Source organism: Magallana gigas, chromosome 9 (assembly GCF_963853765.1).
Source record: "Magallana gigas chromosome 9, xbMagGiga1.1, whole genome shotgun sequence".
Taxonomy (NCBI): domain Eukaryota; kingdom Metazoa; phylum Mollusca; class Bivalvia; order Ostreida; family Ostreidae; genus Magallana; species Magallana gigas.
The window spans coordinates 20,581,535-20,869,892 of record NC_088861.1 but is presented as its reverse complement, the minus strand read 5'-3'; the positions used below and the strand labels follow the sequence as shown (position 1 = coordinate 20,869,892).

At 33.3% G+C, this 288,358-nt stretch overlaps 7 protein-coding genes and 4 long non-coding RNA genes across 11 annotated transcripts; 6 read left to right on the top strand and 5 right to left on the bottom strand.

The window, feature by feature from the left end:
• Positions 1 to 16,328: 16,328 nt before the first annotated feature.
• On the top strand, positions 16,329 to 18,389 carry LOC136271611 (uncharacterized). The gene is made up of 3 exons (XR_010709557.1): positions 16,329 to 16,472; positions 16,755 to 17,233; positions 17,716 to 18,389. It is a non-coding gene; the product is annotated as an uncharacterized lncRNA (long non-coding RNA).
• A 16,752-nt stretch (positions 18,390 to 35,141) lies between these two features.
• On the bottom strand, positions 35,142 to 76,552 carry LOC105330288 (nucleoporin Nup37). The gene is made up of 8 exons (XM_066070872.1): positions 76,316 to 76,552; positions 65,121 to 65,260; positions 59,681 to 59,753; positions 49,943 to 50,128; positions 48,385 to 48,566; positions 40,405 to 40,540; positions 39,595 to 39,768; positions 35,142 to 35,220 (listed from the first exon to the last, which is right to left on the bottom strand). The coding sequence occupies exons 1-7, from the start codon at positions 76,472 to 76,474 to the stop codon at positions 39,640 to 39,642; spliced, it is 1,005 nt and encodes a 334-aa protein (XP_065926944.1). The 5' UTR covers positions 76,475 to 76,552; the 3' UTR covers positions 35,142 to 35,220; positions 39,595 to 39,639.
• A 6,755-nt stretch (positions 76,553 to 83,307) lies between these two features.
• On the bottom strand, positions 83,308 to 98,544 carry LOC105341025 (c-Myc-binding protein). The gene is made up of 5 exons (XM_011447305.4): positions 98,408 to 98,544; positions 95,439 to 95,511; positions 86,474 to 86,522; positions 83,850 to 83,979; positions 83,308 to 83,546 (listed from the first exon to the last, which is right to left on the bottom strand). Exons 1-5 carry the CDS (start codon positions 98,420 to 98,422, stop codon positions 83,517 to 83,519), a joined length of 297 nt encoding a protein of 98 aa, XP_011445607.1. The 5' UTR covers positions 98,423 to 98,544; the 3' UTR covers positions 83,308 to 83,516.
• A 6,414-nt stretch (positions 98,545 to 104,958) lies between these two features.
• On the bottom strand, positions 104,959 to 132,485 carry LOC105341026 (26S proteasome non-ATPase regulatory subunit 13). Its single transcript, XM_034461439.2, has 12 exons — positions 132,326 to 132,485; positions 130,780 to 130,858; positions 129,402 to 129,436; positions 128,869 to 128,924; positions 127,028 to 127,158; positions 125,069 to 125,240; positions 123,498 to 123,577; positions 115,886 to 116,011; positions 115,068 to 115,130; positions 110,166 to 110,246; positions 106,161 to 106,277; positions 104,959 to 105,173 (listed from the first exon to the last, which is right to left on the bottom strand). Exons 1-12 carry the CDS (start codon positions 132,424 to 132,426, stop codon positions 105,078 to 105,080), a joined length of 1,137 nt encoding a protein of 378 aa, XP_034317330.2. The 5' UTR covers positions 132,427 to 132,485; the 3' UTR covers positions 104,959 to 105,077.
• Positions 132,486 to 164,038: 31,553 nt separating this feature from the next.
• LOC136271696 (uncharacterized) lies at positions 164,039 to 165,917 on the top strand. The gene is made up of 3 exons (XR_010709635.1): positions 164,039 to 164,363; positions 164,752 to 164,846; positions 165,313 to 165,917. It is a non-coding gene; the product is annotated as an uncharacterized lncRNA (long non-coding RNA).
• A 4,769-nt stretch (positions 165,918 to 170,686) lies between these two features.
• Positions 170,687 to 172,178, top strand: LOC117685311 (uncharacterized). Its single transcript, XR_010709671.1, has 2 exons — positions 170,687 to 170,794; positions 171,730 to 172,178. It is a non-coding gene; the product is annotated as an uncharacterized lncRNA (long non-coding RNA).
• Positions 172,179 to 175,467: 3,289 nt separating this feature from the next.
• On the top strand, positions 175,468 to 177,218 carry LOC109620898 (uncharacterized). Its single transcript, XR_010709733.1, has 3 exons — positions 175,468 to 175,584; positions 176,512 to 176,853; positions 176,936 to 177,218. It is a non-coding gene; the product is annotated as an uncharacterized lncRNA (long non-coding RNA).
• Positions 177,219 to 182,819: 5,601 nt separating this feature from the next.
• On the top strand, positions 182,820 to 185,230 carry LOC136271860 (uncharacterized). Its single transcript, XM_066072411.1, has 6 exons — positions 182,820 to 182,827; positions 182,943 to 183,140; positions 183,297 to 183,431; positions 183,675 to 183,862; positions 184,040 to 184,152; positions 184,373 to 185,230. The coding sequence occupies exons 1-6, from the start codon at positions 182,820 to 182,822 to the stop codon at positions 185,228 to 185,230; spliced, it is 1,500 nt and encodes a 499-aa protein (XP_065928483.1).
• Positions 185,231 to 185,517: 287 nt separating this feature from the next.
• Positions 185,518 to 192,157, bottom strand: LOC136271136 (uncharacterized). Its single transcript, XM_066070486.1, has 7 exons — positions 191,569 to 192,157; positions 191,161 to 191,255; positions 190,937 to 191,053; positions 187,578 to 187,845; positions 187,230 to 187,366; positions 186,334 to 186,546; positions 185,518 to 186,213 (listed from the first exon to the last, which is right to left on the bottom strand). Exons 3-7 carry the CDS (start codon positions 190,968 to 190,970, stop codon positions 185,990 to 185,992), a joined length of 876 nt encoding a protein of 291 aa, XP_065926558.1. The 5' UTR covers positions 190,971 to 191,053; positions 191,161 to 191,255; positions 191,569 to 192,157; the 3' UTR covers positions 185,518 to 185,989.
• A 148-nt stretch (positions 192,158 to 192,305) lies between these two features.
• Positions 192,306 to 201,488, bottom strand: LOC105317113 (large ribosomal subunit protein uL1). Its single transcript, XM_011413649.4, has 5 exons — positions 201,360 to 201,488; positions 200,500 to 200,652; positions 196,800 to 196,948; positions 194,316 to 194,488; positions 192,306 to 192,509 (listed from the first exon to the last, which is right to left on the bottom strand). Exons 1-5 carry the CDS (start codon positions 201,362 to 201,364, stop codon positions 192,339 to 192,341), a joined length of 651 nt encoding a protein of 216 aa, XP_011411951.1. The 5' UTR covers positions 201,365 to 201,488; the 3' UTR covers positions 192,306 to 192,338.
• Positions 201,450 to 283,265, top strand: LOC105317114 (ubiquitin carboxyl-terminal hydrolase 47). The gene is made up of 34 exons (XM_066070485.1): positions 201,450 to 201,583; positions 209,050 to 209,256; positions 212,714 to 212,827; positions 214,880 to 215,054; positions 219,368 to 219,464; positions 222,276 to 222,354; positions 225,806 to 225,872; positions 226,838 to 226,977; positions 228,730 to 228,819; positions 231,286 to 231,381; positions 235,594 to 235,691; positions 238,389 to 238,492; positions 238,649 to 238,764; positions 241,238 to 241,317; positions 241,516 to 241,567; positions 247,193 to 247,269; positions 249,135 to 249,190; positions 250,916 to 251,028; positions 256,311 to 256,415; positions 258,452 to 258,659; positions 260,483 to 260,601; positions 260,773 to 260,892; positions 264,114 to 264,231; positions 265,021 to 265,662; positions 268,776 to 268,867; positions 270,361 to 270,441; positions 270,739 to 270,819; positions 271,933 to 272,048; positions 273,320 to 273,438; positions 277,672 to 277,802; positions 279,046 to 279,093; positions 279,210 to 279,340; positions 281,753 to 281,824; positions 282,748 to 283,265. Exons 1-34 carry the CDS (start codon positions 201,545 to 201,547, stop codon positions 282,863 to 282,865), a joined length of 4,101 nt encoding a protein of 1,366 aa, XP_065926557.1. The 5' UTR covers positions 201,450 to 201,544; the 3' UTR covers positions 282,866 to 283,265.
• Positions 283,266 to 288,358: the final 5,093 nt, after the last annotated feature.

The following is a 288,358-nucleotide window of genomic DNA, read 5'->3' as shown; positions in this document are numbered from 1 at the left end:
CTGGTCTTCATGGCGAGAAATGGTACCCGGTGAGAACTGGTCGCACGCCAGTAGTCTGTCCCAAGCTACCGTTTCCGTCACATTTTGACGATTTTTATAGAAACATACACAGCTTTAAGAAATACAATTGAAATCCTTCATTTAAACGTCATCTCTTTTTTTAAATCAGAGATTTTCACAGGAACGAAACACAGATTTCTTATGAAGATTTTTCTTTTTTTCCATTCGGAAGTTTCTTGGAACACCTCACGCAATTTTCAAATGCTATCATCCAGATCTTATTTTACATTATTTGCAATACAAATATCCATGGACTTTTATTTAACAGCCAATTTTTTTTTTTTTGAGAGAGAAATTAAAATACAAAACCTTCTAATCAAATTTTCATTTTGGTATGTAAATAAATCTTGTTTAAACCCTGAAATATTTCATCTTCATACATGTAAGCCAAGGTTTTCTGATCCGCGCCGCCCCTGCATATTGACCACAAACCCTTGGCTAGCGAAGGTACATGAAGGGGTAATGTAATAATGAAGCAAAAAATATTAGGACAGATTTAAGCTGCATTTTTGTTGTTGTTACTTTGATTCTATCAATATACATGTATATCATTTTAATGTCTTATTGTCTAGTCTGAAGTAATTTATACATATATTGGATAATACCTGGCTGCAGCTACATGTAGTATCTACATGTACATCGCAGATCTCTGGTTAATTTCTCAGCATAAAGTATTTTAACTTTTTACTCCCTTATTTTAAATGTATGCATAAAACATGAATTAAATAGTAATGTATATTTTTTTTTAAATAAGAAAATCAATTTATCTCGAGAATATTTTACTTGTATGGACAGATATTGAGATTATTTTTGGTTCCTAAATTCACTAAAATTTGTCACCCAAACACTGAATTATTAACCATTCAATGATTGATTTGTGCATTAAAACTAGAGAATTGAGATATACTAGCTAATTCACATCATAAGGTGCAAATTATGTCCTTCATGTTTATTGTACATACCGGGGTAAATGATTTAATCTGAGTTTGTCTGACAAATGTCTTACATTAAGTGTGCATTGCATATTTATTATTGTGATTGCAGATCAGTACTTCCTATTATGCATAATTTTTAAGTATATATACCGGTATTTATAATAATGCATATTGCTCCAAATAATCTCCCTATTTGCTTTTATTTCATGGCAGGTTGGGGGTAATTTGAACATTTATTGTATTGTTTAATCATATACGAATGGTTTACACATTTTTTTTGGGGGGGGGGGGGGGATTAGAACGGGGATATATTTAACATTGTGTCTTTCAAAGATTATGTCTACAAAATAAAGTTTTGATTATCTTGTGTTTTTTAGCTCACCTGAGTCTGTCCGTAAACTTTTCACATTTTCAACATCTTCTCAAGAACTACTGGGCCAATTTCAACCAAACTTGGCACAAATCAACCTTAGGCAAAGGGTGATTAAAAGTTGTGAAAATTTAGGGTCACACCCGTTTTCAAGGTGAGATACATGTAATAAGAAATTAATGAAAAATTTCAAGAAATTTTCAAAAATCTTCTTCTCAGCAACCATTAAGCCAGGAAAGCTGAAACTTGTGTGGAAGCATCCTCAGGTAGTGTAGATTCAAAGTTGTTAAATTCATGACCCCCGGGGGTAGGGTGGGGCCACAATGGGGGCTCCAAGTTTTACATACATGTAGGAATATATAGAGCAAATCTTTAAAAATCTTCTTCTCAGAAACTAATCAACCATAAAAGCTGAAACTTGTGTGGAAGCATCCTCAGGTAGTGTAGATTCAAAGTTGTGTAAATCATGACCCCCGGGGGTAGGTTGGGGCCTCAATGGGGGCTCGAAGTTTTAAATAGGAATATATAGAGTAAATCTTTAAAAATCTTCTCCTCAAAACTGATTAGCCAGGAAACTTGTGTGGAAGCATCCTCAAGAAGTGTAGATTCAAAGTTGTGAAAATCATGACCCCCGGGCCGGCGCGGGGTAGAGTGAGGCCACAATGGGGGCTCGAAGTTTTACATAGGAATATATAGAGTAAATCTTTAAAAATCTTCTCCTTAGAAACTAATCAGCCAGGAAACTTGTGTGGAAGCATCCTCAGGAAGTGTAAATTCAAAGTTATGAAAATCGTGACCCCCAGGGGTAGGACGGGACCACAATGGTGGGGGGGGGGGGGTGGTCGAAGTTTTACATAGGAATATATAGAGTAAATCTTTAAAAATCTTCTTCTCAACAACCATTAAGGCAGGAAAGCTGAAACTTGTGTGGAAGCATCCTTAGGTAGTGTAAATTCCAAGTTGTTAAATTCATGACCCACGGGGGCAGGGTGGGACCACAATATGGGCTCGAAGTTTTACATAGGAATATATAGAGTAAATCTTTAAAAATCATCTTCTCAGAAACTAATCAGCCTGGAAAGCTGAAACTTGTGTGGAAGCATCCTCAGGTAGTGTAGATTCAAGTTTGCGAAAATCATGACCCTGAGGGTCAGGGTTGGCATAAAAGTGGGAAATACATGTACTCATATTTCCCGGGACGGTGGGAAATACAGGTAATTCCCGGGAATTACTGGTATTTCCTGGGAAATACTGGGAAATAAAGTACATGTATAACTACACATAATAGTACTTCATAATTATTCTTAATCAAATCTGTTAGGATGTAGACAATAGTAAACCTTGTCAACTGACATTTTATAATTGTCTGATTTTAACAAGTTTTGACAGGCCAATAATGCAATCAAATTTGGTTTATTATTTTCTGATGAAAATTCCAAACGTGGTTCATTCATTCACAATCGTTTTTTGTTTTTAAGACTTAGTCAGGTATAGGTGCATTATACAGTTATCATAAACATGAGTTCCATTTTCTGGTTGTTTGGTGTATGTGAAAATGGGCCAGGAAAATTATGAAAAATAAAGTGTGACTTGTGTCACTACGTCAGTATGCAACACACTTGCGAAGCTAATTAGCTCCACTCATAGTATATATCTCCAAAAAACAGGAGCACAAAACTGTCAAGAGTCACTTATTCATTAAAACAACATTTGTGACAGTTACTTGTAACACCTACAGTAATTACAACATTGCATTGACTTATAAATCTGTAGAAAACTAAACTTGGGGTACAAAAAGCTAGATTAAAATTTGTACTCTAGCAGCTATAGAAGTCTTTGGGAATAGGTAATCTTGTAAATTTAAGATTCATAAACTAACAGTGAAATGGCAAAGTATGCTAAATTGTGTTTTGATGCTTATTGTTATTATCTTATACCCTAAACGTATGTTTTACATTGAGCAAATTAAAGAAATAAAGATTATAAATTTGTATTTCCCAGTATTTCCCACTTTAGTGAAAATCAGTAGTATTTACCAGGACGGGAAATACCGGTATTCACCACCGGTAAATCCCAGCACTGGTATTTCCCGGCAAACCCTGCTAAGGGTAGGGTGGGGCCACCATAGGGGGTGTTAAAGTTTTACATAGGAATATATAGAGTAAATCCTCAGGTAGTGTAGATTCAAAGTTGTGAAAATCATAACCCCCGGGGGTAGAGTGGGGCCACAATGGGGGCTCCAAGTTTTACATAGGAATGTATAGAGTAAATCTTTAAAAATCTTCTTCTCAAAAACTAATCAGCTAGGAAAGCTGAAACTTGTGCGGAAGCATCCTCAGGTAATGTAGATTCAAATTTGTGAAAATCATGACCCCCGGGGGTAGAGTGGGGCCACAATGGGGGCTCGAAGTTTTACATAGGAATATATAGAGTAAATCTTTAAAAATCTTCTCCTTAGAAACTAATCAGCCAGGAAAGCTGAAACTTGTGTGGAAACAGGCTCAGGTAGTGTAAATTAAAAGTTGTGAAAATCATGACCCCCGGGGGTAGGGTGGGGCCACAATGGGGACTCGAAGTTAGGAATATATAGAGTAAATCTTTAAAAATCTTCTTCTCAGAAACTAATCAGCTAGGAAAGCTGAAACTTGTGTGGAAGCATCTTCAGGTAGTGTAGATTCAAAGTTGTAAAAATCATGACCCCGAGTGTAGGTTGGGGCCACAATGGGGACTCGAAGTTTTACATAGGAATATATAGAATAAATCTTTAAAAGTCTTCTTCTCAGAAGCTAATCAGCTAGGAAAGCTGAAACTTGTGTTGAAGCATCCTCAAGTAGTGTAGATTCAAAGTTGTGAAATTCATGACCCCGAGGGTAGGTTGGGGCCACAATGGGGGTCAAAGTTTAATTTACATAGGAATATATAGAGTAAATTTTTAAAAATCCTCTTCTCAGAAACTAATCAGCCAGGAAAGCTGAAACTTGTGTGGAAGCATCCTTAGGTAGTGTAGATTCAAAGTTGTGAAAATCAGGACCCCCGGGGGGAGGGTGGGGCCACCATAGGGGGTGTTTAAGTTTTACATAGGTATATAGAGTAAATCTTTAAAAAGCTTCTTCTCAGAAACTAATCAGCCATGAAAGCTGAAACCAGTGGGGCAACAATGGGTGCTCGAAATTTTACATATATAGTCTACCTATCCTTAAAATTTTATAGTCATATCTCTAATAGGATCTGAGATCAGCTCTGTACAATATAGGTCGTTGACCCCAAAATGGAAGAGTCAGCCCCTTTTTATTGAATTTGCTGGAAACAACGTTTAATACCCTACGAGTTGTTTTACATACCTTAGCAAAATATATATATTAATTGATAAAGATATGAAAATTTTGATAAAAAGGACTATGTGCGGTATGGTCAAATATCTGCCCCCGATTTCAACCAATTTTTAAATAGTAACGTATAAAAATCAAATCTTCACAAATCACTGTATAGAGGATGCCTAAAACTTTAATCCTAATTTTAGTCATCATTGCTTGTTCGCTGTTTATCTATGACGTCATCTAAATGACCTAATTCCCGCTTTGCAAACAAACGAAAATATTTTCAATTTTTCTCTATATTTTGCATTCGGAAGTATAGAGCGCAGGTCTGCTCAAGTGCGATTTTAACATAACAACAATTTATCAAAATAATGCAATCTTCATGACGTCATTTCTACATTATGACGTCACTGTGGTGATAACCTTTTACACCTTTATTTCCAATATGATTTTAACTATCTTTCACCGTATTTTTAAAGCTCTTTTTAAAACTTTGATTTTGGGGGCAAAAAATGCATAAAACCGCGCATAGTCCTTTCGTATCCAATTTTCGACGAGGCGAGCTCCGGCGGTACTGGCGTAAAAGTAATAAAGGTGCACAACTTTAAACTATGGTTTGAACATATGTTATTGTATATATAATATACAAAGGGTTCGAACACAAGTTCTTGGAATTACCTAGGTTCTCACCCTGTAAACTATACATGTAGTAAACTATCCTGAAAATTGCATTGTCATATCTCTAATATATATATATATATATATATATATATATATATAGAGAGAGAGAGAGAGAGAGAGAGAGAGAGAGAGAGAGAGAGAGAGAGAGAGAGAGAGATTTCACTTAAAATCTGAAAATGTCATTGTCATATCTCTAATATATATATATATATATATATATATATAGAGAGAGAGAGAGAGAGAGAGAGAGAGAGAGATTTCACTTAAAAATCTTTGACATATTTTAATTTTATCAAATCTTATCGAGAAAGATATCTTCAGATGCACAATTGCAAACGTAACTTATACTATGTTTTAAAATTGGTCTGAGGACATTTGAACACGACTTACATGAGTTTAAATTAGATGTCATTAGACGTAGAATTGTAAGCGCAACTTAGATATTATTTTTAAAAATCGGTCTATGGTCATTTTAACACGATTAAAAAGAGTTAAATAATTTTGAAAAACTTAAATATCACACAATAAATTCGAAAAAGTTGTCTTAATCGCAGAATTGTAAGTTTAATTTAGAGATCCTGTTTTAAAATCAGTGTGAGGTCCCTTTAAACGATTAAAAAGAGACTTCACTTTTATAAAAACTAAAATTTCATCCAATAAATTTGAAAAAGATGTCATGAGATGCAAAAGCAAGCTCAAGTTAGATTATCTTTTAAAATCGGTCTGAGGTTATTTTAACACAGTTCAATTGAAAATTAGAGTTTTTAAAAAATGAAATTCCATAAAAAAAAACCTGTATAGGAAATTTGTTCACTTGACCATAGGTGTTGTAATAACGCACCTCTAGACTAAACTAGGCCTTACGCTGATTAGTTGAGTCTAATTCCGACATAAACAGATGATTCTCACGAATGTACAGCGCTGAGAAAAGCATTTGTCGCACCAGTTTTTGTAGAAAGTAAGTCAAGTGATCTTGCAAACCCTTTTAGGATCATTTGAATACTGAAACACAATGATTAAGCCATTCATAAACTGAAAGTTGTGTTGATTAACTGAAACCAATTTCTAGTGCAATCGATTGTGTCTAAGAATCTTTTAGCTCTAAAACATGCACCAGCTGCACGGAATTCTGTCGAACTTATGCGACATAGACTGATTCAATCCTTACAGGATTAATTTGATTTTAAAGTTGATCCAGTGTTCTGTGGCGTCATACTTTATTGTAAAACTTTGAATTCTTTAAAATTTGTGCAAGAGAGTTTTATTTATTTCTTGTAAATATAATCTCATGGATGTAATTAGAATACTGTTAAATTCAGGATATTTTTGCAGCTTAATTTTATCCTAAATTTCCAATTTTTTATACATTTTATCTAGTATGCTAAGGGGAAATAACTCTTTTTCTGACTTTTCTCTCAGTTGTATGTCTAAATGATATAATTTTTCTAATTTCAACAACCAATTTTAGTTTGTAATTTTAGTTTTCTAACACAGTTGACAATAAAATTAAAAAAAGATAAAAAAGTTTCTGCCAACAAAGATTTTGCTTTTAACAACAAAAGTGCGGTTTTCTGATGCTAAAATATGTTCTAGTTCATGTTTATTTGACTTCTCAAAAAGTGGAATGACATGTATATTTTTTCTAATAATTGATGAAATTTAAGTCTATTAAGTTGAAATCAGTTCTGTTTTTCAACTTTCATCAGAAAAATTTACGAATATGGAGTTACTTTAAAACACGAGAGGTGTAACAGCCCACTTTTCGATCAAACTTGAGGTTTTGCTGATTAGATTAGGCCAGATTCTAGTACAAGCGGTTGTTCCTCACGATCTTTCAACGCTGTGTTGATTAGAGCAAAATTAATGATAGCTTACTTATTTATTCAAATGAAACTTAAGGGTTTACACTAACACAGACATGCATGTGGTTTTAACTGGGATTTGCAGTCGATATTTGAGTCTAATTTCTAGCGTAGACAAGTTCTTCCCACCATTTTGTTACTAAATCTGTCAAAGGCGTGTGGAGAAGACCGAATAAACACTTACAGAAATGAATGGGGTTATAATGTTTCACATTTATAATACTGTAAGACATGTACGGGTTAAATTACTTTAATTGTTAATGCAATTGACTGTTCTGCATATTCTCGGGCAAGCTGTATAAGAACAGTTGTTTACTACATCATAGGTGTTATAATAAAGCACCTTTAGTCTAAGCTAGGACCTGTGCTGATTAGTTGAGACTAATTTCTGATGTAAACAGATGATTCTCACGATTGCACAGCGCTAAAAATGCACTTGTTGCACCGTTTTTTTGTAGAAAGTACATGTATGTCAAATGATCTTTTAAACCATTATATAATTATTTGAACACTGAAACACAAGTATTAAAGTAACACTTATAACCTGCACGAACTCTGTCAAACTAATGCAAAAGAGACCGATTAAACCCTCAAATGATAATTCAATTCTATAACACGAGGGGTATAACAGTGCACCTCTCCCCGAAACTTCGGGGAGAGGTTTTTCGATAACTTGAAAAAAATGATCATGCTGAAAGTTTACAAAGGTCAGCAAAACAGTACAAAATTAGAGATTCTAACAGCAACTTATACGTATTGTATCATCTTTTTTTTTTTATTCTGGACCATAATTTTATATATACCGGTAATATAGCTAATTATGATACACTCTTTTTTAAAAATTAATTTAATTCTAAATAAATATTAAGGTTCCTTAATTTCATTGTAAACAAGCTGACCAGTGGCATTTTTACATGAAGCCATGTAGATCAGCAATCAGAAGCGATACTTTAGAGCATTTAGTCAGAGTGAAAATTATGTCGGGTAATTATTGGGTTCAACATGCAAATAACAAAATATTGCTATCATGTAATTGTTTACAGATATAATAAATATCATGTATACTAACACAGTCTTACCGTCTTACACTTACTACTTTTAAGCTACATTGATGTGGTGTCGCTGATTAAAAAATCCATGTAAAAGGTCTACTGATGGGAAAAAGCTGATATATTGCGATCGCACATTTTTTTCGAAGTCATTTTCAACAAAAGGGATTTAAATGATCTTAAAACAGTCTTTTAAATAATATATTATATGCAAATTAAGTATTGATATATTATCTTTTGTGTTACAAAATGATAATTATGTTAATAGTTGGCTTCGTTGGTTATGTAGATAAAACTTCATAATTATTAACAACAGGTGGTCGTAGAAAAACACATTTCGATCCGTGCACCACTTAGTGATTACAGCACACACCATTGCGTTTACATTACTTATCATATCTCCTGCGTACTTCGACATCCACACGCATCGTATCACTCCATTACATCTCGGCGCACCTGTTTACATCCATGCCTGACCTTTTCCTAGGAGTTAGAAATGGTCGACCCGTCACGGATGGATACAAGAAGTGGCAGATCGGAACCATAAAAAATTAATGTTTTCATTGAAAATAAGTGAAAAATTATTAATAATACACAGCAAGGAGTTTGAAACTTCATTGAACTCTCTTAAACAAAACATATAATCCAAAAAGTAATCAATTACCATTAAAATTAAAAGATGTTATTAAGTTTAATAACATATCTAATAAATATTGATGTGTTCAAAGTTTATTAGAATAAGTCCCGCCTCCAAATTGCAGCGCTGATTTTTTTATGCCTTGTTACCTGGGGAACTATTGCCTGTATTTTGTAATTTTTACGTATCAAATCAAACAGAGACTTCGGTAAATCAGATAGTTGACTGTTTACCTGCGCAAAATAAGCCAAATGTGATGTATTAACAAAGCACTAAAATACAATTCATTCTAATAGTAATTCGGTATGATCTTTTGCGTAATGATCGATTAATGCAAAGTGTTTTGTTGAGATGTTCAGCATTTTCTCGACTCGAGTTTATTCAGTTTAAACAGAGTTTAACATCGCTGACGGAAATATGTTCTAGGTATATATGATTCATTTCGAAAAATAAATTGTGTTCTTTGTTTTAGTGCATGTTTCTTCTGTTTAATTGTTTACAATTTCTATTTATTAACCATTTTTGGCCACACTCGTCTTCGAAGCTGAAATGTAAACATTAATATGTACTTGTGGAAATAATTGTTAGGTATCTCCAGTTGTTAAGACTTTTGCCATACCTTTTAATTTAACGCCATATTATCATACTTACATTCAGTGTATATTTCCTTTTATGTTTTCAGTGGAAATCTACTATGTTCAATTTTCTATGCATACACTTTGCACAATGGGCACAAATATAAACGTCTTCACGTGTTTTGAGTATATTTATTTTTGTCAGATTAAATAAAACTTTCAATCTTACATTAACAAACGAAAATATAGGGAATTGGAAGTTAACAGTGTACCCCTACCATATGTTTAGTTTCATATCTTCCATAGGATTTTCTTATTCTTGGTAAAAATAGTATTCCATAAAGGTGCCATGTCTAAGATTACGTGTATGCAAATATAAGTGTAAGATTCGAATATCAATACAATATTTATGTTTTGATATTCTATCGAGGGGCCAAATGGCAGAATATCTTTTGAACTCACATTGTTGCTCAGGTGAGCGATGTGGCCCCATGGGCTTCTTGTTACTGTGAGACATCACCATCATGGCATTAGCCACAAGGTCAACAGAACACGCCTTCCAGTACTCTAAAGCTATACGCAGTAAGGATATCCTAAATCAACTGGTATATAATTAATCAAAATAAAAAAATTGCCACAAACCGGTATTATTTTCCGCTGTAATATTTTCTTAGGAATAGCGATAATTCCTTTATCCCCGCAACAGAAATGTGTCAGAACTATGGAAACTGTTTAAACGGTGTCGTTTTTAGTTACTTGTGTCTGAAAAAATATCAACATTGATGTAAATTTTATATTATTCATAGTATAAAGAGGGGGCCACAGAGAGTAGTTAATGTTACAAACAGTACCATCACATAATCACGCCAACATCAATTCCTCATGTATGTAGTCAAATAGTTGAATTAAAAAAAAAGAAGAGTAGCCTAGTCCATGGCGTCAACGGGTATCGAGTATCCTTAGACTATGAGTAAAAGATCAAATAAATTAATATTTAAAAACTACGCCGACTTTTTGAAGTGTTTAGTACGGGACGCTAACAATGTAATAGGAAACCTAAATATTAATTACCAATCAGAAATCAAAGAAACGCCGAATGCATAGGGGCTCACCAAGGGTTACACACAACATGAGTTAAGATACGGGAAATAACAGAAAATGAGTAAAATAATGATTCATTACATAAAAACAGTTATTAAAAAACTTTCATTTACAGCGAATACAAATATACCGGTCTGTGTAACATATCTTTAACATTTCAATGACATTGGATATTTATTATCGACGTAAATTGAAAATTTTCTATCTGCCCCGGCTTTTATTTTGTCCCGACCCGGGTTTGCTTTCAATTTCCATAGACTCGTATGAAATACCGAACGCGAAGCTATAAACTGATTAAAACACGCCTTCGTTTCTTTATTATTTTCGTAATAACTCTAATTTGAAACGGAATTAGCTCATAATTTTTGCAATTTATATTTTCCTTTCCATAAGGATTACTTATGCGAAATTATCAATTGACTATATAGCTCTTGAGAAGATTTTTAAAAATCCACCCCCTTTTTCTACAGTTTCGAAGTTTTCTCCACTTTGAATAAAGATCGGTCTTTCAGTTTTGCAATTTATATTTGCCTACCCATAAGGACGCTTTGTGCCAAATTTGGTTGAAATTTTCCAAGCGGTTTTAAAGAATAAGTTCAAAATGTAAAACGTATACAGACAGACAGCCAGACGACGGACAAAATGTGACCAGAGCTCACTTGAGGTCTCAGCTCAGGTGAGCTAAAATCTATCTTAATTTATTCCTTTGAACAAAACCTTTCAAAAGATTTAAGATTTTTTAAGGGACAGGTCGGTCCTGAAGGATATCTAACCATGCAGAATATACCAGTGAGAGAATGAATTGCAAGAGCAAAATGATAGGCTCAAAATGAAAATGCGAAAAAAAAATGGATTTTTAAAAGTGATTTTTTTCCGATAAAAACCATTTAATCTTCATGTCAATGTAATTGTCCCATACAACCTTAAAAAGCCAAGGAAACACATTTGTTCCGGAAACAAGAAGTCGTGTCCATAAAGGCGATCCTAAAGAACACAAATACCAAGAATAACTTTATCCCTCAAAGGCAGGATTACTAATAATGAACAGTGGTATGGACAACGCTTTCTTCATAAATATGATGATTATGTTATTGTGTGATTCAATGTTTGTAGTCAACTTATTCTTTATACACTTAATACGAAAAATTGTAATGGAAAAGTTTAATTCTGTCTCTGCTAACGCAAGAGGTATTAGTACTGAGGTAAAATGATTGGCATGACGATTGAAAAAGATTAATTGTATATAACAAAAAAAAAAAAGAATTGACCTAACGGGCCGGTATTAGTAATGTAGTAGTATATTAAGTACACACATCTTTGCAGTGCTTTTTTACATCTTTAGAGAGTTACTTGTCTTAATTTATTTAAAACTTTCTGTATAGCTCCATAACGATGCACTACAGATAAATTATGAGTAGTTTTACTTTTGATAAACAGGTATATATGATCGGATTTAGTGTTCCAATAAATATAGGGTAGGAAATTTTTTGCGCATATCCTACTGTACCATTCATTCAACACATCTATTAGCACTCAACGAGTTAGACTTGCGTTCCTTTTTTTATCCACTGGTTTTAAAGCTATTAAGTTTTCAAAATATATCGAATTCATGGTCTGATTATATAAAAATTGAAGCTGCGCTGGTGCATCTATTTACCCAAATGGACCAAAATATACATAGCTTCTATCATGCATTTTGACCCGTGCAACAGTTTAAATCATTTTTCAAAGCATTGTAATTCAACCGATCATTTTTGGAATTTATTTTTCTGGATCCCCGCCTGATACGTCCGCCTCTTTGTATATCAGAATTACATGTACGTTGACCATATGTACACATTAACTTAATCGGCTATGTTATGTGACGTTAACATTTTTTTCAATGTATATTTGCAGGATAGGTAACAAATAACAGCCTATTTGTTGGTTTTTGGACTGATTATTTGAGATAATTTGCCGCAATCTTCTATGCATTCCCCACACCACATACAGTTTCTTTATTTGGTGTTCTGTATGTATGGCGACAAATTAGTAAATTTGCACCACTCGCCCCTTGTAGCTTCACCCTAATTACATTTTATCTTTATGGGTGCGTTCAATTACTTTCAAGATTATTGAGAACAACCCATCCGCACACAATTTAAGAAAATTTCATGTTTTTTTTTATCGTTTTCGCTAGCTGATGTATAAGACATCACAAATACCCCAAACCCCCCACGGAAAAGGAAATTCTAGGTGATGAGAGAGAGAGAGAGAGAGAGAGAGAGAGAGAGAGAGAGAGAGAGAGAGAGAGAGAGAGAGAGAGAGAGAGAGAGAGAGAGAGAGAGAGAGAGAGAGAGAGAGAGAGAGAGAGAGAGAGAGAGAGAGAGAGAGAGAGAGAGAGAGAGAGAGAGAGAGAGAGAGAGGGAGAGAGAGAGAGAGAGAGAGAGAGAGAGAGAGAGATAATGAGTTGATGTAAATAACACGTGCGCTAACACCGTTGAAATTAAAGCTTGCTAGTTGGTCTGCCCTACCCTAGCCACCTCCTCTATTTTCATGTTAAATATGTAGAATATAACCCATTCACAAACTTGTCGTGGAGTCTCATATATGCATTTAATTAAGATTTTATTCTGGAGTAGAAAAATTATATATTTATAATGACGACCACCTCCCTGCCTGCAATCTTTCAAAAAAAAACTATGAAACCTATAATTTTGGCGAAAAACTTAAAGATCTGGTCTACAAATTCATGAATTCAGTTTTCCTTTCAGGTGTGTGGGAGTAAACATAATTATAAGTCAGATTTTAAAACAGATGTGTGAAAATACAGAGGAGAAAATTTTAAACATTATATGCATTAACACTATATTGCCATATTGCCCCCCCCCACACCTCATGTTCTGAACCCCTGATCCAGGGGCCACGAATTTCACAATTTACATGTAGGTATAGGAGTTAGTGGACATCATAATAATGCATTTAGTTTTTGTTAAATATTGGTCATATTTGCCCCACCATAGAACCTGAACCCCTGACCCAGGGGTCATGAATTTCACAATTTTGGTAGAGGGCTTCATGGACATTATAAACATGCATTTAGTTTTTAACAAATATATTTGGGAGTAAAGAAGAAGATTTTCTAAGATTTAATACATTTTAACTATATGGCCATATTGGCCCCACCCTACAGCCTGAACCCCTGACCCAGGGGTCATGAATTTCACAATTTTGGTAGAAGGCCTCATGGACATCATTATCATGCGTTTAGTTTTTCACAAATATATATGGGAGTAGAGAAGAAGGTTTTCTAAGATTTATTACATTTTAACTATATGGCCATATTGGCCCAACCCTACAGCCTGAACCCCTAACCCAGGGGTCATGAATTTCACAATTTTGGTAGAGGGCCTCATGGACATCATAATCATGCAATTTAGTTTTTAACAAATATATATTGGAGCAGAGAAGAAGAATTTCTAAGATTTAATACATTTTTGCTATATGGCCATATTGGCCCCACCCTAGAGCCAGAACTCCTGACCCAGGGGCCATGAATTTCACAATTTTGGTAGAGGGCTTCCTGGACATTATAACTATGCAACAGTTTTTTCCTCACATGTGTGGGATTAGAGATGATTTTTGAAAATTTGGCTTTTTTTGCATATTTGGCCCCACATGTGGTGCCCCGGGGGTTGTAGAGCCACGATTTTCACAATTAAGATTCCTCTTACCATAGAGATGCCTCACACCTAAAATGATAACAATCAGCCTTACAGTTTTTAAGAAGAAGTTAAAAATGTAAATTGTTAACGCACGATAGCCTGGTTCCCGAGCCCTTCCGATTGTGCAAGCACAGAAGGCCTGGCATGCACCTTGCAATGGCGGCGCCCTGTATTCAATCCAAGATGGCGTCCGATATGGTAAGTTTGCATGTGCATAACGTATTCAAACCGATTTGTCATACTTCTAGCTGCGTCATGCCGGTTTTTTTAATCATATAGTTAGAATTTAGTTTGATGAGACCATACATATTATTATTGACCCACGAACCGCCCAATTTTGTTTACAATACGTGTCTCAATTCGTTGACAATTGTAAACAAGAATAGCTTTTGCGATATCGGTCAGACTTTGCTAGCTTCTGTCGCTTCATAATTTTTTTTTCAACGTTGAGGGTCAGAATTACGTCCGTTAGGCTCGGGGATTCTTGTTTCGTCCAGATATCAATCTTTTAATGCTAAACAAGGGTTCATTTAAAGAGTTATATGTTTGCCCCCCCCCACCCCACCCGCTCGTTTTATATTATTAATTTGTATATCAGTGCAAACCAAAGTACTCTGCTTTGGTGTAAAGGTAACACACCTGATCCAAGCTTTAAAATGGATTATGGAGATCCAGGTTCAATTCCTGGGAGCATTGTACTTGTCATGTATTGATTTAATGACTTTGCTGGTTTTATCAAAGATGTAATAAATAGAATAAAGAAAGATTAATTATCTAAGGTTATTTAACTAACAAGGGGTATAAACTTTATGTATATATATGCTAAAAACACTAGTCAGAAAAATGACCTTGCACAATGATTTTTCCAATTTTTTTTAAAAGGTCATTCAGAAGTACAATTTTATGTCTGGTCAGAATATCTCAAACCTAAGACCTCTACAACAAAAGTCTTTGGATGGTCTGATGCGGCAAGATGTAGTAGCCATTTTACCAACAGGATATGGAAAAAGCTTGATCTATGAGCTACTACCATTCTGGCATTTCGAAGAGACGGGAAAACCTGCAATTGTTCTTGTTCTAGAACCATTGAATGTAATAACTGAACAGCAAATGCAGAAGTTGAAAGAAGTTTCTTTCTTTATAGGCAACAGTCCACATTCTGAATTTGATAAGGACAAAACCATGTTTCTATTTGCACACCCAGAAGCTGTTATTGGTAAACCAGAAGTCTACAAATTCTTGCAAAGTCAATCCACTTACATGTATGTAGCTGTTGACGAGGCTCATTGTATTTTGGACTGGGGACATGAGTTTCGACCCATCTTCCGTGACATTAAACAATTACGTGCTGTGAGGCCAGATGCTAGGTTTTTAGCCTTGTCAGCAACTGTGTCAATTAATGGAATAAGTGACATCACAAAATTCCTTGGTATGGAAAACCCGCAAATCATTAAAACATCACCATTAAGAAGCAATATATCTTTGATTGTTCTTCCCAGACCAGGTAGAAAAGTTTCTACACATGCCTCATATGACTATGTATTTGAAAATATATTTGGTGACCTCAAAAAAAGGAGAGAGAATTATCCTGTCACTCTGATATACTGTGTCGGTATCAACTGGGTTGGATATGGATATGAGGTAGAGTATATGTAAACCATATTTAAACCTTCTTACCCACTGATGCTATTTTCTTCACATTATGACTTCTAGAAAAGTCCTGTCAAGAAATACCCATTACAATTATAGTTAATTAAATTTAGTATGGAACTATTAATATCACTAGACTGTAATATTTATCATTTTAAATCGAATGCTAATTAAATCAATACTACACAGGTCGCACAACGGATACTTGGTGACGACATGTTTGTAGGCAACAGAGATGTTGAGAATGCCAGAGTAGTAATGTTTCATTCATCAGTTGCCAGATATGACAAGGTGATGTCAAATGTATTTAGCTAGCATCTTCAAATAAAAACTACTGTTTTATGCCAATTGACAATAATAATTAATTTTGATTTACATTGTAGACAAAGGAAATTATATATAAAAATATTTCAAAGCGACCGGATGAATCACCTCTCCGCGTTGTGATTTCTACCATTGCTCTGGGTATGGGGGCAGACCTTAGACATGTTACAACAGTTGTCCATGCAGGACCACCACAAAACATTGAAGGTCATTAAATGTGCCTTAATATTATAACCAGTACTATTGCATTATATAAAAGCTTCTCGGAGGCAGAGTCACAACCACATTATAATTCTTTCAGAAATGCAATTTACTGCATCCATGTATGTTATTAATTCTTAAGATGTATAAAAATTTAAAAAATATTAAAATGTCTTTTCTTCAAGCAGCATTTTATGTAAAAAAAAAAAACAACAAAAAAGAACAAAAACCTTTAGTGTAAAATTATAAATAAATTGATAACTGTGTTATTCTAATGTATTTTGACAGCATATATTCAGCAAATTGGAAGGGCTGGCAGAAGTGGCATTGAGGCAGAGGGTGTACTTTACTTTAACAATTCTGACGTAGGTAACCCTACTGTAAAGAAAACTATGAAAGAATACTGCAGAAATTTGACAGAGTGCCGTAGGAAAGTTCTGAACAGATACTTTGGCTGCGAGGATGAAACTGTTTCACACAACTGTTGTGACATTTGCCAGCCAGAATTGCAGCTGGTTTGGAAATTCATTGAAGTTCCAACTAGTATTCAGAAGGCTGCTTTTCGGGAAAAATTACTAAACCATTTATCAGAATCAAATTGTGTGATTGATACTCATGTCATAGAGAAAATTGTGAATGAAGCCCATTTGTTTAGACAACCTAATTCTCTTGTATCGGACTTTGGTCTGAATGTGGAGCTTTCGGAACAAATAGCCAACATTTTGGCTTCAAGTCTCTCCATATAGCAACAACTGTTCATGTATGAGGTACATATTTGAATGTAGTATGCTTTGACTAAATTAATTTCCATTGCAGCTGTACTGTTTTTGGTTTATTAGTTAGTTTGGTCACACGTTTTTCTGATATAGTGCATTCACATAAATGATGATTACACAATTGTTAAACTGTTAGGAAACCATATATTTGAGATCACAAATAAATTTTGGTAATTTTCAAAAATTTCACAGGCAGTGCTCTTATGGACTTTAAAATAATGTAAAAAATACATTTTAACAATGATTATGTAATGAAGTTTTGTACTAATTTTAATGTGATTATTTTAAATAAGTAGTATAGTTCATGCATCTTTCTCTTGTGCAAGTCTTACAAGCCTAGGATGAAAGTCCACTTACCAAGTTTAAGTCATTGGCCAATATCATGTAATTGTAAATATTGATGTTCCCTTATCCATGACACCATATTCTGGATGTTCATTTTTTTAAGTGGACTTTGAACTGGGCTCTTGTAGGATGACATCTGGCGACCAGGCACACAAGAAAAAGGCTGCATGGGAAGAAGCGAATGAATGATCAACTGTTCATCCTCTATTGAAGAAGGTATTTTATGTCTGCTTGCTCTGATCAATGTGTCAGAAGTTACATCAAATTGGTTTGTTATGACCTTCATTCCTGACAAAGCTGATGTACGTTTCGCCATTGTTTTTTCAGTTTTGTTTGAATGTACTGCTTTTAAATTGTCTTTTACCAGTCTAACTATGTGCTCCATTTGTAAATCAGCACCAATGCAAGTGTCTTCTTTTCCAGAATTATTCACAAACAGACCGTAGAATGTCTCATGTGCCAATTTCACATCCATAGTAGAGAGTTGTTGACAAAGAAATTTCAAAATTTCCAGAGCATACTTAGACTTCCAATTATGTCCTTTCAGAAGACACATAACATACTTCAAAAGGGGCAGCATTCTGTCTCTGTTTGGTATTTTAACATTTAAAAGGAGACATTCATAAGCAAGGCCTAGTTCTAGTACCTGATGGGAGTATGACTCTACTGCATCAACTTGTGGTTTAGCTACAGGGATCAGTATACGCATAGGGGTACCGTCTGGGCCGATGATATCAATTTCCAGACATGTTTGTATATCAGCAGTAGACGTAGAATTCTGAATAACTGCTAAAGAATCCCTTAGAACATATTGTTAGAACAAAATCCTTAGTACGTTACACAAAATTTGCTGCTTCTCTGCGTCACTTAATTCATTACTGAGCACATCTTTCAACATGACTGGTTCATCATTGACATCTTTCATGCCAAAGTATTGCATAGCTGCCACAACAACATGTGAAGATATCACAGAACTTCCAAGTTCTTTACATTGGTCATAGTGATTCTTTACATCTTTCCCATTGGCATGAGTTCGGCCTAACTTTATTTTTTCTGCATACAGGGTTCCTGCTTCAGTACTGTTATCGTTGTATAGAGTCTTATAGAACATTGTTAGGAAAGCCATCTGTAAGTGAAAAAATTCAAAAGTAATTGGTGACAAATGAAGAAATCGTTCTCTTTCAGTTGTTGCTTGTTGACGAACTCGTTTGGCACCGGAAAATCGCTCCCTAGTTAATTGGTCCCCACCGATATGAACTTTTACACCATCTAAGTTGAAGTTAGCTTTCCTGTAAATATCCACAATGTGGTCTTCATAGCTGTCCATGATGTCTACAACTTCTGCATATCTCTGTTCATTCTTGCAGAGAACTGGGAACGTTACCACGGTATTCTTGGAGCTAAAATCACAGTCCTTTGCCCGTAAGTCATTTTTTAGTTCAGCTGTGAAAGGTTTAAACTTTTTCAAAAAAGTCAAATGTCTTGTCAGAATTTGAAACACAATGTAAATGTAATCATTTGTTATAACTTTGAAATCATTGTCATTAGGGAGAAATGAATGGGGTGACAAGTCAAGAAGAGGCATTTGAGGAATGTTACATGGTAAGTGATCAAAAAAGTTATTTTGAATTATGGCCGCAGAGGCAAACCAGTGCTCCATGTGAGTTGAATTTCCTTTCCTTTGATGACTTGCTGCCACCATGAAATTGACATTGTCTCCGACAATACGGAACCGCTTTCCCTCTGTGACTGCTTGGATGAGTTGTTCGTTGAAATGGCCACCAATCTGTTTCTGCACTTTGTTCAATGTGGCATGGGAAACTGTCACTCCCAATGTCTGCAAGTCTGTCATATACCTATTCAAGAAACAGAATTTAAATTATATGCTGTTACATTCATAAATTTTTTTAATCGATCTTTTTCTAATATTTATCAATATTTTTTATCTAAATTATTTTACTAAAATATCTTCACTCTCTTATTGTTGTAATTATATATTCTGTCACAATATGATAATATATTACATGTATTTTACGACAATAATTGGAAAAACAAGAAAGAAAAAACTTTCATCATTCAGTGGTAGAATAAATGGAATCCAGAAATTTTAGAGCATCTTTTTACAGTAACTCTTCACCTTTCTGGAGTTCTGTTATTTACTCACAATACTTTCCACATTTTACTTTCCACATGTTTACTGTTGAAGAAAAATGCAATCCAAATAACCATATTTTAGCAATTGAAAAAATTAATACAACAAATTGCTTAAAATATGATTTCACGAGTTGCATAATACAAAGCAGGAACGAACTGGAAAAAGGATGAAACCGGAACAATGAAACAGCAAAGGAAAGACTAAAAATGGAAAAAAGAGTAGTTAATCTAAAATCCAACAAAAACAACATTCATGCACTCTAGTGATATTCATCAATATGTCTTCAAGGTATAACAAGTGACAGTCAAAAAATCATGTCTCAGTAGCTCAGTGGTTAGAACACTGGGCATGTACGCAAGTGGCTTTTGGTTCGAGTCCTAGTTTAGACTCGACTTTGATAAAACCAGCATAGTCATTAAATCAATGCATGACATTCAAGTACAATGCTCCCAGGAATTGATCCTGGATCTCCATAATCCATTTTAAAGCTTGGATCAGGTTTGTCACATTTACACCAAAGCAGAGTACTTTAGTTTGCATTAATATATAAATATAGACTTATCATCACTATTCAAAAATATATAACTAGGGAGGTTATATATTTTTCTTGTAATGAAATTAAATTAATTAAAATATATTTCTGTAATGTAAAAAAGATAATACAACTGGAAAATGTCAACTTGTTAACATGTAGTACCTTAAAAAAGGCCCAAACATAAAAACAATTTTTAAATTTGTTTCATTTACCTTTTGATGAACATTTTCTTGTGCAATTGCCAAAGCAATCACTCTCTGGACTTGAGAAAGTGTGTGACATCTTCTTTTCATCAAGATTCCATATATTAGACCAATTTCCTTTGCTGCCGACTTATAATGGCATTCATCTTGAAGTTTGTTTTCCCCAGTGGAAATTGTAATAAGAACTTGCAAAAGTCTGGGCTGGTAAATATAAATTTCCTCAATTATATTTTCCCATTCAAAACACTTCAGATGATCGTAGGTAACTTGACCTAAACAACTATTCCTCTTACAAGCTATGTACTTAGCACTTTCTTCTACTTCAAGCATAAAAAGTGCCCAAAGGCTTTCTCTAAGACATTTAATGTTCATTATCTGTTTTGCTATTTCTAACGATGATGATCCTGAGAAAAAAATTTTCATAATGTCAAAAATCAAATTTGTATCTAAACTATCATCTTCCAGATTGAAAAACTGCTCAGGTGTTTGGTTAGAGGTGTTGTTCCTGGCACTTCTGAGATAGTGTGCTGATTTATTATCTCTGGCACTGTATGGAGCTTCCGAGGAGTCGGCGTCAAGCTCCTGTTGACTTGGAAATGACTGCCTGTGATAATTAATACAGTAAAAAGGGTAAATATTTTTTGGTACAGATTTTTCTGAATCAAAGCTAAAATCTTTACAATATTTAACAAAAATACGTTTGAAAAATGAACCTTGGATGTGAAGGGATACTAAAATCTGTTTGACAGGATTTATCAATATACTTCATTGACCCTTCATCTGCTGAGGCAGGTGTATCATTTGCTGACTTTTTGAGTCTGGCATAAAAACATCTGCATGATACACCTATAAATGAATAAGGCATATATTGAATAACTTTATAATATTCAAAGTACAGGTAGATGGCAAATGCTCACATTCAAACTATCTTTCAACAAACCTGTTCTAGATGTCCCAAAGGCCTCATTCATACTTGAAGCTAAATTACGCCAGTACTCATTTGATATTGGATTTGGTGGTGGGTGTTGTTTCATGAATACTTTCAAGAAACTGATTTCAGAGATTTCCCATTTTGAACCAACTGACTAAAAATATTGAAAAAATAAAAGATCGATACTTAAAAACAATCACATCATATGGATGTGTTAAGTCGGTAAGATTTTTTTTTTTAATTGGAGGAAAGATGCATTAAAACAACGAATTATAATTCAGACAGTTATAACAAAATTCCACCTTCATCTTGGGTATTAGAGGGTACACAACATCTTTAGATAAATACCTGACACTGAACTTTGGTAGGTTGGACAGGTGTCTGTCCTGAGGGAGTTCCTCGGCATCTCTTAGATGTTGATTTCTGGGGCGTTGCTTGCTTCTTGGCATATGCATGCATTATAAATGATGGACCTCTTTCTTCATGTTGTACTTGTTTAGCATATTCATGTTGAAATGGCTGCATCCAGCAAAATAATGAAACTGACAATACACACATTCACATCTTGATATTCTGTACAGAAGCTATCCTTAAATCAAAATCAAATTAACTGTGTATACTATGTGATTAAGTGGGAGGTGTAATGGGAAATTGACATATCGTTTTGCTGTTTATTACATCCAGAGACACATATAACAGTTAGTATATACATCCCTGTTACATCTTTGATAAAACCAGCAAAGTCATTAAATCAATACATGACAAGTACAATGCTCCCAGGAATTGAACCTGGATCTCCATAATCCATTTTAAAGCTTGGATCAGGTGTGTTACCTTTACACCAAAGCAGAGTACTTTGGTTTGCACTGATATACAAATTAATAATATAAAACGAGCGGGTGGGGTGGGGGGGGGGGCAAAACATATAACTCTTTAAATGAACCCTTGTTTAGCATTAAAAGATTGATATCTGGACGAAACAAGAATCCCCGAGCCTAACGGACGTAATTCTGACCCTCAACGTTGAAAAAAAAAATTATGAAGCGACAGAAGCTAGCAAAGTCTGACCGATATCGCAAAAGCTATTCTTGTTTACAATTGTCAACGAATTGAGACACGTATTGTAAACAAAATTGGGCGGTTCGTGGGTCAATAATAATATGTATGGTCTCATCAAACTAAATTCTAACTATATGATTAAAAAAACCGGCATGACGCAGCTAGAAGTATGACAAATCGGTTTGAATACGTTATGCACATGCAAACTTACCATATCGGACGCCATCTTGGATTGAATACAGGGCGCCGCCATTGCAAGGTGCATGCCAGGCCTTCTGTGCTTGCACAATCGGAAGGCCTCGGGAACCAGGCTAAACGCACGACGCACGACGACGGACGAAAACGGATAGCAAAAGGTCATCTTTGAGTTTACTCATGTGGAAATGAATTGAATTTATGTTAATATTTTCAAGGAGAATATATACACCAAATTTTTGACAGAAAATCATGCATTTGCTGTCGAATTTGAAAGACTTTTTAAGGAGACCCTACTCTTTGTTTTGCAATGATCTTTGTTATAGTTTGGAAACTAATATCACTCTCAAATATTTTAAATGCGTCCGATTTGAATGTGTCTTACAGGTTAACAAATGTTTTATATTGTGTTTACCATACAAAATTGTAAGGTCTAAATAAACGTTGGCCAGTTATTCTACATTCTACTACTTTATTTGACTCAATGTTTTAGCAATTCCCCTAACTTTAGAAGTTCAAGATCAGTGGTTTTCAATGATGACCGTCAGTGTTTATACTACATGGCCTTTCAATCCAAATAGAACAAAACTACTAGAGCAGATCTCGTCGCTAAGCAACGAGTAGGTCTTGCGTTGTTGCTGCAAGTTGAAAATTTATATAATTTTGTGTCATACGATTATATTGACTAAACTTTCAGTTCTGCTTTTGACATAAAAACTTGTTGTGATTGAAAGCTTGTATGCAAATGTTTTCAAAAAGACCGGACGATATTTTGAAAATGTTTAAGGAAAACTAATTGTCAAACACAGTTTGTGTAATCGTTTCAGAATTTTTTTAAACAATGAGATGAGAGTTTTAATTGCGAGTAAAATCTTTAAAGGGTAGTTCAGTTTATTTCTCTCAATACCATATAATTATACATGAAGAATTGAAAAAAAAAATTGTCGTCAATACGTCTTGTGTGCACTGACACAGAAATAGACTTTGAATCTCACAAAATTCCTAACCATTCTAAATTCTGCGTTGGGTAAAATATAGATTTTACAAAATTGATGAGTAGTGCAAATTCTGATAAGCTGTACATGTTTTGTATAAATTCAGAAACTGACAAACATTAATGTTTGGATGGAGCAAATACAAAACCATCATCTAGGTAAAGTACTATCTTTATACCCCTCTTTCTCCAAAATTTGACAGTATGTCTAAGACATTTCATAAAAATGAATGGAGCAGATGACAAGCCGAATGGCAGGACAGTATAACAATAAAACTTACCATCTATATGATGATAGCCAGATTTGAGATCGAATTTTAGGCAATAACAATCTTTTTCAAAATAATCCATAGCTGTTTTCCAATCTTCAAACTTATTTTGTTCATATTTAACATAATTATAAGTCGACTCAAATCTAGTATCAACCTCTTTTTCGACCTGTTCTCTGCTACGCTGAAAGGACTTACAATATATTGTCTATGTGTAACTTCTACAACACAGCCTGTCTTAATAAATTGAGATATTTCTGATGTGACAAAGTCAGCGTTGTTTGTTGCAGATTTATTGTTTCGAACAAGCATAGGCGGTGGAATAGAGACAAAAGGAATTTCATAACCAGAATAAATTACTTTCAATATATATTGAAAAGCCCCAATCTCTTCCCATTTTTTGCAATGCTTTTTTAAACTATGTTTTATACTACATTCCGTTTTACTTTTTCCCTCAACACAATTTGAACAACCTGCATACTTATCATTGACTTTGTGTGGCCTTCCCTTTGGACAGTCCTGTTTCAAAGCAGTTGAAACAGACGTCATACGGCATAGACTGCCTGTTTGACTGCTTGTTTCTGCCATGGCCGTAGAGAAATGGCTGCTGTTGCTGCTGTTGAAACGCAAGAGATGGCTGAAAAGAATTAGAGACACCAGGAAAAGCCAGTTGACCTGGGGATCCCGCTGCCGCCGCTGGAGGTGTTTTGTGTATCGCGTATGGCTGAAATCTCTTATTCTGTTTCTGGTGTCCAAGTGCCCTGATTTCAGCGCTGCGAATCTTCTTTTCATCATCAGAGTTGTCTGCGATTTCATTGCACTGATATTCGTTGACGGTTTTCCATCCGGCGGGTGACGAGTCGGCTATGCGTATGTTTCTGACGAGTTTTCAATTTTTTACTTAACCCGGAAATAATGCTCAATGACTCGGAATCCTTCAAGTCGAACGCTCTCGACTCTAATTTCTCTAAACCTTCTAACAAATCGGCGTTAAACTCAAACTGAACTCGGTTACCTTCAGACTTAATCTTAAGTAGAGAGTTTTCTTTGAGTTTCTTCGAAATGGATTCTGACTTCTCCGCTTTCGATTGTCCCGAGAACGTCTTGAATTGAGACTGTATTACTCCCGTGAAGAGTTTGACAATGTCCGAAATTTCCAGTGAAGAAGTTCATCCTGTGCTGTCTTTTGGTAATTTATCTATGTCTATATTCATCACCCGAATCGCCCATATTCCGTGGAAAGAGAGAGAGAGACAGAGTGAAAAAAGATGTTATCTGCACTGAAAAGAGCCTTCGAATGGTTATATATAACTTTCCACGCAAACCTCGGTCAGTTAAAATTCTTGCAATGAATATTTAAATGTCACATGACAAGGTGACCAACAACTAACCAATAGATTACAGGTGTAAATAAACACGAACACGTGTTATTCGAACTTTTAATAAATACATGGGTTTACTAGTGCACATTAAATCAGGCATTACATAATAGTGATATATACTTGTATTGTTTGTATTTTCTTCCAGTTCAGATAACGGTTGACAGATCTAATTTGCTTTGCATATATTCATATTGCTTATCTTAAAGGAGCAATTGACCTTTTGAAGTTAAAATCAATAGTAGTCATCTACCAGTACAATCTGGTTTGATCAAGTACATGTTTGACGCGCTTAAGCTAAAAAGTTTAAGAATTATAGGTTGCACAAATCCTCTACATCACATCTTCGGCAAAAACACGTTTACATGAAAATCAATAAATAATTTGTTCAACCTTTGTTAAATATCCTTATGATAAATCTATATTTCAAATTTCATTTTAGTATGGCGAAAAAAAAAAATAAACAAAAACTGCAAATAATTTCCATTCTTTAAGTCCAAGGAGCATAACTCTGTTAAAAAATGCTCGATCATACCTGTAACGAAGAATATTGACCCGGATTGAAAATTGACCCGGGGGTCATTTTTCAACGTTGAATATTGACTCGGGGGGTCATTTTTCAACGTTGAAAATTGAGACCAAAATCGTGAAATTTATACCCGGGGTCATTTTTCAACGGTATTAGAAAGAGTTTTCTTAACTCTGAAGACACCGACACGTTGAAAATTGATCCTGTTCAGAATTGACCCCAACCTCAGAGTTTTGATCTGAACTGGAAATTACTCTACACAGTTTAAATGTACAATCATGCACATATTTGAAAGTTTTAGTTTTAAAATGTTCATACTGTCCGATACATATGCGGACGGGCTTATTTCTTTTAGGTTGATAGGTCCAATTAACCATTTAATTTTGAGACTGAAAATATGATATCCATTTATTATTACTATACTATGTAAATTAAGCTAAGAAAATGACAGTTTGCTTCGGAATGGAACAGGCGAGTAGGGCTAGAATACTTTTTGACATAGATGACATGGTTTTCATTCCCTCATGTGACAGAATTTTAAGTTTCAACTTGTCATAATCTCTGATAAATATATCAAACAAATGTTTTGCCCGTTATTGTCACTTTTAAGGCAATTCAACAGAGCTCTATTCGACAAGCACCTGGCGTTGTATTTTCTAATAATTGAAAATATAACCTCTATACTGTTTTATTGGGTAAAGGGTATATATATATATTTATATCAAGACAAAAGGATATAATGTCAGATACCTATGCTTAATTTGAAGAAGTCAGCATCCCTGACAAAAAAATAATTGAATGGTTGTCATATTTTTATCTTTTTTATGTATACTCTATTATACATATATACATGTACTTAACAATAATTTTTTTATAAACTTGTCGGATTAACTTTATTGAAGCACCATCCAATTTTCTGCATATGCAGAGTCATAGTTCTTTTTAAAAAATGCAATTTATTTAGAACTATCATTTTGAGTTTTCAATTCCATTAATTACCAGTAAATTAGAAACACAAGCAACTGACGTAATATATTTCCTCAAAATTAAAAACATAATTATATTGCATACAGCAAAAATGTTATCAATTTTTAAAAAAAGTAGGTTTGCATCTCAAAGGATGGTTGATCTAATTATATTAATGGTATACATGAAAAAGCATGCAAAAAGTTTTATATATTAATATATATTAATATATATTAAATATATTAAGATTACTCAAGCATACAATTTATAGAAAAACACTTGTTAAAATTCGGCTTTTATCAGACCTAGACTGGAATATGGTAATGTTGTTTGGAGCAGCTGTATCAAGGAAAATCCGAATTGCTTAAACATGTACAATTTGAAGCAACCAGGACAGAGTTAATTCTTCTAAAATCAATTTATATTGTGAGCTTAATTTGGAAACCTTACAATCTCGAAGGGATAAACATAAACTATTTATATTCTCCAAGATTATAAATGGTTTAGCACCACAAAATATGTTAGATTGAATTCAATCATATTTACAAACTGAAAATACATATAATCTTAGGTCGAATGAGTTGTTTTACTATCTACCACTATATGCTTATTACAATAGCTTTGCTCCGTCTACATGTAAATTATGGAATAATCTTCATGCAGGAAAGAAAATTTCATCAACTTTATCCTTCTTTAAGTCAACACTTGAAAAAACAAAATATACCTAAAGCTTACAAAAATTTCAGTTAAGGCAATAGGAAATATTATTTTACGTCAATTACGGAATAAAGCTAGTAAAGCTTACTTTAAGGATTTTTTAAACTGATGGGAGTCGATGTTTATAGTGTAGGTCTGCATCTGAAGGAAAAGTGATTTTTCCCTCTGGATATCCAAGATATACTCAACAAAGAGACGAACTTTTTAAACAACTTTTTGACGTAAGCGTACCTTTTTATATGAACTATATACTTTATGGTAGTTCTGATTTTTCATATAGATAAAATTGTAAAATTGTTTCCCATGTTTATATTTATATTAGAGCTCCAAAGCGTTTTTGATTCTCTTAGGTTACACGGTTTAAACCTATTTAAGTATTATACATGTATATTTACCTTATATATAGTCCCCTTTTATTTACTGTTCTTTTCAAATGGGCTGGATCATGAAAATGTCATTCTTATGTTTGTAGGTATACTTGAAGGTGATAGTTTTGTTAATGCAGGGGTGAGTCAACATGTCTACCAACAATATGTCATACAATCATATATGATAAATATTCAGATAATTATTTGATATTCAAGTATCCCCTGTCTTATATGCACATAATATCAATAATATTCTGTAAACTTGTAATACTATATTCTTATGACTATATATAATTTCTTCTTGACTTTGTATGTTTGAAAGGGTTTACATAGGCTATGACTCTTATCCAATCCATTCAATAATTTGAACATTCCGTTCAATAAAACACGTTTAAATTGAATTAATAATGTAGGTGGCTGTGATAGGAGGGTCAACCATCTACTCCAACGCTGCTGTATGATCTTCTTCTACATATTTCTATTCAAAAAATGTAATTTACCTATTTCTTGACGGAAACAATTACTGTTAGTATTTATGATGAATTTTTGTAATCAAAGCAATTTAGAAACTATTAAAGCAAAATTATTTTATTGTCATCCTGTACAAATATTAGGTTGCTAACTTGCTACAGATTCCATGAAGCAGAATTGTATATGCCTAAAAAAAATCAGCGATTTGATGATATATAGTTACCCTAGTAACTATGTAACAAATAGAATTAAAAAATAATGGCTTTCAAGATATAGTTACTACAGCATTGTTCATGAAAGAGTACATGTTAGCATATCATCATGTTGTACACTGTTATTGGCTGGATAGGTGTGAATACAAAATTCAGATAATCACAGTTTTAACAAACTGATTGGGTGCGAGCACAAAAATCTCAATATGACATACTCAAAATCTACAATGAACAATATCAAAGTTTCAATTTACTGGGTTAACGTAAAACCAAAATTAAACAATATGATGTACTGTAATTTTTAAAATATTTACATTTGTACACTTCTCCAGCGAATTTAAAAAATGGAGTTTAACTGCATTGAATATTTTAACGTGTAATTATGTATATGTCAAGGGGTAGCTGATATATAATATTCTGGGCTACATTTGGGAACAATTAAGAACTCCAAGGCCTTTTGTGGAAATGACGCTGAATATTTATTGTTGTATTTGTATATCGAATAATGGTTTCCTCAAGTACAGCTAGGTGATCTATAATCATATACAATTATAATATTACTAAAACACTCTCATTCCCTACATTCACTCATTAAATTTATCTTTAGTTAAAAAATATTTAAATTACACATATTTGATTAAAATAACTCATCAAATATAACAGCAATATGAACTCAGATAATAGTCGGGTTGACAAGCTATGAAGCTTAATAATTCAACCGTCTGTCTTGGGTGGCGTCGTGATCAAAGTTCGTGCTACAAATTCGATAATGCAAACGGACATGCGCACTCACTCACTTAAACCCGAAAAACCAGTCTAACACACCCATTCATTTACTGATCCACCCGCCAAACGTAACCACGGGACCTCTCGTACTACTATCATACTATGAATGATTGTATGAATGAATTAAGCAGTGTGAATGTAAACAAATGAACAATGGGAAATGAAAACATAAAATGTTGAAATAAGTGAACGCAAATATGAATACTAATTAACTAAAATAATTAATCCTGTGATATATACAAATCTTCTTAAAAAACATATATTTTTTAAGAAATATATAGATATCACACAAACAGCAATTGTACGAGAAAAGTTTATTATGAATAAAATAGTTATTACATATTTAAAGGGATAATATGTAAATCAAAAAATATTGATTTATAAAGTTTCATTTTTAACCCCCCCCCCCCCCCCCGTTGAAACATATAAATATAAAGAATAAATATGTATAAACTGATAATTTTTAATTAAATAAACTCAAGTTATAATATTGTTTCCTTATTTTGTGCTTCTTTGCTGTTGAATTTTGAACCGGTTTCATGATCAAAATTCCACGATGCGGGTCAATTTTCAACGGATTAGGGTCTTTATTCAACACCTCTCGTCTCATTATTCAACGTGGAAAAATGACCCCCGGGTCAATTTTCAACCCGGGTCAAAATTCTTCGTTACACCCAAAACAGAACTTGACCTAGATATTATCACCGTGTGAAATGTTCCCATTGGACATGACACCTTTTCCCCTGTCACTGGCGTTGAGTGACTTTGATCCGGACACCATTTATTGACTCTCAGTTTATCTTAGTAATCCGTTAATTACAGTAACGCTCTATATTTACTTTTCTATTATTACGGGCCGCCGGAAGGCGGTCCGTTATTTGATACACATTTAAGGACGTTGGATCCTGCGATCAAAAGTCTCTAAGTTTTTTTCTAAAGTATTCTTTAAATATCTACACACATATCTAAACCAAAATTCAAAACAAAATTTTGGGGTCTATATGCTCCTCTCGGTGCTACGGTGTATTTAATATGACCTTTCTGCACTGAGAATGCAAATTGCACATAAATCGCTTTTCCCTCTATAATTTTTTATCGAAATGAACCATGGTATCAAATACAAATTTACATTATTTAGAATTAATAAAATTAAAATTATCATAATGAAAAAGTTTGCAATTGTTTCACCTTATTGATATTTTGACCTTTTTGCACTGAAAAAATACTATTTTTATTCATAAACGATTCAAAATGCAATTAAATAATTTAAAAGTCTCAAACTTTTTCTCAAATTATGACAGACTTGTGAAAAGAAACTTAAATATTCAGAAAATAAAACCAAAAGTATGGGTCTATAATGTAAATTTTGAGATATGGCATGAAATAAGCTAATTTTAGGGGGAAATTGGAGTTGATTTTTTCTTTACTTTTATGAAATATCACTTAAACATGCCAATATATGTCGATAGAAATATTGAAATATTGTTGAAATATGTTCTTTGAAACAATACGAAGATATCCCAATGCATAAACTATCTGAAAATTTGGTCTGCACGGAAAATAAGAAAGCTAAAATTACGGTACTCTAAAACAACTGAGTTATGAAAAATGTTCATTTTCTTCTTAAAAACCTTCCGCCACAAAATATAATCCCTTACTACACTCTCTAAACATGGAATTTTTTCTTCACTATTTTATTCAATAGAGTTTATTTGGCATTGTAAAAAAGGAATTTACAAGTAGATTTCATGTATGACACAGAATTTCCAGACTAGAGGTGACACAAAATGGCTACCCAAAATCAGAGGATCGAACCTCTTTAAATATTGTTACTGCGTTTCTGCGGGATAGTTCATTTTTAGTAGAATTAATACTATGCTTATTTTTATGAATTAAAAGTAAATTTGTATGTAGAAATATGTTTTATGCCTTTTAGAAAATATCACATATTTTTTGTCTTACTCGTAAATGAAAAGTAGTCATACTTAGTAGATTGTCGTATTTGGCGCGTTTTTATCGAGACTATAATCTATTCGGAAAATTTCGGAGTTTTTCATTCTTTTCAAAACGGTATGCGGGACATACTAAAGACCTGAAATACTAAAGACCTGAATGTCATTAAATTTTATATAAATGATATATTTTAATTTCTATGTGTCGTGTCAAATAAAATGACTTTTGTATTTATTATATTTCCATGTAAAATGTGGTAGAAAATATCATGAAATGACATTATATTAATTATTTACGCAAGAATATGACAGAAATGAAAATTTGAATTCACTGGAAAATTTGAACTTATCCATTTTTATTTTATTATGAGGTCCCTTGAAATCATATATTTAGCTAATGCATTAAGTTTTCATTCAATACAATGCAACAACAAAAAACCCAAAATGGTTTGAAATACATAATCTCCAAGAGAAATTTTAAATGATGAGTTGAACTTTGTTTTAGAGTAATGTACAAATCATTGTGTTCTCCACTACTTCATACTATGGCAATGATCATACAATTTCCGTTAGAAATGCTTACAGTAACGAAATCGATTCTTTGTGATAATAGTAAAATGTTAAACTTCAAAACAAGTTGCAGAAAGTATATTAAAATTTACCATAAAAATTAGTACAACCAATTCTTATTTTCCTCTATGTGGTGTGTTTTTCTGTAAACAACCAATGATTCATACAACAATTATATATTTTGCGGCCCATTTGACGCTTGCGTCAATATGATTTCTTGTTATCTATTGTTAAAAATGTTTTGTTATCAATATGTATTTGGTTGCCATGTTCAATTATTCGGCAGTTGGAGAGCGACGGTCAAGGCGCTCGTACCACCGACTCCCGACCTCGCCGAATAGTGTAATAAGTTTGCGGAGTTTTAATAAATCTTGTAAAACGAATACCGATCGACTTGTACATTTTTCGTGGGTCACAATATTCTTATGATAAATCTGTATACTAATTAAGTTTCATTTTAGTACGTGCAACATCTGCAAAGAAAATGAACACAAACTACTGTTGGTGGACTGACAACCGATTGACGTACAGGAACAAAGTAATATGCCCTTTCTTCTTCGAAAAGGGGGGGGGGGGGGGGCTTAAAAATCGCTTATGATGCAATATACAGTTGTCCTACATCATCAATACACACTTTATATAGTGCATATATCGGCTTAACTTGCTATAATCTAACTGTTACATGTTAAATATACTTTTTAACATTATTTTACATGCTCGGATTTCTTTCAGAGGTGTCGACAGTTCTGTTGCAAGTTTTACATTAGCTCAATTTATCTATGATGATCAATTTAAATAAGGCAACCGATTTTCTGCAAGTTAAAGCTGCTTGGTCTGATTCTATATCAAAATTTGTGAACACTTTAAAACAATGGATATGCTAAGTATGTGCATTTATATTGAATATTTCTATCTTTGAAAAGAGATCATTTTTGCTGGTGTAAATAGGCAAAAGTATATAACTTTTTAAGATATTGGTTTGTATGGAAAATTATTTGATACTGTAATATCCAAAGAATTAGACCATGCAGATTTAACAAATTATTTACAATAATTCAACATTCAATATTCTTATTGAAAATATAGTTAAACCGTCCAAGGGCTTAAGACGATATATTTTCCCTATTAAAATAATGTGTAACACACACTCATTGTTGGTTGGTTAAATAAACCAACCTTAAAATGATGTGCATAAACCTTTTTCTTAGAGATTGCACAGTACTTTCATGAATTATTCACGAGTTCTTCATTCATTAATATTTCTGTAGTGTAGGCAACCTCCTGCACAATATGCATACTATACTAAAAACAGCATGGTAAAAAATCACCCGACGCCGGGATATTAACTTGGTTGGTCACGTGATCAAATCTTTCAAAGCACAAGAGTTCTCATGAGATTTCATCCAACCAATTTCAACAACTGGTGAACTGGTAAACTGATGAGCAAGTAATAAAGAAACATTTTTGAAGGGTGTTGTTTATTCGGATTGTCATAAAGTTAAATGTCATGCATAAAACTTATTCTTTCTAAAGAAAGTTCGGGTATATTGTTGTTACCCTGTTCCGTCCCTCCGTCCGTCTGTCACGTTTTACTTTTTCATGCGCTTTGTCGCATAGCAAGCTTTCAATAAAACGCTTGGATAGCGAGTCTGCATACATTTTTGTAAGTAAACACCATAAGATTTATACAGGGTTATCCAAAATATCTGATACTGTTTTGAATGCCCACTGCAGTTTCAAGGAACCAATTTATATTTAGTGAAACATACCGTATAAATATACAAGGAATACAGTTTTATGTTATGTAGGTCAAGTGCAGTTTGCGTGCTTTACGTAGCAGAAATGGGAAATTAAATATTAGCATTAAAATAGCAGAATTATGTCTTAAGGTTTGCTAGACGTTTTTCGATTTGCAGGTACAAAAAATATAGTTTTTATAACAAATTGCCATCGTACCCTGTTTTACACTTCAAATTTCATTAATTTAGCAGCTCTAATATTTAAGATTTTAAGGATGAATTTAATAACTCAATCATTCAATAACATCAAATGAAAGACTCGCCCAAGGTTTACACTAGGGTTATGAGTAGCGCAGCAGTAACTTATCATCAGGGCTCACCTCTAAAGGAAATGAATATTCCTCAATTTTGTTTAAAACCACACAACCATTCTGGCTGTGTTTAGGATACATAATCTGCTATTATTCACAATACTGTTATTTTGGATATCATTGAATACACTTCTTGCTAACATATTCAGCAGATTCAGATGATCAGTTCAAAACAGAGATCTTGATTTTCTTTGAATGTTATCCATAGTTGTCCTTCGTTCTTCTTTCACTATATAAGCCTGTATGGTGGTATGATGATTCTTTACTATTAAAAAAGTTTTTATATGTCTGAAAAATTCAGTTCATCATAGAACAGATTACATTTCCAAGTGAACTAGTCTCAAAGTGCAGTGTCTGAATTTGTAGCCATTTGGTAAAGATGGGCTATTATGAAAAACTCAACACCAATTTTATGATTTATTTCTTCTTTTCCGTACATTACAAATGCAATGAAGTTTTAGTCACTGGAGATTAGAATGATACATGTTTTAAAAGTTTACCTCATCGGATAAGAGTTTTATTAAGTTTTAAAATAGTATCAAAATTTATGGATCACCCTGTAGTTCACTTTAAAAAAAATCTTCCAAATCTTGAAACATTTCTGAAGATTTATTTTAATTCCTTGCATTTGTGTAATTTTTTTCCGTAAACCTTCATTAGGTAAGCTCTTACCACTTGATTTTTTTTCGTGTTTACATGTTTCTGAATTATTATTCTACAATATAATGCAATAAAAATTCTACAAATTCATCTGCTCCAGAAACAAAACATTAGTATTTAGAATTTCTTCTACATGCTCTCGAATTTAATCTATAAATTTCCAATGTATATTTTTAAATCAAGCCTGAAGGTAGAAAGGGCAACTAACGCAAGATACAAACAGGAAATTCCAAATGTTCCAATGTGCATGACGGTGCTGAAGACTATATGTTCATAGTTTACTCTGTCATGACCGTCACCAATTTAAGGATTTATCGATAAAATAAATTGAAAGCACACGATTGCAAAATCGGGAACGTACTGTTAATATTGTCTTGCATCAATCATTCTTTCTTACACTGAACCTTAGCAGCGATGTAGTTTTAAAGCTGAGGTATATTGTTTTCTATTTGCCGTTTTATTCACACATTAAAAAATCGAAACACAAAAAGTATTCATTTTCAATCAATTTAATGCAGTATTTCCTATTTCTGTTTTTTTTACACAATGCCAACAGCTTCATTTTTCTTCATCTGTAATAAAAAATAAGTTTGATTGTATCAAATCATAACAGTAAATCAGTCTAGTTGGTTTCTGTTAAAGAGTATGTTACTTGAGTATACATAGCAAGCCTGCAGAATATTGACAATGTAATTAAACACAAAGTAGAATCAAATGAAGAAACAAAACTAATATCAAAACAATAGTCAAATACACCGCAGAATCAACTGAAAACAAGGTATGTGTAACTTTATGCATTCATCAATTTTTATTCCACATTCTGGGGGGTGCAGTCCTCCAGTTGGAAGACAAGGGATTCAATGGACTACGGATTGGACTATATATGTAAATCCCTTGTCTTTGTGGAAAAGATTGTATATATTTACGTTATATCTTGTGTAATACCACTGTTTAAGCTATATTTGATATTGCATTGCTGTTGAAAATTGAAATAAATTATGGAAAATTAAAACAAAACAAAAACAAAAAAACACACACCTGAAAACAAGGTAAACCCGATTTTCTTTTGTGTGATCAGTATCCATAAACCATTTGTCAACCCTAAATTACAAAACACTACTAATCCAGAGTCAAATACAACGCTGAATCAACTGAAAACAAGGGGAAAACTGGTTTTCTTTAGTGTGATCAGTATCCATTAACTATTTGTCAACCCTGAATTAACAAATACTACCAATCCAGAGAAATGGGGTACTAGTACTCTATATGCAATATTATGCGAAAAAATGACCAAGTTCAACAGGTGATATTTTTTTCAAAAATTATCAAAAATGAAAATAATATGCACATCTCTATTATATATGCACAATTGATCTGCAAAACAACAACTTCCAATCTTGAAAACTGTAGGAGGACTTATCCGTACAATAGGGATACCCTATATGCAATATCATGCGAAAAAATTACCAAGTTCAACATGTGATATTTTATAAATTATCAAAAATCAAAATCAAAGTAATTTACACCTCTCTGATACATCTAAAATTGATCTGCAAAACAACAACTTCCGACCTTGAAAATTGTAGGAGGAGCTATCCATACAATAGGGGTACCATTTTGGCAGCCGCCCTCCCGTCTTCCCTTTTAAAAAAATCTTTTCTGCACATTTTTAATCATTAATTGTCTACCATGCATCAAAGTTTAACTTAGTTTTATATCTAATATAATAGATAAAGAAACTACTGTCTTGACAAAATACCCCAATAAAAATAAACAAGAGGCTCATGGACCACATCACTCACCTTACAACATTTCCAAGTATTATTCAATTTCGAAATGTTTATACCGGTGTCTCATAATATCGCGGTACTTATATTTTCCCTGAGCAAAAATATACCAAGTTATCATTTTCACATGATTGTCATTGGTGCTGTTCAAAAATTTCAGCGTCAATCGTAGAATTATAAGCAAGATACAGAACTCATAATTCTGCTTGATTTAAGTCAATATTTTGTTCACAAGAGTTAATTACATTCAACTGAAGATTTTTAAACTTGGTATTTCCTATTCAGAATGAACAAAAGCATGACCTCATTTCTGGAAGCAAAGCTCTGTATCTTGCTTATAATTCGAAACTTGACTCAGCTAAAAATGATTAGTAAAGAGAAAATTGTAAATAAACAATTAAAACAGAAGAAACATGCACTAAAACAAAGAAAGAGCACATAGTTAAAAATTACCTTTTGTTAACTTGTATTTATTTATAACATATCAAATATATTTGATTGAAACTAGAACTGTCCTAATGGGACTAATACCCCCGCAAGGCTAATTTAAAATGGGACAAATAATTGAATAATAAAGGTTTGGAACACATACAAAAAAAAAATTTCTAGAATTGTAAAAAAAAAAAAAAAATTAGTTAACAAAGAAAAATTTAAAATCAAAGGACTATGTGCGGTATGGTCAAATATCTGCCCCCGATTTCAACCAATTTTTAAATAGTATCGTATGAAAATGAAATATTCACAAATCATTGTAAAGAGGATGCCTATAACTTTAATCTTGATTTTAGTCATCATTGCTCACTCGCTGTTTATCTATGACGTCACTTAAATGACCTAATTCCCGAAAATTTGCAAACAAATGAAAATATTCTCATTTTTGCTCCATATTTTGCATTCGGAAGTACAGAGCGCAGGTCTGCTCAAGTGCGATTTTAACATATGTTTTTCTTCAGATAGTTATACATATTATACTAAAAAATGGTACTTGAGCAAGCCTGCGCTCGATGTTTCCCAGTCGAAAAACCATCGGAAAACACCCATATTTTGCTACAAAACATCAATTTATCAAAGTAATGCAATATTCATGACGTCATTTCTACATTATGACGTCACTGTGGTGATAACCTTTTACACCTTTATTTTTAATATGATTTTAACTATCTTTCACCTTATTTTAAAGCTCTTTCTAAAACTTTAATTTTGGGGGGCAAAAATTGCATAAAACCGCACTTAGTCCTTTGTCAGAATTTCACTGTAAATACATATCTATAACAGTTATACATTTACAAATGTATGTATCTGATGATATATATTTTTTAAATTTAATTGATTTAAAGAGAAACCAACAAAATGACAGTAACCCCTCCCTTTGCAGTAAATGGAAATACCTGTAGCCAAGCAATGCTCTTCTGTTGATAAAACTTTCAATATCTTTCTAATAAGAGTCTTGACAGAAGCAATTAGTTGTTTCAAATTTTCCTCACTTTCTCCTATGGCACAATGGAACTCCATATCAGAAAATTGATCCCATAGGACTATGATTTTCTTTGATGAGCTTATTAAATTTAATGAACTCCCAAAACATTAGCATAATTCCCATACTTTGTAAAAATATGTAAAAAAAGAAAATTTAATATTACAAACAATTTTAAAATTGCCAAAACACTACAATCATATCAGTAATCTTGAATTTCATTTAAATTAATGCCCAATAGGGTCATTTCATCAATTTACTTGACAAATAAATTTAAACAACCTCTAAAAATAGTTTAACTTCTTTATTAATAATGATATTATTTATTTCCTTATAATGATAGACCTTTTGGTTTACATGAAACAGTTTTAAAATAGCCCAAAAACCATCACCCATTTTACAGATTATCAATTTCCCCTAAACACATGCTCCATCTGAACCATGGCTCAGATAATGGCTCCCTTGGGACAAATGAATTCAGCCACACTTGTCTTTGATGTTCTTATTAGCTCCTATAAGAATTTATCATTGACAAACAAAAACTTTGCTTTGTCAGTTGATAGAATACTTATAAAAAATATTTTTTTTTATTAATTAAGACATAAAGACAAAAAACCTCCATCCTGGATGTATTTATATAAATATATTTTAGAGTGTTTTAATACTATTAATTAATTAATAAAATCTGTAAGGATTACCTCCCTTACTTTTCAATATTAGTGTACAATATATAGAATAAGGAAAATGAAAACTGTCATAAAATCATTAAATCTTGTCTGATCTTAAAAAAATTGCAGGTGCACATCTTCAGATGGTGTTCAACATATGTACAAATTTTCAAACTGTTCCATGCAGTAATAAAAAATTCTATAGGGGGGACAATGTTGCGTCTACAGACAGACGGACAGACAGACAGATGGACAGACGGACAGGGTGAAACCAATATACCCCCCTAAACTTCGTTTGCGGGGGTATAAAAATGTTAAATTTGAAATTGTATTTTATGACAAAACCAAATGGGAGGTTGCACCATCTTATTTCCCCTCTTCTTAAATAATAAAAGTAGAGAGAAAATGCACTTAATCAGAAAGAGCACCATTTTTTTTTAATCATTCATATACCTACATGTATATACATATCACCATCAATAAAAATAATGAATGGTTTTTTAATACGTTGTTAATGCATCATATTTTATCATTTTCCAAGGTAAACAAATCAACTGTCTATTTACCAAAGTCAAAACGTAAAAATTCCAAATACCAGAATACTGAATACAGGCAATCGTTCCCCAAGTTAAAAAGCAAAATGAAACGAAAATCAAAACAAGGTAAAACCACTATTACATGTGAAAATGACAACGCATTGAAATATTTAAGCTCAATTTACTTCACAATATCAGCAGTAATATATCTTTTATGTTACATAAAACAATTTTAACAGGAGCTTGGACTTTGGGTATATGTATCGGAAAAAATGTGCAATATATGAATTACTACTCACTCTTGACACATAGATAAAATTAGCTAGTTAATGTGTTTAAATTTTTCCAACATGGTCAAGCACCAGAATCTTTAAATTAGTGGTCATAATTTTCATAATAACGAACATGTTCTTAATGACAGACGACCACAGAGAACACAGTCATATCAAGACTCAGATGATTTATAATACAGGGCACTTACATGTAAAGCTGAAATGTCCTTCAATCAAGTTATGTTACTTTTGTATCAAGAATGAGGTTTAGCTGGCTCTATATAGAACAGTTGCACTTTTGAGTCCCCTCCTACTGCTAATACAGGTAACTGAGCATGCCAGCTGACTCCATATGACACCTTTATTGATGTATTCAATGGCATCTGAAATATTGGGGAAAAACCTTTATAATTTTAAATAACTAAAAAAGTAGCTTTAAAATTCTTGCAAAATTTTGGTATATTAACTGTATGAATATTTTTTTCCAGAGTTCTACCCCAAAACTGTGATCTTTGAGTAAGAATATTATAGACTGTCCCAAGTTATTGCTTCCATTACTTTCTGATGATTTTTAAAATAAAAATACACATACTCTTGAAAGAAATACAGTTGAAATCGATAAAAGAGAATATTTATCAAAGATATCTTCATTGAACAATTATCATGTTTCACTCATAAAAGTTCACAGAAACGAAAAATTTCTTATGGAGATTTATAATAAGAAATGTTTACATCTTTTCTCCATTCGGAAGTAATCGAGATACCTCGCGCAATTTTTCAACGTTATCATCCGTGCTTATTAATGGCTGATGCAATGCAAAATCCCTGTAGACTTTCTATTTTTGGATGTGAACTGAAACCTAAACCGGTAGAGGGGGCGTTTCAAAACAGATAATCTGGACATTTTTCATATTAGTGCATGAACGTAGTTTGAGCACAAAGGTATTTATGATTATCGAAATATCAAGCCAAAAATGGTGGAAGCAAAAACTTGGGAAAGAGATTATAAAAATCATAACCTGGTGATGTCTAGTGCTAAAGACTTTAATTTGTCTTCCAGGGCGACCAGAGGTGGCCAGCAAGTTTGGATTACTTTTACACCATTTTATGTCTTGCACTCCGTCTGTGTGGGCCTGTCTCTTTTCCAAAGGCTGACTGCAATAAAAAACATGAAATCAAAGAGTGCAGAGTTCACCGAGATGAGGCATCACCTCTACCATATTATATGAAAATCATAGTTAATGATTTTTAGGCCAACAAAAAATAATTTCTTGGTTCTCAGGCCCACATGTATTTGATTTAACATTGCACATTGTCCATTTCCATCATTTAATGAATCAAATCAAATTCTGTAAGTGCGCTTGCTTATTTTGGATTTAGGAGCACATTATAGATACTCAAGTCAGTAAAACGCTTGACTTAAAGGGACTTGGACACAATTTTAGATCAAAATTTTATTTTTCGTTTTTTAGATATAAAATGATTTACTTGCACAGTTTGAATGATTGACCAAAATTAAATGTTATAATTAAAGTTATGAGAGATACAGAAGAATTCATTGTTATGTAAACAAAACTCGAGTCTTATATTTGTTTACAAAGGATGTAAATTATGGAATTACCATTTCTTTGACATAATAACTCGTAAGAAACAAAGCAAAGTTGTTCAATGTGTTTATAAAATATATTATCAATAGAAGGAAGCAACATTTGATGGAAACTTACACCAATAAAACACATATATAAACAATAACAAGGTTCGAGCTTTGTTTACAAAACAAAGAATTCCAACTCTGTATCTTGCTTATAATATCAGATTTTCAAATTTTGAAAAAGCATTAAAAATACTCATATTAACCATTCTAAACATTAAACATAGGTAATCATAGATTACTAAGCTCACCGAGACGGAGCATCACCATTATGAGACATCACCTTGATAAGACCACCTTTATCATTTTATATGAAAATCATACTTTATGATCTTGGATATTCATGGATTCTGTTTTGACAAAATATCGTATATCATCTGATAAATTTTTTTTATGATAATCATATGTTCATATGTTAATCAATACAATGATATAAAATTAAATATTGTATCATGTCATATTTATAATATATATCATATAAAACAATAAAATACCGTAATAAACAATAATGAGATATGATATTGTAATGTATGATATGACATTGTATTGTGTTATACCTTATTGTATTTGATCACATAATACAATATCATAAAATATAATACAATATAGTATTATATTACAATATCATATTACATAATACATCATAACATTGAAACATATTATATTGTATTATATAGTATGATATTGTATTGAATGACACTGAAACATATTTGATACATTATATGATATTTTGTTTTCCCTTGGACTGAAATGTCACATTTTCATTGGTTTAAACGTAGCACGTGATTGCCTCATATATCACTATGTAGGTTCTGTGAGGATTAATATTAGGCAATATGGCCGTCATTGGCCGCCGCCTCACCTATTCATTTCGACATTTCATAGTATTTTATACATAAACTGCATGCTGTAAGTTCTTAAAGTATTTGGAGTTGTTGCCCTTTGAAATTCTTTAAAATTAGAGTAGTTGCCCTTAGAATATTGACGTCACATTGTTTTGTCTGGAGCAGAACAAAATGGCAGCGTCGAAATTTGCTCAAATCTCTGCAGAGAAAAGGGAGAAAACATTTAAAATTGAATAGCAACAAAACATTGTAGGTAAACATGGGTGAAGCAAAGATTTTTAAAGAGTATTGAAAGGTGAGATTGAATTTTGAAGAGTTTAAATGAGTTAAATTGGACGAGATGTTAGGCATCTTGTACATGGCTGTGCCATGATCATCGCTATTTGTGAATAAATATGTCACTTAATAGTCCTCGGGAAAACAAAACACTTATTAGGTTAGTTACTGACTCACTACGGAAATATATTGGGTTGATCAATCTCATAGATGGCTCGGCTTCGCCTCGCCATCTATGAGATTGATCAACCCAATATATTTCCGTAGTGAGTCAGTAACTAACCTAATAAGTAATCATATCATATATAATACAATATAATTTGATTCCAACATTGTATCTTATCAAATGATACAATATTATGTGATAAAGCAAAATATTATAAAATACATTATTATATTATACATATTGTATCATATGACACAATAATATATATTACAATATCATATAATACAATTTCATGTGATAAGATAATATATCATATAAACCAATATCATATCATACAATATCGTATGATACAATATTATATAATATTACAATATGATATTGTAATATTATATAATATTGTAATATTATATAATATTACAATATCATATAATACAATTTCATGTGATATATTTCTATAATACTGAAACCAATATCATATTATACAATATTGTATGATACAATATTATAGAATATACAATATTGTATCATAGGACACAATATAATATTTTGCAATATCTTATGTAATTGTATCATGTGATAAAATAATAAATTAAAAATACAATATAATATTATACAATATTGTATCATAATATACAATACTATACATAACAGTATCATGATACAATATCATATCATAACATATCCAAAAAATTGATACAATATCATATCGTATTGTATAACTTTTTATAATATAACATATGATATCATATTGTATCATATCAAACAATATTGTTTCATATCATACAATACTATATCATAGGAATCATGTTATATCATTTATCAACAAACACATCTATCTATCGAGCTGGTTTGAGTGAGGTAGGAGATTTCTTTAGCATCCTTGATAATGGAGATCAGGCTCTGCATATAAAGCAACCTCTGCATTTAATTTATAATAAAGTTAAATCAACTATGCAAGCTATCATCTATAAAACATGTGACCTGTTCCAAAAAACTAAACCTCATCCAGCATCCGAAACCTATGGCTCAGATTCAGCATTCAAGCCCATCAGGTGCATTGGTATCATAACACGCATCATCCATGCAAGTTTGGTGAAGTTTGGACCAGTAATAACTAAGATATCATCATCAGAGGGCACTAGCAATTAAAACCTTAACTTCCTCCAGCATCCGCAACCTATGGCTCAGATTCAGCACCCATGCCTGTCAGGTGCATCTGTATCATAAGACACACCATCCATTCAAGTTTGGTGAAGTTAGGACCTGTAATAACTAAGATTTATTTTTTAGCATCCTTGATAATGGAGATCAAGCTCTGAATCTGAAGCTACCTCTGCGATTCATTCATATTACAGTTAAATCAACTATGCAAGTTTGATATAGTACTATCATCTATTAAACATGTGACCTGTTCCTAAAAACTTAACTTTATCCAGCATCCGAAACCAGACTCAGCATTCAAGCCTGTCAGGTGCATCAGTATCATAAGACACACCATCCATGGAAGTCTGGTGAAGTAAGGACAAGTAATAACTAAGATATCATCATCAGAGGGCACCTGTTTCAAAAACTTTATTTAACCAGCTCTTAAAACCTTAACCTCCTCCAGCATCCGAAACCTATTGCTCAGATTCAGCATTCAAGCTTGTCAGGTGCATCAGTATCATAAGACGCACCATCCATACAAGTTTGGTGAAGTAAGGACCAGTAGTAACTAAGATATAATCATCAGAGGGCACCTGCAACAAAAACTTTAACCAGCTCTAAAAACCTTAACCTCTTCCAGCATCCGAAACCTATTGCTCAGATTCAGCATTCAAGCTTGTCAGGTGCATCAGTATCATAAGACGCATCATCCATACAAGTTTGGTGAAGTTAGGACCAGTAGTAACTTAGATATTGCTATCAATGGGCACCCACAACAAAAACTTTAACCTGCTCCAAAAACCTTAACCTCCTCCAGCATCCGAAACCTATAGCTCAGATTCAGCACTCAAGCCTGTCTGGTGCATCAGTATCATAAGGCACACCATCCATGCAAGTTTGGTGATGTACGGACCAGCAGTAACTAAGATATTGCTATCAAAGGGCACCTGCAACAAAAACTTTAACCTGGTCCAACAACCTTAACCTCCTCCAGCATCTGAAATTTAGGACCCAGATTCAGCATCCAAGTCTTTCAAGTCCATAAGTAGGTCCAGATGCATCACCCATGCAAGTTTGGTGAAGATAGGACAAGTAATAGCTTAGATACAGGACCTGCAACAAAAACTTTAACCAGGTCCGGACGCCGACGCCGACGCCGACGCCGACGCCACCGCCGACGCCGACGCCGAGGGTATAGCATAAGCTCTCCTTGACTTCGTCTCGGTGAGCTAAAAATGGAAAATAATATTTAAAATTTTCAGCTCAAATCGTGTCCAAGTCCCTTTAATAAAGAACATAATTGCAACTGAAACATCATGATGATTGAAATTGAATTATCGCAATTGCAAATGGTCCATCTAATTAGGAGACGTTGTCGGCTGTGTTTAAGCTATGATCACGACGGCAATGATTTTAGTTTTGGTATATGATGCATATAGGAGGAGGGTTCCTGCAGCTTGCACTATACTAAACATCACATTATACCTAAACACATGGCTTTTTCAAGCCTCGTAGATGTAGTATTTCATAAGGAACATGATCACTTATTCATTTTTAATTTAGTTTGAGCTCATAAATCCAATACATTCATTGCAAGGTAACTACTTTTTGCTGTAAAACATTGATTTTTCTGGATTTAAATAAGAATTTTACGTTCTTAAAATGAAAGAAATATTGCATCCTTCTTATTTATAATGAAATAAAAAGAAACAAGGGCACCGCTAAGCGAAGCATCCCCTCGCGACATGAATTATTGTGTTTGGGATGCATTATTTAGGAATATATATACAGTTAACGTTATTTACATGTAATTGAGGAGACCTAATTGTACTAACCCTCCATTACTACATTTTTTATAATTTTACCTGTACTAGATCTAAATCCCAAAACTATTAAGTTGTTGATTTGAAGTGAGTTTCACAGTAGTGAAGCAGAAGTAGTTATTGTCAAGTAGTACTTAAAATTTCTGTTTAAATTTGTGTTATTTTAACAAAATATTATAAAATATTCAACTAATTGACTTGAAAATGAACAGGGGTTGTCCTTTTACCATGGCAAATAAGTGTACAAAATTTGATAAACATCTGTGCAAGGGGTTTCTTTAAATCTTGCTTTAAAACTGAAGAAGACACACACACATACATACACACGCACAGCAGCGATGCTATTTCCCCTTCGCAACATGTTGCGCATGGGGCAAAAATTTTCACCATCCGACACATCTGCCTGAGAACCAAGAGATTAATTTTATATGGCCTTATAAACATATCATATATTAATGGGTGGTTTAACACAATATGGTATAATGTTACAATACTGTATCATATTATAAGTAAATTTCATACTGTATTGTACGATCAATATCTATCAATACACTATAACTTTATAATACAAAGTGGATTATATAATAAAAAATGGAATCATATGAAACTGTATCATATGATATTATATCATATAATACAATATATAGTACTATATACTATTGACAAGTCCCTATAAATTATCACTGGAAAAGCAAGCTTTTGGGGTTTTTTCAAATTAATCAATTGATTTGATTGTTTATTTAATCAACAAGTTGTTGTACAATAAAAAGTCAACAAAGGTTTATGTTCTTTTCAAGAAATGAGAGACGTTTGGCCTTACCGAGAAAACTCAAAATGTTTAGCAGACGAAATCTCATTGAATTTTTTTCTTGTACATTCTTTATCAAGCGTCATTAAAAAAAGTGTTTTTGTGATTCTCATGTAGAATTACTTTGAAAAATGTTAAATCAATTTGTTCAAAAGTTTATAAGAAACTTTAACTTTAAAATTACTGTCAATAATGAAGTGTTTTTGGAAAAATTAATAATTTTAATTGCTTGATGTCAGTCGTGTATATATCTACGTTTTAAATATATAAATACCGCTAGTTTTAATTACGGCTTATTTAGCGTAGCAGTAATGCGTTGGGCTTCAAGCTTGAATGATTTTAGCGTCGTGAGTTCGAATCCCGCTGAATCCCGCTGTCGGCGCTTGAAAGATTTTCGTTGAAAACATTTGCCGTGCTCTATTTTGGCATAGTATGCTTACGATATATAAATCCTTTAATACTATGCGAAAATAGATGAGTATTGAATATATAGTGACAAACTGACAGAAGGCATAATAATGTATTATATGATATTGTATCATTTTGTTTCATATGATACAATTTTGTATTATATGATAATATGATTATATAACATATCATTGTATTATTAGGTTAGCTACTGACTCATTTGGAAAGATCAACCCAATATATTTCCATAGTGAGTCAGTAACTAACCTCATAAGTGTTTTGTTTTCATGAGGACTATCAAGCGACATATTCATTCACAAATAGCGGTGATCTACGCAAAGCCATGTACAAGATGCCTGTATTTACATCTCGTCCAATAAAACTCATTTTAACTTTTCAAAATTATCAATACCACCTTTCAAATAAGCTTTAAAAATCTTCGCTTCACCCATATTACTTACAATGTTTTGTTGCTATTAAATTTTAAACCTCTGCAGAGATTTGAGCAAATTTAGACGCAGTCATTTTGTTCTGCTCCAGACACAACAATGTGATGTCAATATTCAAAGGGCAACTACTTTTATTTAAAAATAATTCCAAAGGGCCACAACTCTTAATATTTTAATGACTTACTGAACACAATTTCTGTGTTAAATATGAAATATCAAGATGAGTAGGTGTACCATGAAATGATAAAATATTGCAACAAATATAATATTGTATCATATATATTGTTTTATATATAATGTATCACATGATACAGTCCCTGAAATGTTTTCCTTTCCCACTTAAATGGTGAGCGCTGTGAGCGTACGGTGAGCACACTCTGAGCGAACAGTGAGCGCACGCTGAACGGAATACATCGATCCATTTTGCATTGATAAGCTCCGCCCACCATAGTTACATCATAGCCACGCTTCCAGGTCAGACAATCTGAGGTAAACATGGCGGGTGAAATAAACTAAACATCAATCCCATCTGACATTTCTCTCGATAATTTCAGTAATACATCAATTTTAGAACAAATAACGAATAAAGCAATAATGCATTTATCCTCACAGTAATAATGTGTCAGAACTATGGAAACTGTTTATACGACATCGTTTTATTTACTTGTATTTGAAAAACTATCAAAAATGGTGCAGATTTTATATAATTCATAATATAAGAAGGGGCACCAGAAAGAAGTTACAGCATACATCATCCTTTAAGCAAGACAGTTCTAATGATCAACCAAAATTTCAGCTTCAATTGTAGAATTATAAGAAAGATACATAGCTTGGTTTGAGTCATGTTTTTGTTTACTTGAGTTTATTACATTCAACTTAAGATTTTTAAATTTGGTATTTCCTTTTCAGCATTTGAAATATAAACAAGTAAAAAGCTGTCAATGTGACAGCAAACCGGGTTTTCTTTAATGTGAACTGTATCCATAATCCATGTCAACCCTGAATTGATAAACACTACCTACCGTATCCAGTGAAATGGAGTACCATATTTGCAATATTTTGCCAAAAAATCACAAAGTTCAAAAGCTGGTATTTTTCTCATAAATTTTAAGAAATCAAAATCCTAACAATATGCACACCTCTAATATATGTACAATTGATCTGCAAAAGAACAAATTGATTTCCTAAAACACTGATTGACATGAAGTAAAGGTCTTGTGAAGATGATCTCCTGTCAGACTGTCAGGCAAGCGTAAATAGAAGGGGGATAGTTTAATAAGACTAATTGACTATCCTTTCTTGACTTGAAGCTGCAATGGGAGACCTCCTTGTTTCTTTTCATCAAGCTTGGCTCTAGTTATTTATATAATGCACCAATTCTAATTCTTTCAAATCATTTGAGACATAAGGTTTTAAATGCACCATACCTAGACCTAGATAGCTGAAAGACCATCCATTCAGTCCCTGCTACTGCTCCAATTATATCTTCATCCGAATTACACAAGTCAATTGCCATCAATGGAGAAATGCCGCAGTCACAGGAGCTGATTTGGTGCTGGAGATCAAGGCTAAAAATTTTGATGAGGCCATTTTTTTGGGCTACCACCACCTTTTTGAAAAATTTAAAAAAAATAATCCGCACACTGAAATTCCCCACACTTCAACATTACCTAGCAATTCTAAAACAAACATAAGAAACAAATCATAGATTACAGAGCTCAAGATGAGACATCACCTTTATGAGCCACCTTTATCATATCATAAAATCATAGCTCATTATATCTTATTAAAGTATTTTATATTGTATTTGGTTTTAACACAATATTGTATAATATCATAAAATACAATATTCTATCATATGATATATATATCATTATAACAGAAACTTGATCCAAAGAGTCTGATCACGTCGTGTTGCCAGGCACGGATCATCAGATCAAACGAGAATTAGTTCATGAATGTGTATTTTCTATGTATTAAGGTAACTCTCAGACTGCAGAGTATTGAAGAGTTAGATCTCCTGTATTTAGCCTTAAAAAGAATTGACTGCGACTTTAAAACACTTTTATGCACAGGGAGCTATTCCCTATAAGCAAAATGAAAGCGGGTATGCATGTCTTCATGTGAAGCTTTCAACTCTTATATTACGCAATATTCAAACAATACTATATTACAGTTAGATTGATAAAATAATGAAGAACAACTTTTCCGTGACATCATTATCGTAGCATGTATTGTTTTTTAGTTATACAGCAAACACTTTCCGGGCACCTAGATCCCTTATTTAAGGAGCCAGCCCCTTTTATCTGGTCTCAAATGAAAGCCCTTACATTTATAAACAACTTTTGTTCTATATGCATTTAGAAAATATTTCAAACTAAAAAGCGATGATGCAAAAACATGGGTAAAAATTAGCAAGATTAACCAAAAATGAATATCCAAATTTTACACTTATTTTAGCATATACTTAATCTTTGACATATTTACCTTTATGGAATACCATTTTTACAGAAAAAAGATTATATGCAATATAAATAACTAAATTTTCAGTTGGTGTTCACGGTTAACTTCCAGCTTCCTTTATTTTAGCCCCCCCCCCCCCCCCACAATAATGAAGAAAATCCATTGGTCCCTAGGACTTCCCTTTAACCAAATTTTATTGTACAATAATTTTTGGAATAAAAGGCTATACCTGTCTTAAGTGACCATTCACTCTCCCACAATTGGTCTCTTAAAACAGGTGCTAATGTATTGCATAACCAATACATAATGTATTGCAAAACCAATACAAAATATCAAAAAGACATCTTTTTCTTGCCTAGCAATTGCATTGGAAAATCTACTCATTGGTTTGCAATGAGCTTTGCACTATCTTTAAAAAAAATTCTGCTTCGCCATAATATTATCTAAAGGATAACATTCATTCTGATAAAGTAATCCTAAAAAAAAACTAAGATGCTTAAAATACCTGTTAGAAGCTTGTACCTTTCCTGGCTCTTTCTCATGTATATAAACTGACATTCCTGGTGCACTAAGCTGGAAACATGCCTGCTGACTGCCATCATTGCCCCATAGTCTGCATGTGTAGTCATCTCCTGTAGAAACCAACATGTCTCCATTTCCAGGATTATAGGCAAGAGAATTTATGAAGTCTGAATGTCCCTCCAAGACCTAGAGTTAAAATTAAATATTAGGCTGCTAAAGTGAGTTTTTAAAAATTTGAAGAAAAAAAAATTGAGAATAAATGCAACATGACACATAGCACATCTAGATTTTTTAATCCCTATTAAATATTATACAATTATTGACCGGGTAAAAGGGCAAAATGTCTGAAGGTCCAACACATCATATGATGCCAGAATATCAGTCAGCAACTGTTTTGATATACCCTTCACTTCAGGTGAAAGCATAATTTCAAGTAGCAACCAGCTGATAACATAATCAAAATGCCGAACAAGAGGCCAATGGGCCACATTGCTCACCTGAAAAATAGTTCTTAAACCATTCTATTTTGATGTGTATAAATATAAAACTCTTTAAAACATTGTAACATTCTCATATATTTCAAGATCTGACAATACATTAAATGATACATAAAAAGAAGCCTACTTTTGACATCATATCCTAAGATCTAAGATGTATTAATTGACCAACCTTGTTATCCTTGGCCTTAACATATTAGAAATAACAATGTTGTAAAATGGATTATTACCTAATCAAAGGGTTTTTCTTGTTTTATTACAGATTAAATATTTTCGTCTATTTTGTATTTTGTATGTGTTAAAACAGGTTTGAAAGTGATCTATTGAACTGACTGCGATCTATTAGACCGCCGGTCAATAGACTGTGATCTATTGGACCGCCGGTCAATAGACTGCGATCTATTGGACCGGCAACGTATTTTAGAAAATAAGTTTAATTGCTACAAGATTAAAAGATAACTTTATTATGTTTATTTTACTACATATATGTATTGTTCTTAAACTTTATCTTTTGGGTCATCTTAGTATTGATTAACAATGATCTGAATGCATAATGGTATGAAAGCTTGTAATTTAACTTTAAATGTGAACACAAAATACTTAAAACGGAATTAGGTAATAAAACAATTATTTAATGCCTGAACAGTCTATAGACCCGAATTTTTTCCCTTGGTGCAGGGAACAGCTGGGAAAAATATTCGAGTCTATTGACTGCTCAAGCATTAAATAATTGTATACTATAAATAATTATTAAAAAAATACATGTGAAAGATGTTTACTGTGACCTTGATATATGGATCTGAGGATGCTTACATAGTAAAATAACTTATTGACTAGCAGTTTATTTCTTAAGAAGAAAGTTTTAAAACATTTTCTCTAATAAGTTTATACATCTATGTGAACTTTGAAGCAATTTTGGGGCCCCAGTATTGGTTTTGGGTTTACTGTTATACGACTTTAGAATCTACATTATTTAACTGAAGATGCTTGCATAATAATCCCACACATTGTAGAATTGCGGTTGCTAAGAAAACATTTTCCCTATTCTCTTTCTATGTTAAACTTTGAACCCTGCCTACGGCCCCAGTATTGGCCTGAGGGTTACCATTTTAACAATTTAGAATCTACACTATCTGAGGATGCTTGCACAGTATTTCCATAAATTGATTTTTTAACAATTTAGAAACTTCATATAAACAAGCTGTGATGTATATTTTGGCATTTCTGGTGCAGTGGTTCTTAAGAAGATTTTTTAAGACACACACCCTATTTCCACTGTTTTGAACAGTTAAACTTGTATTAAGGTCAAGATCTAGTAAATGAAAGGTGCCTACAGGTTTATGAAATTCAATATATAAATTCTTTTAATGATGCTTCATAACAATATCTTTGTTTCATAAGGTGTACAGGGGCTTAAATTTTTTATAAACACGATGAACAAGAAGCCCAGGGGCCACATCGCTCACCTGAGCAACAATTGCCTTAATTCTGATCAAATTAGCATTACAGTATCAAAATATCTTGACAACTAAGTACTGTAGATCTTGCTAAAAAAAAAATTGAAAATCTGCCAATTTTTATCCACTTCTTTCTTTTGGTAAATACCAAGCCCCTTTTGTTGTTATACCTGTAAGAAGATTTTTCTCTATTCCTATATACCCACCCCCCCCCCATTTTGTGGCCCCACTTTTCTCTAGGGTATCATGGTTTCATCAAACTTATATCTGCATAACCTGTGCTTTCACACTAAGTACTGAGTTTTGGACCGAAAAACTTTCCCAGAATTTTTTAAAGATTTTCTCTATATATTCCTATGTAAAAATTCAAACAGCCATCACGGCCCCGCCCTACCACTAGGGACTGTAATTTTGAATTTACACTACCCGAGGATGCCTCTACACAAGTTAAAGCTTTTCTGGCCAAATGGTCTTAAAAAAGAAGATTTTTAAAGATTTTCTCAATACTGGTACTGTACCAGTTATCGGCTAAGACCAGTTATCGGCTAAACTGAGAGTTCGGGTTTATAGCACGCGACAATCCAAGATTTTTTAATTCAGTCGTCTTTTTTTTGGTAAAGAAAAGTAAGTTTGCTTGAAAACTTTCTTGAATATGTTTTTTACATGAGCTTAAACGATCATTGTTTACCGCTGATTTTACATCTTTGCACTTTCAACAGTGGGGGAAGTGACGTAATAAGTTATAAATAGAATATTACCTCTCTGTGATACGTTATATATATCCCTTCTTTGATTTGACATATAAAATCAATACATTTAACATGTATAAACAAAAGGAATTCACGAATTTCCGAGATATTCGTAGCGCAATTGAACGCCTGATTGCACAATTATGTATTGAATAGTATACGATTTGGTGTATTACCGTATGATAATAAACGAATTATTTTATGAGTTTTGTTTATAATGTATCATGACCCCGAATACTTTAGTCTGACCTAGCAAAGGGGCATAATTCAAACTACATTTAGCAGAGTATAAAATCAACATGAACACGGATTTTTATTATGTTATTATCACGAAGCCGATAACTGGTACAGTAAATCGTAAAATCTCGGCAAATTCGGGGCGTGCTTAAAAAGCACAAAACAAGATGTTTTGGGTTCTAAATAATGATATAAACTAACAGATTGATAAATAAGGAGTTCACTTTTTAATGTATGTCAAGTTTTATCCAAAAATATCAAGAAATAAGAAATTATAAAAAGAAAACGTTAAATTTTAGCCGATAACTGGTACAGTGCCAGTATATTCCTATGTAAAAATTCATTCCCCACTGTGGCCTCACCATACCACTGGACTATTATTTTAACAAACTTGAATCTATACGATTTGGAAATACTTCCACTCAGATTTGGGCTTTCTTGGCCTAATAGTTTTGAGAAGATTTTTTAGAGATTTTCTCTATGTATAAAAATGTATCCCCCATTGTGGCCCCGCCCTACACCCAGGGACCATGATTTAAACAAACTTGAATCTACATTATCTGAGGATGGTTACCCGCCAATTTGAGCTTTCTTGGTCAAATAGTTTTTGAGAAGAAGATTTTTAAAGATTTTCTCTATATATTCCTATGTAAAACTTAATCCCCCAATTGTGGCCCCACCCTACCCCCGGGGACCATGATTTGAACAAACTTGAATCTACACTATCTGAGGATGCTTCCACTCAAATTTGAGCATTCCTGGCCTAATAGTTTTTGAGAAGAAGATTATCTCTATATATTCCTATGTAAAACTTGATCCCCCAATTGTGGCCCCACCCTACCCCCAGGGACCATGATTTGAACAAACTTGAATCTACACTACCTGAGGATGCTTCCATTCAAATTTGAGCTTTCCAGGCCTAACAGTTTTTGAGAAGAAAATTTTTAAAAATTTTCTCTATATATTCCTATGTAAAACTTGATCCCCCATTTGTGGCCCCTCCCTACACCTGGGGACCATGATTTGAACAAATTTGAATCTACACTACCTGTGGATGCTCCCATTTTAATTTGAACTTTTCTGGCCCAATAGTTTTTGAGAAGAAGATTTTTAAAGATTTTCTCTATATATTCCTATGTAAAACTTGATCCCCCATTTGTGGCCCCTCCCTACACCTGGGGACCATGATTTGAACAAATTTGAATCTACACTACCTGTGGATGCTCCCATTTTAATTTGAACTTTTCTGGCCCAATAGTTTTTGAGAAGAAGATTTTTAAAGATTTTCTCTATATAATCTTATGTAAAACTTGATCCCCCCATTGTGGCCCCACCCTACCCCCGGGGACCATGATTTGAACAAATTTGAATCTACACTACCTGTGGATGCTCCCACTTTAATTTGAGCTTTTCTGGCCCAATAGTTTTTGAGAAGAAGATTTTTAAAGATTTTCTCTATATATTCCTATGTAAAACTTGATCCCCCAATTGTGGCCCCTCCCTACCCCCGGGGACCATGATTTGAACAAACTTGAATCTACACTACCTGAGGATGCCTCCACACAAGTTTTAGCTTTTCAGGACAAATAGTTTTTGAGAAGAAGATTTTTGAAAAATACCAACAAATTTTCAATAATTCTCAATTATCTCCCCTTTAAAGAGGGCGTGGCCCTTCATTTGAACAAACTTGAATCCCCTTCAACTAGTGGTGCTTTGTGCCAAATTTGGTTGAAATCTGCCCAGTGGTTCTTGAGAAGAAGATGAAAATGTGAAAAGTTAACAATGACGACGACGACAACAATGACAACGACGACGACGAAAACGACAGAAAACGGACAAATTGTGATCAGAAAAGCTCACTTGAGCCTTTGGCTCAGGTGAGCTAAAAAGTATGTTCCTATGAAATATGAAGGATAAAGGTAACAAATCTCGAAGTTGTGTCCATTTTTGACTAATGAAATATATCTAGAATGCCTACAGTCTCTCCAAAAACAGCATTAAACAAGCTCTTGACCTCCTCTTTAAAATTATGTCAAATTGAATATAGGTACCGGGAATAATTTTCCCGTGATTAAAAATAGAATGTCAAAATATTGTTTTATTTACTACATAATTCCTTTTAAGCCGTAAAGTAAGGGAAAAGATTCATCAAATCAATTATGACGTCATAATGGTTCAAGCACCAAAAAGACACTCTGGAATCATTTACCGTAATCCGGTGAATATAATACACACTTTTTTCCAAGCATTTTTTACCATGAGAAAGGGGTGCGTATTATACATCCCTATAGGATTTGGACATATTTTTTCCCTAGGTGAAGCATGGGATATCATACTACAGTATTACCTATGCTGTTCATAGGCAAGACTGATATCCCGCTATACATTGTAACATTACTTCATTGCCGCATATATATTATTATTTAACCCTTAGGATTTAAATCATTGTTATAGCATGTAATTAAAGAAAATGTATACTTTAATTAAGTCTGTTAATAAATAAACTGTTTCAAAATGGCCTTTAAAAATTAATTTGAACTGTCTATTCTTTATCTCCGTGTACGCCGCCATTACTGTTGTTATTAACAGAATGCGGGCTTGGATGGATGTGCTATTTGTAACCGATCTTTGAAAACAGCTTACACATCATGTGGCTCCTTTTTAACCATTTTCATGTAATGCTAATTGATTTATTGCAAATAATTATGAGTATTAATAATTCTATAACCTATTCCGGTAATTGAAGCCATTGTTGTGCTCCCCTACCGCTAACACTTGACACCTTGGGTATCTCTGTCACTTCCCTTAGGCTATAAGTGTACTATACACAACACAACTATTTGTGCACATATTTTATTATGTTCCAGGCCTCTAATTGATCAATTTGATAGGAATTATTTAAGAATTTAATTAGGTCCGTTATCTTCATACCTGTACACCGTCCGTTTTTCACTACACTTACATATAACGCTTGTTGAAAGTAGTTGATTTTATTTACGGCAGAATATTTAATACTAGGTCTATTTAAAACATTGATTATGAAATAAAGATATTACTGCGATGTATTCGTTACAATAAATCAGTATCTAAGAAAATATTGTGTTTTTCTTATTCCCGATAGCGTATTCCCGCGATGAAGTTTCAAGCATGCATACAAAGTATAACTGCTCTGTTGATACTTAGGATTACCGTTTGGTCAATTTTTTTGATGTGTATTATACATCCCAACAAGCTTTTTTCCACCACTTTCAGACCCAAAGTTGGGGGTGCGTATTGTACACTACTGCGTATTATATTCACCGGATTATGGTTCTAGATCTTGACCTTAAGCAGTCACCTGCGAGAGGCACCCAAAGTGAATAGAGACTTATGATTTGCCAATATCAAATACCTTATTAAAGTAATTATTTGATGTTTTTTATATGTCTATTATATTCAAAATGTATATATATAAGAACAAATACATAACAATGCATGCAATTGTTTATAAAAATTTTTATAATTCTTTCCCACTCTGAACTTGTTTCTCAGAGATGGTTGAACAGAATTGTACAAAACTCTAGGATACAATAAGCCTGCATATCTAGTTGTGCACCCTAGTTTGATTTTTCTCATTTGGGGTTAGACAACCACTTTTCTGGGGGGGGGGGGGGGGGGGAGCAAGTCAAAAAGGTGTGGGGTCTAACATTGAACCTTATGGGAAAAATCGTAGACTCTGTTGTAAATGGTTACTTGAAAACGGAAAAAGATAATAATAAAGTGTTTTCATAATCATATATTGACTGATACTGGCAATATATAGGGTTTATTAGATCTGACCCCTGGGGTCATCCCCACCCCCCAGGAATTGGAAATTACCATATATCTCAGAAACTGATATAATCATGACACCTAAATCATATATATTCCTGCTCCTTATATCAAGGGGCAACAAATGTTATGTAGGTCATGGGCCCTCTGGGTGGTCCTGAACTACCTCCAACAGCTAGTCCCTTAATATCTTCAAAACAGTTGAGATCCCCCACCCTTAAACCAAATATTCTTGTACCTTGTGTCAAGGGGCATCAAACGGTATGTAGGTCATGGGCCCTGGGGATGGTCGTAACCCACCACGAGCAGGAAACGCACAAATATCTCAAAAACGGTTGAGATCCCCACTCATTTACAATATATATTCTTGATCCTTAAAGGGCATCAAACAGTATGTAGGTAATGGGCCCCAGGGTTAAATAAAAATTTTCAGAACCGTAATGCACATTTATAGAACAGACCCTATCATATCCCAAGATATGATGTGTCTATCCATTAAATCATAAGAGGAGTTCTAGGATCTATGTTTTTTTTGGAGTGATAAACATCAATTTTCTGCTACTTTTTGACACCCTGGATGAAATTTAAATATTTAAAACCTTATTGCACATCTATAGTACAGCCCGAATAATATCCCAAGAGATTACATAGCTACTCCAAAAGCTGTACGAGGAGTTCTGGGAACCATACCTTTTTTGCAAAAAAACATTTGTTGCCCACTGATTCCCTTTATAAAAAAATTCTTGAACCTGATCATAATTCAATATGACACCCCCATGCAATCATATTCTAGAAGATAATTTTGGCTACTGCAAAAAAAAAGACATTTTTGAAACCAGTATTTTTGTTTTAAATTGTTCAGCCATTAAATAACCCCCAGGACAAAATTGAAATTTCCAAAACCTTATTGCGCATCTATAGGATACCCTGAAACATATTCCAAGAGATGATTTGTCTACTGTTGAAAATGTAGGTGGAGTTCGAGGAAGAAGGTTTTTTGTGAAAAAACGTCATTTTTACCAATTATTTGACCCCCAGGACTACCACAGGGCTCGACATTAACGCTTGTCCGCTTGTCCGGTACCAGTTAAAAAAATATGCGGACAAGTGAATATTGCTGGCCACTTGTCCGACTGGACAAGTGCATTTTTTATAGTAAGAAGTCTCCAACATTTAAAAAAGGAAAGAAAGTTTTGTGATAAGTTTATCTGTAGTCTCGTTATAAGTTTATCGATTAGTTATTTTGAATTTCGATCCCGACATCAAATTGCAATGCAATTGAGTTACTCTTGATCGGGATTGAAGTTCACTAATTTCAAACAACTTTCAAGGTGTGGATCTTAGTTCTTACAAAGTACCAAACACATATGTTAAGAAAAAGAAAGGAAGAAAAGGTAGCAAAGATAAAGGATTATGGAAAGAAATGTAACTTATTTTAGGTTTCATTCATCATTGATAGACTATGATGACATTCCATGTTTAGTTTAAAAAACAGCTGAGAAATCAATATAACAGTTACATGTATTTTTAAACCTGATGCTAAATTTAAGATGTCTTGTAATTTGCCATGACAAAGCTACAGCTGACAAATCATGTTTAATGTTATATAGAACAAATACATGTACATAATTATAGGAAAGACACTTTAAGTTTCCATTTAAAAAGTCAGGTTATTAATTATAGCTAGAGTATTAATCAATAAATGATTTTATTTTAGTAATAGAGTACTGTAGTTCTCAAGTTGACAATATTTGATCTTTAATATTGAAAATTTTTCGGACAAGTGAAGTTGAAGTTCGGACAAGTAAATGTTTTGGTCACTTGTCCGAATGGACAAGTAGGAAAAAAAGTTAATGTAGAGCCCTGTACCAGAGAATTTTTGAAACCTTTTTACAAAACAATATGACACCCAAAATCAAACTCCAAGAGTTCAGTTTGCTGGTATATAAGATGTAATAGCAGTTTGAGAAAGTAAAACGTGACAGATGGACGGATGGACGGAACAGGGTAACAACAATATACCCGAACTTTCTTTAGATAGTGTGGGTATAATAAAGTAAATCTTGCACAAGAAGTAAAAAAAATTTGCGGATTTTCATCCACATATATTTATGGTAAATACCAAGCCCCTTTCTTTGTTTAGTATTTGTGAGAGGGTTTTTCACTATTTCTAGATTAAAAGATTTTTTTTTCTATTCCTAAATAAAAATCCACCTTTGTGGCCCAACTTTTCAACAAGGAATCATGGTTTGATCAAGCTTTAACTTGTGCTTTCACACAAGTTTCAGCTCTTTAGGCTGAATGCTTTTCCAGAAGATTTTTATAAAGATTTTTCTTCTCTATATTTTCCTAAACATGATGATGGTGATGATACTTCCACCCAAGTTTAAGCTATTCTGGCCAAAAGTTTTTTGATAGAAGGTTTTAAATGTTTTTCTCTATATATTCTTCTGTACATGTAAAACATGCTCCCCCCTATTGTGGCCCCACCCTACTCCCAGGGACCATAATTTGAATAACCTTTAAAAATAACTACACTACCTGAGAATGCTTCTACCCAAATATAAGTTTTTCTGACCTCATAGTTTTTGAGAATTTTTTTTTCAAGATTTACTCAATATTTTCATATGTAAAAATTCATCCCCCATTTGTGACCCAACCAAACTTGAATCCATACTACCTGAGGATGCTTCCACACATTTTTTGAAAAAATACCAACAAATTTTTAATCATTCTAAATTATTTCCCCTTTAAAGAGGATGTGGCCCTTCATTTGAACAAACTTTAATCCCCTTCTCTCAGTTATGCTTTGGGCCAAGTTTGATTGAAATCAGCCCTGTTGTTTTTTAGAAGAAGATGAAAATGTGAAAAGTTTACAACGAAGCCAAAGACAACAACAACAGCAGACAATAGACAAATTATAATCAGAAAAGCTCACTTGAGCCTTCGGCTCAGGTGAGCTAATAAAAAATAAAACAGCATGCCTACCATAGCATCTACTTCTTGAAGGAGATCTGTTGTTAATACTTTGATTCTCCTATCACTTCCAGCTGCAGCAATCCTATAAGAACATAAACAAGAAGCCCATGGGCCACATTGCTCACCTGAGCAACAATAGACATCATAAAATCAGCTCCTACGGAGTAATATACCAAAACAAGAGGCCCATGGGCCACACTGCTCACCTGAGCAACATTAGGCATGATAAAATCAGCTTTATGGAGTCATAATACAAAATATCTGGACAATGTGGTATAATACATGTAGATCCTATACAAAAAAATCTGTTTCCCCCTGGATATTCTTATATTTTAAATCAAGTCCCTTTTCTAACAGAATGATTTTATAGTCATATCACATTCAGCATTGCAGTTCTCAAAAAGACCCTTAACAATTGTTTATATACAAGATATAAACCTACATCAAACTCTGAACCCCTTATGAGGCCCAATAATCGCCCAGGGGACAAAGTTTAAACAATTTATAAGAATCAGAAATATATAAATATGCTTGCATATAAAAGCATATATAACAACATTTAACTTTTTGTGAATAATTAAAATGTTTTTCTTTGTACAACTGAATCCCCTAAATCTCCCCCCCCCCCCACCCCGGTTTCTTTGTACAACTGTGGCCCCACACTACTAAAGTTTGTGATTTGAACAAATTTGAATAACACCATCTGAAGTTGCTTTCAGTAAGGTTACAGCTTTTCTAGGCACATTTTTTTTTAGAAAAAGATTTAAAGATATTTACTAAAAATTCCTATGTAATAATTTGCCCCCCCCCCCCCCTTGAGACCCCATCTTTCCCTCCGGGAATCATGATTAGAATAGACTTAAAATCTCGCTACCTGACAATGCTTTCAAACAAGTTTAAGCTTTCCTGCCTAAATGGTTCTTGAGAAGAAGATTTTTAAAGACTTACCCTATATATTCCTATGAAAAAGTCGACCCCCCCCCCCCCTGTGGCCCCACCTTACCCCAAAGGGTCATGATTTTCACAACTTTAAATTTACACTACCAGAGGATGCTTCCACAAAAGTTTCTAATGGTTCAAGAAATTCTAATTAACTATTAGAGCATGGTCCTTAATTTTCACAACCTTTAATCCCCTCAGCCTAAGGATGCTTTGTGCCAAGTTTGTTTGAAATAGGCGCAGTGGCTCTGGCGAAGATGTTAAAAATGTGAAAGGTTTACAGACAGACAGACGAACAGAAAGACAGATGGATGACAGGAGAAAATGTGATCAGAATAACTCACTTGAGCTTTCAGCTTAGGTGAGCTAATAAGTAGCACAGTCAATAAAAATGTAAGTGAGCAAGTATGTTTATGATAGACATTCATTATACTATGTTTGATATACAGGTAACTTTCAAAACCTCAAAGTCTGCGGGACCAGGAATAAACTTTGAGAGATCAAGAGTTTGAGTTTTCAAGAGCTCAGAATTCAATACAAGGTTGACTGACAGGTTTTTAAATTAGTCACACCGGGTTTTCTGATATGTCATTCATTCAAGTGCTAATCTTACACATGAGCTTACACACAAATGATACTCACTTGTATTCTACAGGTAAACATTCATTTATCTGGATGTTTTTAAACAAGAGGCCCAATGGGCCACATTGCTCACCTGAGCAACACTTGCTTTATATGGGCGTTCAAGGATATTGTGCCATAAGGCCCATCGATTGATTAATCAAAAATGAACATTCAAATTTTACACTTATTTTAAATTTGCATAAACTTAATCTTTCAAATTGAAAAATGGTATTCCATAAAGGTAACTTTATGGAATACCATTTTTACCGAAAATAAGATCATATGCAATATAAATAACTAAATGTTCAGTTGGTGTTCATGGTTAACTTCCAGTTCCCTTTGTTTTAGCCTCCCCTCCCCCCCCCCCCCCATCACTTTATAAAAGGATTAAAATACATGAGAGCATAAAGGTACATTTTCTCCCTCCACTACTTACTAGTTATTGTATTTTATTTTAAAAAATCCTATATGTGAAAGAAGAAAAGAGTACCTCAATGCACCAGAATGAATGCGCTCAACTCATCAAATTAAAAACATTGAAAAATTTAATTGGCCTTCTCCATTATAAACGATTGTCATTTACCAGGCATGAATTCATTTCGTATGACGTTTCATATTTTTACTCACTTGACTGATGAATAAACTTAACTCACATATGTTAAAGAGCAATAATTCAAATCAATGTATTGGCAGGCATGTCGCTCTACTGTACCAAGGCCCACCCATAATTTTCATCTTTATTAAAAAACAACAAATGTCTACAAAGATGATTTTTCATTGCAATAATTTTTTAAGAACACCGATAATGCTTTTATCCTCATATAATAATGTGTCAGGACTATGGAAATTTATGTAGATTTTATGCAATTTATCGTTTAAGAAGGGGCACAAGAAAGTAGTTACAGCATATCATCCTTTCCTAGATGTTTCTATTGATCAACCAAAATTTCAGCGTCAATCGTAGAATTATAAGCAAGATACATAGCTTGGTTTGAGTCATGTTTTTGTTCAGATGAGATTATTACATTCAACTTAAGATTTTTAAACTTGTATTTCCTATTCAGCATAGCTGCATTTAAAATATAAACGAACTAAAGCATGACCTCAGCTTTGTGTACAAACATACAGGATTACAGAAGCATTGTGCGCAAAGCTCTGTATCTTGCTTTTAACTCAATGCCTGACTCTAAGGTTAGTAAATAGAAATTTGTAAACAATTAAAACAGGAAAAAATGCACAAAAGCAAAGAAAAAACACAATTCATTTTTCATATTTATATATATACTTATATTTCTAGCACCGAGAATAATCTTCGTTTAGATTGAAATTGCTGAGCATCTTTAAGATGCCATCTTAATAAAACATGTTGCATTAATCAACCATTACGTAGAGACCGTACCGAATTACATGTACCAACATAATGAATAGTATTTTATATTTCACAATATTATCTTGTTAGTGCATCAGATTTTGCGCAGGTTCATGTAAACTATCAGCTGTCTGATTTACCAGTCTACTTGTAAAAAATAAAGATGATGGTTCCTATCAAGTTAAAATAAAAAGAAACTAAACATGCTAAACGAAAATCAAAACAAGCTAAAACCACCGTCACAAATGAAAATGTCTACGCATTGAAATTTTTAACCTCAATTTACTTCACATAAACGGCACAAATATATTTTGGATGTTTCAAATATTCCCTTCGCACATAAACTACAGCTGCCAAACAAGCAAATTCATCTCAGTTCAAGATAGCTGCTTCTAACATAGACTGGTCCTCTAAACTGGTTTCGATATATGAAATATTGAGCCCAAAATTAAACTGATTGACCCCCATTCTCTCTGTCTTATTATTATTTTTGTAAATTACTCAAATTTGAAACAGAATTAGCACTTAATTTTTGCAATTTATATTTTATATATGCTAGATTATGTTGAATTTGACTCAGTAGTTCTTGAGAAGAAGATTTTTAAATATGCATCCCCCTTTTTCTACAGTTTCAAAGTTTTCTCTGCTTTGAATAAAGATCGGTCTTTCTTTTCTGCAATTTATATTTGCTTCCCCATAAGGATGCTTTGTGTCAAATTTGGTAGAAATTGGCCAAGCGGTTTTAGAGAAGAAGTTCAAAATGTAAAAAGTTTACAGACAGACGAATGGACAGACGGACAGAAGGACAACAGACAAAATGTGATCAGAATAGCTCACTTGAGCTTTCAGCTCAGGTGAGCTAAAACAATGAAATATAGTTTTCTGATAATACTATTCTATGTAAGACCAACATTATATTAAGCATTCACTTTCATGAAAACTACAATTGATATTATTTAGCAAAGACAATATATTGTGATGTAGCAAACATTGATCTTTTAAGAATACAATCATCTTAAATAAAAACAATGATACTGATACTGGTATGCATACCCGTAATATCTGCAGTTTCACATCTTTAAAGCTCTCTCTAAGTTTGTGTGACAGCTTTATTTCATAATTATTTCTCATTTTCAATCATGGACATCATAATCCTGTATTTAGTTTTTTCACAAATATATCAAGAAGAATTTACAAGATTTAATACATTTTCACTATATGCCCATTTTGGTCCCACCCTAGGGCCTGAACCCATGACAATGAGGCCATAAATTTCAGTTTGTTAGACATTGTAGAGGGCATCAAATTCATACAATTTATTTTTCTCAAATATATATTGGAGAAGAGAAGAAGATTTTCTGAGATTTAATACATTCTCACTTTATGTCCATATTGGCCCAACCATAGGGCCTGAATCCTTGAATCAGTAGCCATAAATGTCACAATTTTTTGTAAAAGCATCCCTACTGATCATAATTAACCAATTCCTTATTGTGGAATCATTTTTAACAAGGGGGTCAATGTTCGTAGGTAGCAACAATTTTCCTGGTTCACGGGAATGAAATTTGTTGGTAGCATAATTGGGATGATTTCAATAAATATTAAACAAACAATTGTATATAGGTTTGTGGGGATGTTAATTCATGGGCAAGGGTTACCAACGAAAGCCCCAAAAACAATGATGATTCTCTGTTTCTCTGCTGAATGTCCAGTAATGAAGAAGATTTTAAAATTTGCACCATGCAACTTTTGGGAGTTGATTTTAATCAACTCTCCTATGCTGTTACTTGGCAAACTGGAAGTGAAACAGTGTTTGGACCTAAGCACAAATTATCACTGCTGACAAGACTTAGTACAGTAGGTTCCACTTTATCTGATAGTCAATTTGTCAGAGAAAAATTATCAGATTAATTGATTATTAGAATAACCAATATAGCGTTTTTGTGGTCTTTGATTTTGGTATAGAATAAATATAACTCATTTTAAGACATAATTCATCAATGAATGATATTATCTTTATGTCAATAGTTTGAAATGAAATAATTTACCTTGAATTAGCAATGAAATAGCATTTTAGTCTTTTTTTTTGGTTGTAAATGCTCACAAAAAAATAATTTTCTTTATTACGATGGTTTCAAATGGGGCCGCCATTTTGACAGGAAGTAGTGAGAGGAAATGGCTAATTGTCTGAACAGTCCCTCTTCTCACCTGGACAATTTATTTTAATTCTCTTTCTGTTACAGAAAATGCTTGGTTGAAATCGGCCCAGTAGTTATGGAGAAGAAGTCGAAAATGTAAAAAGTTTATGGACAGACAGACAGATTAACAGAGGGATGCCAAACAAAAAGTGATCAGAAAAGCTCACTTGAGCTTTCAGCTCAGGTGAGCTAAAAAGTTTACAAATGGACAGACTAACAGAGAGATAGATGCCAGGCAACATGTGATCAGTAAATATGCTTACAGCTCAGATGGATCTGAATGGACAATATCTTTTTCATCACAAATTGAACATTGTACCTTACTGAATCTGGCTGTTCATATGACTTATATGATGACATAGGTGACCAGGAAAGTGACCGAACTGGGCAACCATTTTGGATGTCCTTTAGAAGCTTAAACTCAAAATCCTCATGCACTGACTCATCTTCTTCACACTCCTATTAAAATATGTATAAAAATAAGTTTAAGCTAGAATCACTTTTCAAATTTAAACATTTTTATTCATAACTCCTTTTCACAATGTCAGGGATAATTGTTACATTCCTCAATCTATCCATTGTCAAACATGACTTTTGTCAAGTTGGGCTTGTCAGAAATATGCTGTAAATAAAACATTATTTTTTTAAGGCTGCATAAAATTAATTTTTATATTCTCATCCCCAACCGCTCCGTCTGAAAATGGCCCGCCTCGATCCATTTTATTTTATTTTGAAAAAAAAATTGTGTGGAAAAAAACATTTCCGGAAAAAAATCATGCTCCGTATATAATAAAATTCAAAACGTTTTAATGGATGCCTAAACATGTGGATTACCGTTTGATTCCAACCATGTTTGTTATCATAAGGATACAAATTTCTTCATGCATTAACAGTTTAGTTGAAATAAAATGGAATTAAAAGATTACAAGTGGGTTTGTGTACTCATACCAGCATTAACAACTAAAAAGAATAGAGCAGTTGTTATTTCTAGAATAAGGGTGCAATGATAAACCATGAGATGGTATATCACAGTAAAAATAAGCTACGGTTCAATGTCGAGATACTGTAGGCTATACCACGGTTCAAAATTTCGATCTGGAAAATTTTTATCCGTCCAATTCAGTTTGAAAATTATTATATTTTCAAAATGGTTTCCGGTATTGAAAAAATGTGCTTTGCATCATTTAATTCTGCCTCCTGATACAGTGCATCCCATAAATCTTGGATAGGATAACATTTTCAGTTTTGTAGGATAAATGAAAATGGGTAAACAAAGTTCCCATATTGAGTGTTTCTACATGCAAGCACTATTTTGCAGTCGTTTTCCTACAAACAAACAACATGCGTATTGCACCTCGTATACAACGGCATTATCCATACACTTGTCTGTTGTCGCAAGAAATTAATGCCACATTCCTAGATGTACAAAAATGTAATTAAAATTAAAGGTCAACCTAGTCATTAAATATTTTGCATTTAGAAAATTCATTACATCTATAATAAGAGCATAAATGATTTAATTGTTGTCAGTGTTGAAATAACAATGTTGAAGTCAACATTAGATTTTTGCCTTGTGCAGATCATGTTGACATTCTGATATTTATACAGCTGATTAGGAAAAAAATATGGAAAAAAATTATGTAACTAAAAGTTGGAGATTAAACAATACCAAAATATGCGTAATTATACCCACTCTTTCTAAAGAAAGTTCGGGTATATTGTTGTTACCCTGTTCCGTCCGTCCGTCTGTCACGTTTTACTTTCTCAAAATGCTCTTACATCTTATAACCCAGCAAACTGATCTCTTGGAGTTTGATTTGGGGTGTCATGTTGTTTTGTAAAAAGGTTTCAAAAATTCTCTGGTAGTCGTGGGGGTCAAATAATTGGTAAAAAAATGATGTTTTTTACAATAAAACTTCTTCTTCGAACTCCTCCTACATTTTCAACAGTAGACAAATCATCTCTTGGAATATGTTTCAGGGTATCCTATAGATGCGCAATAAGGTTTCGGAATTTTCAATTTTGTCCTGGGGGTCATTTAATGGCTGAAAAATGATGGTTTTTTTTTTACAACAAAACTGGTTTCAAAAACACATTTTTAGATGGGGTCACCTGACCCCATCTATTGGTTTACTGTCAGCCGAATTCTCAAACCAGAAGGCACGCGCAGAATACATGAATTGAGTCTACGCGTAAGAAAATAGTGCAGAAAGTTTTCATGCATTTCAGTAAATATGTATCATATAAAGACACGCATTAAATCTTTTTAAGTCCTCTGTGTATAAACAAAGTTCTATTTAGAAAATAAACAATAGTTTTATTGATCAAAATATTCTTGCTCGGGTTCAAATGTGGAATGAGTTTCGTAACTGAATGCACAGCGCCGTTGACGATTCAGTTGGTGTACGAGCTCATTAATCAATAGAAGAGGTTGATGGTGGAATTGAAATGAAAGTTCCCAAACGCAATGTGCCATTTTTCGAAAAATTGTGAATTTTATTTTGACAATTTTTTAAAAGTGTTGTGTTCAGTTGAGACATCTATCCTGAAATAATAACATTTGATTTTGAACGCCATTTTCTGACTAGCCACGGTCTATTGCAACGGTCCTGGCCGGAAGAGTATTTCTCACGGGGACCCTAGCGGATAAGGAACGATAACTCTGTTAGGTATGCAGAGTTACATGCAATGTTTTATCTATGTGTCGATTTCAGTATGAGAATTAATTTTCATCTTATCAGATATTTTAAGTATTATAGCTGCTAATTATTTTGTACATACATTTAAATAATGTATGAAATTGTGTTTTATTTCAAATGAGCCGTTACCCTGTCTGCTTACGCGGTATTGATAATTTATACACCAACTGCCAGTTGTTACGTTTAACTCTGTATCAGGACTGCATAAACTACAATGTATATCACTTTGATAATTGGCCAAGAGATCTCACAATAATTGCTTCTTGGTTTTTTTATGATGTAAACAATTGTCAGAAACACACTATTTAAACTGGTTTGCCATTTCATATTTCAGCAATTATGCTTCATCGATAAATTCAGTCATTATCAACGCATTAGTTTTAGTTGAGGCAGTATATTTATTTTCTTGTAGCCTATTCCAAAGAATTCACAACAGATAATGACAATGAATATTACATAAATTACATTTTATTGAACTTCAACCGATCAATGGCACACTTTCTTCTACAAGAGTACATGTGTTTTTAAACATACAAAAAACTTTAAATTTACGATACAAATGTGTTTAATTTTGGACTGACCTGTGATTTACGATGTACCTTATTTTGTAACTCACTCAGTCTGTAGAAACATTAATTTTATTACAGGCACCTCAATATTCATCAGACAATATTTACTACTGATGTTGATGCTTTACTTGCTGCTGACTTTCTCTCAAACACGCTCATCGACGTAGGAATTGTAAAATTCACGTGCAAATTGAGTCGCCATTTTGCAATTTTACATGTATATAAAGAAACCACATTTTACGATGTTTCAAAGATATTCAGTTCAGATTTTTTGTAAGCAAATAAGGGATTGAAGACATATGCTGTAAAAACATCTTATGGATTTCATGGCGTGTCAGCTCGTGTATCTCTAATTTGCAGCAAATGCTAGTTTTTTTATGAGAAAAAAGAATCCGTTCAACTCATGCGATATTCCATATGTATTTATGGTACATTGTGAATGGTAATGTAAGATATAATAATTTTATTAACTAAACAGTTTCTGTCAAATTTTTTCACAATGAACTGAATAACGCAATTCGATGAGCGAAGGACAAATAGTGACTCTAATCCATATGCGCCAGTCCCTGCTAAATGTATTAGAGAATCTTTTCTTTGGTTTTGGGGGGATTTTTTCACTAACAGATAACATTATTTACATACGTACGTAAACATCGCCCCGTTTGTTCTCAAATAATTTTTAACTTTTGAGTTCAACTCTATTATGAGCATTCTTCGACATTTGTTTCCAAGTGTTAGCATCATTTTGTCCACATGCATACAAATAGGCGGGCCAGTTTGTTGCGACTCGCAATTGAAATACACACCGGTTAGAAAGTGTCATCACTCAACGCAATGCTACATCATAGCGTATACATCCATGCTATATTTGCGATAAATAATGAAACATGAAGGCAAAAAAATGTGCTTCATATATTACTGTAGTATTCTGCTGAGCTACAGAACTATAGCTTTTTGGAAATACTACCGGAATTTGCGAACCCTAGATCTATTGTCTAGTACATGCAAATTATAAAATCAAATTTATATACACAGCTGTACCGTCAGAAAAACGTGCGTTCAACTTGGATTTTGTTTGTTTGGTTTTTTTCAAAACTTATTTTGAATAATTAATCAATATTTGTTGTAAATTTACTAGAAAAGTTTAATGTAGCAAGTAATTTATGCTTGTTAAAGTGTACTGAGAAGCGATAAAATATACATATGACTTTCCCGAATTCATTCAAATGATTTGAATAAATCTATAGCTAAATACAATAGAACAATTGTACTTTAAAACGTTGATTAATAAAACTGCCGTGACTGAATATTTTATGATATTTTTTTCACATTTTCATTCACTTTCATTGTGAGCAAATGGAAATAATCCACTAAAGTCGAAGATAAAATATTGATTGACTCTTCTGTTTCATGATGACGTGCATTCCAATAGCAATACAGTTTAATAAACAGGTTCTTGTAAACCCATTCCGTTTTCTTTACACCTAGATGTATTAACTGACTATGAGGACAAAAGCAAGTGTGATGGTCCACAAGACTGCAACTTTTTCCCCGTGAAGAAATTGAGGGAAAATGCTGTCGAGAGGGACAATAAACATACTACATGTATGCCCAAACACAGTCTTCGAAATAACCCGGGAGTCCGATGCCTGGGGCTTGGTACATTTGCAGGCGGGCATGTAAAAATTGCCAAATTACATGCCCAGAGGGCATGTGTAAATTTTCTATCAACGTACAAAATGTTTACTTGCCATTTATTCCATCGTACCCAAGTTATTCGTGTAACTTGCTTTGTGCAGTCTACATTCTCAGTACGACTTGTCAAATAAGCATCAATCGTAATCATTTAAGTGTTTAGTTAAACCTATTGTATATATTTTTGCTAAATTACGAGACGTACATTGATACCACGTGTAGTCATGATTGGGCGATTTATTTATTTTGGTTGCACCATACATGTACCAGAAAATATAAGAATTTTGAGTTGGGTATGTAAAAATTTGAATGGGCTGGGTTAAAATGATGGGTCTACATGCGCGAAGGGCATGTGCTGAAAAAAAATTGTCGTGAAGACTGCAAACAGTTAGTAAAAACCTTATAAGTATTTTATCATACCAAAGCTTTATTTGTTCTCGTTACTTTGAGAAATCTACAATATATTTAAAGCACAATAGTCCAATCCACACTTTTCAAAAGTTGTTCTCCTTTGCAGGGTAAACCCAAAGGTCAAAAGGGAAAAAAACCAAAATTCCCCTTCTTTATAAAATCAAATATTTGGCGTACTGTGATGAAATCGCTTTGGATTTGATTTATTCATTCAATATGTGGTGGCAACCCACTTATTTAATGAGTCATTCTGGGGCAATCAAAATACATAGTATTATTGAAAACAGGTTTTTAATGTCAACTGATATAGATACAAACATATAGATACAAACATATAGATACAAAATATAGATACAAACTTCTATACTACAAAGGCTACTGTGATAAATCTATGGGTTTTCCCCCAAAAGATGACGGCCAAGAGACACAGCATTTGTAAAGTGTGGATTGAGATCACAGCTACGATTTCAACAAAATTATCCATGTAGGAAACTCATGACCAGTTGTGCGAGTAAGCGTTAAGTTTTCGACAACAATATTTATCATACATGTAATATGCTACTTTCAGATGACGCCACCGTCTAACAGTACTTTCAGCACTTTGATTTTTTATTAATACACCAATGAATCTTGGTATTAGCTCTAAAACTATTTAAAATACTATTGAAAATAAAATCATAGTGATTTTGATCCCCTGTTGACTGATTAAGATGGTATAGCCCCTTTTAAAACTGGTGTTTTAGCTTGTGTTGTTTTAGGTGACATGCCACCTACAGCCACCATTATAGCTATTATCACGTCAGGTGAAATTAGTTTTGAATAATTATAAAACGATCTTTATTATTTTTAAACAGACCAGCAATTATTCTTGTGTTTAATTTTTAAGTATTAAACAAAAATTGCTGTTCTGTTATCCCACTAGATCGCTTTTAGACGCCATGTTTTTTAATAGTTTTCTGTAAACAGAGTTATCTTTCTTGAAGTTTGTAACTTTCTATTTTGGGCGCCATTATTTTTTTAAACACTCATTACAACTTGATTATAGCTCAAAAACTATTTTAAATGCTACTGAAAATAAAATGTCAGTGATTTTATCTCCTACTGACCGATTAGGGTTGGTTATTAGCCTCTTACAGTCAGTGTTGGCTTGTATTGTCTTAAGTGTACAGTTATACCTACAGCTATTATCACCTAAGGCGTAAATAATTGCCTGCTTAAATAAAAGATCTTATCAAATAAACCTTGTTTATATTTTTAAGAAATACAGTTGAAACTTTCAATGCATTTATTAATGTGTTTATCTTTTTAGTTATTAAAATATAAACATGTCAAGTATAGTGATTGCAAGTCAAAAGTTGGAAGCAAAATGGCACCCAAAAACGAAGCCCGGGCCTCCCCCCCCCCCCCCCCCCCCCCCCCCCCCCCCGAAACAACACACATCAAAAATTCAAATGACCTCGCATTATTACAAATCTGGGGTAGTTAGACCTCTTACACATTGTTTTTCATCTCATAAAAAAATCAGCTCCTGTCTCGAGCGGAAACGCCCCAAATTCAAAGGAAAATTCGGGAATTATTTTGCCTCAGCCATGTTTTGACGTGAACCTTCAGTGAAATACTGTAGTGACACCTGCATAAACACATGCTCCATCTAAGCCATGGCTCAGATAATGGCCCCCTTGGGACAATGAATTCAGCCACACTTGTCTTTGATGTTCTTATTTATATAAGCTCCTAAGAATTTATCATTGATAAACAACAATTTTGCATTGTCAGTTGATAGAATACTTATAAAAAATAAATTTAGTTAAGACTTAAAATTAAGACAAAAACCTCCATCTGGATGTAGTTATATAAATATATTTTAGAGTGTTTTAATACTATTAATTAATTAATAAAATCTGTAAGGATTACCTCCCTTACTTTTCAACATCAGTGTACAATATATAGAGTAAGGAAAATGAAAACTGTCATTAAATCATTAAATCTTGTCTGATCTTGAAAAAATTGCAGGTGCACATCTTCAGATGGTGATCAACATATGTACAAATTTTCATACTGTTCCATGCAGTAGTAGAAAATTCTATAGGGGGGACAAAGTTGCGTCTACAGACAGACGGACGGACAGACAGGCTGACAGGGTGAAACCAATACACCCCTTCTAAACTTCATTTGTGGGGGTATAACTAACCCTGGGTTTACTTTTGGGGTTAACTCTGGGTTTACTTTTTGAAAATGTGGGTCCACTCACGGTTTACTTTGGGTTTACTTTGAAATTGCTTTTGGGGTCAACTGTACGCACTGAAATGTGAATCAGACCCATCTTTTATTTCATCATCCTACTGCCTGTAAATCCAGCCCCTTGTGTATTCAGAATACACAGTTAGCATCTGCTTTTAGGGGTGTACTTCTGATCAGGTTTTACTTTCTGTGTCCACTCTGGGATTACTTTAGGTCCACTCTAGTAAACCAAAAGTAATCCCAGAAAGTAAACCCAGGGTTTAGTTGGGGTTTACTTTCTGTTAGGCAGGGCTCTACATTAACTTTTTTTCCTACTTGTCCATTCGGACAAGTGACCAAGACATTTACTTGTCCGAACTTGAACTTCACTTGTCTGAAATTTTTTTTCAATATTAAAGATCAAATATTGTCAACTTGAAAACTACAGTTCTGTATTACTAAAATAAAGTCATTTATTGATTATTCTTGCTATAATTAATAACCTGACTTATCAAATGGAAACTTCAAATGTCTTTCATAAACGTATTTGTTCCATATTACATTAAACATGATTTGTCAGCTGTAGCTTTGTCATGGCAAATTACAAGACATATTTTAAATTTAGCATCAGGTTTTAAAAAACATGTAACTGTTATATTGATTTCTCAGCTGTTTTTTAAACTAAACATGGAAAGCCATCATCGTCTTATAATCTATGATGAATGAAACCTAAAATAAATTACATATCTTTCCATAATCCTTTATCTTTGCTACCTTTTCTTCCTTTCTTTTTCTTAACATGAGTGTTTGGTACTTTGTAAGAACTAAGATCCACACCTTTACAGTTCAATATTGAAAGTTGTTTGAAATTAGTGAACTTCAATCCCGATCAAGAGTAACTCAATTGCATTGCAATTTGATGTTGGGATCGAAATTCAAAATAACTAATCGATAAACTTATGAGACTACAAATAAACTTATCACAAAATTTTCTTTCCTTTTTTAAATGTTGGAGACTTCTTTACATAAAAATGCACTTGTCCAGTCGGACAAGTGGCCAGCAATATTCACTTGTCCGTATATTTTTTTAACTGGTACCGGACAAGTGTTAATGTCGAGCCCTGTTAGGTTGGGTCTAATAGTTACTGTATGGTCATTTCCAATTCCTGGGGGGTGGGGATGACCCCAGGGGTCAGATCTAATAAACCCCATATATTGCCTATAACAAACAGTCAATATATGATTCTGAAAACATTTTGTAATTATCTCTATCTGTTTTAAAGTTATAAACCTTTACAATAGAGTCTACAATTTTCCCCATAAGGTTCAATGTTAGACCCCACACCCTTTTGACCCCCCAGAAATGTGGTTGGCCAACCCCAAATGAGAAACAAACATTACAAAGCTCACAAACGAGGCATCAACTTTATGACACCACCTTTATCATATCATATGAAAATCAAAGCTAATGATCTTGGATATTCATAGATACTGTTTTGACACAATATTGTACATGTATATCATATGTTAAAAAATTGTATGATAATCATATGTTTATTTCATACAGTATTACGAGGGTTGTCCCAAAATACCGTAGACTGAGCTCATAACTTCAAAACTATTCATCGCAAATACACTAAACTTTATCGGTCACTTGGTAGTGCTATTGTTGATTAATATCTCAAATTACAGCTGTGTACTAATTTTTAGTACCTTAGTGCTGCACCCGGCGGCGAAATGTACGACATAAAAAATTACATCCACGTCTTTGTTGAATTAGCACGTGATTGAAATATAATCAAAGTATTTGTGGGTTAATAACATTTTACTAAGGTTTTCAGCAGGGTTGTCTCTAAGACCCGGGAGGCGGGGAATTTCCCCACCAAAAGTGACGTAATTTCCCGGCTATTATTGCATTTCAAACACAATCTAGCTATAAGCTAGACCTCCAGATCCCCTATTACTTTTTTATTTCTCCCTTCTACTTCAATTTTTAGTGACAACCCTGTTTTCAGTGTAATTTTAAAATGTGATTGGATAAAAGAGAAAATTATTAGAATGCTAAAAAGGTCTAATTGTTGTCATTAATCAGTAAACAAAATTAATGTTGGTATACATAGAATTGTCCTTTTTAGGCCTTTAACCCGAAAGTAATTCAAAGGACACAGGACATTACTAAATGCCCTGAGTGAGTTTATTGATGTGGAAACTGAAATTTCTTAGTTTCACCTATATTACAAAAGTATTCAATAAAAAATTTAAATGTATGTAGATATTGATTGTTTTTTAAAAATTTAGTCATGTATTTCTTACACGATGGATTTATTCATTAAAAAATATATTATGTAAATGTTGATTTGTAGATGGTGTGATTCAAGTTCTTTTCTTATGAGCTTGAGTAAAAATTCTTCAGGATTCACTAAGGGGGTTAGCAAATCCATGATTTGCAAACCCCTATTGGGTGCATGCCTGATATGTCTCTGGTAAGTAAATCCAGGATTTACCTCCCCCTCCCACCCCTCTTAACACAAGTTGAATTTAGTTCCAGTCTGTCCTTTCAATCATTCAGTTAAAGAGATCTTCAATTTCTAGGGACTACATTACACTTGTGGCAAAGGCCTTGGAAAATTTGCTATTTTAAACTTATTAGTGTTTTATATGTAGCAGAAATAATACAATCGACTAAAATTAAGATGCTTTTTGATATCTGATTTATGGAATGTTAAAAAAAAAACTAAAAAATAAGTTAGACACAAAATAGGAAATTAGGACATTGCGGGACATATGTCCGCAACCTATGTCCCGGATTTCTTTTACACCGTCCTTTCAATTACATCTTAGGTAGCTAAACACAGTTTCGTATTAAAATCAAGGGCGTTTTTCTCCGGGAAAAAGCATGATGCCCAGATGGGTAGGAATTTTTCTACTATTTTTACGTGGTATACATGAAAATTAATGTTTTAAATTCTCTATTGCATAATGTAGAGGTTTATCTTTTGAATACATGAAAAAAAAGTATGTAGAAAAATTTTTAAAATTATTTTTTTCAGACTCTAAAATAAAGGGAGGTTACTCCAAAAACTATGGATTTTAAGCATACAGAATTTCATGAATTTTATTGCAGGTAATATAGCTCTTTAAAAAGCTGGTGAATGTACCCTGAAAATACTACATATAAAATGATGCCTAAGGACTTCCTCTTGAACAGGTTGAGACCAATCTGCCAAATGGGATATAATAGCCCGTTTGGGGTAGAATAGCCCTAATGGAATATAAATTGTAAAGTGCAAAAAAAAAAAAATTTTGATTTTGAAATTTTTGATATAAATCCGCATTAGAATAGATGAAATACAACAACTTTTGGTAACCAACTTTTTCTGTAGCTCTACTATTACGGAGATTGATCCCTCAGTATATCCAAAACTTCTTGGGGATCAATCTTACAAACTATAGACATATAGAAAAACTTCTTAACCAAAAGTTGTTGCATTTGATTCACATTAATGCGGATTTATATCAAAAATTTTTAAATAAAGATAAATTATTTTTTGCAATTTAAATTTATATACCATTTGGGCTATTCTATCCCAAACGGGCTATTATATCCCATTTGGGAGATTGGTCCAAACCTGTTGAAAATGCACAGAAATTAAAATGGCTGATTTATTTACATTCTGCTGTTGGGGGGAGGGGGGGGGCTAAAATGCATGGGTGTACTGCATTTAGAGTCATTCTTTTGCCCATTTTCCTCATGTTTAGAGTGCCAAATAAACTCTAACTCTATTGATATATAGAGATATATGTATCATGTTTTTACAATTTTATCAATTTTTACAAATTAATTAAGATAAGTTTTGCTTGTCCCTCATCTAAAAACGTCCTTATAATGTTACCTATAAAACCGTGTTTTGCACCCTTACCTCAGTGGTAAACCTACATCGATAGAGGACAACTCGTGAATTGGTTCCAACTGCAAGCAAGCATGAGCACCAATTATATGGACAAAACTCCAAAGTGTTGACTATGTCATGACATGGAATATAGTATGTTGCTGGTGTATATTGCTCCGTAATAACCATATCCAATGAGTCAACTGTTCAACAACAGTGTAAAATAGTGTGGCGCTTTTTCAGAAAGCCTTTTTTGTACCTCCAAGTCAGAAGAGCCAGGTTGGGGCAGGTCTATTCGGGTACGGGATGTTTTGCACCTAAACATGTTTAGCCCTGAGATGTTTCGCTCCTATTTCGCACTGAGATGGTTCGCACCGCGAAGTTTCGAAAGAAATTTATTTATAGATAAGTAGGTCAACAGGTCGCTGGATGTGACAAGTTGACAATTGACAGTTCCCAGTCGAAAGATACATGTACAAGTAGTCGAGTTGACAGATCGACAGTTGTAAAATAATTAAACTCTAGACCTTTCTGCCTGGAAATCAGCTATCCTATATACATGAACATGTTATTTATCTCATACGTGTGGTGTATATTACCCGTGTGATAAACCTTTGCTTTATCAAACGGGTGATGCTATTAATATCAAATACTTCTGGTCTGAACTTTTTGGACACAGCCCCTCGCTTCGGTATCAGGAGAAAACGTTAGGTTCCTAGGGTACGTTTTCTCCAAGAGATAACGTACCCAGGTACGTTTTATAAATAATAAACATAGAGTTAAATAGTCTTAATAAATAATTTACTGCATAAATATAGAAGACTATATGAATTTGATAGATATCTTAATCAAATAATAATTCTTATATATGTATCGGTTGAATATTTGAAGGATTTGGACATGTCAATTAGTTTTAAATACTACTTTAATGCATATTTTAATGAATAAATATAGAAGAATATACAAATTTTATAAATATCTTAAATTATATATCCCGTAAGGGTTTTCTTATATTTATCTAACGGACTTGGACATGATTTGAGCTCAAAATTTTCAACTAAATATTTCATAAATAATCTTTTAATGGTTGATAAATTCACCATGTTTGTTATAAGTATTCTGCTTTAAATATTAGTAATTTCAATGTAATAAGACCTCTGAGACTTTCAAAGTTGTATCAATTCAAGGGACCAATTGACGGCAGATTATATGTCAAAGAATTTATATGTAAATTTGGAATAACAGAAATGGGTATCTTCACATTGCGGAGATAGGAATGAGTTGAAAATAATTGATAATAGGTCGCATCTGACCTTAAATTAAACTTTAATGAAATTTTATACCGTTTGAAAAACATTTATCACCTTAATAAAGTTCATTGTAGTATGATTGTGGTTCATTGTGGTTTCATTGTGGTTCATTGCGGTTCATTGTGGTTCATTGCGGTTCACTGTGGTTAAAAGACGCGACGCGCCGCGGAAGTGGTATTATTCCGCCAAGCTTCAGTCGTTTTTTTTTTCAGTTGTACAAGCGAATTTTCTTTACTGTTTCACTATATTATCATAAAAAGTGTTGTCTTGTCAAACGCAGTGTCATATTTATTTATAATGATAATCAATACTTGCAACATATTATTGAACTGTTTTTTTGGTTACGTCATGTTAATCGAAGCGGCTTTCTAGGTCATCACACAAAAAATGTTTGGAGCAAAGTTATCGTCATAATTTGCAACAAATGAAAATATAAGAAATAAGGTATCATTTTTTTTGGTTATACTTTCATGTTAAATACTGAAATCTGATTGGTTAAGACGTAGTTAATAATATTTTCTATTACCCTCAGCGTTAGCAACGCACTAAGCAACGGGTAACATTAAAAAATGTTACATGCGCGAAAATAATGTGCGTACGGTTCGCCTTATAATTCACGTTATTCCTATATAAAAGCAGTAAAATTTTCTTAAAAATTAAGACATTCAGTATAACAAAATAAATAGTGCCTGTTTGGGAGGATAACAGTTGAAATTGACACCCTTCGAAAACCATTGTCAACCTCCGCTTCGCGGAGGTTGACAATGGTTTTCGAGGGGTGTCAATTTCAACTGTTACCCTCCCAAACAGGCACTATTTATATAATGTATATCGGAATATAATTTAATTCTGGCTGTAACGCGGCATTTGATTGGATAGAAAAATTTAGTTAAATTTGTATAACCTGGTTTGCATGTCACAATGCACCAACGGACTAATTCACTTGACGTTACGTTTGAATTTTGAACAGATTTATATCATTTTTAAAAGTAAAACGGACTCAATTTGTACAGCAAATTCCAGAAAATTAAATTATAAGGAATGAACTCAATATCTACCCAAGTTATACTCGTATAACCTGGGTTGGAGCAATTTACGCTTTTTTATAATCCACTTCGCGGATTATAAAGCGTAAATTGCCCCAACCCAGGTTATACGAGTATAACTTGGGTAGACATTGAGTTCATTTCTTAAATAAATACGGGTTGGTACGTGAACAAATCTTCCATAAAGTCCTTCGGGCTTTTCTTATCTCTTGAATATTTGAGATATGTTTGTTGATAAGTAAAAAATGAAGATCACCATCGACGAGTTACAGAAAGTCGGGCGGGGGGGGGGGGGGGGTTGTCCCTAAAATCTAATAAATCAAAGTTTATTCGAGACAAAATACAGGCATAATCTAAAACCTGGTTTGGTCCTATTGGCCTGGCCTCAATATTGGCATTGCCTCACTTTTTGCCTCAAATTTGGCTTGACCCTAAATTTTGGCCTGGTTCCACCGTCACCAAAATTTTTAAATCCCTCAACTCATTCCTCAACTCAAATCCTGTAAAGAAAAGTGCATAAATTTGAGGTCAAACCTCAGATTTGAGGCTGAGTATTGACTTGAGGAAAGTTGGTGACGGCGGGGCCAGGCCTCAAAATTGGCATGGCCTCAAATTTAGCCTCTACAAAAAATTTTGGCCCCAATTTTATTTTTATATTTTCTTTGCACATTTGATGATTTTATTGACTTTTGATGATTTATGTTCGATACATATTATGTTCAATACATATTAAACATCCCAGTAGATGGCTTGAGTGTCTTATAGTAACGGTTCTATTTAAAGAATAGTAACAAATTAACAATTAAAATTATAGTGCATTGTATATATTACTACAGGTATGACTGTATGAGTGATTGATTCTGATAAATTTTGATTTTAAATTCTAGTGCTTAAGAATGTGATGCTGTCCTGCCATTGTATAATCATGGCATTTTTTTCAATGTACTTAATAAATCAAACTGCTCTAAGCATCTGACAATATCAATATGTTTTGCTTTGTTCAAATTCTGATAAGGAAAATTCCCCTTAGGAGAAAAATTGTTTCCTAAATATGCAAACAACACATGCAAGAAACTCTAATCAAGAGGTGGTGATTTAAATGACCATTGCTGAATGAAATTATCGAAGGATGCAATGTTGCAGTCATTTAAGAAATACGTCATAGTATACAGACAGAGCAATTGCGATTATAGAAATATAATTGCAGTTCCTTCTTATGGACTTACAGTGGGAAAGAACAATGGATATGCACATATTCACATATGACATTAATCAAATTAAACCATGTGTAATGTTAAACGACCGGGCAGGCAATGAATCAGACCCCAATGCAGCAGATTAGCGACAGAAAAGGGTGATATATCGAATTTTTGATGGAGAGGGAAATTTGGGCTTGATTGCTGTTGACCGGTAATGTAAGCAAACTGGCAATTTAAAAGTGCATTACGATGTATTGTCATATCCATGAGATGTCTATTCCATGACTTGTCGTATCGATGAGCTGTCCATTCGGTGAGTTGTCGCATCGATGAATTTTTTCGATGAGTTGTCTTTCGCGGTATATTATCCATGTAAATATGATAATTAGTTAAAATTATGATGAAACCCAAGCTGTAAATTATTAGAGTGACATGTACACGTATAATTTTGATTCTTCAAAATGACGACTTATTCATGTATGCAAGCTCTGAATCTCACGATGTATTTAACAATAAAATTTAGTTAAATATTTGACTTCCTGTTAATATTTTCGAAAATCATTGATGTCAATTCATTGGGGGCGAGTTGTCTTGACTTAGGTCATCCTAATTTGGGGGCCGAGTTGTCTTGAGCTGGTTGCGAGTTGTTCAGCATATTTTGGAATGAACTTTCAAATGTGACCAAGGATATGTCTGTAAGTAACATAGCAAACTAGCCAGGTTTGTTTAGGTTAACATTAAGCTCTATGGGAAATGAATTGGTACTCTTTTCCCAGATAGCGGCACCGCATCACCGAGTTTTCGTAATGAGATCTGCCAAGGGTTTATGGGGAGCAGAGTGGACCGAAAACCATTGGTTAGCGAAGATGCGATTTTGATGAAATTTTACTTTTCAGTTTTTATTTTTTTTTTTTACAATGCTTTAAAACACATTTCTAAAGATCAAATTAAATTTGTGAATCAGTTGTTAAGTTATAAGGAAGATACATTGCTCACAATTATTTGTCATGTAAACAAGGCCCGTGCCCTGGTTTGATATACCAGTAAAAATCGTTTTCAAGCTGATTTGTAAGGCACGCCAAATTCACAAAAACGAGATAATCATACATGTAGTTTCACAGTCAATAAACTAGTTTAAACGGTTGTAAACTACAGTTTATGGACAGAATACTAAAGTTAACGACGTTAATCAATACTTCACATCTGTTGACCATAGTTAACGCGATCATGTGTTTCAGAAGTGTAAAACTACAATTAACACTCAACCAACCATTTACGATTGCAAAACATAGTTTATCAGATAAATATAGTTTACAATTGTGAAACTATAATTAACAACTCTTAACCATAGTTAACGAATGTAAATTATAGTTTACATATGTGAATCTATATTTATTAGCAAAATCTATCGTTAACGTTATTTGCAGACGGATAAACTTAGATTATCATTCGTTAACTTTAGTTTACAACCGTTAAATATAGTTTTACAGATGAAAACTAAACTAAACGGACCGTTAATCATAGTTTACGAATCGTTAACTATGGTTTACGAACCGTAAATATAAAAAAATGTAAACAAATGCTTCGTTAACAAAGCAAAGAATTGTTATCTTTGTAACTCCCTAAAAACTCAATGAATGGCACTCGAATTTTGGTTACCTACTAAATATGCCTTACTAAAGCATTGTAAACATTAGAATCGGAAAAATAGTTTTTGACCAAGATCGTGACCATGTCTCTTTAAAAACATTAAACAATTTGATTGGTCTCCCCATTTTAAACGATTGTTGTTTATCTGGCGTGAACTCTTCTGACGTTATATAACCTTACTCACTTCATTGATGAATACACTCGAATGAAAAATGTTGTCACGTAATATGTTAAATGATATTCTAATTAATATATTGACTGGCATATCACTTTATTTTACTAAGGCCTTCTTTAAGCTCAGGTGAGTTAAACAAGAGGCCCATGGGCCACATCGCTCACCTGAGGAACAATCAAATCAGCCTTAGGTGGAATAACACATCCTCACAAAATGGCTGACCTCTCATCGAAACGACATTTCATTTTATTAAAAAGATTTTATCGAAAGCAATATTTAACTTACTTCATAGCCGAGTGGTTAACGTGTCGGGCTTGTGATCCGTACATCCCGAGTTCAAATCCTGCAGGGTCTTTTGCAATTACTTATTGTATTGAATTCTATAGATATTAATTTTTTATCCCCAAACTGCAAATTTTTCGCTCATTCGACATTTGTACAGTTTGTTTTTTATCATATCTTTCCTATTTAAATAATTTACTGTTAATCCGAGTGATTTTTTCCAGGTGTGTTATTCACCTTAAAGTTGCTCACTACAACGTGAAATACTTTCTCAAATCAGCAGAAAATTACTTGATTATGGTAGATATCATAATGGATAAGAAGTATTTAAGTCTAATAAGCAAAAATATGTGCAATTTTGGATGAAAAATTACATTTTCAAAAATTTGATCCACTTTACATGAACCAGACTGATTCGAACTCACGATCTGCGGTTCAGAGGCCCAATACTTTAACACTGAGCTACGACGATATACAACCCAACTGAACGATATAAACAGCTTAACAAAACATTTAAATCGCCATCTTGTGACGTAGGGTTTTAAAAAGTATAAGTGTAATTAGGTGTAGTGGGGTACCTTGTTGGAATCATAATACAAACTATCTGGACAATGCTGTATAATACACGCAGATCCTATATAAATAAAAATCCACTTTCCCCTTGGATATTCTAATTATCATTAGTCCCTGTTCTAACAGAATAATTTTTTAGTCTTAACACATGTTGAGCATTGCAGTTCTCAAAAAGATCCTAAAAAATTGTTTATGTATATGGGATATACACCTACATTAAACTTTGAACCCCTTGTGATGCCCACGAATTGTCCTCGGGCCAAAGTCTACATAATTTAAAAGAATCACCCGGCTGATAAGTTTTTTAAAGATTTACTCTAAATATTCCTATGTAAAAATTCGCCCCCCCCTCCCAATCCTACCCCCGGGAGTCACTATTTTCAAATCTGAATCTACACATCTGAGCATACTTTCACACAAGTTTCAGCTTTCCTGGCTAATTAGTTTCTGAGCAGAATTTTAAAGATTTACTCTATTTATTCAAATGTAAAAATTCGACCCCCCCCCCCCCAATGTGCCCCCACCCTACCCCCGGGGGGGTCAAGATTTTCCCAACTTTGTATCTACACTACCTGAGGATGCTTCCACCCAAGTTTCAGCTTTCCTGGCCAAATGGTTCTTGAGAAGATTTTTGAAAATTTCTAAAAAAAATTTCAATAATTCCGAATTAACTCCCATTGAAAAAGAGGGTGGTCCTTAATTTTCATAACTTTGAATCACTTTGCCTTAGAATGCTTTATGCCAAGTTTGGTTAAAATTGGCTGAAAAAAAGACAACACGACCATCCTTTAAAATTATGATTTATGATTTATTCTTTAACATATGAATAAGAAAAAATTCATAAATGAACCTTTTCTTTTGTAAACTATATAACATACAGAAGAAAGACAATACTTTTTCTGAAGTATATCATGTACATTGAATGTCTCCATTTTATGATTTGGAAATCTAGAATGAGGTCTGTAAAATTCCAATGAATGATTATCCCTGACAGGTCTATGCAGTCTCCTCATCTAGTTGTTGTAACTAGAAAAAAATGAATAAAATATTACAGAAAAGACATTGCAGATAAAAAACAAACGTAAATACATATGCATAATTACCAAGATGCTATACTTGTGTATAATACCACAAGCACGGACACACTGAACACATAATATTTAATAGTTTGACCTTCTGAACACATTCTGAGGCTCTGAACATTAAAAGTAAGCTGGCAGGTTGATGCTGAACAACACTAAAATAAGAGCAGACCATCAGGCTTTAGAATGATTATAGCATTTTAGGGTACAGCACTACAGATACATATGGACAAGTTACAATACATGCCTTTGCTTTCAATTCTTGGTTCTCCTCTGTAAGCTGTTCCACTTTCTGGCGAAGTTCTGTTACTTCTAGTTTTAAAGCCTCTACATCAGCTGTCTCAGGCCCAGATGCTCCCAAGTGCTGCTTCAAAAAGCTAAATATTGTGTAAGGACTATATAGTAAAAACACACACACACATATATATATATATATATATAGTTTATTATACCTCTGTGAATATTTTCTATGTTAAATAATGATGAAATAACATGGTACATGTATTCTATCTAACCATAAAATAGTTTCCATGCTATCTGCCCATGATGAAAAGTCATTGAAACTATTCACTCGCAGCATTCTATCTCCCTCATTTTTAATTTTGGAACACCTCTGATTTAATCCAAGTCACTAAGTTTAATTTCAAGTTTGATAACTCTGAATTTAATAATGTTTACCATTATGATTAAGAAAACCTGCATAGCAGACAAATAACATCATCTACACTCTAACAAAATACCTATTTACAGACTATTCGGATGATAGCAAGTTTATTGTCCCTCCTATTTCTCTTGGATTCACCTTGTGAAATAGTCCCTGTCACGGAGAACTCTAAACTTGATATTGCCTTTGCAGCTAGTATCTAGGTATGCTAGCTTTGACACAAATGGTATAAGATGATGGCCAATTGAATGCCCAATGCACTATCCATTAGGTCATAAAGCATGTACGTGTTACAGGTAAGTTTTGGGGTCTAAAGTGCATTCAAGCTATTGCAAACTTCATAAACAAGTTTGGAGTGGTAGGAGTTAATTAAGATATATATCAGGCATAGTCTAATACAATTTTTTGTGAACGCCTTTGAAATTTTCTTGACAAAACTAATTTTTAGGAGGTATATAAGCTTCATTGCTGACCTTAACAACAATTCTTTAGTACCCGGTAATTCTTTTATCCCTTGTTAAATTTTTTATACAAAACCCTGAAGGGAGGGGAGGAGCTTGTACAAATCAAAGTACTGAAGTACTGAAAGCCGGGCTCTTTTGGTGTGTCTATGCATGTACATGTACATGTACATGGGTATATCCCTCTAACTATTTTTAGAATCGGTAGGACAACAAAGTAGTGCCTTTAAGCAAAATAGTCCCTATACTTTCAGAGTGTATATACATTTATTGGGACATTTTAAATCAGAATGCTTGACACATGTCAGAAAAGAGGATTTTCAATTTTAAAAACAAGTGTCAAAATTGAATTATCATTTGAAGAAAAAAATTGAAATTGTTTGATGTACACCCTTTCCAAAACTGAGAAATTCCCTACTTTTACTTTCATTTTCAGAGTTTTTCAATACAGACGCATTTTGCCGGAAAACGAATCGGACTTCAAACTATGAAATTTTAACAGGAAAGAGACAATTTGATGAGCTTTCATTCAAGAGGTCCCTCGTTGCTGAACGAAAATTAGGGCCGGAGCTATAAACCCTAACGTTAACATTACCGCCTATGGAAAATGCATTAGTGGACTATACCCACATACCCGCTTCAACTTTTACCTATGGGCAATCTTCTAACCCTCCAATACTACAAAACGTTGTTTTTTTGGTTTTTGTTTTACCTTTACTAGATTAAAATCCCAAAAATATCAAGTTATTGATTTGAACTGCATACGGTAGCGATTAACTTAAAGTCCTACATAAAATTACCGGAAATGTCTATTGTCAAGTCGTACATAAAATTCATGTTTTAACTTTGCTTTTTTACGACAATTTAAAAAATATTGAATCAGTTGACTTGGAAATCAATAGGATTTGTCCTTTTACCATGTCAAAGAAGTGTACAAAGTTTGATGAATATTCATTAAGGGTTTTCTTGGAATTTTGAGAATAAAGAGCTGACAATGGACACACACATACATACATACACACACACAGCAGCGATGCTATATCCCCCTCGCAACAAGTTGCGCGAGGGGATAATAAGTGTTCCGTTTTCCTAAGGACTATCAAGTGAGACATTTATTTTACAAGAAGCGATGATCTATACAAAAATCCATGTTAAAGTGGCCTTACAACTTGTCCAATTTTACACAGTCTTACTCTTAAATTAAATTCTCATTTTTACCTCTCAAACTGTCTTTTATACACCATTGTTCACTTCCAATGTTTGGTTGTTATTGATTCTAAAACGTTTTCTTACCTCTGCAGAGGTTTGAGTGAATCTTGATGCTGCCATTTTATTCTACTCCAGACACAACAATGTGACGTCAATATTAAAAGGGCAACTAATCTAATATTTTAAAGTAATTTTAAAAGGGAACTACTACAAATATTTTAAGAACTTATGGAACATGATTTCTGTATTAAATATTATGTGATGTCAAGATGAACATGTGAATTGCCCATATTGCGAAACATTAATTCTCACCATCCGCACAAAAAGATAAGTCCAGCAGTCACGTGCCATCTTTAAACCAATGAAAGTGTGACATTTCAGTCAGAGGGAAAACAAAATATAATATCTTCTTACATGTAAATTTTATACTGTATTATTAGTTACAAAGTCATGTAGTGACCGGGTATGGGATGATACCTGGTTAGTAAATTTCATACCCGTCTCGGTGAAGCATACATATAAATTTATAAAGGATACTCTAAAGCATTATTTGGTTTCTCTGGTTCCTCATATAGACCAACCAAAACTGAAATGAAAAAAATCATGAAAATATAATTCCCTTAACCAATGATTTGTATATCTACTTAATCTGGTGAAGTTAGAAATCAGAAAATCTTAGGAAATCCCAACATATTATATCAAACAAATGCTATATAATAACTTTCAAGCAAGATTTCTGACCAAATTTTCCAACATGAGGCCCAGGCTTATAAAGAAAGATTTTTTTTGGCTTTCCAAACAGACCATAATACAACACAGACCCTGATAGTTCTTTCAAAGATTTTTAGTGAAGATCATACACCTTCTTTGTCTAATTTTTAAGGTAAGGTTTGTAGTTACAGGAAGATAACTCGGGATAACTCAGGTGTTCAATTTGACGAAACAACTTCACTGCAGATATGATGTCAAGATTTATAGGACGTTAATAATTGACCTCAGAAATATATATCACTGGTTTGATTAAGAAATAAGTTTTTCCTGAATGTTGCAGAATAACCTCCGAGGTCGAGAAATGTAGTTTAGAAATATAACAGCCAAGGCTTTTTTTATTTCTAAATAACATTTCAAGACCGAGGAAGTTATTCAGCAACATTCACGATAACAAGAACTTTATTTCTATTCTACTAACAGCTCCGATTATCAGCTGATCGGTTTATCTATAGAGAGAGGAAGTAGGTCATATTTTCAAGCGAGATGAATCTGATTGAAACCAGAGACGGCTGTTCCGCATAACCCCAAAGGTTTTGTTCAACTTGTTTATATATAGGAATGTTTGTTTACAAGTACATTGATCGCAGACTATCGATCGGAATCGAATGCAGACAATATATTTTTCGATGAATGAAATACACACTTAAATTATTTATGATTTTTTAAAATTAATTTAGATTAATGAATTCAATAATTAACCTATTAGTTTGGTTTTTTTTATTTGGACGAACAAGCAGTGAAAATGTGTTGGGGAAGGGTCTTGGAAAAGTTGTGTTTAGCTCTTTGAAATATACATTAAAGGGAATACACATCGCTCTAAAGGACACTAACACGTGTTATCAATGTTGGTTTTTTTTTTATAAAGAGCAAGTTTTTAAGTTATAAACTCATGATCGACTCGAATTTGGTATGTGTTTAAGATCTGATAATTTATTGATGATGTTCTTGGTATATTGGAAAAAAATGTCCGTGGCATCTCCTTGATCTCAGCAATAAATGTGGTAGAATTTGTAGTTTACCATTAAAAAGTAACAGGACAGAAGCATCTTATTAATTTTATTAATTTTTACAAAAAAAACAAAGTCCATGACATGTGACTTTGAAAGCTTTAATAATAAGATTGCACATATAAAAAGAAAAGATTTTTATGAAATCTTTGGATTTGAAAAGGTTTGAACTTATTAATAAGTTTTTTTATTTTCATTTACAAGGGAGCAGTCTAGGATACTGACTTGTGTTGCATTTTATCCTATTTTGAAAACTCCCCTTGGGTATAAATGGAAACAAATAATAAGATAAATGATTACATTATCTTTTAACATTTTTAGAATAAATAACCCTGAAACTTTCCACATACTGTAGACATGGAAAACATTACCACACTGTGTTTTTAATTTCAATATCTTCGTAATCAGAAAATTTTCAGTGAACATTAAGCACAGTGATATTGACCTGTGCATTCACCATTATAGATGTTGTTGATACATGTGTGCATGAAAGCTGCCAAAGTTAATTACCAGATGCTTATCATAATCATACTACATTTAATCTCAGTTAAAAATGGCAAGCATGAATATTATGTATGAGGCCTAAAAAAAAAAAAAGTTGTGTGTTTAGGGTAACGCAACCTAACCTACAAAAATGCCCCAATCCTACCATTTTTAGATGTCTATTTTTATCCGATTGTGAATTTTATATAATTTCTATTAAAAAACCTGTTTTTTAATATGACACAAACAAACATTCTTAGAATTCATGCAGAAAAAAATATGATAAAATAAAAAAAAATCCCTACCTACCTACCTAACCTAATTTTTCATCAGTGTTACCCTAAACACACAATTTTTTTTATATAAGTCATTTCTAAATTAAGAACTTCAATCCCAACTTGAAAAGAGCAAATTAAAAACTCAAATTTATATTGGTGTATCATTCAGGGTTGTCTCTAAAAATTGATGTAGAAGGGAGAAATAAACAAGAGGCCCATGGGCCACATCGCTCACCTGAGGAACAATAGGTATGATAAAATCAGCTCAATGGAGTCATAATACAAACTATCTGGACAATATACAATAATTCATGTAAATCCTGTATAAATAAAATCCATTTTCCCCTGGATATTCTTATGTTTATAATCATTAGTCCCTTTTCTAACAGGATGATTTTATAGTCATATCATGTGTTGAGTATTGCAGTTCTCAGAAAGATCCCTAACAAAAGTTTATATATGGGATATAAACGTACAGTAAACTCTCAACCTTCTCGTGAGGCCAAAGAATTGTCCTGGGGCCAAAGTCTTAACAATTATAAAGAATCATCTGGCTGATTAGTTTCTGAGAAGATTTTTAAAGATTTACCCTATAAATTCCTTTGTTAAACTTTGACCCCCCCCCCCATTGTGGCCCCACCCTACCCCTGGGGATCATTATTTTCACAACTTTGAATCTACACTACCTGAGGATGCTTTCACACAAGTTCCAGCTTTCCTGGCTGATTAGTTTCTGAGAAGAAGATTTTTAAAGATGACTGTTTATTCCTATGTAAAACATCGACCTCCCATTGTGGCCCAAACCTACCCCGGGGGTCATGCTTTTCACAACTTTGAATCTACACTAACTGAGGATGCTTCCACACAAGTTTTAGCTTTCCTGGCCAATTAGTTTCTGAGAAGAAGATTTTTAAAGATTTACTGTATATAATCATATGTTTAACTTCAATCCCCCATTGTGGCCCCAACCTACCCCCAGGGGTCATGATTTTCACAACTTTGAATCTTCACTACCTGAGGATGCTTCCACACAAGTTCCAGCTTTGCCTTCGAATTAGTTACTGAGAAGAAGATTTTTAAAGATTTACTGTATATATTCCTATGTTAAACTTCGATCCCCCATTGTGGCCCAACCCTACCCCCGGGGGTCATGATTTTTACAACTTTGAATTTACACTATCTGAGGATGCATCCACACAAGTGTCAGCTTTCCTGGCTGATTAGTTTCTGAGAAGAAGATTTTTAAAGATTAACTTTGTATATTCCTATGTAAAACGTCGATCTCCCATTGTGGCCCAAACCTAACCCCGGGGGTCATGGTTTTCACAAATTTGAATCTTCACTACATAAGGATGCATCCTCACAAGTGTCAGCTTTCCTGGCCAATTAGTTTCTGAGAAGAAGATTTTTAAAGATTTACTTTTTATATTCATATGTTAAACTTCGACCCTCCATTGTGGCCCCACCATATCCCCAGGGGTCATGATTTTCACATCTTTGAATCTACACTACCTGAGGATGCTTCCACACAAGTTTCAGCTTTCCTGGCCGATTAGTTTCTGAGAAGAGGATTTCTAAAGATTTACTCTATATATTCATTTGTTAAACTTCGACCCCCCATTGTGGCCCCATTCTCAGGTGAGCTAAAAAGGTTAAGTTTACAATTCAATAAGTTGGTTTCTGGAAGAACAGATTTTCGTAATAAATATTGACATTTTTTTTACTTTTTAAAGCGCTAAGCATAGCTCAGCCCTTTATTGTCGTTAGACTTCAACTTCCGGTGCATCGAATAACCGCCCCCTCTAAGCAAAAGTATACATCATTTAAACTGGTTAGGGAACCAGTTTCAGGGGTTTATGCACATAACTGCACGGGCTATTGTGAATCTAATTTACGGATTATTGTGAAATTTATGTACGGGGCTTACATACATCATTGCAGGGACTGTCATGCAGTGATGAGGAAATATAGTGCGTATACAGAAGCTGAAATGCTATATACATATATCTGTTATATACATACAGAAGCTGGGTTAGCGCTTTTCAGTACTATCAGTACTTTGATTTAATCTTTAGCTTTTAAGATCTGTGTACAAACATAGAATTGTTAGCAAATCTCTGCATCTTGTTTATAATTCGAAGCAAACACTCAAAAATGGTTAGTAAATAGATATTGTTAACAATTAAACACAAGAAACATGCACTACATGTATAACAAATAAAGAACACAATTTATTTTTTCGAAATGAATTATATATATACATGTATATACCTACATATTTCCGTAAGCGATATCAAACTCTATTTAAACTGAATAAACTAGAGAAAATGCCGAGCATCTCAACAAAAACCTATTGCATTAATCTACCATTACGCAAAAAATAATGCCGAATTACCGATAGAATGAATTGTATTTCAGTACTCCTACATCAGATTTTGCTTAATTTGCGCAGGTAAACAGTTAACGTAACTGTTTGATTTACCGAAGTCTCTGTTTGATTTGATACGTAAAAATCACGAAATACAGACGACAGTTTCCAGGTTACAAAGCATAAATAATGAAAACGAAACGAAAATCAGAACAAGCTAACATCAACGTCATGTGTGAAAACTGTCAACGCATTGAAATATTTAGCCTCAATTTACTTCACAAAATCGGCACCAATATATTTTTCATGTTTCAAAAATTTCCCTTCATACGCGAACTGTTGCACAACAAGCAAATTCATCATAGTCAGATCGACCCTTTTTCGTATAATGTCATGGCTGCTTTAAACAAAGAACCTCGTTTTAGAAGTATGGAATACGAGTCTTGGTAAAATGGGTAAGCAAAACCGGGCCGCGGCAAAATAAAAGCCGGGGCAGATCGGCAATCGTCAATTCCAAATACGCATTATTTTGCAGCAATATTTACAGCAAATACAAATATACTGGTCCATCAAATATCCTGAAATTTGAATGAGATTGGCAGATTAATAACTGCTTATCTTTTGTTTTGCCCAGGCCAAGTCTTGTCTACCCATTTTACCGGATGCTGAATCCGAGGCTATTAAACTGATTGAAACACGCCTTTCCTTTATTATTATTTTCGTAATAACTCAGATATGAAACAGAATTAGACCTTTATTTTTGCAATTTATATTTTCCTTCCCATAAGGTTTCTCCACCCTCAATGTTTTTATGGTTTAATCTGTGTAATTTTTGTTTAAACTTGATGATTAATATGCAAACAATCAAATTGAAGTTAAATATTGGTATGTTGCAAATATTTTGTTCATGCTGTAGGAGCTAACACAGGTACACTATCAGGACAGTTATAGCAACGACTGCTCTCTTATCAAACATCACATTTATTTTAACTAATTTCGATATAATAAAGCAATTTTTAAAAGAAATTAATCGCAATCCTTTATTTTAAGTAATTTAACATTTTAAGGCCATTTAAAAATTGCCAGTATGAAAGCTATCACATTTACAGTGCATTTTGATACGATTTTTCAACCATGAATAAGTACAGTTTAGCAACATAAAACGTCTATAACTTTTGAAATAATGGTTCAAACTCACTGAAAATTGGTACATTTGTAATTCATTATATATCCTATTGAAATCTGCAAAGAAATGTTTACCTTGCCTGGTAAAAAATTATGAATTGTGGTCTCTGTCAAGTTTGCCTATATACGGTTTTATCAGTTTTTCATTGAATTCAGCGATTTCAACTCAAACTACTCTCTATGAATTGTTAAACATTGGTGTCATTTCACTTTACATAGCTTAAAATGTGTTAAACACAAGTATAAATCAAGAAATATTGGCAAAACTATGCACCACATAACACTATCATTATAACCGATAACGGTAAAATATTCTGGAATGCTCACAATGACGTCACACGACAATCGAAAGACCATAAGGATAATTTATGCTAAACTACGTTGAATTGGAATCAGTAGTTCTTGAGAAGAAGATTTTTAAAAATGCACCCCCCTTTTTCTACAGTTTCAAGGTTTTCTCCGCTTTGAATACAGATCGGACTTTTATTTCTGCAATTTATATTCGCCCTCCCATAAGGATGCTTTGTGCCAAATTTGGTTGAAATTGGATAAGCGGTTTTAGAGAAGAAGTTCAAAATGTAAAAAGTTTACAGACGGACAGACAGACGGACGGACGGACGGACAGACGGACGACGGACAAAAAGTGATCAGAATAGCTCACTTGAGCTTTCAGCTCAGGTGAGCTAAAAAGTAGAAGGGGGTCTGGAGGTCTAGCTTATAGATTGATTGTGTTTGAAATGAAAAAATAGCCGGGTAATTACGTCACTTAAGGCGGGGAAATTCCCCGCCTCCTGGGTCTTGGAGACAACCCTGATCATCAAAACAATGTATCAAATATCGCTTGAGAGTGTAAAAGCAGAAATATTCGTTGAGGATTTAATTTTGTTATTTTCGTTGGCAGCAGAAATCAACGAAATTAAATCCATGACAAATTTAAACCCAAGTATTAAAGAATACAAAGGGATTACAATATCACGACATTAAATGCCAACAAAATTTTATTTGGTTTAAAAACAAAGAAATTTTGACCCAACGAAACATGTGTTTCTACAACATACCAATACATTTTGATACATAAGTAATATGTTTTACGGTGCGACCGTTGGGGCGAGCACAGCATGTGATCAAATAATGAATTATGATAAATCAATGAAAATAAAAGTATCAACGTAACGTAAATGAATTTGAATGCAAAATAAAATATAAACATGCCTATTTTTTCTAGCAAATTTTCATTATTCATAATTTATAAGATTATTTATTAATTAAATAGAATTTATCTCAATGTTGTTGAATAATAAAGATTTTAACATAATGTTTATTGCAGTTTATTTCCTCTTTTCTTGCAGCAGACATTTTTCTTAAAGTTACATATAAAAAATTGACTTATCATAGGATGTAATAAATGTGAAAAAAAAAGATACCATTGGGCAGTTAAAGAGCTAAATGCATACTACGCACTCACCATTCCTCACCCGGGTTAGAATTTCCCTGATTTTGTGAATTTCTTTTTCATTTTGCTTAAAAATATTTTTTGAATGATGCTGCCGCGCCCCCTTTTAAAAAACGTTCCTGGAAATTACTGTAAATATATAGTGAATAAAATAAATGTGAGCACTCATCCAAATGAGAGCAAGTTACAACTGTTTCCTATTTAAAAAAAAAAAGATGTCCCCATTCCTTAGCTTTGCAAGATTTTGAAAAGATTTTGGTATTTATATTTCAGCAGATTTACAATAACTACTTAGAGTAATTTCCCCTTATTGTGACGTCAAAGTTCACGTCGGTCAAGTGTCGTCTGTCTCTTTGAAAAAACCCTGAAAAAAAACTAAGTGAAATATACTGTTTTGTTTACTTAAAAAGCATGATATTCTTGAAATTACACAATTTATCTGTTTCTCAAAAGTTTTACTTTGATTCTCGCGAGAAGAAATCATGTCTATTGAGATCGTCCGACATTGATAAATTGCATTGTGGGTCGAAATTTACTGACGCCGAAAAATTCTGTGGGATCAATGTGCAAGACATCCATTGTGACGTCACTCGAAGGAACGACAACTCTGTTAGTCTTATGTAATGGAATTATTTTATTTACAATGCATGATGTACATAGTCTTTTATCTTGTTCTCGTGAGAGTGGTAAATAGGAAACCATATTTACAGGGAATTACTGGGACGATTAAAACAAGGCATTACTGGTCCGATTTACTGACGCCGAAAAAATCCGTTGAATGAATGTGCAACTACCGTATTTTTGGGAAATTAGGTCGATACGGTTTATTGGGCGAAGGAGGCCGTTTTTAGCCAAAAAATAAAAAAAAGTATAAATAGGTCGACTTCGAAGAATTGGTCGAAAAATTACCGCTAGTTCTAATGAATAAATGGTTTAAACCAATAACGTTATCATATAGTAGCCTTTAATCTTATTTCACAGTTTTAAACAAAAGGGAAATAAAATGTATTTCTTGGAAACATCATAAGAAAATGGCTGAAATTGCGTCAAAATTATCAAACCAATTAATTCAGTACGGCCGGTTTTAATTTAAGATCGTTTTTTATTACTTCCCTGCCATGTGTACAAACTGGTGTTAACCGGGGGATAGTTACCTAGCCTGGAGGCATGACTACGGTAGCACATGCCACCCTGTGTCTCTGTGTGACTTTTTACTGTCAGTGTGTATATACACACGAGTCAACCTCTGATCTTATTGAAGCCTGCAGGCATGAGTAGCACGTGCCGAGAGTTCAACTGTGTATAAACAAAGTAAGCGCTACCCAGACTGATTTCAGAGACACCTGGCTAAAATTTCATCGAAAGTTTTACGTTGAATATACAGAAAAAAACTTGTTCATGTATTCTATTATGAAAACAAATTGTTTTTTTTAAATTTCTACCAGACATATTTCCCCCCGTAATTACCCTTTGTACCGTTCTCATTTTACTTTTACCGCGCGAAATCGATTTCCTGTTTATCGTAAGCACACGATCAAAATGCATGACAGCATATAAGTCAGTGATCTAAGTAAGAAATGTAAGAAGAAATAAATCTATTTACATTTAATTTTGTTTAAATGATAAATTACTACAGTATATTGATTAAAATCCATACAATTTTTACACAGAAATTCAAGCAGTATTATAGTAAACATTCATGATTTTATTGGAGGGTTGCATAAATTTTTGCTTAATTTCATATCAAATTTTCCAACCAAAAAAAAAAAAAACCATGAATAGGGGGAGGTCCACATGTCAGGGGGAAAAAGTATCGACCTAATTTCCCAAAAATACGGTAGTCCGAATTTTCTATTCACACACGCCTTGCCGGTAGAGCTCGCTTCGCGCCGGCGCTGTGCACCGGCGAGCTGCGCTCGCTATAATGATTAAGCCCTATTACATACTATTGATTTACCTTTTGTGAGTGCATCTAGAACACCAGCTTTTTCAAGGTATCTTCTGAATTCCTCCCTTTTGGAATCTGCTCCCTATATTGACCAAAATATGAAAAAAAATTTGTTATAAACTAATTGAAAGCAATTCCAGGATTTTCCATTCTATTTTTTTAATAAAATAAAACAGTTTCAAAACTTTTGAGTTTCATTTGCCTAGGGTCACTTCATTTATTTTTACCATTAAGTTTAAAATTATTAAATGATCAGTCTGCAAAATTATTCAAACTAGTGTAATTAAAAAAGCCACAGCCCATTTTCCAGATTTATATCACTATTTTATACACATGCATGCTCCATCTAAACATTGGCTTGGAACATATTTATTTAGCAACAATTGTCTTGAAATTTCTTATTTATTAAAAACCTGAGGTATCAAATAATTTAAGAAAATGTGCTGTGTAAAAATCATGGAACAGAGTATAATTTACTTTTGAATACATATTTCTTCAATTCTCTGTGGATGCTTTTTGCTTATTTTTATTTCTTCCCTACCAAGTTATTAACAGAAGAGGCTTATAAAAGTCATTATAAGGGCGATCATTGCTTTCCAAATATGTCATAAACATGACATGTCATGAAATAAAAATACTGTGTGGGGAAATGCATTATTCAGAAATAAACATGTAATTGAAGAGACCAATTATTCAACTTGTTAAAAACCATTTTTAATTAAAATATTTCTTTATTTCTATCCCCATACACACTCTGTGTGTATCCATGGGGGATGGGTGTGCATTTACGTGGTTGTAAAATTCCTCCCACTACTAGCGAAAACACACCAAAAACGTGTTAAACTTTAGTAATATAGTTTAATAAATTCTCTTTATCCAGTGACATACAGACACGTGCAATAAGTATTCGGTCACAAAATGGCGGCGTGTTTACGCTTGAAAACGAAAGTAAAAAAATAAACGACCTTGTCCGACAATTTTAGCACTACAGGAAGTAGAATTTTTTAAATTTAGAAATTAGTCACGTGGTATATCACGTGACACTTTTGTTTATCGTCTGCTTGTTTACAAATAAAGAAAACGTAGTTGTTATAGCCATGGGTCGGAAAGGAAAAGAAACGGGAGCGGACGCCAAAAAAGTCATTGTGGATTTAATGCACAGTGGAATTTCACGGAGAAAGATTAGTGAATTGTTGAAAATACCAAAATCAACAGTTATTGACATTTGCAAAAGGTTTTCAGAGACGGGTTCCCTAGAAAACAAACCGCGAAGCGGCAGGCCTCCAAAAATCAAGCCGCGGGATTATCGCAAGCTAGAACGGATTGTAAAAACAAATCGGAGGTGTTCCCTGTCAGATATAACTGCCAAATTTAACGAGGAAAGACCTGAACCAGTGAGTAGAAGGACTATTCAACATAATTTACATAAAAATAATTACAGGAGGAGTGTTGCTAAGAAGAAACTTGTTATAAAGGAAAACAATAGGAAGAAGCGGCTTGCGTGGTGTCGGGGGAAAAGACTATGGTCAGTTGAGAATTGGAAACGTGTAATTTTTTCAGATGAAAGTAAAATCATGATTGGACATGACGAGAGGGTTCGGATTTGGAGGAAAAAAGACGAAGGATGGCGACCCGACCTCGTTGAGAAGCGGAATTCACAGGCGAAGTATGAAGTAATGATATGGGGGTGCATTTGTTGGGAAGGTGTAGGGACTATGACGCCGGTAGAAGGAAACATAAATGCTGCCAAATATCAAGACATTTTAGAGGAAAACTTATGGCCTGTTCTTGCTAGACATTTCCCCCAAAATGGATATTTTTTCCAAGACGACAACGCCCCCGTCCATCGAGCCAGATCAACACAAGAATATGTTGCAAGAAATCGAATCAACTGTTTAAGCTGGCCTGCCCAGTCACCAGACTTGAATATTATTGAAAATGTGTGGCTTTTCATTAAAAGGAAACTTCAATCACGCTGTGGCGCAATTACATCAAAGGAAAATTTGATCGAGGAAATTCGGCGAATTTGGACTCAAATTACGCCTGCTTACATTAAAAGTTTGTATGGCTCTATTCCCAATCGTATCCAACATGTCATCAGACTTAAAGGACACCTAACAAAATATTAAACCGTAAGTAGTTTTTTTTTAATTATTTCATAAGTTTTAATAGAAATTAAGCTTGTTTTATTCTTGTGCATTCGTCACCAATGTAAACACGCCGCCATTTTGTGACCGAATACTTTTTGCACGTGACTGTACATTATGCATTTAGACAATTAATGTTGGCAAATTTAAGTTTCATATTGAAATGAAACCAGAGACATATATAACATTCATGTCTCTGATGAAACGTAGCTATTTAAGATCTGGCGATTTATAGTAGACTCTGCTCTAAGAGAAAATTTGAGTTAACATATCATAATTTTAACCCAAATATTTAAAAAAGAGTACCGTATCTTCAGTGATTTATATGAAATGAATTCCCGGTTAATCATGTTGACGATATTCGTCAAAGTCTCTTCTGAATTATGAATCAGTTCTTGTCTAAGTAATTCAAGTAATTTCAACTCCCCATTTCTCAACACAGAAAGAGGAAAGAATCTTAGAGAGAGGAAAGAATCAACAAAAAGTGGGGGAAGGAGTAACCTGGGACATGACAGACTATAGCAACTGAGATGAACTCAAGTCTAAACTACAATAAACATATATTTGAAAATGATAAACATTGCTATATTTGTGAAAACCCTGTACACTTTCGATCTCAACTCAATATCACTTACAAAAAAAAAACACTCAAAGGTCTTCAATGCGTAATTTAGGCTCAAGTCGCATAGAGAGGGACAATTTGATCACCATGCTGAACAATGAAAATGGGTCTGCATAAAAAAGAATGTGATCAAATAACGGAATATTCTAATTTTTATAACTGTGCATTAAAAGATTATATTAGTTAATAAGAAAAAAACCTATTCTTACCCTGTAAGTTGTCATAATTGTTATTCGGTCTATAAATATTGTCGAACGGTTGCTACCTTTGGCAGAGCATGCGCAACACACCAAGCAGGGCGCAACGATTTACCCCAAAGGACCCGAAAGAACCCATAGGAACTTTAAAGAATAACAAGAGGTCCATGGGCCACATCGCTCACTTGAGTAACAGTGGCTAACTACTTTGAGTAAAAACACTTTAAATAATTATAAATAAAAAATATAATGTTTAGCAAAGTTAAGTATCATAATTTTTTTTAATTTAAGGTGGATCCCTACTCAGACGCGTCATCAATTTAGCAGTTATAATAAGCTTTAAAATCGAAAACGATATTTGTTCGGATTTACCGTTTTTGCCCTAATTTTTAATGTTTAATTGATAATTCTGAATTTGATGGAAGCAGTCAAGTGTAAATAATGTCTACAAGTATATAAATGGTTTGATCTTATTGAGTCCAATAGTTGGAAATCGTGAATTTTTGTACTGAGATTTTAGTACGTTTGTGTTTATATATGCAGAGGAAAGGTACTGTTTATCCAAAAAATTAATTTGTACTCAATACATGTAGTTTTGAAAGAAGAATTTTAGGGTTTATCAAAGCAAAGAAATAAAATGCTGTTTTCTGGTGTATTTTTAAATTGTGTTCGTGGCACTTTTTTAGCTGCATTTGATAAGGGGGTATATGTGTTCTAAAGGTCGTAGAAAAAAAAGAAGCATGTGAAGTCCTATATTTTTTTTGCTTTTTAGTTGCAGTAGACATAAATCAAATATTTTAAAGTTTAAAAAATGGTGTTTAACAATAAAATTTTTAAGATAAGTTAAAAAATGTGAAATTATGTAAAAATTTTGAAATAGCATTTTTGTAACATTTCATTTAAAAATTCAATTTTAATCAATCAAATAATGATAATCACACTTGTTATTACTTTCTAAAACATTATTAATGATTAAATAAAACATTTGAATCTTTGTTTTGCTTTGATATCTTTTTAATATGAGCCAAATAATGATTTTGGTTGAAATCATATGATCGAAGAAGGGGGTGTGCATCTTCTGGAGACTCTAGTGATAAAAGTAAATAGTTAAGGCATGTAATTTTGGGGCTTTTTTGTAACGTAAGGTATTATTAAATTGTAGGAATATGGTAATTGCTGTGCAATGTTTGTGTTTGTATTGTCTTTGTTGTGTGATTATATTTTTTATGTATATGTGTTGTTCTAGGGTGATTTCCTGCAATTACCATATTCCTACAAGTTTCTTTAATATCACATTTGCATCGATTAACTCTGAAACGATAATACAAATGAGTGTAAATTTTCATTGGAAATTTGCTATATATATTCTGTTCATCAAAGAAAATACGGGAGATAACTCTAACTCAGTACCGAGAGTTGCGAATGTCAACATCGTTTGTAATAAGTAATTTCAGGCACGTAGCATCGTTTTTGAAAGTGGGGGGGCCAGACTCATCCAAAAAATCTTGACAAGCAAAAAAAAAAAAAAAAAAAAAAAAAAAAAAAAAAAGAGAAATAAGTCTTTCCAAAAATCTTCAAAATCCTAATCCGTGGGGGGGGGGGGGGGGCTGGCGTTGTATATAACTTCAATTTCGATCCTAATTTCCTTCTTTTCATATCGATTTTTTACATCCTCCAAAAAGGTGGGGGGGGCCAACTCCATGATAATTCAATTCTTTATATGTTTATATGCTACATTACGGGAATATGGGAGGTATTTTAACTGGGGCGAAAGCCTGCCTTGAGACACAGTTTGATTATTCTAAATAAGCTGAGTGTAGTGAATTTAATTTATAGCATTATTGTAGGCTTAATTAAGGTGACACGGGACAGTTTTTTTTTTTATACAATTCATTGTAGCCAAGGGATGCATGTCTTCGGAACTCTGTAACTAGAATTTCCTCAGTTCCCATTCAGCACAAATACCTTTAATTTACTCTTTATAAGGCCAATCACCGCTGAAGAAAATTATTTGTCAAAACCTGGACAATTCTCTACAGACTGGTTTTTATGAGATTTTGACCTTTTCATATTTTGCTAATTTTTCATGATTTTTCAGCTTTTTAGACCTCCCCCAGCTAATTCCCTCCAGAGGGTTGACCTTCCGTACCGCGTGCATGTTGCACCATCACATGTTAGAAACTTACCGGTGTATAGTTTACAATGTCCCATCCACCTACTCTTCGTGTTATTTTACCTCCCGTCTGTAACTTGCAATTTCACTGTGTAAGCAGGCTTCGCATTTCACTTCTGTTTCTCATGTACCTAACATATGGGGCCTATATATTGCATATCAATTTCAACAAGAGACACTCCTCAAACTAATGATAATCATTGAAAATCATTTCATGAATTTTAGCAACACTCATAAGCCTTCAAGTACAGCAATTCTCAATTTTACAAAAAAAATTTATGCGAAACTGTCCCTTGCTACCTAAGCGTTAACCGCTTCGCGTCGGTTGACATTGGTTTCCCCGGGGTGTCAATTTCAACTGTTACGCTCCCAAACAGGCACTTTTTCTATATAAGGAATAAGGAATCATTCTTTGAGTATTATGAGGTGATAATTTTGGTCGGGGCGTGATCAAATCCAATAAAGCCCGAAGGGCTTTATGATAGATTTGATCACGCCCCGACCGAAATTATCACCTCATAATATTCAAAGAATGATTCCTTATTACTTATTACGGGCCGCCGGAAGGCGGTCCGTTATTTGATACACATTTAAATATTGTTACTGCGTTTCTGCGGGATAGTTCTTTTTTTAATAGAATTAATACTATGCCTTTTTTATGAATTAAAAGTAAATTTGCATGTAGAAATATGTTTATGCCTTTTAGAAAATATCACATATTTTTTGTTTCACTCGTAAATGAAAAGTAAGGCATACTTAGTAGATTGTCGTATTTGGCGCGTTTTTATCGAGACTATAATCTATTCGGAAAACTTCGGAGTTTTTCATTCTTTTCAAAACAATGCATTAGGATCGGTATGCGGGACACACTAAAGACCCGAAATCCTAAGGACCTGAATGTCATTAAATTTTATATAAATGATATATTTGAATTTCTATGTGCCGTGTTAAATAAAATGACTTTGTGTGTGTATTTATTATATTTCCATGTAAAATGTGGTAGAAAATATCATGAAATGACATTATATCAATTATTTACGCAAGAATATGACAGAAATGAAAATTTGAATTGACTGGAAAATTTGAACTAATCAATTTTTATTTTATTATGAGGTCCCTTGAAATCATATATTAAACTAATGCATTAAGTTTTCATTCAATACAATGCAACAACAAAAAAAACAAAATGGTTTGAAATACATAATCTCCAAGAGAAAAATGATGAGTTGAACTTTGTATTAGAGTAATGTACAAATCACTGTGTTTTCCATTACTTCATACTATGGCAATGATAATACAATTTCCGTTAGAAATGCTTACAGAAACGAAATCGACTCTTAATGATAATAGTAAAATGTTAAATTTCAAAACAAGTTGCTGGAAGCATGCGCGGATCTAGAGGGGGGGTCGGGGGGGTATGTACACAGTGCTCTGAATAAAACGCTGCATGGTTTCTGATCTGTTACTCAAGTATCCGACTGAACAAATTGATAATGTTTAGGTTCAGACGTCAATCTAAAGAATAAATACATTTATGCATAAATATATGCATTTTTATTAGATAAATGGCAGCTGTTAATATGCTATCATTCAAAGTAATTTTGATTCCAAGTCAAGTTCTTCGCTGACTAAATAAGTACGTTATATTTCACGGTAATCGGGATGTTTAAAATAATTCTCTAAAGTCGGAATTACTATGTCGAAATTTTCAGACATTTTCTACGATACTTGGCATTCACAACTATGAGTAGATTCCTTCGACACTAACCTCCGCTTTGAGATTTCAACAAACATGTTACAGTTAGGTTTGACGTTGGTTTGTAATTTTTACAATCAACTGGTCAGCGCTTTTTACCCAAACCTGACATAGAGGAAAGTAACTTGTCATAGTAATATAAAATTGCAAAACAGGCAATAAATGAGTTTGCTTTTTAGGCAATTATACCATATATAAAATTTGGCTTGAGACATACTGCAACCAGTAATAAAACAAATCTAGTCAGAAGTTTAATTTTCATGTTTTGGTCAGTCGTGGTTGCATGCCTTATATAATCAAAGTACTGAAGAACTGACGGGAGTTGATTTTGTCGATGTTTGTTTATCTTTTTAAAATCAATGATATGTTATTTTGAATGACAAGCACATGTAGTTTCTAGTTTGTATTTGAATTACGCACATTTTTATAATATGAATTTTTGGAGGCTTTTTCGACAAGAATGTCAAGAAACCCCCAAATGAATCATGGTAAATAATATTTATAGTAAAATTAATTCAATCAAACTATGTATCAGTAATACAAAACATTTCTCTAAAATTGTATGGATCCAAGCAATTTTGAACTCTAGTCTCGTTCAACCTAACGCTCGGCTGAAACCGTAAATCTCCGACAAGCATTTACGGAGACAGCCAAAGGTCGAGTTGAACGAGACTATTAATTTTGAACTCTGGCGTAGGAATACATACGACTACAAAAAATATTTAAATTGTTCGTACCATTTAAAATCTGACTATTTTCAAGGTATTTATGCTTTAGCATACATTACATCGAATTCATCAATCATTTTCAAGAACTAAGTATTGTCAACAGCGATGATTTGTGCTGAGGTCCAAACACTGTTTCACTTCCGGTTTGTCTGAGTGACTGCATAGGAGAGTTGATTAAAATCAACTCCTAAAAACTGATTTATTTATTTTTTAGATGTTTTTTCTTGATCTTTTTTTTGTATCTGTTGACGTGTGCTGTTTATTTTCGTTTTTCAATTTCTTTAATTTTTTTGTTCCAATTTATTTGATTTTAAGAAGACAAAAATGTAGCAAGAAGCCCTATTTTTTGGAGCCGAACGGATGCCTAATCTGCTAATAGAAGCCTAATTATGTTAGGCTGTTACCTAGTATAAATATAGGGTGAGAAAATGTGTAAATGGACTTCTCCATTATTCCCGCCTTACTTGCTGTAATATTGGTGTACAATACAATTTGTTATATAAAAGTATGGTGTTGTTCTTCATTGATCTATAAAGATCGCAAATCCGACGCATCGGCATGTGTTGCGGGTAGCACAGGACCCAAGTAATTTTTGTGACGTCTGAGGTTGAAGGGGAGTTAAACATATTTGTTAACATCATCGCCCCTCCAGTCGCGTTACAAAATAATCAATCAAATATTTCTTAGCTTGAAAAAATACGCCACATATACCTTTAACAAAACACATTGCATTAATCAACCAGTACGCAAAGATCATACCATATTACTAATAGAATGAATTGTATTTTAGTATGTTGTTATGGCATCAGATTTTGCTCATTTTGTGCAGGTAAACAGTCAGCTGTCTGATTTACCAAAGTATATGTTTAATTCAATGCGTAAAATTTACAACATACACTCAGGCGATAGTTCCAAAAGTTACAAACAGGGACGTATAAACGTCTCTGTTACAAAGTATAAATAATGAAAATGAAACGAATCAAACAAGCTACAACCGCTGAAAAATTGAAAATTTCAACGCATTGGAATATTTAACCCCAATTTACTATACAAAATCGTCGCCTATGTATCTTGCATGTTTCAAACATTCCCTTCACACGCAAACTGTTGAATAACAAACATATTCATCTTTGTCAGACTGACTGTTTATTATACGTCCAATATGACTGCATCAAACAAAAACCTCGTTTTTACTTCTTCTTTTTTTTTTTACAGTTCCGAGGTTTTTCTACCCTAAAAAAAAAAATGGCCTTTCATTTGTGCAATTATAATACCTTCCATGGAGATGCTTTGTGACAAATTTGATTGAAATTGGCCGCGTGGTTTTAAAGAAGAAGTTAAAAATGTGAAAAGTTTGAAAACGGATGGATGTACAAAATGTGTTCAGAAAAGCTCAATTTAGCTTTCAGCTCAGGTGAGCTAAAAACTGTAATTAAATCATTAAATCTTGTCTGATCTTAAAAAAATATGCAGGTGTACTTTTTCAGATGGTGTTCAACAAATTTTCAGATCATTCCATGCAGTAGTAAAACAAGATGGACAGGGTGATTCCAATACACCCCCTAAACTTCTTTTGCAGGAAATTTCAATACTAGATGTGGAAAGCAAGAAAATATGTATTAGATCAATCACTAGCAAATTATTTTAGGTCTTTTATAAGTTATGATGTTGGTACAAATGAAATTTAAACATTTAGCACAGATAAGGGAAATAACAATTTTGGTAAAAAGCTGATTAATTTATGCAAAATAACAGGTTTACAAATTGTAAATTGAGAGAAGGAAAGGATTAAAAATTGACGATTTAAAAGCAATATTTAAGCTGAATGTGTTGCAATATTCATGATGTAGTCCAATCACTCATGTTTGTACTGATAATTGTATTTCGTAAAGTAAATATCAAACAATTATAATGTAAGAACTTGTTTATTTTTACCATTTATAATTCTACAAATATTTTGGTTTGCAGATTTTGTCATTCAATGAAAGATCATCATGAAATTTGATTTAAAGGATAAAATTAAGATTATGTCAAAATATCCTTGGCTTTCACTTCCAATAACTGCTCCATTCCACTGACATCCTCTGTCCACTGCTCTAGCCTTTTCTGCATGGTGGCAATCTGCAAGAACAAATAATGTATCAATGTTAAATACATGCCAAATAGTGCAATCCTACCTAAGGATGCTTCCACACAAGTAACTCTTTTCTGGCTGTATGGTTTTCGAGAAAAATAAACAAAGTCGTCATGCCTAATCAAATAGTGTGTTGAGATTTCAAGCATCTGCAATAAACAGTTGCTGAGAAATCTTTGACGAAAATTTTATAATAAACAAAGACCTCATTTAACAGGAAGCAGACGTCCGAATGGTACAAACATATATCCTACAATATTGTATGCCTAATGAAATAGTGTGTTAAAATTTCAAGAATCTGTGATAAAAAGTTGCTGAGAATTCTTTGACGAAAATTTGTTTGAAAAATTAGGCTAAGAATAAACAAAGTCGTCATTAAACAGGAAGTTGACGTCCGATTGGTACAAGCATATACTAGTATCCCACTATATCGCTGACCTAATCAAAGTGTGTTAAAATTTCAAGCATTTGTGATAAGTAGTTGCTGAGAAATCTTTGACAAAAATTTGTTTGAAAAATTTATGCTAAGAATAAACGAAGTCGTCATTTAACAGGAAGTTGACGTCCGATTGTTACAAAAATATATCCCACGATATGGCATGCCTAAACAAATAACGTGTTAAAATTTCAAGCATCTGCAATGAATAGTTGCTGAGACAAATGCGACAGAAAATTTTACTTCAGACAGACAGTTACACAGAAGGACAGACAGACACACAAAGGTATAACAGTATACCCCCTTCTCCTTTGGAGCTGGGGTATAAAAATTCTTTGTGCAAATTTTGGTTGAAATGGGCCCAGTGGTTCTGGTGAAGACGTTGAAAATTTAAGAAGTTTACAAACAGACAGACTGACACTAGACAAAAAGTTACCAGGATAGCTGACTTGAGGGTGAGCTAAAAATAATATGGTAGTAATCGGAGATAAAAAGGGAAGCAGCGTGTATTTATGAATTAATGTCAAGTTTAACTTACTTGCTGAAGATCAAGGACACGAGGTTGAACCCAGGTCATATGTACTTTCTGGTCAATTTCATCAATGGATCCTTTGACAAGTCCCAGACTCAAAGCTTTCATCACTAGCATTTCAACCTGTATATAAGAAACAAACATAGGTAACCGAAATCAAAGATTACAGAGATCACCAAGATGAAGCATCACCCTTATGAGACCACATCTATCATATGATATAAAAATAGTTATAATCTTTATAAGTATATGGTACTGAATGGTATACATGTAATCAGGCATGGGTAATCGTACTTGATTGAAACGATTACTTTTATTCAAGTAATCGACAGTTATCTGCAATCAAAGAGGTTTTCGATTACTTGTAATTGTAATTCATTCGATAACAGTCAAAAAGTTCAGTGTAATATATAATTATTCTTTTATACTTTCGATTACTCTTTAAAAACACATTTTGTGATGCACATATTGTATGAAAAAATACTTTACAAATGTTGTTTATAATATAATTCATAGAATAAAATTGTAAATATTTATTTTTGTATGATTTTTTACTTTCACTCAAAATATGAATATTAGTTCACATGTCATTGAGTATATCTCTGTGTTTCACACTTCCTTGCAGATTTTTTTAATCATTTAACCTAATGTGTCTTAGAAAAATCACTAATCTACCACATGATTGACCATTATTGAGGAGAGAGAGAGAGAGAGAGAGAGAGAGGTATATTTAGAGTCTATTTTGCCAGAGAAAGAAACAAAAGGGTGTGTAAGTGTCACTTAGTGTGTTTGTCCTTGTCAGGTAAGGAATAATCCACAAAGCAGTTAATGAGCTGTTAAGACACTAATGTTTAGATAACAATTAAAATAGCCCCAACAAAGATCTATTAAATCCGAACAATTACAAGCTCCAAACATAATTCATTCACACAACCCTCACATGAGCAACAATGGCATCTACTTTGACTAAAACACTTCAAAAAATAAAAGGTAGAAAAACTTAATATTTAGGAAAGTAAAGTACAACAAGATATCTGTGAGCCAATGCTATGATGTGAATATGCAAAATAGGCAAAGTCAACAGTTAACAGAAAGTTAGCATCTGATTGGTACAAAAATGTATCCCACAATATGGCATTCCTAATTAAAAACTGTGTTAAAAGGATTATGTGCGGTATGGTCAAATATCTGCCCCCGATTTCAACCAATTTTTAAATAGTATCGTATAAAAATCAAATCTTTATAAATCATTTTAACTTTATATTTTGCATTAGGAAGTATAGAGCGCAGGTCTGCTCAAGTACGATTTTAACATATGTTTTCTTTAGATAGTTATACACATCATACTCAAAAATGGTACTTGAGCAAGTCTTCGCTCAATGTTACCCAGTCAAAAAACCATCGGAAAACACCCATATTTTGCTACAAAACATCAGTTAATCAAAATAAGGCAATTTCCATGACGTCATTTCTTCATTATGACGTCACTGTGGTGATAACCTTTTACACCCTTATTTTCAATATGATTTTAACTATCTTTCACCTTATTTTAAAGCTCTTTATAACACTTTGATTTTAAAGGCAAAAAATGCATAATACTGCATCTGCGATTACCAGTTATTGAGAAATCTTTGACGAAAATTTGTTTAAAAATTTAAGCTAAAAATAAACAAAGTCGTCATTTAACAGGAAGTTGACGTCTGATTTGTACAAAAATATATCCCGCAATATGGCATGTCTAACCAAATAGTGTGTTAAAATTTCAAGCATCTGCAATAAACATTTGCTGAGAAATCTTTGACGAAAATTTGTTTGAAAATTTAGGCTAAAAGTAAACAAAGTCATCATTTAACAGGAAGCTGACGTTTGTTTGGTACAAAAATATTTCCCACGATATGCCATGCCTAAACAAATAGAGTGTTAAAATTTCAAGCATCTGCAATAAATAGTTGCTGATAAAAATGCGACAAATTTTTGTTCAGACAGACAGACATACACACAAGGGTAAAACAGCATACCCCCTTCTCTTTCGGAACAGGGACGTAAATGACGTTGAACAGCTACGTATTGCGTCATAAGCGATTTTTCATTGACTTTTAGAGATTGTGACGTAATATTGAGATTTCAATCTTTGTAACAATCACTCCTTTTATCTGCGCGAAATATCTGCGCAAATGGAATTAGGTTTGTCATCCTTAATCATATTTGATACATAATACCGGTATAACGTTGTATCATATGATTAAATATAATTTGATAAAACATTGTATGAAATCATATGATACAATATCATCCGATATAGAATTATATTATAATATACAATATCATATCATATGATACAATATTTTTTTTTACAATATCATATCATATGATACAATGTTTTATATTACAATATTATAAAAATAAAATTTCATGTGATATAATAATTATATACTACGGTATTTGCACATAAACTACAAAATGCCTGCACCAGAGTACTTGCATACACCCTTGGTATTTCAACACATGTGTGATGATGTCTGTCAGGTATAACTGAATTTTAACTGATAAGTTATTATTGTGAAATTAATCGAAAACCTACTTTCATTTTTGATAAACAAGCCCGAAATAGCAAAAATGAGAGTGGTAGACACGCTTTGGCGGATCCAATCAGGGATAGTCTTGATTAAAATATATACTCATTTTACTTGCAATGAAATAATACTGAATGATTACATAAAGAGTGAATATATTTACTGTGAGCCTATTTAGAGAATACATAGAAGTTTAGATTTGACAAATGTTGAATAAATAAAATGAGTCAATTTGTTTCTTTAGCAGGCGATTTTTGTTTACTGTTTTGATACTTATTCGCTTGCGAAGCAAGACCTCTGGTGAGGGAATGGATTTTGTATTTTGTATTTTGGTCCTGCCCTAGAGTCAAAACCCATACTCCAGGGGACTTCCTGGTAAACATAAATATGAAGTCAGTTTTTCATACAGATGTGTGAGAATAGAGATTTTTAAACATTATATGCATTAACACTATGACCCAGGGGCCATGAATTTCACAATTTCGGTAGAGGAGTTAGTGGAAATCAAACCCATGTATTCAGTTTTTTGCCCACGTGTGTGAGTAAAGAAGAAGATTTTTTAAGATTTGATACATTTTTACTATATGGCCATATTGCCCGACCCTAGAACCCGAACCCTTGACCCAGGGGTCATGGTTAGAAAATGAAAACTTTGAAGATCTAACTTATGATTCTCGAACAAATATGTCCAAATAAGATGTTAAGTGGTTCAGTGTCATTTTTTAAAATTGTAAGGAGAAAGGCACAAGAGACTAAGCGTGATATAAAGATGGGGTATATCTATAAACTGTTCATGTTTAATCTTGACGTCATGTTTTAAACGTTCACGTGTGCTGTGGTGACAAAACATGTTGTTTTAAAAAAGGGTAACAAAAATACCGTTTCATCAAATGGACTTAAACTTCGCATATCAATAACATTAGTGTTGGTGCACAGATTAATCTTGTAAGTATGACTTTCATGAAAAATATATGATAGACAGCCACATTGTCTTCGTATTTTTTGATTGACCCTCATAATGTAGTAGAAATCAAAAATATGACATCACAATTACAATGTATGTTTAGTTTTACATAGATAAAAACTTTAATGGAGATATTACCTGAGTGTACACATTTTTGAGAATTTATGTATTCTTTGACAATAACTGCTAAATGATGCCAAAAAGCGATATAATGTGGTTCAAGCATTGAAGTAAGCAGTTTATCTTGTATATTTTACATCATATGATGATTTTTTTTTTTTTTTACAGTTTTGAAATACTTAACAGTTACAACAAATTTTACATGTAAGAATCTCCTAAGATGATTGTGAAAATGAACAATAACTTAAATTTGCACTTACGATAAAAATTAAGTGTAAGATTTTTTGTGAAAAAGGCTAACAGTTCCTATTCTTTGTGGATAGAAATCTATTTATTTTTTTAAAACTTTCCTACCTCATTGTTTGGCAGTTGAGTTTCATCAGCAATTTCATGAAATGTTAACTGTCTATTTGTGGCTGGTCTCTGGAAAGTCATCTACATAAAGGTAAAAAAACCCAAATAAACAGAATTGTATCATGTATCTTATTACCCTCCATAAATTAACTTTCTTATGACAATAAACGAATAAACTACTTAAGGGCCTTCACTCACTTTAGTATGAGACACTTCAATACCTAATCATATACAAGCACAAATAAATAAAAATGCTCCATTACACTGATGGAAAAATTATGTATAAAAGCTTTAACTTCTATATTCTTAGAGAATAAGATATGAAATTCTAGCATAGGTTAAACTTGAAAATGACAGTGAAATATTCTATCTTGATGGAAAAGTCCCATAGGTAATCACAGATTACAATGCTCATGCTAAGGCGAGGCTTCACCTTTATAAGACCACCTTGATCATAATGCATGTACATGAAAATCAGAGGTAATGGTTTTTTTTATCATAATTTTGGATATAGTAGTATGGTTTTAAAACAATACCAATATTACAATATAATATCATATAATATAAGATTGTATAATAAGGCCACATAAAATTAAATTAGATTCGATTTTAATCCCGATTTGCAAATAATATGAGGTGGGTAGGCAAATTTTATCTATTATTTTTTAAAAAACATCTTTTTCACCGTTCATGTAATAGAAATAGCAACTGCTCTATTTTTTCCTAAATTGGTAATGCTAATATGAGTACCCAAAGTCATTTGTAATCTTTTAATTCCATTTAATTTCGACTTAACTGTTAATGCATGAAGAAATTTGTATACTTATGATAACAAAGATGACTTAGGATTCAAACATTATCCACATGTTAAGCAGCCATTGAAACGTTTTGAATTTTTTGTATACCGAGCTTTTTATTTCCGGATTTTTTTTGCAAACTTTAACAATTTAAATAAAATAGAATACATCAAGGCAAGCCATTTTCAGTGGGACGAGAATCTAAAATAATATTATATAATATTTCATATCATGTGATTTTATTTTTTGATATGATATTGTATTACAGGATATGATATTTATCATTTAATACAATAGTATTGAAAGAAACATTAATGTAACAGTTACTATGATATTAATAAATTTTGTTCTGTATCATTTTATACAATAGTAAATTAAAGAAAAAATAATATATCCTATGATATTATTAAATGTTGTTTAACATAAAATGATATTGTATCATTTGTGTTGTATCATATGATTTAATATTAAATGATACAATATTGTATCATATCACAGGATAAATATCTCAAGATACAATATCATATTTTAAGATAAAATATTATAAGATACAATATAATATCAAAGCAGATTATATGATACAATATAATATCATTTATCTCATACGTGTGGTGTATATTACCCGTGTGATAAACCTTTGCTATATCAAACGGGTGATGCTTTATCAAATACTTCCGGTCCGAACTATTTTTGACACAACCCCTCGCTTCAACCCTTCAGTGATCTATTTTCGAAGATTTGCTAGTACTTTAACATAACTATATCTACTACAAAAATTAATATAAAACTGATTTTGTCAAAGATTTAAATTACAAATATGAAAGGAAAACACATAACTACGTAGCACAGGCGTCGGAACCGGGGGGCTATTGTGTGTGTGTGTGTGTGTGGGGGGGGGGGGGTTTACCCCCCCACACTCACACCTTTTTTGCAAAGTTATTCATAACAGTAACCACAAGACCCTTTTTTCTTGTTTGTCAAGATTTTTTATAAGTTTAGCCCACTTCCAACTTTCAATTTGCTTTGTGAAGTTTATAAAACTGCAAATTACGTTAACTATCAAGGAGTTCATCCTGACGACGCGATGAAAACAGAGCGCTCTGGTTGTGTTTATATACAAGAACTTACTGAAATAATGTTTCTGAATCATAAAACTTTTATTCCACCACCAGTAAGCATCTTTATTCACTATTATCAATTTCGAATCATAAGGCTAGCCTAGTGCTTGTTTTATTAAACATCAACAACAGTTCCTCGTTCGATCCGAGTCAATTCAAACTAACGAGCATTCGCAACTTTGTGTATGTTAACAAACTTGATTATTCAAGTCTTCTAATCGGAATTTCCATTTAATCAAGTGAATAAGCTCTAAGAAAAATTATTTAGAGCTAAAAAATTATTTTAAGGTTTATTTCAGTGAAACTTTACATTAAAACAGTTAGATTTATCACAGGAATGACGTACTTAATTGTATTGCGCAAGGCACAATAGCCGCATAACACAAGGTTGCATCATCGTTTTTAATCTTTGAAAAAAAAAAAAAACAATTCGGGTCACACAAGGGACTGTCTCAAAAGCTTCATAACATAAATCAAATTGTATGAGATAAATAGAACATCTATAATTGTGTGATTTTATATTTGCTTTATCCAACTCGTTGAAATGGTTATATTCGCTCCACAAGCCTCGCGAATATATACACCATTTCAACTCGTTGGATAGAGCAAATATAAAATCACACAATATAGATATCCTCTACATATTTACATTTGCAAATATGTTTCCTCATATGAACTTAGAGAATAGCGAAAACGTTCAATTCTGTATGAACATTTTCATGACGTCACAATGATCATAGCACGCGCTTATCGCTTGTCACTTGGATTATTGTAAACTTAAATTCTTGGTAATTTTAACAGTTCTGGACGATTTGTCTTTTTCAAACGTAAATATAAGTAATAAACCAGGGTTGGCAAAAAAGCGGGAAATACTGGTAATTCCCAGGACGGTGGGAAATACTGGTAATTCCCGGGAATTACTGGTATTTCCCAGGAAATACTGGGAAATAAAGTACAACTACATATTATAGTACTTCATACTTAGACTTTAATTAGTCTTAATCAAATCTGTTGGGATGTAGACAATAGTACATCTTCTCAGCTTTATGACATTTTATAATGTTCTTTGATTTTAACAAGTTTTGACTGGTCAGTAAGGCATTGGTTATCTTCTTATGAATACTCCAAACATGGTTCATTCATTGACCATATTGTTATTTTGTCAGGTATAGGTGCATCTATACTGTTATCATAAACATGATATCAAAAGTTCCATTTTCTGGTTATTTGGTGAAATTGTGAAAATGGGGCAAGAAAATTGTAAAAAAATAAAATGTGACTGTGTCACTACCTCAGTATGCAACACACCTAAGAAGAAGCCAAATAGCCCCACTAATAGTATATATCTACCCAAAACAGGAGCACAAAACTGTCAAGTGTCAATTATTTATTTAAACAACATGTGTGATTATCTAATTGTTACTTGTAACACCTACAGTAATTATAACAGTTTTTATGCTTTGAATTATAAATCTGTAAAGCTCAAAACTTGAAGTTCAAAAGCTGGACTAAAATTTGTACATTAGCAGCTACAGAAGTCTTTAGGAATAGGTGATCTGGTGGATTTAAGATTCATTAACTAACAGTGAAATGGCAAAGTATGCTAAATTGTATTTTGATGCTTATTGTTAATATCTAATATCCAAAACATAAGTTTTACATTGAACAAAGTAAATAAATAAAGACTATAAATTTGTATTTCCCAGTATTTCCCAGTTTAGTTAAAAACAGTAGTATTTACCGGGATGGGAAATACCGGTATTTACCACCGGTAATTCCCAGCACTGGTATTTCCCGGCCAACCCTGTAATAAACAGCAATGTTAAAAAGTTCACCGGGATAGTGTACGTGATCAAATCTACCAAGAAGCCCTTACGGGCTTCACAGGATTTGTTTATGTGACCAACCAACTTCATATCCCGGTGAACTTTTAAAATTGCTGTTTATTTCTTAAATATTTACAATTTCAACTGTCTTTGTCTGTGATAGCATAACAAACCAATTTTGAACCCTAAAACCTGATAACTTCATAAAACCTGAGTGACACAAAATGGGCATGTCTTATAGCATAACTGAAACATGATATCAGCTACGCCGCGTAGTAATACATAGTATGTGCTACATAAAAAAAATCAAAGTACTGAAAGTACTGAAAAGCGCTAACCTAGGTTGGTTCTAAGAAAATTTACTGTGTGCAAGCGTAGGCGGAAATGAGCTTTATTGAAATTTTGGTTTATGTTTAATGAATATCAATTTAAAGTATCAAAGGCCAGATTTCTTTAAATATATGTTACTTTCTTAAGATGATGTGAATTAAAGCTGAACACGACTTGTATATGGATACTTGCCTGAAAAAAAATATGTTAAAATCACAAATTATACCTTTTGAACAGTAATTTATCACAATTTTTGACATTTTCTTGCAAAGAATCGATTTTATTTTTCTATATTTTAGCTTCTGAATACGCACTATATTTTTTCACCACTGCGTAGCATCCCGTGATGATGTACGTAAGCCCCGCAAACCAATCGTATCTACTCGGCCATTTCCGTCACCCAGATAACTGGTTCCCTATACCTCTTACCAGTTTAAATGATGTATATTTCTGCTCATAGAGGGCAGTTATTCCTTGCACCGGAAATAGAAGTCTAACGACAATAAAGCGCCGAGCTATGCTTAGCGCTTTAAAAAGTGGTTTTAAAATAAAAAAAAATTTAAAGTGTACAAATTTGAAATAATATAAATATAAGTAATAAGTCTTTGAATATTATGAGGTGATAATTTCGGTCGGAGCGTGGTCAAATCTATCATAAAGCCCTTCGGACTTTATTGGATTTGACCACACCCCGACCGAAATTATCACCTCATAATACTAAAAAAATGATTCCTTAAATAATACAACAATATTATATAATACAAGATCATATCATATTGTATCCTAAGTTGTGCTAAAATGTACATACAACATTATGATACTAAATCTTACCTCCATTAAACAAAGAAGTGAAATTTTCTGCCTCATGTGAAGCTCATTAGAAGCTAGATCAGGCTGAAAAGGAAAAGATTTTGATTAAGTGACAATTCCATATATATATATATATATATATATATATATATATATATATATATATATATATATATATAGTTAAATCCAAAAAATATCGCAGTGTCCGGTTTTATATATAGAAAATTTGAAAAACGAAAGACAACACAGAGTAAAACGTTAGCGCTTTCATTCAATCTTCAGACGTTTTTAAAATCTTATATATATATCCTAACTCTAACATCCTAACATATATATATATATATATATATATATATATATAAATAAAAAGCACAAACATTGCAATGTTCAAAGCTTCGTAAAAATCCCTCTACATCTTCAAACATTATTCTTCCTGTAATTTCTGTTGAAAAAACTAAGGCGACATGAAATATTTGTTGCAAAGAGTCAAAGGATTTGCAACCTTTAAAATCCTTTATGCGAGACTTTCGATAAAACTTGTTTATATGTCCCATTAAATTTAGAGATAATCCAGTACAAAAGGCGACCATAACTCATACTGGTCAGACAACGACTGTGAAACTTTTCTTTCAATTATTATACTTTATGAAAACTAGAACCTAAGAGTTTACTGTGTATTGCCTAAATTCAAGAAGTGGTACGGAAATCAATATGTTTTTTTTTTTGTAAAGACAGACACCAATACCGGTCCTATAGGTCAATTAAAGAGTTATTCGCAATAGTTCCTTAACTACTGTTCATCTCTGAATAAGGCATTTAATCTGTGGTCATCTATGTACCTGAGTTGCCCAAATCTTCTTGAGCTCATCAAACTTTGGAATATTGCCACTGTTGAATGTGTACAGAAGTTCAGTAAGCCAGGCCTTGTCCGTTGATTTTAAGGACTCCAGGATGGGATGAGCAAGCTAGAAACAAAATTATAACATTTTCTATTGAATTTTCAAAACTATTGCATTCATTTATATATTTTCATTTAAAAAAACTTGACAAACAATGAAAAAAAGGAAAATGTGTTAAGATAAATGGTTAATATAATTAGGCGAGAGAAATTTAATTTTTAGTTTTACGGATCCGCCGACCCAATTTTTTCAATTTTGTAAAAAAAAAATTAATGAAAAAAAATTCGTATCTTCCGAAATGTTTCCGGAATTTTCAAGTTTGACCGATCTTGGTTTTAAAAATACTTTATTTTATTTGAAACGTTTGACGTTTATTTGCAAAACGTTTGACAAAGGGAGCTTTTAAAATCAAGTGTAAGCGTCTCTATAACATGGAGTATTTAAGATGAAAGTCAGCCATGCATGGTTTGGCTTAAAAGTTTTTATGAAAAGCAAAGAAAATGTTATCCTAAACAAGTTTAGTAAGGTAAATACCAATGATCTTGAAACAAACACAAAGTACACAGTGGATAGTGGACAAATTAAACTTAATATTATAAGTTCAAGCAAGTAATACGTAATTTTGATTAATAAAAGTTTGCCCACTGGTTTTTTTTTTCCCCTCCTCCGACCCAAATTTTTTACAACAAAATCCGTAAAACTAAAAATTGAATTTCTCTCGCCTTAACAAGAGATGTTTGTGACACACTTATGCTCCCTCCCTTGGAAGCATCCTTGAAGAAAATAAATGTAAACTGCAAATAATTGGAATTTTTCTAAGTCCAAGGGGCATAACCTTTCTCTAAAATTACTTGATTGTACACAAAACAAACTTGACCTAGATATTGTTATGATAAATCAGTATACCAAATTTCATTTCAATACGTGAAACTTATGAGAAGAAAATGATCAGAAACTGCAAGTAAGTGGAATTTTTCAAAGTCCAAGGGGCATAACTCTGTCGAAAATTGCACGATTGTACCCAAAATCAAACTTGACCTAGATATTATTATGATAAATCTGTATACTATATTTCATTATTATTATGAATTATTATTCCTGTATTTGAAGACTCATGAGTGTTGCTAAAATTTATAAAATAATTCTTATTGATATCATTAGTTAGAGGGATGTCTCCTGTTGAAATAGGTGTGCGATATCTAGGCCCCTAATATTAAGAACATGAGAATCAGAAGTAATATGCAAAACTTGTTGCTATGACTGTTGGGTTGACTTTACACAGTGAAATTGCAAGTTAGAGACGGGAGGTAAAAACAAGAGGCCCATGGGCCACATCGCTCACCTGAGGAACAATAGGTATGATAAAGTCAGCTTAATGGAGTCATAATACAAACAATCCGGACAATGTACAATAATACATGTAGATCCTGTAATAATCCATTTTTCCCCCTTGGAACTCGGATAGCCCTGATTGCTGCCAATATTTACAAGAGCAGACTTTAATCACCGCTCCTGCACATATATAGGGACTCAACATTACACAGGCAGGGATGACCGCACACCTACGCAACTCAACAGGTACCAACGTTTACGCCAACAGCTCAACTTAACGCAAGCAGGGAGTGCCGCACACTTGCGCTAGAAAGGCCTGAACACCAGCAGGGATGACCATACATTAGTGCTCCGCCGCAACCACCACTAATACAAGCAGGTATGACTGCACACTTGTATTAATGCGATACAGGGCAGGAATGACCGCACACTTTGTATCGAAGGTTAGAAAACACATAGATTAGATAGAGCAGGGATGTTCACACACTCAATTTATCCATACCTGTTCAAGTTTAACCCCAAACAGTCGCTCATCGTAATGCAATAGACACTGTCCCTATATATGTGCCAGCCTAAAATAATTCATAGTATCTAAAAATTGGAAATCAAAAATAAACAAACTAATCCGGCCTAACCCAAAACTTCTTATGCAGAACAACTTATATACATTGAATATTTATTATTGTATAAAAATAATCATCACAATAATTGGTTAACAGTGGATGCATTAATTAAAATAATCAAGAATCAATAAATCAAGGGCAATAACTCAATACAGTAATACAAAAAGATTCTAATGAAAAAATAGCTGCCTGCTTCAATTTTATAGTCATATCACATGTTGAGTATTGCAGTTCTCAAAAAGATCCTTTACAATTGTTTATATATGGGATATTTAACTACATCAAACTCTGAACCTTCTTGTGAGGCCGATGATTTGTCCTGGAGCCAAAGTTTTAACAATTATAAAGAATCATCTTGCTGATTAGTTTCTGAGAAGAAGATTTTTAAAGATTTACTTTATATATTCCTATGTAAAACTTTAACACCCCCCCCCCTGTGGCCTCACCCTACCCCCAGGGATCATGATTTTCACAACTTTGAATCTACACTACCTGAGGATACTTCCACACAAGTTTCAGCTTTCCTGGCTGATTAGTTTCTGAGAAGAAGATTTTTAAAGATTTACTCTATATATTTCTATGTAAAACTTCGACCCCCCATTGTGGCCCCAACCTACCCCGGGGGTCATGAATTTCACAACTTTGAATCTACACTACCTGAGGATGCTTCCACACAAGTTTCAGCTTTCCTGGCTGTTTAGTTTCTGAGAAGAAGATTTTTAAAGATTTACTCTATATATTCCTATGTAAAACTTTGACCCCCCATTGTGGCCCTACCTTACACCTGGGGGTCATGAATTTCACAACTTTGAATCTACACTACCTGAGGATGCTTCCACACAAGTTTCAGCTTTCCTGGCTGTTTAGTTTCTGAGAAGAAGATTTTTAAAGATTTACTCTATATATTCCTATGTAAAATTTCGACCCCCCATTGTGGCCCCACCCTACCCCGGGGGTCATGAATTTCACAACTTTGAATCTACACTACCTCAGGATGCTTCCACACAAGTTTCAGCTTTCCTGGCTGTTTAGTTTCTGAGAAGAAGATTTTTAAAGATTTACTCAATATATTCCTATGTAAAACTTCGACCCCCCATTGTGGCCCCACCTTACATCCGGGGGTCATGAATTTCACAACTTTGAATCTACACTATCTGAGGATGCTTCCACACAAGTTTCAGCTTTCCTTGCTGTTTAGTTTCTGAGAAGAAGATTTTTAAAGATTTATTCAATATATTCCTATGTAAAACTTCAACCCCCCATTGTGGCCCCACCCTACCCCCGGGGGTCATGAATTTCACAACTTTGAATCTACACTACCTGATGATGCTTCCACACAAGTTTCAGCTTTCCTGGCGTTCTGGTTCTTGAGAAGAAGATTTTTGTAAATTTCTTGAAATTTTTCATTAATTTCTAATTATCTCCCCTTGAAAACGGGTGTGGCCCTTAATTTTCACAACTTTGAATCCTCTTTGCCTAAGGATGATTTGTGCCAAGTTTGGTTGAAATTGGCCAAGTAGTTCTTGAGAAGAAGTTGAAAATGTGAAAAGTTTACGGACAGACGGACAGACGGACGGACAGACGGACGACAGACAAAATGTGATCAGAATAGCTCACTTGAGCTTTCAGCTCAGGTGAGCTAAAAAAGGAAAAGTAGGTGGATGAGACGCAGCAAACTATACAACAGCAAGTTTCTAATATGTAAAGGTGCAACATGCATATGGTACAGAATGGTCTTCATCTCTTTGCAGGGGACTAGCTGGGAGAGGTCTAAAAATCTGAGAAATCATCAAAAATAGGCGAATTATGAAATGGTCAAAATCTCAGAAAAACCACTATTCAGAAAATTTTATATATTCTGACAGGTAATTTTTCTCAACTATAAATGTTAGACCTTATCAGGAGTGAAATTAAGGTATTTGTGCTGAATGGGAGCTGAGGAAATTCTAGTTACAGAGTTCACACAGAAGACACACATTTCTGGCAGCCATGACTTGTATATAAACAAGAGGCATCTGGGCAACATTGTTCTTTTGAACAACACTGTCATTTTATTTTATTTTTTAAATATTTTCCAAATATATTTCAAAGTCAAACATTGAACCCTTTTGTAGCCTAGTTTTAGTTGGGGGTGGGGGTCACGATTATTACAATTGAGAATTTTCACTTTACATGCAAGCTTTGATTTCATTAGTGGCATTTTTGGTGTTGGGTTCTTGAGAAGAAGATTTTTAAAGACTTGCAGTTTATTTTCACCATTTCACAATTATTTGCCCATCAAAAGAGGTTGTGCCCTTTACTTTTACAATTTAGAATTCCCTTTCCTTTATGTTTTGTACGAAGTTTGGTAAAAATATGACCCAACGGTTTTAGAGAATTCAAACATAGGTAATCACAGATTACAAAACTAACCGCGATGAGGCATCATCTGTCACTTCATTTTTTCTTCTGTATAATATTTGAATTATAGTATTTTATAAATGCTTCCTAAAATTGTATGTATCTTCAGTGAAATTTGTAATGGAAAATAATTAACATTAAAATTTTGTCAGCTGGGGTCTTAAAAATACTTTGTTAAAGCAGTATAAATTTGTTACAGCCGTTTTCGTTATAAACATCAATTTTCTATAGGTTTATTTCTATAAGAAATTTGCTGGGACATGAATAAAAGTTAATTATAGCCATAAATTCATTATATCCATTTTCATTTCATTCAAGTTTTGCTATAATAGGTTCAGATGGACAACCTGGGAGCCTCATTTCCTTACAATTAGTTTAAAAAGCTGCAAAAACTTGTGGTAGTTTTGGGCTCATTTGGCTGTCCAAAGTTTAATGTTTAAAAAACCCCATGTAGATAGGTTTATGAGCTATTGTGTTTAAAATAAAAAAACTATCAAACCCATATTTTATTTTGATTTTTTCCAGTTTGATTTTACTAAAATACTGCAATCTGTAAAAATTATATATATATATATATATATATATATATATATATATATATATATATATATATATATATATATATATATATATATATATATATATATATATATACACACACACACACACACACACAGTAAAACTCGGTTATAGCGAAGTCCTAAGGACCGATGGATTTACTTCGTTATATCCGTAATTCGCTATATCCGTATAACGAATTTGTAATAATAACTATAGCCAATTCACTTACACCGTATTTTTCCAACGATTAGTCGGTATTTTTTTCCTCTGAAGCAGAGCACCCGACTTATCGTCTTGTTCGACTTGTCGTAGGCTCGATGTCAGAAATTTTTTAAAAATAGCATTAAAAATCTTGGTTTTAATCATCTTGAGTTGGCTGTGTGATTGAAAATTACGTTGTTGAATTCACTGTTCATCTTTAATAATTATCATTTTCACTCATCTGTCAACACTTAAATACATAATAATAACAACAGTTATTAAAAAATGTTACATTGTCCTTAATCAATTAAAAGTTTTACCGTTCCGTTTTTATAAACACATCGTCACATGGTTCTATGTATCACTAGTAGGAAGATAACATTGCGCAGTAAAATTGAAACAAAGTTTGAATGGAAGAAAATATTGCAGTAGGTCCGGGGGATGTTTTTTTAAATTTAATTATTTTATTTGTAAAGAGTTGTTAGTGGAAAGTATAAATCAGAAATATTTAATGGTCAAATTCAATCTTAAAATACGTAATCGGCAATTATCAATACTACTGTTTATACAATAGGCTGACACCGGTTGTGTTAATTATCTTGCCCTAAGGCTGAGATCTTTACGGCAATTTCACTCCCTGTGTATATAAAGAGTACCTTTATAAGAGTGATTATAGTTCATTAATTATTGTCCAATTCTTTGATTATTGTTAGATAATTTTTTTAGGAAACGTATGTATGTCGTATATCGTCATTATCAAGTCGTACAAATGATCGATCTATTTCTAACAGTGTCTATGTAAAACAATAGCGTGTAACTGCATAACTGGATACAAAGTAAACAAGTTTCATTAAATCATAGTAATTGCTAAGCTTTCTTCACCTGAGATCCCCCTTTGAAGTCCGACACGAGACAGGTGCATGCCTATGACACCGGAAATTGTTAAACAAACATTGACCACGCGCCGAGTCAACAGGTGGCTGGTTACGTAATGGCGAATACACTGGCGATAGTCAGAGTGGATACTTATTTTAATGCTTGGGAATTAAATATTTCTGACAAAGTAAGTTTAGTTTTGCATAACCTGCGATATCGGGAATTGTTTAAAATGCAAGCGACTTTGTAGAAGTTGCCGGTATTTGAAAATTTGATGCATAAGTATAAAGCGTAATTGTTTAAATGTTAATCATTAATAATAATTGGCAGCAATATCGGTGACATCGTGGCATCATACACTGATAATGTTACTGCAGTTTTATAGGCCATTTTGAAGTGATAAGATCGACGTATGGTCTGAGATCGACGTATCATAGGATTTTGTTAAAATTTTGGCTAAAAATGGGCAATTCGACGAGTCGTCGGGAAAATACGGTAATATTCATGTATTCTTAAACCAGACTATAATTTTTGCTAATTGAGGCTTAGAATAAAAATACATTGCTTTGATACCTTTAATATGTGAATTGTAAATCGAAAAAAAAATATATGAATATAAATTCATTCAAACTATTATGTTAAAGGGTAGTGCAAACTTTTTTAAACAGTAAAGACATTCGTTATAAACCTGTAAAATTTCGTTATAATTCACCTCTACGGGACTCAAAATCAGTTCGCTATATCCGTAAATTCGTTATATCCGAATTCGTTATAGCCGTAAAAATTTGCAAGGATTTGTTAAGAATTTTACCGGGGACTCAAAAAGACTTCGCTATATCCGAGAATTCGCTATATCCGTGTTCGTACTAAACGAGTTTTACTGTGTGTGTATATATATATATATAAATATATATATATATATATATTCAATCCCACTGTATTTGTAATAATGTAAATGAATAAATATCAATTGTTTTAAAATGTTTTAAAATTTTGATATTTTTTATTTTATTGCCCTCCCTCGTAGGTTTGTTATTTTGGAATACATTAAACATAGAATTAACTTTTGGTGGCCTAATCTTATTTCAGAACACATTTTGTACAAATATTCAATTCCAAAAATTTCCTTAAACATTTTACAACAGATTGTCACTTTACTTTGATCTGATATTTTTTAAACCCCATCACCAGTCCTGTAAAGTGAAGTAGTCATCACATGAAAGAATTGTGACTCTCATTCTGCACATGCATCAGTTAGGATGCCTGAGAGAAAGTCTGAGGCAAGTACATGTAATGTGACATCATAGTAAATTGCGTAAGAAATTAAATATCCAATATTTTCATACAATTTGTGTAAAATTACGGTTAATCAGTCCAAACCAAGAGAAATTTTTTGTGTGATGTAAATAGCAACTTTTTAACACATAAGGCTTTGTAGCTCCCAGATCGTCCATCAAATTTTTTCAGAAAAGGAGCTACAGACCTGCAGCTAGGTGTGAACAGAGAATTTCACACAGCAGCACAGGATGAAGCATGGTTATCCCCAAGTGCAAACTTACCAATTCTCCAAAATTATATACTCCATCTCCCAAAATGGCAGCCAAACCAAGATTAAATGCTCTCTCAATTTGTTCTGATGCTAAAGAAAAAAAAATGATATTCCTGAGTGGTTAGATTTGAAAGATAGTAAAAATGTTTATCATCATTTAGAGATAGACTAACCCTTAAGGTCAGACGACACGTTCCTCGAGAATCTTTTTTGTATCTCCTCGTAATAAAGAATTCCAATAAAAAATATTCATTCTATAATCACTTAAAAAATTATCAAAATTTACTTGGATTTAGTTATATGTCTAGATGGTCGAGTGGTTAGAACTGTGGCCGCTCTCTGCCAGAAGCGTATAGGTTCTAGAGGTCGTGAGTTCAAAGGCCCGCCACGGCAGAGATATAGTTCTTATATAGTGAATTTCGCTGTGCTGTAGATGTATTTATTTTTATATCAGCAATTCAAGTGTATTTTCAAGAAGATTATATAGAAAATTGCATCCTCTAGTATTTTGCAGAAATGCCTGGTAAGGTACCCTAACTTTTTTCCAAGAAAGCTTGTCAAAGTAGTTGTAAACCATTAACCAATTCCTGGAAAAAGTTATCTAAAATTGAGGAACGTGTCGTCTGACCTTAAGTATGCGACTACAGTACAGTAAAACTTGTCTAATCTTGCAGAAGTCAATGGTTCTGAAACTTCTGCCAGTTTGGAGGGCACTGACTTACACATTATAATACTCAACATATATGAGATAAATATTTATAATAAAAACACTTAAGTATTTCATTTAAATCTAAATATGCATGTTTAATAACATAAACATTTGAAAAGTTTTTAAGTACATGTAATAATGAATGACTCTCAAGACCCTGAAACGTACAACTACACCACAAGCTCGTGCAAGCTCACTTTACACTCACTAAACAGTTTACATAAAACGCTTTTGGAAAGGGGGCTCAAAATATTATGGCCGCTTTATATTAAACCCCCTACTTATTTCAAATTCCTCTTGGAGAGGGGGTTCAAAATATTATGGCCACAATATATTGAACCCCTTCTTATATCCAATTCCCTTTGGATTATGGCTGCAATATTTTAAACCCCCCTCTAATTTTCATTGGTTCAAAATATTATGGACGCGATATATTGAACCCCCTACATATTTCCAATTCCCGTTGGAGAGGGAGGGGTTCAATATATTATGGCTGCGATATTTTGAATATAATTATTAAAGATGAACAATGCGATCATGATGATAAGTCGGGTGCTCTGCTTCACAGAAAAAAATTTCCGCCTAATCGTCGGAAAAATACGGTATTTGCTAATTATCACATCAAATACTCGAGATCTTTTATTATTAAAACAAATTTATAAGCCCTTCCCTACAAGATGCTTTGTACCAAGTTTTTTTTTTGTTTAAATTGACCCAGTGTTTCTGGAGTTTAAAACATTCACAAGCAGGCGGACAGACAGAACTCTGGGCAAAAAGAGATCAGAATAGCTCACTTGAGCTTCTATCTCAGGTGAGATAAAAGATAATTAAAACTGCCAAAAGTAAATTTGAACATAATTCATGTTACAAACCTGGCATATCATTCATATTTGTACAGCCAAGGAATCGAAGTGCTTCTTGATAATATAAGGCATGGTTCCCCATCAACTTGTGGTAGTTACTAGATAGCTCATAAAATCGTCCATGTACTGTTGTTACTCCATCCAAGTTGTTTAATAATCCACTACATTCCTCCACCACTGTCTTTAAAGATCAATAAAAGAAGATTGAACAATATGTTGGATTGGTGTATAAATCGAGGCACTGTCATGATCTTTTTTTCCAAATTTTTCCTTTTTATTTTTAATGGAAGACCTTTTAGTGATTGTAGTGTTTTTTCGTTGTTTCATATTATTTTTTTCCCTTTTTATGTCCACAAGATTTCTCAGAGATTGCTGAACAGATTCTCTTGAAATTTTCATGGATGATAGACATTGCTAATATCTCGAGGTGTTTTCGAGGTTAAGTGAAGATTTTTTTTTTTAAATATGAACAAATTTTCAATGAATTTTAATTATCTCTACTTTAAAGGAGCATGCCCTTCATTTTTAAAAAGGACTATATTTGGTATGGTCAAATATCTGCCCCAATTTCAACCAATTTTTAAATAGTATTGTATGAGAATAAAATCTTTATAAATCATTGTACAGAGGATGCCTATTACTTTAATCTTAATTTTAGTCATCAATGCTCATCTGCTGTTTATCGATGACATCACCTAAATGACCTGATTCCCACAATTTTGCAAACTAATGAAAATTTTGTCATTTTTTCCTTATATTTTGCATTCAGAAGTATAGAGCGCAGGTCTGCTAAAGTACACTTTTAATATATGTTTTTCTTCATATACTGTAAACGTACTACATTTGGCTGTGTATTCTTTTTGGCGCTTTTGACGGAATGCGACAACCGCTTAATCAAGTACATCGCTTAATGCAATGCATGTATGTATATGAATAGTCACATTCAAGAATACGCCAATTCAAATCCACGCTAACTTTAGCTTAAAAACTAATTCCGCCAAATATCGTATACGCCAAATATAATACGTTTACAGTAATTATACACATAATATCAAAAAATGGTACTTGAGCAGGCCTGTGCTCGATGTTTCCCAGACAAAAAACTATCAGAAAAGACCCATATTTTGCTAAAAAACATCAATTTATCAAAATAAGACAATCTTTATGATGTCATTTCTATATTATGACGTCACTATGGTGATAGCCTTTTACACATTTATTTTTAATATAATTTCAACTATCTTCCACCTTACTTTTAAATCTCTTTAAAAAACTTAAATTTGGGGGGCAAAATATGCATAATACCGCACATAGTCATTTGAATCCCCTTTACTTAAAGATGCTTTGTGCCAAGTTTGGTTTGAAGTTGGCCCAGTGGTTCTGGAAGAAGTCAAAAATGCAAAAAGTTTAGGGACAGACAGACAGACAGACGGACACCAGACGAAAAGTGATCAGAGAAGCTCACAGGCTGTCAGCTCAGGTGAGCTAATCAAACTAATCAAAAAGTGGTAAAAATGGGGGCATATAATTGACCTTATCAAATACAAATCTTTTCAATATTTATAACTTCAATGTATATCCCCTTGAAGGGGGACAATTTACAGAAAGATGCTACCTTTATAGCACCATTATTAATTAAGGATTAAATTTTGTCTATTTCAAACATTAACAAAAGCAAAATCTAGTTTAAATTAATCTGCTAAGAACAGTTACTTTTCAAGACCCTCTAAAACTACTAACTAAATGCTTTAATTTAATGTTTTTTTAGACAATCGTGTGCCATTTTTACCCAGGAAAAATTGGTTCTTAAGTTCTAAAAATCGAAAATGTAGTAAGGTTACTTCCTCAGGACAGACAGACAGACAATTACAGAACAAAAGATCAGAAAATCTCATTTGAATCTGACAGAACATATCTAATTTGTTGATTACATATATGATTTAGCATACAATTTTGTAGATGCAGTACCTTTGTTGCAGGAAAGTCACGGTTTCGAAGCCGAATTGTTCCTAATGTTGTCAAGCACAGAGCTTTTGCTTCATCACTGATCTTTACTTTCTCTTTCATTTTCTCAATAAATGAAACAGCTGTATCAATATCTGAAGAAAGTTACAAAAGTTGCATTAATTGTCTGTCAGAACCTAAGAACATTTTCAGAGCAAATACAAACTTAAAAAATGAATAAATCCAAGGCTCAGTAATCTTTACAGTCACCAGAGTGTGATGCAACCCTGCAAAACACAAAATAAAAGCCTGAGGGGTCAAATTGCTGCCCTTAGCAACTTTATACAAATCTGACACCTATTATTGAAGAACCTAGACCTTGCTGCTACTACACTGCACATGCAAAACAAGCCATTCACATGAAAGGTTAATGAATTGATGATGACTGCATTCTCTGATTTTTTTAAGTTTTTAAATGATATGAGGATACAAATAAACAAGTCATATTAACAATGATTTATATAAAGGATGGCAATCAATTACACAACTGCTAATCAGTTTATCACAATTTGTTTCAACCAATTAATCTGTTACTCAGATCAAACAAGAGGCCCATGGGCCATATTGGTCACCTAAGCAACAATAACTACAATGAAATCAGATTTATGGAGTCAAATATGAAATATCTGGACAATGTAATAGAATAATCTTGTATAAAACGATTTGCAAGTTTTTCTCCAGATATTTTTTGTAAAACATTGAGCCCCTTTTGTAAGAGAATGTTTTCATAGTCATATCACATACTGAGTATTGCAGTTCTCAAGATCTAAAAAAAAATTGATCATATATCACTAGAACTACATCAAACTTTGAACCCCTGGTGGGGACCAAAAATTATCCAGGGACCACAGTCTAAGCAATTGAGCATCAAGAATATGTCAAGATGTCCACATATAGGTAAAACCATATATTACACATCTGAGTTTATGAGAATAATTTAAACTTTTTTCCTATGAAAAAATTGGACCCCCTCCCCCAATGTGGTCCTATCCTACCTCCAAAGATCCCAATTTTGATAATTTAAACTTGAATCTACCAAACTATGGGTACTTTCACCAAAGTTAGAGCTTTTCTAAGGGATTGTTTTTCAAGAAAAAAATTTTAAGATTTTTCTCTATGTACCGTACATGTTATATTCCTATGTAAAAATTTGACCCGGTTTCCATCCAACATAGTGGTTCCACCTTATCCCTGGGATTTATGATTTTAACAAACTTTAAACTACCCTACCTAAGAATGCTTCCATACAAGTGACAGATTATTTGGCCATTTGTTTTTTGCTATATCAGGGTTGTCTCTAGAAATTAAAGTAGAAGGAAGAAAAATAAAAGTAGAAGGGGGTCTGGAGGTCTAGCTTATAGCTAGATTGTGTTTGATATGCAAAAATAGCCAGGTAATTAATTCACTTTAGGCGGGGTAATTCCCTGCCTCTTGTGTCTTAGAGACAACCCTGTATATATTCCTATGTAAAAACTTGATCCTCCAATTGTGGTTCCACCCTATCCGTGGGGATCATAATTTGTACAAACTTGAATCTACACTACCTGAGGATGCTTCCACAAAAGTAACAGCTTTTCTGGCCAATTAATTTTCGAAAAGATTTTTCTCTACTTATTTCATAATATATACTGTATTGCACATGGTAATGTTGATGTACATGTATCAAAAAAGCAATTAATATTGAATATTAATTTACACTTCACCATCTTGTGATTACAAGTACATGTTTACTTTTTGAGCTTTAAAAAAATTAGTAAAATTATCCTCACATAAAAAAAATAGCTATTATGCTATATAATATATACCTGTCATCTGTTTGACTATGTACACCATGATTTCAGCCAGTGCTAATGGATTGATTCTGAGGAAAAAAACAATTACATTATACATTACAATTACAAAAAACAAATACATTATAAGTTTGCATGATAAGGTTTAACTATGTCAGTTTAAGATACTCATCCACAATCAAGTTTCTTTACTTTCAATTGCATTCTAATAATTCTGACACTATTTCTATGAATCAAATATTGATAACATAGTCCCCTCAACTAACCATTCAATAACCATGTGTTCAGAGAGATAAACAGTTATTCTGTCCAGGAAAATTATAGTATCAAGACCTTAATTTTTTATCTGAGGTTCTTGAGCCTGCCCACTTCTATTCCAAATGCCTTGTGGCTAATTTTCTTTTTTTTTTTAAAAAACCCCAATCACTGCAGTGTTATTCCAAAAAATTCAAAGTATGTTTTTTTCATATTAAACGTGGGTCTTATTAAATAACTATTGTTAGTGTCTAAACTATAAATGCTTTCCATCTTGTTTTATCAACTCTTACCTGTGCTCAAAATCAGCAATAAAGTTTTCATACATCTACAAATACAACAGATACACAACTTGAACAAAAGTTTTAAATATGTTTTAAACTTTAACAGATATCCATTTTCTTACTATAATTACATGAAAAACAAATTGGTGAAAGCATTAAAAAATGGCTGCAGCCATATAAATATGTATATTTATGCCAATGATACACCAGCACATCCAGCTGTGTAAATAACTGCTGTTGTGTAGCCAGGAAACTAAGTAAGCCATGGAAGTAAGAAAATATATGAAGAAAACAAAACTTACATTTAATTTGTTATGATAAATTACTAAAGGATATTGATAAAAATTCATACTATTTTTACACATACAAAAAACAATGCAACATATCTGTGACATGACATCTTTAATTGGTTTCACGAAGCATCCCTCCACCTTTCAAAGAATTATTGCATAATAAATATTATTCCGAGGCATATTTAGGATAATTTTACTATGTATATTCAATAAATTTTCAATTTTAGGGGGCTGCCCCCTCTAGATCTGCGCATGGATATCGTATAACAATGATCAACAATGTAAACTCCCATGCAGGGTGATTCTCCCTGCGACAGGTGTTTAAAAATAATAGATAAAAACAACATGTAAGTTATATGACCCTACGTCACTAACATTTTGAAATTATTCATCTCAGTTCTCAACTCAAGTCCATGAAAGACAAGTGCATAGTTCTGAGGTTATCCAATTCTCTCAGTTATATATATAATAATACAACAGGAATGATTTAAGTGTGACCCTGGATATTGATAATCAAAATGTTCACTTGAAAATCGTATTGCATAAAGAATACTGTGGAATCATTAGAATTCGTGGTGGCTCAATTTTCATGGTATTCGTGGGTAGCCCTCCCCCACGAATTTTAATCCTCAACGAATAGAACTTTAGAAAGAGTTATCTTTGTTACGAAACATTAACCGACACATCCACGACATTACATCCCCACAAATTAGCAAAAAGTAACCATCCACGAAAATTGACCCCCACGAATTAAAATAATTCCACAGTATATACACCTTTTATAAAATTTGCCAGTTTATTACTGTTACGTATTGAATTGTTCTGGAAGCTTTTTTTTAATCCATTGATCAATTCAATTGATTAAAATTACACTGAAACTGTCTTTGACTGTACGCAGAGCTATGTGTTCAATTTGTTTACTCGCTTCGACGAACAGCGCTACCCAAAACTGTACACTTCCGCTCCTACACTGTGATATACACAGAGAACGACCTAACCGATCGAAGTTTTTTTTATAAAGAACGAATGAAGCAACTGAACAGCATCCAATCACTTGTAAATGTCTCCGATTGATGACATGTAAAAGTACCTACCTTAACTAGTCCGTCTCCCTTGGAAAATGTAGGAGTTTTTACAAATTTGAGAAGCTTTAAGGTAAGTTGGTGCCATAACCTGTAAATGTAAATTTGTTTAAAATTCAATTTATCTTACAAATATCTACTGGTAATCATTTCTCTCCAACCATTCATTCATGTAACTTATAATAGTTAATAATTTATTGTATGTGGAAAATATAATGAAATGATACATGATTTCTATTATTTTCGTCACAAATTGAACCCTTAGTTGATTACTCTTCATTCTTCTTCCCATCACCTGTGAGTTATTTCATACTTATGGCTCATTCACATGAAGCAATCTGATTAGTCGCTTAGGGTACATACAACCTGTGACACTTTTGTCCAATAAACAGAGTGCTTCCAGCACATGATCAATTAGTTTGAAATATTTGACATTGTACTGAGTTTCCGAAAATTATCGGTCCTACCAGCAAAACCGATATAAAATCAAAATGTCCAATAACATTTTATATATTACCGGTCCGTGTGACCGGTAAGTTATACTTTGACAATCCGGAAATTTTCTGTTTCTACACACAAATTTTTGCATTTTAATCATAATCTCTAAAACGGTATTAAGCCTTTAGCTGTGTATGTTTCTATAAAAATTGTCAAAATGTGACGGAAACGGTAGCCTGAGACAGACTACTGGCGTGCGACCAGTTCTCGCCGAGTACCATTTCTCGCCAGTACATTGTGACGTCATTTTTCTTACATAATTTATAAGTTGATAAAATGACGTCACAATGTACTGGCGAGAAATGGTACTCGGCGAGAACTGGTCGCACGCCAGTATAGTCTATAGCATATCAGGGCTTGAACAAATTTAACAAGCAATAAAATTAGAGTCCAAACAAAACAATATATGAAATGACAGACTAGATATGATGAAAGGGCATCTACTCAGTGATCTAGTCCCATTTATATTGGCTTCGCCCTCCAAACGGTTACACCGTAAAACATATTATAGCTAAATCAAGAGATTGTGCTGGACCTGTCTATAACAGGTTGGGACCACTCTCCCAAATGGGATATAATAGCCGGTTTGGGATATAATAGCCCAAATGGGATATAAATTTTAAGTGCAAAAAAATATTTTTTTTTATTCTTAAATTTTTGAAATAATTCCGCATTAATGTGAATAAAATGCAACAACTTTTGGTTAAGAAGTTTTTCTATATTTCTATAGTTTGTAAGATTGATCCCCAAGAAGTTTTGGATAAACTGAGGGATCAATCTCAGTAATAGTACAGCTACAGAAAAAGTTGTTTACCAAAAGTTGTTGTATTTCATCTATTCTAATGCGGATTTATATCAAAAATTTCAAAATCAATTTTTTTTATTTTTTGCACTTAAAATTTATATCCCATTTGGGCTATTATATCCCAAACGGACTATTATACCCAAACGGGCTATTATATCCCATTTGGGAGAGTGGTCCCAACCTGTATAATCAAAAGGAGATATATCACTATAGCTAGAATGCCCCTTTCGATACAGTTTGAAAAATCAAACATACTTTTTGTTGTAAAGTTCTTCAATCTGTCCCCAATCTGTAGCAACATCCCCCGATGACTTTCTTTGTTGTTCTGTTAAGTAGGCTCCTACGTCTCTCGGCATGATGAGTTTGAGTTTTGTTGAATCCTAATTCGTTGAACGCCGAGCCCGAGCATAAGATAACAGAAAACTACAAGAAATCATATTGTTGCAAGCGTCCAATGGGCCGAATATATACAAATATTGTATGAATCATCATTAATTTTACATAAAAACACACAAAAAGAAGAAAATACAAGTTTGTTGTACTAATTTTAATGGTAAATATTAAAATATTTTCAGCAACACGTTTTGAAATTTCAAAGGACCACATAATAAAATAGAAATGGATTATTTAAAGGAACAATGGAATTATGAATCTTATCCACACTTCATTTTATGAAAATAACCATGATCATTTATTTGCATGAGGTTCTCAAAAGAATTAAAAAGAAATCGGGTTAGCTCAAACTTTCAGGTTAATTCAGAATTTCAGTTCTTTCATGTTTTAGCGTAAATTATTGATTTAGATGTCATTCCATCATAATTTGTTATTATATTTCACATGGAAATATAATGAATACACACAAAGTCATTTTATATGACGCAGCACATGGAAATTCAAATATATTAATTATATGAAATTTCTTGTCATTCGGGTCTATAGTATTTCAGGTCTTTAGCATGCCCCGTATACATTGATATACGTGATATTTTGGAATCTGGTTAGGGGACGGGTGAGATCAAAACCGGTAGTGACGTTGCGCATGCGCAAAAATTGTAAACATCCCGAATATTCTCTAACACGGTAAACGTGACTTATAAACATGTAATGTTTGTTATTCTTGGTATATAAACTCATTTTATTTATAATACATGTAACAAGTGATAAAATATTTGTATAGACTAGAGATTAGGAAGAGTGGGAAGATATGTGCCGCTCCTGAAACTATAGTATATGCTTAATTGCGGTGCCCCAACAGCTAAAGTGGATGTATATATGTATCACTACCTGTGTATTCTTCATAAACTATATCGGAGGCAGTTATCAAAGCCACTATGTTCTTAACGAAAGCTAATTAAACAAGTCAGGACAGAATTTTCTCTTATAGATATATCATGTCTGAAATACCCCCCCCCCCCCCCCACACACACACCCAGAATAAGAAGTAAAAGTTTTTATATAAGTAATATTTACAAATACAACAAAAATTATTTTAAAGAAATTATTAGTTCATTTAAATGTATGATTTTAATACTATTACAGACAGAGTTGATTACTGATTAGCTAAATGAATTAATTCATTTAATGCTTTTGATACCTCAAGGAGCATGAGGGAGTGAGAGTTTCAATTTGACATTCCTGAGCCTGTAATTCGCATTGTATTCTCCATCATAATTATTTTTTCTATTAAAGCAACTAATATATTTGCAGCCAAATTATTATATATATATAATATTAATGAAATCAAATTCTTGATATTAAAGTACATTGTATTAGCTAAATACAGACTAAGTCTTATAGATAAACAATATACCCGGTACTAGTATTATCATAAGGTCATGTATCCTTGTACCGTTACATTGAACATATTAAAGAAAAGGAAGTTTTATTTTCCAACTTTATTTTATTTTATTTTTGTTACATAAATGATTTCCAACCTTGATCGCGTCGACAATGACTATAGATGAGAAGGTGACCGAACTCCCCTTTCAATGAACTTTTATGTTTTAAATCAGTGATGATTTCAGAATTCAATGTATAGACTGTTTTACAACAGTCCCAGTCTAAAGACACATAAGTGAGTTCTTAAAACCATTGTACAAACCATAAGAAACAAGGTACCATACTAAAACTCAGATTTGTACTGTCCTTCCTTACCCTCAAAAAACCTGTTTGACCACTTCCAAATAGATACAATATGCTTATTTATTGTATATACATGTAGTTTACATGTGCCGGTAAATGTAAAGATTTAACTACATCAAAATTCCCCATCCAATGACAGAACACGTCCCTGGTCACTATTGATTCTATATGAGTAAACAATGAGTGAATAATAAAGATATGGGTGAATGAATAAGTGAATGAATAGATTTCCTAATTATTAAATCATATATCATTTCGGTCGAATCTTTAACAGCTTACATTCAGTATGTGAGAAGGCTATATAGCTATTCTTGGACTTGTTAAATACCAAAAGACTTATATTAATAAGATGGTAAAATGCAATAATTAGGATATCAATGATGATTAAACTATTGTTCATCAAGTTGGTGACAAATCATCTTCGCTAGCCAATGGTGACGATCTGCTCTGCTACTGAAACGAAGATGGTGCCAAATTGATTAAGATGCATTTTTTTTTATCAGAGTTTTATATTCTTGTAAATGAACAGTAACATCAAGATCACAACAAAATATTGTTCTGCAGCTTATCTTTAAAAACTAAGCATATAAGATGGAATTGCACCCCCATTTACTTTTGAGAAAGTGAGATATTGATGACATGACCTTGAAAACTGGTCTTAAATAAGGGTCATGACACACCCAGCCTCATAAGTAACCTCAAATTGTGACAAGTTATGTATGATGTATTTCTTATCATAAAGGCTATGGGTTATTTATTGGAGTCAGACTCCAAAAAAGTGTTGCACTGACATGTAAACACTGACAAAGGGATGAACAGACAAAGAGTCTATACCGGTATTATCCTTTCCTAGGATATAAGCATTTGTCTCTCAATTATAATATGTTACTACAAAATCATTCGGAAATTGTTTACAAGTCCATTGAAGTGAAAAACATAAAATGAAGAAAATATGTCCAATATCAATGAAAATGTTAGTGGTACATTCTAACAAATTATGAATGTATGCAAATTTAATATGAGTTGCGCATGATGTTTAAAACATTTCTACAGCAAAAGGGACAATTAACATCTTTAAAATTCTAAACAGTTTTGAAATTAAGAAATTTTTCATTTGAAATAGATTCATCATGAATTTTGCAGCAAATTAAACACATTTCGTTGAAAGTTTCTCCCAAACACATTCCTTAAGACCTGCATGGCATGGCTGATAGTTTTTTTTGGCTTTTAACAATATTAGTACATTTATATTAATATATCAATTGTTTTTGAATACAAAGAAAATGGCCAAAGTTGAATTTTCCCCCAAAATTTTGTCATGGTTTGCAATCAAATCTATCTATTCTGCCATGCAAGTTTCTGCCCTTACAGTGTAGGAGAAAATTATTTTCAAATACAAGTGAAACTAAGTTTTGTTCTTATATCAGTACATTTGTACCACTTATGGTCATACATGTATATATATATATTCATGAAATAGTAAATAGCTCACAGTTACTGTTATAATTGTAAACATGGATATTTTCATAAAAGGATAATTTATAGATGATTACATTATATATTAAGAAATAGATGTATTTGTATTCTTTTCACTCTGGGTTTACTTCATTCATGTAACCAAATATCCATGTCTACAGTACCTAAAATAATATAAAATAGGAATCTTTATAATATTCTTTAACTGTCCGGGCGTCATCAGTTAAGAAACAGTTAAAGAATTATCTGTAAAGTTTCTCTCATTATTGTCACCTACAGAAGTCAAAACTAAAGTAAAGTTAATCTGAAATACAATTGATAAAGCATATACATGTATGATAAAAATCTAGGTAAAGAATTTGTGCATACAGTGCTCATCTGATGTATTCATTTGTTTTCTAAGGTCTAATGAATGTAATCATTTTTATCAAGTTCATTATTGTTCAAAAGGTGCAGTAGAAAATACTTATATTTGTCTTCTAAATTTAAGTTAACCAAGTTTTAAAGCAAATTTTGAATACCGTACACAATTTAGTAGCACAACTTTTCTTAGCTAGATCTTTACCTATACATAGAGAGAAGTTGTAAGCATAAAAGATAGAGCAACATACTGGTGGGCAATAATATCAATGAAACCAAGCACTGGCCATGTATGCCATTGCCAGTCTACTCCTGGACTGACATGATGCATTGGTATCGAGTATTATGTAGGACCGGTAGTGGATCACAAAGCTGTCTTTTTCTCTCGATGCATTGATGCACTGGCCTATACGCCATTGCCAGTCTACTACTGGACTGACATGATGCACCAATGACAAAGAAAGTCTCAGGGCTGGCAAGGCTGGTTCAAAGGCTTGACTTGCTGTTTTGACTTTGGTGCACTGGCCATTACGCCATTGCCAGTCTACTACTGGACTGACATGATGCACCATTGTCAAAAATGATCCAATTAGGGTCTTTTGTCCAGTAGTTAGCTCACTTTATGCATTTAAACAGCTGTATAAAGTTGGAATAAATTTTGATGCTTTCTTTGTTGTAGATGTTGGTTTCAATCAAGCAGGAGGATCATTTTTATTACTGTTGTCATCAGCTACTCCATTGGAAAACATCAACACTTGCTTTTTCCCATCCTTTGTTGTGATCGTTATTCTCCTTCCAATTAATGGTGGTGGAACTCTCATCCATGATTGTAATCCAATCCTGCCATCAACTCTGCAAAACACAATAAGATTTGTTTATATCATTAACTACACATTTTCAATCACAATTACAAATGTGTATTAGAAAATTGAGAAATAAGATTTTGTACATGTACTTACTCGAACAGCGATTGTTCTGGCTCTCTAGACAGTGGATCAGTGGAGGATGAGCTTGGCACCAATCGCAAAGGAGGGTATGGGGCAACTGTTGGGGCATTCTGCATATCTCTTCTCTCCGGTATTACTTCGGGCAAATTCTGATCCTTCAGAAGTTGTTCCTTTTCCTCTTTAGATGGTTTTCTGAGTGGAACCTTTTTTGGCCTCCCTTTCTTCTTATTTGTCCCATGAAATCTTGGTTGCAAGATATTATTTGCATTACCTGAAATTTTCTCTGTCTCTTTGAGCCCACCTAAATCATCTGCAAGGTTGATACAAGCCTCATTGCCAGCTTTGATGGTCTGAAGTGATTGAATTATGTTTGGGAGCCTAATGCCTCTGACTTTAGGATGACTGAGCTGTTCTTCAATCTGCTTTATCAAAGTTTTGATTGTATTGAGCTGAGTTTCCTGTCCTGGTGAGGTGTCCTGAGACTGAAAAGAGTCTTGACTAGGATTGACAAAAAGTGCCTTGTCCTCACAATCATCCTCATTGTTTTTAAGTGTAAACATGCTATGGACTTTATGAACATGTTTACATAAAAACCCATTTATGTAATCTGGACAGTTGCAGTGATACATGTGATAGCATAAGTCTATACAAGGTATTTCTCTGCATCTAAGGTAACAATGCTCCTCCATACAATATAGATGGCAAATTTCTATCAAATATTGATTATCCTGGGATTCTACAATAAAAAACCTGTCCGATAATTGCTTTATATTTCCATCGGGAATTTGAAGACTACTTTTATGCCTGTTTTGTGTATCACTGTCCTCTTTAGAAGGCATATCGTATGCCACCCTCTTAAAATGGTTGATGAATAGATTATTTTCCAATTTCAAAAGAGTTTCCAATAAAACATCAATTCTCCTATTCCTTTTTCCTTCAAAATAAATAGTTTTTAGTTGATTGTGGAAACTTTCTACAAACATGTTTGTATCAACCTTGCAATAGTCCCCTTTCCTGAAGCACTTTGCCCATTTTTCTGCTCTGCTAAAATAATGATCCTCCATGTATTTTAAAAATGCTTGATTAATTACCTGCAATTTGGCAACAAAGGCAGACTTATACTGTAAAAATTCATCTTCAGTTTTGGCCTCCAACATAGCACACAGAAAACTAAACACAGAACTTTTGTGCTCGTCATTCTTAAAATACTGTTGGACATTGCGAGTCCATGACCTGTATATGTGCCATATGCACAAATAATGTTGCAAATCATTTCCAAAAATAGACCTTGCAGCATTCCAACCAGCATTATCATCATCTGTCATTATGACATTCAATTTTGTGTCTGGAGACCTTGACTTGACAGACTTCAAGAATAAGGCAATAGCTGTTTCATCCTCCCTGTTAGAAATGCAAAATGCGACAGGGTAACCTCTGCGAAACTGGTCAGGAACCAAAAGAGTAATCAACTTAAAGGAATAGCTGTTAGTTTTATGAGTTGAATCCATGCATACTATTCTGTTGGCAAACTTTCTATAAATCTCTAATTGTTGCTTGGTCATCAATACTAGCAAAAAATCCTCCCTGGTTAATCCTGGTGTTAAAGAGGGATCATTTTCAACATCCTGTTGCTTGAATAATAAAACTGGATTAAACTTCTCCCTTTTGAGCATTTCAACCTTTAAGAAAGTAGAAATATAGCATCATTGCTGTGCTGAATAACTGATGGATCTGCTAATTTTTTCTTTAAGTTATGAATTGTTCTACGATCAATCAAATTGTAATACTTGATGTCCCCCAAGTTATCACGGTGATCCCTATCTGAAAAGCGCTCCCGTATCTTGTCAATGATGTTATTTATTGGTATTTTCAAGGACAACATTCCTAAAATTTCTGTTTTTATTCCCTCAGGTATCGGTAAAAATTTGCTGTTCTCAAATGATAGGGAATGGGTATGAGATTTGATATATTTAACACATATTTTTCCATCTTTTTTTTCCCGCACAGAAAATCTTGCTGGACAGATACTATTCAGTTGGCAACTACCCTTAATGTTTTTTCGTGAAAACTTCATTTGATATCCCCTGTTTTTATGCGATCTTATGCAACCATTCCTATGGCATTCCAAGGAGTAAACCTTCTCTTTCTTTTTATTCTCTTGAACCTTATTCCTCATGACAAACCTTGTGTTTGTATTCATTTCTTCCTGTTCTTTAAACTTGCAGAAGTCATCCTTATTTTGAAAAGAGAGCTCTTCTATCTCAATATTTGCCCCATGTGCTACAATTTCATGTTCAACAAGCTGCTCCAATGTTCTAAAATATAGGGGACATGATGATGCCATGCACTGGTATGACTTTCCTTTATTCTGCTTTTTGTTGTGGTTGTTAGCCTGGTGCTTTTTTAGAGTAATGAAGGAAGAAAATGTAAGTTTGCATTGAGAGCATGTGTGTTTCTGCTTAGGGGAACTTGGCCCACTGCACTCTGCCTTAATAGAGTAACTATGCAGCTCTGACAAATGACTTTGCAAATCTTCTAAATCTCTGATGCTATTGGAGCTAGTGTCATAACTTTTGTGGCTGTTGCTTGGGATTTCAACTTTCTTTAAAAATGGTGTACTTGTATTCCATGGCTTTGTGTGGAGATTATCCTGACTGCTAACAAAAGGATACACTGGTGGATCAGAAACCTGGTCTCTTCCTACATCTGACACTGCCTCATAATGACCTCCACCAAAACGCCTCCAAATGATATGTATGTGGTTCTGGTTTGCAGTACTTGTGAAAGAGTTTTCCATTGTAATAACTTCAGATGAGGAATCATCTCCACCAAATGTAACCAAAATATTAATGTTGAGAGCCTTTGCCAGTGCATATATACATTCCTGTCCTGCATAAGTATTTGGTTGACCCAATCTGTTAATTTGTTCCAATGCAGTTCCTCTATCTGATAAAAAGTAATCTGAAAATTCTGCAATATTAGCCCTTAAAGTATCTACTGCTAAATTTCTTAAGTATGTATGATTATTCTGGTGACCGTAAAGTGAGAAACTTACAGCACGAAACAAACAATTTCCATCGCCCATGATGGAAACGCGCTGGAGACCGAATGTTCTTAAATACCTGTCTTGACGCTCTACTTCCGAGTCCATTTGCTGGTAGTTTCTTATCACCTCCATGAAATTAAATCCCTGTTATTATAATAAATATGTACAAATATTGCATTTTCATGGGTATCAGTTATAAAAAATGTATTCAGTTGAAGATCAACATATAGTAATAGCAGCATGCAGCTTCATAAAATTGGGGGTTTGTTTTGTCTGATTGCCCAAAAGTATCGAGAGAGAGGGGGAGAGAAAGAGAAAGAGAGAATACTAGTTGTTGAACATGAAGGGTCAATAGTTAATGTCCGTTCACCCTTGATTGGAGCTGGATAATGAATTTATTTCCTATGTAAACCAAAAAATACTATTCCCCATGTCCAATCAAAGCTACACTTTCAAGATATGCTATTTATTATTATTGTGATGTCACATTTAATCAATTGTGACGTCAGGTTATTTACCTCCAGCTCAAGTCGGGTGTACAGATATGGTTTATTAGCCAATCAAATCTTGTGTTACGAGCTATATAGCATCGTCGGAACCCAGAGGTTTCTATCCATTACACTGAGTGTAACGGATAGAAAACCCGTGGGATCTGACGATGGCTATATAGAAAATAAAGAGCTTTATATTCTGGTACTCAAGAATCTGCAATTACTGGTAAAATTTGTTCAGTCATTGAGTCTATTAAAAAGAAACGCCAAGTTTCCTATTTCTTATATAAATTATCAATTCTGCTATTTATTAAAGGTTGATATATGTGTTTAAACATTTATAAGTATTTTTCATGTAATCTTTTCCTAAATATTTACATTCTACTGTGTTTTTCCATTGAATGCTGTGATCTTTAAATGTCTTTAAATGCAACAACTAATCACTGGGTACTCAAAAGTTAAAATGACAAATTTTATTACGTCACAAACGTTGAACGCTGTAAACTGCACCGTCACGAGTGAATTAAAAATCAAAGTTCTCGCTTGTGGCTGTTAATGTGGCTTTTCCATTAATATTAACTTAGGATAAGATAGCAATTTTAAGGTATAAATCACATTTGCAGACAAGGCAAGAAGTTAAAAAAAGTGTAAATATAAGCATTAAATCATGATTTTTTAAAGTATTCAGTCTCATTACTGCAGCGATGTGTGCATACAAATTTTCATAACGCGCTAATGAGACTGTATACTTCAAAAAATCATGATTTAATGGTATAGTTCATGTAGTTTTCCTTTGTAAATCTAACAACATAAAATATAATCCTGATTTCGCTTCACTGTGATTTCATGTTTAGAGTACCGTATTACCAGGTATTCATAATATTAGAGCTTTTTGTAGGGCAAAACAAAAAAGTGAAAAGATATACATGTATAAAGGGTCCTAGGTTATCATCTTCTTTTAGAATTCCAAGATAATATAAACTATATAGCTTTATATGTACATGTAAGAGTTTTTGTAGACCAAGATAATTGTAAGGAGATCAAAATAAGGTCCGACATCAAATTAATTACTCTGAATGTCTTGTAAATTTAAGAAATGATCCATTTTTATCAAGCAAATCATTGATACATATACTATTACATGTACAATTTTCTTATTATACCATTCAGTAAAGAGAAGTGAATTTTTACAGTATATGCATCATAATCTGTTTTTAATATACCATGACTGATGATGTTCAGAAATTCAAAAAATCTATACATTTGTGAATAAATTTCCATGAAAATCATTAATTATCAGTTTCCTCAATCTATTATCATTGACAATAAATCAACTTGGCATGAAGCCTGTTTGACTAGGATTATAATAAAATCAAACATATTTTTTTATTTTCTAAGCATACATGGCCCCTGGGTCAGGGATTCTGGTGTTAAGACAGGGCTCTAATAATTATATAGGATAGGGTGGTGTAGTTTTGTCCAATTATTTTTTGGTACTTAAGATTTGTTCAATTATGTCACTGTATATTATGCTACAATTTTTAATTTTTTTTTTTTTTAGAATTTAGAAAGTTAAATTAATTAGATTAAGCACTCCCGGAATATTAAAAATGATTTCATTAGCCCTGTAGTCATAATATATAATATAAATATATACAAGTGTTCTCTAATTCAAAATTTGTTTGGTTTTTTTTTCTCCTTCATCTGTGTAAAATAGATTTCTCTTAATTGCATGTAGGTCTATGATTTCTTAATTTTTTCTACACCCCCCCCCCCCTCCCAAATTTATTAAGGAACGAGGGACAATTCACCAGTTAGATTAAGCATAACGTGCCACTTTGTTTTAAAATAAATAGGCCAATAACATCTAGAGTTTTCTTTTCTTTATAGTCTATATATACAAGAGCCATTAAAATGTCACCTCTCCCGACATTTCTTAAAGATTTTATGGCTTATAATTAGGTATATTTTATAATAATTTACAAGGACTTATATTTATATGGCCTTTCACAAAATGGTAGGACATTAAGATCAATTAGATCAGAAATGTCTAAACCTTAATGTTTTCTTCATAAAATTATTTATTTTTATGTAAACATATTATATATAAATAGCATGGCTTTGAATTATTGTGACATTGACTACATGTTGTACTACATGTAATTACATGCAACATAATTATCTTACATTATCCAAATCCTCAGGGTCTATTTCCTCAAGTAATACATCTTCCATCTATAAAGAACAATGAAAAACAACACAAAAATATAAAAGTGCAGAGCTAGATATTAGAGTTGCTAATTAAGTCTACATGTATGATACTTGTTAGGATGTACCAGTCAGTAGATGTAGTATTTTACATTACAGTACACTTAGTATGATCTTGCAATATAACTAATTACAGGGTCTTAGTATGAAAGGAAACTGCATATTTGATATATTCCTTCAAAATTTATGATACATGTACATGTACTAGTACGTGTACATGTATATCAAATATCTTAAAGTATATTTAAATCTACTGAGTATTTTCTTTCCTATTTCTTAAGAAATCTAATTGTGTTTAAACAATTACTGACAAAACTGAACACTTTATTTCCAGTGACGATATGTGCGTACCTAGTATATGGTGGTATTCAACATATATACAGATTAATCCATTCACTGTGTCATTTCAGTACATATACTGGCAGACAGACAGACAGACATACGGGTGATATCCCCCTGTACTTTGTTTGCAGGTGTATAAAAATGCTTTATTTGGTGATTCATACAGTATAAGAAGCAATTAATGCAGAAAAAAGTTGGTTTCTGTATTTATGCTTGCCTTCTTTATAGCTTGAATGAAACACCAAAGAAATAATTTTGATGTTTTAATCAAGATTTTCATCAAATTTGCACTGTTTGCACATTTCATTATAAATGTCAATATCTGAATAGAATAAAGTACCTCAATATCTGGAATACTGGGTGGATCTGCCCTCAATCTTCTCCTGTCATCTTGCATTGGCTGTTGAATTCAAGTAAATTGTGAACATCAAGCAGATAGAGAGAAAAGTATTAATGTAAGCATTGACATGTAACAATAGAAACATCCATTGATGTAAACAAATTTATACACAGTGTAGCATGAAGGTTAAAACTGATTTAAGTTAGCACATAAACATATCTTGCACAATTTGATTGAAAGGATAGATAGACTGTAAAAAGCTTAGTATTATTTTACATGGTAATCATACATTGAACTTAACATGTTGATTGTGTTTAATATTTAATGCAATATTTCTATACTATAGTAGTATCCAAATTATGTGCTTGTAAGGAGGTATTAGAATTTATACATATACTGTTTATTACAGTACATGTATTTTGAAATATAATTCCAATTGAAATAAACCTGATAGTTGTCTTCTGTTTCATTTCTTCTCTGGGTATTATTGGGGGAACAAGAGCAAGGGGGTTCAGCATTATTCTGTAAAATATAATAATACCATCTGAGAATGTATGAAAACATTATCATTATTGTAAACATACAATGATGTTTCTGTATATTCATTGTGCCTTTGCAAATTATTGTAATTGTGTTTGTGTCAATAAAATATTTGTATAATTGATTGGCAAACAAGATGTCAGTTAAGACTTTATATGTAACAGTTATTGGTGACTTACTGGCAAGGAGAGATAATCATGGTCTTCATATAGACCTGACCTTATTGGGATACCACCAACTGTTGTTTGGATTACCAGAAGAACCTATTAATGAAATGAATCACATAAGTTACAACATGAAAAAATATATCCAATTATTTCTTCCAATTCTTATCAATACCACTATTTTTTTTATATCATTACAGTACATTTCAAGTCACTAGGGGGTTTGGAGGGTTTATAAAATGAAGTAATTGTAGTACTTGTCTACTTGATGCTACACATATTTATCCACAGTTTGTTTAGTATTTTGTATATGCCTGATTGTACAATGGGCATTGGTCATGAATGAATTAAAATTTATATACATGAAAATAAATATTCTCATTCACATTGCCTATAAAGAAAGTCAAGTTTGTATTAAAGTAGCCCCCCCCCCCCCCCCCCCATTTGGCAGATTATGATTTGATGAAAAAATATTAATTACTATTACAAAAGCAGTATGATGTAATATAAATATTATATCTTGTGTGGACAATTCACTTCTAATGAAACGAACCGAGTTCAAATCATAAACAGACACAGTTATAACATTTGTAAACACAGCTTATATATCAGTGTGCAGAGAGAATTGTTTGTATTTGGATTGTGTATGTTTCTTGCGTATTATGTATGGTTTTGTGGCTAATTATGTAAGAAAATTATAAATCATAACATGTTAAACTTCCCCTTGTAAATTACAGTTATAAACACGTGCTGCAACGCTTACATTTAGAAGAACATAAAGTGAGGCATTTGAAAGCGCCGCCATCTTCAACTTCTAAGTTTTTTAGCGCATGCGCGAAATCTGTTCCATGTTTACAATTTTTGCGCATGCGCAACGTCACTACCGGTTTTGATCTCACCCGTCCCCTAACCGCATTCGATATTGATATTTTGATTAAATGCGCATGCGCCGAACGCCTTTTTCGGAGTATTTTTCGCTGATACTAAAACAAGTCCCACGGGGAAAACAAGTCCCACGTAAGTCCCACGTAAGTCCCACGGCAAGTGCAGCTATATATCGATATAATTATGATTGATTATGATTAAATGTGATAAAATAATATTAATTCACACAACAAAATATTTTTTTAAGCTTTTATTACGGATTTATCGACAAAAAAATCAAAGATGTTGGTAAGGTAGATAACTCGTACGTAGAATTCATATGGTAGCAGAAGAAATCTAAATGCCCGCCGTTTAATTGATGGATAATTTTAATTTTCTCCAACAAAATAAAATCTAATAGCAGTAAAAAGTTGACTTTATATTCATTAATTAACACAAACTAAGTAAAAATCAGGTAAGTAGACAACTCCTACGCAGAATGCATTAGCCCGCCGAGAAAAGAGCACTCCTGCCGTTTACCTGATGGGTTATTTTAATATTTTATATTTTCTAACTTAAAAATGATCATATTAATAAAAAAAAATTATTATGCCTGTCACTGAGGCTTTTATGATAAATTATAATACAGTGAAAGATTTAAGAACTAGTCTATACGAAACACACAAGCCTGAAGGAATGTACATGTGTACGCTTAAATTACCCTTGTCGAATACCTACCTATATTAATGGATATGATTTTTTCATTACCTTAGTTTTTATTTTTAATCAACTGTACGAGGGTTGTTAGAAAACTTCGCGGACAGTGATTTACGGCAAAATTACTGTGAACTTTGTAGGATGGCGTATGTTTTATTAAATGACTACCATTTGAAAATAAGTATGCAAAAAATCATATGAATTTAATTTTTTTTCCCAAAAGATACAGCGATTTTTACTTTGCGTGAATTAGATTTACGGAGCAACATTTCGTATTTCCACGAAGTCAGGTGACGTCAAACAACTGAAAGTCAAACATGTTACTCTTTTTCAAAGTAAACACCTTTCAGTTCCACACACTTTTTAAGACATTTAACCGATTTATAAAATGCACGTTCATACCATTATTTGTCAAGCTTTTGTATAATGCCTTTTGTGGCATATCGTAGATCATTTAGGTCCAAAAATTTCTGTCTACGCAGTTTCGACTTTAGATGAGGTAAATAAGCGAAATCTATAAGTGCAAGATCGATCCGGCTGTAGGGGGGGGGGGGGGGGGTGTTGCAAGGGCTAAAAAAAAAACCCTGTTTTTCCATCTGTAAACCTCTGTGATTCAAGTTATAAACGTTTTTCCTATTAAAAAAATAGTAGCATTCATATAAGAACCCTTTGGTCTCCATCGGAGATTTTCCTGCGTGCACACAAAATTAAATGACGGCCCGGTGCTCCAAGATGTCCATAAATATAACAGACGTCAAAGTTTTTGACTCATTTTTCAAGCGTTGTTCGTCCAAGTTCGTCGATAAAACGGTCAGAAATTCGTCAACTTAAAACTTTCATAAAATGACCCTCATAAGTTATTGTGATGTCATATGAAATATCGTTTATTTTTATGCACTTCAACGGTACATTTTCTTAATAAGGAAAAATGCGTACAAAATATAAAAAGTTAAAAAAAACAACTGACATGCTCCGTGAAGCATATTCATCAAATAATTAAGCTGTATATTTTTATGGTGCATTTAAAACAAACAAATCGTTTCATGTTTCTTAGAAAATAAAAGTTAAATCTGAAAAGTTTCGCTAGTATCATGTAAATAGTCCGCTCACAAGTCAACTTGTCCGCGAACTTTTCTAATAACCCTCGTATACATGAATAAGAATTCAATAAGAATTATTGTGTTTTAAAAAAGTATACTCTTCAATATTATCATAACTATTTCGTCTGACGCGAAAATGCGTGATCTTGATATCATTTAACTAAACCAATTAACGATTCAACAAATAACTATCAGATTATTATTAATATTAAAACGTAATAAAAACCGTCCGTTCATCCAGAATATTTTGAGGGGTATATTCAGGTTTGTTAAGGGAGGGGATCGAGGAAATTTAAGAAATTTGATTTGTTCCACGGGGGCGGAACTCCAACTCCCCCTCCCCCACCCCCGAATCCCATCTAGATTCAGCTCATGAAAAGTATGTGATCGAAAATCATCTACAAAGCCAAAGAAAAATTCTTACATCTTCTCCAAGTTTTTCAAGATGTGAACAGTTACTAACATTGTACAGAACTGATTGTGTATATACGAAAATGTGCGTGCACTTTGCTTTAAACGTATATTCTTTCTCCATATAAATTTACTAAAATTATGAATTTTGGAGAACAAATAATTATAAAATCTGGAATGCTTACACAAGTACGCTAGCCTGTTCTTTTTCATATCTAGATCTAAGACTTTCACTGCCTAGTTCACCAAACTATATGTAAATCTTCAAGTCCTGATTTTGTTTCTAAAAACAAATATTACATACGTCATTCATAAGACTATAGCAAAATTTTACACTGCAGTGTAACGAATGTAACCAGGGACGTATATACTAGTATATACGTCCCTGATGTAACCGGGTATATTTTGGTTTCAGTTTTCAATGGAGGAAAAAAAAGCACCCGGTACAATGTTTAACGTTGTAAAATGATTCAACTCAATGACATGGCAATCTTCTTGGTTAATATATGTCTGGTCTGTTGCGTACATAATAATGAATTATACTTTCCTTTACAAAAACAATTTTGTTTTTCTGTATTTTATAAGCTTCTCGAAGGTAGTAACACACATGTGTAAATGTTTATGGTTATGAATGTACTATAGAAATTATACTTAAGTTTGACTAGTTAAAACACTGATGGCTTATAATATTTTTTGATTAAGTGTTCAGTGTAAGTGTACATGAGATATATAAGGATTGAGTGTTATTCGTCTTCAATTTCATATAGATTACATAAAGATTACATATAAGTTTTAATTGGGTGTCAGAAACTCTGATAATTCTTTTGCATGTAGCGACCTTGCTCTATCAACGGGAATAATAAAAGTGGACTGCATAGTATTTTGAAACATAACTTTTTTGTGTTTCGTAGATCTACTCGTTCATAACTGTTATATTTCCTAGTCACCTAAAATATTTGAGAGAGAGAGAGAGAGAGAGAGAGAGAGAGAAAGAGAGAGAGAGAGAGAGAGAGAGAGAGTGGGGGTTGTGTACACGGTGTGCTTCACGGTCGTCTCCCAATAAACAGGTAGGTAAAGGTCTATTGTTTCTTAAGCGACAAAAAACCCGTTCAATTCGATCACACAGAATATACAAGAAACTAACTCGTGTATATATACATGTGTATAGGTAGAGCCAACGATCACCAATCATCTTTGGACATGTAGCCACCCCCCCCCCCCCCTCCACTAGCCCCAAATATCATAGTAAAGTAGTAAAGGAAATAATGAGCAAGTTATTTTGTAATTAGTACATGATTTATAGAGATAAAAAAATACATTAATCAACGTGTTCGTGTTCAGATTGTGACATGCAATGGTCCCGCTTCTTCTTTTTTTTCTTCTTTTTTTATACAAAACTCTGCGTGTAACCGTTTGAGGGAAAGTTAAGTGAATGATTGTTTGTCGTATGAAAAACATATGCACATGTCAATAAATACATGTATATACATTTAAAAATCAATAATATTTGGTAATGCAGCCATGCATTATCCTTGCATTATTCTTGACTTTCTTTTTAAATGTAAAAAATTTTCTCGACCTTTGATTCATTCTGTTCAGTGTGATTCATTAAAATTGTCGCAATGACATTTTGCTTTTCGAACATTTAGAATGTGAATGTTGCAGTGGAACTCTTACCGACTCGCTACAAAAATATTAAAATGTGTCTATCAGTTTGAAAATGATTGATATATTGGCACAGATTTTTTGTGCATGTCCTATAGCTATTTATTTATTTTCCTACACATTCAATCCCGTTTGCTTGATAGTTTTCTCTATACATGTATGTGAATTGTATAGAAAAAATACATGTAATAGAACAGTTAAACGCAGGTTCAACTACATATATATAAGTATTTTTTTCTTTCGATGTTTGTATGGTTTTTCCGTTCATGAAGAGAGAAAGAAAGAGAGAGATGGGTGGAGAAGACGGAGAAAGAGATGAAGTGAAAGAAGGAGGGAAATAAAAGAAAGAGAGAAAGAAATGCATGTTTATAAATATACATACTTGTATACATATACGCTTGTGTGATTCTAGCAGTTATTATGAATAATTCGATAAAATAAGAAGTCGAAAACATTTATTTCAGTAGAAAGTTACTTTTAACATATGTATAGATTTCCATAGGTTTCCGAATAAATTAGGGGAATATAATGGAAATCTCGAGAAAACAGCTTGATTCCTTGCTGAAAATTGACAAGCAAACAACTATATATTTATACATGTTTCAAAGCCTTCTCTTTTATCATAAGGTTTCGAAAAATATGACGATCTCTGCTGGTTTCTATTTTTGACACACGATTTTTCATTCATTATGTAGAAAAAAACATTTAAAACAGAGTTGGTCTTTAGACCCAAAGATCGTGGAACAGTCTCGTGAACAGTAAGCTGCTGAAGACTAGAATGTTCTTGCTGACAATAACAATTTAATAACAATACATGTTTATGTTAGTATAACTCATGAACTTCCATCAAATATTTATTTCAGTCATTATTCTTTATTTTTGGAGTAGATGCAAGATTTTTTCTTTGACTTTTAGGAAGATTTTCACCACTAACAGACTTTTCATGAGCTGATCTAGATGGGATTCGGAGGATGGGGTGGAGTCCCCCCCCCCCCCGGAAAATAAATCAAATTTTGTAAATTTTCATCGTAAAATGACCAAAAATATGCCTCGACCCCCTCCCCCGACAAACCTGAATACCCCCCTAACCCCCCAAAAATACTCTGAATGAACGCATGGTTCTGTCATGTTGTAAATTTTGAATTTACTGGGTGGGTGTAAATACAAAATTTCCAACATGGGTAAATTTTGTATTTAAACCCATCCAGTAAATTCAAAATTTACAACATGACAGTTCTTAGAGAGAACAGAACTGGGTCAAACTTAAAAGGAGTGATATACGGACTAAATAAAACTCGTATCACCCAACTTCATGTAATATAATACATCAATCACAGCAATAAGTAAACTTCTCTTCTGAACATAATCATAAGGCAAAATGTTAACTTTACAGCCATCAGAAATAATTTACAAATAAAATGACATAACTATAAATGGCAGGCGTGCATTTTAAATCCACAGTCGTAAGAATTCTGTGTTAGAGTTTTCCCTTTATTTTTAAGTCATTCGCGCTTTTTTTTTTCTAAATTTGCGTAAAGAAATTAATAATTTTACAATGTATTTTTTAGTACAATGAAATAAAAGACTAACATACAAAAATAAATTAAATAAATAAAATAAAAAAAATTAGCAATTAGTTGTTTAGATTATGGATTCTGTGTAATTTTTTTTTTTTTACTTTCATGATTTTTACTAATTTAGTGAGTGTTAATCAATAAATGTTGTAATTTTTTTTTCCATCAATATTAATATGATCATTTTTTAAGTTAGAAAATAAAAGTAAAACATTAAGATCGCCCAGCAGGTAAGCGGCAGGTGTGCTCTTTTCTCGGCGGTGAATGCATTCTGCGTAGGAGTTGTGATGTCTACTTACTTTTACTTAGTTTGTGTTATTTAATAAATATAAAGTAATTTTCTTTTTATTGCTGTTAGATTTTATTTTGTTAAAGAAAATTTGAATTATCCATCAATAAACGGCGGGTATACCATCAATAAACGGCGGGTATACCATGTATACAGATTTCTTCTGCTGCCGTATGAATTCTACGTACGAGTTATCTATCTTTACCAACATCTTTGATTTTTCGTCAATAAATCCGTAATAAAAACTTATGAAAATATTTGTTGTGTTAATTATGATTATTTAATCACATTTAATCATAATCAATCATAATTATATCGATATATAGCCGCATTTGCCGTGGGACTTACGTGGGACTTACGTGGGACTTGTTTTCTCCGTGGGACTTGTTTTAGTACCACCCGAGTATTTTTGCTTTTGAGAAATCACTTCCGTTCACTCCGTTTTCGGAGTCCGCCCAGACTGGTATACCGATCCCGATACATGTTGTTTTGATGAAAAACTCTGAAACCTTCTGGCGGCCCGTAATAAACATGCTAAAGAACCCTAGAGAACTCTGGGATTTTTTCATTTAAAGGGCTGATAAATGCTTTATTTCATTATGTATGTATATGATCAGTTACATGTTATACTGCACATATAAACTCATTAAAATTGATTTTAAACCAGGGACCTATAACTATATACGTCCCTGTAGTTAAAGAAGGAATTGGGTACTAGTAGTTTATACATATTGGTAATGTATTGATATTCATCAATATCTTAAGGACACAGTATCATAGTACAAGAAAAGGTACGCTGTATGCAAACAATTCACAGTATTTTAACCCGATGACATTTTGTTTCAAAGGTAGGACCCAGTACAAAAAAGGTCCGCCTCGTAAAAAAAAAAAAACAGGTCATACATGGATATAGTGAGTTTAATGTAGATTCTTGTATATTTTGTAGTGATATTTTTCAGTCGATCTTCTTAATTATTATTGAAGTGGACTTAAAATTGACTTCAGCGTAGGTTTTATTTTTAAAAATTTATTCAGAGAAGTGACACATTATCTATAATAATATTTATATAAATGATTTTCATCGTAAAAATATTTCAATTAAAATAGTGAAACCCGATACATGTACATGCATTGTGTCTTTAAAAAAGACCGAGAAATTAGTGTTATGTAGTAAAACATATCTAAATTGATTTTTATCCGACGACTTTTTAAAAATGTGCCAAATGCATGGAATCCAAACCAAACTTGAATTAGAATATATTTGAATAGATTTAATTGGAAAAAAATAAATTCAAAATTGTATTTTACGACAAAACTGAATGGGCATTTGCGCTATCTTTTCCCTCCATCTTCTTTTACCGGGATGTGAACATTTGCCATTTTCCCACAATTACTTTCCACGGGTGCTTGAGGACAAGACCTTGCCCCCCCCCCCCCCCATCTAAATCCCCTCTATAGTTGACTTCATTGATATAAATTTCTTTGAAGCCATGTACACAAAATGTCTAAAAATTAACGGAAAATAAACAATTAATGTAAAACATACCCATTGCAACTGAAAAGAGGATCTTTTATATGTAGGTTTCGGGTGTTAATTTTCAGATATTCAATATGGTACATGTTGTGTACATGTATTTAAAGGAATTTCTATCAAAAAAGCGTCAACTACCCCGGGGGTCTAGATTGGGGGGGGGGGGATGGTCTCTCCTCAAGCAAGAAAATCCCCTTAAATTCTTTGCAGATGCAAAATGCAAATACAGCCAAAGGAATAGGGCTCTTTCTTATGAACAAATCAATTCCTTTAGATACTCACCCTCTTTGATTATAACAAAGGCAAAGGTTCGATCCAAAAATATACTAGTATATAATTATAATAAATAGCATAACTTACAAAAGCAATGATGCCGCTTGCAGGTATCGTTGTCATATTGGATTGCATAGAATATTAGATTTTTTAAAAATGGGTAACGTTTTTAAGCGTGTATTATATTGGCAAGATGTGCAAAAAGGGGACGTTTGAAATGTCCTTTGTTTACATAATAACTTCAAACAGTAAAACACCTGAAGGTGTGAACCCTTCACACCTGTAGGGTGGTGTGTGTATATAACACCTGGGCCTCGTAACATAAAGCATGCTAAGATTATGACTTAAGTAGGGTCATAAGTAGGACTTAGGCGGATCTTTTGTCGAATTTGAATGCATTGGTAATAAAATTATTGTCTTATGTTAATAGCTTGTTTATTCTTGATATCTTTGATATTAGATGGGGTAAATGTAAATGTGCAGACACAATTCAAGTTGGCATGAATATACATACATATGAACCTAATTTAAAAAAAGAGGAAGCTCAAAGCGATGGATCTTAGGCAATGTATTCAGTCTGTTGTTGTTACTTCTTTGTTTTGACGAATATTCACTAGTCGTTTTCGAAGGCTGCCTGTGGCGTAATATGGCGATGGCGTTAGAACTTGATAGAGTAATATACTCAGTAGTGAAATTCTTTAAATCTTTTGTTATTCATCTTACCTCACCAATACGGCAATTCACATAATCTGGGTATACTTTCATCGTGAAGTCGATATACATGTAAATGAGGCAATTGTCATCTATAAAATCGCAAAGGGTTTGTCCTTTTTTTAATTTATCAAGTTTACATATATAGTTACTTCTTCTCAACTGACCTTTACGTGTTGACAACATATTCAGCAGCCCAGCTGCATACTATATGGAAAATGTTATAGCTCTTTACGACCACTGTTAATATTTATATCAATTAAATAAAAACGTTTATATTGGTGAACTTTAAGATATTGATCTTTTGTAAATATGTGATAAATACACTGTATTCAAATGCTAAATTGAAACAATACACAATGGAACTTCTAAATGTATGAAAACAATACTTAAGACATACTTTTAAAAGTCACCTCTACCGGCCGCCTAAGTTTTAGGTAAATTGTCCTAGCTAAGCACTCTTCTAGTTACGGACTTAAGGTGGGTCGCGGGTTTGCTTTCGTCATCAAATTTTGTACTCAATTTAGACAACTTGAGAGGCTGTTTTGTGCACATTTGTTTATGACGTCATAACAGAGACATCTCAAAGTTTCCCGCATTACTGCACTATAACTAAAATTTGCAGTCAGTCTCTCTTCACATGACATGTATACACAGTCATTTTCAGAGGCATACTATACGATGTCTCTATGTTATAGTAATGTGACATCGCTTCCGTATATGACTTGCAATCAAGCTTAACTGTATATTGTTTTCTTATTTGAGTACATTTGGTCTCAAGTTTCCAATATTTTTACGACAAATAAACACTTCAATCATAGCACAACCAAGGTAACACCATTGAGGGAACATTGTGCTATTTTTAGATCTTGGAAAATCCCCAACATTCGATAATGGCGGAGGTGTCGAAGAAGGCACATTATATTAAAACAAGTAGTAATTGCCCCTCTATTTATGCATTTATTACCGATTTATACTCCCAGTTTCAATATACCTCAATCATAAATTCAGTTCTTTAACCGTTAAACAGGTCGGGTACACTACCTTATATGGATAGCATTATTTAACACGTGACAGTATTTTCGTCAAACTGATTCTCCAATCCAGTGAATGAGTTGCAATGCATGACGGTCTACAACGTGTTTACGATTCAACAGACGCACGTGGTTTTTTGTCTGTTTTATTCACAATATTTAATTGCTTGCCGGAATGTTTGTACATCTTGATTTTTACTTTAGAAGGTAAAAAAGGAAAGATTACGTACCGTTAACTTTGTTCCATGCTCACATTGAAAAATACTGTTGTTTTAGTTGATCAATTGTTGCTTAAAAAATGATCAGTATCAAACGACTGACAAACATACGCATACAAGTACCAGGGACGTATATACTAACGGGATTGGCAACTGTATGCTTTTCTATAGGATTCTGGGGGGATGGTGTAAAAGTAGTCCGGGACATATGTCCCGCGATGTCCCAATTTTCTATTTCGCGTCTAACTTATTTTTCAGTTACTTTTTTCAAAAACCGTTAATCGGATATCAAATGGCATCTTAATCTAAGTCGATGGTATTCTTCCTGCTTCTTAAAAAACACTTATAAGTTAAAAATCGCCAATTTTTCTTCGTCGAAAGTGTAAATGTAGTCCCGAGAAATCGACAATGTTTTTTTGATTTCCGGTTTTTGTTTTGCCTTTGTTTATACATTAAATATACATATTTCTATGTGCTTTTTCTTGTTGTTGTCTCTTTATTATTTGTTTATGGTAGAAATATTAATTATTTATCAACTTTTAACCTTAAAAGCAGTTATTTACACTTTTTCCTGCGGGACATTGAAGTTTACGTACAGCTGAAAAGATATAGTACAATTGGAAACCCAACAAAGTTACATGTAAGAGTTCCGAATAAAATTCACGTTTATCAATAATTTCATATAATATTGAGATGAATTGAAAAATATATATTTGTAAGCAAATATTAGTATTATTATTAATAGTAATTTTATTTATTTTACTTTGATACTAGAAAATGCGTTCAATCATTATAATTACATGTAAAGGATTCCGACAGTAATTATCTTCTCAAAATCATTGAATAATTATTTGATTATTTTACTTTTTGTTACAATAATTATTGTCTCAATATTAGAATTAAGATTCTCGACCGTGATTTAATGATTAGATGTGCAATTAAATGCGCGGACATATGAAAATGTATTGGATTATTTTGAAAATGCCCCACCCCTTAAGCAATTTTAAATGTGCGCGCAACCTAATTGCATCCGGTATGACCACGTTTGGGCTAAAATTGAAACAATTATTGTCTCATCATTAATTTTTCTCCATAAAATACCTTGTACCAAGGTCCGCATCGAAGCGTAGGGTGGACTTTTTAAAGTACCGCCACTATGTCGGGTTTCTTTAAGTTCTCGCGGGTCGGCTTGGTTTTTTGAGGTAATAAAACAATAAATAAAACTTCTTTTCTTTTATTTATTTATTTAAATACATAGATATGTTTTGCTTGTGCTCGTTATAAGGTGACTAGGTTTAAGACACTAGTGCTGTCAACACGAATATATTATATGTAACAATGTTATCAACATCGTAGAATGTAAATATATAATGCTTATATTAACATGCTTCAAACATGTACAGAGTAGATTAGTGCTATCATGCTTTATTTTCAATCACGATATATCACTTTTCTTTAGATTCATAACTGTCCCCATTGGATAATATAAAACGTCTGTAAAATGTTCACATGTAAATAATAGATTTAGTGCTTTTAACTGCCTTAACAAATATGTTTTATTATTTTTCTAACAATAAAATGGCTCTTAATAAAGGAGGCCTCCAAGTGGCAAGAGCTGGGCAACGGTGTATGATATATACCGGCACACATCCTTTACAGACGGAATTGTATATACTACCCCTGTTGGGTTTTCGGTTTTACTTTTTCTTTTCTGTTTCTTGTGAACTGCGATGTCCCGCGAAGAATTGTGTAAACAATTATCTTAGGGATTGAGAATGACTTAATAATTAATTATGTTTATATTATAAAACAATATTTGATATTCAAATACAGTATATAAATATATAGAAATATGTATATTTAATGTATATACAAAGGTAAAACAAAAACCGGAAATCAAAAAAACATTGTCGATTTCCCGGGACTACATTTACACTTTCGACGAAGGGAAACTGGCGATTTTTAACTTATTAGTGTTTTTTAAGAAGCAGAAAGAATACCATCGACTTAGATTTAGATGCCATTTGATATCCAATTAACGGTTTTTGAAAAAACTAACTGAAAAATTAGTTAGACGCAAAATAGAAAATTGGGACATCGCGGGACATATGTCCGGGACTACTTTTACACCATCCCGATTCTGGGCGAAGTCTCGCACCTCACGAGATTTTAATCGGCGCCATTTTGAATTTAAATCGAGAGTGTGAATCTGACTGATATTTTCAGCAAATAAAGCCGTTAATTGATGGTATTGAAGACCGAGAAGTTATTAGCGACATGGTAAGTTATAATACGCTTGCATCTATCAAATTTTATGAGGCCTGTAGACTAGTGTTTTGATAGGAATTTGTTATCAGTCACGATTGATTGCCCAAGCGTAATGACGCGTGGTAATGTTTACACAACACAGCTGGAGATTGGGGCGTCCTACGGGTTATATTTGTACAAACTAATGAAGCATATAATCCTTTTCATAGCCATTAATATAAATTGACCAATTCATAAAACTGATTTAGCTTAATTCACACAATGTCCACCGACTACTTGTTGAGACAAAATCGTATCTTTTAAAGAGAATATGGCATTTTTATTTTTCAAAATTCTCTTAAATTATTGAATCAAAACCGGTATTTTTGGTATTAAATGATAGATCTAAGTTATGAAAAGGGCAAGTTTCATATATCATATGGATGATTATTGTAGAATTTTTTTATTGTACTTCAAAATACAGGAATATTTTATTTTAATGAAGAAAACATGGCATTTATTTTTCAAAATTCTCGTAAATTAATGAATCAAAACTGGTATTTTTGGTATTAAATGATAGATCTAAGTTATGAAAAGGGCAAGTTTCATATATCATATGGATGATTATTGTAGAATTTTTTTTATTGTACTTCAAAACACAGGAATATTTTATTTAAATGAAGAAAACATATGGTATTTATTTTTCAAAATTCTCGTAAATTAATGAATTAAAACTGGTACTTTTTGTATTAAATGATAGATCAAAGTTATGAAAAGGGCAAGATTTATATATAATACAGAAAATTATTGTAGAATTTTTTTTTTCATAACCAAAACTTGCACATATGTTGTCGAATGTGAATCAAACTTTTCTGAAAAATGATTTACACCATTGAATATAAATTTGATTTACAATGCTTGAATATATTTTTAAATTGTATCTGTGGTGGCTGTTTATGCCTTAAATGATGTTTGTTTTAAAAAATAACGGACAATATTACTCATTATGTCGACATGTTTGTTATTTTATCTGAAGAATATAATGCATGCAATTTAAGATGTATTAAAAAAAAAGTAAAGATGCACATTTATGTGTTTGATGAAAATTTGTTTTTCAAATTTTTAATATGGATATTATTTATTGCAGAGAAATGCTTCGTCTCAAACGTAGAAGTGGTTCCATTGGTCAAAGGAAAAAGTACCATTCCAAGAGACATCGAAGTCAAAGCGTGTCCGATAATTGCGACTCCATATTCTCTGAGAGTACTACAGCAGAACCTCATGTGGACCATGACTATTTATCTCAAGCAGCCCAACCCTCAGACCATGATTATAGTGCACTCTCAGCCCAACCTCCGGACCAAGACTATTCATTCCAGACCATGGACCACTGTTGTTCTACAGGACAGATCACCACTGACATTATTTTGTCAACTGAAACTGTGCCTGTTGAGAATGTGACTGCTTCATTCATTCATTCATCTTTTATTTCCTCCATTATGGAGATTAGAATAATACAAACAACAAGTAAATTACAGTCAACGAGTCAAAATTATAAAATGAAGATATGTATGTACATATAAGTAGTAATAAGGAATGAAATTACATGTAGGGATGAGATTATTTACATATATTTTGAATGTAAGAAAGTTTTAAATAAGTTGATGGGGTGGGAGCTGTGAATTGAGCTACCCAAGGAGTCTGTTATAGACCGCGCAAGAAGTCACAACATGTCTTGAGTTCAATTTCCTAAACTCTATATCCTCCGCTTGAGAAAGAACTGTCAGTGTTTGTTTTCCTAGGAGTATTAGGAAAAGGTCGTCTTCCGGAAGGCCGCTGAGTTCCGCTTCCAGGTGTACGGTAAAAGACCTTGTCAACGAGTTCCACCAATTGGAATGCTGTATTGTTAATGCCGGACAAGAGATGGTAGCGTGCGAAAATACGTCGGTAACAAAATGTCCACACAACACACAAGCTATCGAAGTCTGTAGAGGTTTGGAAGCTATGAGTTTGAAAGTAAATTTGAGGTTTTGAATTTCACTATATGAATTGATGTATTGCCACATAATAAATGGATTAGAGGTGCTGAAAACAGCATTAAAGCGAAAGAAGTCCGGATCGTATGCTGTTCGTTCGATTCGTTGTAGAGTTTGGTGCGTATAGACAGATGAGCGTACCGTCGATTTCCAGGCGGATTTTGACGGGAATGATCCATCCGAAAGCCATGTATTCAGGTAATCTGTAAGTTGATAGGTCTGGAGAAGTTGTAGGACGTCAGGAATAAAGCCCATCTGGGTCTCACTTAGGTTGTACAGGAAGGAGAACAGGCGTGAGGTAAAGATCTTTTTGGGAAGGAATTCAGTGTTCATCCGGCAAAGTCTTCCTAAAAAGAGGAGTTTTCTAGTATCAATTTCTGCCTTGATTGGTAGAATGTTCATGTATTGCTCGACTATATCTGATCTGGTAGGTTTTGGTAGGTTAAAGATCTGCTTGCAGATTCCGTGTTGGAGAGAGTTAAGACGTCTTACGTCTTCTTTAGTCATGTGGTTCCAGGTTTCACACCCGTAGAGGACAGATGGTAATACTACTGACCGGTAGAGGTGAGCCATCGTCGCGGGGTTAATACGAGAAATATGTAGATCGGACAAAGCGTAGAAGGATTTCCATTCTTTGGAGCATGCGTTTGAAATTCGAGATTTCGATTTTGTATTTGAATTGATGGGTATACCTAAATGTTCATAATCTATTCCACATTGAATTTTGGATTGTCCTAAGTAAATGTCTACTTCTGCAAGTGGTTTCTGTTTTTTAGCGCGGAATGAGAGAATGGATGATTTGGATGCGTTGTATTCAAATCGCCATTTGGATGCATATGTAGAGGCAGTGTCAAGCATAGATTGTAGAGCGCTTGGAGATAATGCGATGCAGGCTATGTCGTCTGCAAGGGCTGGTGAATGGTAATTTTTGTCAAATATTATTGGGTGGTTAGAATGTACTAATTGAAGTTCGTCTAGCAGTTCATTGATGAATACTAGGTATAGGAAGGAACACAACACGCCTCCCTGTCTGACGCCTTGTTGGACTGGAAACCAGCGTGATTTAGTTTGGTTGACTATAACTGCACTCTCGGTGTTCTGATGACAGTCATCAATGATGTTCCATATCTTTCCTCTAATGTTAAGCTTATGCAATTTACACATGAGACCTTTCCTCCATACCGTATCAAATGCTTTGCTTGTGTCTAGAAAACTTATGTAAACGTTACTACCCATTTCTAGGTTGTGATACAGTGTTTCATGGAGGTTAAATGAGGCAGTGAGGCAACCTAGTTCTTTCTGAAAGCCTTGTTGTTGTAAGTTTGGAAACGGTTTACATAAGGACAGAGAGGATATTCTGATTGATAACACTTTTTCAAATATTTTGAAAATACTTGGTAGTAAGGCTACTGGACGGTAGCTGTTACAAGAGTTTTTATGCTTAGAGCCTCTTTTATGAATCGGAACGATAAGACCTCGTTTCCATTGGGGTGGGACGTAGCCGATGCTAATAATTGCATTGTACAGTTTGCATAGACATTCAACAATGAGATTGTCAGAATATAAGATATGTTCGTTTGTGATATTGTCGGCTCCTGGCGCTTTCCTTTGTTTTAAAGAGGATATGGCAGTGATGACATCATCGTGTCATGTTGTAAATTTTGAATTTACTGGGTGGGTGTAAATACAAAATTTACAACATGACATGTTGTAAATTTTGTATTTACACCCACCCAGTAAATTCAAAATTTACAACATGACAATCGCTTGAGATTTGAAATATGTGATCTTTGTCAACAGAATTTATTTTGATTTGATCATACATGGAATGAATTACATGTTTAAAGTCGTTATCAAAAGAGTCGTTTTCGCTAAAACGGTAAATGTTTTCATAAAAGTCTGCAAATGCATTAGCAATTTCATTTGGTTCTGTGTGGCTTTCTCCGGCTGCATCACAGATTTCAGGATAAAATCGAGAAGATCTTGGACGTCTTTGCTTAATGAGTCTCCAAAAAAGTCGCAGGTCAAGTTCAGCGGCTTCGTCTATTTCGCGATAGACAGACTGAATAAAGATTTCATATTCCTTATCGTGAGCATTTCTGAAAGCACGTTTGGCGCGTTTGTAATTACGGTAGGTATCGTGTTGCCAGCCTCTTGGTCTGCCTTCTTGCATCCATTTTCGACGCATTGCTCGTTCTGTTGCATGGAGTTCTTTAACAGCTTTTGTCCAGCCAGGCTTTGTATATGGGCTAGTTCGCGATGAAGGAATACAAGATGAAGCTGAAGTAGATAGAATATCTATCAATGTTTCATTGTATACTTTAATGTCGTCATTTGACGCAATGTTGACATCGATTAGCTTTCGTAACTCGACGTTGGTGCGTAATTTATATTCCAATATGGTTTCACTACTCGCTTTGTGCCATGCTGGAAGTACAGAACAAGAGTCTTGCAAGTTTGTTCTTTTGGTATGTATTTCTAAGTTGCACACGACGGGTAGGTGGTCGGATGTTGAAGATATGGATCCTTCTTCAAGAATTTCGTAGTGGCATTTAGCTATACATGTGTCCTGGCTGAGCAATATGTAGTCTAACATAGTTTGTTTGGGAATAAATGAGAACGATTGACCAGAAACAGAAAAGTCAACAAGGGGGGTCAGAAAATTGCATCGCTCTACAAACTTGCAAAGGATGGCTGACTTGATATTGTTTGTATGTAGCTCACGAAGCAGACTAGCGTTGAAGTCGCCAGCAAAGATAACTTGTCCATACTGGGAGTAGTGATCATATAAACTGTGCATTATATCAACGGTGCATTGATAATAAGTTATGTCACTATCAGCTGGGAGATATACGCCGAATAGATAGAGAGGGGGGCTATTTTTAAGTATAATCTTAGCACCCACAATGCAGTCCGTTTGAATTCCTTCAATTTCTTTTACGGAAAATCGAAGATTCTTTCTAAATAAAAGAGATACACCACCTTTACCGTGAATTAGTTCTGGATATGGATGGTTGTAAGTCGAATCTGAGTGAAGTTTAACAACACTGAAATAATGGGGATGAATACTGTCAAAATAGGTTGTTGAGTATTTATTAAGTTTGTGTTCGGAAAATATTGCAATGTCACATTGAGTTTTATCCAGTAACGCACAGACCGGTAAAGTGGATGAGATGATGCCTCTAACATTCCACGTTACGATTTTGAGCAGTGAGGATGTTGTTGGAATCGCTATTGCTAAATGAAATGAGAGTGCTAGCAGCAGTAAACTAAGGACAATGGTTTTTATTATGCTCATTTTGATATTCTATATTTCGTCGTATTCAGTGCTCCAGTCCTCAGAAGCGCGCTGTGTAGCACATTTTTGCTCCCATTCTCGATTACTTATCCACTTTCTACAGCGTACGCCTTCAGGCCAAAAGTTTGGGGATTCGATAATATGATCGAATTCTAGTGGGACATTAATTTTTGCGGATAGACGAGACTGGTTGTATTTGGGTTGAAATAGCATTAAATGAGTTATCTTTACACCTTTGCTTTCGATGTAATTAGCTATTCCAGATCTTGATGATTCTCTCCCTATCCCCGATAAGTAGTATCTAGCTGTCTTACGGTAAGTAACACCAACGAAAACATCCTCTTTTCTTGTGGTTGTCTTCGAGTTTTGCTTGTCCTTAAGTGTAACGACGCAAGACATTCCGTCGTATTTCACCGATCTAGAGTCCGACGCCTCTCGGGATCCGCCTACTGTCACGTTACTGTTTACTGTTTTTTGTTTGTCGGAATGCGACACCCGTGGTCGAATTGTATCGTGATCATTGAGGCGAGACGGGGTAAAACCGTTATGCGGGCTGTCACTTACATGTATAGGTGAGCCGTTAGACGTCCGAGAAGGGGATTTCTTATTTTGCGGTGAGTGCGTCGGGAATTTTGAATGTGTTTGATTTAAGTCCGATGGTTCTAAGCCTTCGCGTAATTTTTTCACCTTTTCAGCAACAACTTTTTCAATGGATACTGTAGTTGATGATTGTGGCCAATCATTAGCCTGTGATGGTATCTTTTCAATTTCACTACTGCTGCTATTCACGGGACTATTATTACTAATAGTACTGGCGTAAGATTTGCATGGGCTTATTGAACTGAGTTGTTTTTGGAAGTTTATGCTAACTTTTGAGAGCCTTTTTAGTTCATCATTTGTTTTTGATTTGTAGGATTGACAGTCTTGATGATCTGTCTCCATACGTTTGAAAATATCAGACGAGAGTTTTTGAAAAGAGTCAAATTTTGTAAATTTGGCCATTGATTCTGCATGCAACCGTTCGTGATCAGACTGAAGCTGTTCAAATTGTGATTGAAGCGATTGTAGATCGGAAGTTAGAGAATTAATGGTTTTATCCTTAGAATTAACCATGCTTTCTAAGTTCGATATTCTGTTATATTTGTGACTATATATATCTATACTAAAGCTTACCAAAAGGTCAGCAGTAGATGGCCCAGGTCCTCAATCCTAGAAATACGTGTGAACGTCTCCAGGACAAGGGAATAAAGGCGCTGATTAGTGTTCAGTTTAACAGTTTAATACGGACTATCTGATTCCAAAAGAAGTTTGTTCAAGGGAATTTTCTTCAAAGTATTAGCAGTTAAATGTTTAGAAGTTATGCCAAACTTTACATTTGGCAATTTATCAATTTTCTCAAAATATATACATGTATTTACATATTCAGAAATGCTTAAATCTGTGAATAAAGTGTAAACTTCTTTCAACAGATTTTAAGATTTCAACCTTATCAAATATCTACATAATTTTCATAACAAACCAGTCTTGCTTAAAAGTACTTATCAGCATAAAAAAATACAATAATGAAAGATTTAACTACAATAATCTTTCAAGGATCCTGGCACTCTGACATTTCTCCCCCTTCTTGTTTGGTATACCCCTGGTGCATTATGTGAAGTGTCATCTGTTTTGCAGGGTACCGAAATGAGGGATGCATTATCCATAGAAGTGCCAGGAATGTCATTGCTTGAGCAATCAATGGCAACCTCATCCTGTTCTTCATTGGGAAGAAATAATTGGTTACGCATCTGTCTGAGAGCAAATGGAATGGGGCCTTTTGAAATTTTGATTCGATCATGGTGTACAGTTTGCTTTCCTTTTTTATTTTGAATCGGTATATAGAGGGGGTTTTGAATCTACTACCAAATAAGGTCCTTTCCATGGGGATTTCAATTTGCTTGACTGTCCAACTTTGGTGGCAGAATTAAACAGTAAAACTACATCACCAATTTGATAACTGTTTTCTAAAACTCTTAAATCATAATTTTTCTTTTGCCGAAGTTGGGCAGACTTGAGATTTGTTCTACAGATTTCATGAGCTTCAGACAGATGTTTTTCCAATTCTTGTACCCAACAGGATGGTTCAGCAGTCTTCAAAATCTGATCGTGAGCACCCGTCATAATGTTCAAAGGACGTATCACCTCTCTACCTAACATCAACCGATTTGGGGTAAAGCCTGTTTGTTTATGTATAGTTGCTCGAAGAGCCATGGCTAAAAGAGGAAGATATTTGTCCCACTGTCTGTCTTTATTCTCTATAAAACAGCGAATCATTTGAACAATAGTCCTATTATACCTTTCAACTTGCCCATTAGAACTAGGGTGATATGGAGTTGTTCTCTTCTTTACAATTTCTAATGTCTCACACAATGATTTGAACAATTTTGATTCAAATTGCCTACCCTGATCAGTAAAAATTTCTAGTGGACAACCAAAAGTAACAATGAGGTGTTCTAAGAACATTTTTGCAATTTGTTCTGCATTTTGCTCTGGAATAGGAACTAACTCAATCCATTTGGAAAACTGATCTACTATTACCAAAACATATATGTTTACAGATTCGCTAGGAGGAAATGGACCTAAGATGTCAAGATGTACTCTTTCCATGGGATACCCTGCCTGAAAAGATTTCAAAGGAGCCCTAGCAGTTTTAGTAGGTTTTTTATTTAGGTTACATACTGAGCAAGATTTTACATAATCATAACATTCTACGGTCATATTTGGCCAGTAAGAAGCTGATTTTAAATTTGCTAATGTTTTTTCAATGCCTAAATGACCTGCAGATTTAACATTATGACAAAGATTCAGCACTTCTTGTCTTAGAGATGTTGGAACTACAAGACATAGAATTGTATCTGGGTGTTTCAGCCATTCGTAATGTAAAACATTGTCTTGAATGAGAAGCTTATCTTTGCACAACCACAAAGCTTTTGTTTCGGGGCTTGTTAACCTGATTTCAAGATCAGATGGATCTACTTGATTTTTAAGCCAATGAATAACTGGTTCAATATTTGCATCATCTTTCTGAAGTTGAGCTAAATTTTGAAAAGTGTCACACCAGTTACAACCTACATGTTGTTGTTGATTGTTTGAATTTAACTGTGTTCTTAATATTGTAGGTGTTTTATTGTGTTCAGACTTAATGGAAAGAGGGATTACATCGTCAACATCAAGCTGAAACCTAGACCATTGGTGGTGAGCCCGTGTACAATAGTGGCAACCCAGACAAGGAAGATTTTCTAGAGAATTTCCAGCATCATAACATGCACACTCTGAAAGAGTTTCTGGAATTCTAGAGAGGGCATCTGCATTTACATGAGAAGATCCATACCGGTGTTTAATCTGAAAATCATAGGAAGATAGTTCTTCTAGCCACCTTGCTAATTGACCCTCTATATGTCTAAATCTCATCAGCCAAGTGAGACTGTGATGATCTGTCCTAATCAAAAAAGGTTTTCCTAATAGATAATGGCGAAAATGTCTACAAAATTTGACCACGGCTAACAACTCTTTTCTTGTGGTACAATATTTTCTCTGTTCTTTAAGAAGGGCGTGACTAGCATAGCTAATAACTTCTTCTTTACCATTATTGATCTGATATAAAACAGCCCCAATAGAATGATTTGAAGCATCAGTATCCAGTAGAAAAGTACCGTCTGGAGATGGAAATTTAAGACACTCTGGATTGATGAGGGTTTGTTTTAAACAGTCAAAAGCATATTGTTCTTGGGCCCATACAAATTTGGTCTTCTTTTGAAGTAAATCATACAGGGGTATTGCAATGTTTGCAAAGCCTTTAATGTGGTCCCTGTGATAATTTGCAAAACCCAGAAAAGCTTGAACCTGTTTCTTGTCTTGGGGAATGGGCCAGTTCTTAATAGTTTCGATCTTATCTGGGGAAATGTGTACACCTTCGGAATTGATAATTCTCCCGAGAAATTCTACTTCTCTTCGAAAAAGACAACACTTTTTTGGCTTTAATTTAAGATTGTATTCTCTATATCTCTGAAATGCTTTTCGAAGGTTTTCCAAAGATTCTGAAAATGTTTTGCCTAATACAATAATGTCATCCAAGTACACTAATAGTTCTTCCCAGTCCATACCTCTCAGAACTAAACCCATAGCCCTCTGAAATGTTGCTGGGGCATTGCACAAACCAAAAGCCATTCTCTGGTGCTCAAACAACCCATACTTTGTCAAAAATGCAGTTTTATTTTTACTGTTCTCATCTATTTCTATTTGATAATACCCCATAGCTAGATCTAATGTGCTAAAAAATGTTGTGCCATACAAAACATCCATACAGTCAGCAATCAGGGGTAGGGGATAGCAGTCTTTGACAGTTCTGGAATTCAAATCTCTAAAGTCTATACAATATCTAACACTGCCATCTTTTTTCTTAACTAAAACTGGAGCAGAGGCCCATTCAGATGATGATGGTGTTATAACCCCTGTATCTAACAGTTTTTGTAAGTGTTCTTTTTCTTGGTCTTGAAAACCCAATGGTGTTCTCCTGAACTTTTGTTTTACTGGGGTAGCATTCCCTGTGTTTATATGATGTTTAACACCTTTCAAACAACCCAGATCCATTTCGCCAGTAGAAAAAATATCTGAAAAATCTGATAACAATTGAAATAGCATCTGAGACTCATCTTGATCCAACCCCTCACTTGACCTGTCATAAAGTTCTTGTAAATGATTAGGAAGTGTTTGATTTGGTGGTGCATTGTTTTCAACAGATACTTTGTTAATGGCAATGTCAGAATCTAACTGATTTAACTGTATTTCTACTGATTCTGCATTTCCAACGTGTTGTCCTACCTTGAATTTAACACTTTTGTTTGAGTCATTTACAATTTTGAGTTTCACAGTATCACCCTGACCAAGAACTGATGAGCATAAAAAGTTGGATGATTCTAAAGGTTCTACTATGTACTTGGTATCTATAGGGGTTTTTAAAGAGCAACTGACAAAACCTACAGAATTTGCTGGAATAATACTTTTGCTCTGAACTGTGACCCTTGATATTGTAACAGATTCTTTAGTCATGTGTTTGAGACTCGCTGTTATTTTGTCATTTCCAATTTCTACTAAATTTCTCCTAAGATCAACAATACACTTGTGAGCTTCAAGAAAATCTAACCCTAGAATGACAGAATCTTTCATGTCCACTACACACATATCTAGTGTATAAGAATGCAATCCTATTTGACACTCAACATTTTTGAATAGCTGCCCAGTAACATTTTGCTGTCCTAAACCCTTCAAAGAAATCTCTTGTGGTGTAATATCAAAAGAGTTGTTACCTGGAAAGACCTTCTTATTGACCAAGGTCATCATAGCTGCTGTGTCAACAACTGCTGTAGTTTGATGACCCTGAACAACAATGGGAATCTCCAAGGTTAAACCTTTAGAGTTATCGATAAGGTTAATTCTAGGATCCTGACCTATGTCTTCGGTAACCAGTCTACGGTCAGCTAGGCTGGTTGGACAGAGTTTAAATCTTGTACCATTTTTGGAGAGTTTGTAGGGCCCTGAGGTTTGTTAGTAGTTGATCTAAATGGACTACCAGCAGGAGATCGTGGATTTGATCTGAGAGGAGACAATGACCTGCTGAAAGATTGATATGGTTTAGTGTTCTGTGCGTTTTGCCTGTCATAGAATCTGTAAGGACTAGGTGATCTGGGCCTTGATTGAAATTGCTGTGTATTGTTTGAAAACCTATTCACTGGCAACCTTTCATCTATTGTTTCTTTCATGCAAAACACCATATCTGTTAATTTTGTAATTTTTTTCTTCTAACTGTTCAATTTTTTTCTGTTGAATTGAAAATTTGTTTTCACCATGATCAGTGTCGGTGTGTTGTTCTGATGGGGCAAAAGAGACTTGTCTATGATAGTATGCCTTGCTACTACCGTACACTGCCTGTTGATTTGCAATTGATGCTTTAATTAGATCTAAGGCTTCATGAATATTTTTTGGATTTTTTTCCATTACCGACCTAGCAGCCTCTTTATCTCTACAACCCCTCAAAAAACTTTCTGTAGAAATTTGGTCTATTGCTTTTCTACCCGATTCACTATATCCATCGATTGTGATAAAGTGAACCCTCTGTGCAAACTCTTGTAACCTTTCATCCTCATGTTGTCTGATGTACTGAAGTTTCCTTCTGGCAGAAATCGGATTGTCTTTGGTGTTGAATCTTCTGCTCATTTCTTTTTTGATGTCTCTATACTTATCTAACTTTAGTTTACACACATATTCCAATGCCAACCCCTCTAAACAACTCAATAATTTGTCTGATTTTTTCCTCTTTCCCCATTCATGCCTCTCGGCCAATCTCTCAAATTGTGTGATAAAAGTGTCCCAACTAATTTTTCCATCCCCACTAAATGTACTCATTTTTGATGTTGGGCTACGACTTTTGTGTTTGTGTCTTCTGTGTTTGGGTTCACGCATGTCACTGTCTGAACTAATACTGCTAGATGAAGACCTTGAGGATGATTGATCTGAATCTGAAGAACTATAATGTCTCGTGTGTCTATATGTTTTTCTTCCCCTTGTATTTGCATGATCCATTTGTTGTGTTGATGCAATTTTGTCTTTGGATGTGCCTAATCTTGGGGTGTAAATTCCATCTGATGGAATCGCATCTAACAGTTTCTTTTGTTTCAAATGTTCTTCTAACTCGTGCTCTGCTTTCAATCTTCTCTCTCTCTCTCTAGCTGAAGTTCTGCCCCTTGTCTCTCTAATTTCACATTCAGTGCTTTCTCACACCTGTCACCCTGACCATCTGAATCTAATAAATCCCCTGAACCAAAAGAAACTAATCCATTTCTCTCCCACTCTAACCATTTCCTTTTTGGGATGTTTGTGTATTTACCTAACACATTAGGTTCAACTGTTGCACAATTTTTTCTAACCTTAATAATGTCGTCAACGTCATGGTGAGTTATCGGTAATTTCGATAATTCAAATTCTGAAGCAGTTTGGAGATGTATTGTGCCCATTGTTAAAGAACACAGAACTTTGAAAACATGAAAGAGGGAAAAAAAAATTGAGGGACCAAAAAGAAAAACGAAATGATTAGTTTAACTTGTTGTGTAAACAACCGTCAAACTATATTTAATAAACGAAAAAAAATCCTAATAAAGAACGAGAAAAAAAAAAAAAACCCCGATCTTTGTGTTGTATTTTTGAATTTAGCGCCAAAATGGGAAAGTACGGGAAAATACGTAACTAAAGTAAATATTGTAAATTTCAGTGACCTAATTTTTATCCTCGTCGCCAATGTTATATTTGTGACTATATATATCTATACTAAAGCTTACCAAAAGGTCAGCAGTAGATGGCCCAGGTCCTCAATCCTAGAAATACGTGTGAACGTCTCCAGGACAAGGGAATAAAGGCGCTGATTAGTGTTCAGTTTAATTGATTTCTATTGTTAAGTGGCACCGAGCCCGACGTAAATACCACAATTCTTTCAATAAGCGATTGAATTGTTGTCCTTAGTTCGATTGCATTGACTTTGTTTATTTCAGCAACGATGGGAGTGTTTTTATTTTTGCCGAAAATGTCGTTAATGCATGATTTTTCGCCCTGCAGAAACATGTACAAAATGAAGCAATCTTTGGCATATTTAGTGATACTTGAGCCACCTGATGTAGTTTTTCGTGTGAGAAGTTTTCCTGACGGACAATCTGGTTGGGATTTTGCGCGTGAGCACAATGCATTTCTGTACCAGCAAATCAAGTTTTCATCATTTGAGCATATATCTAGTAACTTGGATATGTATATCTCTTTTGGTAAATTTTGCAACTGTGTGTCAAGAGTATGAACATCAATTGCATCTATCGTATTGGGGCATTCATGCTCGTCTAATATTTGCGAGTTCTGCGAGACAGAGTTACACAACATATTAGAGTGACTTTCGTAAGGAGTACTCACAGTTTGTGAAGTTTGTGAAGTGAACAACGCTGTAAATTCATCATTGTCCATTGAAATGTCACAATTCAGCAAATCTGTCAAAAGACCTCGTTTAGATGCGTCTTGTGTATCAGTTTCGTGATCCGTAGAGTTTTTTGAAAAGTTAGGGACGGGTTTTTTAATTAATTATGTTTATATTATAAAACAATATTTGATATTCAAATACAGTATATAAATATATAGAAATATGTATATTTAATGTATATACAAAGGTAAAACAAAAACCGGAAATAAAAAAAACATTGTCGATTTCCCGGGACTACATTTACACTTTCGACGAAGGGAAACTGGCGATTTTTAACTTATTAGTGTTTTTTAAGAAGCAGAAAGAATACCATCGATTTAGATTTAGATGCCATTTGATATCCAATTAACGGTTTTTGAAAAAACTAACTGAAAAATTAGTTAGACGCAAAATAGAAAATTGGGACATCGCGGGACATATGTCCGGGACTACTTTTACACCATCCCGATTCTGGGCGAAGTCTCGCACCTCACGAGATTTTAATCCGCGCCATTTTGAATTTAAATCGAGAGTGTGAATCTGACTGATATTTTCAGCAAATAAAGCCGTAAATTGATGGTATTGAAGACCGAGAAGTTATTAGCGACATGGTAAGTTATAATACGCTTGCATCTATCAAATTTTATGAGGCCTGTAGACTAGTGTTTTGATAGGAATTTGTTATCAGTCACGATTGATTGCCCAAGCGTAATGACGCGTGGTAATGTTTACACAACACAGCTGGAGATTGGGGCGTCCTACGGGTTATATTTGTACAAACTAATGAAGCATATAATCCTTTTCATAGCCATTAATATAAATTGACCAATTCATAAAACTGATTTAGCTTAATTCACACAATGTCCACCGACTACTTGTTGAGACAAAATCGTATCTTTTAAAGAGAATATGGCATTTTTATTTTTCAAAATTCTCTTAAATTATTGAATCAAAACCGGTATTTTTGGTATTAAATGATAGATCTAAGTTATGAAAAGGGCAAGTTTCATATATCATATGGATGATTATTGTAGAATTTTTTTATTGTACTTCAAAATACAGGAATATTTTATTTAAATGAAGAAAACATATGGTATTTATTTTTCAAAATTCTCGTAAATTAATGAATTAAAACTGGTACTTTTTGTGTTAAATGATAGATCAAAGTTATGAAAAGGGCAAGATTTATATATAATACAGAAAATTATTGTAGAATTTTTTTTTCATAACCAAAACTTGCACATATGTTGTCGAATGTGAATCAAACTTTTCTGCAAAATGATTTACACCATTGAATATAAATTTGATTTACAATGCTTGAATATATTTTTAAATTGTATCTGTGGTGGCTGTTTATGCCTTAAATGATGTTTGTTTTAAAAAATAACGGACAATATTACTCATTATGTCGACATGTTTGTTATTTTATCTGAAGAATATAATGCATGCAATTTAAGATGTATTAAAAAAAAAGTAAAGATGCACATTTATGTGTTTGATGAAAATTTGTTTTTCAAATTTTTAATATGGATATTATTTATTGCAGAGAAATGCCTCGTCTCAAACGTAGAAGTGGTTCCATTGGTCAAAGGAAAAAGTACCATTCCAAGAGACATCGAAGTCAAAGCGTGTCCGATAATTGCGACTCCATATTCTCTGAGAGTACTACAGCAGAACCTCATGTGGACCATGACTATTTATCTCAAGCAGCCCAACCCTCAGACCATGATTATAGTGCACTCTCAGCCCAACCTCCGGACCAAGACTATTCATCCTAGACCATGGACCACTGTTGTTCTACAGGACAGATCACCACTGACATTATTTTGTCAACTGAAACTGTGCCTGTTGAGAATGTGACTGCTGATTTTCTTGGGTCTGAAAGTTTGACTGTATCTGCAGAGGAAAGTGAAACCCCCCTAATCAAACTTCAAGAAAATCACTTTTTCATTTGGAACCTGACTTGTTTCTTTGTTGAATAAATGTGTGCATTTATTTTTCTCTTTTCATTCAAAAAAGAGGTTTTTAGATGAGATAATTTTGATAGATTATTAAATCAAGAAATCAGCAGCAACTGTATGGCCCAAGAATCATTGACCAGTCTTTAACTCAAGTCAAAATTTGTAGTCGTCCAAGTTTTAAAAAGTTAAAAAAAAAACAAAACTTTTTTTCAGACTTTAATATTCATATATATGCCATTGAATGCTGAATTTGCATGGTTTTGATGTTTTGCTTTTCTTGTGCTGCCTGGTCATGTGTCCCCGAAAACCAGATATGGATTTCAAGATCTTCTAACAGTCAGGGCACTGGTAACTGTGTTCTTCTTTTGGTGGCTGGTCATCTCTTCATGGTCTGTATACTCCCCTAAAAGTCAATGTCATTGTCCCAACACAAGAAATCTTCCTTAGACATTGCACTTATCAATATTTAACACAGGTTGGCAGGTGGAATGATGATTGTAAAATGGTGTATAATACTGTATTTTTAATGGGATCTCCCGTTACTTTCAATTACCCCCCCTCCTATTTTTTAATTAGGGACGTCCCATTATACCCCAGTACACCATCATTATATACCCCAGTACCCTCACATCTTCATGGGCTCATCATTAAGTGTTATCAAAACAATAGAAAGGTGTAAAAACGACGTACAGTACCAGGTGCCTAACTACATTGTAACAACAAACACCAGTAGTTTATAAAATCGAGATAATGTTTATTATCTATGTCCTTTTAAAACATAATTAAAACTTAAAATTATCCTACAATGAATGATTTGGTCATTAAAATAATTATCATTTTGAATCGTTCGTAAGACATATAAACATTAAAAATTGATATTTAATCTGTTTAAGTATTTATCCGACTTTCAAAAATATAAAAATATTAAACTTACTTGCAGAAACCGGCGAGTCAAAGTTTTGACATCTTTTGTTTACATCGCTGAATCGGCCATTTTACATCTCGCGAGATTTAAATTTCGTATGAATAGGTTGGTGCGAGAAATCGCGAGACTTGCGGTTGTTGCTAATCCCGTTAGTATATACGTCCCTGCAAGTACAAACAGGTTTTGATAAGAAAAAACTGCACAGTTGTGTATTGGTGACTTTATCATTGTGCACTAGGAATAAATACAGGTAACTGTACATTTTTAACATACGTGAATAGCCACGGTAGTAGAAATGCACAAATATACAAGCGCAAGCTATGCAGCATATAATATTTTGTCCGTTAAGCATTCTGATGAATGTCCCTGAAGAAAATATCAACGCGCATTCTACTAATGTTGTCCCAAATATGGAGTATCACGTGAAAAAACGGTACTCACTGCTTCTAATTCAATAGGACGTACCTCTCTTTTGAACATTGACAATAGGGTATTTAAATAGGTTGATGTAGGTCCTCATATGCAATGTTTTTTAAATGTGAGCATAGAAATTGAAGTTCAGACATAATTGTCCATATTAATTTCATAAAGTCTGAAAAATCATTCAAAATATGTTTCCAAAGGACAATTCAAAATGGTATATATTTTCAAAAAGCTTTGTATACACTGAAACTTGTAGTAGCCCACAATGCCTTGCAACTCATTCATCTGATTGGTTTGTCGATAAAAGTAAACAGATGGCTAATTTAGTATGCAAATTTATGCCGACGTCACAAAATATAGTGGTCTCGACCTGTTAAACACTTTCCCCCTTGCTGAGATCGATGTCGATCGAAGTTAGCGACGCTCTCTGCGGGTGCAATTAAACGTTTTTATGAAGATTGAACGAAATAACGACAACTTTACATATACTTATCACTGTTAGGATCTGAAATAATTGGGAAAAGATTGTTTGCTTATAATACATGCAAGTATGCATAGCGGAAAGCATGGCGACAGTGTGTGATGCATGGCGGGGGCCTATACCTCTATGCAAAAACGGCCTAGGGAAAACACTGCAGTTAATATTCATTCGCGTTAGATTTCGACTTTATTTAAATAAAGTCAATATTGGTTACAATAAAATAAGTGATAATAACATATGGAAAGTATAATCTTGCTTAAAGATATTTATTATGAACAACAAACAGTTAACTTTGCAACATTCGAATAGAACTATTTTTTGTCGCGCATGTTCAGATAACTGAACTCTTTGCCGTAAAGATTATCCGACAACTAGATGGCCGTAAGCCATACAAATTAGAATGACTGACGATATAACAAATGTCGGTACCATACTTATAAATAATTTTCTTCCGATTCCGCAAAATACCATTACCCGTGTGGATATTGGTATTTAACGGAATCTTTCAAACTTACTAAAATATGAAACATATGAATATTTTAAAAACTTTTTCCATGCGAATGTCCTTTATAATATATTTTAGAATTCATCTTAATGTAGAAATAAGCATTGTGTTTTTGCTTGCTTGAGTAACAAACTTGTAAAAAAAAGTCCGCTCGTGTAAATAACACACAATGGATTATACATAAAATAAAAGTTGACGTTTTACACAACACAGGCGCACAAACGCTGGAATGATATGCACATACGCATGGATGAAATGGTTTGTTTGTTTGCTTCATTTATTCCAAAAGAATATAGAAACGGCGAGAAGTTATGATATGTTTCATATTTTATATTAAAGATTCAGTTCCGTTTCATTAAATACCAATACCCACACGGGTAATGGTATTTTGCGGAATCATAAGAAAGAAAGAAATTCAGAAGTATAGTAACTGCATTTGTTATATCATCATTCCTTTACATCTACCAAGCATAATTTCCTCTATTTCTTACGGAAACTTAGTTAAGGCCAAAATAAATTAATAGTGTGTTTCCTATTCCAGGTTGAAAAAAATAGGGTAGGTAGGATGGGGAAACATTTTATTTTATTTAAACATTTTTTTTTTCACTTCAACAAATTAAACAAGTTGGAAAAGATGAGTTTATTTTTTTCTGCCAAAAGGCAATGATGCATTGTTTTTTACTGTTGTCATCAAGTTTTTACCCCTCTGGTGATGACACTTTCGAATTGTTATTGCCAACAATGTGCTTTGCAAGCACGATGCCATTTTCCACAAGAAATTGCTGTCAAAATAAATCTTTAAATTGGAGTAGAGTATGTGTGTTCTCAAACACGGAAGTGACTAAGATTGGAATTTCTAAAAGTAAAACCGGAATCGTTGATATCCGGATTAATATATCGACGATAAAATGTTTAGGGTCGGGGCATATTTTTAGGGTCGGTAGGGGAACCGGAAACACACTATTAATTTATCTACGCCTAATTCATATCGTAAGTCAAATCCCACGAGAAGTGGTCAGTGAATAATCATTTGTGTGAGACGCATCGATCAGAGCGGACGCTTTGCTTGCTTTTTGCCGGCCAGGAGTTTCCTTTAAATTCTCGAGGTAATTATCTGTAATGTTATATTTGTAACCTATTATATGCGTTGGCTATTGGTTAATTTCATTCTATGTGTGTAAAACTGTAAATATAGTATATATATTTTGGTTGTTTATAACTTAGTTAAGTTTTGCATACGTGTTTGGGGTGCGTTTTATGTAGGCATTTTAAAAACTTAGTGTTTGTTTTTAATAGTTTTTATGAAAGATTTGAGAACGTGCTAGCGATTTTATGTCACAGTTTTACTGAAGCACGTTTGGTTTAGCCAACTGGGTGTTGGCGTGTACTTGGTGTACATAACGTGTCTGTTTTACGTATTTGGTAATTAGAATTTTGTAGACGTACTGGGTGTGCGTCTATTATTCTGTGTGTGTAAGCATTTTGCAAACTTGGTGTTTGTTTAATATTGGCTTTTAATAGTATGAGAGGTTTGAGAACGTGATATCGAATCTTATTGGTACAGTTTTATGTAGCACGTTTTTCATGCGCGGTTTTAGCCAACTGGGTGTTGGCATGTACTTGGCGTGCACGTGTCTATTTTACGTAGTCAGTTCTGTTAACTGATATTGGGACATACATATTAGAGTTTTTGTAGATATACAGGGTGTTATTCTGTTATTTGTGTGTGAATTTTACAAACTTTGTGTTTGTTTAATAGTGTTAAGAGAGGTTTGAGAAGGGGCTAGCGATTCTTATAGGTACAGTGTTATGTAGCACGTTTTTCATGCGCGGTTTTAGCCGGCTGCATGGGGTTCGCATTTACTTGGTCTGCACATGTCTGTTTATGTATGCGGTTTTGTTATTTTATATGGAGATATACATATTAGAGCTTTTATTGACGTGCTAGGTGTGTGTTTTATTTAGTAAGTGCATGTTAAAAAATTTATATTGAAACTTTTATTGTGGGAATAATTTGTGTAATTATGTTGTAGATGACCTTGGTGTTGAAGCCAAAGCATTCATTATTGGGGAAGAGCTTGTTGCCGGTGATTATGGAATTGAAGTCTAATCAACCTGGGATGCAGATAGATACATTCGCACAGTTGAAGAAGGATCATCCACATTAGAGAAATATTCGTTGGAAGAGTTGAAAGTAGAATTCAACAGACTTACAGGGGAGACAATCCAGTCTTTGTTGATCATCCTGAGTCAGGAGGAGTCAGTGGATTTGGTTAGGAAGATTATGCATTTTTCAATTTTGCATGCAAATAATGTGGGAGCATCCAAGGGTCAGGTTTTGACGGAGATAGCGCCATCTGCTGCTGGTAGCAGTGGTAAGTAAGGTTTATATGTTGAATTATATTCTGATGATTTTGTGAATAAAAGTGCATTGAAGTGAGTTTGAGGTTTATGTAGGTCCTTGTACTGGTAACGGGGATGGTGCGGCCAATCTTGAAGATAGACTGAAAGGATTGGAGCAGAACGTATCGGTGTTGAAGTCTAAGTCAGGAGAACAGAAGGTGGATGATGCAATCCGACAGGTACGCCTTTTGGCAGCTCGACCGAAGTTGACACCGTCGCATGTTCTTATCGCATCACTGGAGATGCTGGTTGATGTTGCAAAGTGTGAGGGGCATAAGGATGCAGAGTTTTTTAATAAAGCTCTTCAGGCATGCAGGCGTTTTGAAGAAAGTGTGAAAGTGTGGCTTATGTTTGAAACTGATAGGGTCTAGTGAAGATAGAAAGATTTCTACCGCCATTGCTGAATGGGTTAAGGGAAAAAAATATGATAAAGAAAATGAGAAAGAGAAGGTTAAGGAAACCAATGTTAGTAATGTTCCATCTTTTCCTTATCTAGCTCCAATGTATAATAATTTCCCTTTGGGGTTTGTTCCTCCTATGCCAATGCCAGGTTACATAGGTTTTGGGCAGGGGAGAGGGGGTAACAGAGCTCGAAATGGTCAAAATTCTAACCCAAGGGTATGTTATTTTTGTAAAGAAAAGGGTCATTTTGTTGCAGCATGTCCAAAAATAAAAAAGGAATAAGATGTTTAATAATGTTGGAAAGTTATGGAAATTTGTATGAGAAGACTTTGTTTTCCAAATTTTGTTGTTTATTTACCTCTTGCCAAAGGTACTAACCTTTCAGTGAATTATTTCACGCGGCTGGGGGTAGAATAAACTTTTCTCTGTAATATTTCTGTTATGTTTTAGAGTGAGTCCATGAGATGTAAGAGGTTTCATTTTCATCCTCATATTCCAGAGTGGGAGAAAGAAGCTTTAGAATTTTCTCCTTTAGATATACCTCGAAGAGATTTGGATATTTCTAAGTGTTGGGTGAATTACAGAGGAGAGTTTGTTCTGCCTCCAGAGAATGTTTTGTTAGCAGAGAGTATTGTTGAAAATGATTTAGAAGTAGGTTTACAAGATATATATTTTTGAGATCCAAGACAATTTGTTGCAGGAAATATTCATAATCATTAGGATGAGTGGGAGAGAATGGGTTTGGATGAGGAAGCAAGAAAGTGGTTAAGAGAGGGGGTTAATGTAGAACATTATTTTAGGAAATTTAAGGGAAATTTCAAGGGAAAAAATTATGATTGTGCAACCCCACCTGAAGCATATTTTCCAAACTCGTCTAGTTGTAGACATTTCGGGGGGTTTATTTCTTCTACTATTATTGAGAAGATTAAAAGTGGTACAATTTTGGTTTGGGGTAAGGTTGGGGATTGTGTTCCACCTCATCTGATACTTCCACTTACAGTAGAACATACAAAACCTAGACTTTGTCACGACGAAAGATTTTTGAATTTATGGGTAATGGATAAGCCTTTTCAGCTTGATACATTGAAGGAAGTTCCAAGATTAGTTGGTAGGAATCATTTTATGGCATCTGTAGATGACAAGTCTGGGTATGACCATGTGAGGGTTAGTGAAAGGTCAAAGTCTTATTTTGGTTTTCAATTTGGCGGTTGGTTTTTTGTGTATAATACAATTCCATTTGGTTTTAAGTTGAGTGCATACATATATCAGAAATTAGGCTATTTTGCTACAGCTTATTGTAGGCGATTGGGTGTACCTTGCCTTCAGTACATTGATGACCGTATGATTTCAGAGTGGCATGGAAAGTCTTTGTTTACGAATCAAAAACTTCTAGTACTTAGAAGCATTTATATTGTGTGCCAGTTGTTAGTAAGATTAGGGTATTTTTTGGCTCTTGAAAAATGTGTTCTGATTCCGACAAAAATTCTGAAGTATTTAGGTCTATTGATTGACTCTCAGAAATTAGCATTTTTGCTCCCTGAGGAGAAGAGAAATAGGTTTGCTGAGTTGAGAGATTTCATTTTGAGTGAGGATAGTGTAGACATAAAAACCCTTCAACGGTTTGCAGGGAAATGTATTTCGTTTGTTTTAGTCGTTCCTGCTTCCAGGCTTTATTCTAGGGAGGTTCATAGGGCTATTGGGATGGCGGAAAGAAATTCCAGGAGAGTAGAGGTGGTAGGGGCTTTAAGAGAGGAGATTGAATTTTGGAAATTTTTAGACAACTGGAATGGTTTTGTTTCTTGGAGAAGTGAAAGGCATTTACAGATTAGTTTAGCAACAGATTCATCAGGTTATAAGTGGGGAGCTTTAGTTTTTAGTCAGAAAGAGTGGTTTGGAGATTTCTGGGGCATAGATGATAAAAGACCTATCCATCTTAAAGAGGGAGATGCTTTATTGAATGCTTTGTTGTCTTTGGGTAAGCAGGTAGAGAATCACAGGGTTGATGCATATGTAGATAATAAGGCTCTGGTTCATGTTTGGGAAAATCAGGGAGGTAAGGATGTCAGGTTTAACAATATTATGAAGAGCATTTTTGTTTTCACAGAGAAAAATAATGTAGATTTGAAGTTGCATTTCATTCCGTCAGGAGATAATGCAGCAGATGGGCCTTCTAGGTCGCTTTCATTTCAGGATTGTCAGTTATCTGAAAAATCATGGTCTGAGATTCAGTTAGCATATGGCCCTCATTCGGTAGATTTGATGGCTCTGGATTCAAATGTGATGCTGAATGAGAGAGGTGAGAAGTTAAGGCATTTTACACAAGGTCCACCTCCATTGTCAAGTGGGATTAATGTCTTCTCACAGGATGTGTCCTTAGAGGACAACCCCTATGTTTTTCCTCCATTTTGTTTAATATCTGTGTTGTTGAAATTCTTAGAGAGTCAGAGGGTTAGAAAGTGCACAGTTGTAGTTCCTGAGATTGTCCCCACTCCAGTATGGTGGCCGTTATTCTGGTTGTATGTAGAGTCTTTTATTGTTCTTGGGAATAAGGGAGATACAGGGGTCCTAAAATTACCTTCAAAACAAGGTTTTGTTTTAGATAAGGTAGGCCTAAAGTGGAAGTTAATTGCAGGAAGGTTATCTTTTTCGTTGTAGGTGGAGGTTACACAGGACGAAAGGTCTTCACTTACAAGAAATTTGAAGAGTTTTGATTATTTTAGTGAAAACCGTTTCTAGTATTTGTATTCTTTGGTAGATAATTCTAGTTATGCTAAAAAACTGTCATCTTTAGGGAAAGAATTCAATAAGTTCGTCAGAGAACAATTCTATGTGGATATTTTGCAGACTACCCCGTATCATGTGCAAATGTTTTTGATATTTAAAGATAAGAAAGGGAAAACAAAGGTTCATGATATTCATTGTGGATATTTAGGGAAGATGTCTGATGTTAGTGAATGTTCATGTCCAAAGAGATTAGCTTTTGGAACAGTTCAGTCTTTGATCGGTCAGTTGAAAACAGTATTTGAGAATTTAGGGTTGGGAAAAGATTGGGATAGGAATTTGAATGGGGGTAATCCTGCATGTGCCCCTATGGTAAAGAAATATTTGAAGGCAATCAAAAAAGAGCAGTCAATAGCACACATTGTTCCAAAACAGGCAAAACCTTTATTTTTGTCAAAATTAAAAGCTATTTGTTGTTATATTGATGAAAATCTGCAGTCAGGAAGTCTGGGGGTGGATAAGAGGTTTATTCACTTGAGGGATCAGGCTTTTTTCAAAATTCAGTTTTTTGCAGGAGATCGAGCAAATGATTTAGGACAATGTATTGCTCAAGAGGTGAAGTGTCTGCCAGATAATGAAGGTTTGCTTTTTTCTCATATGGTAGGAAAAACTTTGTCAAACGGTCAGGTGAATCAGTTTACTATATTTAGAATTCATGATAAATCTGTGTGTCCTGTGCATGGTTTAGAAACATATGCTGTAGGAGTGAAGTCATTAGGCATTGACATTTCTTCTGGTTACTTGTTCAGGCCTTTGAGCCGTTCGGGTAAGGAGATTTTGGATGCACCTTTATCCTCGTCAGTACCGGTAGTTTATACTAGATTGAAACACTACCTTGCAGTGTTAGGTGTGGATCAAGGGGAAACTCCACATAGTTTAAGATCAGGTTGTACAATATCCTTAGCTTTGTCAGGGTTGGATCAATCTTCTGGAGTTATTATGAACCATATCGGTTGGGCTACAAAATCCACTTTCGAAAGATACTCTAGAATTTCAAAGATTGCTGATAGGGGAGTCATAGGGACAGCACTGGCAGGGGTTGCATCTCGGGAAGGAGACGCTGAGAGAAAATTCTTAAAATTTGGAGATGATTCAAATTTAAAACCATTTTTGTAGAGATCAGCATAAGATATTTTAGTTTTGGGGAGAATATGAGCTTAAAACCTTTATGATTGAGAGTTGATTGTTTATATGTTTTGTGAGCAATTTTGTGTATTCCAAGTATTTAATATGTTAAAGTAGTCCGAGTATCGCACTGCGTCATAATACGGATTTTACAATATTAGTTCGACTTTTACAAAGCGTTTTTGATACCCGGTATTGATTTTGCTCTACATCGCTGTTGTAAACAATGGCAATAATAAGCAATTAGAACGGTAATATATGTATTATATGAGAGATAGAAATGAATAATGTTGAGAAACTCGATTCTGTTAAAGTAAAATGAAAAACGAAGTTTCTGATTTACCAGGATCTCAGGTATGCTTATATCTTCTTTGTTTTGACCCCCCCCCCCCCCGAATTTTTCTTTTTCTTTCACTAAAACCGGTTTAAATTTAGAGACAGAAGCTATTTCGCATTTAATCAATCGTCAATTAATTAATATTTAAATGATATCTAACATTGTTGACAGATCTAGGCAGAAAACTGTAGCAAAATGTGATTTTTACGGATTTTTTCGTCAGGGTCTACTTGGTTTAGAGCTTATAGCGTGAAAAGTAATCCGTCAACATATAATTTATTTTACCAAATCTTTTTTCTAAGATGTCAATCTATAGATTAAACACCATGAATTTAAGTTTGAGTCCATAAAATAGTTAAAAAATTACCAAACGCGATACTAGCATTGCATTTTTTGTATTCTATTTTGATACATCAGGTCATTAAAGCGTACTTACTTACAAACATTTGCGCAAAATTATTGATGAGATATGGCTTAAATGAATATTTATACTCTATTTTTGTATGTTCAGTTTTAATTTTCCCAAAATTGGTAATTATTTTTAGGAAAAACGGACGTCTGGCAAATTTCATAATTGTCAATAATTTTCGCAAGGGGGTACACCCGTCTGAGAGATGATAACAAACAAACTAGCATCTAAACATACATATTTTCTTTTGTATATGTATTGCTAGAATGTATATTTATCATTTAAAGCTAAGCTTGTAATGATTGAGCCCATTTAGTGCCGAGTATAGGACTACCTTAAGATGATTTATGATGATAATGATGTATTAAGGGCTGTAAAGTATATTCATTCTATGTTTGTATTTTATGAGTGGATATATGAATTTTGTGTAGTAATAAATTTGTATATGCAGCTTTTCAAATGCTATGTTGATAATTAAATATAATGACAAGTTAATATGTTGTGTTTTGTTTAGTTTTGAGTATTGGGAAGAATAGGAGAGGGTGTAACGAATGAATGGTTTAATTATAATTTGAGCTTGTTTGTTGAAAGGGGTAACAATTTCAGCCCAATACTTAACCATTACTCTGACCACGACGAGAGGGATTAGAATTAGGATATATTTATATCGCAAGTCAAATCCCACGAGAAGTGGTCGGTGAATAATCATTTGTGCGAGACGCAGCGATAGGGCTGAGGATTTGATCACATTTTGTATACACGATACTGGATTAATTATAGGAGATGGAATTTACAAAAAAAAAAAGAAAAAAAAAAGTATATATTTATATATATATATATATTATATATATTGTATATGGTATATAAAAAAGCATATAGATATTATGAGAAGGTAAATTTCGAATCTCTCTTGTTGAAGTTGGGGTAACAATTTCAGCCCAATACTTAACCATTACTCTGACCACGACGAGAGGGATTAGAATTAGGATATATTTATAGCTCTATAGAAACAGCCAGACTGAAATCTACACGCCCTATAGGCTGTGTAAGTCTCGCGCGCCTCCTTTCCAAGAGAGCACTTCCGAGAACCATGGTTTTGGGTGCAACCACAGGAGTGATCGACATAGTAAGAACGACACACAGTGTCATCTCTTTCGTTTTCCAACCAATGTAAAATTAAGAAAAAAGTGGATAGAGCTCTGCAGGTACGTTTTAAGGGCTTGCTTTTGAAAAACATTGAAAATTTCATTATATTAAATTTCAAGAAAATTCGAACTGACACTGAAAGTAACGACCTGAAACCATCCTGATGCTTCGAGAGTGCACAGATTTCGTTTACAATTTTATTTGTGTCAATTTAGACGTGCTGACAGAGAATGGAATGAAGGGGACCGCATATGTAGCTGTCATTTCGAAGAAGGCTGCAAGGACAAAGGCCCCAGCATATTTGTTTATTCTAAACCAAAATTTCCAGATGTTGCTGACATTCGAAAAAGGTGAATATATTTCTTTCTTTCTGCTGAATTATTATGTTTGCAATAAATACTGTTTTAAATAAATTATATATGAATGAAGTTCAGAGAAATATAACACATTATATATTATTTTATTTACTATCATGTTTATAGGGGTCTTTGGTCAAAATGAATGACTATTAATTTAAAACCACAAAATGAAACCGTCACATTATTTTGTTATGGGACAAATATTTAAACTGAGAAATAACAACAAAATTACAGGAAGAAGTTTGCAGAAATTGAAAAGGTGCCTACAGTGGAGAGTACATGTACAATCGGTACATGTAGGGGTGGTGTCGAGGAGCCAACCTCGGTGCTCTTTACAGCAGAGAGTAGTGCTGCACTTGACCATCCATACTTCCACCCGTGTCCTTCTTTCCAGTGTGCATCCAAAATAAATGAATGTCAGGGTGAGTTTATTTTTAAAAAATACATATAATGATTTCTAAATGCATTGAAGAAAACTTTGCTGTTAATTTTCTAAAATCATGTTATACATGTTTATAACACAACTTGTTGGTGATAATTTGATAATCCTTGTACAATCAGAATATTTCTTTATTTCACTCTTTTATTTGTTTTGATAGCCAAGATAAAAGAACTGGAAATAGAGATAAGGACATTAGAAATTGATATTGAGAGGCTGAAGAACTCAAGGCCTGTAATGTCTGTTGATGCCATGAAAAATAACCAACAAAAGGTAAGAAATACATGAAGTGTAATAATCTTTTACATGTTCATGAATTAAAAAAATATTTTCCAGCTTGTTATAATGTGATTTTTTAAAATTTACATTTCAAAAATGATATCTGATTATCATGGTATTAAAAGTGTAACAGGTTGAAATTGAATTTAGGGAATCAAAGGTGTATATATATGTTTACTGTTAATTAAATTAATATATTATTTTATCTTTTCAGATGCTGTTGTACACATCCTTTACATATGACATTTTCAAGATCATTGTTGCCACTTTGCAGAGATTTGAACCGCTGAATTATTATTCAGGATGGAATGTCACAAATATGAGTTTGGAAGATCAAGTTCTCATAACCTTGATGAAACTGCGACTCAATCTACGGGATCTTGACCTAGCAGACAGGTTTTCCACGAGTAGAGCTACAATCTCTAACATAGTTAACACTATTATTTGTGCTTTGCATGAGATTTTTTATAAGGGCATTATGGTTCGAGTAGGCATGCCCAGTCAGTTAAAATGTAAGGGCTCCATGCCAAAATCGTTTGAAGATTTCGGTTCTGCTAGAGCATCAATTGACTGTACAGAAATAACACAGGATGTTCCTTCGGACTTTAATCGACAAAGTGCATCGTATAGCAATTATAAAAGTCGGCATACGGTGAAAGCGCTTACAGCTGTTGCACCCAACGGTTCATGTGTATATGTTTCACCGTTGTATCCTGGATCTGTGTTGGATGCCAACATTGTTAAACATTCACATTTTTTGGAAAACCTTGTACCAGGAGATCTTATCCTAGCTGACAAAGGCTTTAATATCCATGACCAAATGCCATCAGGTGTGCAACTTAATATTCCTCCATTTTTGATAAACAAGACTCGATTTACAAGTAAAGAAGCCGAACTTTGTTATAAGATTGCTAGAAACCGAATTCATGTTGAGAGAGTGAATGAACGATTCAAGAACTACCAAATTTTGAACCACATACCAGCTAACTACCGTCCACTGTCTACAAAGATAATGCAGCTGTGTGCATGTTTGGTAAACCTTCAAGCACCTTTGCTCAAAGAGATTGCTTAAAACTTTTTGAAAGTTGTTTTCATATTGAAAGAAAAACATTAACTAGGTTTTTCCATGATGATCTCTATGAAAAAATTATTTAATATTTATTTTATGTCAGCAGTTTATTTTTCATTTTGTAAAGGTGTAGCAGTCATGGTTATGATATTTGCTAGCTATGTAAACAGTTTTGATAAGAGATGTATATCACTATGCACTTTGACACATTGTTTAAACAAATGTGCCTGGATTCTTTAATCTATAATATTTAAATATAAAAAAGATCTGTGTCTGCGATTTTCATTTATTTTCTTGAAAATACTGTATATAGAGAAATATTTGCCCCCGTTTAATTACCATATTGTCCGTAGGCGAATTTAAAACTGAATGAATAAAAATAAAACTATTAACACTTATGACAAATCTGCTTTTGGGCAAATTCAAAACTTGGCGAAACCTTTTGCAAGTATCAAAGGTCAATATAACTAGGGGCAAAAATAACCCTGTATACAGTACTTCATACATATGTCTCATACTAACTCAGTTGTGTTTTTAAAGAAAAAAATCAATACAAAAAATAACAAGTACATGTATTATAAGTTAAATTAAATCAGTTTAATATTTGGCATACTTGTTTAAAGAATATTATTAGAGAAACAACATGTAATTTCAGTAATATGATGAAATATTTTGTTCATGATACAAATGTTAAAGGTGAATACGACTCTTACAAGTAAGTTCACCAGAAACAGTCAGCAGATGGGTATCAAACTGTACAATTTATTTCTTGTTGACTTCAGGTATGAACTTTTCAAAATAAAAATCGATGAGTTTCTCTATGTTCGCTGACCAATTTATGTCCTTTACCATGCGAATGATAGCCAGATCTGTCGGTGTCCATACTACTAAATCACAGCATTTCTTCTTGGTGATGTAAAGCTGCCCTTGAATTTGATGGTAATAATCACTGTCTTCTTTTAGGTGCAAATACCCGTCTGCTGTTTCTAAAAAAAAAAAAACATTGTTCATACTTGTAGTTATCAAATGTAAAGAGACAAAACATTTTCAAGAAAAGAAGGATGGGTAATACTGTACAAAATGTATCATCAAACACTTAATCATACCAAGAAAAAATCCAGGGACTGTTTCAACTGCATCTTTTATCTTCATGTCTTTAGCCGAGTAAGGGCACTTTACTTCAATTAGCTCAGCTTCTAGATATTTCGCTGCCTCTGTCTGGAAATGAAGTATTCCCGTATGTCCTGAACAATGGGGTTGATGGGTGACTATACCATCAGGAGAGGCCCCTATAGCGCCAGACTCGTGTAGCCAAACTCCTGCAAAATTTCAAATAAAAGATTATTACATGTATTATAAACACATACCATATTTTTCATAGAAGTTGATATTTTTTCTCTGGGGTAGATCACATGACTTATTGTCCAGAGCATCAATTTCTAAAATTAGTATAAAATTCTTAAGAAATTTATAGACCAAGTATTTTTTTAAATTTTGAACTAAAAATGTATAATTTGACATGTAGTCCACACCAACTTATCATCTAAAAATATTGTATATATTAAAGCAATATGAGCTGCGATTTTCATGTTGAAATTTCTTTTTACGAAAAGGTGTTTTTTTCTAAAATGACCAAAAAAATCATGGTTTTAAAATTCTGTAAGCTGTATTTTGGTGTGAAAAGCCGTTAAGAAGCCTTAATTGGAAAAAAATTGAATTATTGTCGTCCTGTACAAAAATTGAATTGCTATTTATTCCTTATAAGAGCAATCTTTCTTCTGACAAAAATTTATGAATTTTTCAAATTTTATTCACCATAAAAGTTTAAGTAACATGCAGACTTATCATACTAGCAGGTTTCGGCAGCAAAATAAAATTATAAAAAATACAGCTCATATTGCTTTAAATATTCCATAAAAATTACTGCAAGTACATTTGACTGGAAGAACTACTAATACAATGTATAGTAATTTATTAATCTGAGATATTAATCTGAGTCTACCTGTCTCTTCAACAGAAGCCCCTAAGAGTATGTAGCTGTCAATTGCCGCTCTTTCGTTCGTTATCCCCCATGAAATGGCAGGACATCTCTCTAGGTTGTATGCAGAGAGCAGTCTTTTCAACAAAGACTTGCTCATCCTAAAAAAAAAATTCACTTCCAAACTAGCAACATTGAGATGATTTCCAAAGAAGCTACATGTAATATTTTTCAAATTACATTGTACATATGACAATATAAAAAGCAGTGTTCAAACTAAAAGTCCAAACTAAAAATAAAGGAAGAAAGTAAACATAGTCATTAAAGAGTGGACATTCTCTTTTCTGCTGTTTTATAAAATACAAAAAATACCTCTTCCGTCTTGCAGCCTTTAAGACTTGTCCAAAATTGGAGGCTGTTATCCTCAGTTTTCTGACAATGGCCCAAACAGCATTATTTCTCTGCCCCTTAGTTTTTTCAGCTGTCGTATTTATAATGTCCTCCGTGACTTTGAGTTGTGTACGTAGCCAATTGTTCTGGTCTTCAGCATGCAGAAAGCTTTCTGAAAGCAGAAGGTCTTCAACCAATGGCACTGGTGGTTTCTCTACAGGAACTTCTGGAGAGAGGATCCAGTGGAGCGCTTTAAAAAATAATTATATTTATTACAGAAAAACAATAAAATGATTAGTAATGAATACAAAATGCATAAGACTTTAAGAGTCAAGACTATTACTTATAAAAATATTACTTTCTCTAGTACCCGCACTGGTATAAAAGGTAACAGAGGAATGAGTAATGTATAACACTATATAAACAGTATATTACAGTCATGTATGAAAACCAGTCATACAGTCAATATATTACATGTACATGATATTATATTAAATAAAATATCTTGAATGCAGGAACATACTGTGGAATGCAGAAAGGCCAATTTTCGTGGATAGCTAAAAATTTACTTGTTCATTGGGATGTAATTTCATGGGTAACTCTTTATAGTGGAAAGATATCTTTACTTTTTATAATAAAAAGACATTTGTTGGTATGTCAATTCGTGGGTCAAGGATACCCACGAAAAACCATTAGTTTTAATGATTCCACGGTAATTTGTAACTAAAAATACACAGTTTGCAAGCCAAGGATTTCCAGAATTTTATTGTACAGTTTAGTATATACATGTATGAATCAAGAGCCAACACATGTGACAATTTTATGTTATTTAGTACTTACTGTTGTTTTTAAACAAGAGGCCAATTGGCCTTAACGGTCACCTGAGTAGCATATATCCAATACACAAACTTGTCATGGAGTCTCATATATGCATCTAATTAATTAGGTTTCATACTGGAGTAGAAAAATTATAAATTTGTAATGACAACCACATTTAATTCAAAAAGAACTGTGAAACCTATAATTTTGGTGAAAAACTAAAAGATCTGGTCTACAAAATAATGAATTTAGTTTTCCTTTCAGGTGTGTGGGAGTAAAGAAGATAATTTTTTAACGTTATATGCATTAGCATCTATACATCCGTTTTGGCCCTGCCCTAGAGTCAAAACCCATACCCCAGGGGACATGAAAATTAAAATTTCAGTAGAGGACTGGTAAACATAATTGTTAGTCGGTTTTTTCATACAGATGTGTGAGAATAGAGAAGAAGATTTTTAAACATTATATGCATTAACACTTAATTGCCATATTGCCCCCCCCCCCCCCTCATGTCCTGAACCCCTGACCCAGGGGCCATGAATTTCACAATTTAGGTAAAGGAGATTGTGGATATCATAACCATGTATTCAGTTTTTTGCCCACATTTGTGGGAGTAGAGAAGAAGATTTTTTAAGATTTAAATCATTTTTACTATATGGCCATATTGGCCCCACCCTAGAGCATGAACACCTAACAAAGGGGTCATGAATTTCACAATTTTAGTAGAGAGCCTCATGGACATCATAATCATGCATTTAGTTTTTAACAAATATATATGGGAGTAGAGAAGAAGATTTAATACATTTTTACTATTTGGCCATATCGGCCCCACCCTAGAGCCTGAACCCCTAACCGAGGGGTCATGAATTTCACAATTAAAGTAGAGGGCTTCATGGACATCATAACCATGCATTTAGTTTTTAACAAATATATATGGGAGTAGAGAAGAAGATTTTCTAAGATTTAATACATTTTTACTATTTGGCCATATTGGCCCCACCCTAGAGCCTGAACCCCTGACCCAGGGGTCATGAATTTCACAATTTAGGTAGAGGGCTTCATGGACATCATTATCATGCATTTAGTATTTAACAAATATATATGAGAGTAGAGAAGAAGATTTTTTAAGATTTAATACATTTTTACTATATGGCCATATTGGCCCCACCCTAGAGCCTGAACCCCTGACCCAGGGGTCATGAATTTCACAATTTAGGTAGAAGGCTTCATTGACATCATAACCATGCATTTAGTTTTTAACAAATATATATGGGAGTAGAGAAGAAGATTTTCTACGATTTAATACATTTTTACTATATGGCCATATTGGCCCCACCCTAGAGCCAGAACCCCTGACCCAGGGGCCATAAATTTCACAATTTTGGTAGAGGGCCTCATGGACATCATAACCATGCATTCAGTTTTTTCCTCACTTGTGTGGAAGTAGAGAAGAAGATTTTTGAAAATTTGGCTTTTTTTGCATATTTGGCCCCGCCCGTGGCACCCCAGGGGTGGTAGAGCCATAAATTTCACAATTTAGATTCTTCTTACCATAGAGATGCTTCACACCAAAAATGGTAACGATTGGCCTGGTAGTTTTAAAGAAGAAGTTAAAAATGTAAAATTGTTAACGCACGACGACGGACGAAGACCAATTGCAATAGGTCACCTGAGTGACTCAGGTGACCTAATAATATGCATTTCAGTAATTAAGATTATATGAAGTTTCTTTTGACTCAGGAAACAAGGAAATATTTGTGTTCAACAATCAAAAGTTAGCAAGGAAAATAAAGATAATTTGAGCTATTTGAGTCAACATTTCTCAGTTAAAGTATGTTTACTAATGAGTAGATTATAGTTTCAATAGGAAATATTTGGCAAACAAGCATGAAAAACACAATGATATAAAAATAATTATTGTGCAGAATTGCAATCTTTACAAAAATGGTCAGTTTCCCCCTTTATTTTCAAAAATTGTTTAACAAACCTGACAGATGACCTATGAATATTATAAGGGGGTGGCTGGTAGGATAAAGAAAGAAGTACATTGTACCATTTAATCAAGTTTTATAAAGACTGCTTATGCCTGCACATAAAAATAAGGATAAAAAAACTATTGTCATGGGACCAGTTCTTGCCAGTGCATTGTTACATCTAGAATTTATACAAAATATGTGATAGTCCTAACTTGTACTTGACGAGAACTGGTCTAATGCCAGAAGTATTTTGGAAGTAACTTTTAACGCAAAACTGAAAAGTGAAAACCCCTTCTTCAACACAACTGTTTACAAAAGTTAACCATAGTTATACCAGTAAATCGCCCTAAATTTCCTAGCATTTGATATAATGCCTCATGGTCGGTGTCGTCAAACGGCCTTGAAAGAGCACTGTCAAGCAGTTTCATATAAATACATCGAAAAATATTGGCAAAATATTTTTTATATTCACTTCAGTACTTGTATACCCAAGTATATTTAAATATTTATACTAATAATCTTTTTTAGTATATATTAAGAAATTACCTGTATGTTGGATTTGGCGATGGATACATTTCATCAATTGTCTCAATTTTCTTGGGTTGAGACTTTGGGCGCTTTAGCCAACTGCATCTGATGTCAGTCTTGCTGACATTTTTGTAGCTATTGAAAGGAAAAAAAGGAAATGATGTTGTTTTAGAATAGTTTTATATCAATAAAACTATTAAGTTTAAGAGAATATTGATTCACAAAGGATTAAATGTTCTTACCCAAAAAGAAGAACAGCAGCAACATGATGGCAGTAGTAGTCTCTCATAACACATTCACACGTCGATCGTTTGACTGTGTCATCATCTAATTCAATCTAAAGTGAACGACAGATACATAATACATGTAATGAATGTGTATGATTAAGTACAATTACACGTACCGGTAAATATACACTATGTAAACAGTAAACAATTTAATTTTCCGAGTTTCCTCTCACTCACATGGTTTCTCCGGTTCATGATGTACAAGTCAAAACAATTGAGAAGATTGTCATAGTTTGTTCCAATATAATTATATATATTTTATAGCCATGTTCGTGCATGTTGATTTATATTATCTGACTTATCATTAAACAATGAATATCAGGATCATCTGCCTGACTCTATGTCTGAATGGTGTCAACTTACTGTAACTTTATACGCCACATTCCGCATGCTGGCCTGGACTACACCAGTAATGTACTGATTCTCTTCGTCGAAAACAAACTTCAGGACGTGATCGCTGCTCACAGAGTTTTCCGATCGCCGCTGAAGCTTGACGCGCCCCTCAGTATATGAGGCCCAAAAACGCAACGATATCGCCATGAGTATGGTTCTCGGAAGTGACGTTTTCTTTTAAATCTCGCGCCGTGCGAGATTCACTTACACAGCCTATTGATCGATTGCGGCTGAAAGTGACAGGACTGAAATTGACACGCCCTGTTTATCAATTGGTCTGAACCTACAGCGACCCTATAAAAAAATAGTAAAATCCCGGACTGCACGAAATAATCATGACGATGCCAGACTCAAAGTCTCGAAGGAGACGATTTGGCCGTTTCTTTTAGCTAACGTACTTTTGTACATTAACCGTAATTTAGTGAATTTTACTAACTTTTCATAATCAGTTCATTAATTAGTTAAAGAAAGATGTTAATATAAACAATAAATTTAAACAATGTTTAAAATATAGAAATAATAGGTCTGTTACGAAAATTCAGTGAAACTGGAGTCGAAACATGGCTCGAAGTGTAAACCATCTCTGGTTCCGACATTTACACGTTTTCCAGAATCAAAAAATTAGGGCTTGCGAAGAGAAGTCCAGCTATGCCCCTGGCATACATAAACCTTTATACATAGGTTCTGTAAATAAATATAAAAATGAATATTTTCAAATCATTTAATTGCCATATACAAGCTCAGTAGACTCTCTGGGCTGGAGTCATGGTTCCCTTGATGTACAGAGCTCTGACATTTTGCCAGTTCTTTTTCAGCAGGGAGACCAGGAAGTTAATGGCCAAGGTGATGTTTCCATACAACTCTTCCTTAGTCATGTTCACGTGTCCAACACATGTAGCCAAGCACAAAACCTATGAAGTATTGAACAAAAAGGTATTTCTTCTGTCTCTTTTAGCAAAACAATAGACCCATGGGCCTTAACACTCACAACCTGAGGAACGATAGGCATGATAAAATAAGCTAAATGGAGTCATAATACCAACTATCTGGACAATGTAGAATGATACATGTAGATCCTGTATAGATAATCAAAGGCCTTATTGGCCAAACTAGCATCGAGTTTAAGTAAATTTGAAGATTTAACAAGAGGCCTATGAGCCACACTGCTCACATGAACAACAGTTCCTTGCATTATTTTAAATAAGTTTTATAAACATTTTACCAATACAGTTCTATGTTAAACTTTAAACACCTCTTGGGATCCAAATATTAGTCCATGGGTTACAATTTCTCTAATTTAGAATCTACATTATTTGAGGATGCTTGCATGGTTACATCACAAATTGGAGCATTGTCGTTGTTCTTGAGAAGATTTTAAAACTTTGAACCTTTCTATTGGTTTGGGGTACATGATTTCAACAATTTAGAATCCACATCATTTGAGGATGCTGGCATAGTAATCTCACAAATGTAGCATTTTAGTTCTTTGGGAGAATTTTTTATATTTTCCCTACAGATATATTTCTATATCAAACTTTGAGCCCCCTTGGGGCTTTAGTATTAGTTCAGCTGTCAAGACAATTTATAATCTTCACTATATATCCAAGTTTTGGTGTAAATATTAGCATATCTGGTTAGGTAGTTCTTTAAAGATTTTTTTTAAAGACATGTTATTGTACCCTATTTTTAATGATTTGCAATTATCTCCCTTTTTAAATATTATTGTTTTTAATCACATAGTTAACAAGATTACAATTTATAACAAATTGACTCACCAAATTTCTAAAAAGTTTTGAATGTTCATTAGAAATCTTAAGCTAGAAATATCTTACGACTTAATAAAATTGTAGATCTTTTTTCACTACTCAAATAGAATTTGATTGTATTTAATTTCATATATTGTAAATTGCAACATGATAAAAACACTCTGATTTAAAATCACATGGGTCCAAATGATTAGGACTGAAAAGATCAGGGGTGGATAGTGATGGGAATCGGTGAGATTTTCATAATCGATAATCAGTTTCCCGCAACTAACTATTTATAGATTTATAATCGAAGGTTTTTATATTTTATAGTTTAGTGCAAATGTTTAGTTAAATGTAAGTAAACAAGTTACAATGAACAGACTCATTACTAGGCTTCCGTATTTAAATTTACTTAGTATTTCCAGCCATAAAAAATTTATATTCAACAGATTTTCTATAGTAGGCAGTCCAACATTAATTTTCTTGAAGCCAAAAGGTGTCCAAATTCAAGAATGTGCTGTATTTCCCCAAGTAAGAATATCAGCAATTTTCAGACTGCGCACCTTTTTAAGGTTTAGATAGTTTGTGTCTGGAATATTCCATTCTATTCCGTTTGTGATATGCGCTCATTGAAAGGGATAAAAAAAAACCTCAATTGATTAATTGTCATGAAACTTTTTAAGATCAAGGGCTTAGAATGCAGTAACAATCGACTGATTTTCAATTATAATCGATGATTGGAACATCACTAGGGGTAGATATATAAGCAAGCACCCATTCATGTTGTTTACAAATGATGATTTCTAATCATAAAACTGAGTAGATGTTTAGAAATGACCGATATTCATTTTTAAAATGACCTTAACACATTTGCACTTGTGTTGTAATAAAAAATAAAGTTTACTAGCAGTAATTGCACTTTTGTGGAATAATTTAAAAGCCACAAAATGAGCCTAGAACAATTGCTACCTTTTTAAGCTGAAACTTGATGGTGCCCTTTACTTCCTCCACTTTCTGTACAAGTGACTCTTGATGAGATACTTGGGTGGGAAATTTTCCAACTCTGTTAAATCCTGGACCACAGATCTTAGGAATCTGCTTAATCAAGGAGTCGGAGGCAAGAAAAGCATCATACTTCTTAGCTAAAATAAACATGCAGTGCTTTTTGTTTTGTATCGAACAAAAGACAAAACATCATAATCCCTAAAATTTTCTAAATTAATGAAGATATTTGCATTTTTACTTCATAAAAACACTGTAAAATAGAATAGACAGGGATTTTCTGGCTTATTTTTGGGTCCGCTTACCGGCAGCATTAAAAAAAAAAAAATCGACAATATTTTTCCAAATCAAGATATTTTTTCCCAATCAAGTGTCCATATTTTGAATACTGGTATTAGAACATGTTCTGCTGATATTCTCAAAATGAACTTTTACAGGTTTTATTTTCTTCTCTTTTGTTTATTATTGAGCATGAAAAATAGACCAACTAGGTGGAGACTTCAGTGACATAGGTGAAAGTAACTTTGCCAGAATTTTCTCAAATAGAGACTTAAGTTAGTCACCCTGTATTCTGAATTAAAGTTAGATAAAATTAACCCCAAAGGATAATTATCTTATTTGAAAAGATGGTTTCATTACAGTGGTTAACTCTGTAGTGAATAATAAACACTGTCAGATATGATTGTTTTATATTATGGCCAGTTTAAGGTAGTAAAATATGGGTGATTTAACATCATATTGTGCATTGATTTCAACCAATGGGTAGGATTAATACACACCCAAATGCAAAGACCATTGCCATTTTGCAAAGAATTATTTTATAGCATGTTTGTCAGTTGGCTTACACAATTCATCTATAAAAGGTAAAAATACATAAAATAAAGAACTTTTACAAATTTGATAACTTAAAAATTTGTGATTTCTTTTAATTTTTGAATATGTCCTGTTTATTTCAAAGTAAAGAAAAAACCTTTTGATATTATCACTCGCTCAAACAAATTAATTTAAATTATTTCGGTATTTCTGCTATCATATATTCATTAGGCCAAAAAAAAAAATATTCATGTTTCCTGTCACCTGACCAAAAAAATTAGGGTAGGTAGGTAGGAAAAAATTTTTATTTTTAAAAAATATTTTATTTTTAAAAACTTTAAGAATGTGTGTTATAATGAGAAAAAAGTATGTTCACAGTGCACAGTATGTAAATGATGATTCAAAATTTCCAAAGGTCTATGTATTATTATGCATGTAATGTATAGAAAACAACCTGCATCGAAAAAAAAAAAAATTAAAATTAAAAATAAAAACTAATATTATTTGCAAAATTTAATCTACATGTGTATGAATGTATTTATCCTTTTCTGGATAAATATTTCTGTTTTGTTTAAGCTTAATGTCAATATCAAATCAGTGTCTGTACTTTCGTGTATTTGGGGTATTAGTCCAACCCTTTGACCCACTTACTATCGTACGGTATTATGTAGAGGATCTGTTTAATTTTCAAGATAATATAGACAGCAGTTTTATGATAATTTTAACATTTATTGCAGTTATTAACTAATAACAGGTTATTAACTAACTGTTATATATCAGGATTCAAAGTAATAAACATCGTTTTTGTAATTTCCAATGCACAGTATGTTGTTGCATCACCCGTATTTATAAACCCTGAAAATAAGATAGTTGCAAGTTATACTATAACCACAAGGTTAATTTATGCAGTAAAAATGTCTGTATATTAGTTTACTATCATTATTTTGCCAGTGAGGTCAGTTTACACGATTGTGAATTTAGAAGACCGGGCACTTTCACTTCTCTTTTTGAGGAAATTCTGGCGAAGTTACCGATCACCATCATGATCACAAAAAAAAACTTTTAGGGTCGGAGGGTAAAAGATAGGGTCGGTCGGGCGACAGGAAACAGGAATAATTTTTTTTTTGGCCTTATACTAATTGTTCTATTGTATGAATTGAAAAAAGCCTCAATATGATGTAATCCCTGCTTGAAATTTACTTTCAATATAAATAAATATGGCGGTCTTAGGTCAGAATTTCGGAGAAATTTCTGAAAATTAACAAGCTTTGAGGTCAATTGGTGTTTGCCTTTTGACTGATTTGATTTGATTGGTTCGATGTTGTGCCTTTAAGTATAGGGCTAGTTGTGTCAACTGGACAGTTTGCAGATGACTACTTTTGTTTAGAGTAAAATGTTCCCAAATCTAGCTTTCCTTTTCCATTGTGATGAAAGAACACAATTCTGAAGTTTACAATGCTGCAAACAGGTGTTAAACAGGTGACCTAATATTCAAATACAAAATATCTATTCAAATATTAGAAATTTACTTTTCATTTGCAAATATTTAAACATTTGTTTCAGTACCACTAACAAGATCAAATGATCGGGTAAAATTGAAAATGGTTGTACCAAATACTTTATAATTATTACACTTACCCAATTTCTTGATCAACTTTTTGTCCTTATTTAGTTTCTTTAGGTCATCAGCAGTCATACATGGCAAGTTGTTTGCCTTGGCCTGGTCACAGTGAATCTGGTCTCCCAAGATGCAGATCTTCATTTTAGGCCGTGGAACAGTCCTCAGTCTACAATAGAAATGTACAAAATACTACTCATGGTATTTACACAGTTCTCTTTTATATTTGATAATTTCTTAAATCGAAGCTTGACATTCAAATATGGTGGGTAAATAGAAAATTGTAAACAATAAAAACAGGAAGAATGCACTAAAACAAAGAAAGTGAACAATTGATTTTTAAAATCATACATATATCTACATATATCTATAAGCAAAAATAATGTCTGTTTAGACTGAATAGACTCGAGAAAATGCTATGTATCTTAAAGCTGCTTGGTCCGATTTTTTATCAAATTTTATGCACGCTTTTAAATGATGGTTATGCTTAGTATATGTATAATAATAGACATTGCAGTTGTTTTGCAGTTGTTTTCCCAGTCAATTAAGCCAAATTTCAATGAAGAAAAATATGTACACATTATTGCTAACAAAACAAACGACATAAAAGGGTACCGCGTTATTTCGCCTCATGTTAAATTTCACCCCTGACGACGAGGCGGGTATAGTTGTATTACGACTTTGTCATCGCTTTGAATAAAGATCGAAATGACCAGACAAATTACAAATAAACATGTGTACGTTTTGTTCGCTAATATTTCTGAAGTTTGTTTTCTTTACAATCGATGCAGAGCATGCGTGTTGAATGACCCCAATCATTCGGGGGACGACACCAAATGGTTTCTTTTTCTAAACATTCCCGTGATGCATTTTGGTTTGTTTTTTCGTTTGCCCAAAGAGAAATTATTTTTATTTACTTTGAATATTTCTAACTTTGAAAGGAGATTGATTCTGCTGGTGTAAATAGGAGAAAGTCCATAACTTTCTACGATAAATGGTTTGTATGGAAAAAAATTTGATACTGTAATAACAAATAAATCGGACCAAGCAGCTTTAACAAATCACAATGTATTAAATCAACCATTGCTCATACATCATACTGAATTATCAATTGAATGAATTGTCTTTTATTAGGTTCTTAATGCATTAAATATTGCTTGTTTTGCTCAAGTAAACTATCAGCTGCCAAATTTACTGGTCTATGTTTGATTTGTAACGTTAAAATAACCAAAGGCGTTCTCCACGTTTAAAACAAACAAATTAATCCTTGTCAGATTGACCCTTTTATCATGCATCCTTAAATTCCTGCTTCAAACAAAGAGCCTAATTTTCGGGATATGGATTTCAAAATAATGAATCAAAAGTTATAAACTGATTGAACCCCTCTTCTTTGTCATTATTAATGTAATTAGCTCAATATGGAACAGAATTAAAATATATAATAAGGTTTTGCATTTATATTTTTCTTTCAATAAGTATGATTTATGCTAAATTATGTTGAAACTGACTCACTAGTTCTTGAGAAGATTTTTAAAAATGCACCCCCCTTTTTTAATACAGTTTCAAGATTTTCTCCAGTGCTACGAATATGTATAAACTGATCTTCTATTTCTGCAATTTATATCATACTTCCCATAAGGATGCTTTTTGCCAAATTTGGTTGAATTTGGCTGGCTGGGTTTAGAGATGAAGTTCAAGATATGAAAAGCTTACAGACGAATGGACGACGGACAAAATGTGATCAGAAAAGCCAACTTTAGCATTCAGCTTAGGTGGATTAAAAACAAACATAAGGGTGTTCATTTTTTTGCTTCGTAATATATCTGTGTCATTTACAAACTGTAAATACCATGGCAAATGAATTATATTTTGATGGCAACCCAAAATTTTGAAATGGCAACCCAAAATAAGTTTTGGCTGTCATTTAGTGACCAGATAATAAGTTTAAAGAGAATAAAGGAAAATTTATTCAACAAAATTAGCGCAAAATGGGGGGAGGGGATTTTTTTGGGGCCAACTTTACTTCAACAAGGCTAAAAAAAAAAAATATTGCTTGTTTCTGCTTTTCTGACTGACCCTAACTTTTTCCGCCAACTCAAAACTTTTTTTAAAAGGATTTTTGACACAAACGTTTTGTTTCAAAATGGCTGTATGTTAGAACGACCATGCCAGTGTTTGTTTTATATACATGTAGCATATATCCTAATAAAAAAAAAAATATATCAAAGAATTCTGGTGTTCTTCAGTGTATAATGAAAGATAAAAAGTATTTCCATTCAGCAGTGTATCAAACTGGCACGTATGGATACTACTCACCGACTCAATACATACCGACACAAGGGCACTGCTAAGCGGAGCATCCCCTCGCGAAACGAGTTATTGTGTGAGGGATGCATTATTTAGGAATATATAGTTATGTAAATGTAGATGAGGAGACCACATTCTACTGGCCCTCCATTACTACAAAAACTACTTTTTTTTTTTTACCTGTACTAGATCTAAATCCAAAAAATACTGTAGATTCCTAATTAAAAGCGAGGAATAAACATCTGCATAAAATCGTGACAAACATCCTTTACAGATTTAAGATCTCGCCATTATTTTCTGAGAGTTTAAAACAATAAAAAATCAGGAGAAAATTTCTGCATTCATGATTTTATATTCCCGATTTGATACAAACCAGCGGGATCGCAGAAGTAAGTACTCGCGTAATATAAGGAATTTACAGTATCAAGTTGTTGATTTGCACTGCTTACTTTCACTTTGGTTTCACAGAAGAGAAGTGGAAGTATTTAATGTCTAGTTGTACATAAAATTTGTTTAAAATTGTGTTATTTTAACGATATATTAAAAAGTACTCAATTGACTTGAAAATTAACAGGGTTTGTCCTTGTACCATGCCAGGGTTTTCTTTTAAACTTGCTTCCAGGCTGAAGACACAAACACAGGCACAGCAGCGATGCTATATCATATCCCCTTTGCAACAAGTTGCGCGACGGGATAATAAAGGGAAAATAAATTTGAAAAAAAATATTTAAAAAATTTCTGACCTACCGACCCTACTTTTTCCCAGCATGAAAGCGGAAACAAATCATCATTTTTATTTTAGGCCATAATGTTTTTCAAGTATTATTGTTATGAAAATTGGAGTGTCAGTTGTTGAGACAAAAAATATATGCTTTACCGGTTACCCGGCCGACTCTGATTTCATGCTCAGACACCAAGACTTCAAATATGGAATGCCAACCATACTTGATTTAACTAATACAGTATCCACTAAACACAGTTAAGGACCAAAAAAACCTAATCAAGCAGTTTAAACAAATATCAAAATCACTTCCCTTAAAAATATTGATATGTATCTTTGGAAGAATTAATAGTATATCAATTTTACCATTTAAAAATAAAACAGTCAATTTTCGACAGTGATCATGCACCATCTTCCCAGTTGTTTAAAGACCCTGGGTTAAGGTCTCTCTTGAATTGTCCTTCAAAGAAAACAGTCAGTATTTCGACAGTAAAACTGCCTTCCCAGTTGTTTTTTGACCCTGGGTGGGGGTCAGCATCAAATGGCACTACCTTTCATTCAGAATTAAAACTGGAAAGAAAAAGAAAGTGTAGCACTATTTCAAGATCTTAAGTTCATTTTTCACTAATGTCTTAATAATGAATTTACAGATCTTTCTCAGATTTGTTGTCACTTAAGCATGTATATATTACCTGACTGTTCCAGCAAAACGTCTGTCCTTTTGAGGATCATAATTCTTCAAAACAATCTGGAGCTCAACGGACTGTGTGAATTTTCTCGGCTTGTCCTGAGAAGCTTGAAGTATAGCACTGATGGAATCGTTCAAGTTGTCACGATTTATTTTACTAAAATAAATTTTTTAAAAATTTTCATTGTAAAAATATGAAATAAACATGTATGCTCGCGCACGCAAGTGTGTGAACATATATTTTGTGCAAATACCCATTTCTGCCCATTGCATAAAGTCAACAAGAAATCCGCTATCTGTTTTTGAGCTACAAATCAAAATAAAGAGCCCCTATATTATAAATAACTCCTGACTGTTATAAGATGGCCTAATTGATCTTGCATGCTACCAATGAATAATTTTTGTTTAGTCAGGCAAGCTTTTTGAATGGTCTTACTTGTGTTGTAACTGATGTTGCTAGATCCTTTCGAAATTTTAATAACTGAAAATGACGAAATATAACCGGCAATAATGGGCAGATGGGTACTTGGTCAATCAAAGGTCATAGACAGGATTTATTTTCAGAAGGAAACAAGTCGATATTGCAGTATTGATGAGAATGAAATAAAAAAAATACTCAGTTAAATAAATGAACAGTCCAGAAATTTCATTGAAATTTCTACATGTTTCGTCACAGTTTCGACTAAAATGGGTACTTGCACGTTATACATGCCCCTTAATTTTCTTTTTCGTAAAAATTCCCTGAATTAAAAGTACAAAACTAACGTTCTCTTCTTTCTTAACTTTTTTTTCAATTCGATCGCTTAAATATCAGAAAAATATTCCCCGATGATTGAAGATTTTTTTCACATGACAATCCTTTACCTCATCTTGCTTGCCGTACGTGACGAAAAAGGAAGTAGAAAGGAAGTCTCGTTCTGTGTTTCTCGCTCCCAACGCTAACATACGAGACTTCAGCCATTAGGCCTATGAACAAAAAAGAAAGTACTGTACACCATGGGTTACACAGAAACGTTTGTAACATAAGTGGAATTCGGAAAGCTTAAAGCATGGTTACTGCGGAAAATACACAAATGGTCCCAACAGAGGTACAACCATTAAAACCACTCATTAGATCTATGTTTTGTGCCGAAGTGTCGTGTATGATAGATACATTTATGAAAAGTAAAAAAAAAAATATAAATAAAATTGGCTATGACTGAACGAACATTTCTGGGATTTAAATTAAATATGCTTATTCCTACAATCATTTAAAAGTTAGCTTAACACCCTTTTTATTTTAGAATTAATAATTTAAATGCTTTTAACTGATTAATGTGATTATTATTTCGAATTTTCTCTATAACCAGACAACAATATTTCAGGTGGTTATAATTATAAATGTAGTCCGTGACATATGTCCCAGACATATGTTCCATTTACTGTTTTGTTAATATTTTAAACTATTTGGCATTTTGATAATTCAAATATTTTATGAAAAAGCAGTGTTTTAAACTATACTCTGTCCCATGATATCCTGGATTCACATTTGGCTTAATTGCTTGATATTTATAAATTACCTCAGGGTTCAAACGATGTTCATTCAAAAGTATGATAAATTTCCAAGATTTCTCAGTCGAAGCACCCCTGTTAGCTAAAATGTGATGTCTATGGAGATTTTATATTGCAGTAAGCCCGGATGATAACGTTGAAAAATTGCGCAATGTATTCAGAGTGTATTCCGAATGGAGAAAAGATTTAAACATTCCCCATTATAAAACTCCATAAGTGTCAATGAAATTATCTTGGAAAATATCCCTTTCAACTATTTCAATTGCACTTCTTTCACAGGTATGTGTATTTTTATTAAAAATCATCCAAATGTGCTGCATAAATATCTTGGGACAGACTTTAGTCAGAAAACTAGCTAGACATTCAGGGCTGACAGCTAGTATATCATATACAATACATATACAATATGTTGTCAGCCCTGCATGATAAAATTCGACCAGTCCTGAGAAAACAGGTGTCATTTGTTTGTTTTTTTCATTTGCATGTAAAAGAAATTTTAAAAGGTATTACAGGTATTTTAGCATGTAAACATTCAATGTATCGCAGTCAGAAATCATAATTGTTCATGGGGGATCAATCTTCGTGGCTTTTGTGGATAACCTTAGTCCACATATTTACATCCCCATGAACGAATATACAATCATTTGTTAAATACTTATTAAAATTATCTTGATCTTGCTACCAACGAAATTATGTCCACAGGAACCGGGAAAATTTTGGCTACTCTCGAACATTGAACCCCACGAATTAAAATGATTCCACAGTAATCCAATCAAATTCCTGCTTCCAAGGAGTCAGGAGAAAATGTAACCAGGAGAAAACATACCCAAGACTCCAAAAGATGATGTACCTTTTACGTTTTTGCCATGCTCACATGTCACTTCAAATCATACCCATCGTGAATTAAACAGTTGTCTTGATTGTATGCATCACATTTTCTTAAATCATCAGATATTGTGCAAGGTATTCCAATTTACTTCTGAATTGAGGAAAGATGTCAGCATTTCCCATCATAAATCATCGTAAGCGATCTGTTGTTGTTCCTGTGAATTTTTCCGAGTTAAAAATGATAGAGTGTCAATGAAGATATCTTGGATATTTTCCCTTTTATCGAATTCAATATTGCACTTCTTTCACAGATATGTGTTTTTTTCTTTAAAAATCGTCTAAATGTGCTTGCATAAATATCTTGGGAAAGACTACAGTTTAATGTATTTTATGCAAAGGATTACTGCACTTAACACTGTGTTTTGGGCCCTTTTTTGGTCACTACTGATACGTTTATTCCTTGCTCAATTTTACTTCGTCACTTGTTACAGTAAAACCCGGTTATAGCAAACACGCTTATAATGAATTGACGCTTACAGCGAAGGGAATTTCATTCCCCAAGTCTCTATTTCATGTTGTAAACTTGATGGATATAACAGATTACGCTTATAACGAAGTAATATTGCCCGTCCCTGGGACTTCGTTATAAGCGTGTTTTACTGTATAGAGTTTTGTCTATTTCCAATAGAGATATATTGTCAAAATTGTTTTAATCTCTGCTGCAAAAAATAATTGTTGTTTTCTTACCCTAACAGCTCTGCAAACATCTTGAATTACGACTTGTCTGCCCTTGATGGAAGATAAGTTTCATAAATATGCATAGAGGGTTGATCTAATATTGTAATAAGTGGTTTAAAAATTAGATTCTAATTTTTACGTACGGCAGATAATCTCTCTCTTTCTCTCTCCATTTTTCCTTTTTTTTTTAAAGGTTTCAAAACAAAATATATAGCATATAATATTGGCCAGTATTAGTAGCCATTAGGGCTGGGACGATACTGTACTTAGTAGATTCGGTACATATCATGATACATGAGATGCGATATGATTCATATCATGACACATTGCAACTAAATGAAAAAAAATAATAAAGGTTTAAAATTCATTCAATCTGTTGAAATATTACCACATAATCAAAGTTATTTTATTATATTTAAAATGAGCGTTGCACAATTTGCAAACTACTTTAGCCTTGTGTACACTACTTTTTCATAAACAAGTTATCAAAAAGTTTTCCACACTCCAAATTTAGCTTCCTAACAGTTTTGACAACTTAACGAGATTTGTACTTTCATATTACGTGTGCGAACTAAAAATAGCCGATATAAAAAGCTCGGATATTTTTGGAAAAAAAAGTTCGCTTAGGTATCGTTGTATTAATGGTAAATATATCGATCCAAATATTGTCAAAATAATTACCATGATGCACCGGTGCATCTGTGGATCGTCCCATCCCTAGTAGCCATTGATGATCATAAACCAGAAACTGATGTCAACAATTTACACTTTAGAAAAGAATTCACAAATAGATTAACCAGAAATGCACAGAACCAATACAATCCCTGAAACGTTCTACTTTCCCATTTTTCCATGTGTTCATCATGTGTTCACTTGCCCTCTCTGCTCCGCTCCATTAGCACTCACTGTTCACAAAGTGCTCACCGTGCGTTCACAAAGCGATCACCTTGCGTTCAGCATTCGTTCAGCGTTCACTTACCGTTTAGTCCAATTTCATTTTCATTCGGAACTTCAATATGAAAGGATCTGTCTTTGGAAGTTCCAACAAAATGAGAAAAGAGCGCATTCTGTTGTTCTGCAGTATTAGGACATGGCCAATCCAATTCCATTTCCTCATAAGTATGATGTCGCTTACTCGAGTTGTTTTTGTTCTCATGTACAGTTCTTCATTTGATATTTTATCTGGCCTAAGGATTTTTCTCAGGCATCTATTCTGAAAGGTGTTAATCTTTTTCTTGTCCCGCTCTGTTGTTTTCCATGTTTCGCTGCCATATAATAAAACTGACAGGACCAGGCTGTTGAACAATCTTACTTTAGTTTTTATGGAAAACTTTGATGAGCTCCAGATTTTCCTGAGCCTTCCAAATTGTGATTTGGCTTTTCCAAGTCTGTTGTTAATGTCCTTGTCAGCTCCTCCTTTTGCTGTTATTATGCCCCCTAGGTAGGTAAATGTTTCTACATTTTCTAGGTCTTTCTCGTCGATCTTGACTGCCTTTCTTACATCTGTGTTAATTTGCATTACTTTGGTCTTCTCTTTATTAGTTCTGAGGCCAGCTTGTCTTGAAGTTTCATTAAGTTTTTGTGTCTTTTGTTGAATGTCATAGAATTCTGAAGAAAGTAGGGCAAGGTCATCTGCGAAGTCCAAATCTTTAAGTTTTGTAGTGAAGTTCCATCTTATTCCTGTTGGTTCTGTTTCTGCAGGGATAGACATTAACTTTTAAATTCACTTGCCCTTTGGGCAAGTGAACTCAAATTTTGACATGCCCGAATCTTATACTTTGTTGCACGAATTCAGTAATAAGAAAAACACACTGTAAATCAATTTTTTTGATATAAACAAGTAGTAATATGCCAATAATGTTATTCTACAGCACATAGGCAATTGGATCTTGATGATCAGATTGTCATACCTGTGTCAGTATCAGATAAACCTACAAATTCAGATTACCAAGAATCAGCAAATTTCCGTTTTCTTTTAAGTTCGTATTTTTTTTAATTTTCAGTAGAATCTTTTGATTCTTTTGATTTACTTTCATTTTGTTTCCCTCCAAAGTATTTAAAACAAGAGGCCCAGGGGCCACATCGCTCACCTGAGCAACAATTGCCTTAATTCTGATCAAATTAGCTTTACAATATCAAAATATCTTGACAACTGAGTACAGTAGATCTTGCTTTAAAAAAATTGAAAATCTGCCAATTTTTATCCACCTCTTATTTTTTAGTAAAGCCCCTTTTGTTGTTGTACCTGTAAGAAGATTTTTCTCTATTCCTATACCCCCCCCCCCCTTTTCGTGGCCCCACTATTCTCTAGGGAATCATGGTTTCATCAAACTTAAATCTACCTGTAATCTCATAACCTGTGCTTTCACACTAAGTACTGAGTTTTGGACCGGAAACTTTCCCAGAATATTTTTAAGGATTGTAAAACTTGATCCCCCAATTGTGGCCTCACCCTACCCCCGGGGACCATGATTTGAACAAACTTGAATCAACACTTCCTGAGGATGCTTCCATTTTAATTTGAGCTTTTCTGGCCTAATAGTTTTTAAAGAAATTTTTTAAAAGATTTTCTCTATATATTCCTATGTAAAACTTGATCCCCCAATTGTGGCCCCACCCTACCCCCAGGGACAATGATTTGAACAAACTTGAATCTACACTTCCTGAGGATGCTTCCATTTTAATTTGAGCTTTTCTGGCCAAACAGTTTTTGAGAAGAAGATTTTTAAAGATTTTCTCTATATATTCCTATGTAAAACTTGATCCCCCAATTGTGGCCCCACCCTACCCCCGGGGACCATGATTTGAACAAACTTGAATCAACACTTCCTGAGGATGCTTCCATTTTAATTTGAGCTTTTCTGGCCTAATAGTTTTTGAGAAGAAAATTTTTAAAGATTTTCTCTATATATTCCTATGTAAAACTTGATCCCCCAATATTGGCCCCACCCTACCCCCGGGGACCATGATTTGAACAAACTTGAATCTACACTACCTGATGATGCCTCCACTCAAAGTTGAGCTTTTCTGGCCAAATAGTTTTTGAGAAGAAAATTTTTAAAGATTTTTATCTATATATTCCTATGTAAAACTTGATCCCCCAATTGTGGCCCCACCCTACCCCCGGGGACCATGATTTGAACAAACTTGAATCTACACTTCCTGAGGATGCTTCCATTTTAATTTTAACTTTTCTGGCCTAATAGTTTTTGAGAAGAAGATTTTTGAAGATTTTCTCTATATATTCCTATGTAAAACTTGATCCCCCAATTGTGGCCCCACCCTACCCCCGGGGACCATGAATTGAACAAACTTGAATCAACACTTCCTGAGGATGCTTCCATTTTAATTTGAGCTTTTCTGGCCTAATAGTTTTTAAAAGAAATTTTTTAAAAGATTTTCTCTATATATTCCTATGTAAAACTTGATCCCCCAATTGTGGCCCCACCCTACCCCCGGGGACCATGATTCGAACAAACTTGAATCTACACTTCCTGAGGATGCTTCCATTTTAATTTGAGCTTTTCTGGCCAAACAGTTTTTGAGAAGAAGATTTTTAAAGATTTTCTCTATATATTCCTATGTAAAACCTGATCCCCCAATTGTGGCCCCACCCTACCCCCGGGGACCATGATTTGAACAAACTTGAATCTACACTACCTGATGATGCCTCCACACAAGTTTAAGCTTTACCGGCCTAATAGTTTTTGAGAAGAAGATTTTTGAAAAATACCAACAAATTTTCAATAATTCTCAATTATCTCCCCTGTAAAAAGGGCGTGGCCCTTCTGTTGAACAAACTTGAACCCCCTTCACCTAGTGGTGCTTTGTGCCAAATTTGGTTGAAATCTGCCCAGTGGTTCTTGAGAAGAAGATGAAAATGTGAAAAGTTTACAACGACGACGACGACGACGACAACGACAACGACAACGACGACAGACAACGGACAAATTGTGATCAGAAAAGCTCACTTGAGCCTTTGGCTCAGGTGAGCTAAAAAGAAGACTGTGCATGATGCCATGACGTTTAATAAAACCGAACTTTCTCCGTTTCCATCAACACACGTGTTTGTGAAATAATTAAGTCGTACAACAAATGCATTCAGAATATCGTAACATGCACATGGTTTGGCTCTCTATCGTGACAGCACATACCGTAATACGAAAAAGAACTGTCATCGAGCACATGGATATATATTCGCCCGATCTGTAAATCAATGTAACAAGAATGTCATATGGAACGACTTACCTAAAGTTAAACGCTAATGGTGGCAGGGGACAGTTTTTTTGATACAATTTCCTCTGTTCCCATTCAGCACAAATACCTTAAATTCACTCTTTATAAGGCCAATCACCAATTTTTGAAGAAAATTACCTGTCAAAACCTGTAAAATTCTCTACATACTGGTTTTTACAAGATTTTGACCCTCTCATATTTTGCTTATTTTTTATGATTTTTCAGCTTTTTAGACCTCCCCCAGCTAATTCCCTGCAGAGGGTTGACCTTCCGTACCGCATGCATGTTGCACTATCAGATGTCAGAAAGTTACCGGTGTATAGTTTACAATGTCCCATCCACCTACTTTTCGTGTTATTTATCTCCCGTCTGTAACTTGCAATTTCACTGTGTAAAGTCAACACAACAACCATAGCCGCAGGTTTCGCATTTTACTTCTGATTCTCATGTACCTAACGAAAGGGGCCTACATTATGCATATCAATTTCAACAAGAGACACCCCTCTAACTAATGATAATCATTAAAAATCATTTCATGAATTTTAGCAACACTCATAAGCCTTCAAGTACAGCAACTCTCAATTTTACAAAAATATTGAGGGTACTTTATCCGAAACTGTCCCTTGCTACCTAAGGTAACAGAAGACTGAAGAGTTCCAATTCGGAAAGGATGTTGATTTTAAGATAAAAATTATTTGTAACCAAAACAAAAGACATACTTCTAATCAGAAATTTTACTTGCTGGATCGGACAAGTCTACCCAGAGTTTCACTTGCCCGAATAGAGATTTTACTTGCCCCTGGCAATCGGGCAACCGTTAATGTTGATCCCTGCAACCAGGCCTTGTCGTTAAAGCTTGCAGTCCTTGCTGTGCTTTAATTGTTATTTAGGTGATGAGAGTTGTTAAATTAATAAGTTTATTATATATTATAAAGATTAAATAATATATTAGGCATGAGGATTGCAGGACTGGGATTCCTACATGGTTTTGCAGGATAAAGAATTTCATTATTTTATAAGGGTTTTGATGTTTATGATTACTGTATGTACATCTACTTCCTCTTTTAATGCTTTGAAAATGTACACCCATAAAAGTATTTTTTAGATCTGATCAACATGAATGTGTCAAATTGGGTCGTTTTGTAACATTATTAATTACATTGTTAATCAGCACCTTTAGTATGACAATTATTTTTTATAGAATGTCTGTGTAGCTGATGAAGAAAAGATTTTATGTATTGTCCGGGACATGCTAGATACTGAGTGCCATGGGATACGCCATAGCATAAACTTACCAGCCTCAACTATGGTGAAGGACATGATATCTCAAGTGGCAAAGCAGTTTGGTTATATAGATGACACAATTGATATTACCTATGAAAAGCAAACAGGAGCTGAGATACACGAGGTAGGCATTAAATTGTATCATTGCATACATGTTAAGTGATGAAAAAGAGGTAGATTTAGAACCCACAACAGGTAGCATTGCGCATAGTCTTTGTCGCATAGGTTTAAAGTGCTTATATATGTAGATAGGGTCTCTGATTAGTAATTAAGGATATCAACTGAAATAAAAAAAAGAAGACTTTAACACCACTTATAAATAGACACCACCACAGAGGTATATAAACCCTTTGATTTCATACTGCCAATTGCATACCTGAAACTTGTGGCCAACGTGTAGTATTCCCTACTTTGTCTTAGATTTTGTGCATCTATTTCTTGTTTTAAGTGCATTTTCTGTTTGTAAATGATTGATGTATTGACCTGTATATTTAATGTACTTTTCTCCTGCCTGTTTAAAAGAATGAAAAAAATTGATAATTTGATTGCTACAGAGTATCAGGATGATGTAAGAGGTATGTCCACACAAGTGAGGCCTCAACAGGGAAATATAGGGAATTGGAAGTTAACAGTGTACCCCTACCAAATTTTTAGTTTTATATCTTGCGTAGGATTTTCTTATTCTGGGTAAAAATAGTATTCCATTAAGGTGCAATGTCAAAGATTATGTGTATGCAAAAATAAGTGTAAAATTCGAATACTTTACAATATAATTTATTTTTTGTTATTCTTTTTTTTTTTTTTTTTTTAAACCTTTTATTGTCCCATCACTTAATATAAAGCTATATATTTGGTGCCAGGGTTGGGGCCCTGGGATCACCAAGTACTAAGTTACATACAGTTATATATAAATATATAAACTTGTACACTTTCGTGAGAGGTTTTTCTCTTTAACATTTATACATCATTCATCCAAACACATGCATATGAAAATATGTAGACAACTATAATTTTACGTTAATCTTGCTTTTGCAATAGATAATTGTATTACATCATCTGTAACTGCATAAAAAATAATGATCCTTTTTCTTAAAACATTATCAGGTTCCATCGCTTGTTAAAACTTTCCATGTCACCATTTTTTTTATAAATATGTTTCTCACAGTGAAAGTAATAAACAATTTCCTCTTTAACTCTTTCAAATGAGGGTTTACAATTCTTGCTCCTACTTCTATAAATATGTTTTTTAATTATGCATATTATTAAATTAAATATATTGTAATACTTATAGTATTTTCCTAACAAAACATCAACTTTGTTTAGAGATATATCTATTCCAAACTGTTCTTTGAACCAAATCAATGTATTTTCCCAAATATTTTCAACAAATTCACATTCCCAGAAAAGATGACACAGTGTTTCTGGATATATCTTACAAAAACTACATAAATTTGTATTGGTAATGCCAATTTTACATAAGAATGTATTCGTTGCTAAGATTCTATGTATAATTCTATAATTGAACCATCTTAATTGTATATCATTGGTTATCTTAAAAAACAAAATATTTTGTTTTTTCCACCAAGAGTTGTCAACATTTAAGTTTAAAATATTTTCCCATTTGATTTCACTTTTTGGCTTTCTGTACTTCTGATTAATAAAAACATCATAGAAATCTCTACCACCTTGTTTGCTTTTTGTAATCAATTGTAAGAATTTTGGGAAAAAAGGTTGACTTCTTTGAATATTATCATAGTCATAATTCAAATGTAATTTTCTAATACAATCAATTACTCCAAAAAATAATGTAAATGGTGTTTTTAAATCAAATTTTGTACAAAATTCATGATATCCTAGCAAGGTTCCGTCGGTATTGTAAAAATCAAAAACAAACTGAATACCCTTTTTTAACCATGATCTATAACAGACACTTTTGCTGTTTATACATATATCTTGATTATACCATACTGGACTTAAAACAGATGTCAGATTATCAATGCATAGCCTTAAGTCTGATAAAGCTGAGAAAACATCAATCCAAAAAGCATTCTTGACATCTTTCTTAAACTTTCTATAAAAATCTACACCATATATAGCTAGATAACTTATATCTGGAATTAAATCCTTTATTAAATGCTTCCATTGTGAACTACAGGAATTATCAAAATATCTGCGAATCCATGTGATTTTTAAACTTTTACAAAAAGAGTCAAGACATGTCATTCTCATGCCGCTGTATTCATAACTTTGGCATATAATGTTTTTAGCTACCCTTGCTGTTTTGTTATTCCATATATAATTAAACAATAAGTTCTCAATTTCTTTGAGTTTTTCTTTAGGTGGGCTTGGTAGCGTCATCAATAAGTGACTGAATTTGGGTATAAGCAAAGTCTTTACTACTGTTATGCGGCCTGCAGTAGTTAAAATCCTTCTTGACCATGATGATATTAATTTCTTAACTAATTCAATTTTTGGCAAAAAATTTAAATCAAACATAGTATTTGTATCTAAGTCTATGCAATATGTAACACCTAAGACTGTAAATGGTTCCTGTGACCACATTAGGTTTTTGTACTTTTCATATAAATTATTGCCAGTATAAGCAGTAGATCCAATCTTTATACATTGTGTTTTATCATAATTTGGTTTCAATCCAGAAAATTTGGAATACTGGTTGACTAAAGATAAAGTTGACCTGATGGAGTCCTCTGACCCATCCATGAATAAGACAGTATCATCAGCATATTGTAATAATTTGTATTCCTTATCTTCAATAACAATTCCCTTAATTAGATTATTATTTCTAATCATTATACCCATTATTTCTGCGCAAAGTAAGAACAAGTATGGTGAAATTGGGTCCCCTTGTCTACAACCTCGTCCCATATGAAAAAAATCAGAAAAAATACCATTTTGAATAACACATAATTTAGGCTCTTTAAACAAAATCTTTATCCACTTTATAAAATTTTCACCAAAATTAAAAAAATGCAATACTTTGTAAATAAATTTCCAAGAGATAGAATCAAATGCTTTTTCAAAATCGACCAGAAGAATAAGACCAGGATTATTATATTCATTACAATAGTGCATAATGTCATACAATAATCTAGAGTTTTCTCCTATGTATCTACCAGCATGTTATTCTACCGAGGGGCCATATGGCACAATATCTTTTGAACGCCCATTGTTGCTCAGGTGAGTGATGTGGCCTCATGGGCCCCTTGTTTCATATGATATACGAATTTGTGTCAAAGCAGTATTTATGAATATCCAATATCATGAAATATGATTTTCATATAATATGATTAAGGTTGTCTCATAAAGGTGATGCCTCATAAAGTTGATGCCTCGTCTCAGTGAGGTTTGTAATCTGTGATTACCTATGTTTTGTTATTCTACCGAGGGGCCATATTGCACAATATCCTTTGAACACTCACATAATGTCATTGTTGCTCAGGTGACAATGTGGCCCCATGGACCTCTTGTTTTGATATCACATGTACCGGTACAAGCATCTTATTAATGCTAATTTTATCACTGAACTATGTGTTTGTGATAAGTTTCCAATTTTTTCAAAGGTTTCTTTGGGAAAACTTGAGTACAAGAAACTACAAGAGGTGTGTTTATCTGGAATTAAGAAACACAACTTCACAATTACAGAAAAGGAGGAAACGTTACCACAGAAAGTACAGGTATGGTTAAATGCATGCTTAAAATGTCCACTTAGTCCTGCATCAAATGTATCAAATTCATGGCCCCTTGGTCAGCATCTGAGTTGGGGCCAATATGTCTTATATGGTTCAAATTTATTGGATCTCACAAAATTGGACAGTAAAGTGGGACCAAATTGGCAATAGTTGGGGTTTACTCTGGTGTTAGGTTGGGTCTGATCGGTACTGTACAATCCAGCAGGAAAACCAGCCAGCTTTTGATATTTCTAAGCATTAATCTTGCCATTCAAAGATGTTACAGTTCCCACTTCATCTCATATGTTACACATATTCAAATCATTACTTCATAGCATGGCTTTGTTGTGGGGTTACAAGATTAAGCCTCCATCTTTTATGGCACTTAAATGCACTCAGAAATTGCACCCTTAGTGTCATGAATTTTGATTCTTCTTATAATAATAACTTTATTCCAGTATTTGTAAATAGTTAATCATCTCTTTTCTTTGCATCATGATTATTTTTCCCAGTTGGCCTTCACATAAACTCTTTAGGTCACCTGTTGCAATAGGTCTTTGTCCGTTGTCATGCATTATGTGTTGTGCATCATGCAATAACACTGTTACATTTTTAAATTCTTCTTGAAAACTACAAGGACAGTGTTATCATTTTTGGTGTGATTCATCTCTATGGTAAGAAAAATCTAAATTGTGGAATTCATGGCTCTTCTATCCCCGTGGCACCATAGGTGGGGCCAAATATGCCACCCAAAATCCTGATTTTAAAAAATCTTCTCTATTCCCACATTGGAGAAAAACCTAATGCATGGCTTTGATGATCATGAAACCCTCTACTAAAATTGTGAAATTCATGGTCTCATGCCGTATAGTCATTTTTTTTGGCGCGACACAAATCTGGCGGATTTGGGCCTACAAGTTATACTATTTATTTTGGCGGATATAATTTTGTTGAATCCTCCTTTCTCCTTCATTAAAAAAAATATATTGTCAGTTTATTTTCAATAGCTGAGAAGTTAATTTGCTTAAGCAAAAATCCTACATTGCCTTTACAAGGTGGTAATACTTCTTTCAACAGAAATAACTAATTGTGAATTAGTACTTGATAAATGCATGAAAAAAGTATATAATTTTTATTTCATTGTTAGTGAAGAAATCATTAATCAGACAATTAACTGCACCTGAGTTGAAAATGGATCACATGTCTCCTAAAACAATGCACTGCCAAGCTAACATCCCAGAATTTAGATTAGAAAGCCATCTTCGGATATCTTGAACTTCCAGATATCTCGAATTTTTGTTGAATCCCCCCCCCCAAGTATTATTTTACAAAAATTATTTGTATGCCCCCCCCTTTAAAAAAGGCGTAAAAAAAATACATCTTCTCTTCTTGCAGTTTAAGAATAAGATAACATTCATTGTATTTAATTATTGAAAATATAAAGAAAGGCATTGTAAAGAATAACTTTACATACCGTTACACATTTTCCCAAGACACGCAAGGTCTGTCATATTCTACCAAGTTATGGTCTTTAGTGCGGGTGTAAAAAATCGGAAAAAATAATACTCAGATATTTTTCAGACACATTGATGGCTATATTTTTAACCGGGTTTTCCAACGGAATAATCCGGTTATTAAAATGGTGAAAATTGTGGGCTGGCAGGTGCCCTCATTGTAGGATAACTCCTCCTAAAGTTTTCAAGATAGGAAATTGTTCTTTTGCAGATTAATTGTACTTAAATTAGAGGTGTGCATATTGCTAGAATTTTGATTTCCGATAATTAATGGAAAAAATACTAGCTTTTGAACTAAGTCATTTTTTGGCAAAATATTACATACATGGTACTCCATTTCACTGGATACAGGTTGACATGGATTATGGATACAGTTCACATAAAAGAAAACCCGGTTTGCTGTCACATTGACAGCTTTTCACTTGTTGTATAATATTTATTTAAATTTTAATTTGATCAAAAATTGAAGTGTAGAATCTTACAAACTATGTTACTAATTGGTATGGCCTAATTGATTACATAATCACAGAAAGTTTTTTGATAGAGAGAGACTTCCTCTGAGACTACGACCTCTTCATCTGGTGTATCCAGTTCCTCAGGTTCCTCCTCCTACGTTAATGGAGCCTCCACATCAACCAGCACCTCGGCTGCAACAGACACTTGCTTTCCTAACCAAGAAAGCTACTCCTACGCTACTGCTGTGATTAAATCTGACACAGGTAAATAATTCACATGGCAAAGACTGATCATTGTAACATCTGGTATGCAGTTGCATGTCCCATTAAAATCTTTTTTTTCATTTTTATAGAACTCCTCTTTAACTGCTGCACAAAATTAATGAAACTTTGTAGGTACAGTCGCACCTGTTTTAAGCGGCCACCTGTGGGACAATGCCAAACTGGCCGCTAAAGACAGGTGGCCTCTTATTCCAGGTTTCAAAATAATGGAAAAAAAAAAACATCGAGTATTTTCATTTTGGCTCTATTGCACAGATTAATTAATAGCATCTGTAATGGCGGCGTACACAGAGATGGTGAATGCACAGCTCGGAATGCTAAATAAACAGTTTATATTAATTCTAAATGGCCGTTTTAGTTCCATTTATCTATCAAGGGATTAAGAACAAAACATTTTCTGCTAAATTCGCCCAAATGATAATTTTCAAGGGATTAAATGCGGTAAACAAACAGAAGTAGCGTTTCCGTACAAAGGCTACTTACTGAACTACGATAGCCGATGTTTTACCTTTTAAAAAAAGTATCAAAATTCCATTCTTATATATATTAAGAACCCGTTTTATTATCTCAAAGAAATTTTCTAGGAAAAAAGTGCATACTACCGGCTATTTTGCACATGTTAAGCTGTTCAGCGCAAGACTGGCCATATACAATGACTTTGTAATGAAGTATATAAGTACGTGTCGATATATAAACAACACAAAACAGGTGTTATGATAATCAATTATCACATTAAATCTCAGCAGACTTCAAATAACACACTCAATTATTTGTCATTAACTCATTATCAGCTTTCGAAGTTTGGCTTCTTTCGATACGGGGTCACATGTCAGATTCAAAAGTCATGTGACAAAACAGACAAAATGGCCTTTGAAAACAAGCATGTTGAAGCCACGGGACCTAAAAACAGTGGCCGCTGGCCGCGTTAGACAGGTGGCCGCTTAAATCAGTTAAAATATAGTGTAAAACTAAACGGGCGGGATTAAAACTGGCCGCTCATGGCGAGTGGCCGCTGATTAAAGGTGGCCGTAACAGCAGGTGCGACTGTACATGTATTTATGACACAATGTGTAGATGTGCATTTTACCAGGATATTACAATTCATTTAATTTTCTGGGAATTTCAGCCCTTTTGAACTCAGAATTTTGGCCATATATTGAATATAGTAATGAAGAGTTTGAAAGCGCAACTCCTCTTAAACTGCTGCATGGAATTAAGTGAAACTTTGTAGGATTATAGGACATAATGTGTAGATGTGCATTTTACCAGAATTTTTTTATTCCATGATATTTCTTGGAATTTTAGCCCTTTTGATCATAGAATTACTTTGTTGTTATCTTGTGTAACTATATACGATCCCATTACGAGTAACGATTAGATGTTCCGTTCGTTTTTTTTTAAATGATACATAGAAATATTGATACAATTTCAGAATTAACACCACCACCCCACCCCCCTCACTTTCAGGTAATGAATAAAAAATCCCTAATTAAGTCATAAATGGGCGTGGCTATGTTTTTTAGACAGATATTTTTATGTATACATATTTAATATAAATACCAATACTAGGGCCCCAATAGTTAGGGGTTCAAAATTAAACATAGAAATATATAGGGAAATGTTTAAAGATATCTTCTTAAGAACTACAATGCTACAATTTGTGAGATTACTTTGCAAACATCATCAGATAGATTTTGAAATGTAAAAATTGGGACCCTTGGACCAATACTGGGGCCCCAAGGGGTCAAATTTTAGCATAGAAATAAATAGGGAAAATGCCTTCAAAATCTTGTTTTCAAGAACTACAAGCATACAATTTGTTTAACTTCTACATCCTCAATTAGTGTAGATTGTAAGTTGTAAAAACTGTGACTCCCGGACCAATACTGAGACCCAACAGGGGTTTGAAGTTTTACATAGAAATAAATAGGGAAAATGTTTAAAAATCTTCTTCTCAAGAACTACAATGCTACAATTTATGAGATTACTATAAAAGCATCCCCATATTTTAGTGTCCTCATATCAAGGTTTCACTTTTTATTAGCTCACTATTTCAGTCCATCCACCTGTCTGTCCTTCTGTCTGTTAACTTTTTACATTTATTTTTCAACTTCTTTTCTAGAACCACTGTGCCATTTTCAAACAAACTTGGTAAAAAAGTACTCCTAAGTTAAGCGGATTCAGATTTGTCTAAATGAAGGGCCACTGCTTCTTTCAAATGGAGATAATTAAGAATTATTAAAACTAGATGTTGTCATTATATAGACAGCAATACCAGCACCAAGTGTTTGCCTCTAAATAACACTATCTTGTAGCAGTTCTGGTCAAAAAGAAGGCGAAGTGCTATACCTGGTACTTTTTAAAAATTATGATTTTGATAATGGATGAGATACACATTATTGACCCTTTTAAATATATGTACAATCAGGAGTTGAACTGTTTGCATGTGAATTTTAAATTTATCAATAATCTTCACATTTCATGTCATAGAAAGTATGGTCATAATTAATATTACAAACTCGGAGCTAGATTTGCTTTTGCGCGTCAACATCATCGGATACTCGGTTTACCCAGCTCTTAGGCTAGATAAGTTTCACGTGGTGTACATGTTTTCGATATGCAGAATAGGATAAATTAACATGCATAAAACTTTCTTTTGTGGTGATCAGCTTAAGGAATTCATAGTGTTATCAAATTGGATTATTATTATAATGTTGATCAAATTTTTACATAGGAATATATAGAGAAAAATCTTTAAAAATCTTCTCAAAAAGCAATGAGCCAAAAAAGCTGAAACTTGGGTGGAAATATGCTCAGGTAGTGTAGATTGGAGTTTGGAGGGTCAAATTTTTATGTAGGAAATATTTTAAATTCATTCTCAAAAACTCTAATGTTGTAATTTACATCTATACTTATAAATTAAAACATTTTGGCAATAACCTACGAAACGCTTACACCAGAGTAACTGCTTACACCTTTAGTATTTCAACATGTGGGATATGATGTTCATAAGCTTTAATTGAATTTTACCTGATACACAATTATTGAGAAATAAATCAAAAACCTACTTCCATTTTCTATAAACAAGCCCGAAATAGCGAAAGTGAGAGTAAGGTGGTGGACACGCCAAGTCAATCGGAGTTTGCATCAAAATATATGCTTGCAATGAAATATTAATATTGAATGATTACGAAAAGAGTGAATATGTTTACTGGAGCTTATTCAGGGTATACATAGGAATTTGACAAATATTGAATAAATGAAATGAGTCAATTTGTTTCTTGAGTGCACAATTTTAGTTTTGATGGATAAACACTTGCAAAGCTCTTTCCTACTTAAGAGTTACTATCCTTGACTTTGTTACCATGCACGCACACACACACTATAGATAATAAGAGTTATTATAAAATGCAACTTAAACAATGCATATCTTTGAGATATCAAGAAAGGTTCTATATGTTTTTGAATTCCTTGTTTGCCTTAAGCATGCTCTAGGAGAGTAAAAGTAAAATACCATTATTTATTGTCAAAAATGTCTCTTTCACAAATTGATAATTAAAATGTGACACAATGATAATTCTGTCTAAGCAATAAGGTCAGTTTAATTTGGAAATAATCTCATTGTCCACCAAGTAATAGTTTCTCTGACATTGTGTATATTGTACCATAATACTAAACAATAGACATGAAATCAATTGAATAAGAAATTCAGCGTAATTGGCTTTTTGTTAAAGATTATCAAGGTTAATCAATTTTTGGTTTATTTTTATTTTTCTTGTCAAGATGTTGAAGATGTTGTGGTAGGCCTGACACCCCCCTCCTCCTCGGTCGTTTGAGAGTCATTCGTGGATTTATAAGCAAGATACAGAGCTGACAATTCTTTGTAATGTAAACAAGGCTCGTGCCCTGTTCTTGTTTATATAGGTTCAATATACCAGTAAAAAATCTTTTTCAACCTAATTTGTCTATCTTTTTATTCATTTTAAGAATAATTAAGGAGTCCCTTCATTCATTCATTTTAGGTCTAAAACTGGAATTTTCACTCATAGTTTTGTTTACATAGCAAAGAATTTCAAGCTCTGTAACTTGCTTATAACTCAACGAATAACACTCAAATTTCGGTTGCCTATTGAAAATCCCTTCCTGAAGCATTGTAAATATTAAAATCGTAAAAAAAAATTTGACCAAAATCGTGACCATGCCCCTTTAATATAACTAAAAGGATAAAAAAATAATGTAAATAAATATATTTCATTTGATACCAATCTACCTGGCACTTATTTATTTTTACTCAGATTATGTTGGACTAGTGAACCAAGCGATGACCTGTTACCTGAACAGCCTTTTACAGACCTTGTATATGACCCCAGAGTTTAGAAATGCAGTGTACAGGTAATTTTTTTTTTTTTTTTTTTTTTTTTTTTTTTTTTTTTTTTTTTTTTAGATAATTTGACTTTACTAAAGATGTATGTTTACAGTTTTTTTTTAAATGTTGCTTTTTCAAATTTAGATAATTATTTACTTTGCTTAACTATGGTAGATCAAATGGTCAGCCTATTGAGCCTAGCTTAATGCCTGTTGTGAAGTTTAAAGTGAGAAACAATGTGTGTGCCAAGAAGTGAAAAGACTGCTTAATAATAAACATAATAAACCTGCTAGTTAAAAAAACAGTAGGAAAACAAAGCTTTTACATATACACAACCTATGTAAACAAAAACATTTCACAAGCTTAGTTTGCATATCAAAGAAATGTGAGCTCTATCTCACAACTTGACAACTGATGGTAAGAAAAGCAAATGAATCAGACCCCTTGGCTTGCGAAGATGAACAAATTGGGGGGCTTATGCTAAACAGTCAGCGTTGCGTCCAAACCTGATTAAGGTTCTTGTTGCAGTTCCTGTATCTAAGTTATCACTTGTCTTATCTTCACCAAACTTGCACAGATGATGCATCTGGAACTTCTTATTGACTGAAAAGATTGGGATGCTGAATCCTAGCCATGAATTTCAGATGCTGAATAAGGTTAAGGTTCTTGGAGCTGGTGTAAGTTTTTGGTGCAGGTGCCCTTTGATAGCCATTTCTAAGTTACTACTGGTCCTAACTTCACCAAACTTGCATGAATTGTGCGTTCTATCCTATTGATGCACTTGACAGGATTGAATGCTGAATTTGAGCCATAGGTTTTGGATGCTGAATGATGGTTTAAGTTTTTGAGCAGGTGCCCTCTGATGATTATGTTTTAGTTAATACTGGTCCTAACTTCACTGAACTTGCATGAATTGTGTGTCTTACAGAGTTCTTGAAATCTTTCGGTCCTGTCGGCAAGACCGATAAAAATAACCAAGGACCGATTACTTGAGGTTGCCTGTCAGTCCAAATGACCGGTAGATATGGACAGAGTAACTTGCGAAAATATAACTAATTTTCATACTCACTGAGGAGATCCGAACGCATACGATAAATCTAGAGGAGTTTTTCGCGGTTTTTTGCTCTCTCTAGACTTATTATACATTTTCGGAACACCTCAGTAATTATTACTTCCGTTGCTTTCGATAACTTTGGCGAGTATTTCGTACATATTGATACGGTGTGTTTTTAATGCAGCTAACAGATGTAGTCAGACAATAGGAATAAGTCTTTCAATCATTTTCCAACCTAGATGTCGTCAGAAATCATGGGAGAAATTGGAGAACTTGTTTTAAAGATAGCGTGAACTGAGGGCCCCCTATAAATCCAAGATGGCGAGTGTTGTCTCGTTACGTTTTTTCAATTTACATTGCATACACCGAAACAGGGTTTTCAGTGAATTTTTTTATTGCAATACACAGAAATACGCACAAAAATCCCAATGTAATCATTTATACATTTTTTCGGGAAATAAGAACTCCGCTTTCTGACAACCGAGCCCTAGTTACATATGAGATGTGCAGAAAGAGAACAAGAAGAAAGGTGATAATGAGAGAGGGATGGAAATAAAAATAATCAATGAAGTGATAAATAAGAATGTTATCAGGAGCCAGAATGTGAAAGTTAGGAGAAATCAGAATAATTAAGGTAAAAATGAGAGAAACTATAAGGCAAATATACTTGTAGTTTTTCATCTTTCTATTGAAAATGTTTGGACTGATAGAAATCAGTCTGGACTGACAAACTTCTGATGGTTGTCAGTCCAAATGACTGACAGTGGAAAAAAGATTTCAAGAACTCTGGTCTTATGATACTTATGCATTTGACAGGATTGAATGCTAAATCTGAGCCATAGGTTTCAGATGCTGGATAAGGTAGAAGTTTTTGAGCTGGTTCAAGTTTTTAGAGCAGGTGCCCTCTGACAGACAAATCTTAGTTATTATTGGTTCAGTCTTCATCAAATTTGAATAGATGATGCATCTTGAGGTTCTGATGCACTCACCAGGCAAGGATGCTGAATCTGAGCCATAGGTTTCAGATGCTGGAGGAGGTTAGTATTTTTGGAACATGTTTAATAGATAATAGTGCTATTTCAAACTTGCATGGTTGATTTGACTATAAATTGTAGATGTGGCTTCAGATGCAAAGCCTGATCTCCATTAGCAAGGATGATAAAATACTACCTTACTCAAACTGTGTGTTGTTAAATGATTTATCATGGTTTCTACAATGCAGTGTGTATATGTATGATATGATACACCATTGTATTATATTATACCATATCATATCATATAATATTACATTGTGAAAAAATATATGATATTATTTCAAATGATATGTAGAGAATAATACATACCCTTTTCCATATCACAGCCAGTCAAATTTTTATTTATGCACAAATGCCAAAACGAATAAAGGCAGAGGAGTTCCGCAGGGTGTGTGACACGGATCCATATCAGCCCTAGGGCTGATAACCTGTATCAGCCCCAGAGGCCAATACAAGTTTTGTGATGTCATCTGTATCACACATGCAAAAAACCTGTATTTATTACTAAGTAAATATAATAAAGTGTCAAACCACACTACTGTATTGAAGGTTATTAACTATGATTTATATATATTATGATAAAGGTGGTCTCATACAGGTGATGCATCATCTCGGTGAGCTATGTTATCTCTGATTTCCTATGTTTTTATTTGATGTTTAATACAGAATGTATTCAGTTAAGAAGAAAAAAAACAATTATATTAACAAGAATTTGATGGATAACATCAATCTTTTATTTTTTTTTTTAGATGGGAATTTGATGGAAAAGAAGATAATATGGCCAAAAGCATTCCATATCAGTTACAAAAATTGTTTCTTTTGCTTCAGGTAAACTTAGACAGATATATTTTTTAGAAAAGCAACAAGATAGAATTAGTGTATATTACTGTTCTCAGGGGTCGACACTAACTTTTTTATGCATTAGTCCTGCGGGACTAGTGTCTGTTAACTTTAACTAGTCCGCAGGCAATTTTATTTGCCCATCAAAAATAAATGAAATGCATTACCGTATTTTGTCTAATATAAAACACTGTTTTTTATTAGAATTTGTAAGAAGGGGTGGGTATCATACATCACAAGGAATTTTTTGATGATTTTTTCTTACAGGTTAATCACTGGCTTAGTTGTATTGTACTATTCAGTACATAGCAAGAAGCTGCGTATTCACTATCTCCGTGTACATGGTAGAAGCCGCCATTACAGATGTTAAAAATAGATCTGTGCAATAGATCAGGGCGTTGAGCTACCATGCTCTTTTTGTTATTTAAGTTCTTTAAAAATCAGGTATTAATAACAAGCAATTTAAGACAAATGATTTAAACACAATTCATTTGAATTAAAGAACAAGAAATTTCCTTTCACCTTTCAGTTTATTTTTTTTAAACACCTATTAAGCGTCTCTATCGAAGCCAGGGTTGTTGTGAACATGTGTGCTCATTACCTATTTTCTCAGCCATCCCCTTAGGGCAAAAAAAATTATCAAATCACCCATAACATCCTGCATACCTCTGTTGTTTTCACTCGGTAACTCTATAATCACCAAAATGTATCATATATCAATTTACTGTAAAAATAAAGTCAGCGTTTTCCAGGAAGTTGTCGACAATTGTAGTAGTTTGCAACATCGATAATTTTCACAATTTTTTAAGCAGATTTTTTTTATTAGTCCAACCGGACTGATCAGACAGAAATTTTGTTAGTCCGACTCAAAATCAATTAGTCTGTGACTAACGGACTAAGGTTAATGTCGAACCCTGGTTCTTTACACTAAGCAAAGTTTAGTTGCATACAATTAAACAATCAAAGTACTGAAAGCACTGGAAAGCAGTTATCAAATTTTGTTGGAATATGTGTATTTGCATTTACTGCATATATATTCCATATGCTGAAAAAATCAACATGTCTAGCCAATATCTTTCCCTGTCTGTAATGGCGGTGTATGTGTTTTCTATTGAAAACATTCTTAACATGACAATACATTGTCAAGAAGTACGTCTCAAGTTTTAACTCATATAGTACTAAGTATAGGACCATATGATCTATCTTGCAAATCTGTTTCCACAAAAGATTGAGGGATCAAACCATCCAGCTTTATATAGTTCAATAAAATAAAAGCTTTTGCTTACTCGATTTTCAATTGAAAAAGAGTTTGAGTGTAAAAAACTTGAATAGAGACAGAACTAAAAGATGATGTTCTTGTAAGATGAATTGATGCACTATCCCAGTACTACTTTTTCTAAAAAATGAGTTTTCTTTCAAACAATTGATCAATTTCTATGTTATCATGATAAACACTTAATGCTTCCATCATTAAAAAGAACAACCACTTTACATGTAGTAGGATCACAAATGAAATTTTGTCATTTTTGTTACAAAAGAGTGTACAATTACGTTAAATGGAGATCAACTTTCAGTACTCCCAATACTTTGATTCATTGTAGTTGGTGCTTTGGCGAACCTTCTGTGATGCGTAATACTGAATACAGGGTTATATTTTTCCCATGTAATTTTTGCTCTTCTACACTTGCAAACAGATTCTCCCCATCTTGAGATGGTGTTTAAAGATATATACTTTGAGACATTGGAATTTGCCCAGCCTCAAATTTGCCCTCTGACAACGATGGCAAAAGGGGCAAAAAAAAATGAGGGCGAGTATTTCCATATATACGGTAGTTTATTAATCATGGAACTTAATGGCCAATGGGTCAGGGGTTCTGGTGTTAGGGAGGGGATTTAAATAATTGCAGTAATTATTTTAAAATCTTCTCCTCTGTTCCTGTGTATTAATTCACTGAATGAAGTTCATACTTACGATAAGAAAGAGTGCCTCTTCCAAAATCAGGGGTTCTGATGTTAGGGCAGGAGTCAGGGGTTCTGGTGTTAGGGCAGGTTTCTAATGATTATATAGGGGAGGGTGGTGTAATTTCAACCAATTTTTTTGGTACTTAAGATTTGTTCAATTATGTCCCTGTATGTTATGCTACAATTTTTTTATGGGGTCGAGCGAAGCTTAAAAGCCATCTAGGGATCGTATGCCCAAAATTTACAAAATTTTAAGGATCCGAACAACTCATGCTATCATTAAATCTGCAGAAATGAGTGCAAAGTTTTCTTATGTGTTTGAAAAATAAAAGATGACATTCTTCCATGTTGAGCAGTTAGAATGGTATGACGATATAAGTTGGCAAATAAAAAATAGTTGATGTCTTTAATAATGGTAGTGAGCCACCTTAAGAGGCCACTTGTGGGACAATGACAGGTGGCCTCTTTATTCCAGGTTTCAAATTGCACAGATTTATTAATAGCATCTGTAATGGCGGCGCACGGTACATGGAGATGGTGAATGCACAGCTCTGATTGTTAAATAAACAGTTTATATTAATTTTAAATGGCCGTTTTAGTTCAACTTATCTATCAAGGGGTTAAGAGCAAAACATTTTCTGCTAAATACACCCAAGTAATAATATTCAATTGATTAAATGCGGTAAACAAGTAGCTTTTCAGTACAAAGGCTATATATTGAACTAAGATAGCCAATGTTTTACCTCTTAAAAGAAGTATCAAAATTCCATTGGGATATATAATAAGCACCCTTTTAATTATCTCAAAAAAATTCTTTAAAAATATGCGTACATATTACCGGCTAATTGCTGTACATGTTAAACTGTTTAGCGCGACAGGCCATTTAATAACTTTATAATGAAGTATGTGTATAAGTACGTGTAAATATATATAAACAACACAAATAGGTGCTATGATAATCAATTTCATTAAATTTCAGCAGACTTCAAATTACACACTCAATTATTTGTTATTAACTCATTATCAGCTGTCGAAGTTTACCTTCTTTCGATACAGGGTCACATGTCAGAGTCAAAAGTCATGTTACTAAACAGACAAAATGGCAGTTGAAAACAGGCATGTTAAAATCACGGGACCTAACAGTGGCCGCTGGCCGCATTAGACAGGTGGCCACTTAAATCAGTTAAAATATTGTGAAAATTAAACTAAACGGGCGGGATTGAAACTGGCCACTCATTATGAGTGGCCGCTGATCAAAGGTGGCCGTAACAGCAGGTGCGACTGTATGCATATTAGTTATTGCATCTTTATTGTGTATTGAGACAAGGATTTATTACTGAAAATAACATTAGTAAAACTAACTTCAGTTGAGGTGTTTTTTGTATTGTATGTTCCGTAAAACAGTCACAAGATAAAAAATTATTTGCAGGAAACATGGTATCAAGATATAAACAGCATTTCAAGATTTATTTTTTAGACCAGTAAGAAAAAGGCTATAGAAACCACAGACCTGACGAAAAGTTTTGGCTGGGATAGCAGTGAAGGTAAATTTCTTGATCTTTTGATAGCTTTTAAGGTCACCTGAGTAACTCAGGTGACCTATTGCCAGTGGTCTTTGTCCATGGTCATATCGTCCATTGTGTGTCTTGCTTCGTCCGTTAACAATTTTGCATTTTCAGGTTCTTGTTGAAAACTACAAGGCCATTTAATTCTGTTACTATTTTTGGTTTGAAGCATAGCTAGGCTAAAAGGAATCTCAATTTTAATTAAAAATTTATGAACTTACCACCTCTGGGGCTTGAAGCCCTCTACCAAAGTTGTGAAATTTATGGTCCTTGGGATTTTGCGGGGCCAATTTGGCCATGCACATAGTGAAAATGTATGGATTTATTATTTTTTTCTTTACTATCACAGTCGTGGGAGATAAAGTCGTGCATGGTTATTATGTTCATAATTTTCTGATGTTAAATTGTGAAATTCACTCACTACTCAGGCCATGTGACAGAAGTTGAGGCTTTGTATTAGGGGGAAATAAATGTGACCATATATTGAACATGTATTTTTACATAGCTAGGGAAATTGCTGTTTGTCATCCATAACAATTTTCAAAAGTCCATCTTGAAAGAAACATGGCAAATTCGAAAAATATGGTAATTACTCTTAATGTACATCAGTACTTTAGCTAAAAGAAACGGCCAAATTGTCTCCTATCGGAATTAACGTCTGACATCATCATGATTATTTCCTGCAGTCCATGATTTTTCTAAGATCGCTGCAGGTTTCGTCCAATCGATAAAAGGGGTGTGTATATATATTTCAATCCTGTCTCACAGTTCCATAGAGCTATGAATTTATGATATGTTTCTATAAGAAATAGAAGGAATCATACTTGATAGCTATAGATTAGATATTCTCTTTTTAAACACTTATCTTGAATGAACATTGAAACAATCCTGCTAATTAATGATTTTTTTTTGTGAAATAATGAGGTTTTTTTTTTTTTTTTTAGTGTGGCAACAACATGATGTACAGGAGTTGTGTAGAGTAATGTTTGATGCCTTGGAGCAAAAATGGAAGAAAACAGACCAAGCAAATCTGATCAATAATTTGTACCAGGGCAAACTCAAGGACTATGTCAAATGTCTGGAGGTCAGTGGGAATATGCAAGTTTTTAAAGTTTATTTTTTGATGATCTTATGCTTGGATTTTGTGCCTGAACCTAATGCTGCTCACCTGTCAATCCTCCATCTATCCATCTGTCTGTAAACTTTTCACATTTTTGACTTCTGTATAACCACTGGGCCAAATTTAACCAAAATTAGTACAAAGTATCCTTATAAAAATATGATTTTAAATTGTTGAATTATAGGGCAAAACTCTTTTTAAAGGGAGGAAGATCATGAAACAGTAAAAATAGGGTGTGTGCCTAAAAAAAAAAGAGAGCCAGAAATGCCATTGTTTATAACAAAGCTGTATATATATAGTGAAGATTTTAATTTTAAATTGTTCAATCATGTTTAGATGCAAATAAATAAGAACGAAAATTTCATGAAAATTTATCTAAAATTGAGAAAGGCCTTTTGTGTCCTTAAAATAATTGTTACTATTTTTGAAAAAAAAAATGCAGAGAACTGCAGAATAACAAAAATTGATATGTGTTATTATGAAATAGATTTCAGTTTTTTATATTGATTAAAAACTATTTTGTTTTAATTTTTTAGGAACAAACAAAGTACTTTTCTACGTGATACGAATGATAATTTTTTCTATTCTTTAAAAATAAAATGTCAGAATTGGTATTGATTTAGATAAAGATATGCAGTTTAGACTGTCTTATGTGACCATCCAAGGGACTAAAAGGAAAAGGTTACATAAGACAGGGAGTCACATAACACAGTCCAAGACTAATCTCACAATCTTTCAGCTATCAATAATACTTAATTAGTACCAATTAGTTATATTATATATTTTTATCTTTAAACTAGTTTTGAATACCCGGTAGCCTGAAATTCATTTTTATCATCTTAAGAAAGATTTTTAACTTTGTACAAAATCACTTTTTATAAAAATTAAGGAAAGCATATTAATAAACTCTGGATGTTTTTGTTTCAAACAAATGGATTATGACAGTATTATATGTGTTTCCCTGTTTAGTATTAATGGCTGGCAAATTTAAATGATGTTACCTATGTTTCTGCATCAAATCAATATATGTTTTCATTAACTCTGCATATTTTGAAGCAAGTTTTTGCGTGCTTGTGCTGTTTTTATCACAAAATTTCAAATATATGAAGGTCAGACGACACGTTCCCTAATTTTATATAACTTTTTCCAGTAATTTGTTATTGATTTACTACTACTTTGAAAAGCTTTCTTGCAAAAAATTAGCATACCTTACCAGGCATTTCTGCAAAATACTAGCATATGCAATTTCCTATATAATTTTCTTGAAAATACACTTGAATTGCTGATACAAAAATGTATATATAAAGCCACGGAAAATTCACTTTATTAGAGCTCCACAGCCTTACAAATAGGAACAACCTAATTTTCGAAAAGTATGGTAACTTCATTTTAGCCTGAATACATACTGATGTGTCAAGAAATGAATATTAAGATGTTTCCAATCTTATTAAATTCATAATAAGTAATTGACTAAACATTTTAGTCAATGATTGGTATAATCGAGGGATAGTCGAGTACTCAAATACTCCTTGACAATACAGATATAGACATTTTTTCACTTTTGATTTCCTATTTGACTACTTTATTAAGTTATTATGATGTGAAAAAACAGAATTGATTTGCATGATTATATCTAATAAATACCATAACATTTATGTTATATGTTACTAACGAATTACTTGCGTTAATCCATATTTTTTAAAATGTTTTTTGCAGTGTGGAAATGAGAGTGCTCGATTGGATACCTATCTTGATATACCTCTGGTAATCCGCCCATTTGGCTCAAACGAGACTCATGGCAGTGTTGTAAGTACATTAACCTAGCTGTCCAAGCTTTCTCAGGATCTCTTGGGGCAATAGTTTTGATAATTTTATTTAATTTGACGTGTCATTAACTTGATAGTTTTGATATTTGTCATTCACTAAGTTAACAATAATACCATGATAATGAAAATTGAACTTTACTAAAAGATTATTAGATTATTGCTCTGTAATACATACAGCTCTAAACATGTTTTTAGGTCACCAAAGTCACTCAGGTGACTTGTTGCAATTAGTCTTGTTAATAATTTTACATTTTTAAATTAACTTCTTAAAAAGAAGCCAAAATTGCAATCTAGCTAATCTAGGATAAGAGTGTCGCCGGGTGACTTTGCAGCTCTAAAATAATAACTCTCAGTAACTTTTACAAGGCTTTTATTAAGGTGTAAATTGACAAATGGATTTCCAATTTTTCCAAAGACTTCAAATAAAAGGTACAAAAAGGGATCTGAAATATAAATGAAATGATAAATACACAGATAACAATATTTTACTCATACTTGCATTTTACTGGACATTACTTTACTCAATACGTTTTCCTGTATTTACACTTATATTTGCACATTTTGCTGTACATAACTTTACTACTTCACTACATATACTTTACTTTAAAACAATCACTAAACTCGTACACATACTTCACTTTCATATACTTGTGTACTACATAAATACATTTATTTTACGACAACTACTACGCACCTTACTCTGAAATACATACAACATATATTTACATTACAACAATACATATACTTTTACTTTATACTTAATAGTTTTCATACGAGCAAACACTCATTATCACACTTGACTTTCAAATACTTCTGAATAATTCACGGAAAATAAAAAACAAGGTTATCTGGCCATTTTAAGAATAAGCTGTCTCAATAAAATAAAAACAAACTTACCCAGAATAGTTGGACTCTGGTCAGTAATACTTATATTTTACATGAAGAAATGCTTTACATGAAATGAGGGAGCTTGTTTTAAATGTCCGCTCTCTCCAATTGCTACGCCCAGACAGAAGTCCTATTTGCACGGGATTAGAACCAGCCCAGTAAAACCAGTTTAATGAACTTTAAACTATGGAAAGCAACTCTGACAATGAATTAGTAACATTATAAATGTAAAAAAATTATGGAAAGTAAGTATGGATGTAAATTGTGACAAAGAGGAATATAAATTGTGAAAATTGTGACCATACCACCCACAGCGCCTAAAGCAAAAAGGGGCCAAAATTTTAAAAATCATTTCTAATTTCATGCAAACATGTTTGAAAAAATTAAATGCATGATAATGATCAAACATGTTAACCCTTCCGCATTGCGATTGGCGATCTAAAAATCTAAAATCTCCCACATCCAACCAATCTCTCACGTGGGAGACTAAATTCTCCTGCAAAGGTATTTCTCTTCCCCATACCCCCCCCCCCAAACTTTTGAACCTTGACATGCAAATTTCAACAACCCCTGAGGGTTTTTCCTGTGATTTTTGGCCTCCAAAAGCTGCTATGTAGTTTGAATATATCAAAATCCATTGAAGTACTGTCTACCATGATCATAGTATGACATGTTTTTGTCTAGTTTACATTTTACAATTACTTCAGGTTTTGATTAAAATCAGTTACCAGGTACATATTTTGTAATGAATAGGCCTTATATAAGAATAAGTAAAAGATTTAAACATCCAGATTTTACTCTACACCCCCCCCCCCCCCAAAAAAAAAATACACAGCCAGTGTTGTCACTTCATATGCACACAGGTAAAGTACCCAAGCCACGTGCAATGAGGTATGACTAATCCTGTCGAAAAATGCAAACTGAGACCCTGTGACAGGTCAATCTAAGGGCTTTGGTACTCAGGTGACCATCAAGGCATGTAGGCCTCTTGTTTGTATAAACCGTAGTGAATTATTCTTTATTTAAACAATAAAATGCTTTCTTGGTGATTCATTCGGGATATGAAGGTAGTGACATTGCAAGCGGGTTATGTAAATTTTTTCTGCAATGATCGCTACCTTCATAACCCGCATAAATCATTAAAGAAAGCGCGTTAAGATGGTCCTAAATTTAATTTTTTTCAAAGTGTGTAATATTTCAAAGTGCGTTGTAACAATGCTTATGCTATATATTATACCTGCAAACTCACTGGCATTTTGTGGGTCACACATACACACAATCACCTACCATTTTTCATTTTTAACACCTGCATAATCACATCAACCAACTTTTTGACACACATCAATTGGCTGCTCACCAAACTGTTGGTATAAACTAAGTAAAATCATATTTCAATTCAGGTGAGACTGATTTGAAATTACAAGCAATATTTATCCTGTTTTAATGGGGAGGAGGGAAACTAGTAGGATACCTAGTATTACATATACTGATTTGTTCATTCTGTTCAGCTTAAACCTATAGACTGTAATTTAAAGTAAGGAAGATTTCATTTTACCAGGATGAGGCTTTGCAGGCTTTTGTGGAACCAGAGACATTAGATGAGAATAACCAATACTTCTGTGAGAAGTGTAACAAAAAGTGCAATGCACACAAGGTAATTATATCAGTCCATAATACAGTAAAACAAGGTTATAGCTAACAGCTTATAATGAATTGATACATGTACTTATACAGAAGTGATTTTTAGCTCTCCGAGACGAAGTCAGGGGGAGCTTATGCTATACCCTCGGCGTCGGTGTCAGCGTCGGCGTCGGCGTCCGGACCTGGTTAAAGTTTTTGTTGCAGGTCCTGTATCTAAGCTATTACTTGTCCTTTCTTCACCAAACTTGCATGGATGATGCATCTGGACCTACTTATGGAATTGAAAGACTTGGATGCTGAATCTGAGTCCTAAATTTCAGATGCTGCAGGAGGTTACTGTTGTTGGACCAGGTTAAAGTTTTGGTTGCAGGTGCCCTTTGATAGCAATATCTAAGTTACTGCAAGTTCGTACTTCACCAAACTTGAATGGATGGTGTGTCTTATGATACTGATGCACCCGACAGGCTTGAGTGCTGAATCTGAGCTATAGGTTTCGGATGCTGGAGGAGGTTAAGGTTTTTGGAGCAGGTTAAAGTTTTTGTTGCAGGTGCCCTTTGATAGCAATATCTAAGTTACTGCTGGTCAGTACCTTACCAAACTGCATGGATGGTGTGTCTTATGATACTGATGCACCAGGCAGGCTTGGGTGTTGAATCTGAGCTATAGGTTACAGATGCTGAAGGAGGTTAAGATTTTTAGAGCTGGTTAAAGTTTTTGTTGCAGGTGCCCTCTGATGATTATATCTTAGTTACTACTTGTTCTAACTTCACCAGACTTCCATGGATGGTGCGTCTTATGATACTGATGCACCAGACAGGCTTGAATGCTGAATCTGAGCCATAGGTTTCGGATGCTGGAGGAGGTTAAGGTTTTTAGAGCTGGTTAAAGTTTTTGTTGCAGGTGCCCTCTAATGATTATATCTTAGTTACTACTTGTTCTAACTTCACCAGACTTCCATGGATGGTGCGTCTTATGATACTGATTCACCTGACAGGCTTGAAATGCTGAGTCTGAGCCATAGGTTTCAGATGCTGGATATGGTTAAGTTTTTTGGAACAGGTCAAATGTTTAATAGATAATAGTACTATTTCAAACTTGCATAGTTGATTAAACTGTAATATAAATGAATCACAGAGGAAGCTTCAGTTGCAGAGCTTGATCTCCATTATCAAGGATGCTAAAAAATATATCTTAGTTATTACAGGTCCTAACTTCACCAAACTTGAATGGATGGTGTGTCTTATGATACAGATGCACCTGACAGGCATGGATGTTGATTCTGAGCCATAGGTTGCGGATGCTGGAGCAGGTTAAGGTTTTAATTGCCCTATGATGATGTGCCCTATGATGATGATATCTTAGTTATTACTGGTCTGAACTTCACCAAACTTGCATGGAGATGCGTCTTATGTATACTGATGCACCTGACAGGCTTGAATGCTGAATCTGAGCCGGTTTCGGATGCTGGATGAGGTTTAGTTTTTTTGGAACAGGTCATGTTTTATAGATGATAGCTTGCATAGTTGATTTAACTATATTTTAAATGAAACGCAGAGGTTGCTTCAGATGCAGAGCCTGATCTCCATTATCAAGGATGCTAAAGAAATCTCCTACCTCACTCAAACCTGCTCGATAGATAGATGTGTTTGTTGATAAATGATATAACATGTAATATTGTATAATATTATATTGTATTATTAATTTATTATTTTATCACATGATACTATTACATAAGATATTGCAAAATATAATATTGTATCCTATGATACAATATTGTATATTCTATAATTATATTGTATCATACCATATTGTACAATATGATATAAGTTTCTGTAATATAGAATTATATCACATGAAATTGTATAATATGATACTGTAATATTTTATAATATCGTATCATACGATATTGTATAATATGATATTGGTTTATAATATGATATATAATCACATCACATGTAATTGTATTGTATGATATTGTAAAATATATTATTGTATCATGTGATACAATATGTATGATATGATATTGTATTATATGATATTTTACTTTATCACATAATATTGTATCATTTGATATGTTACATCGTTGTATCAAATTATATTGTATCATATGATACAATATCATGTTATGTATCAAAAATGATACAGTATCATACAATATCATACTATATTATACAATATAATATATGTTTCAATGTTATGATGTATTATGTAATATGATATTGTAATATAATACTATATTGTTTTATATGTTATGATATTGTATTATGTGATCAAATACAATAATGTATAACACAATACAATGTCATATCATATGTTACAATATCATATCTCATCATTGTTTATTATGGTATTTTATTGTAAATGTTGTAAATATGATAGGATGCAATATTTAATTTTATATTATTGTATTGATTAACATATGAACATATGATTATCATACAATTTTTTAACAGATGATATACGATATTGTGTCAAAACAGAATCCATGGATATCCAAGATCATAAAGAATGATTTTCATTTAATATGATAAAGGTGGTCTCATAAAGGTGAAGTCTCATAAGGGTGATGTCTCGTCTCGGTGAGCTTTGTAATCTGTGATTACCTATGTTTATTCCCTGTGACTTCATTAGATGTTGGAAACTTGATGAATGTAAGGAATTAAGCTCATAACAAAGCAAAATTGCCCGTCTACTCTCTTGATATAAGCGTGTTTTACTGTACATTTACAGACCCTAAAACATACTGCTTCACCTTTAAAAGAACTGTTCAATACCGTGCAAGAGATAAACTGTATGAAAATTTCAAATGTATTTGTAAAATCATTATGAAAAAATTGCATTTAAAATCATGAGTTTTTCAGTGAGATGTCTAAATTGAAATAAAGAATTTCTTTTCTGAGAAAGCAGATGGGAACTCAAATTACTCTTCAATATCTGAAATGAATAACAATTAGGCCACATAAAATTAATATTTAGATTCTCATCCCGGCCACCCCTCTGAAAATGACCTGCCCCGATGTTTTTTTATTTTTAAAATACCAACTTGAAAAATTTTTTCCCATTGGGTTCAGTGAAATTGGTAAACCATTTATAAGTAATCGAGTAAGTGATTATATACGTGTACCGTCTAGATAGTCCATTTTACCTCCTATTCCATGATTCCTATAGTTGGGCAGAGATCTTGTAGTTTTCAGCATGTGTCAATTACTGTCAATCAAAATCCACATGGTACAAATAAACAATTTAAGATTAATCAGATTTGTATGACCCTTGAATTTCCAGGAGCTCATAATTACATAAGTTAAGTATGTGAAAGGGATTTTTATGTACTTCAGTTGTCACAATCAATGTTATTTCTTATTTCCTAACGATACAATGGGTTAATCTGAAGATAAACACACATAAAATTTCAGCTGTACTGTTTCTTTAAAAAGAAATTGTGTGGAAAAAAAAATTAAAAACATTTTAATGGCTGCTTAACATGTGGATTACCATTTGATTCTAGTCATGTTTGTTATCATAAGGATACAAATGTCTTCATGCATTAACACATGACAAAATTAAATGAAATTAAAAGATTACAAAGGGGTTGTGTACTTTTCTCCAACATGTGGAAAAAAAATACATCCATGGTTATGATGCCCATAAAGCCTTTTACCAAAATTGCAAAATTCATGGCCCTTGGGTCAGCAGTTCAGGCACTACGACAGGGCCAATATGGGCATATAATGAAGGTATCTTAAATCATAGAACATCTTCTTCTCTACTCTCATATATATGTGGGGAAAAAATAAATTCATTATTACTTATGAATCAATGAAGCCCTTTGCCTTTATGACCTTACTATTCCTGCATGGAGCCTCATGAGCATAAACGGGCAAAATTTTCAAAAATATCTAGAGTCATCCTGGTCCCTTTTGAAGGGCCAGCCCTTCTTTGTTATGTCAAATGAAAGCTCTTGTCATTTCAAACACATTTTGTTCAACAAATTTTATGAAATTCTGTACTGTTCTCGAGATATCTAGAAAAAATGTTACAATGAACATTATTGCTTATATAATGTATTACAAAATATTTCACCACAAACACTTATTATTATCATTATAGACTGGTGGAATTAAAAACCCAAAAGCACATATATGATTATGACTCTATATCAATATAACTGCTTGTGCATCACAATCAAAAAAAGTATTGTTTAAAGCTTGTTTTTTTTTTTTTACAGGGACTAAAGTTTGTTTCTTTTCCATATTTGTTGACTATGCAGTTAAAAAGATTTGACTTTGATTACACAACACTGCATAGGATTAAGTTGAATGATCGGTAAGTTTATTTTTCAATTAAGTAAGAAATAGTGGGGTCTTAGCTGGCCTCTTCAATTTTTTGAAAAATGTGGCTTTTCCTTTTACGGTATTTTTAGAAAAATGTGCCTATTCCTTTTCCGGTATTTGACTTAAAAAGTAAACGTACAAACCAATTTGGTCTTTCTACCTTTCTGTCTGGCCCCTTATTTGATCCACTTTGAAAAGCGATGCTATAGGCCTAAATAATTAAGAGTATGAAGACTATCATCAAATTACATATTTGTTCATACAATGACCCCTGATTGTCAGAGGGGATCTAATTTTTATCATAAGACTTTATTACAAGAAACAAATTGTACAAGTATCAAAAGAATGGCTGTAAAGCATTTGTGTTCTGATTGAAGAAAAAAAAATGTATGAAATAGATGTGACTTTTAAATAAGCAAGATTAGCATTTTTGCATCACTGGAAAATCCAGTCACAGACCAATAGACAAAGTGCCTGAAAAAGGCAGTGGCATCAAATAAAACAATTCTTTCCATGTTTGCTTTTCAAATTGAATTTAATGTGATTTTTGAAAGATAAACAAAAAAATTAGAAATAAAATTATATAAGAACACAAAAATATAACACTCGGCCGGTTATTAAGATGATTTCAGATACCAACAATTTGTAGTATCAAATACGTAACACCAAAAACATCTTTCTCTCTTTTTTTTAACTCACCTGAGCTAAAGGCTTAAGTGAGCTAAATTTCTGATCATTTTTTGTCCAGGATCTTTCTGTAACCTTTTCACATTATTTTGTGACTTCTCCAGAACCATTGGGCCAATTTCAATCAATCTTTACACAAAGCATCTTTTAATGAAGAGGAATTTGTTAACATGAAGGGCCACACCCTCTAATGAGAGGAGATAGATTAGAATTCTTAAAATTTGTTGTCATTTTTTTTAAAAATTCTACAAAAAAAATTATTTAGCCAGAAAAGCTTACACTTGTGTAAAAGCATTCCCAGGTAGTGTAGATCCAGTGGTAAAGTGTGGGGGTTGAATTGTTACATAGAAATAGGGATCTAATATTGTTTAACATAAGAATATAGACCCTCCGGCTTCTTGTTGTTGAGATCTATTTGTTTCGGACAATGTGTTTGATAATGCATAAGAAACAACACTGCCATTATTTTACTTATATTATATACAGGGAAATATTGGCTTCCATTTTATTTTTGCCCCTTTCGCCCTTGTTTCAGCGGGCAAATTAAGACTGGGCGAATTCCAATGTCTTAGGTTATTTCTTTTTAAACACAACTGTCCTGGGGAATTCAAGATTGGGCAAAATCATTTGCAAGGAGAGAAGGAGATAAATAACATAGGGCAAAAATAATCCTGTGTACAGTATTCTTTTTAAATATTGTTCTGCAGAAGTACACAGTTACTTAAAACTTTCAGGACATATTTTCTTTTGGTAGCCATTATTTACTGACATTTTTTCTAAAAAATACATTGTCTAACAGTGTACTTTGTGAAATTAATAATTAAACTTCCAATATTTGATAGAGAAATATGTGATATTTACTTATGCCATGGATAATAAAAAGTCTGTGAGAAGTAACAAATCCAATCAAGATGAAAGGAAATTAAAATAGTATATTTTTCCTTCTTTTTTACTATCATACAACTTGGCAGTGAAAAAGTAATCAATGTTTAGAATCTAACACTAGCACTATTTTTATCCGACATTGTATGTACAGAACATGAGCATTACGTAATTGTTGTCATTATATAAATGGTATTAGATATATATCTTTTTTTTAATAATAATCCGATAAAAAAGCAACCATGTTTTACTCAGTATTTAAAAGCAAATGAATTAAATATAAAACGCCGTCTATACGATTCAAACACCCTCTCCATGGAGAGGGATGAACTACGAGCCTCCGCCTATCACAGTGAGCTACGTTGACACATTAGAGTACGGGTGAATAAATCTAACTATTTGACAATTAATAATTAATAAAGTAACACGCTTTTGGTGAAAATCACAAATTTGACCCATTATGGGTCTAAACTCCATCTTAATAAATCAATAATAAAAATCAAAATAAACTTATTCTTTAAATAAAAGTATTTTTAGGATGGAGTCAGGACCCATTCATACCTAATTTTGCAATTAAGAACAGCGAATGATCCAAGATTTTGGCAAAAAACTATGTGCAGCTTAATTTGGAAAGTTAACATATACCTGTCGTGTTTATAGAATGAAAGTAAAATATTTACTTCCATCGTGAAATTTTTAATAAAAACTATGCATACAGCTAAAAAATTAATGTTCTAATTTAAATTGAAATTCTTTTGTCTTCATTGCTCCGAGTGGGGGATATACAACCCCTTGTTCTTTAAGCTAATTAAATAAAATAAGGTAAATAATTTGACAAACACAGGGTATTTCTGTTCCATTTAGTAAATTGAATGTTTTCTAAATAGTAACTTGATGGCAGAGCTATGTCATTCAGTCACCTTTAAGTTATCCTTCAGTCACTTTTTGATGAAATCTTTTTTTGCAAGTAAATACATTCCTCAAGTAAGTTGGGGTTTCCTTTATGTGACGTATGATCCTAATGCATACTCTAAGAATAAAGTTGTTGACCTGATTGGATCACAGTAATGCATTGTTTCACAAATTAGCACTGGTCCATGAGTTTCTGTTTTCATTTTAGTATGACTTTTCCTGCAGTTCTGAACTTGAACCATCTAATTAAACCAGAACAGGTTGGTTCTGAGGAACCCACAAGCAATTCACTGGAAGTGAGCAGTGATGAAGGTTTGAAGCATAAATTTTCTATGTTAAGCTATTTATATATTTTATTCTGTTAACAGAACAAAAATCTGTGATAATTAAATTAAAGTAAATATACTAAGACAAGATTTCTTTGTAATGTTATTTTTATGTAATGAGATGCACATTTTTATTACATAGGTATTGATGAAGGCATAGAAATTGAATCCAACATGACTGGAACCTCTGCACATAATGTTAGTTTATCAAGTGAAGCAGTAGCTAATGACAAAAACGTCAAAGCTGCAGGGGCAAAGGTATATTTACCTAATTAAGAGTTTAGGAGAGATAAATACAAATCATGAACCTGCAATTTAAAGATTAGAAGATTTACAAGATGGTCTTTGTTGTTGATTTTTTAGTTTATCTGAGCCAAAGGCTCAAGTGAGCTTTTCTGATGAAGATTTGTCCGTTGTTTGTGTCAGAGTAAACTTAATTTCACATTTTCATCTTCTTCTCCAGGACTATAGGGCAGATTTTAACCAAACTTGACACAAAGCTTCTCTGGGTGAAGGGGAATTAAGTTTGTTCAAATGAAGGGTCACACCCTCTTTAAAGAGGAGATAATTTACAATCATTAAAAGTTATTAAAAGTTTGTTGGTATTTTTCAAAAATCTTCTTCTCAAATGCTAGAAAAGCTCAAATTTGTACGGAAGCATCCTCAGGTAGTGTAGTTTTTTTTCCAACCATGGTCCCCAGAGGTAGGGTGGGACCACTTTGGGGGGGGGGGGGTCCAGTTTTACATAGGAAAATATAATGATAATCTTTAAAAGTCTTTTCCCCAAAAACTATTAGTCCAGAAAAGCTCAAATAAATGTGGAAGCATTCTCAGGTAGTGTAGAGTCAAGTTTGTTCAAATCATGGTCCTCAAGGGTAGGATAGGGCCACAATGGGGGGGGGGTCAAGTTTTACATAGGAAGATATTGAAAATATCTTTAAAAATGCTCTCAAATATTATGATGCCATAAAAGTTCAAATATGTGTGGAAGCATCCTCAGGTAGTGTAGATTCAAGTTTGTTTAAATCTTGGTCCCTGGGGGTAGGTTGGGGCTACAATAGGGGGGGGGGTCAAGTTTTACATAAGAATATATTGGCTAGAAAAGTTTATAATTGTGTGGAACCATCCTCAGATAGTGTAGATTCAAGTCTGTTCAAGTCATGGTCCCCAAGGGTATGATGGGGCTTCATGGGGGGGGAGCACATTTTTACATAGGAAGATGTAGAGAACAATCTTTAAAAGTCTTCTGGAAAAGCATTCAGTCCAAAAAGCAGAAAATTGTGTGATATCACAGGTTGTGCAGATTAAATATTGATTAAATCATGATTTTCTAGAGGCCACAAAGAGGGGGGAAGGGGATATATACATATATATATATAGATAGATAGATAAATAGATAGATAGATAGATAGATAGATAGATAGATAGATAGATAGATAGAAATATCTTCTTACGAATACTAAAACAACAAAAGGGGCTTGGTTAATGTGTATTGAACATGTTATTAAATTAAACGTGTGAATTGAATTTCAGTTTTCAAACATGGGTTGTTTCCAATATATGTATTAGCTGAAAATGTACCAAATTAATATATGATAAGCTAGTTTCACATACACAATTTATAAAAAAAAATGTTGTGTGTATTGTAATGCTAGATAATTAACATGTATACTTGGTTCCCTGTATCCTATTCAAAGTTTTAATCAGTCAAGAGAGAAGAGGATGTGAAATCGCATCTTGAACAAAATATTGATTTTAAATAATGCTAGATAATTAATATGTGTAGTTTGTTATTTTTAATATAAACATATACCCCGGTAATATGATAATAAACAAAATATTAATTTTAAAGTTCAATTATTTTTACAAACATGAACATGTATTTCACAAGTAATAAAAACAAAATTTTATCAAAGTTTTAAAAAAAACTCGTATATGAGAAGTAAAGAATTGGTATATACGGTACTAAAACACACATAAATATAGATTTATAGAAGCTTCGTGGAATTAAGATTAAAGAACCACTTCAGATATCACGAACCCCTAGATATATAAAAGTTGTGTTGAAGTCCCCCCAAGTTTGAGATACCGATGTTTAACTGTATTTTGATTTTGATATTGTAATGCTGATTTGATCAGAGTTATGGCTAATATTGCTCAGGTGAGTGATGTGGCCCCTGGGTCTCTCATTATATTTGCCTACCTGAGTCAGATTCATGTAGTACAGACATGTAACATTATGGTAGGTTAATCAAGTTCACACAAGGTAAACAACATCTGTTTATAATGGGGATCAAAGGCCAACTGGACTTTAGAATCTTTTAAAAAGTTACATATGAGTGCATTGAGGTACATTTTTCTCCTTCACGTACTGATTGGTTTCAACAAAATACATTTACCAGCTGAAAAATAAAAATATATCTAATTGTGCTCATGTATTTAAAGGCTTTCAAATGTTGTGTGGAGCTAAAATCTATGGGGATTGAATGTAAAAAGTGTACCCCTACCATAAAAAATTATGTATATCTTCCATGTGATTGTTATATCTTAAATAAATAAAGGTATATATTTAAAAGATTTAGTATATGTATGTTCTAGATTTACGATTTGAAGCAAACGACAGTTTTGCCTGATTTTTTCTCATGAAAAATAAGGAATCTACAGTATTGGCTATAATGAATTTATCATTTCTAAGAAGAAGAAAACTATAAGACATGCTTTCTTTTTGTAGGGTCCTTATGTTTATGAGTTGTTCTCCATAATGGTGCATTCTGGTAGTGCTGCTGGAGGCCATTATTATGCCTATATCAAGTAAAGAATGTTGCAGCATTGCTATTACGTGTTTGCTTTTATTCAATTATCTTTCATGAGTTTTAAATTTCAGTTTTGAATAAGAAATTAATTTTATACCTGTTAATCACTACTGGTATATGTCAAGAAAAATTCCAAGAACTGTAACTTATGGACAGTATACATTAGAATATATATGTATTCGTGTTTTATTGACAGATCTTTCAAAGATGGAGAGTGGTATAGTTTCAATGATCAACATGTCTCTAAGGTATTTATCTTTTCAACTACAATTATATTTTTACCTTAGATAAGTCTCTTTCCTTTGTTGAAGTTTATGATCATCTTTGTTATCAAGTAGTTTGTTCTTTGCTCAAAATGGACAAGAGCTGCATGGATGGCCGTAAATGGACAAGAGTTGCATGGGTAATGATGCATCACTGGTTTTATTAAATCTTTCAAACTCCAAATGCTGCATTTACAACTAACATTTTGGAGACAATTGAGCAGGTTTAAGTGTTTTTAGTAGGTTGAGGATTTAGAAGCAGGTTGCTATAGACTTATATAAACAAAACTTAAAGGCATGGTGCATAAAAAGACATACCCTAATACCAGTAATGCTTGACCTGCTATACATATGTTACATGTATCTTTATTTTTCAAATCTTTAAAAGAGTGTAAATTTTTAAGAGAATGTTTCATTCTCAAGTATCTTCTACATTTTTTAATAGAAATAAAAGTGTAACATATAAAGAATAAATTAATATGATCCAAAATATATTTTGTTTTGTACTTTGTGAAAAAAAACAACCCAAAAAGCAATGAATAATCTACTTGTTTTAAAAATCATTAAAGGAATGTATAGGTAAAACTCTTTAAAAACAGTATTCTTCTTTAGACACAACAATGCTTGGATTTGCAATATTATTATCTATTAAAGCATTTGATTCTTGATTGTAAACACGACAACCACTGAAACAATATTTGTGAAGTATTTGAATATGGCTTTATAAAGCTCCTTTGGTGAGAGTTAGCAGCTTTAATTAGAGTAATGGCTGATGTTACTCAGCTGAGCAATGTGGCCCCTGGGTCTCTTGTGGCTGTTAATGTTTAGGTGAGTGAAATGGCCTATGGGCCTCTTGGTTTTTTTTTTATTAGCTCACCTGAGCTGAAAGCTCAAGTGAGCTTTTCTGATCACCTTTTGTCCGTCGTCCGTCTGTCCGTCTGTCCGTCTGTCCGTCCGTCCGTCTGTCCGTCTGTCCGTCTGTAAACTTTTTACATTTTAAACTTCTTCTCTAAAACCACTTATCCAATTTCAACCAAATTTGGCACAAAGCATCCTTATGGGAGGGCGAATATAAATTGCAGAAATAAAAGTCCGATCTGTATTCAAAGCGGAGAAAACCTTGAAATTGTAGAAAAAGGGGGGTGCATTTTTAAAAATCTTCTTCTCAAGAACTACCGAGGCAAATTCAACGTAGTTCAGCATAAATTATCCTTATGGGAAGGAAAATATAAATTGCAAAAATTAAGTGGTAATTCTGTTTCAAATCTGAGTTATTACGAAAATAATAATAAAGGAAAGGCGTGTTTCAATCAGTTTAATAGGTTCGGGTTCGGCATACAATAAAATAGGTAGACAAGACTTGGCCTGGGTAAAACAAAATATTAGCAGTTATTAATCTGCCAATCTCAAAAAAATTCAGGATATTTGATGGACTAGTATATTTGTATTCGCTGTAAATATTGCTGCAAAATAATGCGTATTTGGAATTGACGATTGCCGATCTGCCCCGGCTTTTATTTTGCCACGGCCCGGGTTTGCATACCCATTTTACCAAGACTCGTATTCCATACTTCTAAAACGAGGTTCTTTGTTTAAAGCAGCCATGACATTATACGAAAAAGGTTCGATCTGACTATGATGAATTTGCTTGTTGTGCAACAGTTCGCGTATGAAGGGAAATTTTGAAACATGCAAAATATATTGGTGCCGATTTTGTCAAATAAATTGAGGCTAGATATTTCAATGCGTTGACAGTTTTCACACATGACGTTGGTGCTAGCTTGTTCTAATTTTCGTTTCGTTTTCATTATTTATGCTTTGTTACCTGGAAACTATCGTCTGTATTTCGTGATTTTTACGTATTAAATCAAACAGAGAATTCGTTAAATCAAACAGTTAACTGTTTACCTGCGCAAATTAAGCAAAATCTGATGTAGGGGTAGGTGCCTACTGAAATACAATTTATTCTATCGGTAATTCGGCATTATCTTTTGCGTAATGGCAGATTAATGCAATAGGTTTTGTTGAGATGCTCGGCATTTTCTCGAGTTTTTTTCAGTTTAAATAGAGTTTGATATCGCTGACGGAAATATGTAGGTATATACATGTAATATATATATGAATAATTTCGAAAAAATAAATTGTGTTCTTTATTTGTTATACATGTAGTGCATGTTTCTTGTGTTTAATTGTTTACAGTTTCTATTTACTAACCATATTTGAGTGTTAAGCTTCGAATTATAAGCAAGATACAAAGATTTGCTCACAATTCTATGTTTGTACACATATCTTAAAAACTAAAGATTAAAAAAGTAAAAAATTTGTCAATATTTATTAAGAAAATTTTCAAAGTCTGTTCTTCCAGAAACCAACGTATTGTAAACTTAACCTTTTTAGCTCACCTGAGGGTGGGGCCACAATGGGGGGTCGAAGTTTAACAAATGAATATATAGAGTAAATCTTTAAAAATCTTCTCAGAAACTAATCAGCCAGGAAAGCTAAAACTTGTGTGAAAGCATCATCAGGTAATGTAGATTCAAATTTGTAAAAAATCATGACCCCCGGGGGTAGGGTGGGGCCACAATGGGAGATTGAAGTTTAACATAGGAATATATAGAGTAAATCTTTAAAAATCTTCTTCTCAGAAACTAATCGGCCATGAAAGCTGAAACTTGTGTGGAAGCATCCTCAGGTAGTGTAGATTCAAAGTTGTGAAAATAATAACCCCTGGGGGTAGGGTGGGGTCACAATGGGGGTCGAATTTTAACATATGATTATATAGAGTAAATCTTTAAAAATCTTCTTCTCAGAAACTAATTAGCCAGGAAAGCTGAAACTTGTGTAGAAGCATCCTCAGGTAGTGTAAATTCAAATTTGTGAAAATCATAACCCTGGGGGTAGGTTTGGGCCACAATGGGAGGTCGATGTTTTACATAGGAATAAACAGAGTTAATCTTTAAAAATCTTCCTCTCAGAAACTAATCAGTCAGGAAAGCTGAAACTTGTGTGAAAGCATCCTCAGGTAGTGTAGATTCAAAGTTGTGAAAATCATGATCCCCAGGGGTAGGGTGGGGCCACAATGGGGGTCAAAGTTTAACAAAGGAATATATAGGGTAAATCTTTAAAAATCTTCTCAGAAACTAATCAGCCAGATGATTCTTTATAATTGTTAAGACTTTGGCCCCAGGACAATTCTTTGGCCTCACGAGAAGGTTCAGAGGTTGATGTACGTTTATATCCCATATATAAACTATTGTTAAGGATCTTTTTGAGAACTGCAATACTCAACATATGATATGACTATAAAATCATCCTGTTAGAAAAGGGACCAATGCTTATAAACATAAGAATATCCAGGGGAAAATGGATTTTATTTATACAGGATCTACATGTATTATTGTACATTGTCCAGATAGTTTGTATTATGACTCCATTAAGCTGATTTTACCATACCTATTGTTCCTCAGGTGAGCGATGTGGCCCATGGGCCTCTTGTTTTTTAAGGCATCGAGTTATGCTGAACAGCCCACTAGCGATCATCCCATCAGGCATTTGTCCAAATTTTATTTCTGCTTCACAATTAAATGCGCAGAGATAAGCTTCTTAAAGTATCAAAAGATTTTTTTATGGCGTCAAGCGAATCTCAAAAGCCATCTGGGGATCGTACGACCAGAAGTTGCAAAATATTAAGGAGCCAAACAACTCATGCTATTAATAAATCTGCAGAAATGAGTGCAAAGTTTTCTTATGTGTTTGAAAAATAAAAGATGACATACTTCCATTTAGAGCAGAACTGTACATCGATATAACAAGTTGGCAAATAAAAAAACGTTGATGTCTTTGATAATGTTCATATTTTATTATAAACAATGGATGCGTTCAATGTTCTACCGTTGGGAGACGAAAGTTGCTGTTGGTAAAATTAACTACCATTGGCATGTCATTGGTACCAGTGTTTTTTGCCAATGGTATATTTCTCTGCAGACGATCTAGAGTGTGGGAAGCATTGGTAAATGACGTCACAATTCATAATAGACTTGGCGGCAAAATATCAAGACATCAGATTCCAGTTTTGGGAGAGCGATTTTCGATCTAATTACGATGATTGGGGTGCAATATATAATGAAAATGTTGTTGTTGTATAATAAGGGCAGTAAAAAGATGTTTGTGTTTGACATGTTTACAAAACTGTTATCAATTTTACCAAAGTTTCCATTGGACCCCAATTGGTAAGATTGGTAAAATCAATAGCATTTATATTCCAAAACTGTTCAGGGTTTATTGGTACAATTGGTACCATTGTCATCCAGCTGCAACAATGGTTATTTCTAAGTTGGTACCACTGGTAGAATTATGAATGCACCCAATCTGTCTGGGCTTTAGCGGATGAAGACACTTGCACCTATACTCTCCGATCATAAACATGAGATAGTTAGGCCTACATACTCAATTTGTTCATGAAATATACCTGCCTGCAAAACAGATTATTTTGTATTCATATCGAATGTTGAAAATGCACAAATGTAAATTTTTTAGAAACAAAACTTCCTACATCGAGTGATAAGTATATCTACAACCAAAACTATATTCACTTTAATTTGGGAATGTAAACAACGTGAATTGGTGCTTTTTTTTATCTACCCCTGATCTTTTTGGTCCCTATTTCTTGTTGTAACCGATACTCGTTTTACCTAAGGTTGTTATTTCCCAAGGTGACATGTAATCGTGTTTTTTTACCTTTCAAATACCTTTAATAAACAAGTGATAATGAAATAAAGATAATTTATTCAAACTTTGTTCAAAAGTAACATACTTACAGCATGTTCATGTACATGTAATACCGTAAGCAGTGAATCAACATCGACATAATGGGTAGGTTCAAAGTCGGTATTGTTTTTTTTAGAGTCGTGCGCTTTTCTCAAAAGTCTGCTAACTCTTCCAAGCAATCTTGCTCCGATTGAACTAAAATGCCTGTAATGGGATTGAAGTAGGAGTTCTATGCCAGCTTGAAAATTTCTAAGTTATAGGTCAAGGTCAAAGCAAAAGTCCTTCATTTAATTGTCCATCATTTAAGTGGGGCCCTTTGAGATGGTCACCGTCTCAATGTTGCCTAGTTATATTAGTGAAATCTAATGAGTCAGATATGAAATATGAGATAAACATCAAATTTTATGTAATATTTGAAATGGTTAAAAAATGGACCTGTGGATTTTAGAAACTCCAACATTATTATGGAGGGATATAAATCATTGATACATGTAACTCATCTGAAATCATTTAAAATATATTTGTTTAAGGGTTTTATATTGTTATATTAGATTGGAAGTTAAAATTTATCTATGAAGTCACCTACTTGCCAATACATGTCTTCCATTCATTATATGTCAAACAAAATCTAACAAAAATTGCTGAATGAGCTATAGGCATACCTCACTATCTCAGTACTAGTAAGAGTTTAATTAGATATTAACTAACTTTACAGTTTACTTTAATTGCCACTTTTTAAAAAGAAAATTCTTTTGATCTTGGGCTTTGGATGTACTGTAAACTAATATGTTATGTTTGCATTCCTTTTCCAATGATAAAATCATTATTAAGATTCTTTTGTAGGTTACATATGAAGATATCACCAAGACGTATGGGGGGTCAAGTACATCCAGGGGCTATTACTCCTCAACCTACACAAGGTAACCACCAAATTAGGCTTGTATAATTCTGTGAATACTTTTAATTGAATAGTAACAATATTTTTAACAAATGTAATACATATTGTTAAATACATTTTAATGCTAAAACAAATATTCTGAAGAATTTAGTTTGAAATGCTTATTTTATGAGGAACACTAATAAATAAGTCTATTCTCAAAACATCTTATGAGTACGATTTGCCCTAGAAGTTTTAAACATAAGAAACTGACAACAAATGTAATAAAGGTGACTCTTGATAACAGGAACTTTTGGGGACCTTGATTAAACTTTGAGATATCAAGAGTTTGAGAGATCAAAAGTTTTGAAAATTAAATCTTGAAAATTTTGTTCACATCTTTTGAACCCAGGGGTATTTATGCATACTGGCACTGTACCAGTTATCGGCTAAAATTTAACGTTTTCTTATCGTAATTCCTTATTTCTTGATAATTTTGGATAAAACTTGACATACTTTAAAAAGTGAACTCCTTATTTATCAATCTGTTAGTTTATATCATTATTTAGAACCTAAAACATCTTGTTTTGTGCTTTTAAGTATGCCCCGAATTTGCCGAGTTATTACGATTTACTGTACCAGTTATCGGCTTCGTGATAATAACATAGTAAAAATCCTTGTTCATGTTGATTTTATACTCTGCTAAATGTAGTTTGAATTATGCCCCTTGTGAGGTCAGACTAAAGTATTCGGGGTCATGATACATTATAAACAAAACCCATAAAATAATTCGTTTATTATCATACAGTAATACACCAAATCGTATACTATTCAATACATAATCGTGCAATCAGGCGTTCAATTGCGCTACGAATCTCTAGGAAACTCGTGAATTCCATTTGTTTATACATGTTAAATGTATTGATTTTATATGTCAAATCAAAGAAGGGATATAATAACGTATCACAAAGAGGTAATATTCTATTTTTAACTTATTACGTCATATCCCCCACTGCTGAAAGTGCAAAGATGTAAAATCAGCGGTAAACAATGATCGTTTAAGCTCATGTATAAAACATATTCAAGAAAGTTTTCAAGCAAACTTACTTTTCTTTATTCGAAAAAGACGACTGAATTAAAAAATCTTGGATTGTTGCGTGCTATAAACCCGAACTCTCAGTTTAGCCGATAACTGGTCTTAGCCGATAACTGGTACAGTACAAGGTTTTAAGAAAATGTGCGGCATAAATACCTTGGGACAGACTTTACACATTTAAAAAAAATGCTAATATGAGTACACAAACCCACTTGTAATATTTTAATTCCATTTTATTTGGCCTTAACTGTGAATGCATGAAGACATTTATATCCATATGATAACAAACATGACTGGAATCGAATGGTAATCCACATGTTTAGGCAGCCATTAAAATGTTTTGTATAATTTGTATACTTAGCCCGATTTTTTTTTCCCAAAATTTTTTTTCCACACAATTTTTTTTCAAAATAAAATAAAATGCATTGGGGCAGGCCATTTTTATAGGGGCAGGCGGGGATGAGAATCTAAAAATTAATTTTATGTGGCCTAAAATTAAAAAGTTTGCATAAGTTTGTTAACTTACCACTTATAATTATGATTTTCCTAATTTGGAAAAGAGAATGGTATGATAATAAGCTTTAATTTTTTTCTTTTCATACCAATGCAGCCCTAAATTAGGGGAATCCTTTTAAATAGATTTTTTTTTCAAATTATCTTTACAACAAAAATATATAAGTACAGAAATATAAAACTGTGGAAAGAGAATGCAGTTTGAAGTGTGGTTGCTAAGCAAGTCAATAACTTCTTTGCATATCCATATTTACCATAGGTATTAAAAGTAGCATTAAATGTTTTAATGATACTTTCAGTTCAACAAATGCTTACATGCTGATGTATAGGCAGATTGATAAGCGAAAAAATAAAGGTAAGAATTTGAATCTACATAGTTTGCATATTCTTGATTAATTATAGCTCTGCTTTGCATGTGCCTTTCAGTTATCAGTCTGTCCAGCCACCATCACTTTTCCAAAACCTGTTTTCTCTCTCCTTTGCCCAATTTGGCTCTTAATGCTTCACCAACATAGTGCCTTTTAGTAAAGGGTGTGTAGTAACCTATAATAAAGAAAATCATAAGCCAGACCTCTGAAAATTCATTGTCTGGATCATATTTTATCTCCCCTTGGTGCGTCCCTATCCGGCTATATATATATATAAACATGTAATAATTATAAATAGATCTTGTGGGTATATATATAAATAAGGTGTACGGTGACTGTGAACCAATTTTGTAAGTCAAAGGTGAATGTCAGCAAACCCCTTTGAAATCCATTATTAGGGCCCCGCTCTGTGGGCACCCTATAGTGATCAGTCTGTCTGTCCGTCCATTTGTCTGTCTGTCCATCCATTCTTCCATTTGTCTGTCCATCTGTCCATCAGAGATAGCTTGTCCGGAGCATATCTTCTCTCCCCTTGGCCCAATCTGGCTCATACTTCACCCACAGAGCGCCTTTGGGTAAAGGGTTTGCAGTGACCTTGAACCATGTTTCTAGGTCTAAAGTTAAGGTCATAGCAGAATAATGAATAAAATCCTTGTCTGGAGCATATCTTCTCTCCCCTTAGTCCAATCTAGCTCATACTTCACTCACATAGTGTCTATGGTCATAGGATGTGAAGTAACCTTGAATAAAGTTAGTAGGTCAAGGTCATATTGGACCGTACAAAAATCCTCTTTATTTCAGAGCTTATATACTTTCTACTTGGCCCTATTTGGCTCATACTTCATATTAACAGAGCCTATGAATAACGGGAATATAGTGACCTTGAACCAATTTTTAAGGTCAAAAGTGGAGGTCATAGCAGAATTTTAAGAAAAATCCTTATCCAGAGCATATCTTCTTTCTGTTTTCTCTTATCTGGTTATACTTCACTTTTGACTAAAGTGTATGCAGTAACTTTTTGATGTTTGTAGATTAAGTGTCAAGGTCATATCAGATCAAACAAAAATCCTTTTTAAGAGCATATATATATATATATATTTATATACTCTCCACTTAGTCCTTTTTGGCTTATATTTTACTTAAACAGAGCTTTTTGGTAAATGGCGTGCAGTGACATTGAACCAAGTCAATGTCAAGACCATAGCAGAGCTCTTTTTAATCAGTTTTAGACCAAAGATTATTTCCCATTTAGTTAATCTGTTCAGATTGAACAATAATGTCTGTATGTAAGTGGTAATGAGATTGAATTAGGCGTTCTATGCCAGCTGGAAAATTTAGAAGTTATACATCAAGGTCAGGGCAAAATTCTCTAAAATTATTTTCACCATATTGTCCACTATGTAAGCGGGGTCCTTTGAGATGGTAATCATTTCAATGTTGTCTAGTTGGGACAATTTTTTCTTCATCTTGGTCAATCCTTTCTTAGACTCTACGATATGGCTGCTTGTAGATAGGTGGTGTGCAGTTACTTTTAACATAGCATGTTTGTCAAAACTTAAGGCCATGGCAGAATTTAATGTAACTTTGTTCAGCCCCAAATTTTCTCACTTTGAATTATCTGCTTTATACTTTACCCTGTGCTTCAAATAGGCAATGAATTTATGCTAGCAAGAATGACTGTAATGCAACTATATGTATCTCTGTTTTGGCAGATTTTATACAGCCAGAAAATTTTCCTGAACGCTTGAATCTGGCACTTCAAAGTATAAAGGAAAGGGAGGAACATGAAATTCGCCAAAAAGAACTAGAAAAATCCACATGCAAGGTATTTAAAGAAAGGAAAAAAAATCAAAATTTTTTCTTTACTCCTACCAAACATTAAATACAGGTAAACATTGGTATCTCGAACTTGGGGGAACTTCAACAAAACTTTAAAGCTGCTTGGTCCGATTTTTTTGATATTACAGTATCAAATTTGTTTCCATACAAACCATTTATCTTAGAAAGTCATGGACTTTCTCCTAATTACACCAGCAGAATCAATCTCCTTTCAAAGTTAGAAATATTCCAAGTAAATAAAAGTAATTTCTTTTTGGGCAAAGGAAAAAACAAACCAAAATGCATCACGGGAATGTTAGGAAAAAGAAACTGTTTGGTTTCGTCCCCCGAATGATTGGGGTTATTCAACCCATATGTTATGCATCGATTGTAAAGAAGCAAACTTCAGAAATATTAGCAAACAAAACGTACACATGTTTATTTGTAATTTGTCTGATCATTTCGACCTTTATTCAAAGCGATGACAAAGTTGTAATACATGTACAACCATACCCGTCTCGTCGTCAGGGGTGAAATTTAACATGAGGCAAAATAATGCGGTACCCTTTTATGTCGTTTGTTTTGTTCACAAATTTTGTACGTATTTTTCTTCATTAAAATATGGCTTAATTGACTAGGAAAACTACTGCAATGTCTATTATTATACATATACTTAGCATAATCATCGTTTAAAAGCGTGCATAAAATTTGATATAAAATCGGACCAAGCAGCTTTAAGATATTTAGAGTTTCAAGATATCCGAAGTGGCACTTTAATTTTAATTCTGTGAAGCCTCTATAAATCTATTTTTACATGTGTTTTAGTACCATGTATATACCAATTTTCTACTTCTCATAAATGAGTACCGAATGTCGCATGTATAACATGCACTTTTTTCAGCCAAAATTTGATCAAAAATGGGGGATGTGTGTTGTACATAGGACTAAAATTTTACCCCATTTTTTCAAGCCGTGATTCTTGATACCACGGAAGTAGTGACTGCCGATTTAGCATGTTATGCAAGTTGTATGAATGTATACTAAATTTACTGCATCAGAAATATCTTATTCTTAGTTTTATTTCCATGTATTGAAATATTTATCCTCTCTTAACACTATTTCTTGCATCAAACAAGTTTAAATATTGCCAGTGTATTCGCCATTACTTAAGGAAGGAGTCTTCTCGTTATCAAACATACTTCTTATAATAAGAAATTCATGAAATTTTGACAGAGTCAAACGGATCATATTACAAAATGATTCTATCAGTTTTATCAAATTTGACCTTTTTGTTTTCGCATAAGAGCAGGTCAAGGTCACTACCTTTTTCCTCAACGTAAAGGATGATAAAAACAAGTGTAGCTCTTTGTAGTTATGTAGTCATTTATTTAAGATATGAAGATTCTATTCTTCAATGAAATGATAGAATATTAGAATGTCTATCAGCTTATACTACTAAATTGGAATAACTATTTATACTAAAATTGATATTGCTTAGCCCGCATTTCCTCTAATTTTCTTAAATTTTGAGGGAATTTTTATTATTTTTTTTATGCTTCCAATAATAAAATATTTCTGATTTTTATGTATAATAAAGACTTTATAAAAAGATATAAATTGACAGAAAAGCTAATATATTGACCATTTAACAAGAGAGAAAAACTGATTTTAGTGATTTTTTCACAAAAATCAGCGTATAGAAGGGCACTTTAAAAAGCCTATAAAAATGTAGTTTGATAGGCAAATCATATTTTAAAAACATATTCTGAAACCCAAGTATCATATCATTAGTTTACATTAGTGAAAAAATCCAACATTAATGTTATTGTTTTTAAAATGCTAAACCAGACTCATTAATCTGCAGCAATTCTGAATTGCGCAATATGTGATATTTTCCTACGCCAATATTACGCCAAAAATATAGTCCTTGTTAGATTCTAAACTTTGATTACTTTTTCTATGCCAAGTTGTACGATAATAAAAAAGAAAGAAAAATATTCTATTATAATTTCCTTTCATCTTGATTTAATGTACAATTAATCAATTTTACGTTTGACAAGTCGAAAACCATAAAAGACTCCTTCCTTAAGCAGCCACCTGTTGACTTGGCGCGTGGTCAATGTTAAACAATTTCATGTGTCAGAAGCATGCACCTGTCTTGTGTCGGACTTCACAGGGTGTTTTCAAGTGCATGTAGATATAAAGCATTCTGATGTTATTAAAATTGATTTCTTCGTGTCCAGTTATGCAGTTAAACGTTATTGCTTTACATACACACTGCTAAAAATACATCGATCCTTTGTACGACTTGATATTAATGACGATATACGACATACATATGTTTCTTCACACTGTTTATTTAACAACAATCAAAGAGTTTGACTATAATTCATCAATTAAATTATTTCTTTTGATGTTCTTTTGGTTTATATCTGCAAACATTATTACTTTTAAGCACTAAGCTCGGTTGCCGTTCTTCTCTACATATGATGATCTTCAACTTTTCCGCTGTTGTATAAGAAACTCTTTTCAAAGTGTCAAATGTTATTTGATGCCGCCCATGTAAATCATGCCGTCCTTTTTAAGTAAAATTGTAAGAACTTTGACTCTAATATCGCGTGGGCCATGTTCCGATCACGAAATTACAGTAATTATGCTTGGGTTATAAAATCAAGTTATCATTAAACATCAATAGTTATTTGGAAAAATGGCAGCCGTCAATTTTCATCGCCTGTGCTATGTTCTGATTACAGATTTGAAGAAATTGTGCATGGATTATAAAATTATCATGGAACATCGATAGTTTTGGGGGAAATGGCGGCTGTTGATTTTGCCATTTTTGGGTGCGTGTTATACATAGTACCTGCTGTTTTTTCGCCATTTTTTGGTCAACTTTGGGGGGTGCGTATTTTACACGAGTGCGTATTATACACGATACTTTTCGGTATTTTTAAAATTTGATAAAATAAATGTTTGTGTTTTATTACTTGTGAAATACATGTAACAGTTAATGTTTGTTAAAATATTTGAATTTTAAAATCAATATTTTGTTCAAGATGCAATTTCACCTCCTCTTCTCTCTTGACTGGTTAAGAATAGGATGTAGCGCTTGCTATGTACTTCTGGAACTTTATCACACTGGAAACGAAAAATTTGGATTAAAAATTACCACTTTCACATGTTAATTATATAGCATTGCAATTCACACAACATATTTCTATCATTTGTATGTTTGAAACTATATATTAATTCAGTGCGCTCTCAGATAATACATATATCGGAAACAACCCAATGCCATGTACAGTAAACTGGACGCTGTATAGTTTAACATGTTTAATACACATGAACTGTCTTTGCTAATTTGAAAAATGTTCCTTTTAATCTCCGAATATCATTCATGCCACATTTGTGACATGTAACGTACCCTTAAAAAAATTAACTAGTTCCCTGATTACTCGTTTTATGAAATTGGCAACTATCATTGATAGATTGACTGTTGGTACAAAGTGTGTCTTATTAAACACATTATCGGTACCTACCGGTAATTATGGCTGTGTTTTAATCTGATTTTTATTATTAGGGCCCCGCAAGGATTTGCGGGTGCCGTATAGTAATCACTCTGTCCGTCCGACCTTCTGTCCATCCGTCTGTCACTCTTCCGTCCACAAATTTCCTGTTTTTTTCTAATAACTTTTTTTATGGTTGCCCAATCAAGTTCAAATTTGGTATGGTAGTTTAGTAGGCAGAAATACATATTTTTATGCTAAGTTTGGTTCTCTATGTCTTCTGGTTTGGAGCTGGGGTGGTGGGGTAGATTCCTAACTATGCATAAGAATGAATGGGCAAAGAGAGATAACTGCTGAGAATGAATGGGCAAAGAGAGATAACTGCTGAGAATGTTACCATTGTATACATGGAAGGCTGTGGAATATTTGTCCTTTGGGATTAATTAACCTTCCTTTTTCACTATTTTATTTTTTAATTATTTATTTTATTTTTTTTCTGTTAATTTTAACAGGTAATCAGATAATAACCCCATTCTGTCATTTCTGAAAAAAAAATGTTTATTGTAAATTTAGAAGAAAAGGATGAGAGAGCAGAACAATTAATCCCCTGGGATTAATTACCTTGCCTGCTGCAGAAAATTTAGAGGCTTATCTCTATCTGTCATCGAGATTAATGAACATCTTTGTCTGCACTGATGTTTGTTTTGAAGCAAATTAAACTCTCATTCCATGAACTGCAACCTAATATTTTTACCCCTTAGTTTAAAGGATGGTATTTGATTAAGAATATATTTCATTCTAGTCCAAATACTTATATTCTGTAAAATATAAAAAAATATATGAATTACAATAAATTAAAAAAAATTAAAATTATTAGATATCAGTTTTTTATTCTTTTTTTTTCTTTTTTAATGGATGATTTGGTGTTGTTGTTGTTTTTGGTTGCTATGTTTATATTAAAGGAAACTTAAGAATAGTACCTGAAAATGTTCCTTCTGTAAGCCCTGATTAAATTCAATAAATGGATGAGAGCAGGATAATTAATCCTCTGAGATTAGTTATCTTGCCTGTTTCAGAAAATCTAAGGTCTGTCTTTATCTGTTATATGTATTACCATACACATGTGTCTGCAAGTGATGTTTGTTTGAAGTTGAGGCAAAGTCTAGGTATCATTGCATTGGTATCAATTCGTTGTTTTTTTTAACAAATTTTATTTCATCCCATGTTAACCCCCTTTATCCCGTGGATATGACTCATTGGATATTTTTTTGATATCCCACAGTTGTGACTTTACAATGGGATTTGCGTAGGCATAATGAAGTAAAATAATGTGGAGTTTTATAAACAGTGTAAACATTGATTGTGGTGTATAAAACATGGGATAAATAGAATCTCGTATGATTTGTAGTACAATATGATTTTTATCCAACTTGTGTGTTTTATCCCCTCACTAAGGCTCAAGAAAAAAAAACTTTTTAATGTTGGATGAAAATCATATCCAACTACAAATCACGAGATCCTATATATTCCAGTTCTTTACATCTTCTGCCGGGCATTTATTTTTCATCATTGTTAATATAAAGAGGATGGAGAGTTTTTTTCACTTCTCTATATTGATTGTCATAGCGGGGCCCTTCCTGACTGGTCAGTTTTCTAGTTTATTCTTTTTCAACACAAAGCTGCCACAGACGACCTCCTCCCTGCTTTGCAACAAGCTTTGCTCTAGTACTAGTAATTAATTTTTTTTTTGGATTTTTTTTTAAATTCCTGTTTTTATCTACAGATAAAGGTATACTACTTTCATCCAAGAGAAAGAAGGAAAATAGAGCAAAAGCTTGAGGTTCATAAAGACAAGACATTGAAGGAGGCCACAGAGATTTGTTCTCAGGTGAGCTTAAAGGGACTTGGACACGATTTGACTTAAAATTTTCAAATTTTACTTTTTCATTTTCAATGTTTATATTGATTAATATAGAAGTTTATAATGCTATGTCAAAATTTGAAAGTCAAATATAAGGTTATAAGCAAGATACAGAGTTCATAATTCTTTGTTTTGTAAACAAATCTCAAATATTGTCATTTTTTACATATTTGTTGTATTGGTGTAAGGTTCAATCAAATGTATCTTTCTTTTGTTGATAATAGTATTTAAGAAAATATTGAATTAGTTTAAATTGTTTTTTACGTTTCATTTTGTCTAAGAAATGGTAATTCTCTACATTACACTTTTTGTAAACAACTATAAGACTCGAGCTTTGTTTACATAACAATCAATTCTTCCCTCTGTATCTCGGTTGTAACTTGACTTTAACATTCAATATTTTGGTAAATCATATAAAATGCACCAGTAAACCATTTTATACATAAAAAATAGAAAAAAAATTATTGATCTAAAATCGTGTCCAAGTCCCTTTAAATCTCAGTTAGTACAAACTTGTTTAAAATTGTGATCTAATAGGATTTTACACTAAAGCATGTCCAACAGACCAAGTCTAGTAAACACCAGAACTGGTTTGGGAAAATGTTAGTGTACTTGACAGACTAATCATGTAAAAAAATACATGCATGTTTCATCCATTTGTTTCATTTATTTGCACTTGCTGGCTGTATATGCTGTCAAAAATGATGCTTTTATTATTTTACAATTCCATTAAAATTGAGACAAAATTATGCAGCATTTTTAGCTCACCGAGATGAAGTTGGAAGGGGAAGGGAGGTATAGTGAATACATTGTAATAATATTTAGTGATGCTTTTTTTATTATCAACCAAAATTTATGTGTCAGTCGAAGAATTATAAGCATGATACAGAGTCTACAATCTTTGTTAGGGAAACCTGGCTCGTGCCATGTTTTTGTTAACATTGGTTCAATAAAAGTTCTTTAAGTTGATTTTTCTATCTGCTCATTCATTTTGAACATAAATGTTCCTATCATTTGTAAATTTATTTTAGGTCTAAACCTGGAATTTTCTTTTTAACATTCAAAATGTAAACAAAAGCATCACCTGAGCTTTGTTTACATTACAAAGATTTGTGAGCTCTGTATCTCTCTAATGGCTTGACAATTGACACTCAAAGTTTAGTTGACTATTAGAAATGTCATACTGAAGCATTGTAAACATTTAAATCAGAAAAGTAAACTTTGACCAAAAAAATTCAAATAAAGCATAAAAAGAGCTTGATACTGTAAACATATTAGTATATTAAGTGTGCAGAATATTTGGCGGAAATTGATTTTTCATTAAGTTAGCGTTGATTTGAATTAATGTATTTATGAAAGTAACTATTAATTTTTTGACATATGTACTGGATTTAAGGGAATCTGCTTAACGCCAAAATCATTAAATATAATACATTGCAAAATGTATTAATTCATTTACTGTTATTCATGAATTTAAACTTGCCTTCATTTTTTTCAAAGCTGTTGACTTGCAGCTATTATCACATCAGGCGTAAATAATTTCCTGCTTAAATTTAATAAAAAATACATGTATCAAATAAACCTTGTTTTTATTTTAAAGAACGTTAGTTACAACTTTCAATGCATTAATTCATGTGTTTATCTTTTTATTAATAAAATATAAACTTGTCAAGTAAAGGGGTTGTTAGTCTAAAGTTGGAAGCATAATAGTGCCTAAAAAATTTTTTACCCAGCAGAAAATTATCTGTCTCCACTGTCAGCAACTTTCCTCAAGTCAATACTCGGCCTCAAGTCTGAGTTTTGACCTCAAATTAATGTACTTTTCATGTAAGGATTAGAGTTTAGGAGTGAATTGAGTGATTTGAAAATTTTTGTGATGGCGGGGCCAGATTGTATGCCATGTCAGACCCCAACTCTCTATTCAATTTTCTACTTACAGGCGAGTTAATACGGTATTGATACTATTTTGATTCCTTTTATTGATTTATTGTGTTATCTTCCAGTTGTTCAAAATAGAAAAATCTGTTCCACTGGATTGTTGTCGCCTAGTAAAATTTGATGAGTATCAGGACACTCTTGAGTGTTCCTTTGAGAATGAGGATGACACTCCCATGGGTCTCTTGCTGGGAGGGGTGAAACAGGCCTATAACTTTGACCTCCTTCTTGAGACAAAGCGACCAGAGCAAGTGTTTCAGGAATACAGACCTGGTGGTAACAAAATATATATACATGTATTAGTGTTCTGTTGGTTACAATGAGAGATATAGAAATTCAGTCAACATGTTTATATCATGGGATACCTACTTATCTAGATATGATATTGCAAATACCAGATGAAGATTTCCAGTTTATGTTATTTCACATTTGATTAAAAATATAATTATCTGCTGTTTAAAAGAATCAAAGGGTAATGTCTCTCAGTACAAATTTTAAAGTAAAATTTCTTAGACATTAATTGAGTTCAAAGTTAAATTTTCTTCTGAATTGCTCTGAATGTCCTGTATTTAAGTGAGATCCTTTTAGATGGTAGTCTACCGAGCTCTATATATACATATATATTTATTTATCAAGTGAGCTGAATAGCTTTACCACCATCAGATGTGATGTTATTTGTTAAGGTGGCTCTATACACCACTTTTTGATGACGCAGTACGCAAAAAAGTAAATCTGGAAACATGCATTTCCGGTACTGGCTGATTTAAACTGAGGTGAATTGTATGGGAACCGCTATTTTGAAAAATTTGTTAAATGGATAGATTTAATTTGATAATTGGAAAATTCATTACTTACAAGTAATATGGTATGTGACACCTTCACGTTGTGTGGTATTATTTATCGAAATAAACAATAAAATCAAGTATAAATTTTTAAAGAGTTTCTTTAGCATTATAGATATGTTACACCGTAGCGCAGTGGGTTAGTGGGTTCCCTACAAACCAGTAGGTCATGAGTTCGATTCCCGTTGAGAACAAAAAATTTTTTAACTTTCCAAAAATTTCTAAAACGTATTTTGTGGTTGAATACCGTGAAAGAAAATTCTAAACAAGTGAAAATATTTCAATTATAATTACTTTAATGCACATTAATATCGACACCTAACGGGGATGAGAGGGTTGCTTTGAATTTCTCTCAGGTTGGGATACATAAATCCTATTAGCCTAGTCAATGTTCCCTTTGACTTGGTTTTGCACTAAAGCGAATATATTCACTTATACAGGGCAAAGTATATAATGAAATATGCATGTATTTATCATTCCAACATTATATTTAGGAAATTTTCTTCAACTCAGAAATGAAAAGTCCCCAAGGTGTTTGGGCCTTGGGACTTAGGAACGATAACCCTTACATGAGGAACTTTCATACCAAATAAAATTTAAAATATTTTTTGTGTTTATTTGCAATTGTTTTCTTTCAATTTTTTATTTCACATTTATTAAAATACATTTTCTTATAACATCAATCAACTTTTTCAGATGATTTGTCAACAGAGTAAGAAAATGTGAAAAAATATGTTTTGGGGAAATACTAAAAAAAACTGCAATAATAACATTTTTGAATGTTAAGAAGTGTTATATTTTTTTTATGTGTCCGAAGGAAATATCCATCATATGACAAAATGATTTCTCTCAATTTGTTGATAGCTGTCTTTTTAAAAAATATTTTACAAAAACACGAAAAAACATTAAAAAATTCTTTAAAAATACCTATAGTATCCCTATCGTCATTTTAATATTTGATAAGTATATGTTTTGTGGTCTTCTATTGAAAATTGGAATAAACTGTGGGTGTATAGAGCCACCTTAAATACACCTGATTTATACTACCTGGGTAATTTACCTAAAAATGTTCTTGATAACAAATGTCTTAATTAAACCAACATTAGTTTCAAATAAATGATAAATTATAAATAATATTATGCTAAATTATTTCATTAAATTTATTTAATGAAACTGGTAAAATTTATTTAAAAAAAAAAAAGATTTTATTATGCGAATCATTCGTCTAAGATAAAATGTCAGTATTGTATTTGAAAGGTGTGACAGTGAAGCTATATGTGGCCGATCTACAAAATGACATCATACAGGAACCGCCGGTCAGTGTCCGGGCATACCACGCACAAACAGTCAGTCAATTTAAATCAATGGTGGCAGAGGTAAGACCTGTTGATAAATGGTTGTAGGGCAGCAACAGAAAAAGTTTTTGGATTGAAATTGTTTTAGTCAGTTACTGAAATATTTTTATTAAAATATAATACTTTTCTTAAAAATATCATTAAAATATATTCATTAGGTGGAACTAATGTTGATTTATTGTAATGTTCTAGGTTTTAAATGTCTCAGCAGACAAAATGAGATGTGTTTTAGAAAGGTTTCATAATGACCTAAAATTCTTGTCTGTTCCAAACAAGACTTTGAAAGCTGAAGGTTTCTTCAAAAGCAACAAGGTAGGTACTGGGATATTTATCGTACATTAGGTTTTTTGTCTTAAAAAAACCAAACATACGCCATCTTTGCTAGCTAAGGGTTTTCAGTTCACTTCGCTCCTCATACGCCCTTGGCAGATCTCATTATAAAAACTCGGTGACAAGCTCTGTTTTATGATTGGCTGCAGCTGCGAGTAGCTGATCCAATCGCAGCATTCAAATCAGGCGCTTGTAAATAAACTTTAAAAGAAACACACATGTGATCTTTGGTAAAACACTTGATGCTTTTAACATTTTGAGGCACAAGTGCTGGGTCTAATCATGGTGTAATCAGATCACTATGAAAAAACGGTATATTTCACTGCATGGGATTGAGCAGAGATTTACAAACTTGTCAGGGCTCGCGTGATAGTATAGGAAGTAAACATGGCAAATGTGGAAGTTGTCTATACCGTTAGTATATACGTTTCTGCTTATGGTTATTGTTTTCAAAGGTTCAATGAGCTGTATTTTATTAAATTTCTTTTGTCCGCAATATTCACGACGACAATACCTGGTTTATGGCACAAATGCTTTTATATAACAGCGACTTCTTCACTCCCAGTACAGGCCGACCTCCGTACAAACACTATACAGCAGCTGTAAATGAAACATTCATTGCTTTTGCTAGGTGATATCTTTATTTCTATTTAATAGCACTGTTGATTATGTTCCAATTCTCGCTAGTCAACCTGTTTTTAAGTTGTATTTATGCCGTAGTGTGTATATTACCCATTGTTTTATTCGATTAAATTGCAAATATTCAAGGGGCGCACCTCAAGTTGCAAGCTAGATAGCGCTACCGCATTACCAAGTTTTTGTAATGAGATCTGCTAAAGGTTTATGTGGAGCAATTCGGACCGAAAACTCTTGGCTAGCGAAGATGAACATATGCCAGCTTCAAGGTCATTGTTTACTAATGATATAAATAAATAAAAATATATTTTGGTAATTAACTGATCCTGACCTGGTCATTTACGAGTTATGATACATATAACACATTTACAACTTCATTATGAGAATTCTTAGATCCAGCATCAATTCCTGGCATTGATTATGTCAAAAAAGTTATGACGTTTATATCAGTTACATCATCAAAGTAATTAGTCCACCAAACATTTTCCCCAAAGAATGAAAGTTCACCGAATATTGTAGTTTATCATCCCCCCCCCCCCCCCCCCACAAAGTTTTGGGCAATATACTGTGGAATCATTACAATTTGTGGTGGCTCAATTTTCGTGGAATTCGTTGGTAGCCCTCTCACACGAATTTAAATCCTCAACGAAAACAATTTTAGAAAGAGTTATCTTTGTTACTGAAACAGTACGCTACGCATCCACGAAATTACATCCCCACGAATGAGCAAAAAAGTCATAATTCACGAAAATTGGCCCCCACTAATTTAATTGATTCCACAGTATAGGAATCATCTTGTCTGTGTGTCCGTCTGTGCAAAATTTGTGTCTGGTCCATATCTTTCTTATGGAGAAACACTGGAAGTTCTTACTTCACACAAAATTGCTTATGACCTGGAGGTGTGTCATGATCTTGACCCAAGGTCATTTGGGCAAGATCAAGGTCACAGGTAGAAAAAGTGCAAAATTCGTGTTGGGTCCATATATTTCTTATGAAGAAACCCTAGAAGTTCTAACTTCACACAAAAATTGCTTATGATCTGGAGGTGTGTCATGATCTTGACCCAAGGTCATTTGGGCAAGGTCAAGGTCACTGGCAGAAAAAGTGCAAAATTTGTGTCTAGTCCATATCTTTCTTATAGAGAAACACTAGAAGTTCTTACTTCACGCAAAGATTGCTTCTGACCTGGTTGTGTCATGACATTGACACAAGGTCATTTTGGGTAAGGTCAAGGTCACTGGCAGAAAAATTGTAAAATATTTGTCTGGTTTATACTTTTCTTTTTGAGAAACATTAGAAATTCTGAATTCACTCTAAGATTGCCTTTTGCCTAAAGGTATGTCAAGACCTTGACCCAAGGTCATTTGGGTCAAGCTTATTTGGGCAAGTTCAAAGTCATTGTTTACAAAATGCCTAATTCTTATATGTGTCATTTCTTATATGAATGGAAATGATTAGAAGGTGATATTTGACAAAATAATTGCATGTGTAAGCAAAATTAAATTGATTGTAAGAATCTGATCACCGCCCGCCCCTCTGAAAATGGCTAGAAAATAATAGAAATAAATTCAATGTAATGTATGCTGACGCATTGTTTTTCAAGGAAACTTATCTATAAACACTTTGAAAATAATCAAATTTTATATACTACGAACAATTTAGATATTTTTGTAGTCCCATGTATTCCTACACCAGAGTTAATATAGTCTCGTTCAACCAGATGCATGACTGTCTCCGTCTGTGACAAGCAGAGAAGGGGCTCTCTTGCTTGTCGGATATTAATGGAGACAGCCAAGCGTGTAGTTAAACGAGGAGACTAGAGTTCAATATCAATAGTGCTAGGATCCATACAAGTTTTGGAATTGTTTCGATAACTAATACATACTAGTTGTTGAAATCTATCTTTAAATATTACACTGCATATTTTTCATATTTTCTTTTTTTTTTCAGTATAATCAAAATCTCTCTATAGTTATGTTATAAAATATACATTTAGAGGAGAGAATGAAGCTTTCTGTCAAAGTAAAAGTTAAGAAATCGTGATACAACTTAGGGCTAAAGTATATTCTAAGTGTGGGGGCAGGTGATGATCAAGAGCTGAAGTCTGTTCTTTGAAATTTACGGACATTAAATAAAGATGGAATGCAAATTTAGAAAGTATACAAGGAAGTCGACAATTCTTTCTTAGGGAGAGTATAAACTTAAGCTTTCAGGGAATTTTATATGCATATTTAGAAAGATCTTAAAGCTGTTCACCAAAAATTATAGATTTCATAGTCCCTGTTGCAAGATTTCCAGCAAGAAAAGGGGTCATTACAAATGTTTATATTTTTGGCCCATGGTGATAAGGGTTAGACTAAAAAATGAAGCTTGATGAAGATATAAAATTCCTTGACAAGTCTGTTCATGGGCTATGGTACTCAGGTGACCCATAAGGCCTATGGGCCTCTTTTAAGATTCATCATAATAAAAGGGGCTTATGGGATCTCATCCTTTGTTATGTAATTTCCAGGTAGTCTTGTTTTCACTTGAAATGATATTTTTTATCAACATTTGAACTTTTGTAGGTGTACATTGAGTTTTCTGGAGAGGAAGAGGCCAGTCACTTCACACACACTCACTTCTTCAGATTGCTGGACCGGCACCAGAACACTATCAGGATTCATGTTAATCTCCCACCATCTTGTATGTGTAATTTATACCATCATCATAAATATGTTACCGTATTTATTCTTTTCTAAGTTTCATTAAATTTTCAATAAAGTTTCATAAAATATAGTATTGACCAGACCCAACCTAACACAAGAGCTGACCCCAGGTCAGGGCTGCATTTTACAAAAGAACTAACAACAAAGTCGCTAATATTTACAGTCTCGTAAAATGATCGTTTTTTAAGGAATTTTCGTTGATTATTAATGAACAAAGCTTGATTGAGAAAAAAAAAACAAATTGGTAATCCTCAAGTACCAATGATGTTTAAAATATATAAAACAAAAGACAGTACTCTTCCAATTTGTCGGTATTAAAGCTAAAAAATTTGAGTGTATTATTTTAATATAGTAGTATAGATTATTCATTATACGGCTATTTGTACAGAAATTCAAATTTCAAAAATGATATCGTTATAAAAGAAAATGTTAGCTTGAGCCTTTGTGGCCATTCCGGCCTTTGATACAATATAGTATGCTAAATGTTAGAACTATTTATGGTAGTCATTTTTGCATTATGTTTCAGACAATTTAATAAAGTTTACTTGCATGTCTTAAATATACATGTAGTTTTAAAAGTATTTTCTGTTGATATATTATTTTGAATTACACATTTCTTTATGAAGAAGCATGCATTGCTCCACTATACTTTTGATACATGTACATTTATTGAATGCTGTTTCCATATGGTATTTGCATGGTATTTTACTTTGTTCATAATTGATAAACTGATTTCCAAAACTGATATAAGTTTATTTATTTTAAGCTGATGTAGAAGATTTCTTGAAATCAAGTTCAAGACATGACCAACTGATGAAGAGTGCCATAACGTCTGGAAAATCTAGAGAAGACAGTTCAACCTCCCTGGAAGTTGGAAGTAAGACTGGCAGTGATTCATTAGATGAGGGGATCAGTGATCGTGGAAGTGACAGTGAAATAGAGTTCAAAACAAAAAAAATTACACTGTCCAAAAGTGATCCTTCAATTTACCACAGTTGTCAATCAATTGACATTGGACGTGTCAGCTTTCATAGCTCTGCTTCAGAGGGAAGGGCCTGTAGTCCAGTCGGACTCAGCAGTAGCAGTCAGGACACTAGTACTAGTGCAGAGTTTAATGTTCCAACTAGTTACAGGGGTTTGTGTAATATTTATGATGGACATGAAGATGCTACAGACAGTGTACTAGGAGATTCAAATGGGCGTGAACCAGTGGAGCACGGAGAGAGTGACTCTGAACAGACTGCCCCACCCTCTCCAGGGGAACGAGTGATTCATGATACTGATTTTAAACAAGAAGGGAACTGGGACTCAGATTGTGATAATGATGTGACAGTTACAAAGGAGGAAGTTTCAAAGCGATACTTCCACATTGTTCTTAATGAAACAGATGTGCTTACAAAACAAAGAAGTAAGAATTTACTTGTCAATACCTATGTTATATACCTCAAGAAAAGAAAGTTTTGGAGTATATAGGTATTATCATAATAGTTTGTCCATTATTTGACTAAGGTCAATATCACATTATTATGCATTAATAAGGAAAAGAATTAATCAGCTCAACTTTCTATTGAAATGATCCAGATAAGTTGGTACACCTTGTGATATGAATATAGATGAAAGTAAATCATTTTCAAAACATATTCACTATGATTTTAAACTTTCAAATTATACAGTTTTGAACATATGCCATATTGGTGACATGAGATTTTGAAGAATTCGACATATTTTAGTCTAATTTAGGCAGATATACCTTTAAAGTTCATAGCCATTCCATCAGTTCATTTTTTGATACTTACCTCACTGTCTGCATGATGTAAAAGTCTGTGCTTGGAAGATATATCATGGATAGTAGCAAGGTTTAATGTTATGGTGCGCATATCTATTGTTATACCCCCCGCAAACAAAGTTTGCGGGGGTATATAGGAATCACCTTGTCCGTCCGTCCGTCTGCCCGTCCGTCTGTCTGTCCGTCTGTCTGTGCAATCGTGTCCGGTCCATATCTTTCTTATGGAGAAACATTGGAAGTTCTTATTTCACACAAAGATTGCTTATGACCTAAGGGTGTGTCATGACCTTGACCCAAGGTCATTCGGGCAAGGTCAAGGTCACTGGCAGAAAAAGTGCAAAATTCATGTCCGGTCCATATCTTTCTTATGGAAAAACATTGGAAGTTCTTACTTCACACAAAGATTGCTTATGACCTTAGGGTGTGTCATGACCTTAACCCAAGGTCATTCGGGCAAGGTCAAGGTCACTGGCAGAAAAAGTGCAAAATTCATGTCGGTCCATATTTTTTTTATGGAGAAACATTGGAAGTTCTTACTTCACACAAAGATTGCTTATGATTAAAGGGTGTGTCATGACCAGGCTTGGGGCGAATTACATTGTAAAGTAATGCATTACATTACCATTACTTCATGAATTTGGGCATTAAATTACCATTACCATTACTTGATTTTCTTGAAGTAATGCATTACATTACCATTACATGAGTAAAGTAATGCATTACCATTACCATTACTTTTTTTAAAAAAGTAAAGCTAATAAAGAGTTTTTGCAAATGTTTCAAATATACAACACTCTTTAACATATCTACAGCTTCATGCTCAGTATCAGGTTCAAATTCAATGAATAAACAAGAGTCATTCTTTATTTGCTCAATATATAATCATATTGTGGCAATATGAACAACATATTACATATTAAGTAAAATTATATTTATAGACATTTGGCATGATACAATATCAGATATGAAATAGAGACACAGGATGACATGCGTAACAAAAAACAATTTATGAAATAATGTTGCGGTTTTTAAAAGCTAAATATAGATATATCCCCAGATTACACAAATCTTTATAATTTTGGACACTTAACTTTATTAATTTATAAACAGATGATTTTCCTAGTTATATTTCTTAATATATTTTAATCGTATTTCTAAAGGACACTTTAAGACAAAAGATTGCTGTTGCACTTATGATCGAAGTTTCAAAGGGTTCATCTTTTAAATGCATCCATCTTCCGGGCTATACTAAATAAATGTTTTGCAGGAGCAGTCAAAGCTTGGGCTGGAAAATACTGTTTGACGATCTTTATCTTAAGATATATTAAGTGCAATAATAGATTAAATACATAAATCTTGTATTTTCTATCAGTCCAAACTGATGTACAGTGTAATTAATATACAAGAGAGAGAGAGAGAGAGAGAGAGAGAGAAAGAGACAGAGAAAGAGAGAGAAAATAAGTAAGATTATTTTCAAATGGGTTATAATATTGGAAGTGATATTGATATTGACATAGCGAAGGGAAGGGTATTGGGGTGTTTAGCACTTCTTATAACAATAGATTGTTTTGATACTTAGATTATCCTGGGGGCATAGTGTGTTGTTGACACATTTCTTATTGAAGTGCAAACTAATTGGAGTAATTTGTTTAAATGATTAAAAACTCTTAATAACAACACTCTTAAAAATGTTATGAAATTGTGCTGTTATCTTTAGTAATATAAACAATTCAAAAATGAATTTTAAAAAAACTTTTTTAAGTAAAACATGTCCAATTAAAACATTTTTCTCTTAATTAGAATTATTTCTTTCTTCTTTAAAAATAAATTTAATCAAATTAAATTTCAACTATTCATTTATTCTTCACATTTTTTAAAGTGAACATGCATAAATATGCATAGTAATGCAAAGTAATGCCATGTAATGCCAGCATTACACTAGATTTTGGAAAGTAATGCATTACATTAGCATTACTTGTAATGCTAATTTTGAGGCATTACACATTACTAGCATTACTTTGAAAACATGTAATGCATTGCAATGCATTACCATTACATTTAGCATTACCCCAAGCCTGGTCATGACCTTGACCCAAGGTCAATTGAGAAAGTTCAAGGTCATTGTTTCAAAAAAGCTAAATTCTGACTGTGTCATGTCTTGTATTAATGGAAATATTAGAAGCTAAAAATTAACAGTTTTCAAAAATAAAGCAGTTGTTATTTATAGAAAATGGACAGTGAAATAGATTCATCCAATATTTTCTATAATAGCAAAAATACACGCGTTATGATTTTTTTCTTAGCGGGGGGTATCAATTGTGAGCTTGCTCACAGTACCTCTAGTTTGTACAGACTTACCGTAGTTACAAGATTTTACATTATGCATATATTGTAAGAAAGAACAAACTTCAGAAAAATTTGTGAAAATGTACAGATTTCCTTTTTGATTTTCCAAAACATTTCTGAAATCTAAGTAATTTTCAGCAAATTTCAAATTCGTGATGCAATTATGTCTGCCCTGATATTGAGCAAATCCTCGTAAGGGACGAAATCATGCTTCACATGTACCATGTTATATTTATTTTTCCATAGAAATACCACTTAAATGATCAGGAAAATTATTGCATTACCTATCATTATACACATACTTAACAAAACCATTGTTTCACATAAAATTTCATGTAAAATTGTTTCAAGCAGCTTTAAGACTTTACTCATGATTGATTTTTTTTCAGATTTAACAGTGCTGGTGGATAAGCGAATCACACTGGGAGCTTTCAAAGGAGAATTAGAACCTCATGTAGGAACAACATCTGATAATTTTAAGGTACAAGTGTATTCTACTCATATCCCTTGATTCTTATTTTGTTTGATAATAATGAATGTGGTGAATAATAGAACTTAAGTCGATGGGACTTTTAACACAGGCCAGTGTGCATCAAATAATTCAGATGATATTCTCATAACTAAAAAGCTCTCATATCAATTCAATTGATGATAATTTCTTAGTAAGTACAAGGTTTCAGGTGTGCGTGGGGATAATTACCATATTTTTGGGGGTTTCTTGGCTTCTTGTGAGCTAAAGTTTAGACTCAGGTATGAAGCATAATTAAATACATAATTACATGAGATTCCCTGTGAATTGACTATTGTACTCATGTTACCGTTTAGGGTTGTGGGCCTTTTGTTAGTATTCCTGTTATTGTGAGAATATTGCACATTTTGTGCATTATGGTCAACAAAATTCAATATACTAGCATAAGTTTTAGGCTGCATATTGATATGAAAGGAAACAATCAAAAAGTAATTCAGAAAAGAAAAATGATTTTGAATTTAATATTGATTTTCGAATCCAATGGACCTTTTCAATAACTCTATATGTAAAGCCTAAACATGCAATGCATTAATTCATTTTATTGTTTTAATTGTAAATACATATAAATATGATGTGTTAATGTAGAAAGTGGTTGCTTCACATTCTCTCACCAGAGGTCGTGCTACACAAGCTTCACTTACACCTCTGTCAACGCCGGAAAAATAGTCTGTCGCATGATCAAAACAAGCATGGTGAGCACATGACATTGTTAATTAGCTTCTTCTGTACAATCAGCGTGAAGGGAAGTCATCGACGGGCGATGACTTTGAGGACACGTACGTTTAAAAACATCACAGGAGATGACATTGCTGCTGATTTATGTAAAATCATCGATGAATCAGTAGCGTACAGAAACTGATTTTTCAAATATCTGTCAAACTAGATCATGTAATCATATTTTAATGTTTACCTCCGCAAAAAAGTTCTTCCAGTAACGTTGAAATAAAAATAAATAACGGCGTTAAAGATTTTAATCAGCGTGAAGGGAAGTCATCGACGGGCGATGACTTTGAGGACACGTACATTTAAAAACATCACAGAAGATGACATTGCTGCTGATTTATGTAAAATCATCGATGAATCAGTAGCGTACAGAAACTGATTTTTCAAATATCAAACTAGATCATGGGATCATATTCTAATGTTTACCTCCGCAAAATAGTTCTTCCAGTAATGTTTAATGGTGTTAAAGATTTAAATTTAATTATTCATAATCATATTCATAGACATAAGGAATAATTACATAGATTTTTTTTTACAATTTGCCATCGATTAAGTTGGTACAAGAATCTTGTACATCAGGCGTTGACAGAGGTGTAAGCGAAGCTTGTGTACAGTAGCACAACCTCTGGTGAGAGAATGGTTGCTTCATTGCACATTGAAGAGGATTATGGGTATTTCTTGTAACATTTCTTTTGATATGAGCTTTTCTTTTTTCCTTAAAGGTTTACAGAGTTTACTCCAATAATCAAGAATTTGAGAGTATAAGATTAACTGAAACGCTTTCATTTTTTGAGGATGGAAAGGTATGTAACTTATGTTTAACAAATAAAAGCAATATGAACTGCAATTTTTTAATTAAAATTTGTAATTGAATTGCAATAATATTTGCTCAATATTCCATAGTACAGAAATCTATCTTCTGATAAATTTGAGTGTGTGATTAGTTGTTGGTACATGTATTACCTTAAGTTAATCATAATGATTTAAGTTACACACAGATTCAATAATATATAATGTAGCATGTATTTGTACCTGATTGATAAAAATTTTTGTTTACTACAGTACCTTTTTCTCTAAGAACTCTCTCTCTTTTTGAGCAGTTGAATATTAAGTTGGGCAGAGCTCTAAAGCCAGGAGAATACAGGGTGAAAATTTACCAGCTTCTTGTCAATGATCCAGAGGTATGAATATCGTAAAAAGTATAGAAATTGTTTTAAAATGACCTGGGCGTTTGCATGAATACTATTTGCAAAATACATACGAATGAACATAACACTGAGTATTAAAGCGAAAGAAATTAAATTATTGTTTAGATTTAATGGCATTGCATGCCCAAAGTATACCAAGACCAAACTGTAACATGGTAGGAAATATTCAATGACATAAGATATATTGTGAGGAAACCTCATCACTGGATATTTTTGCAGGATGTTAATTTGTGCCATTCATTAATGTAGATCAACATTTTCTTTAGGATATTCTTGGAAAAAAATAATTTTCATTCCCTATTCACTTTTAAATAATTTTAAATAAACAGTCATCTGTTATTTATCTTTGGGAAATAGTTGCTGTCTTGAGGGACACTAAACTCGCTATGTCATCATAGCCAGCAAAAAAGTATATAATACATGTATATCATTCATATCTGATTTATCTCATATGTTAATAACAGAGCACATAAAGCAATTCTAGTTAATTTGTTATCCAAAAGAGGCCCAAAATACAGTCCCTGAAGCTAGTACTTTCCCATTTTGCATTCGTTCACCGTTCCCTCATAGTGCATTCACTGCTTACTGTGCAATCAGTTTATTTCATCTCCATTGTCATTTGGAACTCAAACTGAAAGATAGCCTGACATTAATATCATGTTAGAAACAGCTAGTGTGCAAAAAATGAAGATGCATTTAATGATACAATTTATAAAAAGGGGAATTATATAAGAATCACCTAGTCCATCTGTCTGTCTATCTGTCTCTGCAATCATGTCTGGTCTATAGCTTTCTTACTGCAAAACATTGGAAGTTCCTTTTTCACACAATATTGCTTATATGACCTGAGATTGTGTCATGATCATGATCCAAGGTCATTTGGGCAAGTTGAAGGTCATTTGAAGGAAAGGTACATAATTTGTGTCATCTCATTATCTTTTTTATGGAGAAACATTGAATTCAAAGTTCCTACTTCATACAAAAATTACTTATGACCTTAAGGTGTGTTATTTGAATTTGAACCAAAGTCATTTAAAATGCAGTATCGCTCCTTTTGTATAAACTATCTTTTTTTTCCTCTTAAAGCCTGGAAAGTTTCTGATAGACACAATATTTGCCAAAGGAATGTCAGTGTTGGAATCAAAGAAATTGGTCATCCCAGAGATCAGAGAACAATGTGGAATAGATATTCCTTTGGAAAGGTACTATACTTTAATATTTACATTTTCAACTGTCTCTGTCTGTGATAACATTACGAATCAATTTTGAAGCATATAGCCAAATAATTTTATAAAAGATGAGCTACACAAAATGGACGTGTCTATTAGCATAACCGAAAAATGGTAATGGCTGCGCCACGTAGTAATGCATAACATATATATAAGTAATAATTAAGGAATAAAGAATCATTCTTTGAATATTATGAGGTGATAACTTCAGTCGGAGCATGGTCAAATCTATCATAAAGCCCTTAGGGCTTTATTGGATTTGATCACGCCCTTACCAATATTATCACCTCATATTACTCATAGAATGATTTTTTATTCCTTAATTAAGCTAAATACTCCAAAGCTCAAGGTTTTTACTGTTTCACAAGTATTAATGTTTTTAGCACTCCTGAGTTAAAAATATTGATCAGGACCAACAACGTTTTAGTGAAAAAAGCTACATAACAATATATTTTTTCTAAAGTCATAAATTTTGACATATTTTTAAGAGTTGATCTTAAAATTCTGCTTCAAATAAACTGCCTGCAGTAATCTTGATTATACTTTGGTTAACATCACCTTTTTATCAAGTAAATTTATATTCTCTCTCTCTCTCTCTCTCTCTCTCTCTTTCTCTCTCTCTCTCTCAAAATCAATTCATATTTCTTTTAAACTCTATACAATTTTTTAATTCTTTGATCTAGTGACTTGTTGATAGGTCATTTTACCTCCTCAATTTATACATATTCTTATGTTGTCTCTACCTAGTATTAACTATTGCATCACATCGCTGAACGAAGATTATAAATCATTGATAAGATAACTTCAAATTCTTTAATGGACTGTTTAGATTACTAATAAGTCAAAATTAATTAACCACTGTAGGAATTGGGTTTACCTTAAGTTGGCATGGATTGAGAATTACTATACTGTTATTTTAAAACTCAGATTTTACAAAAATAATTTCTTGTAAATTAAGACTGAAGTTCTTTCATTCTTACAATTACAATGTTTGGTGATTCGGTGATACACATGTTTGGTGATTCAAATGAATCATGTATTGCAATGATATTACATGTCTGGAAATGAGTCTGATGTAGTACATGTTGGCCATTTCAAGGTTTATGTGTCAATATATTTGTCTGATTTATGTTGAAACAGAATAATCCAGATTTGAAGAGCAATTCATTTTTATTGTAGTCGCTAGTATGCACATTGAAATATGTGAAAGTTTTGTATATATTTGTGTGACATAACTTATGCAGATGTCGACTGAGGAAGAAAACCTGGAGGAATCCTGGGACAGTGTACATTGATAGCCAAATCTATGAAGACGAAGTCCATATCTTTGCCAACTGGGAGGTCTTTTTACAGATCCTAGATGGTAATATTGCCTCCATTTCTAAAATTGGAATTATTATTGACCAGGGGTTTATTACTATGGAGGGCCCCACTTAATATAATACCCCTTTAATATTATAGTTCAGTTAATATAATAGTTTTTCAAAACAAAAAAACCATTTCTAATAAATCATTGTATTTTACATGGGTTATTATAGTAGCTTTAAAAGTGCACCCCACTTAATATAATAGAAAGATCACGACTGTCAGTTAAGTTTCGCACCTTTTTTATGGGCTAGCCCCTCATGAGTAGTTTGTATAAACACTAATTTCCCAAATCACTTTGAAATTTACGAATAGTGCTGGCCAGACAGGATTAGTCACTCCTGACTGCACATGACTTGGTACTTTACATATGCACCTGTCAAGTGACATCGCTGTATATTGAAGTTCTTTACAGTTTGAATAAGTAAATGCCTCTTTTTAAAGCGCTAAGCATAGCTCAGCGCTTTATTGTCGTTAGACTTCTACTTCCGGTGCATCGAATAACCGCCCCCTATGAGCAGAAGTTTACATCATTTAAACTGGTTAGGGAACCGGTTTCAGGAGTTTGTGCACATTATTGCACGGGCAATTGTGAATCCAATGTACGGGCTATTGTGAATGTAATGTACGGGTCTTACATACATCATTGCAGGGGCTGACACGCAGTGATTGGGAAATATAGTGCGTATACATAAGCTGAAATGTTATATACATATATCTGTTATATACATACAGAAGCTGGGTTAGCGCTTTTCAGTTCTATCAGTACTTTGATTTGTAAAATAATTAATAACAAATGGGATATTTTACATGTCTTAACATTATACATGATGTTCCATTTGATGGTTTGTACTGCTGCAGTTAAACAGCGACAAAGTCTTATATGAATATGCCTTTATTTTATATGAATAATGGGTTAAATAAATCAAAGAAATTATCAGTCACTGTGATTTTGTAGTGAAAATATGCATACCTGATGATAAATACTACATTCTACATATATAGAGTTATACATAATGTATTATATACCGTACATCATTTACATGCCCCTTGGACATACAACAATTCCACTTATTTGCACTTTCCATTCATTTTCTTTGCAGAGGTTGCACATATTGAAATGAAATTTGATATACAGGTTTATCATAACAATTTCAAGGTCATCTTCGATTTTGGTTACAATCGAGCAATTTTCGACAGAGTAATGCCCTTTTGACTCAGAAGAAAAATTCCAATATTTTGCAGTTTCTGTTAATTCTGTTCTTTAACGTTTTGGGGGTGGGTGGTTCAATTTTGACCAATGGGCAAAAAATCATAGATCTGGTTGTGAAGTAAATATGTTACTGACATAGAATTAGCTCGTTTGTTAACCCCTCATGCAGTGAATGTCTTCAGAACTACATGGAATACATGTACATTGAACGAAATTTCAAAGGTAGAGTTAAGGTCATAATTAAAAACTGCAAGCTTTCTTTGAAATGGAAGGAAGTTGTTATACCATTCAATGTTGGTCATAACATAGGTGTGTGTTAGCAAATTACCCACATACAAAGACTTTAATAATTGTGGTGGGGTTTTTATTATTCGATAAGTGTCGATATTTTGTATCCCTGAATTAATTTTCCATGACTTGTCAATTTTATGAGTTGTCGCATCGATTATTTTTTTTCAATGGATTTGACTTTTGATGAAATGTCTCAGACACGATCATCCATTGGCAACTTGATGGTCTTTTAGCTCACAGAGAGGAAGTCAGGGGGAGCTTATGTTATACCCCCGGAGTCTGCGTCCAGACCTGGTTAAAGTTTTTGTTGCAGTTCCTGTATCTAAGTTACTACTAGTCCTATCTTCACCAAACTTGCATGGATGATGCATCTGGACCTACTTATGGACTTGAAACACTTGGATTCTGAATCTGGGCCATGAATTTCAGATGCAGGAGGAGGTTAAGGTTTTTGGAACAGGTTAAAGTTTTTTGTGCAGGTGACCTTTGATAGCAATATCTAAGTTACTACTGGTCCTAACTTCACCCAACTTCTATGGATGGTGTACGTGTCTTACGATACTGATGCACCTGACAAACATGAATACTGAATCTGACCCATAGGTTTCGGATGCTGGAGGAGGTTAAGGTTTTTAGAGCAGGTGCCCTCTGATGATTATATCTTAGTTAATACTTGTCCTAACTTTACCAAAATTGCATGGATGATGCGTATTATGATACTGCTACATCTGACAGGCATAAATACTGAATCTGAGCCATAGATTTCGGATGCAGGAGAAGGTTAAGGTTTTTAGAGCGGGTGCCCTCTGATGATGATATCTTAGTTACTACTGGTCCTAACTTCACCAAAATTGCATGGGTGATGCGTCTTATGATACTGCTGCATCTGACAGGCATGAATACTGAATCTGAGCCATAGGTATCGGATGCTGGAGGAGGTAATGGTTTTAAGCAAACTAGAATGGATGATGCGTATTATGATACTGATGCACCTGACAGGCTTGAATGCTGAATCTGAGCCATAGGTTTTGGATGTGGGATTAAGTTTATTTTTTTGGAACAGGTCACATGTTTTATAGATGCTAGTATTATTTCAAATTTACATGGTTGATTTAACTATGATATAAATGAATGGCAGAGGTAGCTTCAGATGCAGAGCCTATCTCCATTATCAGGGATGCTATAAAAAATATATCTTAGTCATTACTGGTCCTGACTTCACCAAAATTGCATGGATGGTGTGTCTTATGATATTGATGCACCTGACAGGCATGAATGCTGAATCTGACCCATAGGTTTCAGATGCTGGAGGAAGTTATGGTTTTAGAGCTGGTTAAAGTTTTTAGAGCAGGTGCCCTCTCATGATCATATCTTAGTTATTACTGGTCCTTACTTCACCAAACTTGCATTGATGATGCATCTGACAGGCATGAATGCTGAATCTGAGCCATAGGTTTCGGATGCTGGTTGAGGTGTATTTTTTTTAACAGGTCACATGTTTTTTAGATAATAGCTTGCATAATTGGATTAACTATAATATAAATGAATTGCAGAGGTAGCTTCAGATGCAGAGCCTGATCTCCATTATCAAGGATGCTAAAACAATATCTTCTACCTCACTAAAACCTGCTTGAAAGATGTGTTTCTTGTTAAATGATATAAAATGATTCCTTTGATATAGTATTCTATGATATGATATACTATTGTTTTATACTATACAATATAATGTCATAATATGATAATGTATTACAGTGAAACTTCTCTAAACCGGCAGGCTACTGGACCGGACAAAAGGGCCTGTTTACAGGGGGTGCTGGTTTACTGAGGTTCAGTTAAAACTAGCCATTGTTAAGGAAATTATGTCTCTGTTTGATCCATTTATAAAAACACAAATTTTACAATACATGTATTGATATACAGGTATAATGCTTTTTGTAACTGACAATAATGAGATCTGAATTTTATTTATATTTATTGTGAAAATGAATGATGAATATTATTATAATTACAATTATAGTTGATATGTAAAAGCATTGCCAAAACATGATCACAAAGATATGTGTACAAAGTTATATGTCTTTAAAAGGCTGCTTATATCAACTTGCGTTTACATTGAAACTCTGATAAAATATTTTAGTTTTGGAAACATCTGAAATGAAATTAAAATATTTTTTGTGTGAATGTAGAATATAAAATCACAGTAGATAAAACCTTTAAAAAAAGTCTTATCAAGAATTTGTTATCTAAACAGTTTTGCCGATTGTATCATTGACTCGATTTATTGCCGAGTTCTTTACTCAGTGTAGTATAAAATAAAATACAATAACTAAATACTAGTGGAATTGATGAATAAAAAAGTAAAACAAGAATAAACACAAAAAACCCCACAATTTCCCAATCATTTAATATACCAACATTAATTAAACAACCAGTTATAAAACCATATTCAGCACGCGTAATTAACACCTATCACACTGACACTGTCGAGTCGGTATACCTGATGTTTTCAGGTTTTCCTTTTTTCACACCTTCCGTCAATTATAGGGGTGTCTCAGAAAGGGGATGCCTTATAAAGTTGACATAAAGTTGTTATAAAGTTGCCACGTCTCGATGAGCTTTGTAATCTGTGATTACCTAAGTTCTAACTTTGCTTTGTATATCGATCAACATTAATATGATAATAATCTTTTATTTCGTCTCTCTTATGTAGTTTTTTTTTTTGTGTAGGTCCAGAAGAGATGACATCCACATCACAGCTTGCTATTTTTGTTCGACGCTGGAGACCAAGCACGTATGAACTAGATCCATTTCAGGAAATCATTCTATCATCCCAGACAGTAGATGACCTGAAAGAGAAGGTACAATTTTAAAATATTATAGAATAGAGCAGGCTTGGGGTAATGCTAAATGTAATGGTAATGCATTGCAATGCATTACATGTTTTCAAAGTAATGCTAGTAATGTGTAATGCCACAAATTTAGCATTACAAGTAATGGTAATGTAATGCATTACTTTCCAAAATCTAGTGTAATGCTGGCATTACATGGCATTACCTTGCATTACTATGCTTATTTATGCATGTTCACATTAAGGTGGAATAACACATCGTCACAAAATGGCTGACCTCTCATCGAAACGACATTTCATTTTATTAAAAGGATTTTATCGAAAGCAAAATGTAACTTACTTCATAGACGAATGGATAACGTGTTGGGCCTGTGATCCGTACATCCCAAGTTCGAATCCCGCATGGGCTTTTACTATTACTTTATATATACAAGTTTGATTGAGGAAATGCTTAGGACTCATCTAATATTGAAGTTCATTCATACTTGGCTAGCCATGAACTTACGAATGTCCTGTGAGTGACCCTTACTAATGACCTGAACCAGAAGTCTTATGATGAGGGTCAAGATCAAATACTGTGCAGGAAATTTATGGCTGCATGGGCATAATGGCTCACAAGGCCAAAAAAAAATTCCTTTTTGATACAATGTTTATTTTATTCTGCACTCATATATAAATTATACCCCATGTAACGGATTTTGCCAGGGGAATAATATTTTTTACCTGTCCATCAGTCCTGGGTTTTTTTTAAGTGCAACTCCTTAAAAAACCACAGCACAGAATTTATTGAAACTTTGTAGGCATTAAGGATACAATGTGTAGATGTGCATAGTAACAGGAAATTCTCATTTCCTCATTTTTCTGGGAATTTCAGCCTCCTTTAGCTTAGAATTTTGGTCCTATATTGAATATACATTGTAGTAATAAACAGTTTATAAGCGCAACTACTCTTAACAGCTACAAGAAATTTTGTAAAACTCAATTGGTATTTAGGACAAAATGTTTAGATGTGCATACCAGGAGTTCCAATTCCTTCATTTTCTTTGAATTTTATCCCATAGGAATTCAGAATCTTGTGGTTGACAAAGAAATACATATGCAGTTTTTATCACTTTTTTTTTAAAGTTATGCCCATTATCAAGTCGTTTTGTGTATTAAATGCATACCCTGCCATTCATTATGTGTAGCATTGACAAGTAATGGTAGAGCATGGGGTATGTGAGCTTACTCGCTTTTTCTTTCATTTCTTTCAGATCTCTGTTTTAAGTGGAATTCCAGTAGAAGAGATTGAATATGCAAAGGTAATAAGATATTTTGTTTTTCATAGGTCACCTAAAAAGGATAAAAAGATTTTGTGAATGGTAAATTAATGCATGTTATCATCAATGGAAACTGATCTCATTTGTTTGTCATGTAGGGTAGAGGGACATTTCCTTGTGACGTTTCCTTGCTTGAGATTCACAATGATCTGGACTGGAGCCCTCTTGTGACCAGTCTGAACTCCTGGCCTCTGTATATCTGTGATGACGGCTGTGTACTCTACTACCGGTAAGAATAAATCAGTCATACGTTAGAAGGAAATTTCATGATGTAATCATGAGCTTATATTGGTAATCCATGATTTATTAAATTGTAAAAATATGCAGGGTGTTTTACTAACAAATATTCACCAATGAACTGGTATTATTTCATTATCAACCTCAAGATAATTTGTTTTTAAAACAACTCATGATTCTTCTGTTCAGTGGTTACAGTTTAGAATTTTACACAGAATTCTTCCAGTTGGGTATTACCTTAAAAAAATTAATATCAAGTCTTTAGACAGCTGTGGATTTTGTAAGAAAAATGTAGAAACCTAGTCCATGTTTTTTTTTCTTGTGATATTATACATACTCTGTGGAGTGAACTGAGTCTTCATATTTACAGAAAGACTTCTGAAAGGATTGGGTTTAATGTATTAAATATTATGTTCGGTGAAGCTCCATTAACATGTCATAACAAAGTTATTAATTATATTATTCTATCTATGAAACAATACTTATTTTCTTGTCTGATGTTGAACAAGGTGCCAACACTAATTGGCTTTCTTGGTCATTTAAAGATAAAATATAATGTTGAAAGATATGCTGCAATTCAAAGTTCTAAAGTGCATAAATTAGAAAAACAGTGGGATAGTTGGAAAGAAATATTTGACTTATAACTTTTCTCTTTGTCTCTTATTTGTTTTATGTTTTGTTTTTTCTTTCTTGTGTATTATGAACTTTATAACAATTTTTTTCCTTTTCCTGACTTTTTTGTTTTTTGTTGTTATTTGTTTTCACTTTTTTTTTTCAAGCAAGTAACCACTGCTTAGCGCTATTAAAAAAAGTTTATTATTTAGAATATGATGGCGAGTGTGTGAGTTGGTGTGTTTGTGTGTGGTTTTTGAGGGTGTAATTGTGTGTATGCTTGTATTTCAAAAAATAAATAAATTATAAAAAAAAAAAAAAAAACCTCAAGATAATCAGCAAATTCTGAAAGTTTTTAAATGGGATTGAATCTCAATCTTTATTTCTGATATCTCCTATCATTCATTATGCTCTAACTACTGATACATTCAAGTTACAACAATCAAGGATTTTGATATCCATGTTAAAAGTAATCAGCAGTGAAGTTGTTACCATTTTTTGTTTGAAGCATTTTTAGGATAAAAGAAATCTAAATTATGTAATTTATGATCATACCACCACTAGGGTCCAACAGGTGGGGCCAAATATGCAGAAAAGGCCTAATTTTCAAAAATCTTCTCTACTTCCACACCTTTTAAAAAAACCTAAATGCAATGTTATGATGTCCATGAAACCCTCTACCAAAATTGTGAAATTCATGACCCCTGGGTCGGGTGTTCAATATGGCATAGTAAATCTTCTCTACTCCCATATAAATTTGAAAAAAACCTAAATGCATATATATTATGATGTTTAGTATGGCCATACTAACACTGTACAAGTTCTTAGCTAAAATTTAAACTTTTTCTTTTCGTATTTCCTTATTTCTTGATATTTTTTTATAAAACCTGACACACTTTAAACTCCTTTTTTATCAAATTGTTAGATTTTATCATTATTTAGAGCCCAAAACATCTTGTTAGCCCCCACAAATTTCAATGAATTCACAGTATAGATATGTTTCATACAAACAGTCATATATTGTCAGGGGGTGCAAGATATCAGAGATATTGAAGTAAAAGTATACACCAGTACATATTTAAAGGCCGGGGCATAATCATAATTTGAGCAAAAAATTCTCAAAATTTATTTTTCCTCTTTAAATGTTTATAATGCTTTACTAAGGCATTTCTTATGTTTGACCACAATTTGAATGTCATACATTAAGATATAATGGAGTTACAGAGCTCACAATTTTTTACTATCTACATGTAAACAAGTTTTGTTCCATATGTTCTTGTTTAAAATTCACTGTAGTTAAATATAAATGTTAAAGTTCTGTTTCAAGCACATTTTTTATATATAAACACAATAAAACATTATTATTTTTATTGTCACATTCAATTTTGTTTTGAAACTAGTATGTTCTACTCAGTACTCAATGTTAACAAAATCATGGCCCCAGCTTTGTTTACATGATAAAGAATCTTGGCTCTGTATCATTTATATGCCAACAACTGACGCTTATATTTTGGTTGATATCATTTAAACACATTTATGGAGCATAATTAACATCAAAATTGAAAAAAAAAGAGAATAATATCAGCACAAATTGTTGGTTTGGGCTTCTGGTTTACATTAACCTATCAATGACATTCAGGTGGTCAATGAGATACTCAAGTTTACTAGCTATATACACTGCATATTGCTGTTCTTGAACGTTTATTTCAGTATGTCATGTTGCTTAGCATAATTGGATATCAAATTCACCTTAAAATAATGTACTAATTAAGATGAATGTTTACATTTTTAGAGACAAAACTGAAAAGCTGGCTGATTTATCAGAAGAAAGAAAGAAAGAACTACAGCAAAAGGAAAATGCAAGGTAGTTATAAATTGCAAGCTGTGATGAAGTAAACTATGGGATCAATCTTTTTTAACAGTTATTATAAGCAATAGAAAATCAAAAAAATTACGAAAGATATAATATTGAGCGTCTTACTTGAGTTCTGGTTTCAAAAAAGATACCATTCCAGACATTCCTAAAGTCAAACCCTAGCAGCAATTAAAAGGCAAACATATTTTTGTCCTGACAACTTTTGTGTGTTAAATTCTTATGCAAAAAGAGTCACTAATTTTACCAATAAACAAACCATACGTCTTCAATTTACAAAGCTATCTAGGGTGGTGAATGAATTTTAGAGGCAAATGTTGGAACAAAATCTTTTATTAAAAAGTGAAAGGAATTTTATGGATTACCGGTAGAATATTTCCACAGAATGAGTTAATGAGTCAGAAACTAGCAAAAGATTTTTGTGCACCTTAAATTTCATTTATTTTTGACTTGATATTATAAAAGTCTAGCTCTACCAACTGCTAACCCAAATTTTCCTGTAGAGCTACAGTTCTCCACATTGGGTTTGGTCATTATAAAGAAGTATTTACATTTGGTCATTAAGGTTAATGTATAATACAGGGTTCAAAATGACCTCGTGTCAGAAGGTTCAAGACTTGTAAATGAAAATGTGACTGACTAGTAAATATGTATGACACAAAATATTTTAAAAAGAAATCTGACTATACATCTTAATTTGATACAGTTTTTAGTATTTTTTTCTTTTTTTTTTGAGTAGGCACTAATCTTTGCTGACTAGTGCTTAAAAAAAAGTTAATTTGGAACCTTTGCATTATAACATTTTACATATACATTAATATGTCTTTTCAAATCTGATGAGGATCATTGTCAAATACCAGTATTCTATGTATTTTTACAAATATAATGGTGTAAATATCTTCATGTTATTTTAGAATGGCTAGAGGAACTGTGCGATCATCATACTCCCCACGAAAAGAAAGAGCTCTGAAAATCTACATGGACGAATCACCAAGTTCTTGCGTCAGCAAAAACCCTCCTGATTTAGACTAAGAACAGAGTTGTTTTTTTCATTTTGTTGTAACATTATATTGCATATTGATTGCCTAATGAGTTACACATTCATAAAAAATGTTTGTGCTCTTCATTTTTTATGTGTAATTTGATCTCATTGGTTGCATCTTTTCATGTGATTCTAAAATTAGAGACTACAATACCTATAGCTATTGAGTGATAGTAAATTAAATGATGGATATTGTGTTGACTGTAATCTAAAGAAGTATTACACTGTTGATGTTAAACAATTACAATTCAAAATTTACTTAATGTAGACAAAATAAAATGAGGTATCAAGATTTGCAATTGGATAAGATATGGACATTTGTGGCTTCCTCTTTCAAATCTGTAAAAAGAATTGTTGATTTGATTGAATAAAAAAAAATAAAAAAATAAATCAAGGTCTGAATTGGTTTTTAGCAGTGAGTGAAATGGAGAACATTAAATATAGTAGTGATTATTCGATTATTGTAGGATGCTTTTTGACAACTCTAAACATTAACAGCTGAAATCTATAGGGGAAATATTATATTTTGTAATCGTACTAGGGTTACATTCTTATCTGTGGTGTGATGATCTTAAACTCTTAGGTTGTGTTGAGTGATTTGCAGATGTATCAAAGATTACAGAACTCACCGGGATGAAGCATCACCTTTATGAAATCATCTTTATCATATTAATAGATGAAAGTCATACTAGTACATTTAGTTAATGACCTTTATTAAAATATAGCATAAAATGTGTGGTTTTACACAATTTTGTAAAATATCAGTTACAATATTGTACCAGGTTACTAGTATATGCAAAGAACTATGTATGGTTTTGGTTGAAATCTGCAGGTTATGAAATTAATGAAAATACATCAGATATTTATTGGACATCTCTACTTTATGGAAAGAGAGATTTCAATTGAATTCCATGATTTGCAAGGAACCTCTGGAAACTGCATGGAAAGTTACCCCATACCATATTGCAAGAATACAGATTTAGCCTGACAAATCACATTAAGCTAGATTTTAAATTCATTTATAGTTTTCATATTTTAGAGTATGGATAGTTAATTATAAAAATTGTAAGTTAATAAAGATCAATAGCTGACTTTCATTAATATGATAATGTGTGATTTGACACAATATATTTTATTATACTTTCGTGTTAAATACTGAAATTTGATTGGTTTAGATGCAGTTGAGAATCCGTTCTATTACCCTCAGCGTTAACAACACACCTAGCAACGGGTAACACAACGAATTGTTACGTGCGCGTAAATTATGCGCGTACTGTTCGCTGTGGATTCACGTTATTTCTATATAAAATCAGTAAATAAATCTCTAAAATTAAGACATTCAGTATAATAAAATAAATAGTGCCTGTTTGGGAGGATAACAGTTGAAATTGACACCCCTCGAAAACCATTGTCAACCTCCGCTTCGCGTCGGTTGACAATGGTTTCCTCGGGGTGTCAATTTCAACTGTTACCTCTCAAACAGGCACTATTTATATAGTATGATACCATGTGTTACAATATTGTAATAGTAATGACAGTGCCATCAGTAAGCATAGGCGTCGGAACCGGGGGGGGCTTAGCCCCCCCCCCCCCCCCCCCCCACTTTTTTTGCAAATTTATACCTTACCATTAGAAACATAGCATAATAGAGGGTTCAGCCCCCCCCCCCCCACTTTTTCTCGCAAGAAAGATTATTGTTTCTAAATTTACCTTGAAAGATTGAAAAGTTGGATTCAGAAGCATACTACCCCCCCCCCCCCCCCACGGATTAGGAATTTCATGATTTTGAAAGAAAAAATTGGAAGTATAGGTATATCCCCCCCCCCCCCCCACGGATTAGGATTTCCATGATTTTGGGAATTACTTTTTTCTCAATATTTCAGAGGATTAGTCTAGCCCCCCCCCCCCTTTCAATGGTATCAGGAGAAAACGTACCCAAGAGAAAACGTACCCAGGAGAAAACGTACCCAATTACTAGGGTACGTTTTCTCCAAGAGAGAACGTACCCAGGAACGTTTTCTCTTGGAGAAAACGTACCCTATAAAAATAATAAACATAAAGTTAAATAGTTTTTTAAATTAAAATAACTAATTTACTGCATAAATATAGAAGAATATATGAATTTGAGAGATATTTTAATCAAAAAATAATAATTCTTATATATGTATCGGTTGAATATTTGAAGGATTTGGACATGTCAGTTAGTTTTAAATACTACTTTAATGCATATTTTAATGAATAAATATAGAAGAATATACAAATTTTATAAATATCTTAAATTATATATCCCGTAAGGGTTTTCTTATATTTGTGATCGATTAAATATCTAAAGAACTTGAACATGATTTGAGCTCAAAATTTTCAACTAAATATTTCATAAGTTTAACGGTTGATAAATTCACCATGTTTGTTATAAGTATTCTGCTTTAAATATTAGTAATTTCAATGTAATAAGACCTTCGAGACTTTTAAAGTTGTGTCAATTCAAGGGACATTTTAACAATGAAAAAAAAAATCAACAGTTATTCATTTAGATGACGTACAGTGTATAATATATCGAAGAAAAACAAACAAACAACGCGCTATCGACTTCTCAATTTTTTTTTCTCGAGATACTCATATTTAATTAAGTTCTCCAAATTATATTGCAATCAAAACTATTATGTCGATCTATAATTTTTTAACGATTTCATTGATGGATTAATTGCCGACTAATTAAACTGCTCAGGCGAAGTCTGTGCATTTGTATACATAACACAATTGTCAAATTAATTAATGTACGTAGTTATATAAAAACAAAAGCAACAATTAAATGATACAAATGTTTATTGCAAAATTTATTTTATTGCATCCCAGAATATCTATTAAAACTGTTATTTATGATTTTTATAGGGTACTCTCTTGGAGAAAACGTACCCTAGGATTTGGGTACGTTTTCTCCTGGGTACGTTTTCTCCTGGGTACGTTTTCTCCAGCATTCCTTTCAATTTGCTTCCGACGCCAGTGGTAAGTCGTTGATTTTTAACCAATACATTATTTTAACTTATTTATTTTGAAGATATTGTAGAAAAAAGGTAAATTAGCTGTTTTGTTTACAAACAATTCTATAAAAGTTAAGATCTCATGTTTTTGGTTTTATCTATCTCATCATTAAAATAGACAACAAATGCTTATAAGAAATGTTTTTAAAAAGTTGTATTATCTCCTAAATCTGAATAAATGTATTTTTCAAAATCGACACAAATTGTTATATATTTCTCTATCTATTCAAGTGATACGGATATTTAAAGGTCCTTTCCACGTCGGGGAATATTCCTGCTCTTTTGCGACACTCTCTTTATGTACTATTTTGTGGTTTGATGATTTATTTTTGCGTTTATCTGTCTTGTTCAACAATCAATCATTTTTTATCTTTTACATGCATTTTCAAATAAAAAAGATATTCTTGGTATTTATCATAATATTGATTTAAATTTATTATTTAGTAGTGATAAATCTATATTCAACTAGCTATTGCCCTAGCTCATGAGCTGATCAAAGGTTGGTGGGATGGGGTTGGATGTGGAAGCAATATTTCCCTGACACTCCCTCTAGATACGCGTATGCAGCTATCATGCGTGCGCTCTTTAAGGTCAAGATCCAGTAAATGAAAGTTGCGTAAAGGTTTATAAGATTTAATACAATGTATAGAGATTCTTTCAAAGGTGCTGCATAACAATAGCTTTGTTTGATACGGTATACCGGGGCTAAATTTTTGGTAAACACAATAAAAAATCAAATTTTAACTGTCATTTTCAATGAAGCATGAAGGAAATAAGGAACAAAGAGGTATAGCGCCTTTTCCCATTCTGTTTTGACGGAAAGTACCTGTTACTAAAAATAGCTTCAGGTACCTAGCTGTCGCAATATAATTTCGAAACCTGGATACACTGTACTAATTTTATAATGGTGTCTGTAACAACTGATTTGTCATAAATTCGGGAAACTCTGTGTATAACACTTGTTGATATTCTGAACCGTGACAAGTTCAAGCAAAATGCAATGGATCTAAGTGTAAATAGAGCACATGTATAGTGTTAATGAAGAGATCTGTTTATATTGGGTATGCTCAATATGACATACTCAGATTGATTAAACAAGATAATTTTAAAACACCCAGAAGATTAGATACGTGTAACTTAATTCTCTATTCTGTTCATGTTTCAATTTAAGTGGAAAAAAAATCACTACTTAGTGGGTTCGATCAAGCGACCACAAAATCAAAAAGACATCCACGTTACCACTAGGCCATGCATCTAACATTTTCAGCAGATGCATTGTCAATATATATGGCTATATACATGATTGTATTAGAAAAGACACTAATTAAAATATTTGTATAATTTTCAATACAAAGACCACGTTAAACCAAAATTAATTCAATGTAAACGTGGACTACAATACCTGTATAACATAATTTTAATCGGATGTCTTTGGTTTAGAGTGGTTCAAATAGTCAAATATCCAATTTGTTATCGTATACTAATCACTTTCCTATATATCCCTAACAAAACTTAAATATTTTAAACTTGTATCATGTACATGTAATTCATATAGTCAGTAAGTTTTAAAAAGCATTACATATACAACATTTTTGCAATAATCTTTCTTGTTTGAAGAAATTAATGAAATTCTTCATTACCATATTGATGTTTAAAATTAAATTCAAGAACATGGATGTCAATTATTATGTAAAATTTAATGTGCTTTTATGCAAGTTATATTGTAACATGAAATAATAAAAATATCAATTGTGAGTATATTATGAAAACCCAAATATTAAAAAATTTATCGAGCCCATGAATACTTTTAATGTAGAAAAACTTGTCAAGGTTTATTAAGAAAATTTTCAAAGTCCGTTCTTCCAGAAACCAACTTTACCAACCTAATGTATTGTAAACTTAACCTTTTTTATCATTATTACTCCTACCGTACATGTGATCCTTGACAGTTTTTGTGTACATTTGTATATACTGATTTTGAACCTCAAATACCAGTGAACTGGTTTTGAGTGAATAAATTATTGTCAATAGCCCTCACAGGAACTGTGATATAGACTATAGCAATTCAGCAATTATCTCACCTGGTCAAATTCCCGTTTCGCACACTTTTTTCGATACCTAATTTTCAAATGTGTGCAAAACGGGAACAAACCATGGGTGTAATTTGTGTTGTGGTAGCAATTAGAGTCTGCTTTCAGTCAAAGATTTTACCTGGATTTTTACCTGTGTTTTATCATCGCCTTAACGATGAAACAAGAGGAATACAGATATTTTGTTGTGTTTAAATCTAATAACTAACAACTATCACCATTTTTTTTTCATTTGATAAAATAAAGATAATATTTTAGTCTTAAATTTCCGCTCACTGATAAGAAAAATAATGATTCAATGATTTGACTTACATTTTTAATGAATGGTCAGACCACGCTCCAGTTAAATTGT

Coding starts and splice junctions, on each gene's coding strand:
- LOC105341025 (XM_011447305.4), bottom strand. Junction 86,523..95,438: donor TCTAGATGCACTCACAAAAG/GTAAATCAATAG, acceptor TTTTCATTTCAG/TTTTGGTTGGTCTATATGAG. Junction 83,980..86,473: donor AAACCAAATAATGCTTTAGA/GTATCCTTTATA, acceptor CACAATATTTAG/CTTTTTGAAGCAGCACTTGG.
- LOC105341026 (XM_034461439.2), bottom strand. CDS start 132,426: ATGCCGAGAGACGTAGGAGCCTACTTAACAGAACAACAAAGAAAGTCA. Junction 129,437..130,779: donor AGGGAGACGGACTAGTTAAG/GTAGGTACTTTT, acceptor TTGTATTTGTAG/ATGTATGAAAACTTTATTGC. Junction 116,012..123,497: donor TATATAATTTTGGAGAATTG/GTAAGTTTGCAC, acceptor TTTTGTTTCTAG/CTTGCTCATCCCATCCTGGA.
- LOC136271860 (XM_066072411.1), top strand. Junction 183,432..183,674: donor GTTGCTGACATTCGAAAAAG/GTGAATATATTT, acceptor ACAAAATTACAG/GAAGAAGTTTGCAGAAATTG. Junction 183,863..184,039: donor CAAAATAAATGAATGTCAGG/GTGAGTTTATTT, acceptor TTGTTTTGATAG/CCAAGATAAAAGAACTGGAA.
- LOC105317113 (XM_011413649.4), bottom strand. Junction 196,949..200,499: donor CGTTTTGCTGGAACAGTCAG/GTAATATATACA, acceptor TTTCTATTGTAG/ACTGAGGACTGTTCCACGGC. Junction 192,510..194,315: donor TCAAGTTTCAGCTTAAAAAG/GTAGCAATTGTT, acceptor AATACTTCATAG/GTTTTGTGCTTGGCTACATG.
- LOC136271136 (XM_066070486.1), bottom strand. CDS start 190,970: ATGAAATGTATCCATCGCCAAATCCAACATACAG. Junction 186,547..187,229: donor GGCTTCTGTTGAAGAGACAG/GTAGACTCAGAT, acceptor GAAATTTTGCAG/GAGTTTGGCTACACGAGTCT. Junction 186,214..186,333: donor AGTCCCTGGATTTTTTCTTG/GTATGATTAAGT, acceptor TTTTTTTTTTAG/AAACAGCAGACGGGTATTTG.
- LOC105330288 (XM_066070872.1), bottom strand. CDS start 76,474: ATGGTTATTACGGAGCAATATACACCAGCAACATACTATATTCCATGT. Junction 50,129..59,680: donor TTCAAGAAGTAGATGCTATG/GTAGGCATGCTG, acceptor TTTTAACTCTAG/GTCTTGGAGGGACATTCAGA. Junction 40,541..48,384: donor TTTCAGCTATCTAGGTCTAG/GTATGGTGCATT, acceptor TTTTTATTGCAG/TCAGCCTTTGGAAAAGAGAC.
- LOC105317114 (XM_066070485.1), top strand. CDS start 201,545: ATGGTTACTGCGGAAAATACACAAATGGTCCCAACAGAG. Junction 231,382..235,593: donor AAAAGTGCAATGCACACAAG/GTAATTATATCA, acceptor TTTTTTTTACAG/GGACTAAAGTTTGTTTCTTT. Junction 279,341..281,752: donor GGCTGTGTACTCTACTACCG/GTAAGAATAAAT, acceptor TTACATTTTTAG/AGACAAAACTGAAAAGCTGG.